The sequence below is a fragment of the Phoca vitulina genome, unplaced genomic scaffold (genome assembly GCF_004348235.1).
Source record: "Phoca vitulina isolate PV1807 unplaced genomic scaffold, GSC_HSeal_1.0 scaffold53, whole genome shotgun sequence".
NCBI classification, from domain to species: domain Eukaryota; kingdom Metazoa; phylum Chordata; class Mammalia; order Carnivora; family Phocidae; genus Phoca; species Phoca vitulina.
In genome coordinates this window covers 6,183,605-6,467,154 of record NW_022589756.1, presented here as the reverse complement: position 1 = coordinate 6,467,154, position 283,550 = coordinate 6,183,605, and the positions used below count along the sequence as shown (strand labels likewise).

Genomic DNA, 283,550 nt, shown 5'->3' with positions numbered 1-283,550 from the left:
CTTCAGCTCAGGTCATGATCTCAGGGTCCTGGGATCGAGCCCCGCATTGGGGTCCCTGCTCAGTGGGGAGTCTGCTGATCCCTCTCCCTTTGCCCCTCACCCCTGCTCGTGCTCTCTGTCTTGTGCTCTGCTCTCTCTGTCTCTCAAATAAAATCTTTTTAAAAAATGCTGGTAGAATCTTTTCAGATTTATTTAGATTAGTTTTATGTCCCATAATATGTAAATATTTCATATGCACTTAAAAATAATGTGAATTCAGCACTCGCTAAGTGGAGTGTTCCATAAATGTCAATTAAGTCAAGTAAGTTGATAATTTTGTTCAGGTCATCTCTAGCCTTACTGAACTTAAGTCTACTTTTTAAATGAATTTTTTGAAAAATTTTTAAATCTTTGACCAAAGCTGTGAATTTGTCTATTTCTTTTTGCAATTCTATCCATTTTTGCTCCATGTATTTTGCAGCACTGTTATAGTAGGTTTATAAAAATATAAGATTGTTGTCTTCTTGGTTAATTGACCCCTTTATCATTTTGAAATTACTGGATTTATTTCTGGTAGTATTCTTTGCTGTGAAATCTACTTTGTCTCCAGCTTTCTTTGATTAGTGCTAGCATGGTATATCTTTTTCCATCCTTTCACTTATGACCTATTGCATCTTTTTTAATTTAATGTATGTTACTTGTAGACAGCATGTAGCTGGATCTTAATCTAACAATCTCAACCTTTTAATTAGCTGTTTAAACCATCAACATTTAATGTGATTATTGGTATTGGTGTATGATGTTTATTTGACCATATGTTTTCTGTTCCCTTTTTCCTCTTTTCCTGCTCTCTTTTGGATTGAGTATTGTTTAATGATTCATTTTATTTCCTTCAATGGCTTATTAAATATAACTATTTGTTGCATTCTTTTAGTGGTTGTTTTAGTATCTATTGTATCCATCTTTAACTTACCACAACCTAACTTGAAAGATATCCAAGATATTTGTGCTGGGTGAGGAATTCTTGGCTGACATTTTTTTTCAGCACTTTAAAGATGTTGCTTTCAGAAATTCTAGCTTTTGTTGTTTCCAATGAGAAATCTGCTGGCACCCTTATCTTTTTTTTATATATAATGTGTCTTTTATCTGTGGCTACTTTTATAATTTTTGTCTTTATCTCTGGTATTAATTTTATTATTATGTGCTTTCATGTAGATTCTTTATATTTCTTGTGCTTGGAGTTCATTAAATGTCTTTGATCTAACTTGAAGTATATAGCTTTGATTACATTTGGAAAAATTTTGACCATCATTTCTTCAAGTATTTTGTCTGTTTCCTCCTTCCTTTGGTGACTCCAATTGCATATATTTTAGGCCACATAAAATTGTGCCCCAACACTGTGGCTCTAACTTTTTTTTTTTTGGCCTTTTTGTTCTTTGGTTTCTTTTTGGTTTATTTCTATTGCTATGTCTTGTAGTTCATTAATCGTTTCATCTGCAATAGCTAATCTTTTACTGATCTCATTCAGTGTATTTTTATTTCTGTTTATTTATGGTTTTCCATCTCTAGAAATTTAATTTGGGTCTTTTTTGTATCTTCCCCATCTCCACTTATCATGCTTAATCTTTCTTCTAGCTTCTTAAACATATGGAATTCGGTCCTAATAATTGTTTTAATGATCTTTTCTACTAATTCTATCTTCTTTTTTTTTTTTTTTAAGATTTATTTATTTGACAGAGAGAGAGACAGCGAGAGAGGGAACACAAGTAAGGGAAGAGGGAGAAGCAGGCTTCCCATGAGCAGGGAGCCCGATGCGGGGCTCGATCCCAGGACCCTGGGATCATGACCTGAGCCGAAGGCAGACGCTTAAGGACTGAGCCACCCAGGCGCCCCCTAATTCTATCTTCTGAGTCATTTCTGGGTCAGTTTCAATTTATTTTCTTCTCATTGTGAGTCATATACTTCTGGTTGTGTGCATGCCTGATGATTTTTGCCAGACAGTGTGAGTTTTGCCTGCTAGTTAATTTTTAATTTTATAAATATACTTGAGCTTTATTCTGGGATATGGGCAAGTTACTTGGTAAGAGCTTTATCCATTTGATTTTTGCTTTTAAGCAGTTAGGCAACACCAGAAGAATAAAATTTAATATAAGTCTAATTTTACCCAATACTGAGGGAAAACCTTTAGAAGTTCTCTACCTAATGCCCCATGAATTAAGACACTTTCTACTCTGGCTTGTGGGAAAAGGCACTATTCCTGGACCTGGTATGAGTACCAGGGGGACAGTTCTCACTAATCCTTTGAAGTGATTCTTTTCTCAGCATTAGAGTTTCTTCACACACATGAGCTAATCAGTACTTAGCTGGATCCTTAGGGGGACCTTCTGCAGATCTCTGGAATTCTCACTGTGTGAAAGCTCTATTATCTCCAATACTCTGGCTTATGAATTCTCTTTGTGCTCCCACCTCCATGTATTTAACTCAGGGAACCCACCAAGCTCTACCTGGGTTCTTTCTCCCTCCACTACAGTTGAAATTCTCTTCAGGCAGCAAGCTGGTCAATTATAGGGGTCACTTAATTTGTTTCCTGGTTCTCAGGGATCACTGGCCTTTGATGCCTGATAGTCAATATCCTATGAACTGTTATTTTATATATATTTTTTCTGGTTGTTTCAGACCAAAAAAAAAGTAAATCCAATTCCTGTTAATCCATCTTGGTTGAAAACAAGTCTTCTGGCTTCAATTTTCTTTTAAACAGATTTCAAAACTAGAACAAATGTCTTTTAGATTTAATATTTTTAGCACTCTTCATTTTTTTGTGTAGAGTTGAATTTCCATCTAGTATCATTTTCTTTCAGCCTGAGAACACAACAGTTTCTTTAGTGCTAGTTTATTGGCAATGAATTATCTTAGCTTGTGTATATGAACATGTCTTTATTTTATCTATACTTTCTAAGAATATTTTTACTAGATATAGAATTCAAGGTTGGTAATTTATTTATTGTAGCACACTAAAAGCCATTCCTTTATCTTCTGGCTTGCACTGCTCTTGACAAAAATACTGTGGTAGATCTCATTTTGTTCTTCTGTACATACTGCATCTTTTTTCTCTAGTTTCTTTAAGATTTTCTCTTTTTCACTGGTTTTCATCAATTAGATTATAATGTGCTTTGATGTGGTATTTATTCTGCTTGGCATTCATTGAGCTTCTTGAATATTGAGGTTCATATTTTTCATCACATTTGGAAAATTTTTGACTATTTTTTCAAACTATTTGCTGATTCTCTTTTTGGAACTCCAGTTGCACATATGTTAGACTGCTTGATATTGTCCTCACAGTCCTTGAGACTTTGTTCCTTTTGTTCAGCCTTTTTTTCCTCTCTGTGCTTCAACTTTGAGAGTTGCTATTACTATGTCTACAAGTTTATTAATTTTTTTTCTTCTGTGGTCTCTAATCTATAGTTAAGCTCATTTGGTGAATTTTTCATGTTAGATATTTTATTTTCAGCTCTAGATGTTCCATTTGGTTCCTTTTATGACTTCTATTTATCTCATTATCTTCAGTTTTTCCTTTAAATTCTTTTTTTTAAAAATAATGTGGTTTTAATTATTTATTTTTTAAAGTAATCTCTACATGCAACAGGGGGCTTGAAATCATGACCCTGAGATCAAGAGTCACATGCTCTACCAACTGAGGTAACCTCCTTTAAATTCTTAAGTATGTTTATTATGGATTTTTTTTTTTTAAAGATTTTATTTATTTATTTGAGAGAGAGAGAATGAGAGACAGAGCACAAGAGGGAAGAGGGCAGGGGGAGAAGCAGACCCCCTGCTGAGCAGGGAGCCCGATATGGGACTCGATCCCGGGACTCCAGGATCATGACCTGAGCCGAAGGCAGTCGCTTAACCAACTGAGCCACCCAGGCGCCCTATTATGGATTTTTAAAAGTCCTTTTCTATTAATTCCATAATTTCTGTCATGTATAGGTCTGTTTATATTTTTTCCTGGTTATGGGTCCCATTTTCCTGCCTCATTGAATGTCTAATATTTTTTAGTGGATGCTGAATCAGATGACTTTGTGATATGTCAAGTTGGCTGGGCTGAACTACAGTCCCTAGAATTGTTTTTCTGGTGAAAATTGTACCCAGTTAGGATAGGAAGTTGGAGTATATAAGGAAAGCAGCAGTGGTTTTGTAGGACATGCACACCTTTTCCAAATTATTAAATCAAACACAAATTTAGCTGCTGTTTTGAAGGAATTTTACAGATGTAATTCAAGTCCATATTCAGTTGTCTTACAGTTAATAAAAAGGAGATTATTACAAGTGAGCCTGACTTTATCATTTGGAAGCCTTTAAAAGAGGGGTCAGACCTCCCTGAACTCAGAAACTCCAAACAACAGCTGGGTCTGAAATTACTCTTGTTCTTTCTCCCCTCACTTCCAGTCTGCTGTGATCTCTTCTTCCTGACTGTCTGCACTATGAATTTCAGGCTTGCTTAGCCAGTTCCCATAGTTATGTAAGCCCTCTTCTAATAAATCCACACACACACACACACACACACACACACACTTTTTTTACAGTCTTGAGGGGTTTTTGTTTGTTTATTATTTTTACACTTATCATGCTATGAATTCATGGGAAATGGGTTCCAGCAGCCCAGGCTCCTTTCTCAGGTTCTCACAAAGTGTGCTTCTCTGGGTGGAGGTGGCTGTGCTTCAGCTGAACCTAAATATCTTTCTCTTTGGCTTCCTTCTTTTTCTGATAATTTTCCTTCACACACTTCAGGAAGCTATCTTGGCTCTTTGAGTACTTAATATGCTCAATAAACACATATTCTCTTGGCAAGAATCTTGCCCTTGTTTGTTTACAACAATGTCAACAGCATGCTGGGTAACATTGTAGTTTTGCCCTAGTAACACTTGTGGGGTATTCCTTTTTGAAGAGTGCCCATTCCCTTATTATCCACAATATCACCTTTCTTGTAGATTCACAAGTATGTGGCCAAAGGAACAACTCCATGTTTCCTCAAAGGCCTAGAGAACTTATAGTGGGTGCCTCTCCTCTTTCCTTTTGTGTTGGTCATTTTGGTAAATTACTAGAAAATGGCGGTTCCAGCTGAAAGGCACACATATATATTTCTTACACACTGACCCTTGAACAATGCAGGGGTTAGGGACACCAACTCCCTGTGCAGTCAAAAGTCTGTATAAAACTTTTGACTCCCTCCAAATGTAACTACTAATAGCCAATTGTTGACTGGAAGCCTTACCAATAACATAAACAGTTGATTAACACATATTTTGTATATGTGTTATATACTATATTCTTACAATAAAGTAAACTAATGAAAAGAAAGCATTATTAAAAAACATCATAAGAGAAAATACACTTACAATAGTAAACTGTATTTATTTTTTAAAAATCTGTGTATAAGTGGACCCATGCAGTTCAAACCTATGTTGTTCAAGGGTCAACTAGATAGAGAGATGATAGATAGATAGATGATAGATAGATAGATAGATGATAGATAGATAGATAGATAGATAGATAGATAGATAGATAGATGATAGTCTCCTACTCATTCTGCTTCTCTGGTTGAACTCTGACTACTTAACCCTGATAATACACTAGTCATTGTGAATGTTAGGTTGTTGAGTGTCTGGATTTTGTTCTCTTCCCTTAAAGGGTATTGAAGTTAGTTCTGGCAGATAGGGAAATTCTTTGTGAAACAGCTTCAACCTTTTGAAGCTTGTTTTTAAACTTTATTAAAAGGAGTCAACTAGGGCTAATTTAGCCATGATCATCTGTAGTCTACTGAATGATCCAGGTACTCAAAGAGGCTTCACTGTTTCGGTTAGTCATAACTCAAACAACTCCAAGCCCTGTGTGAGCTCTGGGAATGTCCAGTTTTAGGAATTGCAGTTTTCTTTGTCTGGTGATGTGGAGTGTTTTTTATAGAGGCATAAATAAATATTTAGTGAAAGATTCAAGGGGACACGATGCTTATATATGGAGATATTTCTCTATACAGCTCCCTTTTCTCTAATACTCTGCCTGACAAATTCCAATATGTTGGCCTTCCTTCAATTCCATGAGACCACTGTCCTCTGCTTGAGTACCTCTTCCTGCACCAACATCAAGAAAGTGTCTGTGGGAAGAAAGCCAGGGCAATCCTAGGACTCATCTCATTTGTCTCTTATTTATCAGGAATCACAATTCTGCACTGCCTGCAGTCTAATGTCTGAAAACATATTTTTTAATATATTTTTATATTTTCATATATTTTATATTTCATATATTTTATCCTGTTTATTGATGTTTACAGCAGGAAGGCAATACAGGAAGGTGTCATACTAGGTGTTACATCGTGGACAAAAGTGTAAGTCCACCTTCTTGTTTGAAATATATAAAAAACATTCAGTACATTAAATGCTGGTAGGAAAGAACCATTCAAGAGGAAGAAGTTGAAGATGGTGAAGAGGAGTGACTGAGGGTCAAGATCTCTGAAGAGTAGGGTTCTTCGCACACAAGGCCTTGGAGAGGAGGGAAGAGAGAGTTGAGAGCTCTACGAAGAGCAACTATTTGGGCTGATGCTCAGTCAAAGTGTTAAGGCCAGAGTGTCTTAGAGATTGTCCAGTCTAAAACCCCACTGTATAAATGAAGACATTTCAGCTGCAGGGTTTGTGACTTGCCCAAGGACATGGTTTCTCTGAGTGGCAAAGGCAAAGACAATACCTCTGTTTCTGTCTCTCCAGGTTTTCTTCCTAACTCACAGCCCTATTTCACCATGCTCTATAGGTTCCTTTTCCTCCACCCATGCCTTCCAGACCCCAAATCCTCCTGCTTTTATTTGTGCACCAGGCCAGAAGTGGGGGGTGCAGGGAGAGGCTACAGTTAAGCTTGAAGATATGAGCAACTTCAGGATGGACAAGTAAGGAAGAGAAGGGTGATCTGAGTCTGGGGAAACAAACAGAGCAGAGTTGCAATTGACACATTTTTCTGGGACCAGAGAGGAAACTGAGCCAGCTAGAGCAAAAGCTTATATCTATGAAGACTGGAAATTAGGGAGCAGGTCATGGAGAACTGCGAATGCCAGGGGGGAGAATTAAGAATTATTTCTTCTTTCATTTATCCATTAATTCATTTTTTTAAATTGTATTGAGTGCTTACTATGTGCAATCTCTTTGCTTGGAACCATGGACATTGGTAGCCATTAAGAGTTAGAGTGAAGAGAATGAAAAGATGGAACAGGTAACTCCTAGTAAGTACACAGAGTCACAGTAGGTCCTCTGAGACATAACACGTACATTCACACTTAGTTGCTGTCCCTGAGACATTGTGCTTGACTGAAAATACAGGTGTTGTCCTTGTTCTCCTGAAGTGGGTGTACACACAGTGAGCTGGGTGTTAAGTTTACAGAACGGCAGAGCAGGAATATTCCTGAGCTGAGATCCAGGAAACCTTGGTTTTAGTGCTGGTTCTGCCTCTAGGTGCCTCACTTCACTTCCCTGAGCCTTTGTCTTCTCTTAAAAAAAAACAAAAAAAAAAAAACCAAAACCATTGGGAACAAAATACCACCAATTTTCTATCTCTTGGCCAGAATAAGATTCATTAATATATTCAGAAACACTTACTCCATGTCTTCATGCTAAGTATAGTCCCAGTGGCCAGGATACCTAGGGAAAGAAGAGAGCATCCCAACCTCAAGGAATCCCATTATGGGATCTCACGTACATTACATATATGGTAAAGGTGGGTGCGTGGAAGAAGCAAGGACACAACCATTTGTGTGGCCCAGGCCTCCCTAAGCTGAGCCACTCAGACCAGCCTTTGCCTCCTTTTGCTGGAGGGAAAGGGCCTCCATCAGCAACTTCACAGGACGCTGTATCCAGTGAGAGAAAAGACCTTCAGACATGTCAAGACACAAGCGTATCATGTGAGGGCAGCGAGCGTGCTGGTGGCCCCCGTGGACCCCATCCTCTCGGAACAGGGCCGTCAAGCAGAATGATTTGAGGCTGACGTTCCTGAGTCTGACAAGTGGGACCTCTGCAGCCCAGAGGGAAGTCACTAGTTTGCTCAGGCCACCATAACAAAGTACCACAGGCTGGGCGTCCTAAACAACAGACATGGATTTCTCCCAGCTCTGGAGGCTGGAAGTCCCACATGGAGATGCCAGCAGGCTGGGTTTCCTCTAAGGCCTCGCTCTCTAAGCTTGCTGATGGCCGTCTTCTCGTTGGGTCCTCACAAGGCCTTTGCTCTGTGCTTGCACACCGCTGGTGTCTCTTCCGGGTGTTTAAATTGCCTATTCTTATCAGGACACCACTCAGATTGGATCACCCCCCCCCCGCCCCACCCCAGATAACCTCGTTTTAACTTCCTTAAAGGCCCTATCTCCCCAAGTCACATTCTGAGGTCCTGCAAGTGGGGCTCCGACATAAGATTGGGGGTGCAGGGCACCTCCACCAGGAACAGAAATCAAGTCTGGGTCTCTCAGTGCTTAGCTCAGTGGGGACAAGGACGAGGGCCAGGGGCCAGGGGCAGCTCTCCTCTGAGGAGAAAGCACTGCCCACGTGCCAAGACTGACAAAGAGACAATAAAAGGGGAAGCCAGCAGCTTCCAGGGCAGGCCCAGAGGCTCGGAATGTGCGAACATGGCCCTTTTCCAAAATTAGAGAACTCTGTCGCTACTGTGCTGCTCTAAATAGCGCCTGTTGATACCACTGTCAGCTTTTTTCAGACCTCATCTTTTAACCCCTTGGTGACCACCAGCGCCTTCCCCCCCCCCCCCACCCCGGGGAGACACGTTGAGATGCGCCCTCCCTGGCCAGCAGGAGCCCTCTGGCCAGCCTGCTGGCTCCACGTGTCTGGACACTCTCTCCTTGTCTCATCTGATCTCATTTTCCATGCTGGCCATTACTCTCAAGAAGAGAAAGGCGGGGGTCTGGCACACCGAACAAGAAATGATTTCTAAGACAGCCTGTTGCCATGGGAACCGGTTGTCAAATGCTTTTCTGCGAGGGAGGTGTCAAGAGGGGCCCAGCAGCTTTGCCGAAGGACTGCCTGCCTTTCTCCTTCATTTGCAGCAAGAACAATGAATGATTGGAGAAGGGGGTGGGGAAGAAAGCACTCATCTGTCAGAAATTCACCCTGAAAGTGAGCCCAAGGGCTTAAGGTATGGCCTGCTCTAATGGAACCTTCAAATTGCAGTGCTTAGGGACAGGGTTGGGGAGGGGCTGGAAACAACGGGATGAGGAAGCAGTGAGAAGCCACCTTAGATGAGTCAGAAAGTGTACCGGGGGCTTTTACTCTGTGCTCAGCCAGGGGCCAGGCTCAGTTAAGGATGCTGAGAGAGTCAGACCTAGTCTGTAACTTTGGAGAAATGGCGGTCCCATTGGGTCAGGGGAGCCAAGCCACCGAGAACAGGAAGGCCCCAGCCACGCCTTGCCACTGGCCCAGGCAGCCCGCAGGGCCTCTCCATCCCGGACACCAGGCCTTCCTCCACTGCCCCTGGAAACTCTATCTGGTTGTCTCTCTGCAGCCTTCAATGGGCTTCCCATTTTGGGCTCAGGGACTCCTCGGAATCCGGAAAACGAGTGTGTAGATGCAGTTTCAGAGGCAGGGAAGGAAATGCCTCCACTCAATCTCTTTCTTCTTAAATTATCCAGAGATGGTTTCTGTCGCCTGTCACTAAGAACCTTTGTAATTTGGGCACGAGGGGACACTGGATTGCAGGAGGTGACTTTCTCTCATGAGGCAGCAGGAAACTTTGTATCTGAAGAGACCCCGGGGATGAGGCAAGTCCCACAGAGAAGTGCTGAAGTGCAACATTATTTATTTTTATTTTTATTTTTTATTAAGTAAACTCGAAGTCCAACGGGGAACTCGAACTCACAACCCGGAGATCAAGAGTCCCATGTTCTACTGACTGAGCCAGCCAGGGGCTCCTAAAGTGCAACAGCATTAATCAAATACAAGGCCAATACTAATTATAAGGAGGTCTAATAATTCAAATGTTCAAAACCAATCCCTCTGAGCTTCTTTGAAAAAGGATGCATTTGAATGATCAGAGATATGCAACATGGCTCCCCTCAGCTCCTGGCATCCCCAACTCACTGAGCCTGAATCCCTACCTACATTTCCTTCTGACTGCTGGGTACATACTTGCTTCAGTTAGAAGCCACAGTGAATGAGGAAGAGTAAAGGTGGGTGTTATGGTTGAATCGAGTCCCCCCCCAAGACTCATGTTGAAGTCCTAATCCCCAATATCTCAGGATGTGACCTTATTTGGAAATAGGATCATTGCAGATATAATTAGTTAAGAAGGGATCATACCAGAGCAGGGTGGGTCCTGAATCCAATATGACTGGTGTCCTAATAAGAAGAGAAAGCACAAACAGACATATGGAGAGACACAGAGGCAGAGATTGGAAAGATGCATCTATAAACCAAAAAATATCAAGGACTGTCGGAAACCACCAGAAGCTAGGGGAGAGGCATGGAACAGACTCTTCCTTATGGCCCTCAGAAGGCACCAACCCTGCAGACACCTTGATCTTAAATTTCCCCCCTCTCGAACTGGAATACAATAAATGTCTATTCCATGATTTCATTCATATGTGGACTTTAAGAAACAAACCAGATGAACATAGGGGAAGGGAAAGAAAAATAAAATAAGATGAAAATTGAGAGAGAGAGGCAAACCATAAGAGACTCTTAATTCTAGGAAACAAACGGAGGGTTGATGGAGGGGAGGTGGGTGGGGGAGGGGGTAACTGGATGATGGACATTAAGGAGGGCACTGAATGGAATGAGCACTGGATGTTACATGCAACTGATGAATCACTAAACTCTACCCCTGAAACATAAAATAAAATAAAATAAAATAAAATAAAATAAAATAAAATAATGAAATAAAATTAAATTAAATTAAATACACATCTGTTGTTAAAGCTACTCAGTTTTCAGTACCTGATGATGGCCCTATTGGCCATCCGGTGCTTAAGTTCCTTAAGGCCAGGGACACAGCAGGAGATTGTCCTTGGTTTCTGCTTTGCTCAGCCTTCCCCCCCACTCAGGCTCACCTAGACTTTGGGCCCCTGGCTAGCGCTTGTGTGTCCCCTCCGCCCTGCCTCAGTGCTCCCACATGGACTTTCTTGTTTCTCACACTAGACTTCCTGGCCTCAAGACACTCATAACCCACCTCAGGGAGTTCAGGTCCCTTCCCCTAGCCTCTGTCCCTGAAAGCAGTGTCCTCCCGCAGGGAATGAGGCTGTCAGGTGTCTGCCCCTTCCTCCCCCAGGCCCAGGCTCCCCACCGGCCACAGGGAACAGTGCCACACAAAGGGACGGGTCTCCAAAGCTGTCTCAGCTGCCGTGGGTCCCCTGAGGGCCCCAGGCTGGGCCGGCTGCCCCCACCCCCCCAGGCCAACTTCATCTACTTGCATGTGCCAGGAGCTTAGACGTTTTAAGAAATGGAGCAGAAGAGCAGTTGTCTCATTGTGAAATGTCAGGTACTAGGACAGCTGGTGAGGGGAGCGATTTGGGGGCCGGAGATGTAGTCCAAATCACACCTCACAGGAGCCTCTCTGTGCTGCCTCCTCGGACGGCAGCCCTGATCCCAACACCCTTTCCGGGACCAGAAGTGACTTCAATGTGGCTTTTGCTTTCTCTTAAAATTAATGACTTTGTCCATGTTGAATGGAAGGCCTTATAACAGACAGAGAACCGACACCAAGGGAAGAGGAACAGTGAGTGGGATTATTTAGGGAACTGGAGAAACATACGTTATCAAGACAATTAAATTCACGAGGGAGGAGAATATCAGCTTACTTTTGCTGGGTGGCTCTGTCTTCTCAACAGACTTTATCACATGGGTTTTATTTTGTCAGGTATCCCCCCCCCCCCGCCCCCACCAGGAACCTCATGCTTGCGCATCTTCTTACAACGAAACAGAACAGAGAGGACCCAAGGCAGGATGGGGGGTGAGTGCTAAGACGCAGGAAGCAGTCACCTATGGGGCCCGCCAGGGGCTCGGGGGGTACCATTCTGTTCTGGGGGCCAGTGGAAGGAAAGTGCAGTCTGCTTGTAATGTTGGATCCCAGATAACCACTGTTCCCAGTGGTGGGCCAGGCAAACAGTTGGCAGTAAGCTGGAAGTGGGGAGATGGGGGGTTGGTCTAAGAAGTAGAAAGGAAGGGACTGATCCTTATTTACCTCTTCCCATATGTCAAACACTGTGCCAGCAACTTCACAGATACTATTTCATTTAACCTCATGGAAATCTTTATGAGAGAGTCCCATTTTACAGATGAGGACACCAAGATCCACAGGTCACCCAACTGGTAAACAACAGGGATGAAACTTGAGCCAGATCCCTGACTCAGAACCCAGAGTCTTTCCCCACAATACTAAAGCATCTGAGAAGTGAGCTGAAAGGTACTGGGAACACAGGGTCTTGATGGCAGGTTCCAGTCCTTAGGAGGAGGTCTAGAAAGAGAAAGACCATTCTCCTCCAACTACAGGACCAAAGTACTCAAGAGTCACGAGGGCAAGAAGCAAAGGGCAGACCACTTGATGGTTGAGTTATCACATGTGGGGCTGGAGCTGCTTGAATCCCTCCTGTCCTGGGTCTGGATTCACCTGCAATTTCTATTTTCCCACTATTTGTCTTCCTCACTAAGCCATGAATTCCTTAAGTGTTCTTTGTGGTACAGTACCTGGCGCGGCTGGGTGCTCCCTAAGTGACGATGGAATGAATGAATGGATGAGTCCTTCGCTGAGGGACAGCACCACAGAGACTTCTAGATCCAGCAGTGACTGGGCAGACGAGGTGTCAACCCCCTGCAAAAATGTCCGTGGTCCTTGCTCAAATTCTCTCCTAGGATTCTTTGTACTTTTACGTGGGTTTGATAGGTATGAGTTTTTAAAAAACCACACATACTTGGTTTATAAAAATAAACACAGGTATGGGGGTGTTCCTACATGTTGAAGATTGAATTGACTTAATTTTTCATTTCGCTTGCTTTTTGCATGTGTGGTGGGAGGGGCTGTAAACAGTGTTAGAGAAGGAAGAGAGAAGGTTCTGGGCTTCTCAGAAGCATCCAATCCATTGTTTATCCAAGGCCACAAAGAGCCCAGAATGCTACATCCTCCTTCTGAGTTGTTCCCATGGAAACCATGCTTCTGCTGTGCATATAGAAGGGCAAATTCTAGCGTGATCCGCTCTGGCTCCTGAGAGAATGTAGTGCCTGAGGTAGGAAACTGCAGACAAGCCACGAAGAGGGAAAAGCAAAAAGATTGCTGCTCTCCAAACCAGAACATACACTTTCCTCCTCCCTCCTCTCACTCCCCGCTTCCCTGACACCCCAGTGGGAACTGTGCCAGCCCCTCAAGGACACTGAGCGCAGACCTTCCCTGGACTGAGTGACGGGTCAAACAGGCACCTGCTTACGAAGGCTAGAGTGTTAATTGCACCCTGTCATGTCAGAGGAGGAAAGAGACGGCGCTGAGGGGCAGAAAAGGAATTCTGCACAGGGCCCTGTCTGAGGCATTGTGCAGCGTGGACAGATGTGGGTCACGCATACCCAGGACAAGAGAGACGTACCGCTGCTTTTCCTGGACAGGGAGATGGCCACCCAGCCATCCCCATCCACTTCTGCTCAGCCCATCGGTCTTTTAGGCAAGAGCCACTGGAGTTGCCATCTTGGTTTCTGATGCCAGCTCCGTATCTGTTTCCGTGCCACCTACCGGTTGTGTGACCTTGGGACATTGCATGACCTCTCTGAGCCTCTGTTTCCTTGCCTGTCACAGGAGGATGGTGAGATCTGCTGCATAAGTTTCTTGAAATTCAAAATAGAGTTGATACACAGGAGGTTCCGAGCCAATGGGCACGAATGAGCATCCAGCCAATGTCCGTGCCCTCTTCCTGCTCCACCTGCACGCTGACATCCACTCTCAGGAGGACTGGAGCTTCTGCCTTTGAAATGTTTCTCAACATGCCCCTCGTCCCCACCCTTCTCTGTATCTGTTTATACAGAACAGGCATCTGCCAAGGAAGTGCTCAAGTGCAAATTCGAATCTCTTAAAAGATGCAGGGGTATCTTGTGGAATACTGAGATGGGAAACCCAGCCCAGAGCCAGGAACGTGGACCAAACGGTCCCTTGTCTTACTGTCCTGCAGGGTACCTGTCTCTCTCTGCTTGTTCGCTTGCCCTGCCTCTGTGTGCACATGGAAGAAACAGTCATGCTGGTCCCGATTGCACATGGCCTTCCAACTTGTCTGTTCAATGACAACTAGAAAAGTCTCTATGCCAGCCCCCAATACTGGAAGATCATCTAATTTGCCCACATTCAGTCAGGTGTCCCCCTGCAGTCCATTCAATTATGGCCACAACGAGTGCCTAGGGTGAGACCTTCCCTTTCTGCAGGAGGAATTCACTGAGAAGGAGCAAGAAAATGAACAGGCATCCAAAGTCTTCTTTGGTTCTTCAAAACCCCCACCCCCTGGCCCCGCCTTAGTGGATTTGTTCCTAAATCTTGGGACAGATGACTCAGCGGGAAGTTCCGATCTAGACTTTCTCCTAACACATGCCCTGTCCTGGATGAGACAGGCTTCAAATTCCTGGAAGAAATAGAGGTGCCCATCTGTACCCATCATATGTCCACATCATCCATATGCAAGAGGAGGCAGACAGAGCTAAACCCAGGGACTTCCCTCCTGCTGGTCATATGGTAGGGTGCTGAAATTCAGATCTTACAAATGTGTCCAAATGTTGGCATCTGGAATCCTGAGCGCTTCCCTCAAGCTCTAAGGAAAGGGGGATGATGTAAAATACATGCTAGATTCCAGGTACAGCTGTATGCTGAGAGAAAGAAACAGTATCTGGTTGTACCGGATCCTTTCACAGAAAGTCAAAGCCATTCTCCATAGCAGAGTTTAATAGGATGTATCTGTGTTAGAGTCACTCACATTGTGGGGTAGTGTTTTATCTGCCTTATTACGCCAGCCTTAGAAGGAGGCAGCCAGAAGGCTCAGTCCTGCTTGGATGGAAGTGATTTAGTCCTTCATTCATTCAGCAAATATTTATTGAGTGCCTGCTATGAGTATGACAGTGTATTAAGCGCTGGAGATAAAATGATGAGCAAAAGCAGGCAAAATCCCCAATATCATGGAGTTCACTGGCTAATGGTGAAAGCACACTACACCGATTGCATAAGCTTTACAAACTTGCAGCTGTGACAGGAGCTCCACAGGAGAGAGAGCCTGAACTGTGAGAGGGAGCCTTATCCCACTCAGGGAGTCAGCTTCCTTGCCAAGTGATGCTTGCTCAAGCTGAGTTATGAATACTGAGCAGGTGTTCCCAGGTATTGAAGCAAGGAAGGATTTTTTTTTTTTAAACATAATGTATTATTTGTTTCGGGGGTCCAGGTCTGTGATTCATCAGTCTTACACAATTCACAGCGCTCATCATAGCACATACCCTCCCCAATATCCATCACCCAGCCACTCCATGCCTCCCACCCCCACCCCACTCCAGCAACCCTCAGTTTGTTTCCTGAGATCAAGAGTCTTTTATGGTTTATACCCTACTCCGGTTTCATCTTGTTTCATTTTTCCCTCCCTTCCCCTATGATCCTCTGTCTTGTTTCTCAAATTCATCATACCAGTAAGATCATATGATAATTGTCTTTCTCTCATTGACTTATTTCGCTTAGTATAATACCCTCTAGTTCCATTGACGTCATTGCAAATGGCAAGATCTTGGGGCTTTTTGATGGCTGCATAATATTTCATTGTGTATGTATACCACATCTTCTTTATCCATTCATCTGTTTATGGACATCTTGGCTCTTTCCATAGTTTGGCTATTGTGGACATTGCTGCTGTAAACATTGGGGTGCATATGCCCCTTTGGATCACTACATTTGTATCTTTGAGGTAAATACCCAGTAGTGCAATTGCTGGGTCGTATGGTAGCTCTATTTTCAACTTTTTGAGGAACCTCCATACTGTTTTCCATAGTGGTTGCACCAACTTGCATTCCCACCAACAATGTAGGAGGGTTCCCCTTTCTCTGCATCTTTGCCAACATCTGTCATTTCCTGACTTGTTAATTTTAGCCATTCTGACTGGTGTGAGGTGATAACTCATTGAAGTTTTGATTTGGATTTCTCTGATGCCTAGTGATGTGGAGCACTTTTTAATGTGTCTGTTGGCCATTTGGATGTCTTCTTTGCAGAAGTGTCTGTTCATGTCTTCTGCCCATTTCTTGATTGGATTGTTTGTTCTTTGGGTGTTGAGTTTGATAAGTTCTTTATAGATTTTGGATACTAGCCCATTATTTGATATGTCATTTGCAAATATCTTTTCCCATTCTGTCAGTTGTCTTTTGATTTTGTTGACTGTTTCCTTTGTTGTGCAAAAGCTTTTTATCTTGATGAAGTCCCAACAGTTCATTTTTGCCCTTGCTTCCCTTGCCTTTGGCGATGTGTCTAGGAAGAAGTTGCTGCAGCTGAGGTCGAAGAGGTTGCTGCCTGTGTTCTCCTGAAGGATTTTGATGGATTTTTGTCTCACATTTAGGTCTTTCATCCATTTTGAGTCTTTTTTTGTGTGTGGTGTAAGGAAATGGTCCAGTTTCATTCTTCTGCATGTGGCTGTCCAATTTTCCCAACACCATTTGTTGAAGAGACTGTCTTTTTTTCCATTGGACATTCTTTCCTGCTTTGTCGAAGATTAGTTGACCATAGAGTTGAGGGTCCATTTCTGGGCTCTCTATTCTGTTCCATTGATCTATGTGTCTGTTTTTGTGCCAGTACCATACTGTCTTGATGATGACAGCTTTGTAATAGAGCTCGAAGTCCGGAATTGTGATGCCACCGGCTTTGCTTTTCTTTTTCAACATTCCTCTGGCTATTCAGGGTCTTTTCTGGTTCCATACAAATTTTAGGATTATTTGTTCCATTTCTTTGAAAAAAGTGGATGGTATTTTGATAGGGATTGAATTAAATGTGTAGATTGCTCTAGGTAGCATAGACATTTTCACAATATTTGTTCTTCCAATCCATGAGCATGGAATGTTTTTCCATTTCTTTGTGTTTTCCTCAATTTCTTTCAGGAGTATTTTATAGTTTTCTGAATACAGATTCTTTGCCTCTTTGGTTCAACTTATTCCTAGGTATCTTATGGTTTTGGATGCAATTGTAAATGGGATCGACTCCTTCATTTCTCTTTCTTCTGTCTTGTTGTTGGTGTATAGAAATGCCACTGATTCCTGTGCATTGATTTTATATCCTGCCACTTTACTGAATTCCTGTATGAGTTCTAGCAGTTTTGGGGTGGAGTCTTTTGGGTTTTCCACATAAAGTATCATATCACCTGACTTCTTCTTTGCTGATTCGGATGCCTTTTATTTCTTTTTGTTGTCTGATTGCTGAGGCTAGGACTTCTAATACTATGTTGAATAGCAGTTATGAAATGGACATCCCTGCTGTGTTCCTGACCTTGGGGGAAAAGCTCTCAGTTTTTCCCCATTGAGAATGATACTCGCTGTGGGTTTTTCATAGATGGCTTTTATGATATTGAGGTATGTACCCTCTATCCCTACACTGTGAAGAGTTTTAATCAAGAAAATGCTGTACTTTATCAAATGCTTTTTCTGCAGTTGTGTTTTCATTTTCATTTGTTTCCATGATTTTTTTTTTAATTCTTAATTTCCTGGTTGACCCATTCATTCTTTAATAGGATGCCCTTTAGCCTCCATGTATTTGAGTTCTTTCCAACTTTCCTCTTGTGATTGAGTTCTAGTTTCAAAGCTTTGTGGTCTGAAAATATGCAGGGAATGATCCCAATCTTTTGGTACTGGTTGAGACCTGATTTGTGACCCAGGATGTGATCTATTCTGGAGAATGTTCCATGTGCACTGGAGAAGAATGTGTATTCTGTTGCTTTGGGATGGAATGTTCTGAATATATCTGTGAAGTTCATCTGGTCCAGTGTGTCATTTTTTTTTTTTTTAAGATTTATTTATTTATTTATTTGACAGAGAGAGAGACAGCGAGAGAGGGAACACAAGCAGGAGGAGAGGAAGAGGCAGGCTTCCCGCTGAGCAGGGAGCCCGATGCGGGGCTCAATCCCAGGACCCTGGGATCATGACCTGAGCCGAAGGCAGACGCTTAATGACTGAGCCACCCAGGCGCCCCCAGTGTGTCATTTAAAGCCTTTATTTCCTTGTTGATCTTTTGCTTAGATGATCTGTCCATTTCAGTGAGGGGGGTGTTAAAGTTCCCCACTATTATTGTATTGTTGTTGATGTGTTTCTTTGATTTTGTTATTAATTGGCTTATATAATTGGCTGCTCCCATGTTAGGGATATAGATATTTACAATTGTTAGATCTTCTTGTTGGATAGACCCTTTAAGTATGGTATAGTGTCTTTCCTCATCTCTTATTATAGTCTTGGTTTAAAATCTAATTTGTCTGATATAAGGATTGCCACCCCAGCTTTCTTTTGATGTCCATTAGCATGGTAAATGGTTTTCTACCCCCTCACTTTAAATCTGGAGAGGTCTTTGGGTCTAAAATGAATCTCTTGCAGACAGCATATTGACGGGTCTTGTTTTTTTATCTAATCTGATAGCCTGTGTCTTTTGATTGGGGCATTTAGCCCATTTACATTCAGGATAACTATTGAAAGATATGAATTTAGTGCCATTGTATTGCCTGTAAGGTGACTGTTACTGCATATTGTCTGTGTTCCTTTCTGGTCTCTGTTACTTTTAGGCTCTCTCTTTGCTTAGAGGACCCCTTTCAATATTTCTTGTAGGGCTGGTTTGGTATTTGCAAATTCTTTTAGTTTTTGTTTGTCCTGGAAGCTTTTTATCTCTCTTTCTATTTTCAATGAGAGCCTAGCTGGATATAGTATTCTTGGCTGCATATTTTTCTCGTTTAGTGCTCTGAATATATCATGCTAGTCCTTTCTGGCCTGCCAGGTCTCTGTGGATAGGTCTCCTGCCAATCTAATGTTTCTACCATTGTAGGTTACAGACCTCTTCTCCCGAGCTGCTTTCAGGATTTTCTGTCTCTGAGACTTGTAAGTTTTACTATTAGATGTCGGGGTGTTGACCTATGTTTATTGATTTTGAGGGGTGGTTCTCTGTGCCTTCTGGATTTTGATGCCTGTTTCCTTCCCCAAATTAGGGAAGTTCTCCACTATAATTTGCTCTAATATGCCTTCTGTCCCTCTCTCTCTTTCTTCTTCTTCTTTTGGGATCCCAATTATTCTAATATTGTTTCATCTTATGGTATCACTTATCTCTCAAATTCTGCCCTCATGATCCAGTAGTTGTTTATCTCTCTTTTTCTCAGCTTCTTTATTCTCCATCATTTGGTCTTCTATATCACTAATTCTCTCTTCTGTTTCTTTTATCCTAGCAATTAGAACCTCCATTTTTTTATTACACCTCATTTTATCCTTTTTGATTTCAACTTGGTTAGATTTTAGTTCTTTTATTTCTCCAGAAAGGGATTCTCTAATATCTTCTATGCTTTTTTCAAGCCCAGCTAGTATCTTTATAATCGTCATTCTGAACTCTAGTTCTGACATCTTACTAATGTCCGTATTGATTAAGTCCCTGGCAGTCGGTACTGCCTCTTGTTCTTTTTTTTTTTTGAGGTGAATTTTTCCATCTTGTCATTTTGTCCAGAGAAAAACAGATGAATGAGGGAACAAAATGCTAACAGGGTAACAATGACCCCAGAAAAATATGCACTAAACAAATCAGAAGGGACCTGAAACTTTCTGCACAGCTTTGGAGGCCAAGAGTGAAAATGGCGGCCTCCCAATCTCCACCCCGGAGGAGCCGAGAACTTGGGCCCCGCTCCTCAGTGTGCCTCCAGAGAAAAGCAGTCAGTCACTCCCGTCTCCCTGGTCTCCAGCCGCACTCCGTGCTCACCCGGCCTGTGACCGAGCGTTTCTATCTCTGGCTCCCGACCCTGTGTGGAGTCTCCAAACCCAGCAGATCCCTGCGGTGTGCTCCTGTGCCGCTCCTCCCAGGGGAGGAAGGGGAGTCTCCCCGGATCTGCCACTTGTTGGGTCCCTGCTGGGGGAGCAGTGGCCCAACTGTGCCGCGGATCACAGTTTAGGGCAACCCCGAGCTTCGAGTCTGCTCCTTGGCTCCATCTCTGCAGCTGGCTTCCCTGCTCCGATACCTGGGAGCTCTGCTGCACTCAGGCACCCCCGGTCTTTCTGTGACCCCGAGGGTCCTGAGACCACACTGTCCCACGAGGGTTCCACCCCCAGCTTAGCCACTGGAGCGACGTCCCTCAGCGGAGCCGACTTCTAAAAGTTCCGATTTTATGGTCCGGGGCTCTATCACTTGCCAGAAGCGGCCGGCGGAGGCCCCCTCGCCCGCCGTCTATCCTCCCGAATATCGCCTCGGATTCACTTCTCCACACGTCCTACCTTCCAGAAAGTGGTCACTTTTCTGTTCAGAGAGTTGTTGCTCTTCTTTTCTTTGATCTCCTGTTGAGTTTGTAGGTGTTCAGAATGGTTTGATCCCTGTCCAGCTGAATTCCTGGGACCAGATGAAATTTAGGTCTCCTACTCCTCTGCCATCTTGCTCCTCAATCTGTCCCAAGGGAGGATTCTAACTAGAGGAAACTGAACATGCAATGGGCCTGAGGTCTGAGGGACATGGAGAGGAGGGACTAAATGAGACCAATGTGAGTAGAGTGGGGAATGGTGGTTGTGGAGCAGGGACTGTGTTAGGGCTTTTACCAGAATAGGATCGAGCCCCATGTCGGGCTCCCAGCTCAGCAAGGAGCCTGCTTCTCCTTCTGCCTGCTGCTCCCCCTGCTTGTGCTCTCTCTCTCTGTCAAATAAATAAATAAAATCTTAAAATATATATATATATATATATATATATATGTATGTATATATATATATATATAGCCTGAACAAGTTTGTTATTGTTTTTGGTCATGGTGGTGGCAGTGGAGACAAGTGGGTTTGAGAAATATTCTGGAGATACAATTGACCATAACTTGAATATGAGGATAAGGGAGAGGGAGGGGAGGGTGGCCCTGAGGGCTCTGGCTTACCCAAGTGGATGGTGACATGCACAGAGACAGGGGCTGCCAGAGGAGGGCCAGGACTGGGTGCTGAGCATTAGAAATTCCTCCACTCTGATCAGACTTTCCTTGTCTAATCTAGTCTAGATTTCTCTCAAAGAGGGATTAGCACTTTCACAGAACTTAAAATAAGGGGGTTAATAAATCTTATCTGACTTCAAGGGACCAGAAGCGCTAGCTGTCACCTGATTACAAATTTTATGAAAAGAGAGTGACAGATGGCAAATAAGCATATGAACAGATGCACAACATCATATGTCATGAGGTGACTGCAAATTAAAGCCACAGTGAAACACCACTGCACACCTATTAGAGGGGCTAACATCCAAAGATCTGACAATGCCAAATGTTGACAGAGCCACAGGAACTGTCATCCATTGCTGGTGGGAATGCAAATGGTACGGCCACTTTGGAAGACAGTTGAGCAGTTTCTCATAAAATTAAACCTACACTTACCATACCATCCAGCAATCATGGTTCTTGGTATGTGTACACAAATGAGTTGAAAACTCATGTCCACATGAAAACCTGCACACAGATATTCATAGCAGCTGTACTCATAATTGTGGAAACTTGGAAACTACCAAGCTGTCCCCCGGTGAGGGGGGGGGATAAATAAACTGTGCATTCAGACAATGGAATATTATTCCATGCTAAAAAGAATGAGCTAGCAAACCGTGAAAGATCTGGAGGAACCTCAAGTGAAAGAAGCCAATCTGAAAAGGCTACATACTATACGTTTCCAACTATATGACATTCCAGAAAAGGCAAAACTATGGAGACAGTAAAAAGATCAGTGGCTGGGGCACCTGGGTGGCTCAGTCATTAAGCGTCTGCCTTTGGCTCAGGTCATGATCCCGGGGTCCTGGGATCGAGCTCCACATCAGGCTCCCTGCTCAGCGGGAAGCCTGCTTCTCCCTCTTCCTCTCCCCTTGCTTGTGTTCCCTGTCTTGCTGTATCTCTGTCAAATAAATAAATAAAATCTTTTCAAAAAATTTTTTTAAAAAAAGATCAGTGGCTGCCAGGGGTTGGGTGGTGGTGGGGAGGAGGAAAGGGATGAATAGGTGAAGCACAGGTGATTTTTAGGGCAGTGAAACTCACCTGTAGGATACTCTTTTTTTTAAAGATTTTATTTATTTATTTGACAGAGAGAGAGAGAGCACAAGCAGGAGGAGTTGCAGGCAGAGGCAGAGGGAGAAGGAGGCTCCTCGCAGAGCAGGGGGAGCCCGATGTGGAGCTCAATCCCAGGACCCTGAGATCATGACCTGAGCCGAAGGCAGTCGCTTAGCCAACTGAGCCACCCAGGTGCCCTCACCTGTAGGATACTGTAGCAGTGGACACACGTCATTATACATTTGTCCAAATCCATAGAATTCTTTGTCCAACACAGAGTGAAACTTGATGTAAACTACAAACTTTAGTTAATAATAATGTATCAATACTGGTTCATTAATTGTCAGGGATGTACCACACTAATGCAAGACATTAAAAATAGGGGAAACGGGGGGGACAGGGACAGTATATAGGAATGTTCTGTGCTCTGTGTTCAATTTTTCTGTAAACCTAAAACTTCTAAAATATAAAATCAATTAGTTAAAAGAGAGAACAAATAGACAATGTTTATCTCTGTGTGCTGAGACTGTGACAAGTTTTTCTTTTCTATTTGGTTGTAATCTCAAAATTTCAACATAAGAAGGTTTTATTGCTGGGACACCTGGGTGGCTCAGTCGGTTGAGCCTCTGAGTCTTGATTTCCACCGGGGTCATGATTTCAAGGTTATGAGATTGAGCCCTGCATGGGGCTCCACGCCAGGTGGGGAGCCTGCCTAGGATTCTCTCTCTCCCTCTCCCTCTGCCCCTCAACCCCCTCCTAAAAAAAGTTTTATTGTTATGTGTCTTAAAAATTCTTCATTACTGATTCACACACAAATACTTCCTTATTGAAAATATCTGAAACACTACAAAACTATTTAGAGGAAAAAGTCAATCCCACTCCATTCCAGAGTGGTAACCATAAACAATTTGGTGAGAATCCTTCCGGATATTCTCTGTGTATTTTCTCTGGATGTACATAAACCAATAGGTGGTTGTATCCGTTAGAAATGTTTTCATCTAGAAACTTTAACAAAAAGTAACCTGAACAAATGGGGATTTTCTTTGGCTCACAATCCAAGAATTCCAGACACGAGTAGTCCTGGAGTTAGCTCAGTGGCTCTGTGATCTTAGGTGGCACCATTGTCCTGATGATTCTCTGGAACTTTCGCTAATGTTTGTGACCTCATTGCTACAAGATGACTCTCCCCTTCCAGAGTCCACCTGCTACACATCTGTGTTCAGACTGGAAAAAGAAGAAAGGGCTGCTGTATCTGACCTTTTGATCAGGAAAGCAAAAATTTCCCAGAAACCTACCAACGGAATTCTGTATACATTTCATTTGCCAAATGTGTCACGTGGCCCCCTCTAGCCACAGAAGACTGAAAAGCAAGCATTTCACTCTTCCAACCACCAGAGGAGTTGGCATCAAGGAGGAAGTATGGCAACTGCTTTGGGGTCCGCCAACAGCTGGATCAGACAAAACAGCTATTTATTTTAATTTGTGTATGTTTTCATTTAACAATATGTCTTGGAGATTTTCTGTAAATGCATTTATATCATTCCTTTAAATTCTTCATGATATTCCATAGTATAAATATATGATGATTTTTGTTTAATGTTGATAAACATCGAGATGACTCTTAAATTTCCTGACTTCAAACAATGCTGCTTGCACAAGTTTCTTCAGGAACAGGTGACAGTATCATTCTACCATAGCTATAAGTGCAATTGCTTGTCAAAGGATAAGCATTTTTTAAATGTGGATAGATGAAAATAGAGCTACCCTACGACCCGGTAATGGCACTACTGGGTATTTACCTCAAAGATGTAAATGTAGTGATCCGAAGGGACACCTTCACCCCCAATGTTTATAGCAGTAATGTCCACAATAGCCAAACTATGGAAAAAGCCCAGATGTCCATCGACAGATGAATGGATAAAGATGTGGTATATATATGTGTGTGTGTGTGTATATGTGTGTGTGTGTGTGTGTGTGTGTATACACAATGGATATATATGGAATACAATGGAATATTACACAGCCATCAAAAAATTGAAATCTTGCCATTTGCAATGTAGTGGATGGAACTAGAGGGCATTATGCTAAGTGAAATAAGTCAATCAGAAAAAGATAATTATCATATGATCTCACTGATATGTGGAATCTAAGAAACAAAGCAGAGGATCATAGGGGAAGAGAGGAAAAAATGAAACAAGAACAAACCAGAGAGGTAGACAAACCATAGGAGACTGTTAATCATAGGAAACAAACTGAGCATTGCTGGAGGGGAGAGGGGTGGGAGGGATGGGGTAACTGGGTGGTGGACATTGGGAAGGGTATGTGTTGTAATGAGCACTGGGTATTATATAAGACTGATGAATGACAGACCTATACCCCTGAAAAAAATTAATTGAATTTAAATTTTTAAAAAATAAAAAAAATTAAATAAACTGCGGATAGTTTCTGCTGAATTGCCCTCAGAAATGGGCCAATTTACCTCCCTACCAATCCTGTGTGTAAGTGCCTGTTCCCTATATCCCTACAAACAGAGGACATTCTAAATTTTATCCAAATAAGGAGCAAAAATATCACATTGTTTTATTCTTATTTGTTGGATTACTGGGTGTTTTAACTGATTCTCTACGATATTTGTAATAGATAAGTATAGTAACGCAAATAACAGTCTTCTCTCTTCAATGTTTGAAACTTTTATTTGGATTAGCCTTTCTTTTAGTTTTAAGGGGGCTTTAAAAAAAGCCTTTTTCAGTTGAATGCTTAGTTCTCTTATGCTCTATGTTTACTGTTTTCTAATATGTGCATTTAAGGCTATACATTCCCTCTGGCTACTGCTTTGTATTCATCTGCAGGTTTTGAAAAATAATGGTACTTTGCTCATTATATATCTTATTCCATTTGTTACTTTATATATTTGTTACTTTAGATGCTTCAGAATACTTTACATATTGATGTACTTAGATTACTGATGTACTTAATAATAAAAAATTCAAGCAAATACTTCATGCATGAGAGGATATGTAAAAATTTCCTGACCCACCTCCAACTCTTCCCTGGAAATAATCACTATCAACAGGTTTTGATTCTTTCTTAAATTAACATATGGCTGTTTTCATTTTTTGTTTTCTTTTGCAATCATTTTCATTGTTGTGGTCATCTTGCATTTTTGGTATTGAGATTTTCTGTGTGATCTGGTAGCTAATTTTTATTCATGTACATTAAGTGTATAAAGATAATATAGTTTCTCTTTGTTGTGTATAAAATTCTGCATATAGTTATTTGTAAAGTGTGTTCATTTATTCAAACCCTCTGCATCCTCACTTAATTTTTGTTTACTTTGTCAGTATCTGAAAGAGATGTTTCCAATCTCCCACTATGATTATGAATTCATTCATTTCTCTTTATATTTCTGTCAGTTTATGCGTACTATGTTTTGAAGCTACATTATTAGTTGCATAAGGATTTATAACTATTATAATCCTTGATGAATTGTAACTTTTAAAAATAAAAAAATTTCTCTCAATAATTTTCACTTTGAATTCTATTTTTGTCTGATACATTTTATTAAGATTTGCTTAAAACATCTTTTTCATGTTTTGTTTTCAACTGTCCTAAAGACATTTCATTTTAAGAAGTTCTCCTATAAAGTGTATATTCCTGGATTTGAGGTTGTATTTCTTTTTTAGCTCAATCTGAGAGATTTTTAATAGACTTTTTTAACCCACTTTCATTTGATGTGATTACCTGATGTACTTAGATTTATTCCTGATTATCTTTTATGTTTTTATTTGCCATGCTTTCTCGTTCTTTATTTTATTTCTTTTCTGGCTTTTATTGGATTGCCTTTTTTTCTTAAGGATTTGGGAATTCTACATGATGATTCTATTTTTTTGACTGATATCCTTTAACTTAAAGTTGATTTTTTCCATCAAAATTTAGTGCTAATCAGAAAGACATCATTGTCTTTTTTTTAAAAGATTTTATTTATTTGAGAAAAAGTGAGAGAGGTCAGGAGCAGGGGGAGGGGCAGAAAGAGAGGGTCAAGCAGACTCCCTGCTGAGCACAGAGCCCATGTGGGCTCAATCCTAGGACCCTGGGACCATGACCTGAGCCACTTAACTGGGCAGACACTTAACTGACTGAGCCACTCAGGCGCCCCAGAAATACATCATTCTTCTAAATGCTTTTGGTACAAGTAGAGGGGAACTAGTGTTTGAACCTGGAGGCCCTCCTTGATGAAGACATATTTTTTGTCATTTCATTGAATTTGTGATAAGAGAAGAAATAGATCCATATATCATTTTGATCCAATCTCTATTATTTTATTATAAGGGGAAAAGCAATTGAGAAAGCATATTTCAAAACAAAAAAGAGAAAAAGAGAAAGCAGAGGATGATGCTCAAGCAAAGGGAATGATTTGGGTGATGGGAAAATTTTAATTATCAGAGTGAGTTGATCTGGGGGCTTGGAGACTTTCTAAGGCAACTACAATTACCCTGTGAAGGTAAACTTCTCTTCCAAGCATAAGTTCAGCTCTGCTTGTTGTGTCTGGATTGACATTGGCTAAAGAGAAAGGAAAGCAGATAGTCTGAAGAGGCAGGTGACAAACTTGATCTTTGACAAAAGAGTCAAGGCCAAGAGCAAGGAACCAAGTTCCATTTTGAGTGTCACCAGCAATTGCCAAGATTTGAGTCAAAGAGAAGCTGTAAGATGTTGTAAATTGTATCTGGGATTGTTTTAATCAAGGTATAGTGACTGTCATGAAGGAAGAAGTTTTTCACACACGCACCTAAAACTAGGAGACATGGCATGCCATGCAGGACCACATTGGGAAGCACCAGGGTCAGTCAAGAGGGAGAGGACGCGAGGGGGAAATGGGGTCAAGAGCCTTTACTGTGGCTTTTGCTGGGAAGGCAAAGCAAGGAAGCAGGTTTAGGAGTGGCTAGTCTGAGGCATTTGGGTGGGCTCTGGGGCATAGGAGCTGTCCCTCATTGTCCAATACCTGGCCCTGGGGTGGTTAGGGTAAGCAGACAGTGGCCAGGAGTGCGGGAGCCACATAAAGGAGGTTGGGGTGTGGGCTTTGGATTGGTCAGATTGCTTAGGAAAGGCGTGCTTGCGGGCTGGTCTTCACTATCTCTAGATATTGGCTAGCTCTGGGAGGGGCAGTCCCTCCAGCATCAGCAAGGCCCCAGATGTCAAACATCAGAAAATAAAAAGACATGATTAATACAAAAGTCTCAGCTCAAGGTGGGAATTGAGGATCAGGAACCAGCAACAGAGTCAAAGTGCCGGCAGCCCGGAAGATAAGAAATGTTTATGTGGAGATCTACTATTCACCAGAGAGGACCTTGGGGCTGTTTCAAAACACTGCCCACACATGGGCTCACCGTAGCCTCTGCCGTCTGTCTGTCTGCAGGGCAACGCCTGATGTTGCTCAGAAACAGAAAATTGTGTTCCAAGCTGGAACATCTTGTCTCTCGGTTTCCCCGTAGCTCACATAACACAAAAATTAAGGGCAAGGGGCTGTCCGAAGGATTTTTAAAATTAGTGAATTTACATTAAAAACTTTACAAAGATATAAAACATACATCACGTTCGACTGCTACGTTTAGCACTTCATCTCCCTTCCAATGAATAAAATAACGATCATCTGAACTAGTCCCGGAGAAAGCCCAGACCTAACTCAGCCTGTTCCTCTGGCTACATGGAGGTCTGGTTTCTATTAGTTGATGGACAGACCCGGCGCCCCCTGCCGATGAGCTTCGGAGGAGAAGGCAGCCACAGAGGGAAGCTGCCAGGCCAGAAGCCGGGCACACACACAAGATGCTAATGTGCAAATGCACCACGGAGGACCAGCCCGCTTCCCTGGGCTCTCCGACTCAGCCAAGTCCAGCTGAGCTGTTAAACAGAGCCCATCAGTGACAGGAAGCCTGGCCAGCCCAGAGCCAACACGGCTGGTCTAATGAAAAGGCCTTTGGCTGGTAGCACCAGAGGCGACAAGTACAAGCCTCTGGGATGTCTGAGGTGCCTCCTCCATCCCCTTCCTCTGCGGTCTTGGCAACTGCGCTTGGTCCAGCACGAAGAAATGCTGAAGCAGCAGGACGGCTCTGACCCTGAGTTTATAATTGAGAGAGCGCTGGAGAAAGCAGAGCTCTGTCAGTTCCTTCCCAGCCTCCCATCAGGGAGCGAGGCAACAAAGCCGGTGGCGATGCATCCTCACCCATTTTCATAACCATCAAACATTTATGCCGCCCCTCCAGGCCGGGCACTGGGCACGGTGCAAAGCATACAATCCAGGCTCTGCCCTTTGCAAGCTCACGGACCAGAAAGGGGATGAAGTCAGCACACAAGACCCCGGCAGACAGGGAAAGGGAGTCAGAAACGGTCTCATGGGGAGGCAAGGAATCTCCCCTCAAACCAGCAGCGCCCTAGAGCTGGTTGGACCGGACTGTGCTGGGAGCTGGGGCAAGTACATCCTCTCTAGCCTCGGGAGTAAAGGAAGGCATGCAAACAAACACCCCCCAGCCAGTGCTGTATGTGCAGGGACCGCAGTGGGGATGAGTCACAGAAATAGCACAGTGGAGCGTTTGAGCTGGGTTTTTATTTATTTATTTTAAAGATTTTATTTATTTATTTGACAGAGAGACACAGCAAGAGAGGGAACACAAGCAGGGGGAGTGGGAGAGGGAGAAGCAGGCTTCCCGCCGAGCAGGGAGCCCAATGAGGGGCTCAATCCCAGGACCCTGGGACCATGACCCGAGCCGAAGGCAGACGCTCAACGACTGAGCCACCCAGGCGCCCCTTGAGCTGGGTTTTTAAATCATAGGATTTCAACAGAGCGGGGAGGAGTGAAAAATCAATGCTCCAGCCAGAGGGAGCGGCCAGGACGTTCAGGGCAAGTCCAGGTTAGGTAAGCCAGAGACCAGACGTGGGAGGGGCTTGAAAGGCCTCAGTGCAGAGGATCAACTTAGGCCCTTAATCCATCAGTCATTTTTAAACATTGTGGTGAAAAGCACGTAACGGGGGCACCTGCGTGGCTCAGTCGGTTAAGCGTTTGCCTTCGGCTCAGGTCATGATCCCAGAGTCCTGGGATGGAGTCTTGGCATCGGGCTCCCTGCTCTGCGGGGAGCCTGCTTCTCCCTCTCCCTCTGCCTGCCGCTCTGCCTACTTGTGCTCTCTCTCTCTGCCAAGTAAATAAATAAAATCTTTTAAAAATATATAAATAAATAAATAAAAATTTAAAAAAAGAAAAGCACGTAATATAAAATTTACCATCCTAACCATTTTTTTTAAAGATTTTTTTTTAAGATTTATTTATTTATTTATTTGACAGAGACACAGCGAGAGAGGGAACACAAGCAGGGGGGTGGGGGAGAGGGAGAAGCAGGTTTCCCGTGGAGCAGGGAGGCCGATGCGGGGCTCGATCCCAGGACCCTGGGATCATGACCTGAGCTGAAGGCAGATGACCAACGACTGAGCCACCCAGGCGCCCCTAAAGATTTTATTTATTTCTCAGAGAGAGAGCGCAGACATGCAGGGGGAGCGGCAGGCAGAGGGAGAAGCAGGCTCCCCGCGGAGCAGGGAGCCCGATGTGGGGCTCAATCCCTGGACCCTGGGATCATGACCTGAGCCCAAGGCAGATGCTTCACCGACTGAGCCACCCAGGCGCCCCATCATCGTAACCATATTTAAGTGTACAGCTCAGTAGTGCTAAGTATATTCCTGTTGTTGTGAAACACAGCTCCAGAAATTTTTCCTCTTGAAAATTTGAAACTCTGTACCTAGTAAACAAGAAATCTTCTTTCCTCCCTACCCCCTCCCCAACCCTAGGTCACTTGCATTCTACCTTCTGCCTCTATAAATGTGACTGTTCTAGGTATCTCATTTAAGTGGAATCACATAGAGTTTGCTTTTTTTGTGACTGGCTTAACTTCACTTAACATACTATCTTTAAGATTCATCCACATTGTAACATGTGACAGGATTTCCTTCCTTTTTAAGGCTGAAAAATATTTCATTATAGGTATAGACCACATTTTGTTTACCTATTTGTCTGTTGATAAACACTTGTGTTATTTCCGCCTTTTGGCTATCATGAATAATGCTGCCATGAACATGGGTGTGCAAATATCTCTTTGAGTCCCTGCTTTTAATACTTTGGCGTATATACCCAGAAGCAGGATTGCTGCATCATACAGTAGTTCTAGCTTTAAGTTTTTGAGGAATCACCACAGTGTTTTCCATAGTGGCTGTGCCATTGTGCTTTCCCACCCACAGTGCACGAGGCTTCCGATTTCTCCACATCCTCGCCAGCTTTGTTACTTTCTGTTTTTGATGGTAGACATCCTTGTGTGTCTGAGCATCGTTAGTCATTTCTGAGTAGAGGCATGATGAACCAGAGCTGCCCGTCGGCAGGAAAAAAGTCAAGAGGCAGAAGATGGTCAAGGCTTTGGCAGTGGTCAGACTAAAGGGAGGGACTCCTGTCGAGGTGTGGCGGCAGAAGAAACCAGGGCTACCAAAGAAAAGAAGTAGCCAGACAAAGGGCAGGAGAGGGGATGCCAGAGAGAGGGAGGAGCTAAATGGGACTCGAGTTGCAAGCAAAAAGACTGAGAAAATAGCAATACAGTGAGGAAAAGTGGGAAGTTGGGAGAGGGTGCTGCTTTTGGGGAGGTGCCAAGACGTGAGAGGTGCCTGCAGCTGACAGGTTAGTTGCCAATGCAAGACTGGTGTCCCAAAGAGAGTCCAGGGCTAGACCCAATAATGGCATTCATTCGTACAGCACTTTTATTTACGTGAGCCCCTCGATGCTCATGACACCTGGTAAGGTCAGTCCAAGCAGGTGTCATTTCCATCAGCTGAGCGATAAAAAACCAGGAAGTACAAGGGACAAGCCAAGGACACTCGCATGTCAGACAACAATCAGACAAGCTCTGAGTTTGCTTCTGGTCAAGTGGCCTCTTCTTTTCCTGAGCTAAGACTTGCCTAGGCCCGATCAGCGGAAGACACGTTCGCTCATTTGACAAATTTTGAGTGCCAGGTGCTGGAGATTCACTAGTTAATAAAACAGACAGAATAGACATGATCCTGCCATCATGGAGCCTATATTCTTGTAGATGGTGGAACAATCCAGCTGGCCTTTCGGCAGTTTTCTGAGAAGCCCAAAGAATTCCCCAGGAGAAGTGTCCCAAGGCAAATCTGTGTCTTGAAGAGAAAGGTGGTCTGCTCCGTCTGTCACGTTAACTCAAGTTGGACCCACTTGCAGTCTTGACGGACCATACTCAGGACAACAGCAAAGGAGAGCACTACCTAGAATAAGCTCATAAAGTAGTCAGACACAAAGAGTACTTAGAGTTGACTTTTAGGGAAAACATTTCTTTCTCCCTATTTTCTTTCCCTTTTATTGAAACCCATCAGCCAGAAGTCTGTCTTCCTCACTAAATACCAATAATCCATGTCTACAAAGGAGGTTTCCAGTATACCCATGTTTATAGCAGCATTATTTATAATAGCCAAAAGGTGGAAAGAACCCAAGTTTCCATCAACACTTAATAGATAAACAAAATGTGGTCTATAAGTACAATGGAATATTATTCAACTTTAAAAAGAAAGGAAGGAAATGCTGTCACATGCCACAACACAGATGAACCTTGAAGACATCGTGCTAAGTGAAATAAGCCAGGCACAAAACAACACATATTGTATGATTCCACTATGTACGTATGGAGGATTCCGTGTACCCAGTGTCGTCAAAGTCATAGAGACAGAAAGTAGAACAATACTCCCCAGGGTCTGGGGAGGGAAAGGGGAAACGGGAGTTGTTGTAATGGGTACAGAGTTTCAGCTTAAGAGAATGACGAGAGATTCCTGGAGATGGGTGGTGGTGTTCGCTGCACAATATTATGAATGTACTCACTGCCACAGAACCATACCCTTAAAATGGTTAGAATCCATTTTACCCTGCTGCCAGTAGAATAGTCAGTCCATCTTCCCCATCTCGTCCTTGTCATCATCTTTAATCAGAGGGGCTGACTAGACGCTTCTCGGTGTACGATCTAATGTTTCCATGGTAACCACTGTAAGGCAGATAGATGCCTGGTGGGCACGATCTCACCAGCAGATCAACAGGGTTCACCCGACTGGCCTCTCTCCCCTGCGCTCCACTCTGTAAGCTGCTCCACGGAGAGCGAAAAATCGGTGTCACATCGTGTGCCTCTCTGCATCTCACACCATCTTCAGCCACTCTGGGGCTCAGTTCTTTGAGCATTCCAGTCGATAATTTGCTCCCAGCCAGCCACACATGCTCTTCTTCCCACTGCAGAACATCTTCTCCTTCTGCTCCTTCCTCACTCCCCCACCTTGTTCCTTTACTAGCTCTTCCTCCTCCTCAGAATTCTTCAGGGCGCCGATGAGATGCCTCTTCCTCCAGGAAGCCTTCTTGTCCTGAATGCCCAGATGATGTTATATCTTCTGTTTCGTGCTCCTGTGGAAAAAAAAAAAAAAAGCCACAGTGAGAGTGAGAAAAATTAGGCAGGGGGAGAGGGGAGTCATCCCAGATGCCTTTTATTTAGACAAAAACCTGTGAACATAATGGACTTTGGATTCAGAAGCCATCGGACTGGAAACCCCAGATGTTCTGCTCACGAGCTGTGGTACCATAAGCAAGCTACTTAAACTACTCCAAGTCCCTTTCCTCTTATGTAAAGCTGGGATCAAATGTCCTAACTTTCCAGGGTGCCGAAAAGGTGAGGGGGGCGGAGAGTGGCATATCCCAACTGTTCTTGTCTTGGGTCACTCCTCACTGGTTAAATGTCCTCGCCAACTCCCAGATTGCCACCTGCCCAGACTCTACTCCCCCTCCAGCCCACTTCTCAGGTTGCGGTTGGAACATCTTTCTAAACTGCACATGTGGGTGCCTGGGTGGTGCAGTTGGTTAAGCTTCCGACTCTTGATGTAGGCTCAGGTCATGATCTCAGGGTGATGGGATCGAGCCCCACATCGGGCTCTGTGCTCAGCACAGAGTCTGCTTGGGATTCTCTCTCTTTCTCTCCCTCTGCCCCTCCTCCTGCTCACTCTAAATAAATAAATAAATAAATAAATCTTTTAAAAAAATAAACTGCACATGTGACAACCCTCTGCTTACCTGTAGTTCTTCTCCATTGACTTCAAGAGAAAATCCACATTCATAGTTGGTCCCTGGTTTCTCTCTCTGGTCCTCCTGTCTCACTACTGCCCCCATGCCCTGAGTTCCAGCCACACCGAGTTCCAGCCTCAGGCTCTTTTGAGGGCCGTGAGTCTTCCCACACATTTCCTCCTTCTTAGGAAAGACCCTCTCCTATCCCGCATTCTGCCTGACCAGGTAGCTTCCCTTCGTCCCCAGGTAGCTTCTGCAGTGAAGCCTCACCTGACCACCACTACTTGCATGCGCAGCCCCATCTTGCGCCCCTGGGGAACCCTACAATTTTCCTGCCCCTTACTTATTGCATTTTTTCTGTGCATTAATTTTGTTTTAATTTTGGCTTTAACAACTTTACTAATGTGCAATTGACATGTAATAAGCTGTACATACGCAAGTGTATTACCTGGTAAGTTTTGACCTGTGTAAACACCCATGAAAGAATGACCACAATCAAGATAAAGGATTTATCTATGTTCCCCCCAAATTTCCTGGTCCCCCCTGATAATCTCTTCTTCCTGCCCTCCCTGACCTCTCTCTCATTTGCAGGCAACCACTGATTAACTATCACCATATATTAGTTAACATTTTCTAGAACTTTATATGAATGTAATCATACAGTATATACTCTTTTTTGCCTGGTTTTGCCCAGCACAATTATTTTGAGATTCATCCATGTAGTACCAATGGTTCATTCTTTTTCTTTTATTGTCGAGTAGTATTCTATTGTATGCACATAACACAGTTTGTTTATCCATGTATCTGTTGATGGGCATTTGTATTGTTTCCTGTTTGTATGAACGTATGCTTTCATTTCTCCTAGGTAAATCTGTAGGAGTGCAATGGCTGGATCATGTAACAGGATATATGTCTAACTTTTTTTTAAAGATTTCATTTATTGGGGCGCCTGGGTGGCTCAGTCTTTAGATGTCTGCCTTTGGCTCAGGTCATGATCCTGGGGTCCTGGGGTCAAGCCCCATATCAGGCTCCCTGCTCCTCGGGAAGCCTGCTTCTCCTTCTCCCACTCCCCCTGCTTGTGTTCCCTCTCTCACTGTGTCTCTCTCTGTCAAATAAATAAATAAAATCTTAAAAAAAAAGATTTCATTTATTTATTTGACAGAGAGATAGAGAGAGAGCAGAAGTAGGCAGAGTGGCAGGCAGAGGGCGAGGGAGAAGCAGGCTGCCTGCTGAGCAGGGAGCCTGACACAGGACTCAATCCCAGACCCTGGGATCATGACCTGAGCTGAAGGCAGACGCTCAACTGACTGAGCCACCCAGGCGCCCCTACGTCTTTTTATTTTTAATTTTTTAAAATTTATTTTTATTTATTTTTATTTTTTTTACTTCTAACTTTTTAAAACAAGCTGCCAAACCGTTTTCCAAAGTGGTTGCACCATTTCACATTCTCACCACGAGTGTATGAGAGTTCCATTTGCTCTCCATCCACGTCAACACTGGGTATGGTCAATCTCTTCAATTTTAACCACTTTGGTGTGTCATGTTGTATTATTCTGGTTTTAAGTTATATTTTCCTAATGACTAATGATGTTGAGCCTCTTTTCACACGCTTATCTGTTACCCATACATCTTGGTTACTGATGTGTCTGTTCAAAAAGTTTTTAAAAGAAAACAAACTGTAAAAGCTAAGCCTGTTAGATAAATTTTTTTCCATGAATTTAATTTCTATGTTTTATTCCACTATCTAAAGTTATCATTTTTTCACACTTGAAAAAATTGTGGTAAAACATACACAACATAAAACTGACATTTTCACTGTTTTTAACTGTACGGTTCAGTGGTACTAAGTACACAGTCATTATCATGCAATGGTCACCACCACCCATCTTCAGAAATTTTGTCATCATTCCAAATTGAAACTCTGGATCCAGTAAACACTAACTCTCCACTCCTCCCCCCACCCCAGCCCCTGGCAACCACCATTCTACTTTGTGTCTCTCTGAATTTGGCCACTCTAGGTACAGTATCTGTTCTTTGGTGACTGGCTTATTTCACTCAGTACAATGTCCTCAAGGTTTGTCCATGTTGCAGGCTGTGTCAGAATTTTCTTCCTTCTTTACAGCTGAATAATATTCTTTTGTATGTATATACATTTTGTTTACCCACTATCCATCAGTGGACACTTGGGTGGCTTCTAGCTTTTGGGCTATTGTCAATAATACTGTTACAAACATGGGTGTACAGATATCTGAATCCGCTATTAATTGCATTTTTTATTTTACAGTATATTTTTTTAACCAAGTGCATTTTTTTAAAGATTTATTTATTTATTTGAGAGAGAGAGGGAGCGAGCGAGTGAGCATGAGGGGGAGGAGGGGCAGAGGGAAAGAATCTTCCAGCAGACTCCCCAGTGGAACAGGGAGCCCAGCGCAGAGCTCAATTTCATGACCCATAAGGTCATGACCTGAGCCAAAACCAAGAGTTGGACGCTTAACCAACTGAGCCACTCTGGTGCTCCTAATCACTTGCATTTTAATGGTTGCATCCCATTGCCTACCACAGGGCCTGACAAATAGCGAGCATTTAATAAGTATATGTGAAATTAATAGCTGAATGAGTGAGTGAGTGAGTGAGTGAGTGAGTGAGTGAATAGATGAGTGATTCCCACGCTGGACGCCAGCTCACACACAGCTACAACATTCGTCCTGTAGGTGTCAGTCACGGCGTCCTAACGTCAGGCTGCTGCGTCTGTGAAGAAACTGATCTCTGAATCCCTTCCAAGAGGTGAAGAAAACACTTTGCCTGATTTGGTTTGTCACCCTCACCACCACTGTTGCCCCAAGGGAGGCCCAGCTGCCTGAAGTCTCTGCGTTGGTCCCAGGCTACTAACTCAGGGGGAGGCCTAGCTGTGGCTACTCCGAGATGAGCCCTCTCCTCTGAGACATCTCGGGAACCACTCACCGCATTCCTTCCCGTGAGATCACAACAATATCAACAGCTCACATATTTGTGTGCTTACTCTGTGTCAGGTGCCCCAGAAGCAGCGTCTCATTTAAAGGATTAATAACCCCGAATTAGGCACTGTAAGATTCCTCACTTTATAAAACAAACAAAAAGGCACAGAGAAGTTTAATGAACTTGCCCATGGTCATGTAGCTGCGAAATGGAAGAGCCAGGATCCGAATCCAGGTGCTCTTCCCCAGAACCTACCAGGCAGAAGGAAAAAAAACACAACCAACCACTCAGGCTGAAAGCAGTTTTCAATTAGTTATGTTGAAATTAACCAGAGTCATCCTAAAATAATTTTTTTCTAAGTTTGAATAATATTTATTGACTATATTTTGGAAAACACATTAAAAAACTTTAAGTCACATAAGCCCACCAAAAAAAGATCATCACTCTCAACACATTAACATGTTTCCTCCCAGTGTTTTCTCCTTACTTACGTATTTTAATTCAGATGACATTAATGAGTGTCTCCATTCTCTTGAGAAAGAGGCATTAGTCGTCTCTTGATGCATCTGCCATTCGTACCCGCTCCCCCACCTTCTCTCTGTGCGTCTCTAATGTGTCCCTGCCAAATGACGCAGTACAAAATGAAAATGTTAATGTATAGTAACAATGATGGCAGTTGACAGTGAGTGGCCACCAAGAGCCAGGCCCTGTGCTGAGGAGGCACCTCACATACGTTATCTTCTGTGGTTCTTGCGGCAACCATATTAGGTGGGAGCCATTATTTTTTATTGTTATGTTAATCACCATACATTCCATCATTAGTTTTTGATGTAGTGTTCCATGATTCACTGTTTGCATATAACACCCAGTGCTCCATGCAGAACGTGCCCTCTTTAATACCCATCACCAGGCTAACCCATCCCCCCACCCCCCTCCCCTCTAGAACCCTCAGTTTGTTTTTCAGAGTCCATCGTCTCTCATGGTTCATCTCGGTGGGAGCCATTATTCTTCTCATTTTACTGATGAGGAATCCGAGACTTAACATTTAACATGTGGCTCTTCCTCTTTCCTTCCTTTCCTGAAGAACTCAGTCCTAACACCACTGTGTCCACACACGGGGTGGTAAGGGGTCGAGACTGGGGTGTCAGAGCCCCCACCTTACCCCAAGCGGTTGAAGAACATGTCTGCATGTCTGCATGAAGGTAAAAGGGCTTCTTGGTATAGGGGGGGACTCAGTGTGGGGTATGAGGCCCTGAACAGGGTGAAGAGAGCCAACGGTGGTGTGGGAGGGTGCCCCTGTGGGGGGGGGCGGGTGTGGCAGAACCTGAGCAGATGGAAGATGGAGTCCTCATGGGCAGCATGGGGTATGAGATCCTGAGCAGGGTGAGGGAGGGGACTGCGAGTGGGAGTGGGGTGCGGAGCCCAAGCTGGGGGAGGACGGCATCCTCATGCGGGAGGGATACAGTGACAATGGGAGACTGATTATGGGAAGGGGAGCAATCAATAGGTAGTCATATGACACAGAACGTAAGCCAGATGTGCCTCTGTTGAAGAGTCACAACTAAGTAAAGGGAGGGAACTGGAATGAATCCTGTGGTGCTAGACGGGCATTGAGCTCTTGGTGTGAGGTCACTGTGTTCAACAGTCCAGCAGACGTAGAAATAAATACATACGTATAGATATAAATATATGAATGTATCTTCACGGATCTCCCTAGCTCTGTCCACTGAGAGGGCCTGGAAGCCACAGCACCCCAACTGTAACAAGCGCACCCTAACCTTGGTTTCTGAGTTCGTTCTCTGCTATAAAGAACCAGTGCTACTGGGACAAATGGCCAAGAGAGGACTAGAATATTTGTTGGCTATTCGTATAAGGACGTGCTCAAAGATGGACAGGGACATCTCAAAAGGACATAGGAACCAGCTCAGAGAGGCTTCCACTGGCCCAGCAGAGGACAATTTGAATATTAAAATAAAAAAACCCAAACTGTAGTAATGGACTACAGCCTACTGAACAACACAGGAACCCATGATTCCATACTCATGTAAATAAATAAATGAACTGAAGTCTCACGAAGAACAGGTTTCAAAGGACCTCCCCACAAAATAAGTAATAACTGCAATAGAAAAAGAAACTTGACAGTGGAGAGAGGTTGGCAGGAACCATCTTAATCAAATGGCAAAAGTAATCATTCCAGTAACGGGTAAAATTGAAATCAGGAGCAGCCTGAGAGGTCAAAGTGAAAACAACACAGTCACTTGTACGATGTTCTGCCAAGGATCCACAGCCTGAATCCAATGAAGAGGAAACACTAGACAAACCCAAACTGAGGACATTCCACAAGACAACTGACGTGTAATCCACACACGTTTTAAGCTTCTGCAGGTCCAGGCTGAAAAGCAGTTCCACGTAGAGTCAAATGCAACGTGTGACCCCGGGTTAGATCCTTTGCTGTAAACAACATTACTGGCACAAAGGATAACTCTCCAGCCTAAAGATTGGACGGTAATAAGGTATTAATGTTAATTTCCTGACTTTGATGGCTGTGTCCCACACAAGTGGAAGGTTTTTATTTGTGGGAAGGACATGCCAAGGCATGGGGCATGATGCAGCACAGCAACTTATTCTCAAAGGCTCAGCAGAGAAAAAAATGAATTTTTGTTTTACTTGCAACATTTCTGTAGGATCTTTTTTTTCTTTTTAAGATGAATTAATATATCCAAGGTCACCTAACTAGTTAGAGGCAGGATTCAAATCCAGGTCTAGAAACCAAGTTCTCCAGGGGCGCCTGGGTGGCTCAGTCGTTAAGTGTCTGCCTTCGGCTCAGGTCATGATCCCAGGGTCCTGGGATCGAGTCCCGCATTGGGCTCCCTGCTCAGTGGGAAGCCTGCTTCTCCCTCTCCCACTCCCTCTGCTTGTGTTCCCTCTCACTGTCTCTCTTTGTCAAATAAATAAATAATCTTAAAAAAAAAAATAGAAACCAAGTTCTCCAGCTCTAAATTGTTCATTCACTCCTCTGTAAGACAGTTCCTTCTGGCGTGGGGAGGTGGCCTGGGGGTGGAAGCCCCATTCAGCTGGCTCTTGTGTCTTTTGAAATGTCCCCATCGATCTTTGAGCACTTCCTTATAATAACAGAATATTGGGGCGCCTGGGTGGCTCAGTCGGTTAAGCCTTCAGCTCAGGTCATGATCCCGGGGTCCCGGGATCAAGCCCTGCATCAGGCTCAGTGGGGAGTCTGCTTGTCCCTCTCTCTCTGCCTCTCCCCACCACTCATGCTGGTGCGCACTCTCTCTCTCTCTCAAATAAAATCTAAAAAAAATAATAATAGAATATTATAGGTCCCTTTTGTCCTCTCTCGCTCCGGCCACTTGCCCTAGGAGCAGTGGCTCCTCTCGGCAGAGGTGGGGGAAGGCGCCGCTCATCACAAACTCTAGAGCAACAACAGAAGCGACCCCTGGATGTCACATACTCAACAGTGCCCCCCGCGTATTCGTTTCTAGGCCCAGCTTTCTCGTTCGCCTTCAGCCCCCACGCGCCCAGCGCTGGGCTGGATACTAAATGTGAAAGCCCATAGTACTCTCCGTGTGGTGGCCCGTGTGAGCATGCAACATAGCAGAAGCAAGAGCGGAAGGGCCACGTGTACGCGGCCTGTACGGCCCGCCGTGGAACAGGAACACAGCCAGGCCCTTTCGCCCTTGGTTGGCCTGCCCCAGGCGCCACTCAGCCCAGGGCCCTGCGCGCTGCAGGCGGTCAGCGTCGGCACAGGTGTTTCCAACCGGTGAACCTTCTAAACTTCTCAAGGTCCACTCAGTCACTGAGACTGATGGCATTATTTCCTTTGCTTCTTGAGCCAGGGAGGGCACACTTCTTGGCACTCGGCAGTATTTATTCGAGAGAGATCGAGCATGAGTGGGGTTGGGGCAGAGGGAGAGGGAGAAGCAGACCCCTGCTGAGCAGGGAGCCCGACGCGGGGCTCCATCCCAGGACCCCGGGATCATGACCTGAGCTGAAGGCAGACGCTTCACCGACTGAGCCACCCAGGCGCCCCGGCCCTTGGCGGTATCACAGCTTCCTGGGCTGCTCCAGATCTTACTCCAGAGGTAGCTGAGCTGCGTCTGGGCCGCTAGAAGGATCTGGCCTCTTCCCACCTGAGGGCTAAGGCCAGACGGGCCCAGGCCCAGAAGGCTGCAGACACAGGGAAGGACCAATGATGCGGGGGCCCTGCAGTGACAACGAGGGGTCGCGCCTGCTCAGAAGGGCCCTCTCCACCACCGAGGGGGCTTGGAAGCACACAGCTGCACCTAACAACTTCACTTTCTGATGCTCAGTAAGCATCAGATGAGATGAGAGACCATGGGTTTTTTTCATCCTGAAAAGCCTCGAGCAACCATTTAAACACATAGCTCTTCTGGATTTTCTATTAGGATTTTCTATTAGAGGGAAATTCTTAACATCCACGAAGACACTTGTTGAACCTGTGCCCCTTGTGGGTGGAAAGCCGGAAGGTAAACTCGACTGTCTGAACGAAAGTGGTCCTAGTCTGACACAGAGACCACAGGACGGCACCCAGCAGTTGCTCACTTTTCCTCTGGAACACATGGGCACCAGACCGCTCCAGGTGGGCATCGGCAGCCCCTCTCTCAGCTCTCTTCCTTTCCTCATCCCCTGTGGAGCCTCCCTCTCCCCACACAATCCAGCCAGAATCACGAGGCTCCGGCTCAGGCGGCAGTGGAGGGGATGCGGGTCTGGTGAGCTAAGAGGGCGGGGGTGCAGGGGGGTGTCATGTCCGGGCAAATAGGCCCTCCCGGGCTGTGGCACAGGACATTTCTAAAAGACCTGCCTCTCTTGATGAGGTAGTATGGTTTTAAAAACAGCCACAACCATCCCTCCCACCCCGCATGCCTTTTTGCAGTGTAACTCTCGCCACTCCTCCTATCAGGAGATGGGGTCCACGTCCCTCCCAGAGTCCTGGCTGGCCCTGTGATTTTTTTAGTCAATAGAATGCAGAAGTGACACCGAGTGACTCCAAGGCCTTGGCAAGAAAGGCCTCTCAGAACCAAGCAGCCATGCTGTTAAGAATTGACCTGGCCATGGAAAGGATGAGGGGCTCCATGGAGAACTGAGGCGCGCCAGCTGAGGGCCAGCACTGACTGCAGCCTCGTGAGGGAGGCCATCTTGGTCCCAAGCCGATGGGCTCCCCTCCAACTGCAGCCAGCCAAGCAACCCCAGGCAAGAATGGGCAGCAAAAGCGCCTGCCTGAGCCCAGCCTGGCTGGCAGGTTCATGAGCAAACAAACGGTTGGTTTTAAGTCACTAAGTTTTGAGGGTAGGAGGCTGTTACACTGGAAAGATAATGAAAACGCTGCCAAAGCTGAGTGCTTTTCCTAGCAAGGCCCTGGCGTGTTCGTGTACCCCTTTCCTCCATCTTACCAAGAACCTGCCTCATCTTCGTAGCTGCGCATGGCCCAGAGCCCCAGGACGGGGAGAAGGAAATGAATACAACCTACCAGTTATACCAGGAAGTATTTAGTGAGAGCCTGAAACACATTCAGCATCACTTTCGGTGCCGCAGGAATACGAAGACATATCTGGGAGCCTCTCTGCCACCGGGAAACCTACACTCCAGATGAAAAATTAAAATTCATAAACACAAAACAATGGCAGGCACCTCACGATCGCATATAAGTGTGTGAAGGGCCTCTGAATATCAGTTCCCAGAGCCAGGCTGGAGCTGTCAGGGAAGGACAGAAGATGGTGGAGCTGGCCCTAGCCCTTGAGGATGGGAAGGACTGACCGAGATGGGAGAGAATATTCTGGGTGTGTATGTGAGGGTATTTAATTATAGGTAAAAAGATGTAAATGAGCTTGCTGAGGAGAGGGGCAGCATAATGCTGAGAGGACAAAGGGGCAGGAAGACAACAGCCAGGCCAGAATGAAGAGGGGTCTCACCAGCCAATGCTGTCACTAGGGCTCACTGGGATGTTTCAGTGACATTTAAAAGCTGACATCAGCAAAGCCCGCTCGGCATGGCATTCTGTAAAGCCCTAAGGAAGAGCTCCAAGAATGAGCCTTTTGTCAGAGCAGGGCCCACCTGGAGAAGGAAACGAGGCAGGGGCCAGGTTCCGGAGGGTTCGGGGAACTGCTGTCCTCAGGCAGGAAGAAGGTGTGCACCTGTTCGCATTTAATGTGGCTCAGCCCTGACTATGCCATCGATCAAGCTACTTCCTAAATCAGAGTCCACATTTGTTACAAAGGGAAGCTTCCCCTGTCCTGGCCAGCAACCAGGCATTCACACAGCCATGCTCTGCCCCTGGGAAGAGGACACTGGGAACCCCAGTGTCATGATGTCTCTCTCCACCAAATCTGCTACACCTCTAGCCTTCCTCCTCCCCTCCCTTTGGGGGGGGGGGGTTGTACCACCGTCCCCACCAGGCTTCTCCTGGCTTCTCCGTGTTGCCTCAGCCACGCCAGGGCCCTGAACTCACTGGAAGGCTGCACCCACACCATCCCTCAAAAATGACAGTCCCATCCACCAACCATCTTAAGGTGACAGGAGCCATTTAAGACTGTTCCTACCCTAAGGGAAGCTATATGGCCAGTATCCTTGCTCCTAATTTATAGGTGGTGATACTGAGTCATGGAAATGATTTACCAGGGCATTCTCAACACTCCAGTGACTCATCAGGGTCAAAATCCCACATAGCCCAACCCACAAGTTGTGTGACTTCGGGCACGTATCTCCTCCGCTCTGTGCTCTATCACCAACAGCGCGGCCTGGCTGGTGCCTGAGGCTTTGCCCAGGGCTCTGCTGCCGCAGTACCAGGGTCCCACCTCTCAGACCCTGTTAGAGCTCTACCATTAAAGCTAGAACCCCAAACCCAACACAGAGCTGCAAATCAAGGAATTCTGGCTGACGATAACCTGGGTGGTTGCGTGTACCTTTGAGAGAGGGAATGTCATCAAATGTGTGTCTTTGTGTGTGTGTTCATGCTGATGCGGTGGGTTCAGTAAGTTCCCCCTGTTGTGATGTGTAAGAATTCTTAAAAAGAATAAACAAGTTGAGACCCTGGCCTTAATGCAGACCCAGTCTCTAAGGGGATGTGCATTCCAGAAACAGATGGCCAGCTAGGCCAGGCACCTATTCTGGAGGACTCTTAGCGATTCTGTTGGACTCTGGCTCTTAGCTGTGTTCCCAGGGTCCACAGAAGCTTCACAAGCTGCCTTCCTTCTCCTTCCAGAAGGGAAAGGGCTAAGTTTATTAAGCTATGCGATGCTGGGAAAGGCACAACAATTTCATGTGCATGTCTTACAAATCCTCCGAACAGCGAGCTATTGTCCCACCTACTCACAAGGACACCGAGGACACCATGGCTCACAAAGGCTACCTTTGCCAGGTCACACTGCCGAGTGTGGGGGCGTCACCTTGCACCAGGCAGGCTCTGCAGGGCACTGGACTGACCTGGAACCTCCGGCTCCCCTCCCACTCCTCCAGTCCTTGACCCCAGCAAGCCATGTTCCTGCCTCCATCACATCTCTCCCTCGGCCTGGGGCACCCACCTCTCCACCAGCCAGATCGCCCCCAAGGCCCACGCCTCCTCCGCCCTGGAGCTTACACATCTCATGATCAGACCCCCTTCAATGACTCCTTATAGCTGCCCCTCTCTCGGGGTCCTCCCGGTTGCCTGTAATCCAGTCCCCATCCCACTCACCCGCACCGCACCAGGCACACAGTAGATCCCGCTAGGGGTCGCTGAGTGCCCCCCACCCCTCCGCCCGGCCAGCAAGCACCAAGGGACACGACCCCGACGTCCCCCCCCCTCCCCCCCGCCTCGGGCGCGGGGTCCAGCAGCCGAGGAAGGGAAGGGCGGCGGCTGGAGAACAGCCTGGGAAGCACTGAAATGCCCAGAAACGTGCTGTGACCGGAAACCTCCTGGGCGTGGCGACAGTGCGAGAGCCAAGGCTCAGCGGGCGCGGGTACGCCCGTCGCGGGCCCTAGGCGGCCCTGGACCGACCCCTCCCGCGCCGCCGGCCCCGTCCCTTCCCCTGATGGACCAGCAATGATTCTCCAGGGCCACTGTCTTCCACCGGAAGGGGGACGCGGCCATGGGGCCTGAGACCAGGCCTCCGCCCGGCGGCGCAAAAACCGCTCTCGCCCTCGTCCCCTCCCACCTCCCTCCTCAACCCAGCCCCCCGTCCCAGCCCCCAGTCCCACCCTAGCCTGTCCCCCTCCCCGCCCCCGCCCCTTTCCTCTCCGGCTCCGCCTCCCTCCGCCCCTCCCCCTCCTCTCCCTCCCTCCCTGCCCCCCTGGTCCCACCCCGCCCCTCTGCGCCTCCGCGCCCTTCCCGCCCCTCCCCGTCCCCCCCCGCGCACCCCGCGGCGCAGTCTCCCGGCGCCGCGCGTCACCGCTCGGCCCACCTCCTCCGCAGCCAATCAGTGCTCTCCTCCGCATCCGGTCCGTGCTCCCGGGGGAAACCTGTGGCCCCAGACGCGGAATCCGGGACAGCGTGTGCAGTCAGCGTGCACGAGTGCGGCTCCGGTGCAGAAGAAACCAGACGATGGGAGGGTGGGGGCCATGAGGGGCGCGCCGCCAATCATTTGGCTGTAGTCGTGGCGCTGCCACTGTCGCGTGTGTTACCTTTAGCACCTTATGACTTACAAAATGCTTTTCTATGAATGATCTCACTTGGGCCTCAAAACAACCCAGGGAGGCTGGCGGGGAGGAGATGAAAACTGGGAGAGGTAGAGGAATTCGCCCCAGGTCCCAGACTGGGCGGCGGGGCTCGCTTGGGTCAGAGGCCGGCCCAGGCCGCGCTCCACCGCCCTTCTGCTCGGAAACCGAGGACAAGTTGAAGCCCGGGTGATTGTCTCGGTCAGCCCCGATCTCGGGCTGAGATCCACTTGCGTGGTTTACTCTTTTAAGAGTGTCGACGGTTGGGGCTTGGAAAAACGGGAAGATGATGGGGAGAGGGGCGGAGTTTACGGAAGACGTTTAGATTGAGGAAGCCAAGAGAAAGGAGTAAATTCAGAGGGTTACTTTGCGGTTTCTTCTGCTACAAGCCTGACTAATGTGAGGGGAGAAGTTGCATCTGAAAAGGAAAGCCAAAGAAAAAAAAGAAAAAGAAAAGCTTTAGACAGAATGGCAGAAACTCTAGGCAAATAACGCTTTATTTGTGAGTGCCCCCAAGTAAGCACCGGGCAGGGGGCCTGGCGCATCTAGGGGCCTGGCTAATTGGCGCCCGCTCAAATTACAGCGTTGGAACAAGCGCCCCAACACACCCAAAGCAGAGAGCCTGGAATAAAGACTTACTGAGGGTGAGTCCGGTGCAAGCGGATGCTGCTTCGCCAGCTCCCAGTTCCTCTGGGGCTTTACCATTAGCTGCAGCTTCTTCCTCCAGGTATCTGCGGAGCTCACCGCTGGTACCCCAAGGACTCCTTCCCAGTGAGGCCTCCCTGACCCCTGATGTAGGAAAGGTTGGAGTTTGGAGCCAATGGCAAAGAAAGAATTCTTGAGACATCTTTGGTGCAAAAAGGTGCTTTAATTAAAGCAGCGGGGACAGGACCTGTGGGCAGAAAGCACTGGGGTCAGGAAGAGTAGCCTGTTAAATACTTTCAAGTTGGGAGGGGGTTAGGGATAGGGTAAGTCTCTAAGGACTTTTGGAAGCAAGGTTTCCAGGGCCTTGAGGGGGCTAGCTAGTGTTGGGAAAAGGTCATTTATTGCTGTCTAATAAAACCTGAGTCATGAGACCCTTCATATGTGTATCAGTGGGCCATTTGCTTGGAAGATGATTGCCAACACGTATCTTGGGGGGGGGCGGGTAGAGATAAAGGAAGTTTCCAAAGGAACTTTTATATGTTAAAGAAGACTTACAGGATCCTGGGGGTGTTGGGGTAATGTTAAGCTAAGATTGCCTTTTGCCCTTAGCAAAGTATTAACATCGAGGCAGTTGAGTCCCTAGAGAAATGTCACTCTGCTTGTGTCAAGGACTTGTCAATGGGCTGTAGGTGGTAAGGAAATTTAATTTCTCTCTTGCCCCTCTGTTTCCCACATGAACCCCTTCCCTGCCTAATTTTCCTAAAACCCTAGCATGCAGCAGGGGCTAGGCAGTGCTTCTCAAACCTGAAGGCGCCTGTGACTCATCTGGGCATCCTACCACAGGTGTACACTCAGCTGGCTCAGGGTGGGTCCCCGCGTTTCTAACAGGTTCCCACATCGTGGTGCGGCTGCCCTTCTGCCCGGGAATCTGTGGAGGACACTTTAAATAGAAAAGATCAAAAACACTGTACTATATTTTCATACTGATCTTTTTTTACTTCCTTCCTCCTTGCACAAGAACGTAAGTTCAGAAGGGTAAAGATTTGGTCTATTTTGTTCCCTGCTAGGTCCCCAACACCTACAAGGGCTCCTGGCACACAGTTGAGGCAGTGAAGGAGTAAATGAAAGACAAGCCAAGAAAGAAAGAGGGATAAATGTGTCATACCAAGTAGAATTCAAGGGGAAAAGTGTAAATGAAACAAAGGTTTATTTGGCATTTATAAAAAAAAAAAAAGGAAGAAATAACAGCCACAAACCCTTAGGTCTTGAATAGTATGATGTCAACTTATTTAAAGTAAAAACTGTCCAAGGAACAAGAAAAATGCAAATATCACATTGATTTTAGAAACTTTAACTCCTTCTCTCTTGGTCACATCTCATAGGCAGAAGGTGACATGGAAGACTTGTAGAGAGAAACTAACTTAATTTTAGGGCTCTGTATTTACTTTTTTATTGTGGTAAAATATACATAGCGTAAAATTTAGCATTTTAGCCATTTTTAAATGTAGGGTTCAGAGACATTAAATATGTTTGCATTGTTGTGTAACCATCAGCACCATCGATCTCCAGAACTTTCCATCTTCCCAAACTGAAACTCTGTCCCCATTCCCCCTCCCCCCAGCCCGAGGCAACCCCCATCCTAATTTCTGTCTCTGAATTTGACCTCTCAGGGTACCTCATACAGTATTTTTCCTTTTGTAACTGGCCTATCTCACCTGGCACGATGTTCCCAAGGCTCATCTATTCTGTGGCCTGTGTCAAAACCTCCTTCCTTTTTAAGGCTAAATAGTATTCCATTTTATGTACATACCACATTTTATTTATCTGTTCATCTGTTGATGGGCCTGGGGTTGTTTCTACCTTTTGGCTATAGTGAATAACACTGCTATGATCATGGGTGTACAAATATTCAAGTTCCTGCTTTCAGTTCCTCTGAATATACACCCGGAGGTAGGATGGCTGAATTATTTGGACCATTCCTTGTTTAATTTTTTGAGAATTTTCCACAGCAGCTGTACCATTTTTATATCCCCACCAGCAAAGCACAAGGATTCCAATTTGTGTACATCCTTATCTACACTTGTTACTTTTTTTTTTTATAATAGCTGTCCTATTGGGTGCCAAGTGTTATTAGAGTTTTGATTTGCATTTCGCTAGTGCTTAGCGATGCTGAGCATCTTTTCATGTGCTTATTGGCCATTTGGATATCTTCTGTGGAGAAATGTCTATTCAAGTTCTTTGCCCATTTTTGAATTGGATCATTTGGTTTTTGTTGTTGAGTTGTAAGAGTTTATTATGTATTCCAGATATGAATCAGTTATCAGATATATGATTTACAAATATTTTCTCCTATTTTATAGGTTGCCTTTTCATTCTGTTGGTATTACTGTGGTAATTCTGTTGGTTTTGTACTTTTGAAGTACAAAAGTGTTTGTTTTTTTTAAAGATTATTTATTTGAGAGAGAAGGGGGAGAGGGGCAGAGAGAGAGGGAGACAGGCAGACTCCCCGCCGACCCTGAGATCATGACCTGAGCTGAAACCAAGAATTGGACACTTAACTGACTGGACCACCCAGGTGCCCCAAAAGTTTTTAATTTTGATAAAGCCCAATTTATTTTTTCTTTTGTTGCCCACGTTTTTGGTGTCATGTCCAAGAAATCATTGGCAAATCCCACGTCAGGAAGATTTTCCTCTATTTTTTTTCTCTAGAGTTTTATAGTTTTAAGAACTCTCGATTGACTTTTATGGAGAAGATAAATTATTTATTTATTTTTTTAAAAGATTTTATTTATTGGCGCACCTGGGTGGCTCAGTCGGTTAAGCGTCTGCCTTCAGCTTGGGTCGAGCCGAAGGCAGACACTTAACCGACTGAGCCACCCAGGCATCCTGAAGATAAATTATTTTTAAAAGCACCATACAGTTCAAAAGTAGAAATTGTGCAGACCACAATATCTAGCTGCAGTGCAGTAAAAACTAGTTATTACTAGTAATTAATATTCTAGTAATTATATATTTGAGCATTGCGAAGAGTAGATCTTAAAAGTTCTCATCACAAGGAAAAAAATGTGTAACTATGTGATGAGTGTTAACTAAACTTACCGTGGTGATCGTTTTGCAAGATATACATGAATCAAATCATCCTGTTTACATCTAAAAGTAATGCAATGTTCCATGTCAATTATATCTCAATTAAAAAACAAAGAAAAGAAAACTAAAAGCACTAGACAGTAAAGCAGGTAACTGGGACTCAATTCTCTACAACTGTTTCTGACCTACCTCTGTGTTTCCCATGGAGTTCAACATAATGCTCTCACACAGGTGGTGACAGTCACTTCAGGTCAAATAAACAAGTGTTTCCTAAACATTCCCAAACACAAATAGCCTGCCCACCCACACCTCACTCCACCAGCAAAAAAAAAAGAGAGAGAGAGAACACCTGTAATTAATGACAAAAGGTTAACTACCTGCAAAGGTTAGAACCCTCTAACTCTGGGGTCAAAGAGAAAGTCGAGACTGAAATGCTAGATCATTTAGAAAATCACACTGAGAACACTGACTTCTGAAAAATAAACTTGAGGAAATCAAGAGGAAGAAGTTAAGGAGGACAAAATAAAAATGGATTATTTAGAAAAGAAAAAAATCCTCGTGAACAAACAAAAAATAAAGTTTTTTTTCTAATTAAGAAAACTGGATGTGGCGGATGGTCAGAAATTGAGGGGAAAATGCAGGTGGTGCCAGGAGAAAAGAGAAAAGGAGTCAAAGCATCCTCACCTCCCCTGCTGCCTGTCACAGCCTGAGGCCACTGCCCCGCACAGTTCACCTCTACAGCCCATCACGTGCTAGGTCTATGAGCCTGGACAAATTACTCAACCTCTCTCTGAGCTTTAGTGTGTTCTTCTCAATAGTAGGGGTGATTTCTACTTTTTCAGCTACTGGTCAGAAAGGACTAAATACAGGGTATGCATGTGGGGATGGTTGTTATGATTTGTTGATAATGAAATTAGTAATGAGAATGTTAATATCCCGTTTCACCCTATGGGAGGTCCTAAAGAAGAGTATGTGGGTCAAATCTGAGTGCCAAGGGGCGCCTGGGTGGCTCAGTCAGTTAAGTGTCTGCCTTCAGCTCAGGTCATGATCCTAGGGTCCTGGGATGGAGCCCTGCATCGGGCTCCCTGCTCAGCAGGGAGTCTGCTTCTCCCTCTGCCTACCCCCCCCCCCCCCCCCCCGGCTTATGCTCTCTCTCTTGCTCACTCTTTCAAATAGATAAATAAAATCATAAAAAAAAAAAACAGAGTGCCAAGCCAGGGGCCCTGTTCACCCGTGACAAAGGGAAGAAAGGCATCCAGCCAAGCAGCTGGTCAACCCGGTCCAGGAGGCCCATGCTGGGCAAGGCAAAACATGTGCTCCCTCCTCCTCCAACGTCTCCCCGTAGGTGAATGGGGGTGAAAATGAAGGTCTCGCCATCTATACAGAGAGTGACCTGGATTCGTTATTCCTGGGGTTTTTCCTCACTCTGCCAGCCTATGGTCAGATCTGAGGATGAACAACATGGACGGGAAGCCCACTGGAGGGAAGTGGGCAGTTTTCCAGCTTAGATGCTGAGAATGCTGATGGTGGCAGCAGTGGGATGTTTATGGAGTGACAATCCAGGTGTGGACCTCTGGGTGTTTTTAGCTTCTCGCTTGCCTGTGCTGGGAGAGGTAAGCCAGTTTGGAGCACCAGGCAGACAGGGGTTCTCTGCATCTGAAGGAGCTTGTGAAGGGAGAACCTGATGTGCACAAGGAGTCCCAAAGGTCACGGTACGAGGAGTGGTGCTCAGTGGCCAGCCATCCTCAGTGTCATGGCCCTGGAGGCAGAGAACAATAAAGAAATTCTAGATGTTGAGTCCAGCTTGCTCACTTGGCAACCTGGTTTGCAGGCTTTTCTTTCCTGTGGGCAGGTGAGGACATGAGGGGGAAATGCCAGGTTCCTGAACAGAATAAAGTACATAATTGCCAGATATGTGTCCATCAAAACCACATGAAGAGTAAGTCAGAAGATGTAGTGCCGTCTGTTGCGTAAGCTGCCCGAAAGAACAAGGTTAGCCAGGAAGAATCTGGTATTTCCAGCTGGGGCTTTCTCTCCTTGCCCTCATGCCCTCATCTGGGTAGAGGCAGAGAGAGAACATTGCCTGGCAGCTCTCTGTGGAATCATCCCCCACATTCCATGATAATCCTCTTCAATTGTTATAATTTGGGCAAGTTGCCTCCATGCCTCAAAGCATGGGCATGTGACCTGTGATTCCTATGGTGGTGTTGCCACAGACTTGGGGGAGACCTTTGTCTGAGATTACCTTTGTAAACCTGAATGCAGCCAGGGTAGGTTAGCCATCCTGTGGAGGGATCCTTCCTGAGAATGAAGCAACACTGAGGACAGCAGATCTACTCCCATGTGCTTCACATTTTGCCAGTAGACAAACTCCCTCTCTTCCCTTCAAGCCAGAGCTTGCCTGACACTTTCAACCAGAGCAGCGCTAATAGACCTATGGGGGTTGAATTGCATCCGCCCAAAAGATACATTCAAATCCTAACCTCTGGTACCTATGAATATGACCTTATTTGAAATTAGGGTCTTTACAGATGTGATCAAGCTAAGATGAGGTCATCGTGGATTAGGGTGGGTCTTATAAGACAAAGGAAATTTGAGCACATAGACACACGCAGTGGAGAACACCATGTGAAGATGGAGGCAGAGATTGGTGTGATGCGTCTACAAGCCAAGGATTATTGGGTGCCTCCAGCAACTGGGAGAGAAGCTAGGAAATTCCCCCTCAGATTCTCTCTCAGAATCTCCAAAAGGAACCAACCCTGCTGACACCTGGATTTTGGACTTCCAGCTTCCAGATCCATGACAGAATGAATTTCTGTTGTTTTAAGCCATCCAGTTTGTGGTCCTTTGTTATAGCAGCTCTAGGAACCTAATGCAACCCTAAGGGACGGTGTTGAGCAGAGTATCACCTCCTTCCTCTTCCTTCCAAGAAACACATGCAAGAGGTTTTTATGAAGTAGAATCAGTAGGATGCCCTATTTTACCGAAAGATGACATTTTGGCAGCTGTTTTCATCAGATCCCTGGCCTCTTGGCTATCCCAACTCTTCCCCCAGCAACCATGCTGAAAGAAATTTTAGTGTGGGCCCTCATCATATCTTGCCTGGATTCCTATAAAGAGTCTGTCATCGGGGCGCCTGGGTGGCTCAGTCGGTGAAGCTTCTGCCTTCGACTCAGGATCTCAGGGTCCTGGGATCGAGTCCCGCATTGGGCTCCCTGCTCAGCGGGAAGCTTGCTTCTCCCTCTCCCTTTGCCCCTCACCCCCACTCATGCTCTCTCTCTCTCACTCTACTCTCTCTCTCTCAAATAAATAAAATCTTAAAAAAAAAAAAGTCTGTCATCTTTTTCTTTCTTAGTTCTTCCTCTACCCTACTGCCACTTTTCCCCAAACATACTGATTTCATCATTGGTTACCCAGGCTCTGCAGAAGAATTCCAAGCTCGCTAGCACGTCATTCAAGAATTTAAAGAATCTCATCCCAACCTCTCTCTGTTGTCCACCATCACTCCCTTGCCATGTGCCCCATACTTTGGTGATACCAAATTATTTGATCTTAAATATTCCACATGCTTTCACAGCTGCATGTTTTTGCAAATCCGGTTCTGTTTGAAATGGTCTGTCCGTTAGTTGGCTCACTAAGAAGCTAAGTCCAACCCCCTTCTCTGAGCTGGCTTGCTATATAGAAGCTGGAAAAGGCAAATCGTCTCTTGCTCAGACTCTATTGCCGCTAAGGATAGTTCTGTGGCACAGTTCTGGCCAATGAGATGTAAGGAGAAATCTGCCGGGGGGTTTCTGGGAGTTTTTGCTTTCCCGATAGAAGGAGAAAACATGGCTGGCACTGTCCTCCTCATCTTTCTCCTTTGAATGTGGACACAATGGCTGGGCTGCTGTAGCCAACCTGTGACTGTGACTAAAGGTCATGAGAATTCCAGAAATGTCAGCCCTGACATTGTTGAGCTAATGAGTCATCTTGAGTGCCTAACTTATTTGTTATAATAAATATATATTGGATATATCATATATATTATACATAATAGTTCTTTATTATTATCTATTATTATTATTTAAAGATTAATTGATGCTAAGAAAGTAGCATGATCAGGGGCAACTGGGTGAGAGAGAGAGAGCACACAAACACGGTGAGGGGCAGAAGGAGAGGAGAGAGTGAATCTCGGGCAGACTCTGCGCTGAGCGTGGAGCCGGACTTGGGGCTCAATCTCATGGCCCTGAGATCATGACCTGAGCCAAAACCAAGAGTCGGATGCTTAACTGACTGAGTCACCCAGGCGCCCCTATTATTATTATTTTTTAAACCACTGCTAGTTAAGCATTCTGTTACTTGCAGCTGAAGACATTTCTAACCAATACATCGGTAAGCTGTTCAACGTTCTAGATCTTTCTAGTTAAATTGTTGCTTGCTATGAGAAGTAGTCCCATACATCCCGGTTAGACTATGACTTCCTCCTCTAAGCACCCATGACATTGGGCACTTATCTTAGTTGCAGTACACATCACATTAGAATGAATTGCTTACTTCCTGCAGTAGGCTATGAGCTCTGATCTTAGTCTTGCATGTACCTGCCCAAGGCATGATGGCACCCAGCAGAGTTGCCTGTACAAAGAGTAAGGGCTCCAAAAACACAGCCCAAGTGGAGGATTCCATTCACTGCATTGTAGCCGCTGGCAAGGATTTTCACCCTTTGAGATCTACAAGACAATGGCCGACCCACCTCACTGGGTCAGTTCCACACTCTGTCTAGGCAGATTGTGCTCTACAAATCCATCCGTCCAGCAGATACTTGCCGTGCTTTCATGTGTGAAAGATGCTGTGGTATGCTCTGCACAGGACAAAAAGAAAGGAAGGGCACATCTTGTGTTTTAAGGGAATACCTTAATAAGGAAGTTTATGTTTCTCTTGCATAGTCTTAAATAACAATGCAACCAGAGGGGTGGAAGAAATACATATTTGTTTGCAATGTGTGCATCCCTGGCTGCATGTGAGAATGATCTGGTTGCTTTTAAAAAAAGGCAAATGCCCAGGGGTACCTGGGTGGCTCAGTTAGTTAAACATCCAACTCTTGATTTCTGTTCAGGTCATGATCTCAGGGTTGTGAGATGGAGCCCCCCCATGGGGCTCAGCGTGGAGTCTGCTCGAGATTCTCTCTCTCCCTTTGCCCCTCCCCCCCACTCAGGCTCTCTCTCAAATAAATAAATTATATATATATATATAGTTTATTTGTGTATATATAAATAAATATATATATGTATTTTATATATATAAAATATATGTGTGTGTGTGTGTGTATATATATATATATATATATATATATATATAATTTTTTTTTTTTTTAAGGCAAATGCCCAGGCACTCTCCCTGGGGAGCCTGATGAAATTGGTCAGCTGCTCCTTTCCCCACCCCGTCTGATTTTTTAAAGCTCCCTAGGTGATTCTAATTCCAGTCAGGGGTGAGAACCACTGATTTAAAAGAGGGAGAGATGTGGGCTAGGAAGGCATCTTGGAGGCTGTGGTCTCTGGACCAAACCTTGAGGTATAAGGGAAGGTTGGACCGCAAGGAGCAGGGGTATCTGAGGAGCGAGGAGCCTCAGGAATGAAATATCAGTGTAGCTGTCAGCCAATCAACCAGACTAGTTGCAGAAGAGAGTTCTAATAGGTCAGTACTGGGAAATACAACTAGAAATATAAGTGGGTGTGTAAGGGGAAGGGCCTTGAATGCCAGACCAACAAAGTTAGACCATTCCGAAGGCAAGGATCGCCATTCTGATGGCGATTTTTATGCTAAGGAAGTAGTATGACCAGGGACACCTGGATGGTTCAGTTGGTTAAGCATCAGACTCTTGATCTTGGCTCAGGTCTCGATCTCACGATCGTGAGTTCAAGCCCCATGTTGGGCTCCACGCTGGACATAGAGCCTACTTAAAAAAAAAAAAAAAACTACAAAAAATTTTTTTTAAAAAAGAAAGCGTGATCGAAGAGAAACTGAAGAAGAAACTCTGCATGCAGGAGGAATAGGGACTGTATGAATTAGTAAACAAGGATATCGTCTGTTAAGATCATTACACTCAAGCTAACACAGCCACTGGTGAGGTTGCCGGTGGACCTGAGGTGCTCCCAGGTTAACCTTCCTTCCCACAGCGTCCACTGGCAGCTTCTGCCCAGTTCAGACAGGGATGTTTCGAAGAGAACCCCAGGTTTCTTTGGAGTTCCTTGTTATCAGCCCTCATGTTCCTTTCATCCTTTTCTGCCTAATGCCTGTCATAGCACATCAGAGTATCTGGCACCTTTCAGGTTCTCAAGAAACAGAAAGGAAGAAACCCGCCACACAACTCAGGTAGGCTCAGCTGCAAGGCATGCTGGGAGCTCAGAAACATGGGAGGGTAGGGAAATAGAAGAGAAGGCCAGACCCAGCTGGAGCTGGAAGAAATAACTTGCTGTCAGGCTGGCCTCAGGTGTGCGTGGAAGACTGCACAATGCAGAACATTCCAGGGGCTGTGGTGAAGCCCCAGGAATTGCCTGAGGCTGGGAGCCAAGGAAGTGCAAACTTGAGAAGGTGGGAGGGCCCCAGCAGGGGCGTGTGCAGGTGGCAGACCAGCTGAAGAACCGCAATCCCAGCTGCTCAGTGGGCAGGAGGGTTCTGGCCAAGGGGAACAGCCCGAGAGCTCGGCAGGGTATCGGGTCCAGACCAGAGCGGAAGGGCCAAACAGAACATGCGGCCACATCCCCAGTGGAACGACAAGGCCAGCAGAGCCGGCATCTGGGCCAAGTTGTAGCGCTGAGGGCATATGGGGGTGTGAGCTTCACCTGAGCCTGGGGCTCACGGCAGCAGGGTTAGGTCCGGCCCCCGCTGGGCAGTGGGAGTAATATGACCAGTGCTCTATGCAGCACTGGCTCTGGGGCTACGGGGGGCCATCCCACCGGCCACATCTCCATCCAGTCAAGATGGGGAGGTGCTGAAGATGCCCAAGGCCAAGGCGCCCATGAGAAACAAAACAGGAGTTGTTGGTCTGTTTTCAAGACCTAGCATGGGTTCCAAATCAATGCAATGGAAACACAAATTTCTGGCCTCTTCTGTCCTCTCTGCAAGAGAGATGATGTGACCAATATCCCTTCCCTGCCCTTCACCACGCCCGGACCACAGAGGCCCCACCTGTTCCTCGTCCATCCCAGCCTTGCTGAGCCTGCACTCATGTGCTCTCTCCAGGGTCCTCAGGCAGCCAAGAGGTTGCTCCAGGGGCAGACGCCGTGGGGAGGCAGGCAGGCAGGCAGGCAGCAGACTGTTGGGGAAAGGGCCCTGGCCTCGAGTCAGAAGAAGTTCCAGTCCCCATTGCATCACAAATTTACCGCATGCCCTTGAGCACAGTACACACAAAGCCTGTCATCTTGCCCACACGTGGCCCAGATGTTTTCCAAGTTCCCTTCCTGCTCTGCCACTCTGAGGCTTCCCATTAGTGTGTGAATAGCAGGCCAGGCATGTGGTGAGTTAGGACAAAAGCCAAATGGCCACTCGGAGTCTGACCCCTAACGGCTGCCACTTCTGTCTCTCCCAGCCCTTCTCGATGCTGCCGCTCATCGTTGCCCATTGGGTCACCGTGCTGTGCAATGCATGGGAGGAGGTGGAGGGGGGCAGTTGTTGGGAAATGGTGTCGACACCGAGCAATCAAACGGCTTTTGTGAGGTAGAAGCCTCGGTGCCCTGCCCAGAACCACTGCCAGGCCCCTGTGCGGGGTGGCTGTGGGGGACCTGCAGCCCCCCTCGCCTCCACGGTGACCCTTCCCTGATGAGGGCTGCCCACAGCCACAAACTGATGTCATTTACAGAGCTGCCCCCTTTGCCTCAAGGTGGGTCAGCTCTACAGTGCAGTTTATGTTCTAGAAGCTTCCCCCTGTGGATTAAGCTAAACCTAGACTTTACTTATTTTTTTAGCCAAAAGAGAGCCGACAGATGATGTTACATTAGTTTCAGGCGTGGTATAATGATTCCACAAGTCCATATGTAATGCTGAGCTCACCACAGTGTAGCTACCCCCATCTGTCACAATACCACTGACCATCTTCCCTGCTCTACTTTTCATCCCCATGACTTATTCCTTCCATACTGGGAGCCCGTACCTCCCGCGCCCCTTCACCCATTTTGCCTATCTCCCTACCCCCCTCCCTCTGGCAACCACCAGTTTGTTCTCTAAATTTATGGCCCTGTTTCTGCTTTTTTGTATGTTTCAAACCTGAACTTGACTTGAGACTACATCCTTGCTTGGTCCCAGCCCTTCCCCCTCGGTCCCTCACAGGGTTTTCCTGCAGAGCATTCTCTGAATAAATCCCTTTCACAAGAGCATCTGTCTCAGGTCCTGCTTCTAGGGACTTGATCCAAGACAGGGTGTTTTTAATAATGCCATCGATGGGTAAAACACAAATGTGGACAAAGCACATATGAGAGTATGGGAAATAAACTCCCAGATTCTTTCTTTTTTTTTTTTAAGGAAAAAAGAAAAGTCTGCAACAAGTCTGTTTGTGGGGGAAGGAAGCAAAGACCAGCTTCCTGTTTGTCCCAGGAGAGCAGTAAGCTGAGTGGTTCCCTTCCCTGGTATTGAAACGCCATTTTGCCTCATGCTTTTCCTAAACATCACGGGGCAGCCGAGAGCTCCCCAAATCAAGATCAGTCCCATTTTCTTGAACAGCTATTCAAGAAAGTAACTATATCCTCTTTTGATTGCACAAGGGGCAGGAGCCCCCTATAATGAAACTCCAGTAGCGAATGTGGTGCAAAAAGGCTACGGAGGCCAAAACTACCCAAACTCCCCCAGCCCACAGTGGCCACTCCATGTCCAACTGAGGTGACCTAGTAAATAAAAGCCGTGCCTAATGAAAAGCTCTCCCGGGCCCCTGAACTGTTGTCAGGCACATCTTTCCGATGTTCTTGCATGGTTGTTAACAGCACAGGCTCTGGAATCAACATGCCCAAGTTTGATTCCTGGCTCTTTCCCTTGGTGGCCGTGTGGCCTCGCCTCAGTGTCCTCATGTGTCAGATTAAGGGCTCATATGTTATTAATGCATCAGTACAAGGATGAGCTGAGAACGGTGTTTGGCACAAGGTGAGGTGTAACACATGTTAACTTATTATTATCATAATAACTAATTGCTCATTCATTGGCGGGCACTTGGGTCTCCACCACTAAGTTGCTATATGTATCTGAGCAAAACACTTAAGCACTTTACGCTCTTAAACACAAGGTTCAGCAGGATGCCCTCTGAAGTCCTTTCCGGACCTAAAATTATATGAGTCAATGAACTACTGATGTCAACTTTGAACTCATTTCCAGGTCCTGAACTGTCCTGGTAACCAGGGCGTTTTTCTCATTTATCCATGAGAATTTCAATGTTGATAATTTTATGTGTTGACTAGACTGGACCACAGGATGCCCAGATATTTGGTTAAAAGTGATTCTGAGTGTGTCTGTGTGGGCATTTCTGGGTGAGATTAACATGTGAATCAGGAGACTGAGTAAAGCAGATTGCCCTCCCCAATGTGGGTGGGCCTCATCCCATCTGTTGGAGGCCTGACTAGAACAGAAAGGCGGAGGAAGGGAGAATTTACTCTCTCTGCTTATTTTCAAGCTGGTACATTGGCCTTCTGCACTCCAGCTGGAACTTCACCACCTAATTTACAGTAATACTGAAATATAATAAGATATAACATAAAATAAATCTATTTATGTATCACCCCAGTGTCCAGAACACTGCTATACTAATTTGTGAGGACTGCCATAAGAAAAAAGCAGACTGGATGACTTAAAGAAGAGAACTTTATTTTCTCACTATCTGGAGGCTGCAAGTCCATGATCAAGGCGTCGGCAGGGTTGGTTTCTTCTTCCTCTCTCCTTGCTTGTAGACGGCTGTCTTCTCCTATTGTCTTCACATCATCTTCACTCTGTGTGTGTCCATGTCTTAATCTCCTCTTCTTATAAGGACACCATCATATTGGATTGGGTTCCACCGGACTGACCTCATTTTATCTTAATTACCTCTTTAAAGGGTCTATCTCCAAATACAGTCACTTTCTGAGGTACTGGGGATTCGGGCTTCAACCCTAACCATATTCAATTCAATATGAATTTTTGGAGGACATAATTCATAGCAAATGCTTAATATATAGTAGGCATGCAACAAACATGTGTTAGACAAATGATAAAACTATGAGCATACCAATAGAAAAATAACTAAAGGAAATACACTGGCAAATCACAAAAGAAAAACTCAAATGGACAGTAAACACATAAAAATATGTCCAGTCTCATTGAAATCACAGGAACACAAATTAAGACAACATTGAGATATTATCATTGTGCCTCTCAAAATGGCCAAGACGAAAAAGAACAGACCATAGCCACCCGGAGGAGTACAGATATGTGGAACCCAGCTCTTTGTTACCTTGCTAGTAAGAATGTACTTGAAACACACCCTGGGCAAGGCAGCTTAGCATCATTTTTTTAAAGTACCGCGTTCTGGCAGGTGAGCAGACATCCTTAAAGAAGTGACCTGAAGGGTAAGTCTTAGCCAAGTGAAGGAGGAGGGAGGAGCAAATAAGGCAGAGATAAGGCCTTTGTGTGAAGGCCCGGTGGTCAGAAAGCACAGTGCCTTCCAAGAGGCGGGAGAGTAAGGAGGGGAGGGTCCCCATCATGCTGTCTGTCCTAGACCAAGGTCAATGTGAATGTCATCTTCCTCCCCAAATCCCACTGCATCAACATCCACATTCACATCTAGTGCATCACCCTGGTTTATTTGCTCAATTACAACTTATCATTATCTAAAGGGCCTTTATTTATACAATTTATTTAAATATCTGTTAATATATCTCTTTCTTCCTCCAGTCGACAAGAATAAGAGTTTTGGTCTTTTTACCAATGGCAGTTGTAAGCCTCTGAAGGGATTTGAGCAGAAGGTGACATGCAGGTGTGCATTTTAGAAAGATCACTCCAGCTACTGTGTGCAAAATCCTCTGAAGGTTGGAGGCAGGGTGGCACATCAGGAGGCTGCTCAATAACCTGACCAAAGATTACAGTGACCAAACCAGTGGAGAAACAGTAGGGAGTGAGACAGTAAGTGGATGCTGGAAAAATATGAGGGTCAGCATCAATAGACTTGCAATGTATTCGACCTTGGGAGGAGGGAGTATGGGTGCCATCTAGTTTTTGGCTGGAGGAGTTGAATGGTGGTAATACTTTCTGAGGGAGTAAAGGAACAGGAGGAGGAGTTTGAGGGGAAGAAGTCAATTTCCATCTTAAACACACTGAGTTTGAAGTACTAGGAGATATTCCCATAGAGAAGTCCTAGGAGGCAACATATAGATATTATCTATATAAAGTCAAAAGTGGAAGCCAAAATCTATAATTGGGATGAAACGACCCACATAGGGTGCTAAGGCTACCCAGGACCTGTCTACACAGCCCCACCACTAGGGTCCTAAACAACACAAATCAAGGCCGGTCTCATGGGGCTGCCAGGACACGGAAGACGTTACAGGGCTTCATGGTGAGGCCAACACCATGGAAGGTGAACATTGTCCCTACATAAGGCTGATTCTGAGAGAAAGATTTCACAAAGATTTTATGAAGTCCAAAAATTATAATACAGTATCTTTTATAAAGGCCCTTCCTTAACCCCAGCATCTTCCCTTCCCAACACAGTAACCATGTACATACAAATCAGAGTCGGGGGGAGGGTGCCTTAAAGAAGAGGCAATTTGGGGCACCTGGGTGGCTCAGTCGTTAAGCATTTGCCTTCGGCTCAGGTCATGATCCCGGGGTCCTGGGATCGAGCCCCGCATCGGGCTCCCTGCTCAGCGGGAAGCCTACTTCTCCCTCTCCCATTCCCCCTGCTTGTGTTCCCTCTCTCACTGTGTCTCTATCTAATAAATAAGTAAAATCTTTTTTAAAAATGTTAAAAAAAAAAAAGAAGAGGCAATTTGTCCTTTGTCATGTGTGTTGAAAAACCTTTTCTCAGTTCATTGTTTATCTTTTGACTTTGTGTGTGGTTTCTTGTTGTTGCAGTATAATTGACAGGTGACATTTTAAAAAAGATTTTATTTATTTGAGAAAATGAGTGAGAGCAATAGAGAAAGCACAAGTGGGGGGCAGTGGGGAGGTGGAGAAACAGACTCCCCGCTGAGCAGGGAGCCTGACCCAGGGCTCGATCCCAGGACCCCGAGATCATGACCTGAACCGAAGGCAGACGCCTAACTGACTGAGCCACCCAGTTATGCCACATTTCCTTTATCCGTTCATCTATCTGTAGACACTTGGGCTGCTTCCCTATCTTGGCCATTGTACATAATGCAGCACTGAACGCGGAGGTGCAGATATCTTTTCAAGTGAGTGTTTTTATTTTCTTTGGATAAATTCCCAGTAATGGAATTACTGGAGCATAGGGTAGTTCTGTTTTTAACTTTTTGAGAAACATCCATACTGTCTTCCACAGTGGCTGCGCCAGTTTGCATTCTCACCAACGGTGCACGAGGGTCCCTTTCCCCACTGTTTCTGGTATTGTTCATACATAAGAGTATAAATGTTTTCAGAAATCAAATTTAAGTCATCAACTATTTTCCTTAGGATTTTTGAGGTTAAGCCTGGAGCTCCCAATGTTCAATAAATCCCCTTTTTCTTTGTTCTTTATGAGTCGATTCTGAAGATTAAAAAACAAACAAACAAAAAAACCCACAAGAACTCACAAGGTAGGATCAGCAATATCTTAGGTGAAGAACTCTATTTTCTACATAAGCCAGGTTATGTTTTGCCACCCCATTGAATTTTAAAAATTCAGTATTGTGTTTATTCTAGAATTGATTTTTGAAGATGCAGGCATTCACAGGACACTGTGTCCTTTTTTAAATACCTCTCAGGAAAAAAAATCAGGCATCGCTAATCAGATCTATACAATTGGCTTGTTCCAGTTTTTGGACTGTGTGAATGTTGGATTGGTTTATGTTTCTCCCTTTGCACTGGATGCTAGGATACTCAGATCCAATCTTATTTACGCTTCCTTTAACAAAAAGTTTATCTTCCCAAAGCATGTGTTTGGGAATTAATATTTGCTCTGCTTTTAAGTTTTTTCTATCTTTTATTTCCTTTCCTCCAATTTATCTTTTAATTTTTTTACTTGTCTTTAATACAGCATATCAAATCCTTATTGAAAGGGGATAGGAGGGGGGCGCCTGGGTGGCTCAGCCGTTTAAGCATCCAACTCTTGATTTTGGCTCAGGTCATGATCTCAGGGTTGTGAGGTCCAGCCTGGAGTTGGCTCTGTGCTGGGTGTAGAGCCTGCATGGGATTCTCTCTCTCCCTCTCCCTCTGCCCTTCCCCTCCACACCCTCTCCCCTTGCACACACTCGTGGGTGCTCTCTATCTCTCTCTCAAAAAAAGGGGGGGGTGAGAAAGATAAGAATGGGGGGCAAAAGAGAAAGACAGGGGGTAAGGAACAAACTCTTCTAAGACTTGTACTTGGCAATCAACATCCATTATTTACATTACCAAATTACATTTAACTTCACCATGGGGTTCCTTCATGTAGAATTCCCTGAAAACATTTACATTTTCATTTGCTTTAATAAAAAGCAGTTTCCCATAGGCACAGTATCTCTCCAACACGTCTGCTGCGTAAAGCAAATTTTATCTGTATTTCAAAAGAGTTTTGCCCAGGTCCAGCAACATCTGTATGTAATGGGAAGAACCCAGCTCCATGCTGAACTCCAGCCTCCTCTGGTCGTTTCCCTTTCCTAGCTGGCTGTGTGGTGAAGTGTCTGAATATGTTAGCCGGCTCTCCTACAGGCATTTTCCTTTCCATCCTCACTAGGAACAGACAGGGATGTGGAGTTAATGTGATCACTCACCAACCCAAAGTGTCAGAGGCAATAAGAACTCCTGTCTCAACTGACAGAATGGGAGAAGATATTTGCAAATGACATATCAGATAAAGGGCTAGTATCCAAAATCTATAAAGAACTCATCAAACTCAACACCAAAAGAACAAAGAATCCAATCAAGAAATGGGCAGAAGACATGAACAGACATTTTTCCAAAGAAGACATCCAAATGGCCAACAGACACATGAAAAAGTGCTCAATATCGCTCGGCATCAGGGAAATCCAAATCAAAACCTCAATGAGATATCACCTCACACCAGTCAGAATGGCTAAAATTAACAAGTCAGGAAATGACAGATGTTGGCGGGGATGCGGAGAAGGGGGAACCCTCCTACACTGTTGGTGGGAATGCAAGCTGGTGCAGCCACTCTGGAAAACAGTATGGAGGTTCCTCAAAAAGTTGAAAATAGAGCTACCATATGATCCAGCAATTGCACTCCTGGGTATTTACCCCAAAGATACAAATGTAGGGATCCGAAGGGGTACGTGCACCCCGATGTTTATAGCAGCAATGTCCACAATAGCCAAACTGTGGAAAGAGCCAAGATGTCCATCGACAGATGAATGGATAAAGAAGAGGTGGTATATATATACAATGGAATATTATGCAGCCATCAAAAGGAATGAGATCTTGCCATTTGCAACGACGTGGATGGAACTGGAGGGTATTATGCTGAGCGAAATAAGTCAAACAGAGAAAGACATGTATCATATGACCTCACTGATATGAGGAATTCTTAATCTCAGGAAACAAACTGAGGGTTGCTGGAGTGGGGGGTGGGGTGGGAGGGATGGGGTGACTGGGTGATGGACACTGGGGAGGGTATGTGCTCTGTTAAGCGCTGTGAATTGTGCAAGACTGTTGAATCTCAGATCTGTACCTCTGAAACAAGTAATGCAATATATGTTAAGAAAGAAAAAAAAAAAGAAGAAGAATGTAGCAGGAGGGGAAGAATGAAGGGGGGGAAATCGGAGGGGGAGACGAACCATGAGAGATGATGGACTCTGAAAAACAAACTGAGGGTTCTAGAGGGGAGGGGGGTGGGAGGATGGGTTAGCCTGGTGATGGGTATTGAGGAGGGCACGTTCTGCATGGAGCACTGGGTGTTATGCACAAACAATGAATCATGGAACACTATATCTAAAACTAATGATGTAATGTATGGGGATTAACATAACAATAAAAAAATTTAAAAAAAATAATAATAGAGGAAAATAAAAAAAAAAGAACTCCTGTCTCCACTCCCTGAGCTTTTGCCACCATGTCACATTGCATCCTTCTCTCCCAAATGATTCCAATTATGTTCTCACTGCTGTTTAGCAAAAATATACAGTGTACATCTGTGTAGTAGTCTCTCTCTCTTAGACACATGAACACACACACAACTTTTAACTATGATGTATAGCTTCTTCGATATACATTTCCAGGTCAAAATTAAAAATATAAATCTTGGGGGATGTCTGGGTGGCTCAGTCAGTTGAGTGTCCCACTCTTGATTTCGGTTCAGGCCATGATTTTGGGGTTGTGGGATCAAGCCCCATGTCAGCCTCCATGCTCAGTGGGGAGTCTGCTTGGGATTCTCTCTCTCCATCCCCCTCTGCCCCTCCCCCCACTCACGTGTGTGCTTTCTCACTCTCTCTCTCTCTAAAATAAATCTTAAATATGTATATATATACATATACATATGTGTGTGTGTGTATATATATATATATATATATATATATATATACACACACACAAAAATCTTGGTCTCCTTACACCCACTATGATGGCTACTATAACAACAAAAAATAGGGAAAAAAGCCCAGAAAATAACAAGTGTTGGCAAGGATGTGTAGAAATCGAAACCCTTGTGAAACACTGGTAGATTGGTACAACTGCAATGGAAAATAACATGGAGGTTCCTCAAAAAATTAAAAACAGAATTACTATACGATTCAGCAATCCTACATCTGGGTACATACCCAAAAGAACTGAGAGCAAGTTCTCAAAGAAATTTGTATACCTATGTTCATTTTAGCATTATTTATAATATAGTCAGGAGAACAAGCTAAGTGTCCATCAATATTTGAATGGATAAAGAAAATGTGGTGTGTGGACAAAGAAGACGTGGTGTATATATATATATATATATATATATATATATATATACACACACACACACACACACAATGGAATATTATTCAGCCTTAAAAAGAAGGCTGTCATATGCTACAACATGGATGCACCTTGAGGACATTACACTCAGGAAAATAAGCCAGTCACAAAAAGAGAGTTACTATATGATTCCATATGATAATATGAAGCATCTAGAATAGTCAAATTCATAGAGACAATGCAATATATAGAGAAAATACAACAGCGGTTGTAGGGGCTGGGGGTTGGGGGAAATGGAGAGATGTTGTTTAATGGGTGTACAGTTTCAGTTTTGCAAGATGGAAGAGTTCCAGAGATTTGTTGCACAACATGCATATAGTTAAGACTACTGAGCTGCACATTTAAAAAAGGTAAGATGACTCAAAATGGATCACAGACCTAAATGTAAAATGCCACCTCATAGAGGATAACACAAGAGAAAATCCAGATGACCTTGATGACTTTTTAGATATGACACCAAAGGCACAATCCTTGAAAGATTAATAAGCTGGACTTCATTAAAATTAAAATATTCTTCTCTGTGAAAGATAATGTCAACAGAATGAAAAGACAAGCCACAGACTTGAAAAAAAGTATTTACAAAAGACATATCTGACAAAGGACGGTTAGCCAAAATATACAAAGAACTCTTGAAACTCAACAATAAGAAAACAAGCAACTTGATTAAAAAATGGGCCAAAGACCTTAACAGACACCTCACCAAAGAAGATATACAGATGGCAAATGAGTATGTGAAAAGGTAATCCATGTCATATGTCACCAGAGATAGACAAATTTAAAAAACGGTAAGTACCTCTACACAATTGTTAAAATGGCTAAAATCCAGAACACCGACAACCCCAAATGCTGATAAGAATGTGGAGCCACAGAAACTTTCATTCATTGTTGGTGGGAATATAAAATGGTATAGTGACTTTGGAGTACAGTTTGGCAGTTTCATACAAAATGAAACATACTCTTATCATATGATCCAACAGTCACACTGCTTGGTATTACCCAAAGGGGTTGAAAACTTATGCCCACACAAAAATCCGCACACAGATGTCTGTGCAATTTTGTTCATAATTGCCCAAACTCAGAAGCAACCAAGATGTCCTTCAGTAGATGAAGAGATAAACTGTGGTACATTCAGACAATGGAATATTATTCTGCAACTTTATTATTTTTAAAAGATTTATTTATTTGAGAGAGAGAGTGCAAGTGGGGGGAGGGGAAAAAGGGGGGAGAGGGGAGAGAGAAGCAGCATGGAGCCCAATGCGGGGCTCGATTCCACAACCCAGAGATCATGACCTGAGCCCAAATCAAGAGTCAGACACCCAACTGACTGAGCCACCCAGGTGCCCCTATTCAGTGACTTTAAAAATGAGTTTTGAAGCCATGAAAAGAGATGAAGGAAACTTAAATGCATGTTACTGAGTGAAGGAAACCCATCTGAAAATGCTATGTATAGTACGATTTCAACTCTATCACATTCTGGGAAAGACAAAAGTATGGAGACAGTAAAAAAATCAATGGTTGCCAGGGATTGGGAGAGGGAGGAATGAGTAGGGGGAGCACAGAGGATTTAAGGCAGTGAAACTGTTCTGTATGATACTGTAATGATGGTAACATGTCAGTATACATTTGCCTAAACCCACAGAACATACACCAAGAGTGAACCCTAATGTGAACTATAGACACTGGATGATAAAGATGTGTCAGTGTAGGTTCATCAATTGGAATAAATGGACCCCTCTGCTGGGGGATGCTGATAGTGGGGAGGCTGTGCATATGGAGATCAGGGAGTATATGGGAACTCTGTTCCTTCCACTCAGTTTTGCTGGGAACCTAAAGCTGCTCTAAAAAGTATACTAAAAAATAATAATTGAAAAAGTGGTTAAGATGGTAAATTTTGTTATGTGTTTTACTACAATTAAAAAACAACACTTGTTTGGTCTCTAAGGGACTATTCAAACTACATCAGTTTGAGACATTCCAAATTTGACTTCCATGAGAAAAGATTAATAAATTTGTGTTTTGGGGTGCCTGGGTGGCTCAGATGGTTAAGCGTCTGCCTTCAGCTCAGGTCATGATCTCAGGGTCTTGGGATCGAGTCCCGCATCGGGCTCCCTGCTCCTTGGGAGCCTGCTTCTCCCTCTGCCTTTCTCTCTCACTCTGTGTCTCATGAATAAATAAATAAAATCTTTAAAAAAATAAAATGAAATAAATAAATAAATAAATAAATTTGTGTTTTGGGGGCATCTGGCTGGCTCAGTCAGTACAGCATGCTACTCTTCATCTCAGGGTCGTGAGTTCGAGCACCACGTTGGGGGTAGAGTTTACTTAAAAAAATAAATTAAAAAATAAAACTAAGTTTGTGTTTACAAATGTCAATATCAATAAACCCACATATTGTAGTAAAAAAACCATGATTACTTATATGCTAATTCAAAAAGCTGAAAAGGACTTTATTCAGTAGCATTATCAGTTTGTCTACGACATAAAGCTCTGAAATTTTAATTTGTCCTGTGCATCTCCCCGCCCCCCACCTTCATGAATCGTGACGTGTCTTTCTCTGCCCTCACCTCTCCCCGTTGGCCCTCTCATCTCTGATGCATATCCATCACACTGAGCCCAATTCCATGAACCTCCTTACAGACACAGGGAGACCAGAAGGACACTTCATGTCGGGCCTTACAGATCTCAGAAGCACACTGAAACAGCTTAGCTTGAAGCAGAGCCCGAATCAGGAGGGGGTCCGCTGGGCACTGCCGGGGCTTCGGTCCATGGGAGTACTGAGACATCACTGTAAGTGTAAGGAGAGGGCAAATTCCTAGTTCCCTTGACATTCTGCTTCCAAAATGGTGCTGAAATCTGTCTGCTGAGGCTCCTCTCCTTTATATAAGGATCGATTTATACCTTTATTAAGTTCTTTTACCATAATTTTGGTAGAGTCTCAGGAGGGAGAGGACATGAATATTTGTAATTACAACTCCTAAAGCTCTGATCCTCTTTGATACTGTATGCGTGTGTACGCATGTGTGCATGTGCACACGCGTGTGGGCACACATTTCAGGATAAGAACAGAATTTGGCAGGCAAGCAAGTTGCTCGGGAAGCCACTATGGGACCTCTGTGTTTCAAAGGTAGAGACCCACCTCAGCAATTCAAGTGGATTGTCCATGAGGGGTAGAGACCAGCCTTTGGTGGGAAGAGGAGAGTGGATTCCCTGAGCCTGCAGGAGGAAGGCCTGGTGAGTTTGGGGGAGAGGCAGACACCTGAGCCCCACTCGTGTACAACTGAATCCAGCTTTGTATATTTACAGTCATGGCTGAATTTTGTTTATTTCAGGAAAGCACGAATAAATTTGCTTTAAATCACTTAATATAATTTGCCACACTAACATATGAGGGAAAAGCATTTTTTCTCAACAGATGCAGAAAAGGTTTTCAGTGTAAGTCAAAGCCCATTGGTGGCAAACTTTTTTTTCCTGTTTTTTTGTTTTTTGTTTTTAAATAGGCATGTGTATGCAAGCTGGCATAAATAGCGTCCTGTCATAAAGCTGTCTTAGGCGCCTGAGCGGCCCTCGCCTGTATCGGGTCCTCCACCTCCGCACGCCCCCTCGGTCACGCAGCGCCGTACACGCTCCATGCACCGTGCTCGGAACAATCGCCCCCCAGCAGGCGCTATCCACCGGCCTTCTTTTTGGAGCAATCAGGGGCTTGGAGACTGAGGCAGCGCCAGGGAATCTTTTTTTTTTTTTTAAGATTTTATTTATTTACCTGAGAGAGAGAATGGGAGACAGAGAGCATGAGAGGGGGAGGATCAGAGGGAGAAGCAGACTCCCTGCTGAGCAGGGAGCCCGATGTGGGACTCGATCCAGGGACTCCAGGATCATGACCTGAGCCAAAGGCAGTTGCTCAACCAACTGAGCCACCCAGGCGCCCAGTGCCAGGAAATCTTGAGAAGGCTTTGTCTTCTGTGTCATAAAACTTAACATGTCAAAAAGAAAACAGAACAAAACCCTGCCCCTTGCCATCCCTCACCCTCATCTCCAACTTCTCTATTACATCCTTTCCATAAATATTTAAATAAGTTCAAATTTGTCCCATCTTTAAAAAAAAAATATCCTCCCCCAAGCTCTATCCCGTTAACACCCTATTGCTTTCTTGTCCTCTGTGGCACATTTTCCAGAAAGGGCCATCTTTCTTTCTTCCTCTTCTCACTCAGCAAAGCACTCTGGTCTAGCTCCCATCCCCAGCAATCTTTGAGTCTATGGTTCCCATCAATGATGAACCGAACCAACTGCTGTGCAGCCCTTCATTTAAACTCATCCCAAAGCACGTGGCATCACAGCTCTATAAAAACACTCTTCTCCGTAGTCCCATGGCCTGGTTCTTCTTCCAGTTTCTTTCTGTCTCTTCAACCTCCTTTTAGCTTCTCCTCTATCCAAATCTGTCAGAGCCGCAGGCCCCTGGGGTTCCTCCTAGACTCTCTTCTCTTTCCCTCTCTCCCCTAGACTACATCATCCATGCTATACCTTCATTGACCACCCTTTTGCTGATTAAGACCAAAATCTGCATCTGCGTCCCAGCTCCTTCCTCGGGGTTGAAGACTCCGTCTGTCCAGTGACCTGTCCACACTTGGACTGGGTTCTCTGACGAGCCCTCAATTCCTTGGGGCCACTAGGCTGGCTGTCCTTCAGGAAACGGCGCCATCATCCGATAGCCTTGGGGTGGCATGTCCCATCATTCACCCCATCCTGTTGATTTTACTTCCTAGATGTCTCTCAAATCTATTTTTTGCCCCATCTTCATTAGTTTTAAGCCACTATAATCTCTTCATCTTCACCAGTCTATTCCATATCCATTCTTGTTGTTCTCAAGCTCATTCTCTAAGTTTAAAAGAGTGGGTTTTTTTTGTTTTTTTAAGATTTTATTTATTTGAAAGAAAGCAAGAGAGAGCATGAGCTGGGGGAGAGGCAGAGGGAGAGGGAGAAACAGACTACCCGCTGAGCAGGGAGCCTGATGTGGGGCTCGATCCCAGGACTCTGGAATCATGACCTGAGCTGAAGGCAGAAAGGCAGACACTTAACCGATTGAGCCACCCAGATGCCCCCAAAGAGTGGTCTTTTAATAATGCAAATCTATGTTGCTCCGCTGCTTGAAATCCTTCAACGACTTCCTCATGCTCTTGGAACGACATCCATCATCGTGAGCTTGGCCTCCAAGGCCTGTTTTGTTTGTCTGTTTCTGACTGCTTGGTCAGTCTCATCACCGACCTTCTCCCGGTTTCTCGCACATGTTCTTCTTACCTTAACAGCATATGCTGCTTCCTCTGCCTAGAATGTTCTCTGCCTTTTCCCCCAGCGGTTGCAGCTCAGCGTCCAGGGCGTGGTCTAAGGTGACCTCCTCTGTTCCCTCACATTTGTTAAGTCCCCATGTCACAGGCACTCAAAGTGTTCTTCACTTCTTCCTAACACTTACCATTATAATGTGTGTAGTTTTTTATCTGTTTACTTTTCCTGCTAGACGGAAAGTTCCATTATCTGTTCTGTTCAGTCATAGATGATATTTGTCTTTCCTCATGGTGACCCTGCACCTGCACTTCTTTCTGTGTCGGAACCATCAATCACTTTATAAATCTTAGTGGAAGAGGGAAGGAGCACAAAAGACCATCCCCAGCTCCGCTCACTTTCCCAGCCCCTGCTGTATGTAGGACACAGACAATCCCCCCGTCGACACATCCTTGAAGGATGTGGGCTCAGGAACTGGTAACAGAGAAGGAAAGGGGAAATTCACTTCTCTCTTTCAGGCGGAAGCAGTGGTGTGGTGGCCCCTGGGACAGAAGCAGCTTTTGGTGGTGGCAGCAGCAGTGGCTGCCCAATGAGGTCCTGGGAATAAATGAAAAAACACTGCCCTTTGTGTTCGGCAGTTGCTCTCGGTTCTGTGGGGTAGCTCTCCAGTCCTCTCAATGATTCTGTCACTTGTCATCAACTTTTTAATAGACACTATGGCACCAGAGTGAGACTATACCAGAATCTACTAGTCAGAGTTGACTAATACAACAACTATAAATCTGGTGTCCCAGAGGACTCCCTGGCACCGAGCACGTACACAATGAACACTCACTGGCTTAAAGAATGCATGAACCAAAAGGGTCCTATGTGCCCTTGTGGACTGAGGATCCCTTATTCTTACACAGAATTTTTAAAACTCCCATCCTCCTTACATTTAAATGGCAAAAATCACAAATATTAAACCAGTTTGGAAAATACTGCATTGGTTGATACTGAAAATCCCTTAATGATTGTACCCACTGCATTACCATATGATTTCTCTCCCCACTAGAAAAAGGTCACATCCACCAAAGAATTGAGTTGGACCAGCAACCAAGGAGCGTGTATTGTGTAAGGGACAGTTCACTTAGAGGTAAGTGTCACCCAGCTATAGACTAAAACCCAAAGGGATTCAGGAGCTTTTCTATGAGAAAGAATGCAGGGCAGAGACCTGGTTCATTTACTGAACCGAGATTTTTCTTTTGTAAAACCCCAAAAAACTACCACCTCAAATGGATTGTTATGAGATTTAAATTGCAGAATGTTAAGATCTCCGAAGTCCATGTCTGGCCCATGCTTAGCGCTCCCTGGATGTTTCCGTATTTTCTCCCTCCCTCCCTTGCTCCTCTCTCCTCACCCAAAACAGTGATCTGTTTATTAAATCATACGGCAAGTGTGGCAATGTTTAAAAAACCAGTGATACTGACAGTTTGTCATACTGTTCTCACCCTGAATTACATCCCCCCAAACATGGATTCTTTGGCAGGAACATGGTAGCGTTTCTAAAAGCACAGATGATATGAAGATTAACTTTCAGAAATGGTTAAAATGTGTATGAATTTCCTTTTTCAGATTTATTCATGATGCCGAATCTAGTGATGCCCAAATGGATAGCTTGAAGCTCAAAAATCTGCCTCTACCCAAGGATCGTTAGTGTTGCCAAACGTAACAAAATGCGCCACACGGCCGATACAGCCCAGTGCTTGATCCCATTCTGTTTATTTCCCCCATCTACTGGTAAAACCGTTGACAAGCATTTTCAAGAATATTAATGATTACATAACGTTTGGTGAGAAGCTGTGATTTTTCAGGATATAAATTGATATTGCAGATTATTTTGAGAAAACCAAGACACCCCAGATGCTTGATTTAAAAAGAGACTGGGGCCCTGGAAAGTGCTTTTGTTTCAAATTGGCATCCTGTCATTTATTAATGGTGGGATGTGGGCTAATTATTGAACACCTCTGAGCCTTGGTTCCTTCGGCAATAAAATTACCTATAGGACTCTATTAACTGACAGCCACCACAATGCTCGGCAACAAAAAGAAAATCCCCAACAGATGCAGTTTTTCTCAACAGGCAGCGGAGATAAGTTGTAGGAAACTCACCCCACCTTTCTCTGTAGGCTGAATTTTAGTCCAGACACCTCCCACGTGCAGTCATCTCGTTGCAAGACATCTAATTCAATCCCACCCCATAAACAAGGTTACATGGTGAAAATGAATCTGTCCCATGTTCAAGATCATGCTAGCCAACCCTGCAGTATTCCCTAATCCCATTATTAAAACAAATGGCCACGCAGAGCTGCTTTTGCATGTGACAATTCTAATACAAAACTCACAGGGCACCCACTCAGCTAGGGCGAAGAGAAGATTCTGGGTTTAGCCAAAATATTAAGTAATCAATCAATTTGACTTGTTACTTAGGGAGATTTCAGGTGTCTGCGAGCTCTATTCTTTTCCTTAAGTGTTTTTTTTTTTTTTTTTAAGATTTTATTTAATTGACAGAGAGAGACAGAGCAAGAGAGGGAACACAAGCAGGGGGAGTGGGAGAGGGAGAAGCAGGCTTCCCGCGGAGCAGGGAGCCCAACGTGGGGCTTGATCCCAGAACCCTGGGATCATGACCTGAGCCGAAGGCAGATGCTTAACGACTGAGCCACCCAGGCACCCCTCCTTAAGTGTTTCTTAAACATTTTCCTCTTCTGTCTCAAAAATAAAACTTCAAAAATCTGGTGCCATGGTATGCAACTTTTCTTAAAAGTTCAATCCTTCCTGATTCCTGGGTTATTTCAAAATACTCTATCTTGCTATTCCACTTCAGGTAAATTAAATAAAACTAGCCCAAAACTAGATTGGTTTTTCGTGGGGGTTTTTTTTTGTGTGTGTCAAAAATAAAATTCAGGAGCGCCTGAGTGGCTCAGTCGTTAAGCGTCTGCCTTCGGCTCAGGTCATGATCCCAGGGTCCTGGGATCGAGCCCCACGTTGGGCTCCCTGCTCAGCGGGGAGCCTGCTTCTCCCTCTCCCACCCACCCTGCTTGTGTTCCCTCTCTTGCTGTCTCTCTCTGTCAAAATAAATAAAATCTTTAAAAAAATAAAATTCAGTCATTTTCAATATTTCAATATTTTTAGCGTGCATCATATGACAAGCATTGTGTCAGTTCTGGGATGGTGGGAAACAAGATATGGCGCTTGCCTAGAGAACCTCACAGCCTATCAGGTAAACAGACAAGTGGAAAAGAATCATAATTCAGGGCAAATGGGGGTAAATGCCAGATGTTCTGGGGGATTACTGGAGGCACCTAACCCAGCTGGGTGTGGGTGTGTGTGTGATGGTTGTCAAGAGGGCTTCCCAGAGGAACTGAACTGTGAGCTGAGCCATGAAAAATGGAGGATGAGGGGTGGGGGAAGAGAGATCCCCCACAGAGGAAAGAGCACATAAAAAGGCGACAGGCTAGCAGAGCACAAAGGGATGTTCACAATTTGGGGAGGCGGTGGTGGGCAACTGTGGGGGGGGGGCGGTAAGGTTGGAGATGAGCAGGGCCTGAAGAGGAGGGGCCTGGCAGCAAACTTTAGGAACTTTATCCTGAGGACAATGGGAAAGCATTTAATGGTTTCAAGTGACAGTGATATGATCAGATTTTAATTTTATTTTACTTCCCACACAAGTGGGAGGGGCAAGGAGTGGGAGAGAGAATCCCAAGCAGACTCCCCGATGAGTGCAGACCCTGGACCTGGGGGCTCGATCCCACAACCCTGAGATCATGACCTGAGCCAAAACCAAAAGTCAGACGCTCAACCATCCGCGCCACCCAGGCGCCCCTTGATTTGAATTTTGGAACAGTTACTGTGGCTGCTTGCAAGTACAGAGCCATAGGGACCAGCTGGGAAGCTCTTGCAGTGACCAAGAAAGGCTGGGGGCGGGGGCCCAGATGAAGGCAGCGGAAGGGGGAAGCAGCAGCTGCAGCAGAGATTTTGAAGCAGTTAACAGGCATGGCGACTAGATGTGTGGGTGGAAGACTGGCAAGTTTCTGGTTTGGGCAACTGAGGGGATACTTATGCTCTTCACAAACGACACAATAAGACGGGTACATGGAAGGAAAGAGGAAGAGAGATGGGGAAGACAAGATGGGGAAGACAAGTTCAGGAGGTGCTAAGTTTGAAATGGCCATATCTAACAGGTAGTTGGACAGAAGGATCTGGAGCCCAGCACACACCTGGCTTGATTATAGCTGTGGGCATCACTCGCATTCACCTGTGGGTCAGTGACACACATCCCTGGCTCTGCATCAGAATCACTTTGGAAACGCTTAAAAAAAAACAAAGAACAAAAAAACCGCCATTTGTTTCTCTATTAAATATATCCACAATTTTTCCGTAATCATGCTGGGAGTGGGAGTGGAGGACAGGACATTGTTGAGGTGGAGTGCAGGTAAAATTCACTGAGGTTGGGGAAATAAAGCTTTGAGTTTTTGTTTCGTGAGCATTTCAAAACATGATACAAACTGTAGAGGAGGTAGATGTATCTTTACTAGGTGGCAACCAAATAATTTTAATATGATTTGTACTCCTTCCCTCACCCCAAGTTTCCAACCCCATTCCACTTAAGCAAACTTCAAATTTGCATTTCAAAGTCTAAGAACTGATCAGCAGCTTAACCACCCATTAGAACTTATTCAAAACCCCTTGAAACACACCCAAATGCTCTTTTCAGTTATTTATAAAACTTGCTATTGTCTATTAACTTCTGATGAGCGTCTTCTCAGCTGCAGAAAAAAACCCTTTGTCAAAACTTTTCCCTTTGATTTGAATTCATAAACTGGCTAATTTCATGACCTTTATATTTGTATTTCTACCGTTCCAAAATAAGAAATAATAATAAATGAAGCAGAGGACATGATCTTCTTTGCAAACTGTCCTCCACATTCTAAACAAAGATTTCACTAAATTTTATAATTAGTCTACAAAAGTGGTTAATACTTTGAACTTCTACCCGTCATGGAGCAGAAGAGGTACAATAAATCATCCCAGGGCTAAAACACATAAAAGTTAAAATGTCATGAATAGGCCCTACTAGTTTATTGAAGATTAATCATTTGTGACTTGGAATGTTAGCTCACCTAAACCTAGAATTTATAGCTTTTATCCTGAATTCTGGTTATCTTGGTCTGTTTACCAAGAGGCATAAAGGAGACATTTAGAATAAACAAACACATTTTTGTTCCACTACCAGATATAAAGTATTATTTCTAGGATTCCATCATGTCTATACCTAATTTAGCCAGTCTCAATCCTGCTTTTTAGACTGAACTGTAATTTACTAATAGCAATGACAGAATTAAAAGGTCCCAAGACATTATTTAGTCCAATCTAAGGCAGCTGAAGCTCAAATGTATCAAGTCGACTAGGCTGAAAAGTGGGAGCCCAGTCTGGGTCAACTGGACTGATGCTTTTGGTTATACTGGCAGGAGCAATTATAAGGCTTCAAGAATCTTAGCTCTAGTTCCAGTCTCCTTTCAGATCGGGAGATAATGATGGAGAACAATCCCATCTTCCTCCTACATCTACACCATCTTTGTCTTCAAAGACCTAGTCTTTATGGAGAGAACAGTCTATCAGACTTGGATTTCCTCAACTTCTCACTCCTTCGCTCCTAACAGACCTCTCTTGACCCTTGCTCGCCTACCTCTCCACTTCCTCTCATGAATGTTTATGTTTGTGTAATAGCTCCAAAAGTCCTTCTCCCTCTTTCCAAGGTCAATCTCCCCTCTGAGTCCTTAACATATCCCTCCTACTCCCTTCAGGGTCTTAGTCCAGTATTTTTCTGCTCCCTTGTGTCTTTAACATTTCCCTTTGTGCTCTTTTAGACCTACTCCTATCCCTATATCTGACTTAAGTAAACAATCCTACCACCCTGTCTCCTCTGAGAAACCTCCCCTTCCTTTTCATCTCCAGATTAACTGAGAAAAAAAACAGCACTTTCTTACTTGCTAGTCTTTCACTGACCCAATACAAATCTTACCTGACCCCTCTTTAGCTCCTACAGAAAATGCTCTTGCAAGGAGCAGTGGTGATTCAACAACCAAAATCAAAAGGTTCTCTTCAATTCACCTCCTTAACCACTAAGTCTGACAGGATTGGCCACCTCCTCCCCTCTTAGGGGGGTGCTTCTCTTACTATACTATTTACATCACTCACCTTTTTGAGCTTCTCCTCTGCTCAGTCTTCAAATGTTGGACTTCACTGCTTTCTCCTTTCCTCCTGGTCAAATCTTCAAATAGTGTATAATACACATGCATGTCTGTCTCTGTGTATTTCATTTCCATTCCAGACTTTTCTCCTGAGTTCAAGTGCTCTATAGGAAGGGTCTACTTGTTAGGTTCCAACCAAGTTCAGTGTATTCAAAATTGAAGTCATCTGTTTTTCCCCCACCACTCCATTTCTCCTCCTGTCCTTCCTTTCTCAGTTAATGGCATCAATAGAAACTCAGAGCAAAAAAAAAAAAAAAAAGCGGGGGCAGGACAGACACACATGCCTCTTCCTCTCTAAATCATCTTCTTACCACTGACTTTGGTTTTCCCTCAGATCTTCATATCCACCCTGGCCCACCTGTCCCAGCCCTGGGGTTATCCCTTGGGCAGGCCTTTACCTAAAGAATCAGCTGATCTTCTTGCCTCTGGTACTCTTCTTTCTCCTCACTCTTTCAGGACCATCCACAACTTCAATCTTGAGTCATTTCCCTGCATGTAACCCCTCAAAGGCATCCCACTAACTGTATAAATAAGTTTAACTCCCAGAAGAGCATATAAATCTCAACTTGGTGCAACACTAAACTATACTTTCAATTTCCTCTCTACCCATCCTGTTTTCCAGCCACAATGACCTTCCAGTTCTTCCTAGAATGTATTTTTCACATGTCAGTTTCTGCCATTCCTTTACAGGCACACTCGTGATTCCCTTTTGTGCTTGTTGAACACTTACTCAATACATCACCTCTTCTGTAAAAAATACCCTGATGCCATCTAGCAGAAGAGAAGTTCTGAATGCTCTGGCCCCATCATACTTCATACACACTTCTCCGATAAGTAATATTTTGTGGTGACGGTCTCCCCACGAGGGAACTCAGGTCAGGAATAGCATTCGTTCCCATGCACTTGGCACACTGTAGGCCCTGGAGTATTTGAGGAACTTAGTGATGGAAAACTTCTGTGTAGACAGGTGAGGCTTCATCTCTAAACTCCCACGCCACGCACATGACATAAAATGATATGCTGACAGAAGAAGTTTTGTGAGAGCTTTAATGGCACAAAATGTTTATAGCTACAAGTTATACATGTCTTGTAAACTGTATATAATGATACAAAGTGCTAACTAAATAGATGAAGAATGCATAATCACTTTGGCTCAGTTAATTCCAATAATTTCAACAACTGGTTCACTTAAAAATTCATCCGACTGGCTAAGTCTTCAATTTTCACTTTTTAGAGTAGTAAATATTTTTACTGCAAAGTAACTTGTTGCACTTTTCAATGTGCAAGTTTGTGCAGTTTTGCTCATGATTCTATTTACAAGTAGTTTTAGCCAGTTTTCATCAATCAAGAAAAATGAAGCCTGCCTTTTCGTCCCCAAATTGTAAACAGGTATAAAGCTTTTTAAACATTAATCTTAAAATGTCAACTGTTAATTGTCGAAGTCTCCCTTCCAATCATGCAATCGGTTTCTGTTCAACACAAATCTGGGTAGGAGCATAAACATGTATTCCATATGTTAGGGCTATCAATAAATACTGCATGATTTCATCTTAGGAGAAGTTTTACTGTGATCATGTATTCATGTTTTAGGTAATAGTCCAAAATTTCACAGATATTTTAAGAAAAAGGACAGAACTAAATTTATTTCCAATGTTGAAAAAAATCATAAATATACCCAAGTTCAACCACACTACTTACTGACAGAATTGCTACTGAGTTTCAAAAGAGGGCAATGTGTTACCTGTAAAAAAGCTGCTCTTATTTTAAGGTTGATTTTACTTTCCCCTGCCAGGATATCAATTGTAATGCGAGTTGCATATTGTAGCAGTTTAACAGTTTAGTGCTTTCAACTTTATCAGCCTTTCCAATTTTACTCAGGCTTTTCAAAATCAGCGGGCCGTCAGATTCACTTTCTTTCCAAAGAAATCCAAATATGAACACTTGAAATAAATAGGTTACAGAAGGCAAATCAAGTGTTACCAGGTTTGAGAATAAGATAGAAACAAGGTATAACAAAAAGATACCCAAAATTATTTAGGCATCAAGTGCTAGAAAGAAAACAATTCAGAAAACTATTTTGGATATATCATCTTTCTTAAAGATAACCAGCTATATTCCTGAAAAAAGATAGTCAGAAATTAACTTTTTTTGTTTAATCTGTAGGTTACTTTCCATTATAACATGTCCATTTTACAAAACTTGATGTGAAAGACAAGAGAGTTAGTTTCTGCAAACTGGCAAATCTGGCTGCCAGTGTTCTTATCCAAGGCAAACCTGATGCACTTTATTTAATGAATAGATGGCCAGTTTTAAAATTAACAATGAGAAGTTCTCTAAATAGTCAATAGTAATGTCTATATCATAAACAGTAATTATTTATATATAAAACATATAATAGTATCCCCTTCAGAGTCATGCTAGGTGTTCCAAAATCCAATAAATCTACTTGGAGTAACCGGTAATCCTGCTGCTTTCTAACAGTTTGGTCCTAAAGCTTCACATTTTAGAAACGAACAAACAAAACAGAAACAGTCTATCACTGAAGGAAGCTGCTGAGCGCTCGGGAACCGCAGGAGTCGAGCACGACTGAAAAGATGGCCCCGGGAGAACATGACCACTGCCCGCACAGTCTCGGGCACCACCTTGGGAGGCTTGTGCAGGTAAACATTAAAAAGGGAGAGATCCAAAGAAAAAAAATGGCATCTTTTCAGAACTTTGTCAACTGTTCCCACAACCCAAGTCTGGTTTTCAAAGTTGCACAAGTGCTTGGAATCACTCTGAAATAATTATCTTCAGAGTTTAAAGGCTTCAGAGTATAAGGGGCGCTTCCTAGAACAAGAAGCCTGTATTTATACCACAAATTGGAACTCATTCCAAAGCCCCTTCTGAGAAAAGAATTAAAAACAAAAAAACAAAACCAAAACTTAAAGTCATGAAAAATTCACATGCAGCTAAAGCTAATAAACGTAAAAACACTAAACACACATAAATCCCCAAAGCAATTTCATATATTTCTAGGCCTGAGACGTTCCTTAGGAGAAATAAAGATTCTACACCATAGAAAAGACAGCATTACAACATACTAGTATTAAAATCTGCTGATGTAGTTTAGTTCTTATTCTACTTCATACCCATCACTTACGTAGCCGGCCTCCTATAAATTAAAAGGCGCCATTAGGAGGCTGTTTAGACAAAACGTGGCTCCAAAGCTTGTTTAAAATAATTTTTTATTGCCCAGGATATTTTTTTTCTTGTGTCTTGTTTTTTTTTTTGCTTGTTTTCTTTTTAAATAACTATAAATTCAAGCTTAGGGAAGTTTGCTTTGCCTTGAAAAAACAAAACAAAACAAAACAAAAAGCTGTTCTATCATTTGCTAACCTGATCTCATTTGAAGAGAGAGATGGTAGTTATCTTGCAAGAGTAAAATTTATACCATGAATGATGCAGGTCTAAGTCTGGTGGCACTAAAAGGAGACGATAGCATTGTTGACAAAATTATAATCTGCTGGTGGCATCTGCGGAAAAGAAGCCCTTGCAAATTTCTAAATAACAGTAAACTCTGTTAGGAAATTCTAAAGTGTCTTACAGGCCAAAAAGGGAATGAGGTTAGTAAAATGCCTCAACAGAGTTTGAATAAAATACTGGGTTTGAGAGTTACTGGAACTTGGATGTAAAAATAGGGTGGTAGGCTGGGTCATGCTTACAATGGTCTCAAGTTCAAATAAACTACTGTGACAATACACCACTTCACAGGTCACACGCTTCTCCGCTTCTCCGGGGCTGTTCTTCCCTTCAGTAGGTGCTGGCAGAAGGTGTGCTCAGTCGCTTCCCAATATAGATGCTGAAAGGAAACAGAGTACATCGGGTCTCAACCATGTCAACAGCTGCACACCCACTGGCCACGGGCCAAACTGCACCTGACAACTCCATGTTGTAGAAGACTCTGAAGGTGGATGTGCACAGCTAACACACTGAAATCACTGCTGACTTACTTAAAACTAGTCACCAGCCAGCCAAACTGGTTTTAGGTAATTATGTTTACTCATCAGGCAGGACTGGACAGCACAGGGGCAGTGATCACACGAAGTAAAATCAGAGAGAATAGATCCCTCCAAAGAACAAAGCACAGCCAACTTCCTTTGACATGTTCCCTTAGAGTAGGCAGAAAGTTCTACTGATATTTCACACACAAAATACAGTAACATGCCAAATTACAAAGCTGCCAGGGCTTTATAGTGGGCTCTTAACTCTTCAGGATTAAGGCCTAACATTACTTTTCCGTGCCAAGCAAGTATTTTACCATTAAATAACGTAAGCACAAGGGCAGTTAAGGAAAACAGGAAGCTAGTCCCACCCCGCCGTGTAATAAAACCAACTTTCTCAAATCCTCTTTTCCCCACACACATCTATAACAATAGTTACACTTACACCAGCAAGCGAGACAATCTGAAGACTCATGAAAGGAAAAGCTATTGGAAGGTATAAAAACCAAGTCCTTGAGGGCAAATGAACTACTGTGCAGTCAATACTGGAGGGGAATTTAAATTCCTCCCCTGCCTGCCCTCACACCAACCCCATTCAACACCCACACACTCCCTTCCTCCACAAACCCCTTCCATCCATTCTGCTATTTGTGATCGCAGCCTTCGCCATCACAAAAACAGATCAAGCACCCAGAAAGACAAAAGAAGTCTATGGAAAAGTCATGTGTATGGTTCCATGTTTATGACTGTAAGTAAATCTCTTACCCATATGCTGAGCTCCTTACAGGGGAGATAAGGGGTCACAGAGCTTTTGTATATTATATAGAGAAAATGATTCTTTGCACATGCTTAAAGAGAATAACAGATAGGTCTTAAAAAAAAACACTAGTGTTTAACTCTTAAAATCTTTCAAAAATGGATTTCCTCAACTGTTCCATCAAGACAAAAAAAAAAAAGAATTTTTTAAAAGACATTCCTGAAAAATTCATCAGTTATAGGTAAATATAGGGCCAACTTTAGAAGAATAAATGAAAATGCTACAAGGAAAAAAAACAGGATCCTGAACCAACCTACCAGTTTCACTCAAGGCCTATTCAATAAAATGGTGTATTTTCCCATCTGGGGGAAAAAAAAATGTTCAAATCAACCCCAAATTTAAACACTTACAGGTTAGTTTACTTTAAAACTTAGCTAATCTTGATGAATCACTAAATTCTATCCCTGAAACTAATAATACACTGTATGCTAACTAAATTGAACTTAAATTAAAAATAAATAAATAATAAATAAATAAAAACTTCGCTAATCTTGAGTAATTCATAAACAAGAACAAAATGCAAAAGGGAAGATTAAGCATAGAAGAGCCCACTTAAAGATGACCACTGAGAGGATTAACATGAACAACTTATTTTCAAATAAGAAAAATAAAACTCCACTACTAAAAATGCTTGCCAGTGTACCAACAGTGTATCAGCTTCAATAATTCTTTTAAGCTCTCCCTATTTGCACTGAAACATTAAAAGCAAAACAAATACAAACTGTTTCATGCCTATTTCTTACGTCTGGAAATACAACAGGGGATGAAATGAAGGGAAAACCCATTAGGAGTTCACCAGTACTTACCCTAGGCCCAAAGCCAAAACATGAGAGAGGAAGAGAGACGGAATGAACACCTTAAGGAATTCTGCGGAGAAAATACCCCCTTTCTTCATGGCCCCACTTTTCCTCATGCTTAAAGAGACGGAGCGTTTGGGGTGTCTGAAGTGGAACTCCCTGAGGGAATAAAGGCAGAGGCAGGGGTCAGAAACGCACTTGCTGAGAACATCCTGGGAGCGAGCAGGTCCGCTGCCCATGAGCAGGAGCGGCGTCTGCCATGTCCCCTGAGAAGACACGTGCAAGGACTTACTTAGGTGGAATGTTTTCAGGTCTACTGGACCAGTCGGACACCCAGTCGACGCTTTTCTTTGAAGCATCGACTTCTTTCTCTCCTTCTGGAACTTCTTCTTCCGACTGTGAAGAAGAATTACAACTTTAAAAAAGAAAAAAAGGAAGCCCAATTGTTCCTACTACAAAAGACAAATCTAGACAGAAAATATGTGAAAACTCTAAGGTTGTGTCCATCAGCAATTTTTACGTAAGAAACATGCCAGTTTTCTAAAAAGGCTGACCCAATGATCTGAGATCAGGGCATTTCATATCTTAAAAAGAACCTGACCGGGCCTCACTGTTGTTCTATCTAAGCGTAGGATGTGAACCTGAAAAAAGTGCACTTCAGGCTGTAATGCTCACTAAAATGTGGAGAGGATTAATAACTGTTGCATCTGGGTGATACTTATACCAAGGCCCACTGCAACATTCTCTTTACTTCTGTTCACACTTAAAATTTTTCATTATTAAAAATAAAAAAAAAACTCCAGAAGTATATGCTAACCAATATAAAGTGATGAGAAAACAAGTGGGAGATGTGATGAGAAAATAAATAATAATAGTATTTATTAATCATTTATCAAGAGACAAGCATCATTCTAAGCACGTTACATGCATTAATAATTTTTACCTGGCAACAACCCCATAAAACAGGAATTATCAATATTCCGTTTTACAGATGAGGAAATGAAGACATAAATTCAGTAAGTGCCTGAGGTTCTGTAAGTAGTAAGAGACAGGGCCAGTATTTAAACTGGGTAAACTGTCTCTCGAGTCCCCAACTCCTAAGCATTAGGTTTTACTTCCTGGAAGGAGATTCCATCTTTTTGACAAATCACTATCTAAACATTTCCCAAGGTTTATTCAAAACTACTTAAGCCAAAAGTTTTTTGGAATCATTTATTTTATACTTAGAATTTGACATATTTTGCATCAGGTAAATGAAAACGAAGTCCTTTTTCTTACTAATGATAACCTACAGTTTCAGGCCAAGAACAAGCAAAATTCCCAATAGCTTCCCTTTCACGAGAACCCACAGGAATGAGATAGTCCTAAAAATGACAGCAATATTCACTCGGCTTTAAGGAATGTGATGCTAGGACCTCAAACCCAAGGGTCTCAAAGCAAAGAACTGTTTTGATTTGTTACTTTGTTTGAACAGGATTCACTCTTTGACCAAAGCTTTCACTCTTTTCGGTAGATAGCTATGAAATGCAGAGCTTGATCTATATCACGTGTTTCTTTTTGACAGGCTAGTTCTCTATGAACTAAGTGCCCCAGGAAGGTAATTCAAAGAGTAAAAGGGGCTACCCTATCTCTAGAGACTAACAAACTGAAAGTAAAATCCCTGTGGATTTTTGCTACTCTGGTAGTATCATTCTTATTTAGTTCTGCTGGACTTGGCAAATTCCACTGAATGACACAATGTAGCCTTTAGGATTAAGCTTTTTCCATTGGGTATTGAGATTACTCAGAATCATGAGTTGGCTCTTTGTGGAATAAATCTGAAAACATCTTAAATCAAAAACAGTAAGTTGTTACAATTTACTTATAGATCAGTTTGTGTACACACAATATCTGACGATACCCAACACACTGCATGTCACTTCTGCTTACAGCTTCCAACTCTGGTCTCATGTGTCTCTCCTTAAAACTGCTCAAAGACTGAGGTTTAAATTTGTGAACAAGGTAATATTTTCTACTTTCAAAGAGAATTAAAATGTAGTAAAATTTTATGGCTTAATTTACTTTAAGATGATGTCATTTTCTCTCAGTTGAGTGAAGCAAAGTTATCTTTGGACTACTAGTAAAAACAAATTTCCCAAATAAGTTTATAATGCTTACCTTAAGAACCAAGAATCCTATGCTATCCTCATTTACTACTGCTGTGTGCTTCCCTTTATTAATCTTAAATTTGCCAGTTTCAGGTTTTAAATTACCTTCCAATCCTTGGAAAAATGCACTTAATATGGTAAAAATGTACTTAATCTAATTAAATAAGATTCATGCTTTTACCTCAATCAAAAACCTTCTCTGATTATTTTAGCCTGTCCTCATGGGCAAGTCCTTTACCTTCAAAGCACTTACATTTTCCCTCCCTGGCCCATGTCAAGTTCTCTAGTTCTCTACGTGCGGCTATTGAACCTCACAGAATGGGGTCCATAAACCCCAGTTTTAAAAGAGGGGAAAGGGAGGGCATTTTCGGTCTGCATCAGTGATACAGGGATACCCAACACGGTGCTGGCCCCCCTCAGTCCCAGAAACACACTGCAAAAATGACTTCAGGAGACTTCCACAGTCTATTTGCTGCCATAAAACAGAGACTCTTGAGGACTACGGTCATAAAAGTGTAGTCTGAATGATCCTTTTCCTAAATGCATTACACCTTAGGCTTCCTCATACCCTAACTCACCGGGCACGTCTTAGTTCATCCTCACGACCTTGTGAGCTCTCCGGCAATCAATCCTGTGCATGGACTTATTTTAGAAGAAGGCACAGGGGCCGCAGGCTCAGACAGCCCTGGTTTCAATCCTGGCTCGATCACCCACTGGCTTTGTGATCTTAGATTAGTAATTTAATGAAGACAAAGCCCCACTTCTCCCATTTGTTCTCAGGGCTAATATCACCTCTTTCACTAGACTGAGAACATTGAAAGTGGGAAAAATCTTTTTTAAAAATAAATTTAGCACCCAGAATATTTTAATATATATTATTGTCTTTCCTTCCTTCTCCCAGAAAAGGCTGAAAACATTCTATATTCTTCATATAGACACATATAAAAATGTTTGATAAGAGCAAGTCCCATAACATAGTCCTGTGGTAAATGCTTCTATTTGCTAATCCTAAGCTCACTTCTCGTTCATGAAAAAAATCCACCCTCCCAAAACCTAGTTATTAATTTTTAAATGATCATTTCTGCAATTTTAAAAAAGCAATGTAATAGGCTTTTTGAAAGTTTAAATAAATCATACCTACTGATTTCTCTTTTATTAAAAGTCTTACTCTAAAAGAACATATTTTCTTAAGGGATTTAAAACTGCTTTTCCAAAGATGTAACGATGTTTAAATGGACTGCTCTGATTGTTAATGTGGCTTACCCAACAACGTTGACGATAACTAATGTTCCTTTAGGTACTGGTTTCTGAATTGGGACCACAGTAGCAATACTTCCATAATCTGACACAGAAGCCAAAAATGTTACATTTTCTCTCCTGAATTTCACAAATTCCTCTGGAATTCTAGGATGAACTCAGTCAGCTCTACAATTGCATTTCAATTCAATTATCAGTTAAGGCTAATTGTACACTGCCACTCCATGAATCGAGACAGCACTTATCAGAGTGTTCTATTACGTTGTTAGATAGATTATTAGGAGGGAAAAGTATGTGTGGAGGGGGAGGGAGGTCTAAGATCAAATAAGCTTGGGAAACACTTGGTTTAAACAAACAGATTCTTCTACTGCAGGAATTGTCAGAGCCTTTAATGTGCTACTATGTGCTGTGACTACTGGGGGCGGGGGGGAGTGGGGTGGAGAGAGCCCAGAGACTGTATTATTTCCACTTAACTTGACTTCAGAACTATCTTATGGAGCTTCGCATTGAGCAAATGTTCCTCGAAACACATTCTGTAAAATGCTAACCTAGATTTTCAAATTGTCAATATGAATTGAGGACATCTTCCTCAGAAAAGACTACAGCAAAGAATTAATTTCATTTCTCTTCCTTGGGATTCCTTAGTACACTTTTGTCATGGAAACTACATATTTTCTTCTTCATTAGTTATAGCTTATGCACATGGCAAAACCAAAATACATTAGCCAGCAATTCAACAACTGCAGTTAGAACATCTCTGTACATGAGAGCCTTCTTCATAATATAAAGCTCATAAAATAAATTTATATCCGATCTGTAGATTTTCTAGGTTTTAGAGAACAGCACAAACAGAATATGGAAAAAGCAGGGAGAAACTGTGAAGCCTTCTGAAACAGAAAGAATACTGGGTGGACCCAACATATCATGCACAATATTTCTAGTGCAAAAGGGGAATAGGACATTATACAGGGAGAACCCCATAAAGCAAAGTTTCTGTCTGAATGCATTTAAACATTCCTTCCACAAATACTCTGCTAGCCCATGAACACGGTAGAAAAAGACAATGGTTCTGGTCCTCATAAATTTGCACTCTAGCACTTTTAGGCGAGTTGACACATCAATACAGTCAAGGGCCAGCTATGAGCATTTTAAATCGTTAATAACAATTACTTACTTATTGTAAATTTCAGAATATTAATCGTTGTATGCTTTCAATACTACAGCCATCTATTTTACTGACAATGTCAACTCCTAGTGAACTACATTTACCTTCTTTAGTTTAAGGAACCCTGCAAAATTTAGATGAATTTTATCTCTAGCTGTTGAAATTCGTCTCAAAAGTCACTGCTTTGATGTCAGATGCAGAAAAAGTTTTCACGCCTGGTTCTACAACTTTCCTTTTCATTCATTTTGTGACCTCAAATAAAACCTCTATCTCAGCTTTCTATTTAGAAACTCAAGAAACTAGCCTGGAATACTGGAATGATACATTACAGACAAGAATTTTCCGATTCTGTTAGAGTGAGAGGAACCCAAAGTCTCAGCTGCAAAGGCATATAACGAGGGCTGTATCATCCTAAGTAAATTCCAAAATCAGAAACTGAAGAACTTATACCAGCTTCCAACTACTTTTTAAAGTCTTCTTATTCTTTAATACATTTTAGCAAAATATATTTAGAATTCGCATTCCTAATTATTTACCGTACATCAGAAAAACAAGCACACACACACGCACACACCTGAGAGCTATGGTCCCTGCTGGTGTGCATCTCCACATCAAACATAATCTGCCCATCTTCTTGTGGGGAAGGGCTGGAAGAGAAAGAATTTAGCCATTAGTTTTAATTCTCATTTTGTCAAGTAAATTAACCTCCACTGGAAATTAGAAAATTAAGTCACAGTAGTATGGCTCTGAAAAAGGGGCAAATCAAAAAGTATTATCTTGACCCCAAAGAACAAATGAAATTGAGCACTCTTATTCCCAAAATGTTCTGGAATTTTGTGATGGTGACGAATTCCTTTGCAAGGATAAATTTTCTCATTTTTATTCTTTTTCCAATAAAGGTACAAAGATCTTCAAATTCAGAAACTTAATTTCGGGTTCTTTTTCTCAAAGTTCTTTCATCATTAAATAATACATCACCAGTGATTTTCAAAGCGTGAAAGCAGTTTTCAGAGTCTAGTTGGTTCCCAGCCTCCTGAGGAGCTTCCCGGGTGTAATCCGAAACCGGCCCCCACACGGGAGGGCAAGGAGAGGGAAAGAGGCAGGCCACTCCAGCGTGGTAGGTGGCAGCTTTAAACGGCAAGGGAATTTACAGATGAGGCTTGTCTTGGCGTGACAGTAAGGTGAGCAGATGGCACCGCCTGCCACATCTTACAAGTTTATACGGAGGTCTTAACTGGGTTTAGTCACGGATACCATTCAAACAGTCTCAACGCCACATTTCCGTCTCAAAGCTGTATTCCTGAGGCAGCTTCTGGGAGCCAGGAAGGCAAGCAGAACGCACATTCCAGGACGGGGAGGGAATGAAGAGCCTCCAATTGCCCAAGTCCAGCTCCAGGGTCAAACTGCGGTCACGTCTTCTCGAACACCTCCCCCAACACGCTTTCAAAGGGTCTTCAAGGTTAAAATTGTTTTCATGATACTATTATGATTTATTTGCCTTTTTTATTCTTATTCTGTCATGTCTATCATTCTTATTCTGTGTATTGTGAAATTTTCCAAAGGCTACATGATGTGTTTTATCACTACAAACCGAATGCAAAAGCAAATGAGAATCCAGCTGTTTTCTATTAAGCCAGATAAGAAAGAGATTTGCAAAAATGTAAAATCAATGCCACTATTTCTTACTAATTTTTTTTTGGTTATGAAAAAGTTATTTTTCATTTTAAAAAGTCACTCATACTGAAATGTAATGGGTTTATTATTGTTGAACGAATACATATTTTTAAATTTCTTTCAATTTCTAATATAGTTAAATATCAATATATATAACTCCCATCAACAAAAGATCTTTGGGGATCCTAGTAATTTTTAGGAATGTAAAGGAGTATAGAGACCAGAACCACCATTCTACTTATTTCAGAAATTATTTGCTTTGAGATATTTCAAAGTGAATTATATAAGCATATATATGAATACAGAACCTTCAATGAAAAGTACAAAATATATTCCCAGAAACAAAAATTTACAGATAAACTTTTAGACAAAAACACATGATCATGAACTATACTTGATATGATAGATGAAAACAACCTGGTAAGTTCTATTCTTAACTTTATCAATGATTCCTTGTGTAACCACAGCAGGTCACTAGATTTTCCACTACACACCCCACCCCACCAAATCTAAACTGAAGTAGGGATGAAAACGCTCCAGGCTTATCCTGTTCAAAGGAGTAGATGTTATCTGTTAAAGCTACCAAGAGCACGTGTACAATGTTAACATACAGAGATGCTTTTGAACTAGAAATCTCAGCCTAGAGCACAGGAACCAGGTGGAAGGAGGCACTCTTGTTGTCCTCAGTTTACTGTCATTATGCTCACATAACACTGTTGCGTTCACAGCCAGAGAGATCAAGTTAAGGGTCAGCCTCACAGAGCCAGGAGCAGGTCAAGGCAGCAGAATGACATAGGCAAGAACCCTACAGAAGCACTGCTCTATTTCTACACTCTATCACTGCACCAATCTCACTTAGAAGAATACTAAACGTTTCACTGGTAAACGGTTTACTATTTCTAATAATATGGAATGCATCAGAGCTTCAATCCTGGCTTATATTAGAATTAGCCAGGGAGCTTTTAAAATATCCTCACATCTCTACCCCGTCCCTGACGACAGAATATGAACCTCTAGGGATGTGGCCTGTGCACTGGTATTTTTAAAAGCTCCCTGGGTGTATCTAGTGTGTAGGTTGAGAACTCCTGCAATAGGGTAAAACGCAATACAAAACACAAAGGGGTTATCTTCTAGTAACCACTACAGTGACAAAAATGTATCTCTGGAATAATTTTTAAATTGAAAATATGGTTTACCCTTGAACAATGCAGGGTTTAACCCTGCACAGTTAAAAATCTGTGTATAACTTCTGACTCCCCCCAAACTTAATTACTAATAAACCACTTTTGACAAGAAGCCTTACGGATAGTCAATTTACACATATCTTGTATGTTATAGGTTTTATGTAGTGTATTCCTACAATAAAGTAGGCTAGAGGAAAAAAATGTTAAAGAAACTCCTAAGGAAGAGAAACTACATTTATAGTACTGTACTGGATTTATGGGAAAAAATCCACATGGCTGTGTAGTTCAGACCCATGTTGTTCAAGGGTCACTGTATATATAAATTAGTTCTGGGATGAACATCCAACAGTCCTAAAATGTTTCTACCTACAAAAAACACTTCTCAATGACTTCAAATATAGAGATGCATGGCAACTCAAATGACATGAATTTTGAAGACGTTTTAAAATGTCAAGGTGTGTTGGCACAGGAGAGTATTACTGAGCTAGAGTTGCAGGCCTTCTCTGAAAGATGACCAGGAACCCAGAGCCTAAAGATACAGAAGCTGAGGGATAGGATAGTGTTCAAAAGCACATGCCACGCCTTGCTTCACGTGTTTAGAAACCTAACTTAAACGTGATCACAGGAAGGTAAATTCATATTCGATCACAAGTATAACTACAACCACAAGTGAAATAAGATGACCAGAAAAGCAAGCAGGTGACTTTTTCGCTGCTCAGTGACAACAGCAAGTGAACAACAGGTTAAGAGACACACTGATACCAATGATCAAGGGTGATGTACTTGAATGTATAGTAAAAGTCCTATAAACAGGCCCAGAACAAGCAGAAAACTTCAGAAACCCATTACGAGTCCCATAATATAAATGTAACAGAATATAAACTTCATTCTGAAAGACAGACGAATGCTGTTGCAACTGGAATCAATGGCAAGCTGCTCAGCAAAGAGCCATCTGCTCTGCTTCTGCTTTTAACCACAGCCATCCCAGGCTCCTGAGAAGCACAGGGACACGGGCAGAGATGAGACAGGGTGGTGGGGGCGCACAGTGTGCCAGAGCCAGCAAACCAGGCTCTGCTACCTTGGTAACATCAGTGGATTATAAGATATGCAGGAACCTCAAACATGACTGAACTCCTCTTTCTCCTTTGAAACTTTTTCTGACAAATAAAATATGCTATATATACAATTTTTACAACGTACAAAAATATTCAGAAGAAAAAGATCCATAATTCCACCCCTTAGAGATTATCACTTTTATTTTTAGTATACATTTTAAGTGTTTCCTTAGTCTTTGCCTTGTGCATCTGCATCTTCTACATGACTAATGTCAATTAACTCTTAATTAACCAAAAGATCATCCAGTATCCCATAATGCTAACAGTGTGGCTGTCACCAGTCTAAGAAGTGGCAGGTATACCACCCAGCCCTCTGGAAAAAAGCAAAGCTTACACTGCAAAATAAACGAACAACTCGGTTTCATTCCACTCATACGTATCACTGTATCCTTACTCTTTCACCAAAAGCAGCCCTTCATCAGTGGAATTACTCTCCCCAAGGCAAATGTAGAAAAATGAGGTCTGAAATAAAAGTTCCTCTGAAGAAACAGAATGGTCTTCCAAATTAACTATCTTTGCAGACCCTGGTTGGTGTTTCCAACCATGCAAATACCACTATAACTTAAATCAACCTGCAGTTTCTAGGACCCAAATGTTTACTGAGTGTCTACTACGCACCAGCACCATGACTGTCAAGGGTACAAAAGAGATGAAACATGATCCCTGCCTTTTGGAGCCTCATAGTCTAGAAGGGGGGACAGATATGTAACCGGCAGAATATAATCTGTGAAACAGGACACAAAGGAAAATGGGAGAAAGTTTAATACTACAAGTAAACATTTATGCCATTGACTTTTAAACTGATAAACATCAAAAAAAATGATACAATCTGAATAAGGAAATTGATTTAATCTAGGGAAAAACACCAGGCACTCAAGTATTTGTCAATTAGCCATCTGATTTAAATACACAATCAGGAGTCACATTTTGTAAAAGAAAATGAAAGCAGATTTATTTTTTCTAATGGGAATTAACCTTGTAACCCATCTGTATGGATCTCACTTACCTGTCACAGTGAGAGCTGGCTCTTGAACTACTCTGTCCTGATTCATGTTGTGCATCCAAAAGAATCTTCTCCATGTCTCCATTGTGGATAGAGGATGAGGAAGGTACATGTTCTAGCCCCCCATTTTTCCCATTGCCATTATCATTGCCATTGCTGCTGTTCATGGGTAGCTCCACCCAGGAACCTGTTGGACAAGTCAGATAGCTTAAGTTAACCACAGCAGAACCAAACTCTGTCATGTGCACACAGATGTGAATGTGGTGAATTCTGATAAGAATTCGGTCTTGCCTCAAAGCAAATGCAAGAGTATTCTGAAGAAAATAAATAAGGAGCAATAGAAGTCTAAAAATACATATAGTTCCTGTTCCTGAAGTAGCTCACGCAATCAACCAATTTAGAAGAAGCTGGAACTCTACAACTAGTATCTTAGAAAATGTGTCTTTCAGCCAATTTTCTCTCTAGTTAAAGCTTAGTTTATAGATGATAAGCACTTCACTGAAAACTTTGAGATTGCTTTTCAGAAAATAAATGGCTACTTTATTACTACTTATCTTTAATATTTTAATTATATATGTTTAACATAATATATATATGTATTTTTTCCCACTACTACAGCTATTTAGTTGTATCCTCCCCACAGATAAAATAAACCTATGGCTTAGAAACTTCTTAAAAGTCATCTAAATAAGTTAACAACTGTCCTAATTAGCACAATTAGAAGCTCCTAGAAAACTTAAATCCAATCATAAAATTTTCAATTTGTGTACAAATGTGCAGCATAAAATTAATGCACCTAGCTCTTAATTAAATCCAGTGATAATACTAAAAAAAAATCTGAAAAAAGCTTTCTCTCTACCCCACAAATTAGTTTCTTCCTTTCCTTTATACCTCACCCCTTTTTATCCTCTCCCCTATGCACTAACCATACCTTGTGGATTTGTCCTTTCTTCTCTCCCACGACTTCCCTATCTCCTAGGGTTTCACTAAGCCTTGTTGGTTTTGGGGAGAAACTGCATCTGTACAGGAGACACTGAGGTTTTCTCAGGCCAACAGTCAAAGAGGGTGGAGCCACAGGAAAGGGGATGTGGCCCTGGTAATCTAGATAGCTCTTGAAAATATTTATTTATTGGCTCAATGAGTTTGCTGAACACATTAAGGTGCTTTAATTTTAATAAGAATTGATAACAGTAGCCAATAGACCAACTTCACAACAAAAAGAAACACGGGTGAATTCTTCCTAATTTCCATTCTGTATAACAAATTTTGTTTTAGAAAATATAACCAAGCAGGTTGATAGGGCCGTTCCTCCAAACTCTCAGCAGAACATTAGAGTTCTGTGGCCAATCTTCCATCAGTAAATCAGAAAAACCACCAAATGAGGCTCAAACCTTAAAATGCACTCTCAGTGAGGTGAGGACTATTCTAAATCCAAAGTGAACTCAACATCATCCTTACATGAAGGAAAAGCTCAAAGGCAGACCTGGCTAGAAATCTGACTCCACCACCTACTCTCTGCCTGTCTTTCTGAGCTTAGGTATTCTCATTTGTAAAACGGAGATATAAAAATACAGACCCCTACGTCTCAAAGTTGCTCTGAGGATTAAACACAGGACATAGGTAAAGTGCCCAGTAGGGGGGAGATGTTCAGCTATCCACTAGTTAAAAGAGCTTGTTATTTGTCAAGTACTTAGAACAGTGTTTGCTAAATAAAAACGAAGTTACCCTTTCCTTCCTTTCCCTCTAAGGCGGTCCCAGTGGGTGTCACAGTCCCCTAACCACCACCAAATCTTGGGGCCTGTACTGCCTACAACACAGCTGTAGGACATCTCTGTGACCTCATTCTACAGACAAAAATGGACACAGACTAGACAGGACTCAAAATGGATTAACAAGTTCAACTAGCAAAGCTAAGACAGACTTTAACACTAAAGGTAATTTAATTAAATACTTGGAGTGCCTCCGGAGTATATAAGAAGTATGCCAAAAGCATCCCTAAATTTAGAGTTCTACAAAGTATTTTAACAGGAAAGAGACAGAAAAAAAGGTGTATGATAAATTTTTTTTCTAGTTTAACTGTTTTCTAGGACTGTCAAACTTATTTTAAGCCAACAGAATCAGTTCTTCTTGTACAGAAGCCCAAAGTGTAAAATAAACAAAAGACCTGAGCTGCTCTGATAGAAGAACTAAGGAACCAGGAGTTTCCCATGGGTCTCTGTGGAAGCCAGTCTTCCCTAAAATACAGTTAATGTTCACTTCAAGTAGCTGATCAAAGAGAAAACTGGCTGTAACAGTATCTTTTCCAGACCTTACTTTTTTGAAGGACTTCCAAACCAATATCTAAATTCTTCTTTCTGCATTAAAAATATATGAGTAATCATAACCTAGGAACTTGAGAAGACATAGCTGGAAAACCTCAGTAAAACCGATCTCTGTGACTGGCTTCACACCCAGCATAACTGAAGTCATTTCTACTTAAGGCAGACAATATTTATCTGGCATATATTACTAGGGTGGTTAAGAGCACAGACTGAAGGCAGACTCCCACTCTACCACTTACATCTGTTACACCCTAGACAGGTTACTTAACCCCTTAACAGTTTTCTCATCTATAAACTGGGAATAAGAATTGTATCTACCTCACACGGTTGTTAGAAGGTATTTAATGAATAAAGCATGGAGAAAAATAAGGTCACTAGTACGTGGTAACTGCTATGTGCTAGCCATTATTATAATTATACCCTGTTATCTTTTTAAGAAATTTATTGCAAAAATGTGTTTCTTGAAAATAAACATAAAGTAAAAACACTTTTCCTCCCAATCTCCCATTCCTACTCCCAAAGACCACTTTTAAAAGGTTTGTATGTCAACTTCCAGAGCTTTTTCAATGAAATACAGTTGTTTTTTGCTCTTGTTTTTATAAAAAAAATTGAATTGTACTATAAATATTTTCCTGTAAGAAGCGTTGTTTTTTTTTTAAAGATTTTATCTATTTATTTGAGAGAGAGAGAGAGTGCAAGCATGAGCAGGGGAAAGGGCAGAGGGAGAGGGAAAAGCAGATTCCCCACCGAGCAGAGAGCCTGATGCAGGGCTCAATCCCAGGACCCTGAGATCCTGACTGGAGCCGAAGGTAGCCGCCTAACTGACTGAGCCACCCAGGCGCCCCTGTAAGAAGCATTTCTTACCTAACAACTTATAGATCTCTTTCAATGTCAATGTATATTACCTTATTTTATTCTTTTAAACAATTGCTTTGCATCTCATCATAAGTATATACCATACTTTAACCATTATCTAAATGTCAAGGTTAACCATTACCCAAATTGTTTCTAATATTATGTTATTACAATCAGGTCTTCAATAGACGATAATTTGACAATGTGCATTAAGACACCTAAAAAGGTAGATTTCCCTTAAAAGTTCTCTTCCAGATAGATCTATGGAAATAAACATTATTGCAGAAAAAGTTATGCACACAGATTATTAAAAGCTTCATCTTTTGACTAAGATGGGAAAAAAAATAAACTTGTCTTTCTCAATAGGTGGACTACACATGCTTTTCATTACCTAGTTCATTCCTGATTTACAGCCTCAGAATTTCTTGATGTTCTAACTCTACCAATTCTCACAAAGTCCCCTTCTACTTGGAAAGGAAACAAGACAAGATATGAGGATTGTGCTGGCCAAGCAATACAAAGTAGAAAAAAATCTGAGTGAATTCTCTTCCTGATAATCAAGCTTTAAAATTAAAAACTGCAGGCTCTCTCCGTTACATTAAAAGACTACTTACAAACTGAAAAGCGTTCTCTTATGCCAGACTCTACACATACACAATACATGAGATATTTTCTAGTTTAAGTCTTTGAGAATTGCTAAGAGATTCAGAATTGCTAAGAGAATCACACTTCTACATTTTGTAATATAGTACATCGTGAAGGTTGGTCCAGTAATTGGGATTATATTCATGACTGTATGCTGTATATACTCTTCATAGTTTTACAATCACTAGTTCAATCCTCTTGCAAGAAGGGGAGTGGGAGAGCTGAGGGGTAGAGGAAGGGAGAGAAGGAAGAAGAGTAGTTCTCATCTTTTTCCACAACTTTCCAAGGTCCCATGTATAACTCTTATCCGAACCAGGGGTAACACATTCCATTATGTCTTATGTTCTCTCCTCAAAGTCTTTATTTTATTTCAAATACTTGATGCTGGAATCCAGACCAAGAACAGTCACCAACATTCTTCTAAAAAAAAAAAAAAAGTTGGTCATTTTGCACAAGTGGATACTTACACATCAGTTACTTATGTATTCAAAACAGTATCATGAAGCAGTGAAGTTTCACATGCCATAGCCTTAAAAGCCTTCTCACCATACTGGGGAAGCAAGTACATCATGGTTGAAGATGTTTAAAAAAGAAAAAAAAAAAAAAAAGGCTGTACTTCCTACATTAAATAGTAACAAGAATTTTATTACTACCTTGATTTTCCTTATATTACCTACCAAATTATATAGCATAAATGTCCTATACAAATATTCTTAATTTGTTAGTTTTCTTAAGAATAAAACTGGACTGAAAACTGGAAAAATGTCATTTTAACTTTGCCAGCAGTTCAGATATTTATCCACTGATTTGTAAGGAAAATGAACAGTTCCCCTACGATGGTAAACTAAAAAAAAAAAAAAAAGTCAGAAAAAAGTTTCATTATTCCAAATATTTCAATAATTTGCTGTTAAAACTGTCTTGACCCCTGAACTGAAGAAAAATCCCAAACCACAGATAATCTGTACAATGAGTTCATCTCCTGTGTTTCATAGTTGTGCAACTTTACCCAACAAAGAACTTCAACTTATCAGCAATTTGGGTAGTATTAGATGTCTGAATAAGTTGTTTTGCCTAGTGCCCAAAAATCACTTGAAGGAATCAGTAAGGCTTCTTGTTTTGTTTAAACCACTGTTGTATAATGAACTGAAAACACAAAAGAATAAAAGGCAAGAGGGGAGAAATTAAATATGGCACTAGCTAAAAGGTTTTCAGTAACTTTTCAAAGCTCACCCTACTCAAAATAAAATACTTTCTATCTAGATTTCCCAAGGCCAACATTTTGATATCACACACAGAGTGTTCTTCCACTTCTGTTAAGAGCTAATACAAACGTAGCAGCAACTGATTGGCCGAAAACATCAAATACCTCACAGGTCTATCAGACACAGAGATAAACAATCACAGACAGCTCAACCCCATTTGTTCTTGTTTTTGTTAAATGGTGCGCAAAGGAAACTAAAATTCCTTTTTTTCCTGTGAAATCATGTATGCATACTAACCAAACAGCTAACTTGTAAGTACTGCAGGAAAACGGTGAGTACAATCAAGAAACAGTACACTAAAAAGCTAGATAGGCGGGTCACCTCTGTACATTAGGAAGAACAGCATACTGAGAGACTAGGAAACACAAATAACCAGGGGATTCTGGGCCACTAACGCGTCCTGAAAGGAACACTAGCTCATTTGAAAGTAAAAATCTCAGCTCTAGGTCCTAGCCTGCTGTGAACTTGGACAACACACTTTACTCTTGCTCTCTTTACCAGAAAATAAGAGAGTTACCTCTAAAGTCTCTTCCCATTCTAAAATTCCATGCTTCTAAGAGTATGCTAAAAACGGGTAAGCAGTGTTTTAAGTGCACATTAATACATGAAACAGATAACGTTTAAAGATACATAAATTAATCCTTTCTGTGGGAAATAACATATAAATCTTAAATTCCAGAACGTAAGACACTTGAGTTTCAAAAACTCAACATTTAAGAAAAATTTACCCATCAAAAGATGGAACAGCAGCAACAAGCAATGAAAATATCTTAAAATACTCAAATTCTATCCCCATCTTGTGGGAGGGGACAGGAACTCTTTTCCCTAAAATAATTTTTAGGCCATGTTGGAACACGTCCCTCTTATGAAAGAGATTGCAATGCCTTTGAATGTCATTTAAGCATCCAAATGATTTTCAAACGATTTCATCGGGCCATTTGCTAACTGTCCCAACTGCCTCTTTCAGGAGATCAATTACAGAAAGGTTAGGCAAGAACCTTTCCAAGAAGACTGAGCTTTCAAGACAACTGGGAAAAACCTTAGGACAAGAGGTCTGAGCACCAGAATGTTATGATAAGCAACTGTAGTTGGTCGTAACTCAAATACTGCACATTAACTTCCAAGCGCCCGACTGTATTCGTGTGGTTTTAATCCCGTTCCTGAACATTTATTGCCCCAGATTCCACAATTTATGCCATCTTGGATGGTTCAAGAGGCTGTTCACAAAAGGTTTTCAGGGCACACAACTCCATCGTTTCAAAAACAAAACCAAAAAACTCACTTGGGCCAACTCTCAAAAACAAACAAAAAAAAGTAGCATAGCCTCCTCACCCCCGATCCCCAACGTGAAACAAATAACCACTAAATTACCAAATGATTTTCCTGACCAGCCTGTGTGGTAACAAAGGAAGGGAACTGGAGGGCTCACATTCTGAGCCCTAAAGGAACGCCGACCCAGAAAGGTGGGGTCATCCGGGCCAGGCCCGAGCCCCGCCGCACACCTGACCTCCCGCGCGTCCCCCGGCCGCCCCCTCCCCTCGGCCCGCCGCCCGCGTCCATCCCCCGGCGTCCCCGCTGCACGTCCCCATCCCTGCCCACGTCCCCTCCGCCGCCCGCTCCGCCCACCCTGCTCCCCGCGCCCCAAGGCCCGCCCCCACCGCGCCCCGATTGGCTCCGCTCAGGGGCCCACCACAGGTGGGATCAGCTCGCCCCCCTTCTCCTCCCACCCACCTGCCCTCCCCAACTGCCAACCCAAGCGACCCCCTACCAAGACCCCAGGAGGGAGGGGAGACAGGGCTAGAGAAAGACAGGAGCAACTCCTCCTGACAGGTGACGGGAGCTGTCAGTCACCCGCACATCCTCAGCCTTGGCCAATGGGCTGCCTTCTCCTCCCGCCCCCCGCGCGGAGCTGGCGGCGGCGGCCGGAGCACCTCCTCCTCCCCCATCCTCTTCACCGAGCCCACCCGCCCACCACTCACTGTTGAGGCCGGCTGGCGGGGGCAAAGGCTGTTCACCTTCCTCGCAGTTGTTGTTGTTGTTGTGCGGGGGCGGCGGCTGCTCTACTAAATGAGACGACATTGTCAGGCGGCTGGAAGAGCTGCGGCCGCAGCAAGACCGCCTCTGATTCTCGGGCAGCAACACAACAAGCCGAGTCCCCCGCCCCCTTTTCTGCGCCTGCGCAGTCCCTCCCCCGCCCCTGACGTCAGGGCCCGCTCCGGCCACGTGATGACAACACAACAAGCGACGGGGCGGGGAGGGGGCGTTCCCAGGCGAGCTTCAGACCTGGAGACGCGGGAGTCACGCTGACACGCGCACCTGGAATGAATTCTTGCGTGTCATTTGTACCGGCCTGCTGGAGTGACTTATGCAGCTGGAACTGAGATAGAGGTTAGAGAGAAATGAGTAATGAGGAAGTGTTAAGGTGTTCATCTGTTGGCCCCCAAATCTGCACCAACATTGCTTTAGCCAATCCCTGAGCATTTCTTTTTCACTATCTACAAGGATTCATTTCTGTAATAGGTTTCATGGTGACACAAAGGAAGCAAAAACCCCGGCGCCTCCCTGTCATAAACCTAAAACAAAGCTGGCAATACATTAATACTCCAAACAGGGAACAATGTAAGGCAGGCCAGAATTTTTAGTTGTTAAAGATTTTTTAAAATTTTAAATTACAAATGTAACACGTGATCATTGTAAAAAATGGAAAATTCCAGGAAAACATACGGAAGAAAATAACCACCCGAATTCCATCGTCTAACCTATTAATGGGACTTGACATCAGAAGCCATGTTCCCTATACGTGGGTGACAGTAAACTACTTTATATTCCTAAACGCTACACCTGTTTCATACAACCACGGCTTTGTCCATTCCTTGGTCCGTGTGGCACATATTTCTCTCAGTCTGTCACTTGTCTTTTAACTTTGTTTCACTCTGAAAAAGTTCAAAATTTTCTTTTTTTTTTTTTTTTAAGTTCAAAATTTTCATGCAATCAAACCTATTATTTTCATATGATTTGGGAACACCCTCACACCAAGATTTTAAATCTATTCCTTATAAATTTTTCTAATCCTCTTATAGGCTTAATTTTTATATTTAGGTCCTTGATCCATCTGAAATTTATTTTTGATGTGTTGTAAATTAATTAATTTCAATTTTTCCCAATTGGGTAGTCAACTGACCCAACAATATTTATTAATTTTTATGTCATCCTTTCCACAGTGATTTGAAACTGTACCTTTATCACGTTCTAAATTTCCTCAAAAGCATGAGTCCATTTAAGGCCTGTCTACAATAGCTCTATTAGCTAAAAGTAAGAGAAAGTTTGTCCTCCTTTGCCTTTTTAAAACTTTTCATGACTATTTAATCACTCTTTAGATGAATTTTAAAAGTTGACTGTCCAAGATTGACCATGTGTTGGTAATTATTGAAGCTAGGTGATGGTTACATTAAGCTATTATTCTAGTTTTGAATACATTTGAAAAGTTCCATACTAAAAATGTTTTTTAAGGATTAATTTGTCAAATCGCATTGCAAATTTTTTTAAGATTTTGGTCAGGAATGTATTCAGTTAATAGATTAATTGGGAGGATAATTGACATATTTACAAAATAGCCTTCCCATTCAGGACTATTGTCGATCATTAAAAGAAAAAGGTAAGCAGTATAGCCAGCAAAATTGACTTTATTCAGGAATAGCCGAGGAGTTGCAAACTATGGTGAACCATGGTCAAGTCTGAAGAAGAAAGAAGAAAGGGATTTTTAAGAAAGAGGTTGGGAGGGGTTATTTTGATAAGAGTTCATTAAGGAGAGCAAGAATTTGAGGTTGCGGCAGCTTCTCATTGGCTGAGCTGTTGCCAAGCAAGAGGAAAATCTTCCTTCTTCTTGCTGGGGTATGTAAAGTAAGCTTCCTGCTGAAGTATGTAAGGTAAGCTGTCAAGAGTGGTACCTGAGTGAGAACCCTCCCTTCATTGATTCCCTTCTCCATTTTGAATTAGATTTCCTTTATTCATTTTCACATTCCCCTCGTTTGATCAAGATCTTTCCTTGAAAGCATTGCTGCTCAAGCATTTGGTTGGTTATTTATTTATTAATTAAACATTTTTGTCTGTGTCACTCAGTGACAGAAAGGACCTTTCCTGGTATTCCTGTCCCAGGTTGCAGGGAGACCTTGAGGTGATGGAAACCATAGAAATCATATTTGCGCAACAAATAAAGTAGAAGAAGGAGCTCTCAGGTATTTTCCACTCTTAAGGTCATATCTTGTCTAGATTGTAAGCTTTGGAAATCATCTCAAAGTGTTGAGCTAACATCATTCTATCTGGTGCATCACTTCTGTAGAGATTTGACAAGCAACAGGTTTAAAAATAATTATGCAAAACAGAATTAAAAGGAACATGACAAATCCAATTTGTATAATGGTTCTAAACCATGACCCAAATCTGAAGGTAGCCAACTGAACAAATCAAAAGACTAGGGAGATCAGGTGAAATTTGTTGTAACCAGTGTACTTGTTCCCTGATCTTGTGTAAATGAGTTTCTATCTCTCCAGAGGCGTTTATCCAGGTGCAGCAGGTGGTATTGGCTACTGCACAAATGCCTCCTTGTTCAGCAAGTAGTCAAGGGCTATGCAATTGTCCAAAACTATCTTAGCCGATGAGTCAAGTGATCAGTGTTGGGCTGCTACTGCTTTGGTGTGGAATTGGCTAGCTCTCGTAATATTAGGGAGAGATTTCTGATCATATGCTCACTGGTATTTACTCTAACCCGAAGAGGAAAAGCTTTCCCTACAGAGTCATGTATGCCTCTTGGAAGTTCCCATTTAAGTCAGCCATGGAGGCTCAATGGGTGGACCAATTAGAGGCTTCTGATTTGCTCTGCATGTTAACAGGGATGGTTAAATGTCCCAATAAGCCTTGGTCTCCAATTCACCAGCTATCTAAACATTCATATGCCCATGAAAATGCCATCCACTGCAGACAAAAATGAAACCAGGTGGAGCACAGAGGACTTCAGCTAAGGTCTGGTTATTGATAGATTCATTAGCTGGAATTTTCTGATTGAAATTTTCAAGCCAGGGGTCAGAGAAATTAGGATAACATTCTGTGAGGTGCCATCCCATCCTAAAGCTGTCTTTTCTAAAAGCCTTGCAAAGAGGAGTTAGCCCATTTATATTTCTCTTGAGTACAGGGGACAGATCATATTTAAGTAAGGAAAAGATGTGGGTTGGGAGGAAACAAAGGTTGTATGATTGGCAAAGATGGAGGTGTCTAGTTGAGCTAGCCTGGTTATGACTGGGGAAAGTATAGGAACACCTGGCCATAATAGCCTAGCACCCTAGGTAACATTCAAAGGCTTATGGGTTTAATCAGTAGTGGCATTTGAGACTAAGGAGATATTGGTGACAGGTAAGACCAAGAGGTCTCTGACATTATGAATAGGTTGGAGTTCCTGGTGATAGATTCAATGGTCAGAAAGATTTGCCCCTTTTGCAATAGGTTGGGAAATGGGAATAAGAGCATAGGCCCACATAATATATAGATAGACACAGAGATCTTACCACTTTTGTTTTAAAAATTTTAGCTATATGTCAGGTACAAAACTCAAAAGAATAGTTGGATCCAAATTATGTTTCTGGCAAATGGCCTAAGTTAAGTTTACCTCCTCAGATGGCCAAAGTTTTTTACTAAAGTATTTGTATGCTACAAGGATCCTTTTAGAGCTATTTTTGGAGTCATTTTGTCTTTCAGGATCTTCTGCATTCCAATCTAAGAATGCATTCCATTGTCACTGAGATGTTTGGAAACTTCTCTTTTAAGGGATCCCCTTAAGGTGGATTTATCTAAAATAAAGTTTCCCCAGAATGGCCATTACAATTCCAAAGTATCCAAAAATTTACCCAGTTTTCAGAAAGGCACAAGAACCTGGTCCAAGGATCAGATGGAACCTGTCTTGCCTTTGGATTCTCTAAAACATACCATGAGGGGCCCTGTTTTCCAACAGCTGTTTTAAAACACTGGGAATCATGTGTATTCCCACCTTTTGAACAGGATGGGTGACTTACCAAGAAGCTTCAACAAACAGAAACAGAAACAGAAGGGATTAAACAGAAATAGAGAACAAGTATGCACAGTAAAGTTGGAGAGCTTAGAACACAAAACAAAACAATCAGAAATTTAGAAAACAAAAGAATACTCACCAGAAAGGGTGATATTTTCATAAAAACAGATCCCAAGTAAAGTCCAAAAGCTTGACCAAAAGGAGAGAGCTTGAATTGAGAGAGACTTACCCAAATCAAGATGGAAGAAGACAATGCACCTTGTGAAGAGTACAAAGGGCTCAAGTGGGTACTGCGCATAGTTCTGGGTGTTGGTAGTAGCTCAAGGGTTTGTCTCCTTTGATCCCACTTCTAACACCAAGAAATGTCAACCATCCAAAGAAGAAGGTAAGCAGTTTAGCCAACAAAATCGACCTTAGTTCAGAATAGCAGAGGAACCCAGGACAAGCAAACCTTGGCTATTCCTAGGCAAGTCCAAAGAAAGGAGGAGAGCATCCTTTCATAGAGGAAAGGAGAAAGTTTGGAGGGGTTGCTTTGAACAAAAATTCATTGGAGGAGAGCAAGAGTTCAAGATTGTGATGTTTTCTCATTGGCTGGGTTGTTGCTGGGCAAGGAGAAAATCTTCCTTTTTCTCACCGATGTATGTAAAGTAAGCTATGACTCTTGATCTTGGGATTGAGTTCAAGCCCTGCGTTGGGCATGGAGCCTACTTAAAAAAATAATAATAATAATGTCATTTAAGCTTTTATATTTTCCCCCTCTTTATGTGTCATGGATTTCAAGAGGTCATTTCCCCCTCCTAATATGATTATATTTTTTCTATCTCTTTTTTTATATTTGATGCTTTAGTAATTGATTCACAGATACTCATAATTATCTCTTTATCATAATGAAGTGGTTATAATTTTGTCCCTCAAATTTTTCTGATACTAACATCCTGATCCTGGTTTTTGTTGTGGTGATGGTTTTTGTTTAGTTGCAACGTCGTAGTGTACCTTTACCTATCTACCCTTTTAACTTTCCACCTTTCTGAATCACATTCTATTAGGTGTGTCATGTGATAACAGCATTTTTGCATTAGGATCTAATCAGAATTTTTTTTAATACAGTAGCTTAACACATTTATATCCATTAATATATAAATGTATTTGGGTTTAATATTGTTATTTTATATCATGCTTTCTGTTTCATATCTCAAAATATCTTTCACCATAGGTCTCTTTGTTTTATAGTATGTCTCATCCTATAACTTAGAAATTTTATTTTTGTTCAATTAGTTCCTTTTACAACTATATATTTATGTAATTTCTTTAGTCCTCCATTTCTTCAGTTTCTTTTAATGTCCAGAAAGGAACAATGATGAAATTAGTATAATTCTCTTCTTCCACCTTTCCCTCTACTACCCATTTTTTAATCATATTCTCTTAATATTTATCTTTGTAGTTTTAGATATAGTTGTACATCTATCACTTGATTTATCAACTTAATCTAATAAATTTTGATGAGTAGAAATAAAGTAGCCTACTGCCCTATCTCTTTTCTCCCTTTTCTCCACACTACCACCGTTTGTTAATTACTCACTTCAATATTATTAGTTTATACATCACAGTATATAGCTATTACCACAGCCATGCTGAATAATGAGCCACCCCAAACTCACTGGCTTGCAGAAGAAACATTTATTTTCTCTCATGCACCTGAAGGATAATTAATATAGACTCAGCTCAGGTGGATTTGGTTTCAAGGTGAAAGTTGATCCAGCTCTGTTCCCTTGTCTGTCATCTTCCTTGGACCATGGGTTGGCCAGGTCATGTTCCCCTCATAATGATGAAAGAAATTCAAGGATAATGAGCAGCTGCAGCTCTGAACTATCATTCTGTGCACATTCCATTGGCCAAAGCAAGTCAGAGAGCCAACTGCTAAGTCACATTGCAAAGGGAATGGATTCTAGGAGGCTAAAAAAAACTGGAAACAGTAGTATACTCTACAAAAATATGTTAGCATAATTCCCACATTTGTTTTAGTTCAATTCTAAAGTTACAGATTCACTGCTCATTATGGATTCTATTGCCACAATTTATGCAATTATCTCTGGCTTGCTGAAGTTTTCTTCCTGAGAATAGTATCCCCTAAGATAATGCATGTTCTAAAATGTTGGCTTGTTGGCTGTGAATTTTTTTTTCTTGAAACAATTTTTTTTTGCACAATAATTGAAATACAACAAATCACATGTTTGTAAGTACACAATTTGATAACTTTGGACTTACGTATACACTGTGAAACCATCACCACAGTCAAGATAAGTGGACATATCCCTCATCCTCAACATTTCCCTAATGCCCCTTTTATTCTGTCCCTCCTGTCCCTCTCCTCCTTTCACTCCCAAGTGATCAGTGATCTGCTTTCTGTCACTATAATTTGCATTGTCCAGAGTTTTATATAAATGAAATTATACATTACATACTTTTTTGCCAGGCTTCTTTCACTCAATATAATTATATTGAGATTCATCTATGTAGTTTGTATATTAATGGTTTGTTGCTTTTTTTTAAAGATTTTATTTATTTATTTGACAGAGAGAGAGAGAGATCACAAGTAGGCAGACAGGCAGGCAGAGGGAGAGGGAGAAGCAGGCTCCCCGCTAAGCAGGGAGCCCAGTGCGGGGCTTGATCGCAGAACCCTGGGATCATGACCTGAGCCGAAGGCAGACGCTTAACCGACTGAGCCACCCAGGTGCCCCAGTTTGTTGCTTTTTATTGCTAAATAGAATTACTTTGAATGGATATACCTGATTTGTTTCTCCATTCAGGCACTGATGGCACATTTAGGTTGTTTCCAGTTTGGGGCTGTTACAAATATGGCCACTATGAACATTTATGTATAAACTCTTGTATAAACATGTATTTCCTCTTCTCTCTGGTAAATACCTAGGAGGTAAATGAATGGATCATATGGTAGGAGTATGTTTAACATCTTGAGAAACTGCTTAAATATTTTCAAGAGTTGCTTTATATTTCCCCCAGCAGTGTTTGAAAGTTATTTCCTCAATAACCTTGTTAAAAACTGGTATTGTACTAATTTTAATTTAACTTTAGTTATTCTCATAAGGGTGTAGTGTTGTTTCATTGTGCAAAGCTATTGAACAGCTTTTCATATGCTTGTTATCCATATATCTTATTTGATGAGATGTCTGCTCAAATAATTTACCCATGTTTTAAATTGAGTTGCTTTCTTATTTTTGAGTTATGAGAGTTCTTTATATATTCACAATACACATCTTTTCTTAGGCATATAATTTTCAAAGATTTTTTCCCCCAGTATACAGACTTGTCTTTTGTTTCTCTTAACAGTATCTTTTGAAGAACAGAAGTTTTCAATTTTGATAAAGTCCAGGTTATCAATCTCTTCTTTTATGTATTGTACTTTTAATGTCATATCTTACCCAATTCAAGTCACAACAATTTTCTACTAGGTTTTCTTCTAGGATTTTGATACAATTGCACTGAAGATGTAGATTGTCTTGGGTATAATTAGCATTAACAATATTGTCTTCCAATCCATGAACATGGGATGTTTAATTTATAAGATTTATTTCCAAATTTATCAAATTTGGAAAGTTTTTGGCCATTATTTCTGCAAATTTTCTCTAGGAGTCCCATTATGCATAAGATGGTATGCTTGATGACATCCTATAGGTATCTTATGCTCTGTTCATTTTTTTAATTCTTTTTTTTTTAAATAGACTTTAATTCTCAGAGCAGTTTTAAGTTCATAGCAATATCTAGCAGGGACAGAGATTTTCCATATAACCCATGTCCTCACACATGCATAGCCTCCCCCATTATCAGCATTCCCCATGGGAGTAGTACATTTGCTATGATTGATGAACCTATACTGATGCATCATTAGCACCAAAGCCCATAGTTTACATTAGGGATGACTCCTTGTGTACATTCTATGGGTTTTTGCAAATGTAAAATGAATGTATCCATCATTATGTTACCATAGAGTATTTTTACTGTCCTAAAAATCCTCTGTGCTCCTTTATTCAGCCTGCTCATCCCAACCCCTGGCAACCACTGATTTTTTTTTTTTTTTTTTACTGTCTTACAGTTTTGCCTTTCCTGAAATGTCATATAATTGGAATTAATCAGTATGTAACCTTTCAGGTTGACTTTTTTCACTTAGTAATATGCATTTAAGGTTCTTCCATATCATTTTTTGGCTTCATAACTGATTTTTTTAAGTCACTAAATAATATTTCACTTCTGGACATACCACAGTTTATCCACTCACCTACCAAAGAACCTTTTAGTTGCTTCCAAGTCTTGGCAGTTATGAATAAAGTTGCTATAAACATCTGTGTGGATTTTTGTGGACATAAGTTTTCAACTCCTTTGATTAAATGCCAAGTAGTGCAATTGCTAGATCATATGCTATAAGTATTTAGTTTTGTAAGAAACTGCCAAACTTCCAGTGTAAAGTGGCTGTACCATTTTGCATTCCCACCAGCAAAAAATGAAAGTTCCTTTTGCTCCACCTCATTGACAGCATTTGTCAGTGTTTCGGATTTTGGCCATTCTAATGGGTATGTGGTGGTATCTCATTGTTTTAATTTGCATTTCCCTGATGACATATGATATAGAGCATCTTTTCATATGTTTATTTGCCATCCTGTTATCTTTTTTGGTGAGGTGTCTGTTAAGGTCTCTGGCTAATTTTTAAAAAATCAGATTGTTTATTTTCTTAGTTGGGTTTTAAAAGTTGTTTTTTGGGGTGCCTGGGTGGCTCAGTTGTTAAGTGGCTGCCTTCGGCTCAGGTCATGATCCCACAGTTCTGGGATCAAGCCCCGCATCGGGCTCCCTGCTCAGCGGGAAGCCTGCTTCTCCTTTTCCCACTCCCCCTGCTCGTGTTCCCTCTCTCTCTGTGTCTCTCTCTGTCAAATAAATAAATAAAATCTTTAAAAAAAAATAAAAAAATAAAAGTTCTTTTTTTATATTTTGCTGAGCTGTCCTTTATTAGATATATCTTTTGAAATATCTTTCCCCAGTCTGTGGGTTGTCTTTTCATTTTTCTTGACTATGTATTTCAAAGAACAGAATTTTTTTATTTTAATGAAGTCCAGCTTATCAATTATTTCTTTCGTGGATTGCGCCTTTGCTATCATAGCTAAAAAGTCATTGCCAAATGCAAGGTCATTTATATTTTTTCCTATGTCATCTTCTAGTTTTGTAATTTTGTGTTTTACATTTAGGTCTGTGATCCATTTTGAGTTCATTTTTTTGGAGGATGTAAAGTCTGTGTCTAGAGTTAATTTTTTCCACATGAATATACAGTTGTTCTGGCACCATTTGTTGGAAAGACGATCTTTTCTCCATTGTATTGCCTTTATTTACATGTGTCTATTTGTAGGCTTTCTATTCTGTTCCACTGATCTGTTATCTCTTCTTTCACTGATACCACACTGTCTTGATTATTTTTGACTTTTAGTAAATCTTGAAGTCTCGTAGTAACAGTCTTCCAGTTTTGTTCTTTACATTTTTTAAAAGATTTATTTACTTATTTTAGAGAGAGAGAGAGAGCAAGCAGGGAGAGGGGCACAGGGAGAGGGAGAAAATCTCAAGCAGACTCCACACAGAGTGCAGAGCTTGACGTGGGGCTCGATCTCATGACCCATGAGATCATGACCTGAGCCAAAGCCAAGAGTCACACACTCAACTTACTGAGCCACCGAGGCACCCCCCAGTTTTTTTCGTATGTTCAATATTGTTTTGCTTATTCTGGGGTTTTTGCATCTCCATATAAACATTAAAAATCAGTTTGTCGATATCCACAAAATAACTTGCTGGGATTTTGATTGGGATTGCGTTGAATCTATAGATCAAGTTGGGCAGCACTGTCTTCTTGACAATATTGAGTGTTCCCATCCATCACCATGGAATATCTATTTAGCTCTTCTTTAATTTCTTTCATCAGATTTTTGTGGTTTTTCTCATTTTGTTAGATTTATACCTAAGTACTTCATTATTTTGAGGTGCTAAGAAATGATATTGTGTTTTTTAATTTCAAATTCTGTGTTCATTTCTGGTATTGGAAAGTGATGGACTTTTATATATAAACCTTGCAATCTTGCTATAACTGCTTCTTAGTTCCAGGATTTTTTTGTTGGTTTTTTGACTTTTCTGCATAGATGATTATATCATCTGTGAACAAGGACAATTTTATTTTTTCCTTCCCAATTTATATACCTTTTATTTCCTTTTCTTGCTTTCTTTCATTAGCTAGAACTTTCAGTACAGTGTTGAAAAGAAGTGGTGAGAGGGGACATTCTTTACCTGATCTTAGAGGGAAAGCTGCAAATTTCTCACCATTAAGTATGATATTAGTTGTAGGGTGTTTGTAGATATTCTTTATCAAGTTGAGGACATTCCCCTCTTTCCAGAGTTTACCAAGTTTTTATCATGAATGGATGTTAGATTTTGTCAAATGCTTTTTCTACATCTATTGATATGATCATGTTATTTTTCTTCTTTAGCCTATTGATCTGATGGATTACATTAATTGATTTTCCTTTCTTTTTTTTACTTTTTCATTGTTTTTATTATGTACCACATTAATACCCTGCATAACCTTCTAGAAGGGATAGATAAGCATAATCTAGTTATTTTTCATTAATCAGGAAAATGCTTCTCTGGTACAGCCCCTCTGGAAAACAGTAGGGAGTTTCCTCAAAAAGTTGAAAATAGAGCTACCCTACAACCCAGTAATTGCACTACTGGGTATTTACCCCAAAGATACAAATGTAGTGATCTGAAGGGGCACGTGTACCCCAATGTTTATAGCAACAAGGTCCACAATAGCCAAACTATGGAAAGAGCCCAGATGTCCATTGACTGATAAATGGGTAAAGAAGATGTGGTGTGTGTGTGTGTGTGTGTGTGTGTATATATATATATATATATACACACACACACACATACATATACATACAATGGAATATTACACAGCCATCAAAAATGAAATCTTGCCATTTGCAATGATGTGGATGGAACTAGAAGGTATTATGCTAAGCAAAATAAGTCAATCAGAGAAAAATAATTATCATATGATGTCACTGATACGTGGGATTTAAAAACAAAACAGAGAATCATAGGGGAAGAGAGGAAAAAATTTAAAAAGATGAAACCAGAGAGGGAGACAAAGCATAAGAGACTCTTAATCATAGGAAACAAACTGAAGGTTGCTGGAGGGGAGGGAGGTGGAAGGATGGGGTAACTGAGTGATAGACATTAAGGAGGGCATGTGCTGTAATGAGCACTGGGTGTTATATAAGACTGATGAATCCCTGACTTCTACCTCTGAAGCCAATAATACATTATATGTTGATTAATTGAATTTAAATTAAAAAAATAAATTACAAAAAAGGAAAATTCTTCTTTAATCAGTATTTTCCAAACCCTTTGACACGTAGTAATGATTAACTCCAGAGATGTGCCTATCTCTTTCCATCATACTCTACTGATAGGAATAATAGGCAAACTTTTCCTTGCCCCTGTTAGTGAGCCTGTGGATTTGTGTAGTGGCTATGTCGGGGATGAACGAGCACAAGGCCATAACCCCGAGCCCAGGCAGAATCTCAAACCAAATCACACCTTGGTTGCCAAAGCTGAACCCTTCCTTCATGGCCCCTTAAAGGAGACTCAGCCTCATTCATTGATTTTCTAATGTGAATAGCTTTGCATACCTGGGATAAATCCCACTTGTTTGTGGTATATAACCCTTTTTATGCATTGTTGGATATGATTTGCCAATTTCATCTTGAGGATTCTTGTATCTATGTTTATAAGAGATAATGATTTGCAATTTTTTAATGATGTTTTTGTCTCCTTTCAGTGTTTGGTATTTGGTTTTAGGGTATGCTGGGCTCATAGAATGAGTTAGGAAGAATTCTCTCTGCTTTTATCTTCTAAAAGAGATTCTAGAAAATTGATATGATTTAAATGTTTCATATAGTTTACCAGTGAACCCATCTTGGTCTGGTATTTTCTCTTTTGGAAGGCTATTAATTTTAGATTCAATTTCTTTAATAGATATAGCTTTATCTCTTCTTGTGTGAGTTTTGGCAGATTGCATCTTTCAAGAAATTTATCTATTTCATCTAGGTTATCAAATGTGGGCAGAGAGTTGTTCATAGTATTCCTTTATTGTCCTTTTAACATCCATGGGATCTGTATTAATGTTCTCTCTTTCATTTCTGATATTAGTAATTTGTGCCCTCTCTTTTTTTTCTTAATTATCCTGGCTAGAGCCTTATTGATTTTATTGATTTTTTCAAAGAACCAGCTATTTGTTTCATTGATTTTCTCCATTAATTTCCTGTTTTTGATTTCATATTTTTATTATTTATTCTATTTTGTGTACTTTGGGTTTAGTTTGCTCTTCTTGTTCTAATTTCCTAGGGTAGAAGCTTAGATTATTTTTAATCTTTCTTCTTTTCTAGTATGTACATTCAATACTATAAATTTCCCTCTAAGCACTGCTTTCACTTTATCCCACAGATTTTAAGAACTTGGGTTTTCATTTTCATTTAAGTCAAATATTTAAAAATTTCTCTTGAGATTTCCTCTTTGACCCTTGTGTCACTTCGAAGTGTGTTGTTTAGGGATGCCTGGGTGGCTCAGTTGGTTAAGCATCTATCCGCCTTCGGCTCAGGTCATGATCCTGGGGTCCTGGGATTGAGTCCCGCATCGGGCTCCTTGCTCAGTGGGGAGCCTGTTTCTCCCTCTGCCTGCGGCTCCCCCTGCTTGTGCATTCTTGCTCTCTATCTGACAAATAAATAAATAAATAAAATCTTTTTGAAAAGTGTATTGTTTAATCTCTGAGTATTTTGAGATTTTCTAGCTATCTTTCTACTATTCAACTCTAGTTTAATTCCACTGTGGGCCAAGAGAAGTCATATGATTTCTATTCTTTGAAATTTGTTAAGGTATGTTTTATGGTCTAAAATGTGGTCTATCTTGGTGAATGTCCCACAGGAACTTGAAAAGAATGTGCATTCTGTTGTTGGATGAAGTAATCTATAGATGTGCATTATATCTGGTTGATCAATGGTATTGTAGATTTTTACTATGTATTCAGTGGTTTTCTGCGAGCTGGATGTGTTCATTTCTGATACAGGTATATTAAAGTCTCCAACTATAATAACAGATACATCTATTTCTTCTTGCAATTATGTTTTTGCCTGATGCTGTTTGATGCTCTGTTTGGTACCTACATGTTAAGGCATTTACATCTTCTTGGGGAATTGTTCCCTTTAATACTATGTCATGCCCCTCTTTATCCCTAAAAACTTTCCTTTTTATGAATCTTCTCTGTCTGAAATTAATATTGCTATTCCCCCTTTGTTTGGTTTAGAGTTAGCATGTTATCTCCTTCTCCATTCCTTTATTTTTAATCTATATCTGTTTTTCTATTTAAAATAAGTTTTTTTGTAGACAACACATAGTTGTGTCTTGTTTTTTTTTAAGATTTTATTATTTATTTATTTATTTATTTATTTATTTATTTGAGAGAGAGAGCTCGAGTGGGGGAAGGAGCATAGGGAGAGAATCTCAAGCAGACTCTGTGCTGAGTGCCAAGCCTGACTCAGGGTTCAATCTCATGACCTTGAGATCATGACCTCAGCTGAAATCAAGAGGTGGACGCTTAACCAGCTGAGCCATCCAGGTGCCCCTGGGTCTTGTTTTTTGATTCACTCTGACAAGTGGCACATTTAGACCATTTATATTCAAAGTCATTACTGATATAGTTGGATTAGTATTTACCATATCTGTTGCTTTTTACATTTGTTGCCTTTGTTCTTATTTTTGTCTTCCAATCTTTTTTCTGCCTTATGTCATTTTAATTAAGCATTTTATATAATTCCATTTTCTCTCCTTTTTTAGCGTATCATTTATACTTTTCCCCCTTTATTCATTGATTACCCTAGAGTTTGCAATATACATTTACAACTAATCCAAGCCTACTTTCTTTCTTTTTTTTTTTTTTTAAAGATTTTATTTATTTATTTGACAGAGAGAGAGCATAAGCAGTGGGAGTGGGAGAGGGAGAAACAGGGTCCCCGCTGAGCAGGGAGCCTGATGTGGGACTCAATCCCAGGACCCTGTGATCATGATCTGAGCCAAAGGCAGACACTTTACTGACTGAGCCACCAAGGTGCCCCTCAAGCCTACTTTCAAATAACACTGTGCTATTTCCCAGGTAGTGTGAACACCTCATAATAACCAAATAATGTTAATTCCTCCATTTCCTCCCCAATGTCATTGTTATCATTCATTTCATTTATACATAAGCATATATATACATTGTGGCTCTAATTATTATTTTGAACAAACTGTTATCTGTTAGATCACTTAAACCTAAGAACAATAGTTTTTTATTTTACCTTCAATTATTCCTTCTCCAGTGCTCTTCCTTTCTTTTAGTAGATCTGAGTTTTTGACTTATATCATTTTCCTTCTCTCTAAAAAGAGACATTTTTTGCAGGGTAAGTCTACTGGGAAAAAATTCTCTCAATTTTTGTTTGAGAAAGTCTTTAGTTCCTTTTCACTTTTGAAGGATAATGTCACATACAGAATTCTAGGTTGGTGGGTTTTTTTCTCTGAACCTTTTAAATATTTCAGATCACTCTTTTTATGCTTGCATGGTTTCTCAGAAGTCTTGTGTTTAGATGTATCTTTGTTACTCTATAAGTAAGGTGGTTTTTGTTTTTGTTTTCCCCTCCAGCTTCCTTCAAGATTTTCTCTTTATCTCTTATTTTCTGTTTTTTTGAAAATGATGAGTCTAGGTATAGTTTTTTGGTATTTATCATGCTTGGTGTGTTCTTTGAGCTTCCTGTATGAGCAGTTTGTTGTTCAGCATTAATTTGGAGAAACTCTCAGTCCTTATTGTTTCAGATATTTCTTCTACTCCTTTTTCTCTTTCTTCTCATTCTGTTATAATCTTCTGGTTTTTTAAATTATATTAAGTTAGCCACCATACAGTACATCATTAGTTTTTGATGTAGTGTTCAATGATTCATTAGTCGTGTATAACACCCAGTGCTCACCACAACACATACCCTCCTTAATGCCCATCACCTGGCTACCACATCCCCCCACTCCCCTCCCTTATAATCTTCTGTTTTAAGCTGTATGTGTTATACCTTTTTAGTTGTACCACAGTTCTTGGATATTGTGTTCTGTTTTTTTCAGTTTTTTATCTGTTGGCTTTGCAGTTTTGGAGGTTTCTACTAAGATATTCTCAAGTTCAGAGATTTTTTTTCCTCAGCTATGTCCAGTCTATTAATAAAGCCATCAAAGGCATTCTTCATTTCAGTTACAGTGTTTTTAGTCTCTAGCATTTCTTTTTGTTTTTTTTATTAGAATTTCCATCTCTCTGCTTTCATTGCTTGTATGTTGTCTACTTTATCTATTAGAGCTTTTAGCATGTTAATCATAGTTGTTTTAAATTCCCAGCCTGAAAATTCCAACATCTTTGCCATATTTGAGTCTGGTTCTGATGCTCACATTACTCTTCAAACTGTGTTTTTTGCCTTTCAGTATGTCTTGTAATTTTTTTTTAATAACTGAGCATGATGAACTCGGTAAAAGGATCTGCTGTAAATAAGCCTTTAGTAAGGTACTGCTAAGGTGTAGGCAAGGGAAAATGTTCTATACTCCTATGATTAGGTCTCAAGTCTTTTAGTGAGCCTATGCTTTTAGACTGCATTCACATCTGATTTTCAGTCCCCACTCCCCTTAGTGAGACAGGATGGCTAAAGTGGGGTGAAATTGGGTATTTTCCTTCTCCCACGTGTGAATCTAGAAAGGGCTTGAGTAGTTCCTTTCCCCCCCTCCCTTCCCTCTAGCCTTTTTGTGGAAGGCTAGAGTCATCTGGGGTTGGGTATTTCCCTTTCTTGAGGTCAATTTGGCTCTGATAGAAAAAAACAAAACAAAAAGCCCGGCAGCTATGGGTCTGGTTAAACAGTTTCTCCTGAAGGTAGGCCTTGTTAAGAAGGACAGAATGGTCAGGCATATTCCAAAAAGGTTCTTTTTCCCCTTCTCCTACTAAGCACAAGTGGATTTTTCTCCAATACTCACTGTAAGAACCCGGTAGAAATCTAGGAGGTAAAACTCACAAGTGTGAGGACCTCCCAGTGATTTGGTTTCCCTGGAGTTTTAACTCTCAGGGTGGTCCATCCTGAACCTGCAGCAATTCATCAGTTATGTTTAGGCTTTCAGAAGTTTCAGCTCAGTTTCTACTATGGAAAACCTATTCTCTGTATTTGCCTGTCAATTTCTCCAATTTTGGGGGCAGTGATTTGCTCTGTGTCCTCACTTCTCTTATGGATCTAAGAAGAATTGTTGATTTTTCAGTTTGTTTAGCTTTTTACTTTATAAGATGGAGTGGTGACTTCCAAGCTTCTTATGTACTGACCACAAACCAGAAGATTTGGGCTTATTTCTTTCTGCTCCTCAGACTGGATTTCATTTGATCTATTTTCAAGTGTGCTGATTGTTTCTTCCACCTGCTCAAATCTGTTAATTTATTTTTTCATTTCAATTATTATACTCTGTAGTTCCAGAATTTTTGTTTGGTTCCTTTTTATAATTTGTGTTTCTTTATTGATATTCCCTATTTATTGAGATATCATTCTCCCTGTTCCCTTTAGCTTTTCATCTCTGGTTTCCTTTAGCTCTTTGAGCATATTTTAAACAGTTTATTTAAAGTCTTCATCTAGTAAGTTCAATGTCTGTGCCTCCTCAGACACAGTTTTTGTTGATTTCTTCTATGAATGGGCTATACTTTTTGTTATTTTATATGCTTCCTAATTTTTGTTGAAAACTGAGCATTTTGAATATACTATGGCAACTCTGGAAATCAGATTTTCACCCATTTTAGGGCTTATTTTGTTGTTAGTTGTGGACTATGGCTGTTTAGTTTTTTGTGGCCTTTAAAAACTATTTCTGTAAAGTCCCATATTCTTTCTCATGTGAGATTTCTGAAGCCTCTGTCCCTTTAGCTTGTGATCAGGTGGTGTTTTGACAGAAATTTCTTTGAATGTCTGGAACCAAAGGAAAAAGACAAGAAAAGAAAGAGATGGGAAAAACACTCTCCAACTGTGTTGGGGCACTCTTTCAGGGCTTTGACAGGCCATTTACAACACCAAGCCTCTACTTCTTGCTTGTGCTGAGCCTAGAGATCAGCCAGGGGTGAAAGTTTAGTGTCTTTCCAAGTCTTTTCTAAGCGCACATCCTACTTTGGGCATATGCATGGCTTTCTTGGCTCCTCAGTATACATAGTCACTTTGAATGCCCTAATTTGCGAAAGAAAGAAAGAAAGAAAGAAAGAAAGAAAGAAAGAAAGAAAGAAAGAAAGAAAGGAGGGAGGGAGGGAGGGAGGGAGGGAAGGAAGGAAGGAAGGAAGGAAGGAAGGAAGGAAGGAAGGAAGGAAGGAAGGAAGGAGGGAAGGAAGGAAGGAAGGAAGGAAGAAGAAGAAAGAAAAAGAAAAAAAGCCCTCTTCCCAGCTTTTCCTTCCAGGCTTTAGGCACATCTATTGCTTGCCTCAGCTGTACACATTTGTCAAGGCAACAGCAGTAGCTAATTTGCCTTGCAAGGATTACAAGGAATTCCAACTGTATAACCACTTTTCTGCCCTGACAACTTCCAAATTAGGGGAATGAAAAGCAAGCACTTTCAGATAGCCCCCACACAGGTTAGAACAGACCAACATATTTCTTTGAAAACACAGTGTACTCTTCTCTCTCTGAGACCGAGGCCCAGGGTCTCACAGTGGTAATGCAGGCTGCCAGCATCAGGACTACCCCTGAGCCAGGGATGCATGGGACCAGGGTCAGTAGAAATGCCACAACTCTTCACTACCATTTTTGGTTGTCTTTTTCATAATTCAGCATTCCTTTTATTATTATCCAGAGTCTGGAAAATTTTGATTCTGACAGTTTTTACTTTGTTTTCCAAAGTTTCTGAAAGATATTTTTGCTGGGTATAGAATTCAAAGCTTACAAGTTTTTTGTTGTTGTTGTTGTTTCAGTATTTTATTTATTTTTGAGAGAGAGACAGACAGAACACGCCCACACTCGCTCACCTGGAGGCAGGGGAGGGACAGAGGGAGAGGGAGAGAGAAAATCTTAAGCAGGCTCCATGCCCAGCACAGAGCCTGACACTGGGCTTGATCTCAAAATTCTGAGATCATGACATAAACCAAAATCAACAGTCCTATGCTGAACTGACTGAGCCACCCAGGTGCCCCTCTTTCAGTACTTTAAAAATGTTGCTCTGGTGGCTCCCTGTTTGCACCTATTTCCAATGAGAAATCTGATAGCCTTTTCTTTGTTCCCCTGTAAAATACTGTTGATGTTTTTACTTCACTGCCTTTAATATTTTCTCTTTATTACTGATTTTCAGCCATTTGATTATGTGTTATCTTGATTTAGCTTCCTTTATGTTTCATGTGTTTGGGATTTATTAAACATTTTGGATCTCTGTTTATAATTTTGATCAAATTTGGAAAAATTTCAGCCATGATTTCTTAAAAAAATTTTTTTTGGTCTCCTGCTCTCCTCTCCTTGTGGATGCTATTTATACATATATTAGGTTGCTTAGTGTTTCTTATAGCTCACTGGTGCCCTTTTCATGATTTTTTTTCCCTTTATGTTTCATTTAGAATAGTTTCTATTGGAATTGCTTAAAGTTCATTAATCTTTTCTTCTGCAATATTTAATCTACCATTAATCTCATCTGGTGTATTTTTCCTGTTAGACCTTGTAGTTTTTAATCCCTAGAAGTATGACTTGAGTCTGTTTTATATCTTCCATGTCTCTAATTTTTTTAACAGATAAGACACAGATTTACAGGTGCCTGTAAATAATGGTGCAATAAACATAAGAGTGTATATATCTTTTCAAATTAGTGTTTTCATTGTCTTTGGGTAAATACCCAGTAGTGGAATTACTGGGTCATATAGCAGCTCTATTTTTAATTTTTTGAGACACCTCCATACTGTTTTCCACAACAAGTGCACCAGTTTGCATTCCCACTAACAGTGCATTAGGGTTTCTTTTTCTCCACATCCTCGCCAACACTTGTTATTTGGTAGAAGCATTTCTTTATTGTGTTTTTAGTAAGTGTGTCTGGCAGTGGTAGCAGTAGCAAAGGCAGGTAAATCTTGGCCACTGGCTTCCTGCTCAGATATCATGCTTCCCACGGTAGCAGCCACACAAATGCAGTCTTGACAGCGTAGCATCTGTGGGCTCTCAGCCTGGGAGCAGCAGGCACTTTGGACCCATGGTCTTCTGCAGCATCAGAAGGAATATGCATTCCTGGGTGTAAGGTAGTGTTGGCAGTTCCAAGAGCTGCCTCACCATTACAGAAATAACTGTGGGCTCTGGATAACACTATTTCCTACTTTGATTCTTCAGCTTTAGGGCTGGGAGTGGCTTCTTGAAGTAACTAGTCTATATATAACTCTTTTTGTATAATCAATATATTGTATTAAATTTTCTTTATAATCTATGATGTTTCTTCAAAACATCCACAATACTTTCTTTCTCCTAACTGAACACTGTTATAGGAAGATATAAAATAATTGGATTATACTTTATTTAAAGATTCTGTCAGCATTACTCCACTGTCTTCTAGCACTCAGTATTGTTCTGGGGAAATTTGAGGTCAGCTTGATTCCCTGCTCTGCTTTATAATTTGCTTTAATATTTTTTACTGGATACAGATGATTTTTTTTCTTCATTTTTGACATCCATTAGCTTTGTCCATTTGTCTGGATATGGATTGTTCTGTATCAGGTTTTCCCAGACATCTGTATGTCTTTTTTTAAAGACTTGGGTCTTGTTTCTGGAAAATTTCCTTGAATCATGGAGTGCATTTATTCCATTATTTTTCTCCAGATACACAAATGAGGTATATGATAGAACTCATCTTCCTGTCTTTAGTATCATTTTTTGATCATTTCCTTCTTTTTTTCCTAAATGTTATACTTCTCTTCTTCTGAATATTTTATATTATAGGCAGAATAGCTGCCCCTGCCCCCCCAAGATGTCCAGGTCCTAATCACTGGAACCTGTGCCTGTGTTACATTACAAGGCAAAAGGGACTTTGTGAATGCAATTAAGTTTATAGACTCACAAACAGGTATATTATCCTGGATCAGCTGGTTGGGCTCAATCTGATCACATGAGTACTTAAAAGTAGAGAATTATCTCCCTAAAAAGGGATGAATCAAAAAAGGAAGTTAGAGAGATTACAAACATGAAAAGGATTCAACTTGCTATTTTTGGTTCTAAGATATCGGGACCCATAGAGGGCAAGTCCTCTAGGAGCTAAGAAAGGCCCAAGTTGCACAAGCAAACAGAGACCTCAGTCCTAACCTACAAGGACCTGGATTCTCCCAGCAATCTGAATGTATTTCAAAGTGGATTCTTACTAGAACCTCCTGATAAGACTCTAGCCAGTGAACATAGTTATTTCATCCTTGCAAGATTTGGAACAGAAAATTAGCCAATACCACATGTATTTCTGACTTGCAGAACTGTGAGATAAATAAGTTTGTGTTGTTTTAACCCTCTCAGTTTGTTGTGATTTGCTTGGAAGCAATAGAAAATGAACTTATTATACATCATGCTTTAATACAATTTATTTAAAAATGAAGAGATCGAAGTGATACACTAAAATAAGAAATGAATGAATTCGAAATTTTGAACTAATACCTCTGACTATAATAATCTTTTCCTTTACATTCCAGTGTTAACATATCACAAATTTTATTGTTATTGTTCAGAATTTCCACTAAAATATATGGTCACCCACATTGATTTTATGAATAAGACTTTATATTTAAGTATCTAAATATAAAAGAAATATAGAGCAAAAGTTTGTAAATATGGGAGAAACAAGTAAAAAAGTAAAAAAAAAGATGCATCACTGAAGAAGTGTATAAAAAGTTTCTAGACAAAGTAAGTAACATGGATAGAACTATTCAAGTAAAATAAGTTACCAAAATTACACTACAGTGTATAATTTCATCATTCTGTGCAATAGTGGTAGAAACATGAATTAATTTGGCTTATCCAATTAATCAATTAAATCTATTATATTTTGGAGTACTCACTAGGACAGGAAATAAAATTTTTAAAGTTTTTATGAATCAAGGACTTCCAGTTCTAGCTATCATAGAATAACAGGGAATAGACTTATCTTCTGACAATACACAACTAATAAACTGGATCAAATATACAGAACAATAGTTTTTAGACATTGCACAAAGTCCTATTGCACAATTGCATAGGACTTTGATACATGAGAGAAAGGAAACAAGTAAATCCTATGATTACCTTGGCTTCCTACTTAAGGGAGAACCACAACAGGAAAGAGAATCAAAAGCAGAATATGCAAGACTTGATTAGGCAATGATGACATTGAGACAGAGATCTGAGTCCAGGGAGATAAGATGACTGGCAGAGTTGGGCAGAGTTCTGGAGAGAAAGAACCAATGCATGAAAAAGAAATATGTGCATTGATCCCTTTTATTCTTTGCCTAATACTAAGCCATGCAAGCATAGAGTGAAACTCTATAAGCAAAGAAGGCATGGGAAATTGTAAGCTGAACAATTTCCAGGGATGTACATTACTTAGGAATAAGATATATTTAGGTTCTGATAAGACAGACGGGAGAGTTTTCATTGAACACTCAGTAAAGACCCCAGAAAGATCATGCCTTAGGAGTAGTTCTAAATTATCTCTAGAGTAAAAATATTCCAGGCCAGTGATGTCCAGTATAGTTACTAGGGCTATGGAACTGAATTTTTAGTTTTACTTAATTTTAATTAATTTAAATAATTTATATTGAAACTTAAATAGTCAAATGTGTCTAGAGGCTACCATATTGGGCAGTGAAGTTCCATGGCCAACCTCATGCACCTTAATAAAGACAAGTCTTGCGGAGATGAAATTGAACTGCAAATAACTGCTTGCTATAACAAATTCCAAAACTCTTTAAGAATACAAAATCTAGATGTTCAACTATGATTCAAAATGTCCAGAAACTAAGACAAAAATTATTAGATATGCCAAGAAGTAGAAAAAATGTGAGCCATAACTAGGACAATCAATCAATAGAAACAGACCCACAAATGACAAAGATGATGGAATAAGTAGACAAAGATGTCAAAATAGGGTAAATATACTCAAAGATTTTAAGGAACACCATTAACATACTGAAGAGAAAAATGAAAGATTTTAAAAAACTAATAGAAGTCTTAGGGATGAAAAAATAAAATATCTGAAATAACAAATTCAGTTATTAAGGACAATTGTATATTGCAGAAGAAAAGACTTGTAAACTTGAAGAGAGCAATACAACCCATTTTTTTTTTTTTTAAAGATTTTATTTATTTATTTGACAGAGAGAGACACAGTGAGAGAGGGAACACAAGCAGGGGGAGTGGGAGAGGGAGAAGCAGGTTTCCTGCCGAGCAGGGAGCCTGATGCGGGGCTCGAACCCAGGACCCTGAGATCATGACCTGAGCCGAAGGCAGTCGCTTAACGACTGAGCCACCCAGGCGCCCCAACCCATTTTTTTTTTTAAGCCAGAGAATAAGGATGGGAAAGAAAATGAACAGTGACATAAGGGATATTATCAAAAAAATCTAACATACGGGGCGCCTGGGTGGCTCAGTCGTTAAGCGTCTGCCTTCGGCTCAGGTCATGATCCCAGGGTCCTGGGATCGAGCCCCGCATCGGGCTCCCTGCTCCGCGGGAAGCCTGCTTCTCCCTCCCCCACTCCCCCTGCTTGTGTTCCCTCTCTCGCTGTGTCTTTCTCTGTCAAATAAATAAATAAAATCTTTTAAAAAAAAAAAAAAAAAAAAATCTAACATACATATAATTGGAGTCCTAGAAGGAGAGCAGTGGGAAAGACAGAGAAAACCATTAAAGGAATAATTTCTTTGAAGAAAAATTTCCCAAATTGATGTAAACTACGGTTCCATGCTTACAAAATACTCAACAAACCCCAAGCAGGAAAAACATGAAGAAAATCATACCACAGCACATCATAATCCTGTGGCAAAGAAAAAAAAAAACGATAAAGAGAAAATCTTAAAAGCTGCAGCAAAAAACAACACCTAACTTACAGGGAGATGAAGTTTCATTGGAAACCATGGAAAGCAGAAAATATTGGAATCTCTTTAAAGTGTTGAGGGTATAGAAGTCAACCTAGAATCTATACCCAGAAAATTTCCCTCAATAAATACATTACAAAGAAAAAAAAAAAAGGCCAACATCATAATAGCTATTATTTAGTGCCATGGCCCATGCTAGGCACTTACATATATTTACCTCAATTGATCCTCATTATTAGCATCATTTAACCAATGAGGAATCTAAAACTTACTTCCAGGGGCACCTGGGTGGCTCAGTCAGTTGAGGGTCTGACTTTGGCTCAGGTCATGATCCTGGAGTCCCAGGATCAAGCCTCACGTCGGGCTCCCTGCTCAGCAGAGAGCCTGCTTCTCTGTCTGCCCCTCACCCCACTTGTGATCTCTCTCTCTCTCTCTCTCGCTCTCAAATAAATAAATAAAATCTTTAAAAAAATAAAAAAACAAAACTACATCCATGGGGTAGCTTGGGCAAGGTTATGGAGGACAAACAATAAAATCAGGATGTATTCATTCCGTCATTCAATAAATATTCTTTGACTGTTTATTAAGTGCCAGACATGTTTTAGGGTCCAGGTTACTACAGTTAAGGAGTCAGACAAGACCTCTCTTTTGTAGCTTCCTGTCTCATTAGTGAGTCAGGTAATTATCAAGTGAATGACTGACTTAATTTCCGATAGTAAGAAAATTGGAGGTCTGGAAGTTGGTGATCGAGGCTCACTGAAGGGGAGCCAAGACATTAGTCTGGAGAAAATGATCTAAGGAGTAGACATCTGAACTAGGACATGTGGGAGGTAATCTAGTGATAATAAAACCTTGGCGTGCCCTTGGATGGGAACAGAGGGCCAAGGAAGCGTTGTGGAGCTGGAGACAATGACCTATATTAGTTAGGGGTCTGTAAACTATAGCAGGGTTTCCTTGGTGTAGAGAAGCAGGTTTCAGTTAAGGCAAACTGAATTACTAAGTAAAGCCTGAATTCCTCCCCATTGAGCTGGTAAAGGTCCCTTTCCCAGGTTTAGTATAATGTCATAAGCCGCATGCAAGCGTGATCCTAGTGAGGGGCAAAACGCGTGGTGTGGCTGGCTCCACTCTGGAGGGAGGCCTGAGCATTAGTCTGTAAAGTATGTTATCACGAGGGGAAATTTGTGTTTTACATGTTAAACTGGGTCTGGATGCTAGAGAATTTGTATGTACCACATTACATTTTACTTCCCCCACTGCCTTTATTCAAAACCAGTTAGATAAGAAGTCAGGTAGAAGAGAGGGTCAAACACATACAATAGCAGCTAATGTTATTATGCCCTTCATATACGCTAGACTCGGTAAGGACTTCATATAGTTAGTGTCCTATTGAATTCTCTCAACAATCTCACAAGTTAGGTATTACTACTATTCTACAGATAGGAAAACTGACACACTTGCAACGTACTATCCACAAGATGGCAGTGGTAGAGCTAGGACTTGAATCCAGAACCATTTGACTCCAAAGCACAGATTCACAGCTACTATGACCCCTTTGTATTTTAACACAAACGTGGAAGAAGTGACTACTGTTTTCTAATTGTAGTCTAGTTTCTTAGCCTCCAAGGCACTGTCTAGAAAAAATGGGTCTGGTTGGGCCAGATTCTTCTTTACCCAGATTTACAGAGATCCAACCTGGCCCCATGTTGAGTTATCCTACGCTGTCTGCACTGCCATGCACACTTCCTTCAGAATCTCTCATTATCAGAGTTCCTACTTTCTATTCAGGGGCTTATGCAAAGTTCAATCTATGAGGCTCAATGATTTAGCACTTCTCTTGTAGGAAAGAATTTGTTTCCTTTCAAATGCTCAAAAAAAAAAAAAAAAAAAAATCCACACACACACACACACAAAAGAACGAAAACAAACAAAAAACAAAAAAACAACGTGCTCGCTGCCTATGCATTAATCCAAGGAATGATCTCTTTCAAATTTCCTGTCAAGAGAAAGAACCACAATTATATTGTGCAGAAAATGTTTTACCTTGATATCTGAAATTTCATCCAGTTCTAGAACCTTGCAATTTTATTGCCCTTGGAAAAATAAGGGCCAAATTTAATATAAATCAGTAAGGACATGGACATTTTGATCCACTGCTTTGGCACCTGTCACACTGATATCTAAATTAGGACCTTAAGCTTTTCTTTCTTTCTTTCTCTTTCTTTCTTTCTTTTCTTCCTTTCTTTCTTTTCTTTCTTTCTTTCTTTTTCTTTTTCTTTTTCTTTTTCTTTCTCTCTCTCTCTCTTTCTCTTTCTTTTTCTTCCTTTTATTTTCTTTCTTCTCCTTCCTTCTTTCCTTCCTTCCTCCTTTCCTTTCCTTTCTTTTCCTGTCCTTTCTTCGTTTCTTTTCTTTCTTTCTTTCTTCCTGCTTGTTTCACTTTCTAACAAAGCTTTGTCTACAACCTTTTTGGTGGACAGTTATAACACTGTATCCAGATTTAAAATGTAGCTGATTGATCTAGAACTTTCATTTTCAGGAAATTAGTCTAACAAAATAAAGAGTACTAGATGTCTGTACATGGATAGCCATTGCAAAATTACTTGCAACAACAACAACAAAAAGTTAGAAAAAAATCTAGATGTGGCCAACAGGAAGTCAATTTAATATACCACTGTGTATCTTTGTAATGCTGCCATTAAAAATGAAAATGTTTCTCAGTCGTGGGAAAATGTGGGCCATAATGTGAAAATCGTTTATAAAACAGTGTGAGTAGAACTCCAGTTTTTGTACACATGAAAGCAAAATGAATGACCCCTGCGAGGTGGCATTATGGATGAACTTTATTTTTTTTTTCTGACAATCTAACATAGTGGTTAAGACTATGGGTTCTGGAGGGGCGCCTGGGTAGCCCAGTTGTTGAGCATCGGACTCTTGGTTTGGTTGGGGTCATGGGACTGAGCCCTGCGTGGAGCCCTGAGCTTCTCGCTCTGCTCCTCCTGCTCATGCTCTCTCTCTAAAATAAATAAGTAAATCTTTAAAAAAAAAAAAAAAAAAAGCCTGTGGGCTCTGGAGATGGCCCAACTAGGTTGAAACCTTGGCTTTACTATTTACTAGTTGTGTGGCTCTAGGCAAGTCACTTTTATGAAAATTAGATGAGTTAATTTATGTAAAATCTTTAGTACAGTGAAACTATCATCATCATCCTCCATTATAAAATAGAAACAAAATTAAAAATAAAAAGTGCCTTCAATAACAAAGAGGCAGTGTGTTTAATATTGTACAAAAGGACACATGGGAACAAGAGTAAGAAAAACTGGGTTTGAGCCCAAGCTTTTACCAAGTGGTGAGTTTTGGTTTTTTTTTTTTTAAGATTTTATTTATTTGACAGAGAGAGAGATAGCGAGAGCAGGAACACAAGCAGGGGGAGTGGGAGAGGGAGAAGCAGGCTTCCCGCCAAGTAGGGAGCCCGATGTGGGACTCGATCCTGGGACCCTGAGATCATGACCTGAGCCAAAGGCAGACACCTAACGACCAAGCCACCCAGGCACCCACCAAGTGGTAAGATTTTGCGCAAGTCACATCCTCTGAGTCCTGATTTCAAGGGTCAAATGGGGAGAGTAACACTCTTTCACCATTTCAGAAATGTAGTTGGGATCAAATGAAAGTTTATAAGAGGACTACGTAAACCAGGATATACTCTGCAAAATACTTTATTATTATATTGAGTAGTTGACTCCTTAATATCATATGCAATTACAAATAATTGTGTCCTAATTCCAAAGCAGGAGAGGTACAAACTCAAATGGTCACAGAAGAAAGGGAAGTTAAGTAGATGTAGTGGAATAAACTTATCCACGAGATCCGTCAGCACTTGGCCACGAGGGGAGAGAGTGAAGAAAGGGTAAGAGGAGGAGAGAAAGAACTTTATATTTTCTTAGAGTGGCAGGGTTCCTAGTGTGGCATTCCATCACATCCTAACCACCTGTTCTTTGCTATTTAAGATAACAACTATATAAGCTGATCAATCTGGATCCTTTCTGGCATTAGTGAGTAAACTGCTGGGCAGCAAGGGTTTGATCTAGATTGGGGCCAATAGATTAACATTTTCAAAGATACTGGGAAGAAGCAAAATGTCACTAGCGAAAGTTCAAATTTTGGTGCTTCATTCTGCTGACTTTGCTGCGTGATTCAGAGAATAATAAAGTAACAGTACATTTCAAGTCCCACAAGGGACATATGTTATAGTTCTCTTTGTAGCGTGACTCACAGCTATGTGACTCTTGATGAAACAGTTTTATGTTTTGCCATTTTTCAACTGAGGAGCTTGGCTTAATGAGGTTTGAGGTCCCTTTAAGCAATAAAGTACTTCTTTATTGATGTATAGGTCAAGATTATGCTAATAGGACATATTATTGGTAATTTGGAGTGGATTCTTTACCTATAATAATTTTAACTATTATAACCTTGATGGAGTTCAGAATTAAAATAAGAAGGATCTTCTGGAGAAGAGAGTGACCACCACAGAAATAAATATCACCTTACCTTTGTGCCACCCTACCCCCACTCCGCTGGGATTACCGAGAGTACACCTGAGTAAAAGCAGCAAAACCATGCTAAGGCATTGAGAGAGATGAGACCATCTCATTTAATTTTATGAAGCTGGCCCAATCCTGACAAAAACAGCTATACACAAAAACTAAAGATCAATGTCATCTAGTAGACAGAGGTAAAATTCCAAAAATATTATTCATCAATTTAGTAGTTTCAAAGGGAATAAAAATAAACTCAATAGACAGCCACAGCACTTGATATTATTACATTTGATAAAAAGAAAAAAAAATCTTAGTGAAAATAGAACCAGGGAGATTTTTCTTCTTAACGTGATAAAGAGTATCTCAATCAACAGCCCACATTATACTTAACAACAAACACCAAAGGTATTCCCCATGCAGTCATGAATAAAACAAACAACTTCGTATCTGTTTTTTATTTAGCATTACTTTGAAAGTTACTGCTATTAAAGCAGAAAAGTCAGAGATTTGGAAATAAGAGATTCAATACTGGAAAATAAATGAAATTATGTGTAGACAATATAATTACACAAAACACCAAAGTATCAACTGACATACAAAGTGCAATTACTAAATATTCTAGTTAATGGCTAAATTTAAAATATAGTGAAATTAATAGCTCTCATATGTCATCATTAATAAAATGAAAATGCAGTGAAGAAATACAATGAATCATAATAAAAAGCATTAAGTGTAAAAAATGATTAAAGAACTTTTTCTCATTTTCTAACCATAAATGAAGGGAAGGACTTTCTATCCATAAATGGAATAAACTCTTTGGTTGGAATACAAAAGAAGAAGAACAAGAAGAAGGAGAAGGTGAGGGAGAGACAGTTTGAGAAGAGGGAGGAGAAGAAGGGGGAGGGGGAGGAAAAGAAAGTAAGAAAAAACACAGTCTATGGTATTTTGTTATAGTAGCCTGAGCAGAGTAAGACAAAACAGAATGTTATGAATATCTATGCCCATAAATTTGATAACTTAGATGAAATGGACAATTTCCTTGAAAGTCAAACTGCCAAAACTCAAGAAGTAGCCTGCATAATTCCATTTAAAGAACTGAGTTCAGATAAAAATCTTCCAATAAAGAGGCCCAAATGGCATTATTGGTGAATACTATCCAACATTTAGGGAAGAAATTATATGAATTCTACCCACATTCTTCCATAACTCATTTGATGAGGGCAAAATTACACTGACCGGACAATGCCATTAAAAGGAAAGGAAACTACAGATCAGTATCCCTTATGAACATTGATGCAAAAATACTCAACAAAATACTAGCAAAGGAATCTAAACAATATTCTGGAAATTCAAGGCTGGTCCTACAAAGGAAAATGAATATGATTCACACACCAACATTATGAAGAAAAAAAAAGACACGATCGTTTCAATAGATGCAGAAAAAACATCGGAGGAAACCCAACATCCGTTCATGATTAACAAGTCTCAGAAAATCAGGAATAAAAGGGAATTTCTTCAGCCTAAAAAAGGCCATTTACAAAAATCCTACAATTAACCTACTTAATGGTGGAAGACTGAATGCTCGCCTCCCAGGACTGGTGACAAGGCAAGGATGTGTCTGACCTCACCACTGCTTTCACCATCACCTGAAAGGTCTAACCAGTCCAGCAGGGCAAGGAAAAGAAATAAAAGGCATTTGAAAGGAAAATTAGAAAGACTGTAAAGAAAGAAAACATTTATTATAAATAAGCTGCAGACAACATGACTGAATAGAAAACTTCTAAAAATCTACAGAAGTGGATTTGGTAAGTTATCGGGATACAAGGTCAATATACAAAAATCAATTGTATTTCTAGATATTCACAATGAACAATTAGAAATTGAAAATTTTGTACGTATACACACAAAAAACATGAACTAGGAACAATATATGTGCAAGATCTGTATGCTAAAAACTAAAAACACTGATAAAAGAAATCCACGACCCACATAAAACAGAGCAATATGCTGCATTCATGGTTTGGAGGACAAATACTAAAATGTCCACTCTCCCTGAACCGGTCTATGCATTCAGTACAATTATCATCAAAGCCAAGAGGCTGACTCTAAAATGTATAAAGAAAAGGTAAAGGAACCAAAATTGCAAAACGTTTTTTAAAAAGAATAAAGTTGATTTACTGGCTTATGGGAAGCTATAGCAACCAAGGCAATGTAGTATGGGCGAAAGCACACGTATAAACTAATGGAACAGTTTAGAAACAGACTAACACTGTGTCAGCTGATTTTCGAAAAAGGTGCAAAGAAAAACTTTGATCTGTGGTGGATATATAATTTTTATATGTACAATATGTAAAAAGTAACTCAAATGGATCCCAGACCTAAATGTAAAAATTGAAAACTACTGAAGTCCTAAAAAATAAAAAATCTTTGTCACTTTAAGTTAGGCACGTTTCTTAGATAGGACACCAAAAGCATAATCCATTAAAGAAAAAGTTGCTCAAGTGGACTTTATGAAAATTAAGAACTGCTGCTCTTCAAAGAGCTCTGTCAAGAGAAGAAAAGACAAGACAAGCTCAGACTGGGAGAAAATATTTACAGAACATATGTCTTGTATCAAGATTATAGAAATTAGTACCTGGCTAGAAATACAAAAACACAAAGTGGTTTACCACTTTTGACTTTTTCAAATTAAAGATAAAACACAGGATTTTTGTCCATTAGTGAGAATGTGACGATATGGGTAATCCCACATAGTTGTTACGGAACTTCCAGTTTTGGAAGGAAATCTGACAAGATCTATCACATCTTAAATATATCCATACCCTTTAATACAGAAACTATATTTCTAGAAATGTATCCTTAAAAATCTTACACTAAGGTACTTCTATTTGCAAAAATGAAAACAAAAATCAGCCCTCACAACAGGGACTGATGAAATAAATAGCGGATCATCCACCAATGTGAGGCTATGCAGACAGGGAAATCTTGCTTAAAGAGTATTCTGATCTGGGAAACTGCTCAAAACACAACGGTAAGTGGAGAAATAGGACATAGAACTATACAGGATTCCATTTTCGGTGAAAAAGAAAAGACAAATGTTTTCTCTGCACGATGAGATTACTGGTGGGGTATTTTTCCTTTTTGTACTTCCTGAAAAACATGTATTCAAGATATAGTAAAAGGAAATGGTGTCCCAAAGTTAACTCCACATAAAGTTCGACATAAACCAACATGTAATTCCCGGTTTCCTTGTAAAAGAAAGCGAGCATGGCACGTAAGGATTCGGTTTTGCAAAGGGTGGGCAGACTGTGTAGGCTATGATTGACAGCTCAAAACTCTTTTTCTAATTTCCTTTTGGTTGCTTTCCCAGTTAAGATACGACCATGACAGACATCATTAACCGACATGAGGGATCCCCCCTCTATCACTGGGCCCTCAATTGAGCACTCCTAGTATTCATGTTGAATACTGGTTTTATCTGGACACAAATACGCTTTGGACTTTCCCTTTATTTGGCTCCCAACTTAGTTTTTAATAATTAAGGTCTTACAGTTCAGGCGTAGAATTCTCCTGTTGATGTATTCTTAAAAATACCTGTTCAGGGCTTAACCATTGCCCCCTAGTGGGAAAGCCCTCAAATAACTTGTTGCTGTTCACACACTAGAGTGTAACTGTAGCTAGAATATTAAAAGAAACAAGTACTGTCTTTGCCCTGTATGCCAGTTTCTTTCTTTGCCAGGTTTCTCCTTTTGGAGGAATCTTGTAGTGCCTTCAGTATGATAGGTTCTGTGCTAAAGAGGAACTTTTCATATGTATTAACTTTAATCCCATAAGGTGGGCATTTCTTTGTTTCTATGTTTATTTAAGGTGGCCATTTCTTAATGCTTACACAGAGGTAAGTCACAGTGCTAATACCATTATGCAATAAAATGTCAAGGAGACAAAAAATTTATCATTATGCTTAAAAAAGTATCTTCAGCAGTTGAGAACATCCCAAGACCTTGCAAATTCACTAATCATTTGATACTACTACTAAAGAGTTAAAATGTTTTGGCCTCATATGCATTTTTATGAAATAAAGCAGGGTCAGGTTCTAAGGTTTTGGGGGAGAGATGTGTAAAAAACCTTTTTAGCCATGGTTAACATGCACACAAACACACACACACAACACAGCTTACCAACCAACTGAATAAAGAAGATACCCCATACAGTAGTGCTCTCAAATACTAAATAAATTGACTTGGTTCTCGATTACCTAGCATTCACCTTTTTTCTCTTTTCTTGGCTTGGTTTTGTTCTTCCAGAAGTGTACAGTACTACCTCCACTTGAATGTATATGTGATTAAAAAAAAAAATGCTGAAAGTGTTCCCTAAGAAGGTAATGATTTATATTCCACTAAAAATACTTGTCAGTACTGTTTAGGTTTCACATATAAATTTTCCAAGCCTAAAAACCTATTACTTGAAATAAATCATGTTACACACCGGAAGAACCTGTTTTCATATTTCTCATTTTCTTTAGGAATATCTGTAACCAGAATCCTCCTCACACTGAAGGTTTAAAAAGATCCTCACTTAAAAATAAAATAAAAAAGACCCTCACAATTCGAAAGGAAAAAAACCCCTGCATGAATGTAGTATTTATTCCGAAAGACTAAGAGCTTCACAGAAGAAAGCTTAATATCCAGTAGTTAGTTGTTATATAAACTTGTGTTTACATAGTTAGAGATTTATAAAATAACTATTGCCCAGCCACTAAATAAAGATCAAAGGAGATTAATAGAGAGTATTTTCCTACTGTAATTAAAGAAAAAAAAAAAGGTTAAGACAGAAGGGACAGGGTATGAATGTAGGTGTCAAGAGAATAGAATACAAGCAATTTGACAAGACTAAGTTTATTCTAAGCAAAATTTTTATTAATAAAAAGATTAACCATGACCATATGAGATGAGTGGCTGGGCTTAGAATTTGCTACATCAAATAAATTAAAAATTGATACTTGAGAATATCATTACAATTTATAATAGCATTCCTTTATAGAGGCATTTTTAATTTTAGCAATGTTTCTCTTTAACATAAAAAACTAACCCTTAGTGTCATGGGTGAGAATCATTACAGCTACGGCTGAATCAAAAGAGAATTTCCAAGAGCTGTTTGGCGGTATTATCTCAAGACCTACACCCAAACTTTAGGGAAACAATCTTCCAAAAAGATCTGGAACACTGCCTGATCAGAGACAAGTATCAGTGTTTGATACTGTGGCAGGAGAATATCCCACTCCAAGTCAAGTGTGAAGAATAAATAACACAAATTAAGAATGCACCCAACACCCCCAAAATAAGTTAGTAAAAGTGCCATTAAGAATTATCAGACATATCATGTGTTTAAATACAAATTCAAATTTGTTAAGTCCAAAAGATACAGTAATTTTATTACATAAAATTTCTCCTGTGTGCTAAAAATGTTAACTTACAAGAACATAGTTATTTGTATACGTGTAGAGGGAATTACGGTTCAATTGTCTAATCATTTTTCATTGATGAGAATAGAACAGTAGGTAGTGGACATAGAAGAAGCACTCAGAGTCCTCGAAACTTCAAGGTTGTCTATTACTGCTCAGCCAAAACACACTAACCATTCTCTAATAATATATATGCCTACTCGATTTATATTTTTAAAAATAAAGTCCATTTGTTTCTCCATTAAAGCTTCTGCAAGACTGACAAAGGTACATTCTACCTATTAAAAATAGGAGAAATCTTCATCTTTGGATAGGGAAATGTAATCATATACAGATTACTAAAATTTTCATTTGAGGCAGCTATTGGGAGTCCATGAAGCACTTTTTGAACACTGTACCTTTAAAGTTTGTCTTTAATATTAATACTTTGGAAAACCAAAAATAGAGGAAAAACATCTATGGCAAAGTACATTTCATTCAGATTTGAAAGCAGTAAAATACAAAAAAAAAAATAGTGCAGTGTCAATTTTATCTCTGTAAATCACTTGATACTTTTATGTTTTATAATTGAATGACAAAAAAAAGTTTTAACCTGTTAAAAAAGTTTAAGTCTTTGACTTTAGTAAGGCAAAAATGAAATTAAGCACTGTAAAAAGACTTTAAAAATGAAGTTCTACAAATTTGGTTCCCATTTACAACAATTTCATTAACAGATGAGTTAAGTGTAGATACAATGTATCCAATACTCTTATAACCACAGTAAAAAAAAAAAGAAAATCTCTAGCAATTTATAGATTGTGAAATCCTTAGTAATACCAGTATATAATTCAAAACACGTTCATACAGAACCAAGACCTCTCCTTCTCCATGTAAAAGAACACTTGTTAAAGATAATTAACAAAAATACCAATTAAACAATGGAAACTCATTTCATTTCACTGCGCCCAAAAGTATGACACAAAATATTAGCTTGAAGAGGTAGATTAAAAAGAAAAAAGAAAACCAGATTCTCCATTCTTTGTCACTTTTATTCAGTAGTAGTATTTTTTTCCTTATTTTCGGTGCCAGACACGGCAAGGAGTGATTACAGCCAACTGTTGTTAAAACATTTGTTCGCAACATATACCCCCTTTACCACTGACCCCAAACTGACTCATTTCGTGTGCTTTCGTTCGTTCTTTTTTTTTAATATACCACCACCAAGACTGGGTGGAGGGGGCAAGGGTAAAAGAGATGAAGGGGAAGAGTCCAGGAGGCCAGAAGAGGAGGAATGCTACAAGCCACAGTAAGAATGAGCTGTATTTAATTTAAAAAAGGGGGAGGGGTGTACCCCACAAATGATACAGTAATGAGGATACACAATTAAATCCCATAAGCATGACTGAAGGCTTTCACTGTGTTTGACGTCATCACAATGGAAGGCATAAAAAGTGGAGTAAATCAATGTTGATACAGTCCAATGTAGTCCATTAGGCAAGATGGTGCAAGAAGTCATTTAAATTAAAAGTGCCCTACCCTTACCTACATGGCTAGCAGACATGGAGAACACCACAGTGATGAATCCACAGAGATTTCTCCATGTAGCTATAAAAAATGTGTTGTCGAATGGCACATTGTCAAACACTGGAAAGGGGCGCCACAATGGACCTCTCTCTTTTTTAGGTACGAATGCTAGATTCAACTATCTCAACTAAGCAGGAAGTGGGCTCTTCTGCTGGGAATGCCAACCCTAATTCACTTTGTCTTGAAATATATACAGATTGTTTGTAGTAGCTACAGCAATGATATTTTCCTTGGGGTGCCAGGCTGTATGAAGAATTTTCTTGTTGAAGTCTAGGCTGTCAACACTGATTTCATCTTTCTTTCGCTTGCCACTTGCACAGACTTTGCGTGGCTTCAGAACCGTGCGAGGTTTGTTGTTTTCCCGTGACGCTTCTAGGGTTATGTCTCGCTTTGTGTTTCTGTCAAACATTCTGAAGAAATTATTGTAAGATCCAGTCATGACAACACTGCAAAAGTAAACAGAGGACGCAGTCAAATAAGTGAGCAAAAGTTAATTTCCAGCAAAACGATTCAGTGCTGACACCTAGCCTATTACCGCATAGGAAATAGCTACTTCAAGCTGACCTGGATTTAAGGAGAGGCTTGCTGACACCAACCCAGGGACCAATTATTCAAATAAACTAGTACTAGTCTGGTACTAGTTAGTGGTAGTTAACTTGGATTTCTAGTAACTAGGAGATTTCTAGTCTCCTTTTCATGACTACCAAAACTATCACCAAAGTTGAAAGTATTCTCAAGAATAGCTTCTTAGTAGTAGTACTAAAATAACCTCTGCTGAATATATTTTTGCAACTACAGGCTTTGTGATTAACTAAATCTGTAGGTAGCTTCTTGAAATACCAACCAACCGTGGGATCACAGGTTCTAAAACCCTTCAAAATTCATGGTAAATAGCTGTTCATAAGAAACCAATGCTTTACTTTGTGATTTAAATTATAAACTATAGAATTTGTTCCTAGGATGTTGTCTGGTTGGGATAATGCTATCTCATGAATGCTTATTAAGAAATCTCCTTCTGGGACGCCTGGGTGGCTCAGTAGGTTAAGCGCCTGCCTTCAGCTCAGGTCATGATCCCAGGCTCCTGGGATCAAGCCCCACATCGGGCTCTCTGCTCAGCGGGGAGCCCGCTTCTCCCTCTGCCTGCAGCTTCCCCTGCTTGTGTGTGCTCTCTCTCTCTCTCCCCCTCCGACAAATGAATAAAAAAAATTAAAAAAAAAAAAAATCTCCTTCTGAGAATATTAAGAGAGTAGGATATAAATTTTTTCTTAACAGGAAATCATTTTACCTATAACATTAAATACATTTTAAGCACTTTTTGGGGGGACAAATATTTTTAATAGTATCCGTCTAAAGGGTTGCCAAATTTTAACCCTACCCAGGGTAGCTCTGTCAGTTCAACTTTCCATCCGTCACTGCTCAACATTTGCTAAGTTTTAAGTACCCAATAAGCAAAACCTCACAAGTTTGAAACTGTTAATTTAGAAAGGGTCTGGTGCTATTATTACTTACCATGTTCTTCCCACATGGTTTAAATAATTATTGTAAATAAGATTATAGAATATCAAGGAACTGTTTAAAGTAATACTTGAAAACGACTGAGTATTTACAAGTATCAAAGATATAGGTCATATATGAAATACAAATGATTACCATCTATTCAGTAATGTCAATTCCTCCAAAGGACACTTGACAACATTTTAATCAAACTCAAACTGGTGCATGTGCCTGAGGGTAATAAAACTGTATTTCTTTTAAAATGATTTTATGTAGTTTGGATTGGCATCCCCGTATTATTTGAATTTGTGAGGTTTCAATAATTAGGACACCTAGGTCTACGGCTATTTGTAAGTTTTAAAAGGTTTTCGTAGGTCAGCATTTCTGTGGTGTACCTGCCCAAAATGTATAACCTGAATCAAATTATGAGGAAACATTAGATAACACTCAAAGTAAGAAACCTCCTATGAAATCATTGGCCTGTTTTTCAAAAATGCCAGTCGCGGAAGACAAGGAAAGCATGAACTACCGTTCCAGATTAAAGGAGGACAAGATAGGACAACTAAATGTTACATATACTTTGGGACTGGATATTCGACTGGATTTTCTTCTTTGCTAGGAAGGACATGGCTGAGAGGGCTGGTGAAATTTTAATGGGCTCCAACGGGAACTGTTCTGCTTTAGATGACTGCGCTGTCATAATACAGGAGAGACTCTTATCTTTTAAGAAATACTCATTAAAAAGTTTAAGGGCAATGGGGCACCATGTTTGGAGTTTACTCCCAACTGGTTAACAAATAAAGTATGTGTGTCTATTTGTGTCTTTATAGAGACAGATATAAAGGAAAAGACTGACACAGCAAACAGTAACAGGAGAACCTGAGTATGGGCTAAATAAGACTGTGTCACTCTTAACAAATTTTCCCCCAGTTTGAAATTATTTCAAAACAAGTTTTCAAACGGTAAGGGAAATCAAGAATTTCTTTTTGATAATGGAACATAACTTAGAACTGCCAACAATGTTTCAACAACGTGAGGAAGAGCTGGTGTAGCAGTGCATCAGATCCTAGTGTGTCAGTATCTTCTTTCTCTGTCTGCAAATTTCTCCTTTCTCTTCTTCCCTTTCCTTCTTCCTTCTTGATGCCTTAGTGTTAAGTAGTGGCATTCAAAAGTAAAGCTTGCTTGTTCTGAGTCTAGGCTTACTGTGACCAGCCTATTACTGGGTATCATGTTAGATTCAGATAAAAGTTAATATTAAAAATCACACCAAAGATAAATGATCCAAGTTCTAGCATCCTCTATAACACAGAACACCGTGATACTTGAATGTTATTAAGCTTCACTGATTGAACTACTGTTAAATAAAAAGTACCTCTTAATGACCTTGAAGGCAAGTTTAAGTAATTCCAACACTGTTTTCTTCTATTTTCTGTTCTATTGGAACACAATAAATGGTAAATAAATATTGATAAGAAAAACTGGAAGATTAAGACTTATTTCTCCTTGGAAATAATGGTACACATTTTCACCATACAATAAAAACAAATCATATACCATGGCAAAATTGTGGATTATAAAACCCTAATTACTCATGGTAATATGGTTAAATTACATACGGTAATTACCACTTCTATGAGATATTAATGTGATATCTGGAAAAACTGGTGTTTAACATTCCAAATGAAATATCCACTGCCTAAATATTTCTCAAAAGTTTCCTAGATGAACCACCAAACTGAAATTTCACCATTTTAATTGTTGGCATGTCAAAAATGTCATTGATCTGGTTCAAAAAAGGGAAATATTTAAAGATATTTAAATCATAATTTAAGATATCTAGATTTTTTGGTGTATTTTCATAGTTACTAGTGAAACACAATGTTTAATTTTTATCTGCTATTATTACTACAAGATTATTGAATTTATTTCAAGTGAACGGGGGCAGGGAATGAAGTGAGGATTTGTAATTTATGTCAATCATACTAGGAGAAGTGAAATAGCACATTTCTTTCCTCTAATAAAAGGCACATTTGAATGAGAAGTTCAAATTAAAATCAATTACCTGTCAGATCCATTCCAACAACATTCAAATTTGTCAAATATGCAGTCATTTTCATACAGTGAACAAAGTTTACTTCTGAGGTATTCATGAACCTGGGTTTTAAATATAAATACATTATTATATATTATTATAGATATACTTATTTTCACCTGAGGATCTGCTAAGTGATATTACGAAAATATTTAAACAATTCATTTTTTTAAAAAGGAATATACAGACACAATACTCTGTAATCTTATTAAAACTCAACTCTCTTAGCAACAAATAATAAAGGCATTTTATCCTTTTCACAAACAAATGAGGTCCCTTCTATGAACACGCATTTTCCTACTGTAGGACAGAGAAAATACCCTTTGGGGCATGACACATGAACTCTTTATAAGCTGGACTAAAATATTTAGACTAAAATACATTTGAAAATGGTACAGATAGAGAATAATTAAAGACTATTATAGCAGTAGTTGAATATGTTAACACTTGGTTTTTTCAGTCCATTAATTGCTGATAAAAAAAATACTCAATATTATGTTTTACTTCCTTTTTAAATACCATTCTCTGGGCATAAATAATGGAAGCCTACATTATCATTAAAGTGCCTATGCTATGCACAGCATGGCTGTGCCCTGATTTGGTATTATAACTGACCCTTGAGCAGCTCGAGGATTAGGGGTGCTAATCCCCCTGCAGTCAAAAATGCGCATATAGGGGCCCCTGGGTGGCAGAGTCAGTTAAACCATCCCACTCTTGGTTTTGGCTAAGTTTGTGATTTCAGGGTCACGAGATCGAGCCCCATGTCAAGCTCCATGCTCAGGGTGGAGTCTGCTTCAGATTCTCTCCCCCTTTCCCTCTGCCCCTCCAGCTCGTGTTCTTGCCCTCTCTCAAATAAATGTATCTCAAAAAAATAATCCACATATAACTTTTGACTCCCCAAAACTTAACTACTAATAGTCTACTGTTGTCTGGGGAAGCCTTACTGATAACATAAAGTTAACATGTATTTTGTGTATGTAATATGTATTATATACTGTAGTCTGTAATAAAGTAGGCTAGAGGAAAGAAAATGTTATTCAGAAAATCACAAGGAAAATACATTTGCAGTACTCTATTCTTTTTATAGAACAAAATATCCATGTATAAAGTGGACCCACGCAGTTCAAACTATGCTCTTCAAAGATCAATTGTATATAATCAACGTATGCATCACTGAAAAAATTGTATCACTTGATATTCCTCACAGAATATCAAAATCTAATGAAAATGTACCTGTTTTTTGAAGTAGAATTCACTAGTATTTCACAAAGGGATAAGCCAAAAAATAAATAAATCTGGTATTTAAAAGGTATTCTAAGAAATAATGCATTTCAATATTAACACTGTTAAATTACAAAGCAGGAAAGGTCCAATACCAAATCAGGGGGGTTGTCTTGATCTACTAACCGTTGTTACTTAAAGAGAGCCTTAAAAAAGAATTAATGATAGAAAAGAGTAGGTACCTTCTAAATGCTTAGAATTCTCTATTCTTTATGAAACAACCTGAAGTCTTTTTAAGTGTCCACTTTAACTTTTAAGTATAATGGAATGATTCAGGCCATATCTATGTAACATTAAGTACAAATCTGTTAACACTGAGGAACTGTAACTCAGGTAGGGTCAGGACAGGAGGCAAAAAATTATTAAGATCAAAATACCCTTTAGTCACACATAGCTCAGCAAGATGCCTATATTAAACTCAACAGCTGAATCTGTATATATTGAGTATAAAATGTGACTCTACTCCGAATCACTAATCTAATTCAGCATAAGCAGAAAAACTGCAAGTTAAGTTAATGATAACAATTTGGCAAAGTTTTAGAATGCACATACAAGGGATTCTCACCAAACAATTTTAAGAGTATGAAGTTGAGATTCAAATCAATTATTCTCAATGGCAACCAGGGGTGGTAGTGGTGTTGAGAAACACCAGGAGACAGATCACAATCTTGGAAGTTACACAAATGTAATTTGAAAACAAAGCAGTATGTATCTCTTTGCTTTTGTTTCAACATAGCATTTATTTTAAATTTTCAAATACCATTAAGGAAGAGTCTTAAGTAGTTTATGTTTGTCAAAGAGGATTAAAAGGTTTGAGAAACATCATTCTAATTTTATGGAAAACACACAACATAAGGAAGGTACCATTTATAAATTCTGTATTCTTAAAACCAGTGTTTAAGTGTTTTCTACACTGTAGTCTAGGGCTTACCCCAGGTTTCTGCTTGCCCCCCACCATGTCCCCAGCTGTGCATGTCTTTATTCTCTTCTCCAGAAGAAAGGGATAGGGGATCAATGGTAGTGGCTGGCTGACAAAAAGAGGACCCAGAACTAACATTCTACAATAGACAGCCAAACACCTAAAGCCGTCCGCTGGGCTTTCAAGCCCTTCTCCTTTAGCCTAAGACAACAGTTATCAGCCAAAAGGCAAAATGCCAGTCTATGGGCATGCCAAAGTTAAGCTCTAGTTCAACTACTCCTGCGCATACTCCAACCAGGACATCTCCACTAGGACTGGCCATTCTTCCCAATCCTCTTCCCCACCTAGACCTTATTACAGTACTCTTCCCTCCTCACTTTAAATGTAGACAGTGGTGCGGAAAAAAGTTGTCAATAATGAACCAAACTGGTAGCAAAATCACACTTTAACTGAATAGACAACACAACCTATAAAAGTATATATAAAATTAACATATGGAAAAGCAACATACTCATGGATCTCTGAAGGAAAAAGCCTAAGGGTCAACCATGCTGTATTGGGATTAACACATAGTACAAAATCCTTCTCTATAAAGACTTAGAAGTAAATAGGGTATATGCTAATTGAAAGAAAAAACTGCAAATACCTGGTATGTTTCCACAGGCCTGTTTTCCATATTTAAGTCCCAAATTTTGACTGACAAATAGTCTCTAGTCATCATATATCGACCACTATGGCTGAATTTTACATCAGAAATAGAGGAGATGATTTCAGAAAAAAAAGACCTGTTACTGGGATCTTCAGGTTCTTCAAACACTAAAAACAAGCAAAAAAAAAAAAAAAAAAAAAGGGCAATTTGTGTAATATTCTGGCTTGGACAAAGCACTTGCTGAGACAACCATTCACAAACTTCCTAAGAGTAAGCTACAGATGACAGGCTAGTGCAGAACCGAAAAAACATCTCTCTGACTATAAGAACATAACCTCCCCTTAAAGTTTCTTAAGGGGAATGACTTAACATTGACATTGAAGATACAAAAATATATACTCCCAGGGTCCTAGAGCTGATTTAGCAGAACCAGGAACAGCCAGGACTTCGGACTTCAAAGTGCACCAGGTCTGTAGGTTCTGCAGATACGTCCATGACTTTGCCCGTACTGTCACCGCAAGGGAACACACCATCCAAATTTATATCAGATTTTATTTTTTTTTAGTGGCCAGATAAAACTGTTTTGGTAACAGGCATGTACCAATTTTCATGAGTTTTAAAAACACTCAACAACATGAAGACAATAATGCAACCCCTCAATTTTTTAACCCAGTGCTTTTAAACTTTTTTTAAACCAAGGAAATCTCTTCTCAGAAAAGTATTCCTAGAAAGCTCAAAACAGAAAGCAACAAGAGAGAGCAGGAGGAAAGGAGAAAAGGGAGGGAAGGAGGGTAGGAAAAAAACCAACACTCTACTTGAAAAAAGAGCTGGAGAGCCCAGCCCCAAGTTCCCCCAAAATAACACTCCATTTAAAAATATATCCACTGGGACATCGACAGACATGCTCCCAAGATAGCTTTTTATGTTCTTCCAGTAGAATAACCTACAATGCCTCATGTGGAGTCAGACAGCTTACCAAAGTGTACAGGAGGCCCTGGGCACACAGGTTTTCAGACTTGTAAACCTATGCAAATGTAGTCACCACATCTGATGCTAGTTTTCAAAAAAACAGAAAATGTTATCATTTGAAAAAAAAGACCGTACACTTACGTTTAGAATGCCTATCACAGAGGGCAGAGGCCCGCATGTCACATAACCGAATAGTTCCTTTACTGCTGCTGTATACAAACGTGTTGCAGCTGTTTGGATGGAATTCTGCTGCCGTAATCACCTCTGTTAGCTCTTCCATATTGGCAGGTTTGATATCCACAATATCTGGATAGCATTTTATTAAGGAATTTCCACTTAGAAAAAAGGGCAAATATAATTTTCTATTTCTCAAATATAGAATTCATTCATAAACTTAAGCACAAGTATTAATTCCGAATTGCATTCTACTCCTTATAGGAGTATAAATCCCAGCAGGATCAAAACTGCTAAAGATTGGGAAAAAATCTTAGAAGAAACCATGTTAGACTGTAGATGGGCCTCTTTTTCTGAGTATGATACAAATCCCAGAATATTATTAGTGTATATTCTAAACAAAACAAAGGTAAAAAACTTCAAGGCGGCAAAAAGGGGAACCTATTTGCACCACAAAGAAGTTGATTCACTTAATATAAAAAAAGGTGCTTTAAAAACAAACAAAAAACCCAGTAAGAATATATATAAATCCAATGAAAAAACTAGAAAAGAACAAAAAGAAATATAAATGGTTGGTAAATATTAGGACTTTTCACTAACTAGACTGGTAATGGTGGAGGGAAACAGGCTCTTTTATATGCTATGGGTAGAATATGAATTACAGTAGTGTTAATTTTTCAAATGATGTCTATTTAAAAATACATACAACATTAACACTAGCAGCAATAACTGCAAACATGTATCAAAACCTTTTAAAAAGATACTTGAAACAAATATATTTATAAACCATCTAGGATGTTTATATATACACACACATACACACACTGTATGTATATAGTATATTGTGTTCGTCAGGTATGTCTGTATCACACACTGGTACATGTACAGAAAAATCTCAGAAGGATGATACAGACAATGAAAGTGGCATCTGGAGAATATTTCTACTGACTTCATACCACCATGCATCATGACTTGTATCAATTTCTTTTGCCAACCTTACTAAGAATATTTTTATAATTACATTTTTAATAAATAATACTCCACAAATTTGTTTTATAAAAAACTCAACCATTAAAAAAAATCTGTTCACAGGTGCATACTGTACCTACACTCATGGTATAGATTGTACTTAATATACATAGTATTACAGCAAAGTATTTAGTACTAAGTACTAAACTTACTATAATAGTACTTAAAATTCCAAGAATCCTATTTTTAAACCAATACATTATGCTCTTTATCAAAGAACTTCACCCACTGTTTAATCACTTAAACACAAAGAAAAAGTGGTATAAAGTAAGAAGCTACTTTCAAAGAGAAGAAATAAAAATACACGAAGGAGAGATGGAAAATAAATCTAGTATGGGCACAACATGCCTTCTTTACCAAACACCAAAAAAAGAAACCAAATGGATACTAAAACTCCTGTCTGTAATCTCCAGATGCCAAAGATTAATCCGTAAATCGTCTGCAGATAAATATGTTTCATAATCACTATTAATAGAAATTGAGTTGATGTGGTATGTATGAGCATTGGCAAATATTCTTCGTGGACTGGCCTCAACCATCAGGTCCATGGGCCTAAAGACTGGCACCTGTCAATAAGACACATGAAAAACGGTCATTACAAAATGCTCACTATTTACAATGGCACTTAAGGTTTCAGTTCTTTATCCTAGTTTTTGAGGGAACACTATAATATTACACAGATTTAGCTTTATAAAGCAACTGATGTTGATCCTTAAAGTGTTGAAATGAGAAGAAAAATGAATTATTTGGTTAATTTACCTTCTTTTATAGATAGCAATACTATGAGAATTTGTTTTGCTTTCTAGTTCCAATCTTTTGCTGGAGACTCGCAAAGCTCAATGTTTCTGGTTTGAACTGGCTAAGAAGGAAATTAGCCCAGAGCATCTAATTCTTGGTATTTCTTAGCTGCAACTAGGATATCTGGTCCACTTCTACCTACTTCTTTATCTCCAAAGAAAATTAATCTTGATATGTATAAGAGCTGACATTCAAACCATGAGGGCAAAACAGAGTGTGGCATTGTATAAAACAGTCTTGCATTGGGTCCTGGGTCAGCCCCTGGCACAGAGAGACCTCTATGTGGGACATGGTTATTTAAAACGGGAGTTTTTAATGTCCTATCTGGTTATAAAATTGTTCTGGGGGGGGCAGATTATAGTTAATCCTATTCAAGTTCTGCTCAGGGTCTAGACTATCTAATATGAATACAGAACACTATCAGAATTACGATCATTTTTTCTTAAGTACTTACTCGTAGTGTAGTGACTGTAGTAGGATCTCTATACCTTCCATCTTCCTCTTTCAAGTTATACCCTTCTGGTCTTTTGTCCCTTTCACTGATTTTCCATAATTTTATTGTTTTATCTGGAGAGAAAAATGAAAAAAGTCCTCAAAAAAAGAATAATACTAATAGAAGTTTAAGGCATATTCAAACAAGCTATTTCGTATTTCACCTAAAAGGGTCCCAAGAATAAACTCTCTTATGTGACTTAATAAAAAACAAATTTCCCATTACCTGGAGAATAAAAACACATATACATAGAAATCACAAATTTATACATTAATGGCACTCAAAGTACCATTTTTTAAAAAGATTTTAATTTATTTGACAGAGAGCACGCGCGCGCAAGCAGGCAGAGCGGCAGGCAGAGGGAGAGGCAGAGAAACTGACATGGGGCTTGATCCCAGGACCCTGGGCAGAAGGGTCTTAAAGGCAGACGCTTAACAGACTGAGCCACCTAGGCGCCCCTCAAAATTAAAATCACGTCACAGCCAGGTCCTTGTCCTTTAAAAATAATTAAAATAATTAAAGCTGGAGAGGGGAAAAGGTGTGTGTGTGTAAGCACCCACATGTTTGTAAACACAAACACATACATATATATACTTAGTATTTTTAAAAAGAGAACAAACAAATACAGCTTATTATTTAGAATAAAAATGATAAAGGATTATCTATCTCCCTTGGTCCCACACTTCCTAGCAGATCCTACCAAAGACTCCACAAATTCCTTCATAGACTGGATGCCTCTGTTTAAATCTATCTTTCCCTGTTGTATTAGGGATTCAAGTCAAGTTGGTCAGGGTCTGAAAAAAAAAAATGACCAATTAAAAGCTATGTCCCCAAGTTCTTTAAGACAAAATTCCTAGGTTATCAAGAATATATTAAATAGTATTTTTTAAATGTTTTTAATAGTATTTTTTAAAGAAACACTTATTTTGGAGTACATTTAGACTTACAGTAAAGTTACAAAGATAGTCCAAAGTGTTTCCATTATACCCTTCATCCAATTCTTCTAATGTCAACATCTTATGCAACCATGGTGTATTTGTTAAAACTAAGACATTAACATTGTACATTACTACTAACTCACTCCAGACTTTACTGAGAATCCACCAGGTTTTCTACTAACATCCCTTTTTGTTCCAGGATCCAAACAACACTGTATTTAGTTGTCAAGTTTCCCTAGTCCCTCTGACTTTACCAATTTCTCAGACTTTTCTTAGTTTTCATCATCCTGACAGTTCCGAGCAGCAGCAGTGAGGTATTGCAGAATGTCCCGACTGGGTATGTCTGCTGTTTTCTCATGATCAGACTGGGATCACTGGGTTTTAGAAGAATACCAGAGGTGAAGTGAAGGTATACATTGTACCAACATGACTTTCCCACTGGGGATGAAAGCTCTGTTCACTTGGTTAAGGCAGTATCTGCCAGGTTTCTCCACTGCAGTTATTAATTTCCCCCTTGCCATACTCTAGTCTTTGGAAATGAATCTCTAAAGTCCAGTCCACACTTAACGGAAAAATTAAGTTACAGTCCCTATAAAGGAGAAGCATCCATCCATATATTTGAAATTCTCTAAGAAGCATCTCCACTCCCTGCTTATGTTTATTTAAATCATTACAGACTCATGCATGTTTATTTAATACTTTTGTTATAATCTTCAAATTGCATTCATATAAAAGTATCACATTCTTAATGGTCCTTTCATAAGCCAATGGGTATGATTTTAAAAAACAGTGCACAGAGGCACTTTCTAAAATGTTGTCACCCTTTCTAGGGACTCCTCTAGGCCTGCCACCTCTCTCTGCCTGGTGGTGAAGGGGGTGCTAGCCAACCCTGTGGATACCCTTTGCAAGGATGAAGTGTAAGCAGAAAAAAACTGCTAACTTTACTAACTTGTAATCTATTACTTTATCTAAACCCTAGTTAATCTTGTTTAGAGTTATCTTACAGTTAAATTATATGTGTTTTCTATGTGCTATGTCGAGGTAAAGATTTATATATTTTAGGATATTCTACTTGTCCCCAAATGTAATGAGTCAAGCCTAAACTCTTAATTTTGGGAGTAATTATCATCTAAAAATAAGGATGAAAAGTTTCCCCTAGCCCAATCCCCGCAACTGTCTTTATGGCCTGTCCAAATTCATCATCCTTACCAAAGATCCAGATAAAGAAATCACAATGTACTTATCAAACTTTTCAAATAAGATGTAATCAGTTTATGGTTCCTAATAGTGTTTTAAGAAGAAAATTATTATTTTTTTATATCATGAAAAACTGGGTAAATAGATTTTTAAAACATATTACACTTTAAAACACATTTTCTAAGTGATAAAATTTGTCACTTAAAGAGGTTAAAAAAATTTGGGCGCCTGGGTGGCTCAGTTGGTTAAGCGTCTGCCTTTGGCTCAGGTCATGATCCCAGGGTCCTGGGACTGAGTCCCACATCAGGCTCCTTGCTCAGCGGGGAGCCTGGCTTCTCCCTCTGCCCCTGCCCCCTGCCTGTGTGCTCTCAAATAAATAAAATCTTTAAAAAAAAAAAAAAAAAAAGAGGTTTAAAAAAATTTAGTAACATAAACACAGGATAGAAAAGTACTATACAATTTCTGTGCAATGCTTGGGAACAGGGCAGGTCAGAAATAAAATATTTTAATAAGTATAACAAATTTTTAAAAAAAATCAAAATTCTTAAGCTCTGTAGTAGTGACTTTTTTAACTGTAGATTTTGGCCTACTGGAGGTATGTGACAATAACCAAACTCCACAGAACTGCATGCAGAATTATGGAAATATACATATTTTTCTATAAGGGGATTATTGGATTCCTCAAAGAAATGTGTCATTTCTAAAAGGTTAAGAACCACTGCTCTATGGTGTTTCCCTATACTGTCAATACTAACAAGTAAAGTGCGCCTGGATGGCTCAGTCGGTTAAGGGTCTGCCTGTGAATCAGGTCATGATGCCAGGGTCCTGGGATCAGGCCCTGAGTCAGGCTCCCTGCTCAGCAGGGAGTCTGCTTCTCCCTCTCCTTCAGCCCCTCCCCCCTGCTCATGCACACTCGCTCTCACTCTCTCGCTCTCAAATAAATAAAACCTTAAAAAAAAAAAAAAAAAAATACCAGCAAGTAAAGAGGGTTCCAGAAGTCCAAAAGTCCGTGTTCCTTTCACCATAAAAAGAGGACTGGGACAGGGAAGACCTTGCTAACAAGTTTCCTTTGTGGGAATGCAGCTTTATTATTAAAGATTCTTTTTTTTTTTTTTTTTTTTAAAGATTTTATTTATTTGACAGGGAGAGACACAGCGAAAGAAGGAACACAGGCAGGGGGAGTGGGAGAGGGAGAAGCAGGCTTCCTGCTGAGCAGAGAGCCCGATGCGGGGCTCGATCCCAGGACCCTGGGATCATGACCTGAGCTGAAGGCAGACGCTTAACGACTGAGCCACCCAGGCGCCCTATTATTAAAGATTCTTATAAACAAGCTGTTAAAACACAAGGCATTTACTAGTGAACTTTGTATTACTCATCTATTCAAGACCCACAGTCAACAGGTTAGAGGTGGACATTTGTGCAATGTGGAAGAGTTGAGGAGAACTCAAAGAAAGCAAAAGGAGATGAACGAGAAAGAACAGTAACCAGAAGAAACATTAAATGAACTAAAGTTGTAAGATGGGCACTATGAAGTTATTTAAGTAAAACCAATTTGGGAAACACTGGACAGTTTATGATGACCATGGAAAGCCAATGCAAAGACAAAAGTAAGATTACTTTTGGTCAATCAAAGGTGGTATGTTTAGTCCTATTCTCCATCAATCTCCTACAGGATTTGAGTGAAAAGGCCTGTTACATGTAGGGGAGGAGGTATTATTGTGCTCAATCTCACAGAGACAACTATACCAAATAATACAAAATTATTACTTAGTTTTAAAAGATGTTGACATTCTCCATGATTATTTTCTCTCTTTTTAAACAATAAAGCTTTCCAGATATGGCTTAAGTTTTAGTCCTTCCATCCTTTTCCCGTTCCACCACATCCAGACATAGCACTCTGTAAAATCCCCACACGTGTTTTATCCTTCCAAAGTGGGCTCTACTTTTTAGCACAAAAAAAGTACCACAGCCCCAAATAATTGTATTTTATTTAGTATTCATTAATGGTAACAACAACAAAAGACAGAAGCCCTTTAAAATAATTTGTATTATTAATCAAGGACTTAAAATTTACATGGTAAACCTATTTGGGTGACACTGTTGTTTCCGTCTACAGAAAAATACTACATAGAGTCACATACCCGAGACCCAACCACTGGAATTCCCAGTGGTCTCTCCCTCCACTGAGCCTTTGTAGAGTTTACTGTCTAGAAAGGCTCATCTGGTTAAACACTGCCTTGCTTATTTCAAACCACAGAGAGCACGTGTATAAACCTGCATGGAAGACACATGTGGGTATTAATGGAGAAGTGAAAGGTAATTAAGATTTAATCCATGAATGAATTGAAATGGGATTTGTTTCCGAACAACACGGAGAAGGAGAGGAAGCGGAAGTACCTGAAAAAACAACTGGCTATGAACTGAGAACTGCTGAAGTTGGGTGATAGGTACGTAGGGCTCCCTTATCCTAGTTCTGCCTTTATTTTAAACATTTCCCTTTATAAAAAGAAAAGTAACTTATCCCATACAAAGTGAACTGCCAAAATTATTAAGAACAAATATCCCAATACATGAATTATGTATGTCCCACCAACACACTTACTTGGGGCATTTATTTCCAAAAGTAGAAACCATATAAATGATAGAATTATATTATGATTTGATGTGAAAGAGCAGTATGTGAAGTGCTATTTGAAATAGCTCAGTTTACCATATAAATTAAAACTGAACCAAGATTAGAACCCAACATCTGACATGAATAAACACAGTTCCTCCATCTATAATGCTCTAAGTCATAAGCTTTAAATCATTTATTTTTCTTTTAATAAGGAGAAGAGAGGTGAATGCAGTTGATGTGAGAAGAGGGGGGGTAGAGGGTTTTGGTGGGCTGGCTGGGGAGAGCTTTGACAATCAGAAAAACGGGCACCTAAGAGGAAGCAAACATGTCTGGTGTCAGCTAGTGACACTCTTTTATGGAATGCACTTCTAAGAATTTGACAGAGTGGGTGATGAGGCCTAAATGGGATGAAAGGGGCACTTGACATTTTCCACCATGTCACCCCAGAAGTCTCCTGAGTTTACAATCAGCAAACGGTAAAGAATGGTAAGGTCTAGGTTCTAAAGTCTGATTTCATTAATAGTGCCTTATGCCAGTCTCAAGAAAGTTCTAATTTAAATATTTTACAGACTATGGCTAACCAGAACCTGGAAGTCCCCCTCAATCACTCTAGTGGTTCTCTTCAGACCCAAGCCCGAGGATAAACCAAGTCAAAACAATCCATATGAAAAAAATTTAGAAGAACAAAAAAGAGGGTGCGTGTGTGGCTCAGGTCATGATCCCAGGGTCCTGGAACTGAGTCCCGCATCAGGCTCCCTGCTCCACAGGGAGCCTGCTTCTTCCTCTCCCTGTCTCTCATGAATAAATGAATAAAATCTTTAAAAAAAAAAAAAAAAAAGAAAGAAAGAAAGAAAAGAAATGTCCTTAAACTTGTCATAAAGCACTTTAAATTCTGGTAGTCATTACACAATTCTCTTATTTGGTAACTTCTCCTGAGCAGACAAAACAGTGTAAGAAGAAATCTCCCACCCATGAGGCTTGTTGGGAAGAAGGCAGAATGTTGACTCCAGTTTGTGTCCTTACTGAACAAAGGATCAAGTAGAAAGAGTGCTCCCCGAGAAAGTATCCTGGAATGGAGACCATCCTTCGATGGAGTATTTTGTATTTACAGTTTGAGATACTCTTTGGAGAGTTTAGGCACACTTTAACATTTATGAGAACTTACTACGCATACTAGAAATTATCACATTTACTACCCATAACAATATTATTACATAGATATTACCATCTCCAGTTTGCCAATGAGGAAAATTTGACTCAAGTGTTATAAACTGCTCAAGGCTACTAAGCCAAGAAGCGGGACAAGCGGTACCTGACCTAAATCCAATGGTAAGGTCCTTTTTTGGTTCACTACGACTGTGTATGTACCAAAAGAAAACTGACACCTGAGGACCTTTTTCATGGAATTTAAAAACTAAAAGAGAATAAAAAAGGGAACACATAAAAAAATTTACACATTCTCTATGGGGAAGACATATTTCCAAGTGTCTATTTGTAGAAATCTCTGAACACCTATTCCTCTTTGTAAAGGGGTAAGTATCCTACAGGATATATATAGATAGTGGGCATATAAAAGGAAAAAAATTTCACACTTACCATTGGTAGACAATAAAAACTGAGCAGCATTTTTCTGTGGTAACCACCTAATTTTGTTGATCTTTTCTTCTATTTCTAAACTTTTCAAGTAGTCAAACTCTGGTTCATGGCTCTGAAAGGTGCTGTAAACATTATATTCTCCTCTGCTATGAGACTGGATTTTGTTCTAAAATGGAAACAAAAATATTTGGACCATTGTTGAGAAATATTTCAAAAAACATGCAATCAATTCCAACAGACCTTGCAAAATTCTGGTTAATTACTTGCATCTTAAATACAATTATATTGTTTTTTATATTTAAGGCCTTCAAGGAATAAATAAAACAGCTTCCCCCAAAGAAGGGAAAATCTAAATAAAGCCCAATAACAATTAAGCCCAATTCAACAGGAAAAGTGACATTAAAATATGGATCAATTTGATTACTAATTTACCATTATATAATGGTAGAGGACTACTGGTAAAAAAAAAAAAAAATCTAAGCATCCTTAATGAGGGAGCTCACCCAAAAAGGCAAGATTAAATAAAATTAAAAATAAAAAGGGAAGATTAAATAAGACAAGCTTGTCAGAAAGAAACAGCTGGCCGCGGCTCACTTTCTTTCTCTGCCCACTTTAGGGTCAATCTTCAATCAGTTATTTAATATGATGTACTGGGGCGCCTGGGTGGCTTAGTCGTTAAGCGTCTGCCTTTGGCTCAGGTCATGATCCCAGAGCTCTGGGATCGAGCCCCGCATAGGGCTCCCTGCTCAGCGGGAAGCCTGCTTCTTCCTCTCCCACTCCCCCTGCCTGTGTTCCCTCTCTTGCTGTCTGTCAAATAAATAAATAAAATATTTAAAAAATAATAATATATGTATTGTCCTCCTCCTTTCTCATGCCTGTCTCTAGGTCATTTCACTGCTGAAAAACTCTGATTTAAGAGCTCTCACCAACGTTATGGCATCATCTGACCACAACTTCCCACCCCAAGACCACTGTTACAGAGCTCTGTTACTCATTAAAGTCCACATTCAGCATTACCCAGCAAACATCATCCCACAAACCCATCAACAATTGCCTCCGCTCCTTAAGTTAGCCTTCTTATGAGCCTAGCACAAACTGATGATTTATTTCAGTATCAGTGTGAGTGAATATAGTTTAAACTACTGGATAGAAACTACTTGCGAACTTCTTCAGTTAACACTGATACCTTCAAAAAAGTGTGAATTACAACCATGAAAGAATTTCATCTTTTAAACCTATTATCACATAATTAAAAACCTTTCCATCAAAAACATTAAAAGTCTAGTTCAAAGAAGAACCTACAGGAAAATAGTTTATAAAGGAAAGATATTACTGATAGTCAACTATTTTATTTTTTAAATTTTTTAAATTATTGTTAGATAGTCAACTATTTTAAAGTAAAAGTGAATTTATCAAATGAAATGTTTAAGATTACCTGATTATAAGAATGACTCATTAGTAATTGTTCTCCATATGGAAAGAAAACCTTATTGAATCATCATCTTAAAAGCATGTTTTGGGTTGTTTTTTTTCCAGTAGCTTGACTATCTGGATTGTCACTCATGGTTCAGTTACATTTGAACCCTCTGATAGCAATATCAATTATTATTGAGTGAGTCTGCCAATATTAAGAATGCAGGGCATACCACAAAAGATAATCCACACTGGGGATTAGTATCCTGGTCTCATTACCATACTTTCACACCAAATCAAATAACCCTACCTTTAAATAAGTATATGCTAATATTTCTTTAAGAAGAAATTACATAAACCTTCTATGGAAAATTACTGTTTTAAAAGGTTTGTCATGTAGATGTTGGTGAGGATGCAGAGAAAGGGGAACCCTCCTACACTGCTGGTGGGAATGCAAGCTGGTGCAGCCACTCTGGAAAACAGTATGAGGTTCCTTAAAAAGTTGAAAATAGAGCTACCCTACGACCCAGCAATTGCACTACTGGGTATTTACCCCAAAGATACAAATGTAGTGATCCAAAAAGGCACTTGCACCCCAATGTTTACAGCAGCAATGTCCACAATAGCTAAACTATGGAAGATGTCCATCGACAGATGAATGGATAAAGATGTGGTGTGTGCATGCACACACGCACACGCACACACACACACACACAATATTATGCAGCCATCAAAAATTGAAGTCTTGCCATTTGCAACGACATGGATGGAACTAGAGGGTATTCTGCTAAGCGACATAAGTTGATCAGAGAAAGACAATTATCTTATGATCTCACTGATACGTGGAATTTGAGAAACAAGGCAGAGGATCATAGCAGAAGAGAGGAAAAAATGAAACAAGACAAAACCGGAGAGGGAGACAAACCATAAGAGACTCTTAATCATAGGAAACAAAGTGAGGTTGCTGGAGTGGAGGGGGTTGGGAGGGATGGGGTGGCTGGTTGATGGACACTGGGGAGGGTATGTGCTGTGGTGAGCGCTGTGAATTGTGTAAGACTGATGAATCACAGACCTGTACCCCTGAAACAAATAATACATTATGTGTTAATAAATACTTTCTTAACCCATCTATTTATATAATAAATATATATACATTTAAATAAAATATTTATATATTTAAAAATAAATAAAATAAATTTAGAAGTGCTTTATCCTCAACACATGTAATAGTGCCTGACATATAAGAGGCATTCAATAAAAATTTTCTAAATGACCAAAAAGAATAAAGGGTGGTGCTGGTATGGTAAAGGAGGTTGGAATTAACCTGGTAATTAAGAGTATGGTGCAGAAATCAGAAGAAATGGGTTAGAGGTACACATAGTAAGACAAAATGATCTTGAAAACAAACTCTTAGTTAAAAAAAGTAGGAAACAGAATGAGATGTGAGATATAGTATTTTTCCTGTACACTGAAAATACAGTACACAAAATGAAATTACACATTTCAACAAACAAAATTCAAAAATATATAAAGGATACTATATCATGACACAGTAATGAAGCAAAGTAATGAAGAGAGTGTGATAATGACATAGTATTGACAAATAAACCAATGGAATAGAATAAAAGGCCCAGAAATAGCCCTGAATTACAACAAAGTAGCACTGCTGAGCCAGGATGGTCTTATCATTAAATGGTTTTGGTCAATTTGCTATTGTATGTAAGAAAATGAACTTTGACCCCTACTACCTCAAACCACTCATATAAATCGATTCCAGGTGAATCAGAAATATAAATGTGAATGTTCAATAATCAGGTTCTAGGACAACACTGCCCTAGACAGCTTTCTGTAATGGTGGTAATAGTCTGTACCTGTGCTGTCCAATATGATAGCCACTAACCACATGTCGTTACTGAGCACCTGAAATGTGGCTACTGTGACTAAGGAAATGACCTTGAAATTTTATTTAATTTTAATTAATCAAAATTTAAATAGTCGCATGGAGCAAGTGACTACCAATACTGGACAAGCACACGTCTAAAAGATCTGGCACATATGTCTTCCTGGACCTTGGCGTAGAGAAGTATTTCTGATACAAGGCAGAAAAAGCAGTAAGCTCAAGGAAATCATTGATAAACTGTATTGTTATTCAATACAATACAGTTATTCTATTAATAACCTCTATTTGTCAAAATCCACCATTGAGGGAAGGGAAAAGGTAAGACACAGAGTGAAAAATTCTTCCAACAAATATACCTGACATCATATTTAAAAAGTGTAAAGAAAATCACAAATCAGGAAGAAAAACGACAGACAAACCAGCAGGAAACATACGCACTTCACAAAAGATAATGTCCAAATGACCAGTAAACACATAAAAAGATGCTAAATCTCAGTGTTAAAAAAGTACAAATTAAAATTACAATACACTCAAAACCTCCAGAATATTTGAAATTATAAAAAGACTGACAACAACAAAGCATTGGCAAAGATATGGAACAGCCAGAATTTTCATATATTGTTCATGAGAATAAAATTGGCAGAACCACTTTTTACTCTTCTGTCTACCCCATGACATAATAATTTTATGCATGACTATGTGTACCAAAAAATACAATCAAGAATATTCATAGCTGCATTAATAGCCACAAACTGAAACAACCAAAATGTATACATCTACAACATAATGGACAAATTGCGGTATAGTAATACAAAAGAACATTATATAGCAATGTATGTGAGCAAATTATTTCTATACAAATGTAATACTCAGCAAAAAGGTCAGATACAACACTTACTGTCTGATTCTATTTATAAAAAGTTCTAAAACTATAGATCAAATTAAGTGTTAGAAGACAGGCTTATCAATAGGCTTATAAGGGGAGGAAGGAGAAATCAGTGACTTGGAAATGAGAAGGGTTATGTTGGAAGGGTAGGAAGTTCTATTTCTTTTTTTTATTTAAAGATTTATGTATTTCTTTTAGAGAGAGAGCATGCACGTGTGAGTGGGTGGAGGGGCAGAGGGAGAGAGAATCTCCAGCAGACTCCCCACGGAGCGCAGAGCCCCACTCGGGTCTCAATCTCATGACCCATGAGATCATGACCTGAGCCAAAATGACAAGGTGGACACTTAACCGACTGAACCACCCAGGCGGCCCATCTATTTCTTGACCTAAATATCTTCTGTGTGATAATCTACTAATGCTTTGTGTGCTTTTTCGAGTCTATTTCAATAAAGTGTAAAAAAAAAAATATAGCACACAAAAGGTGCAGCCACTTTGAAAACAGTATTGGGGGGGGGGTCCTTGAAATAAAACTACCCTGTGATCCAGCAATTCTACTTCTGGGTATATATTTCAAAGAATTGAAAACAGGATCTCAAAGAGATTATTCACAATAGCCATGTGGTGGAAGCAAACTAAATGTCCACTGACGGATAAATGAATAAAGAAAATATGACATACAAACACACATGAATATTACTCAGCCTTAAAAAGGAACTCCTATCATATGCTACAACTTGGAGGAACCATGAGGAAATAATGCTAAGTCAAACAATCTAGTCAGAAAAAAACAAATGCTTCATGATTCCACTTATATGAGGTATTTAAGTAGCCAACTTCATTGAAACAGCAAATGAGAATGGTGGTTGCCAGGGCCTGGGAGGAGGAAGGGGGCAGGAAGTTGTTCAGTGGTTATAGAGTTTCAGTTACTCAGGGTTGGGGGAGGTGGTTTCTAGTGAACTGTATGGTGGCGATACTGTATCATAAACTTGGAAACTGTTGAGAAGTTCCATGTTATATGTTATTTTGCTATAGTTAAATAACAATACAGCACATAAAAACAAAATACATATTACAAGAATACACTGAAATGATTATTCATGTAGGGAGAGGTGAACAGGAGCAGGTGATGTACAATGTACGTGCGCCTGCATACCAGTGTGCACAGGTTCGTTTCCTTGAAGAGGGGACCTTGCTATGTTATGTCATGTACTCAAGTAGGCCTCTGAGGTTTAAGCAAACCAAAACAAAATAGAAAACAATAATAAAATCCAATGGTGTTAGAACCAACTAACCATTTGACAAGAGGACTGGAACTTCACTTCTTATACAAAAGTAAATTCCAGAAAAAACAATTAAATGCTTAAAAATAAGTAAAAGCAGCAAAATAACAGTACAATGGTGAATTTCTATGTATTCTGACAGTGAAAAAGAACTTTTCAGTATAAAGAACAAGAGCAAAGAGCAGAGAAAGGCTGACATCTAAGAAGTAAAATATTTAAATGTTAAAGAAAGTATACCAGTAAGAAAATTGTATCTTAAGATAGCACATTACGGTCTTTCATATACGTCCTTAAAAATCACTAGGAAAATGCATCTATTTGACCTGCAGCAGTTCCTGCATGCTGCTAAGGTTTTTATTACAGATGCAAGAAAAAAAGTGTTCTTGTCCTTTCTAATTGTGGCAGCCATGACTGAACAGGAGAATACGGGGTGGGGGGGGGAAAATCACTAGGAAAAATATTAACACCTTTCCTTGAAATATGGCAAAGGTCAAAAGTTGGCAATTTATATAAAAAATGGTGAGTAAATATGTATAACTGCTCATTATCATTAGTAATCAAAATCAAGGAATAACGTTTTGTCCTTAAACTGATGAGTAAAAAAAAATGTTTTAATGTTCCTCAAAATATGGACAAAGTCATATACTACTGGCAGAAGTATAAATGTATACAGCTTTTCTGCAGGATAATCTGTCAATACTTACTGAAAGCCTTAAAAAATATAAATACTCAACAATTCCACTTCAAAGTATAACCTAATGAAAAACAATGTATGCAAAGATGTATCAATAACTTAACGCATAAACAACCTCAATGTCCATCAAGTGAAATATGAAATACTATAGAGCCAATGACATTCAATGGCAGATCAATGTCTCTCAACCATATTAATTTATGCAAAATGCTTCCTGCTACCCATCCTCTGCAGTTCCCACAAGCTACATGTTTACTGAACTTTTGTCACTTAAGTTAGAAAAACAGACTGGATGTGTTCTTCCAACTATAAAGGCACTCCTTTCCATTTAATGGTTACAACAGTCTCATCACTTCCCTGAGAATGAGATTAACCTGAGTAAACATCAACAGATATAAAAACTCAAAGTTATAGAATGACATGTTCAACACGATTCTTTCCCATTCTGCAAAACAGTAACAAAAACACCCAGAACACGCACAGACAAATTGGTCCTTACTCATGAGATGGGATGATTTGGATTTTTATCTTTTTCTTTGTGAAAATGATAGTTTTCATATTTTCCATGATAAACATATTAAGAATAATGAAGAATTAAAAACAATCTTGGAGGGGCGCCTGGGTGGCTCATTGTTAAGCGTCTGCCTTCAGCTCAGGTCATGATCCCAGGGTCCTGGGATCGAGCCCCGCATTGGGGCTCTTCCACTCCCTGTTCCACTCTCCCTGCTTGTGTTCCCTCTCTCGCTGTGTCTCTCTCTGTCAAATAAATAAATAAAATCTTAAAAAAAAAAAAAAAAAAACTTGGGAAAAAAGTCACCTGCTATTCCATTAACAGCTAATTCTAAATATAAATAACTGTACTGTGCTTTTACTAGCTTCCTTCTTTTTAAATGAAACTCTGAAAATGTAGGATTTCCTTTGTTCCTCGAACAATACATAAGTTTTAGAAAAAATTAAATGTATTTTAATCATCTCATATAAATGAGAATGGATATTTTTTAAGCTTCCAAACAGAACACTACTAAAACTTAGTTACTGTTTAGTAATGCTCCTTTAATCTTATATTTTTAACAGGCAATCATTTGTTTTCTATTTCAAAGTAGTTTAAAGAGTTTGAGAGTCTTGTGAAAAGGACCATTCAGGGAAAGTGAGAGAAATGGTACAAAATCAATTCATATCTGATAACAAACCACTATCAATGTAAACAAGTGGAACTCTCTAAAATAAAGCAAAACAACACAATCAATGATGTAAAAAGAAAACAAAAAAGAAATTTCAAACATTTTCTGAACTGATCACAATGACAGTGGTAGAATACTTCAAGATTTTGCAGGAACTTACTAAATTACATTCAATAAGTTGTGTGTGCCCCTTCATTTAGTGCCTACTATATACTATACTAAGAAACATGCACTTTAGACAACTTATTAGACTGTTAGGGAGTTGGTTTCTCTAGGATATAAGATTCAGCAGATGGACCCCACTTGGCGTTAGATTTAAAAAAAAAAAAAAAAAGGAAGAAAGAAAAAATTCTACTAATTTTGTCTGTTTTTACCTCACAGGTTCATTAAATGCAATAATCCTCAGACCTCGATTTCTTCATGTGTTAAACAGAATTTGAGAATCAAATGAGTGGGTAATGCTGAAGTATCAGTTTTTCTTCCAGATAGGGACCAAGTCCGAGCAATCCACATTATGCCTTTTAGAGACAACATGATACAGCTAAACATACAATGGCCTGGAATTCAAGGAGCCTAAAGTCAAGTTTCTCAAACTGGGAAACCTGCAACACACTTCATTTTGACCAAGTTATTTACTCTGAAAAGAGCATAAAGAGATACATGAGAAAGAAACAACTTCAATAAATTTCAAAACCTGTCTATACAAGTCAATTACAATATGGGAAAAATGAGGGGCGCCTGGGTGGTTCAGTCAGTTAGGCGTCTGCCTTCAGCTCAGGTTATGATCCCAGGGTCCTGGGATCGAGTCCCGCATTGGGCTCCCTGCTCAGCAGAGAGCCTGCTTCTCCCTCTTCCTCTGCTGCTCCCCCCGCTTGTGCTCACTCTCTGTCAAATAAATAAAATCTAAAAAAAAAAAATGTTGTTTAATAAAGATGCATTTAAAACAATCATTGTGAAAAGATCTTCAATAAGGACGTTGGAATAACCTTCCTGTCAATTTGGGAGTGGGCAGGGGAAGTAGAGGAGGGGAAGATCTCTAAATCATATGAATTAGGGTAATAAACTTCAACCAGATAATGAATTGAAATGGGAACAAATGAAATATGAGTAAATGTCTAAGTAATTTAGAGGCAGGAAACCAACAACAAAAACAAACAAAAAAGTAAACAAAACTTAAACGCAGCCAATCTATAAAACTGCAAAACACGGCCTCATGAAAAAGCTTATATTCTCCTCACAACACATGGCCTATACGAATCAGTTTAACAAATACACCATCACAAAAACAGGGCATAGAGCAAACAATTTTAAGAATTGCAAGTATTAAGAGGTTAGGTAAAACTAAAACCCAGTAAAAAATACCTTTTTAACTACCAATTTGTTGATTTTATTTCTTATCTCTATTGAGAAATTTTTGGTTGAACTATAAATTGGTAAAATTTACTAGAAGAGATTTGGTCAATATAAGACTAAAAATGTTCACAACCTTAGCTCCAGCTACTTAACTTCTATAAGGTTCTAAAGAAGTAAAAAGTACTCCAAAGATTCCACTACAAGAATGTTTTTATAGTGTCATTTATGACAGAAAATGAACAGAAAGCAAGAACTAAACACTCTAGGTGGTATCTAACAATAGACTACATTAAATTTCAGTACATGTCTGTAATGGAGTTTCATATAATCATTAAAGATGATTTAGAATCTTTGACAACGTGAAAGGTCTTTACATACGTTACGTGAGGAAAAAAAAAAACATACCACCCTACATGTATTATAACCTCATTTTAGAAAGACAAAACTTTAGTAACACACCAAAAATGTTGTTTATGTTTGGTGGTTATAGGTACTTTCTTTGCCCCTTGACCATATTTCCTAAACTATCTACGATGAGTATGAGGACATTTTTTTTTTAAAGATTTTATTTATTTCAGAGAGCGAGAGCGAGCGAGAGAACAAGAGCAGTGGGGAGAGGGAGAAGCAGGCTCTCCGCTGAGCAGGGAGCCTGACTCGGGGCTTGATCCCAGAATCCCAGGATCATAACCCAAGCCAAAGGCAAACGTCCAACCGACTGAGCCACCCAGGCATCCCCACGACTTTTTAATTAGAGGGAAAAAATTACTTGTAAGAAAAATGCAATGAAGAATACGTATTGTATGAGGTTGAGGAGAAGATGGCAGAGGGAAGAAAAAGTAAATTCTAAAATTACTGGGTATTATTAGTTTCATAGATTTCAATCTGTTTTTTGTTGTTGGGATTTGGGGAAGACAATGTAAGAAATATGGTTAATTCAAATTTCTGGGCAACAGGTAAAGTGAAAAAGTAATTTTACTTTAATATGTCAAAACATCCTTTCAAGATCTAATCTAGTGTAGAAAAATAACACTTAAAGGAATTCTACTTTGTCTAACAGTTGTTTAGTGACATTCATATATGCTCAGCAATCAGCAAAGGTACTTTAAATGATAATCCACTTTTGAAAAATACAATATTCTAAATGAGACAGAACCTCAAGTTAGTAGGTAGTTGATAAATGTGTGACAGCTGTTTGGATAGAAATGTGGACAACAGACAGCTGAACAAGAGAGATGGCTGGATGAATTCATGAACAAACAGAAATGAGGTATTTAAACTCTCAATCCAAACTCTAATTTTTCCCTCCTTAAGCCTACCACAGAGAAGACATCATTCATTAATGGCTACTATTAAAAAGTCAAGATCCACTACTTTCCTCATTACTATAAAGTGATGAAAATGATTTTCCTGTGTGATTTATACCACTTAGGCTCATTACTTAAGAGAAGTCAGATTTTCTTCATTTGTTAAAAACAATATTCAATGTTGTGGGTATTCTTCCCATTTATACAGAATTAGCTTTTACACACCTTTGCTAGATGTGTGATCTTAGAAAAGTTGATTATCTTCTCTAATCTCAATTTATAAATTGGTAATAAACTGAGCTACAGATAGGAAGTGTGCATACATCTTTACTATTTTGCTGTGAAGATTAAGTTAAGATTTAGCGACCTTGGCAGAGGGCCTGGCACAAAAACTACTGTTGCTATACTCAAGTCAGAATGGGAAAAGCCATGGGCAGGGAAATAGGACATGCTGATTCTAGAATAAGGGTTCACCTTACTAACTGTATGACTTTGGATGAGTAAACCTATCGTCTGGGCCCCTAATCTCTTTACTGGTAAAAGGAGACTACATTACCAGAGATTGTTAAGTTGGGGCCCACATAATACCTATCCATGGATAGAACCCAGCAATTTTGTGAACTTAGATGTGGTGGAAGTATACATATTTTTCCCACTAATGTCCAGCTGAAATTCAACATTTCTTTCAATTATGGATAGAGGCGATAAACCATCATATTAGCAGTACCTGTGACTTTGTCACTTATAGAAATGACATGTTTTAAAATCATACCCCAGCTGCTGTCCACAAAAAAACACGTATTACTCAGTGTTTTAACTCTTAAAAACATTTTTCAATATAGTTTCCTTCTAATTCTATGTATTTTATACATTTAAAACATTCTGAGAAGTCCACAGAACTGATTAGGCTGCTGAAGAAATCCATGACACCAAAGGTTGAGAACCCTTGAAAAGCCCTATAAATTTTTGCACTTAATTTCTACGAATGCATCATAAACATACAAAGATTTCAATACAGGCAAAATAAATTCACAGTTAACTTTGGCAGAAGGTAGTAGTAGAAAGGACAGAGAAGGCTTCTAAAGTGCCTGTAATATCCCATTTCTTGATCCAAGGAAGAGTTACACAAGTGTGTTTGTTTTGTCAAAATTCATAGAACCACACACTTGTGATTCTGTGCATTTTTCTATGTATCATATGATCTTGGGAAAACTTTTAAATGTATTTTTAGATAATATAAACTTGAAGCTGTATTTTGGAGCTTTTATCATTATCCTGGTAGTGGAATGCAGGCAATTTCAATTTTGCATTTTCTATCAGGTGAAGTCCCCAAAGGACTTTAAAAAAAAAAAAAAAAAAAGGAAAAGTGGAATCTCAGGCCTCCAGACATTCTGATTTAGTGGTTCTGAGACACAGTCTAGGAATCTGCATTTGAATATATGTTCCCAGGTGATTCCAACATTTTGCACTCTGAAAAACACAAACTTAGAATCAAAGAGTAAATGAAAAATGAAGATAGTGAAAGCCTGGTAGCTTAGAAGAGAAATCTCATTTTATAGATACATTGATTTGGAAGTTACCACAGTGGTATTTTCTTGAACTCGTGTATTCTTTCTATAATATTCCTGACAGATGGGCATCCAGCTCTTACGCATTTATTTCTACATACAAAAGAAACTAATCGTTTCTTCTCATGCGAATCTCTAAATATCAAGACTCTACATCATCTCTTCTCCTGGCTATTACAGCCTCAGTCCCTTTGAACCATTCCTCACTGACACTGCTAAATTTGCTGTTCTGATTGGTGCTCAGTAAATACCATGTTAAGTGAATGCTGCCACATCACCCTAGAACAGTGAGTGGGTTCTATTCCTTCACTTAAACATCAAACTAAACTCCTTTGTATAGATACTGAATTCTGTAAAACAACATCTTGTTGATTTTGAGCCCCATTCTAGTCTTTCCAAATAATTTAAAAAGAAAATCCAATCATATTAAACCCATACCCATCTTTTGTGATAAGCACGCATTTCTAAGGTTTCTTCTATATCCTGTTAAGGAGTTTTAGGAATACCACATAAGAACAAAAAGAGAGAGGGGACGCCTGAGTGGCTCAGTCGTTAAGCATCTGCCTCCGGCTCAGGTCATGATCCCACGGTCCTGGGATCGAGCCCCACATCGAGCCCCACATCGGGCTCCCTGCTCAGTGGGAAGCCTGCTTCTCCCTCTCCCACTCCCCCTGCCTGTGTTCCCTCTCTTGCTGTCTCTCTCTCTCTGTCAAATAAATAAAATCTTTGGGAAAAAAAAAAAAAAGAACAGAGAGAGAGAAAGAGGGGAGAAAATTACTAGCACTCCTAGAAAACAAAAAACAAAGGCTGTATAATAATCTAGGAAGAACTGAAAAAAAAAAAAAATCTCCCTTTTCACCTTTCTCCTTTAACTGTCCCTTTAAAAAACCACCCCCCAAACACTTAAACTTACCATGTACATCAGAAAGCCTCAAAGAAAACTGAAGTCTGAGCAGTCCAAAGTCAATAGGAACCAAGCTATTTCAACAACTGCTAACCACCTAATTTGAGCACCCATAAAAACAAAGCTCCTCTAAAAAATAGAGAACACCAACCACACCTAACAGTGGCTTGGAATCTCCCAAGAAAAACTTTATTTTCATTATCAAAAAAATACATCCCACCATCTACTTTGTTGTGAAAAGCTATTACATATAAGCTGTGACCTACTTTAGGACATGCTATAAACACTGGATTGGATATCAAAACACGATAGGTGGGATGCCTCATGGAAATCATCTTACCCTTGTGCCTCAATTTTCCTACATGACCTTATTCTATCAGGAGATTCTATCAAACAAAAAACTGTAAGAACATGTTAATTATGTTACAGGATCACCAGGCTGAAATATATTTGAACTGAATGAAGACCCTACCCTCTAAATAAATATCCAGTTTCCTTGGGGAAAAGAGGGACAGGCAGCAAGAGGTACCCAACAGGATGACAGGCAGGGGTCCTGACACATTTGAGGTTTAACAGAAGTGAGACAGAAAGGGGAGTTAAAGGTGTCAGTTTGATTTGCCAATTAAGTGAAGTTCTCACCCAGCGACAGGTGAAAAGATAAAGCCACAATAATGCAAATGCCACTGTTTTGCAAACAGAGCTAGCGCATCATCAGAGACTAAGAAATGCTCCACAGAGGCACCAGTGTGCCCTGAAATATATGAATAGCTGTGATTGTTAGAAGCTGGACTGAAATTTAGAAATAAAGTTCTAATTCCAGAGCTCTGATATTAAACTAAGCAATGTAACCTTCTGATACAACTTTTCCTGTGATTATCTAAAAACTAGGAAAGGACCACCTTTAAGTTATCTTCCACTCTTCAAACTATAACCCTGTTTTACAGATACAATAGGTGTGAATTCATAAAAATCTAATCTAAATATATTAGGTACTAATATAAAGATGCCTCTCGATGTAAGCAACACATACATTATCAGTGACGTAAACTGTCCTAAAGACAGCTCTATACTAGAAGCTCCAGTATAAGATATGGCTTAAAAATGCGGAAAATAAATTAGGTAACAGGCACCAAATTAATATTAACAAGATCAAGTTTCAGAGGAGGAAATCAATCATTACATCATTATTTAATCTATCACTTAAAAATACTGATACACTAAGTAATTCTCAGAGGACACACTACCAATCTGAAGTTCCAGATAATGAATTGGTCTTTAACTCTTTTTTTAATTTTATTTTTATGTTATGTTAATCACCATACATTACATCATTAATTTTTGATGTAGTGTTCCATGATTCATTGTTTGCGTATAACACCCAGTGCTCCATTCAGTACGTGCCCTCTTTAATACCCATCACCAGGCTAACCCATCCCCCCACTCCCCTCCCCTCTAGAACCCTCAGTTTGTTTCTCAGAGTCCATAGTCTCAGTTTGTTTCTCAGAGTCCATAGTCTCTCATGGTTCGTCTTCCCCCTCCGATTTCTCCCCCTTCATCTGGGAAAAAATGGTCTTGAATTCTCAAATGCAGTTAAGAATGATAGATACCAATGGCCCTCCTCAAAAAGTCATTTTGCTAACTCCTCCTTGTAAGGGCATATATTTTAAATATAAGTACTTTAGAATCTTTGATAGCATTTCACAAAAGAAATATCTGCTTCAAATTTTTGGCCTTGTTTCCCAATACAAGTAAAATGTTCAAGCAGTTTCGGTAACTCTGTGTTAGACCTTTTATTTACATACTATTTATATACATATTTACATACTATTTATATACACCAATTTAAGGTATTACTGACAGCCTTCAACTATTACTGAGTACATTTATCGACACCCTACTACATTTACTGAAAACTCCAAACACCTTTCTTTAAAACAAAAGCAAAGTGTAGACAAGTTATTAACTTCCAGGAAAAAAAACACTCAAGGGCAGAAAATGCTTATGGGAATGCCAGCTCAAATTCTGAGCGACAAAATTAACATTCATATTTTGGTTATCTAACATGAAAGGCATTGAAGAATACTGAAAAGATGACATGTCGGAAGTTTTGGATTCTAGTTGTTAGTTCTGCCACTAATCAAGTGATCTCTTAATATCTTGACTTTCTCATTTGTAAAGAAAGGGAAACTGTAATGATCTGTAAGGTTCCATTTCAACTCTTAAGTATTTCAAGATCCCTATGGTCAAGATTTTAGTTGCTTAAAAACAGGAACAGAAAACTGATTTTGCCCCCCACTTCCCACAAGAACAGTCTCTGACAAGAAAAGCTTGAGTCTTTCATATTGTCGTCCAACCAAAAAAAATAATAAATAAAAGGAGACATATTTAGTGTTTGTGCATCTTCTAATCAGACACTATTAATCATTTTTTTTTAAAATTAAATTACCTACCTCACTGGGGTGTTGTGAGGATTAATTCATTAGTGTTTGTAAAGCACTTTGAGATCCTCAGGTCAAAGGCGCTATAGAAGTGCAAAGTAGTAGTATTATTACTAGATTCTTTGCTTATTTAAGGAACTTCACAATCCTTTAAAACCTAACTCTCTGCTATGATTTAGACATCTATTTGTAAACCCTTGCAATTTATGCACATTACTTTAACTCTTTTTGGATATATAGACAGGGACAGATGTTTCAAAACAAATGATTTTTTAAAAAGGTTTCAACTTTGATCTACAAATGGAGGGAAAGAGCAAGGGAAAATCTAGTGTGACAAATTTTGTTTAGCATAAAATTTTAGTGAGAAATCTTGTCAATTAGATTTAGAAGTGTGCCTAAGCTATACCCAAAACAAAACTCACTTTAATCTCAAGAGTCTGCAATGAGAAATTCCCTTCTTCAAAGAGAAAAGGAAACAATTGTCAAATCAACTCATTTTAAAAGGGTACTGAGCTTGTAAATTATATTACATGGGTATACATGCAATTGTCATTTAAAACCGTTTTATTTAAACCACAGTAACAGTATTAGTATGAACTGATGTCAAAATAAGTGAGCAGCTTTTTCTTTAAACTAGCCTCCCACCCCCAATTACACAAAGCAAACTAGGCACTGAGAAGAGAACAAAAGCAATTTTGCTTTATGGAGTTTTTTAAGAGAAAAAAAGGGGGGGGGGGCAAGGCTTCAAAACCAGTTAAAATCTTGGATTAATTCCACCACTTCCCACTCCTCTCTCTAACCAAATCTTCTAACAATTAAAGCGCTGTGTTTTTAAATCAAAACCACACACACACACAAAGCTAAGAGAGGCAGAGCTATCTATCCACTGGATATTCTGCTTGAATAAACAGGTACTTCCTAAAAAAAAAAAAAAAAAAAAAAAAGCCAACATCCTCTGATGAAATACTTCAAGTTCAACAGAAGTTCTAGCCCCAAGAGCAACCTGAAATTTAAACTTTAAACACTTACCTCCTGCTCCTGTTGAAAGATGACGACTCTACCACCTTTATCTCCTGTTGCTAGTAATTCTCCAGAATGATTAAATTCTACTGTAGAAATTATATCTGCTGTATAATTGAAACAAAAACAAAAGATGATGTCAGTTCTTCTTTCCCAACTTACTAGTTTCAGAACTTAGCATGTTTTTCCTAACACGTTGGAAGCCTACAGATCAACCTGTCATCAGAAATAAGTAAATCTAAGATTCTTTCATGAATGTTTTGGTTCTCCAAAAAAACATTCTCTGCACAATAAATCAGTATGAGACTATTTTAATAACACAAGTAATAAATACTTAAATACTAGTGGTTTACTGGTATTTCACTAAAATGATGAATTTGTAATCCAACAATTTATGAAACATTTTGATAGCATCATTAAACATTAATTATGTTGCTAATTTTCTTTCTCATATACTTTTGATAAACTTCTTTATGCAAACCCAAAGGCAGCCTAGAAAATTAAAGCAGATATAACTGAAAAGGGGGGAAATTTTATTGATTTAATTTTATTGTTATGTTAATCACCATACATTACATCATTAGTTTTTGATGTAGTGTTCCATGATTCATTGTTTGTGCATAAACACCCAGTGCTCCGTGCAGAACGTGCCCTCTTTAATACCCATCACCAGGCTAACCCATCCTCCCACCGTCCTACCCTCTAGAACCCTCAGTTTGTTTTTCAGAGTCCGTCTCTCACGGTTCGTCTCCCCCTCCGATTCCCCCCTTCATTCTTCTGGGGGGAAATTTTAAATGTAAAAATGATTTCAGATGGAATTTTAACAGTAAAATTATTAATTCAAATTATGGCCTCTTAAACAAATGTCTGCAAACAGAACACACACACAGCAGAAATGCTTTGTGCTATGCACCTTCCATATGCACAGCTCTTCTCATGGCTCCCAAACACCACAAAGGCTACTAGAATTGGTCATGTTACACCCAAAGTCAGTGCTAATTTCACAGTAAGATCAAGTAAGTTATAGAGGTTTTCACTTGCTTTTTGACACCAGAGCCATTTTTCTAAAGAAAAAAAATCTAAGTTACAGAATTAGGCATTAAGATAAACAACTACACTATAAAAATTACCACTGTTAACTAACAAGTTCTTCACTATAAAGTAGTATGCCAAATTAGGAAAGACTCTGTCATATGCACTTGAAATAAGTAAACTTTTCCTACAAGAGAAGGGTCATTTTCCGGTCTATATTAGCTCACTGTAAGAATTTAAGCATGTTGACTTGATATAATAAACAACACTATATACCTTAAATCTTTAAATTACTGACCAACATATCATTTTATAGTTTTTAGTGATTTTTTTCAAGACCAGTTTGATTTTGGAAAGCTTTCTTCGCTTTTTCCATTGTCTAGGTCCAAGACACTTTACTTTTTTGGAACACTCTGAGAATCTACTCAAAGTTACACATGCTGTGCCAGAAAACTGCATATGTTTTAAGTGTGTACAAAAATTTGCATATACCTTCAGATGGTATGGACAGCACCCCACTTCCAGGTTAAAAACCCAGAAGCCCCCCATGGTCAGTGGTATCAGGAGGAAAGAGTAAGTTTAGTGTCTGCATATGTAACATAAAGGTGTAAAACTGAATATATAAACATAATATTTAAAAGCCATTCTATTTTTTATTAAGTTTTTTATTTTACTTCCAGTATAGTTAACATACAGTGTTATATTAGTTTCAGGTGTACAATATAATGATTCAACAATTCTATATATTCAGTGCTCATCATGGTTAAGTGTACTCTTAATCCCCTTCACCTGTTTGACCCATCCCCCACCAACTTCCCCTAACATGCTTTTTAAATTTTATTTTATTATGTTATGTTAGTCACCATACATTACATCATTAGTTTTTGATGTAGTGTTTCATGACTCATTGTTTGCGTATAACACCCAGTGCTCCATTCAGTACGTGCCTCCCTTAATCACCGGTTTAACCCATCTCCCCACCCCCTTCCCTCTAAAACCCTGTTTCTCAGAGTCCATAGTCTCTCATGGTTCGTCTCCCCCTCCGATTCCCCCCCTTCATTTTCCCCTTCCTACTCTTTTTTTTTTTTTTTAACATATAATGTATTATTTGTTTCAGAGGTACAGGTCTGTGATTCAACAGTCTTACACAATTCACAGAGCTCACCATAGCACATACCCTCCCCAGTGTCCATCACCCAACCACCCCATCCCTCCCACCCCCCACCACTCCAGCAACCCTCAGTTTGTTTCCTGAGATTAAGAATTCCTCGTATCAGTGAGATCATATGATGCTTGTCTTTCTCTGACTGACTTATTTTGCTTAGCATAATACCCTCTAGTTCCATCCACGTCGTTGCAAATGGCAAGATTTCCGGTTTTTTTTTTTGATGGCTGCATAATATTCCATTGTATATATATACACCACATCTTCTTTATCCATCCATCTATTTATGGACATCTTGGCTCTTTCCATAGTTTGGCTATTGTGGACACTGCTGCTATAAACACTGGGATGCACGTGCCCCTTCAGATCACTACATTTGTATCTTTGGGGTAAATACCCAGTAGTGCAATTTGACATGATTTATTTTATTTTTTTTTTTTTTTTTTTTTTTTTTTTTTTTTTTTTTTTTTTTTTTTAAAGATTTTATTTATTTATTTGACAGAGAGACACAGCGAGAGAGGGAACACAAGCAGGGGGAGTGGGAGAGGGAGAAGCAGGCTTCCCGCGGAGCAGGGAGCCCGATGCGGGGCTCGATCCCAGGACCCTGGGACCATGACCTGAGCCGAAGGCAGACGCTTAACGACTGAGCCACCCAGGCGCCCCGACATGATTTATTTTAAACAAGTACCCTCAGTAAAAATTATTTTTTTCTTTTTCAACAAGAAAGTTTTTTACTTGAAGCATACTTCAGAATACATGCTTCTAAAAATATATATATAAAACATTCCATCCAAGAAAAACAGAATACACATTTTCTTCAAGTACACACAGAAGAATCCCCCAATTAAATCACATAAAAAGACATCTAACAAATATTACAAATTTAAGAAGACTGAAATCATACCAAGTATATTTTCCAATCACAATGGTACAAAACTAAAGATCAACAATAAAACAATGTTGGAAAAGCTACACTGTAAATATTATTTAATATGTAAGTATTAAACAACACACTACTGCAGAAGCAATGGGCCAAATAAGAAATCAAACATAAAAGCCATTCTACTGGGTGCTCTGTACTGTACTTACTTCTGTACTGAATATGTTAAAGGGTTAAAAACATACACAGTCCCTGCACTTAAAGTACATTAGAGTACAGTTTGAGACAAAAAGTAAGTAGAAACTAACAATATCAGACAGAATATATGGACTCACTGATTTGAAGGTTAGGTTCTAAAATTGGGGAATAAGGTAAAAATCATACATAATAAAATTATCTTTAAATTCAAGCCCCTCAGACAAACATAAATTCTTTCTGCTATCAGTCCAACTCAGCCAATTTCCCCTACTGCAAGGCTAGTTTATGGTTTCTTTGGCTAATGCATCAAATGAACTACTTAATTTGAATATAAAGTCATGCTACACCAAAAATATCCATGACCTCTAGGACTCTCAACTTGGTAAAATGCTCACACCTAACAGCAGATTCATGTTCCTGTTCATCCAATGAATAATAGGCAGGGTTGGCTCAGTATTTAAATTATTTCATCTTTTTCCCAGGTACAAACTGTTGCATTCACTTAAAGAAATCACAACTTGTTAAGTAGATAAGCTGTCATGGCTATAACTTAATAAGGGATAAGTCAATGATGATGGTATCACTAGGACTGACTAGCTTCCCTGCTGAGTAGTGAAAAGCAGGAGGGACAGGTATACTCCAAGATGGGCTCGATTTCCAACGGGGGAGAAGTCTTGATCTTCCTTAGGTGATCTGGACAGGAAAAAAATCTAGAGATGATTAAGTCAGAAAGGAGGTCATTATAGTAAAAGGGCTGAAGAGAGATGTGGGATGGGGATGGTGGTGATGGGGAGTGTACATCTATATAATTCTTAGAAGACAGAACAAGGATCAAGTAGTAAAGCAGCCTTTATTACACTACCCTCCCCCCCACCCAGGTACTAAAGACAGTACTGATTGACGAAGCAATTTATAATGCAGTCACTGAACATGTGATGGGGAGGGGAAGCAAAGAGACGTGTGTGGGTCTGCGTCTGTGCGCATGTAAGAGAGAGAAGGTGAAGAGGGAAGAGGAGGGAGAGAAGAGAAAAAGACCAGTATTTTAGAGCAAGCTGCAACAAGAATAATAAGACATCTGTTCTTACATATGTTAACTAACTAGAATTTAAATAAAAATTTGAAAAAGAAAAAAAAAAAGACATCTGTTCTCACAATGGTCACTCATCCCAGGAATGGTTATTTTACAACAACTAGAATTCCAGAGTAAAGTTTATAAATGCTTAATACTGAACCACCTTTGCAGCAAGGGTACAAAATTTTAACAGGTACACTGGAGATAGGCTGAGGAATCCTAGAAACAACTAAGCAACTGGCCTAAGTATCTAGAGAGGCTGAATGTTAGGGAAGGGCAAGAACCAAAGATACCATACACTACGAAATCAACCCACTTTAAATCCTTTTGGAAGGAAGAGAAATAATGGGCGAAAGGTATACAACCTTCTCAATTTACAGATATTAAGATACTGCTGTTTGTTATTACTCATCTTGCCAAAAGCCAACGAACAAAGAGAAAACTTTAGAAATAGCCAACAAAACCACTGCTTAGCTGAATAGTGTAAAGCAACTGTATTTGGTGGAGGGGTGGGTGGATAGAATTGTGGCCTCCTTGCTGTGATTTTTATACTTCATGTATTTAATATAGCCATATTTCAGATAAGTAAATTATTTTCCTGGTTTATATGATGAAATTTAAATAGGCACTGTGTCAATGGCGTTCCTTTGTCCCCTCCCCCAAAACGAAAAGAGCTACCATGATTTCTGGATGCTCAACCATCTGTACAAGCGTAAGAACCATCAAATATACACAAGCACCTATTAAATCTCCAAGTCTGTGGATGATGCTTTTTAAGTTTTTTTGACTCGTGAAATGCCAAGATCTCACAGGGTCTCACTGAGAATATGACATATGAAAGGGAGAATAAAAGGAAGAAGAAAATCAAATGCTGCTTACAGAATCACAAAACATCCAGGAATCACTTATGAAGAACACTATGAAACCGAGCTTTGAACTGCACGTGCCACGGCATACTGGCACGCCAGGAATGGGTTATAAGTTTGACTGGATACTGCAAAGCACCCAAATCTGTTACCCTCCCATCATGAACAACCTATTTACCTCAGTGTGCCGTACTGAACGTAACTGCTTTCTAGGGGTACCATGATGGGCAAAAGGTGAGGAAGAAGCATGGCATGCTCCCATACCACACTATACCCCAGCAAGGTTGACCAAATACAGGGATCAGTTTTTGGAAAACTGTACTAAATCCACTTCTAGAAAACATATATCCTCCTAATGTTCCATACCATTTTTATTTTATTTTATTTTTTTTAAATGTTTTATTTATTTATTCATGAGAGTCAGAGAGACAGAGAGAGAGAGAGAGGCAGAGGCAGAGGGAGAAGCAGGCTCCCTGCCTAGGAGGGAGCCCGATGCGGGACTCAATCCCAGGACCCTGGGATCATGACCTGAGCCGAAGGCAGACGCTTAACCATCTGAACCACCCAGGCGCCCAATGTTCCATACCATTTTTTAAAAAATAGAGGTGATGACTGCAAAAAGTCCACAACAGTGCTGTTCAACAGAACTGCGTTAGAATGGAAGTGTCCTGTATCTGCACTGTCTAATACAGTCACCACAAGCCACACTTGGTTCCCACACTGAACAGACTAAGTCTAAAACATTACAGGGTGGACACTGACTTCTACTGCAAAGCCAAGAATGCTGCACCGAAGATAATTTTGAACCTTTGAACAATGAGCTATGGGTAAAATAAAACAACTATCTTACAACACATGGACTGCTGCCCCAAGGAGCAGCAGGATGAAAATATAAATGTGTTTCATGAAAATTTAGATTCCTGGATACTAGTTTTAAAACAAACTATTAATGAAAACTTGAGAACACTTTACTTCTGAGATTAAAGTAACTATAACATACTTTTAAAAAGCAAAGACATTAACCTCACTGTTATGAGTCATACTACTAAACTCAAGGGATGGCCCATCAACTGGGCCATATTCTCCCAAACCAATAGCAACAAACAACAAAAATTAAAGAACAAAAACTTCCTCTTTTAAAGAAAAAAATAAGATATTTTCTATGGCCAATAAAAATGTTATTTCACAATGAAAAAACTGCCTGTTAATCCTATAAAAAGAACATTCTAATTTAGTTAATAAAAAGGACTCCCTTTCAACTGCCCTCCTGTGCACTAAGTCAACACACAGCAATTTTAGGCAGAGACTGAATTCCAAGCAACATAAAGACAGCACTTAAAGGCACAATCAAATTTTTAGTAAGAGAACTTAATATGCACTATGTTTTTGACCTTTATTGTTAAATCTTATATACTCTTAATAAAAACCAAGGATTTATAATGTAATATATAAAATGAAACTCACTTCTTCCAACGTTTTCCTTTCCTTCTAAACCATCAGTAGCCGGGTTTCATTCTAAGAAGGCTTGAAATAACTGCTTTCTTTTGGAGGCAGAGTGGTAGTTAGTTGGTGGTAACCATGACAACAGCAGTATTATTGGTCTGTTTTTATTTCACCAGACATAACATTTCCTTCTTGTTACCTATCTTCCCTATTTCTTAAGTGATATAATAAACAGGGTACAGAAATATAACATTCTCAGCATAAAAATCAGACAAGGGAAAATTTATGGTATATATACATAGTAGTAATGAACAATAACTGCCACATATTAGGTGAGCAAACAATTATTAGCTCTGACATGTGGATGAAGGTGAGGATGAGGGTTAGGATTGGTCTTTTGCTTCTGGCCATGAGAGAAAACAAGACAGTCTGGATGCATCCTCTTGCTGGGAAGGACTAGAAAACGGGAACAAAATACTTTTCAAAATACTGTTGAACCCTTTAGCAAGAAAAAGAAATGGAATCGTGTATTTAACCCGCTTTACTTTTGGGCAGTACAGTCAGACAGGAAGAATTCAAATACAGACCAGCACTCTCACTTAGCTGTGGAGAGAGAAACTGGGGGTTAGAGAAAGCAGAATCAGCTGGAATTTGTGGCAGAGTATCAAAAGAAAGTTGGAGGGATTTACAGAGAGGACACTTAGGATCCTTAAATGAATACCGATCTGAGCATTCCATAAGGCCCAGGAAAGAACCACCAAAAAGCTTATGAGGGCTCAGAATTGTTAAGGACCCCTACCAGCTGAGGGGCGCCTGGGTGGCTCAGTTGTTAAGCGTCTGCCTTCGGCTCAGGTCATGATCCCAGGGGTCCTGGGATGGAGCCCTGCATTGGGCTCCCTGCTCTGCAGGAAGCCTGCTTCTCCCTCTCCGACTCCCTCTGCTTGTGTTCCCTCTCTCACTGTGTCTCTGTCAAATAAATAAATAAAATCTTAAAAAAAAAAAGATCCCTACCAGCTGGAATAGAGAAACCTCATAATTAATGAGGCACCAGATAAACTCTTCAGAAGAGTATCACCTTAGTAGTGGGACTAAATCAGAACTAAAGACTGAATTTGTCCTAACAAAGCTAAAAGTAAACTTTAAGAGAATCAAATTTACTTCAAGTAACGATGTGCTAGAATAAAATCCAACACTCAACAATGTAAATTCACAATGTTTGGCATCCAATCCAAAATCACCTGAATGTAAAGAAGTAGGTTATGTGACTCATAACAAGAAGAAAAATAAACCAATGGAACCAGAAATGACAAAAATGATGGAATTAATAAGGTCCCAGCAGACAAGAACCTTGAAACAGCTGTTGTAAATATGCCCCAGAACACAGAATTATGAACATGTTGAGAATACAAGAGAAAAAACAAAGAAGGAACACCTAGAAATGAAAAATATACTGGATGACATTAACAGATGAGATACTGCAGTAGAAAAGATCAAGAACTTGAAGGGCTAGCAATAGGGGAAGAAATAAAAAAAAAATGCAGGAGCAAAGCAGGAAAAAAGAACAAAGACCTGACTTGTAGGATACTAACAGGTATCTACCATATGGGTCACTGCAGTCCCAGAAAAAAAGGTGGGATATATATATATATATATATATATTTTATTTTTATTTATTTATTTATTTATTTTTTTAAAGATTTTATTTATTTATTTGACAGAGAGACAGCGAGAGAGGGAACACATGCAGGGGGAGTGGGAGAGAGAGAAGCAGGCTTCCCGCGGAGCAGGGAGCCTGATGCGGGGCTCGATCCCAGGACCCTGGGATCATGACCTGAGCCGAAGGCAGACGCTTAACGACTGAGCCACCCAGGCGCCCTATATATATATATATTTTAAAAAGACCAGTATGTAAACTTTCAAGCATGATGACACTGTATGTAGAATAACCACAAGAGATCAGTTATAAATGCAGACTTATACAGGTATATAATAGTGGTAACTCAAAAACCATCAATAGCCTGCACTGGTGATGTGACTTTGCAAAATCATGAAGAATCCTTTGTAAAATTCTAGTATTTCAGGGGTGCCTGGGTGGCACCGTCAGTTGAGTGTACAACTCTTGGTTTTGGCTCAGGTCATGATCTCAGGGACCTGGGACTGAGCCCTGCGTAAGGCTCCGTGCTTGGCACGGAGGCTGCTTGGGACTCTCTCTGCCCTTCCTCCCTGCTCACTCTTTCTAGAATAAATCTTTTTTAAAAATTCTAAAATTTCAAAGCAGAATCTTCCCCTGATTTACACAGTAAACCTCAGTATGTACATTAAACCCATGCAAAAAAATACTTGATAAATAAGAGTTATATTTCAGGCTCAGAATAAGTAAGTTTTTTTCAGCATCATGAAGATTTGGCAGAATATTCTAAGTCATGCAGAGCAGGATGATTTTTTCTTGTTCAAGACTGTCCTGCAAACTATCAAATAGCTAACACACCTGGCCAATGCCTAGTAAATGCCAATAATGCCTCCAATCATCAGTTAAATTAAGTAAAAAAGAATTCAATAGGACAAGAGTTTGTAATGTGTGTATTTGATAAAAAGTGTGGTAGAGATGTTAACAGTCATGAATCTTTACACCCAGAGATTTTTACTATATATAATTCAGGGTTATTAGAAATAGAGGAATTGACAAAAATTTTAACTACAGTGTAAGACTGACATATGCTTCTCCATGCCTGACAGATTTAAAAAAGGGGACAGGGAAGAAGGGAGGGGGGAGGAGAAAGTATACACACTGGAAAGATACAATTGATACACACCTGCAGAGAACTTTATACCAATATAAAAAATTAGTATCTTCCAAAGAGCTATGCAATTTTTAAAAAACTCATCCATTGAGCCACAGACAGTCCCTTAAAGAATTCTAATTACAAATTTAAAGACCACATTCTCTAACCACAATAAAATTAGCTAAAGATTAAGAACCACTGGTTCTAACTAACCACTTGGTAATCTTACAATTCTAAGGCAAAAGATAAAAACCAGTACTGCAATAAAAATACTTAAAAACATTTACAGGAAACTAAGTATATAAATATTTAAGACAGAATTGTTTTTGTAAAAAAACAATACAGTGATCACTTTAACCAACTTAAAAAAAAACTGAAAGAATAAGAAAACGTGAAATCCCACCACTAAGAGATAACCACAGGTGACAGCTAAACAGTCTTTTAGCAAACTTGCACAAATTATAAAATATGTATACGATGTATTTATATACACTATGATTTCTGTAAAATCTGTAATGGAATTATAATAACTTTACTCTTTGTTTTAATCTCACAAACTGCTTTGTAAAAAAAGACAATCATCACTCTTAACCCCACTTCTGAAGAGAACCACTATTATTCTATCAGTGTATATCCCTCCAAAGTTTGTCCATGTATACCTTACATTCTCAGTGCAAAAAAATAAAATCTATTTGTATTAAGAAAGAATGTCTACATTATATCACTGAGTTTAAAAAAATTACAAAGCATATTTGATCCTACTTGTGCGGCTTAAATAAAACAATCAGAGCATTATGGAATCAGTTTCCAGAGCTCAGACAGGGAGTCCAGGTTAACACATCTATAGCCATTACTGTAACAGTAACCTGAAAACTCTGACAAAGATGAATCTCTACAAGGCAAAATAAGTAATGAGATACCACTACACACCATCTGAATGACTCAAATTTAAAAGAGAAAAAAGATGACAATGCCTAGTGCTAATTATGAGCAACAGGAACTCTCACATATAGCTGATGGGAATGGCACATCCACTTTGGGGGAAAAAAGTTTTGGCAGTTTCTTATAAAGTTAAAACACCACGTGACCTAAAAATCGTAATACTAGATACCCAAGTGAAACAAAAACCAATGGTCACATAAAATCTGGATGCAAATGTTCATAGCAGCTTTATTTGTAATCACCAAAAACCGGACACAACCCAAAATTGGGGAATAAACAGAATACAATATAGCCATACAATGAAATACCACTCAGCAATAAAAAGGAACTACTGATAAAAGCAGTAACGTGGATTAAACTCAAAATGCACTGTGCTAAGCTAAAGAAACCAGATCAAAGGTTACATACTATATAATTCCATTTATCTGACATTCTGGAAAAGGCACGACTAGAAGGACAGAAAACAGATCAGTGTTTGCTTAGAAGTTGGGTGGAGGTTGACTTACAAAGGGACGTGAAAACTTTTTGGAATGATGGAACTTCTTTTCATCTTGGGAGTGATTAAACGTCTGTATGGTTTTTTTTTAAGATTTTTATTTATTTGAGAGAGAGAGCGCGTGCACAAGGTGGAGGGGCAGAGGGAGAGGGAGTCTTAGACTCCGCACTGAGCCTGGAGCCCGACATGGGGCTCAATCTTACCACCCTGAGATTACAACCTGTGCTGAAACCAAGAGTCAGATTCTCAAATGACTGTGCCACCCAGGAACCCCATCTGTATGTTTTTTTAAAAATCAAACTTTGAAGAACTGTATGCTAAAAAGGGTGAATTTCACTGTTTGCAAATTATATCATAAGAAAACAATATGAACCTTTGTCCTAAATATACCATCTTCCTTTCTAGTACCATAGCACTGGCCAAATTCTCTAGAAAGGCTGATGTTTTACATACAGCTTCCACATTTATACTTATGCCCACTCTTATGCTTCCTTCTTTAGCTTGGGTGTGTTGTCTGCCTTGCTTGAAATATCACCTTTCCTATCCCCATTCCCTTAGCCCTTCTGTATGTGGCCCACCAGGAAAAAAAAATTTTTATTAGGTTTTGGAGGGGTAGAAATACACCAGAGGGATAACATATATAGACGTAATAAAAGAAAAATGTGATTTTTACACAATAACTAAAGACAAGTGGACTAGGAAAAAATACTTGTATTTCCAAAAACAGCTAATACAACATGGTAAGACAATTCACAGAAGAGCAATACTGGTAAAATATAAGAAAATATCCACTCAAAATTAAATTAATTTTTAATTAAGACACCATTTCTTATCTATTAAACTAGAGGAAAAAATATAAATTGTTCTACCTACATTGTAGAGAGAAGTATATCTGGTTATTTTGGAAAACTATTTGATAATTTAAATCAACAGCCACAAAGCACTGATTCTCTTGGAATCAAGAGACTGGAATCAAGGTTCCAGAAGTCATCCTATCAAAATAATCCAAAAATTTAAAAAAATGTATAAAGATGCTCACTAATGTCTTCCAGTTATCTAAAGTGTTAGAGAATATAAGGGAAACATCCGATGTTCTTATTCTGCCAATATCCTTTCATATTTTGCTCTAATTTTTCTTGAAATCCTCCTCCCTTTCCACTCTTTTCCCTTGGCCCTTCATTAACCATTAGGCAAGAAGAAGAAGGCACCTGGAGATGTAGTCTCAGCTGTACTATTAAGATATAATTCGACCTTGAGTAAGTCAATTATGAATTTCAAAATTTGCAAAGAAACAATGGACAGAGCATATATAACATGTATTCAGATACTTAACACATCTAGGGGACGAAGAAAACAGAATAATGGCAGGAGAAAAATAATGTGCTTCTTTCAGGCAACTTGGAATGTGGAAAATTAAAGACCTGAAAGGACGATACATCTGCAAATGCTGCGTAACTCCACCCATGACCATGGATCTCTGTTAGTCCACTAGTCCAGACCGCACTCTGACAAAAATGGATCTCAGATTTCTTTCTTTGTAACCTGGAATTCATCAGCCAACAGTGATTTAACACAAGTTACTTTCTGTAAGTTATATGCCAATCAATGGTGAAATCAGAACGGAACTGAGGCAATGAAGCATGATTCTGCTCTGCTCAACTCCCGCCACTGCTACAGCAGTAAACCATGGTACTAGAGATTCTATGTCACTGATCACTACTCACTCTCCTTTTATGAGATGGGGTCTTTCTCACTTTTAAAGTCACACACATAGAAGTCACAGGCTACTTAACCGCAAGTGATAATGCATGAACACATAACAGAGAAGTTCCCCATTTTTCAAGACACCTGAGAATGATTTTTCAAACATCACTGAACAAAAGCTACACAGCACAAAAGTTAACTAAGCTGAACCTCTGTTTTCCATAAATTAATTTTAGCATAATTTTAGATTTACATAAGAGTCACAAAGACAGTAATACAGACAGTTCCCGTACACCTTCAACCCAGTTATTTCCTTATTTGTTAGCATCTTACATTTGCTATGATTCATCTGTCACAACTGAAGAGCCAACACTGGAATATTAACTAAACTCCACACTTCATTCAGCTTTCACTCATTTTTCTCCAGTGTCCTTTATCAGTTCCAGGACCCCATCCAGGATCCCACATTACATTTAGTCCTCTTGTCTCTAGCTTCCTCTGGTCTGTGACAGTTTCTCAGACTTCTCTTGTTTTGGATGACCTTCACAGTTCTGAAGAGTACTGGCCAGGTACTTTACAGTATGTCCCTCAAGTTGAGACTGTTTTTCTCATGGCCACACTTGCTATTATGGCTTACTGGCAGGAAGATCACAGAGGTAAAATGTCATTCTTATCGTATCAGGCCAGGGTACATTTTAACAATATTACTTATTGATGACTGCCACGTTTCTCCACTATAAAGTCATCCCCTCCCCCCATAAGGTAGGAAGTCATTAAGTCCAGCCCACATTTAAGGATTGGGGGTGTTAAGCTCCACCCCTTTGAGGAGGAGTATCTACATAAATTACTTGAAATTCTTCTGTTGGGGACATGTGTCTCCCCTCCCCCACTTATTTATTCGGTTATTTATCTATATGAACTCATATTTATTTATTTCATACTTTGGTTATAATCTTACTATGTCATTTATTGTGTTGTTCAAATTATTCCAGATTTGGTCATTGAGAGCCCTTTCAGGTTGGCTCCTGCATCCCTTTGTGGGATGCTCCCATCCTTCTGTTCTTTTGAGCACCTCAGGAACTTTTAAAAAATGTGTAACTTTCATACATCCTTAATATTACCACAAATTAAACATGACTTCTAACTTTTTCATTCTATAGTTACATACTAACTATGCAGGAGTTCTGAAGAGAAGAATAAACCAATTGAGAACAAAAGGAGTAAATACTGTAAAGGTCAGCAACGTAACTAAATTCTCATCCGTGGAGTATCTGACCAGGACTAAGATTTCTGTCCTGAAATAGATTTTTCATTTGATCAGCTGAGGTTCTAAAACTTAAATTGTATGTTAGCTTTCTTAGAAGTTTTAACATGCCTGCAATTTGGACTTCTGCATACTGATCTGTACTCATTGTTCTCTTTTCAGAAGCTGGGGAGGTGGGGGGTCAGAACACAGAGGGTACACTGATCACCTTTAGCTCTGCTAAAGTCAAGGACCTGCTGTCAGAACGTTCTGATAGCACAGAAATTCATTCTCATTTTGATCTGGTTTGCTTCAACACTCAGAGCTCCCATCAAGAAGCATGCTATTTTGTTTGAACACAACCTATCTTCATGATCTTTTCCCCTTTATTAGTTCAATATACCCTAATACAGCAAACACTGAATTTAGGATTGACCCCACATAGCTAATTAGAGTGTGATTAACCCAAATTTCTTCTCAAAGGTAACTAATTACTCCCCAAAGAAAATATTTTTCTGGATAATGCATCTATAAAATGCTAGTTTCTTGCTAGCTTCTTTCTTGTAGGCTAGCTTCAGGTTCAGTTATTTCCCATTATGATGCTCCTTTGTCACTGTTGACCTCTAGAGGGAGCTCAAAGTTTTTGTTACCTTTTCTCAAAGGTCAGTCCGCTCCTCCCAGAAATGTGGTATATTCAAGATTTCAGAACATTTTATTATGGCTTAAAAAGCAAGTTGAGTGTGTGCCATCCCTTTAGCAATCTCTTGCTCCTGTTAAGTAAGTAAGGTTTGACCCACTCACCGGCTCCTGGGGGAGTGGGCTCCAACCATTTCTTTCTGTTTCCCTTCTAGACTCTCCTCTCTTTCCCATTTGGCACTGACTAGGGCATATTACTATAGCCAGAGAGGCTGATCGGAGGATGGCTGTAAGAAGTAGGGGCAAATGCTTTCTTCTTGCTGACTCTTGTTACTTTCAGTGAAGCAGGCCAGTGTGTCTCTATCTTCCTCATGTCAGGGCATACACAGAATATAGTATTTGTATGGCACACTAGTATAAAAGATTAGGCTGTTCATGTCTGTTCAGTCAGAAACTCTAGTCAGCTAAGTAACCCCCTATCCAGCCCAGCAAGGATCCCCAGGAAAAAGGGATCATTATCTTAGCACACCTGTAATACATTCTTGGGGCCACATCAGTAAAAAACTTGTAGAGGAAATGATGAGAAGTCAGACTGGACATTTTTTCACTTCACCTGCCTATATGAACCCGAGGAAGTAACTAAGGCTTTTAAAGACTCAGTTTCCTCATCTTTAAATACCTATCTCACAGAGTTGCTTTGAGGGCTAACCAAGCAATAAATGTAAAGAAATGAGCATTGAATGTGGCACATAGTAGGCACATTGGTAAGCAGAAGATGTTAGCTGGGCTTTGCTGCGCAAAGAAACAAGCATTTACCGTATCTGTTTCTAGGCTATTGAGACCAACCTGGCTTAGGTAAAGTTCTCCAAATGGTCCGACAAAGCTCCCTGGAGCCTGAGGCTATGAGGCTAACTCCCAAACTACTAAGTGTTAAAGCTGCCCCGCTTTGCTGCTGCTTTGCATATACAGATACTTTCGACTTAAGATGGGGTTATAGCCCAATAAACCCATCGTAAATTGAAAATATCGTTAAGTTCAAATGCATTTAAATGCACCTAACCTGCCAAACATCATAGCTCAGCCCCACCTACCTTAAATGTGCTCAGAACACTTACATTAGCCTATAGTTGGCAAAATTATCTAATACAAAGCCTGTTTGATAATGAAGTGTTGAATAGCTCATGTAAGTTATTGAATAACTATCCTGACAGTGAAAAATAAATGGCTGTATGGGTACAGATTCATTGTTAAGTGCATTGGCTGTTTACCCTTGTGGTCACATGGCCAACTGGGAGTGAATATCATACCATGTATCGCTAGCCCAGGAAAAGATAAAAATTCAAAGTACAACATCTACTGAATGCACACAGCTTTCGTACCACCATAAAGTTGAAAAATCGTAAGTCAAACCATCATTAAGTCAGCAACCGTCTGTACACTCATGAAGCCTCAGGCTGAAGCAGGACTGGTCGTGGGTAAGATTCTGTACTCCTAGGTCTCTGGACCAAAATATCACTTTGATTAAACCATGATTTCCAAAAATAAAGTAACTGCTAACAGCCTTTATAATAACCTTTTTCAACCTCTGACTCAGTGAACAGGAACATGTTATGTGATAGGCTCAACAAAGACCACTGGCTATTGATGCTCATACAGAACCTACATTGTAATGTTGCCATGAGTCAGGGTCCATAGGGTAATTTCCAGAGATGTGTTCTGGAACCAGTCTCCCTTCTTTTTAACTTGTTCCTGGATAATCTGATATCATGTTTGGATAAAATGGAATGGAACCATACCCTCCTGCAACAAAGAACAGAAAGATAAACAGTTGCTAATACATTTACTCTATAGGTGTGATCTTAACAAACAAGCCTTGGTGTATTAATGTTATATAATGTTAGAACGAAGAACTCAAAATTGACCATTCCAAACCTAAAGTAACTGGCTCATAATTCATTCCACAAAGCAAATCACCTCATTAAGTTGCCTTATCAAAATATAATGCATATAGTTTCCACGGAGATTATACAAAGTAGTACTGCACAAAGCTTATACATCTATGCATGCCTTAAGATATTTTTATAACCAGAATGGGCATCTGGTTATTATTATCTGCTTAAAATCTTTACCAACTAGGATTATTATGGCCATGCTTTACAAACCAGAAAGCCCTTCGTTGTCCAACTGTCCTGGCAAAGTCACCCCCAACTCTATTTTGTTTTGACAGGATTCCTCCCGCTCACCTACGAACCGCTCACCTACAAACCCCAGTACAGAAGAGCAACCTGTTTACAGAAAGAAGTTAAGAGTTCATTAAGATATGTTACAGAAAGTTTTACAGACTTTACCCCAACAATAAAAGGGAGCCCACTGGGAAGTTTTAAATACCCGGAAGTATTAAATACAAGTAATCCAATTAGATGTGCCTTTAGATTACTCAGGCTGAAGTGAAGAAAACTGGGAACTGGGAGAATGGCAAAAGTAGAGAGAAATCTAGAGACAAATTCTGGTAAGCAATGACAGTGATCTGAGCCAGTATCCTACAGTAACAATATTAGCATAAGTAGCAAACATTTAAAATGCACTTACAGTATGTTAGGTATTTAACCCTCACAACAAACCTATAAAATTGGTCTTATTAATATTAACTATTTTATTAACTAAACCACAGAGGCAAAAAGAGGGGACAGAAGTACAGAGATTTTAAAATACATCTATGAGGGGCGCCCGGGTGGCTCAGTCATTAAGCGTCTGCCTTCGGCTCAGGTCATGATCCCAGGGTCCTGGGATCGAGCCCCGCGTCAGGCTCCCTGCTCAGCGGGGAAACCTGCTTCTCCCTCTCCCACTCCCCTTGCTTGTGTTCCTGCTCTCGCTATGTCTCTCTGTCAAATAAATAAAATCTTTAAAAAATAAATAAAAAATAAAATAAAATACATCTATGAAGTATATAATGCAAGACTTGATCACTGATAAGGTGTGGAGAGCTAAAGATGAAAGCAAGAATAATAATGTCCAGTTTCTCATGGTGGTTGAATTACTTAATACCATTAATAGATTGATATTTGTCTTATATTAAGCATTATTTAACAAGCATCTAAATGGCAGATACAACTTTGGTTTAAAGAAAAAAGTTAACCTCCATTGGCTAAATAATATAGAAGATTATGTCATGAATGACAAAGCACCAAAAGCACCAAAATGCTCGACCAAAAGGAATACATCACATTCTATGACAAAAAAGGAAATTTAGGTCAGAAAATTCTTTTTGCCCATCTTTTCCCTTTTACCCTTTTTCTCAGCTCTGGCAGGTTAGTTTGCTCAAGGTGATACTCCTGACCTTCTTTTCAACTGTTATTTGCACTGCATTTCATTGTCTCCACCATACTTTTTAAATATTTGTAATCATGCTTATCCACTGATTTGAAATTTTCACAATATCGTTTTCAAAGATGCAATTTCTTTCATGAATCTCATTAAAAGAAAATTAAACATTAAAGGTTTTCCCCACTTACTTGAACTAAATGTTTATTCCTCTAATTCTGGAAGCTGGTATTATTCTTTAAATCTTGTGCACTTCTGTGGTTTTTGCTCATTTTTAGGAAAGTCATCCCTTCAACAATATTTTAATGAGCATCTATTACACGCTAGATACTCTGGGTCATGCTAGCATTTCTAGCTGCTAGGGATACAGGAGTTAAATAAGACAGACAAAAAACTCCCTGCCTTCAGGGAACATACATTCTAGTGTTGGGGGCATATTATAAACAAATATAAAACGTTTCAAGTAGTGTTAAGTACTATAAAAATAGGAAGACCAAAAAGAGAATATAAGTAATGGCGGTGGGGCATTATTTCAGGTAGAGTGGTGAGAGAAAACCTCTCTGAGGATGTGACTTAAGCAGAGACAAAAATGAACAGAGAATTAGTCATCCAAACTTGTAAAGGAAAATATTCCAAGCAGGCAGCCTAAGTAGAAATGAGTTTGCTAAATTTGATAACACTAATACAGAATAAGGTGGTAGAGGAGATGGCTCATTTAGCAGAGGCCTGACCATATACAGCTTTGTGGGCCATGGTAGAAGGACTGTGGATTTGTTTGAAGAGTGGTAAGAAGCCATTGCAGGGCTTCTACCTTGTTTTAAAGTGATTACCTGTTGGGTGAATACAGGCAAAACTGGAAATGGAAAAAAAGGAGACTAGTTCCTGAATTACTGCAGTAGCATAGGCAAAGATGATGATGGTCTGAACTCAGGGGCAGCCACAGAGAGATGGATAAACTCAGATATGTTCTGAAGATAGCACTGCCATATTTAAGCTGGTGGACAGAGGTGTCAAAGGATATATCCAAGGTTTTAGAACCAAGCCCAATGGAGGAAAGGCAGTTTCATTTACTGAGGAAAAAGACACACCAGGAGGAGCAGGTTTAGGCTAAGAAAGGAGCCAAGGGGCCCCTGGGTGGTGCAGTCCGCTGGGCATCTGACTCTTGGTTTCAGCTCAAGTCATCATGCTCTCAGGTTTTGAGATCAAGCCCTGTATAAGGCTTTAGCTCAGCAAGGAGTCTGCTGGGGTTTCTCTCTCCTTCTCCCTCTGCCCCTCCCCACGCTTGCTCCTGTGCTCTCTCTCTCTAAATAAATAAATCTTATTAAAAAAAAAAAAAGAGTAGCCAAGAATTTCATTTTGACATCTTTGGGTATTGATTTCAACCACACATGTAAGTAGAAATGTCATACAGGCAGCTAGATAGATTTGACAGCAGTTTAGGGAAGAAGAGGAGATATAAATTAAGGTATCATCAGCTAACAGAAGGCATTTAACACTAAATGTGATTTCCTAGTGAGTGATTACAGAAAACAAGAGGTCTGGCCTGACGACTGAGCCTTGAGGCTCTCCCACGTTTAGCACTGAGGAGGAGGAGCCAGCTGGTAAAGGAGATTGCACAGGGAACTACTGGTAAGGTAGGAAGAGCTTTTCTGGAAGCCAGGCGAAGTGTTTCTAAAAGGAGACAGTGATGAACTGTGCCCAAAAAGTGCACAGAGATCAAACAAAGTGAGGGCTGAGAAGTAAGCTTGGATTTGGCGGCACAAAGATATTCTGTGTGATTTCAACAAAAGTGGTTTCAGTGGATTAAGTGTCCTTAAAATACAACCTGTTTTCTGTGGCTTTATTTAACAACTGTCAGAGGGAGAAGCAGCTCTGGAGTTAAGCTGTTGTAGGCTGAAATCACTGCTCTGACAGCCTGAAATCTGGTTTATGAAGGATATTCTCTTTAGATTTGCCATCAATGAAGATTTTCCCTTTTATAGATCTTAGGTTATTCTGAGAAACAGAGGGTTAAACAAACAGGACTCTGAAGCTGATTCATCATGCTTCTGAGTTGCTGACTTCCCAGTTGCCTGGATATACTGAGTAGGGTTTTTTCAAGAAAAGTACTTGAGTGACATACTTTTCGGTCATCACAAGCCTGAAAACTGCCATATTGTTATCCTGCCTACGTGAAGGCTAGTTTCACCAATTTAAGATGCTTAGGTTATAATAGCTTTTTCCTCGGGGTTTTCTAAATGCCACTCCACTATCTTTTAGCATGGTGCTATCCCAACAAAACTTTCTATTGTAATAGAAATATTCTATTCTGCACTGTCCAACATGGCAGCCACTACCCACACATAGTTATTTATTGAGCACTTAAACTGAGGAAATGAATTTATCGTATTTTTAACTAACTTAAATAGCTACATTGTTAAATACAGTTCTAGCATACAGAAAACAAATGAAATGCCTATCTGATACACCTTCCTTTTCAGGTAACCTTTTTCTTGTCTGGGTACTTGTACTATCTATTTCTATATCCTAAAATTTTAAAATCCACTGGGCTATTCCTAGGTATGGATCTCATTTATTTTGCTTGGTATGCACTTTAGTTATCTGTAGAAGAATAACATTAACAGACCCTACCACATATGGGGGTTGTAGAGAATTTCAAATGAGTTTCAAGGTGAAAAATGCTTGGCACCTAATAACTGTTCAATAAATGTTAGCTACATATTCTCTGAGCCCTTGTGATCTGTTCTCTCTAGGTCAAGATAATTTTTACTGTTTCTCTGACTTTATCTTTTATATGTTTGCTCTGATCTCTCACTCTGAACCTTTATTATACACTGGATCTATTCTTTGTTGTTTCTTATACTTGTGCCTATAGTTTCCATCTCAGTTTTTCCTCTGAATTATGGGACTATTTCTAAAGCCCGCTGCTACCTCTCCAAAAAGTCAACAGTTAAGAATCACAAATTTCACTTAAGAACTCCTTTCTGCTCTCTGATTCTTTTTCTTCAAATGTTCATGAGTCTCTTTGAGAACACTAGTTCTTCTTTAAACCACAACACTTTCTCTCATTTCTTGCAGTAAGTCTGTATCATAGGCTATCACTTGCTCATAATGGTCATCTTCTTTTAGACTACTGAATCTGTGTCTAGCTTTTTGTATATTCAACTTTAAAGAGAAAGACCTATGTTTATATAACATCTGGGAATTGTGTTAGGTTCAATCAGAAAACATTCAGAGCGAAGTTCAAAACTTGGGGGGGGGGTATATGTGTTCACATTGTTATTTCCTGTCTTAGTTCTCAATTGCTGCCTAACAAATTATCCCAAATTTAGCAGCTTAAAACAACAAACACGTATTTTTCTGTTTTTGTGGATAAGGAATCTGAGTGTGGCTTAGCTGGGGGATTCTAGCTCAGGGTCTTTCACAAGGCTTCAGTCTATGTGTCAGCCAGGGCCTCTGTCATCTCAAAACTTAATGGAGGTAGGATCTGCTTGCAGTCCAAGCTCATACTCATGACTGCTGGGAGGCATCACGTCTTCACTGGCTGTTGGCCAGAAACACCAGGTCCTTGCCTCATGAGCTCCACAGAGAAGTTCACAAAATTGGAGATTGTTTCTCTCAGAGCAAATGAGAGAGGACAGCCCACCATGAAAGCCAAAGCCTTTTTGTAACCTAACCTGAAAAGTTTTGCCGTTAAGTTAACCCATTCACTTTTGTCATACTTGGAGAAGTCACCCGGTCCAGCCACACTCAAGGGGAGGGGAATCAGACACAAGACATGAATACCAGGAGGCAGGGATCATTGGGGGCTATCTTAGAGGCTGCCTGCCACACTTCCTTGGTCACCAGAGGGACTCAACAATATGTAGTCAAGTAGCGGCAGTGCAGACCGAAGGCAGCTTTCAGAGCAGGAACTTTCAAAATTTTGTGCTTCATGGTTAGTCTCTCTTCCTGCAACCATGGGTAGCTAGCTGCTCTTCACTGATCATATTGCCCTTGGTAATAACCATTCTGAGTCATTTAGTTTCAATCCTTGCTTCAACGTACAAAATATCATACCAACCACCTACCCCACGGACAACCCTTAAATTCTAGCTCAAAATAGGTCTTTAGCCACACCCTTGGAGGGCTTCTCAACCACCAAGTTAACCAGAGAGAACTTCCCTCACTACATTTCTCATTTGTACCTTTTCCTGCCAAAATTCTTTTTAGTTTAGTTATGGCACCCTTCCAGGGTTTCCACGGAGACCGAACTCTCCCATTATCTTGTTGGTCATTTCAGTGTATGTTTGTCTATTTGTTTTAACATATGGGCTTAGATCATCATCTTCCACCGGAAGTCAACACAGCGATTTGTTTAAGTAAAGCACTTTACACATTCTTTAAAACACTCTGTTTTGATAAATATGACAGGAAATGCCTGTTGGTTTTCCTACCCATGAATTCATTTCTATTGTTGGGTAAAACAAAGATGTTTTAATCTACATCATCAATCCCCAGGATACATTCTACTACAGGAATTTAAGTAACTAAATTTTGATGATTTCCAAAAAACGCAATGTTACCAAACTTAGCATAGAAACACTTTAACAATATACTTATAATCTTAAAAGGAACCAGACATGCAGCTCTTCAGCAGCATGAACTAGTCACCCATGGTTGTAAAGAAGGTACCTAGCGCTGTGAAAAGAACCGAACATTTAATCAAAGACAAATCTTAAGTCAGAATACCAACAGCACTGTAACTCACAAACCAAAATATCCGTTTCTGAAAAAAAAAAAACCAAAAAACACAAAATATCCGTTTTTGGTTTAACAGTGAAAAAAATTTTTCCTACACTGTATTACTCCTCTACCCCACCCTCATTCCCCTTAAGATAATTTATTTGCCCCATTTTCTTAGAATACTAATAAATAGGGCAGGAGGAGAATCAACAAAAACTGTATCAGATGTCAACAGATTTTCTCATGTGATGATATCTGGTACAGAGTGTATACTCTCTGGGATAAGCAGAATTCAGGTTTCTTGTCCTCCACTGATGAATACGTAGGAAACGGAATCAAGAAGGGACTTAACACAAACAACATTAAGCACAAATAACATACCGCTGCACGGGACCTATCCTACACAAGCAGCCAACCTGCACAGACATGTAAGGCATGTCTGTGGGATAAACCCTGTATCTGAGCTCTCATCAGATTTCTAGGTGATATGTTCTTAGTCAAAGAAAAGGGATTTTCAAACATTTTAGCACTTTATTTAAGGAATAAAATTACTTGTTATCTCAATGAAGTTGCAGGACACAAAATCGACACACAAAAATCAGGGGTGCTTCTAAACATTAGCAATGAACAATACCAAAACGAAATCATGTAAACAATTCATTTTACAAAAGCATCAAAAAGAATAAAATATTTAAGGGCGCCTGGGTGGCACAGTTGGTTAAGCGACTGCCTTCGGCTCAGGTCATGATCCTGGAGTCCCGGGATCGAGTCCCGCATCGGGCTCCCTGCTTGGCAGGGAGTCTGCTTCTCCCTCTGACCCTCCTCCTTCTCATGCTCTCTGTCTCTCATTCTGTCTCTCAAATAAATAAATAAAATCTTTAAAAAAAAAAAAAGAATAAAATATTTAAGAATAAACTTAATCAACAAGGTGAGAGACATACACCGAAAACTACAGAACGTTGCGAAAAGAAATTTAAAAAAATGGAAAGACATCCTTTGCTCATAAACTGGAAGACTTAATACTGTTAACATGTCAACACTACCCAAAGTGATCCACAGATTTAATGCAATCCCCATCAATATCCTGATATCCTGATGGCATTTTTTGCAGAAATAGAAAAATCTACCCTTTCATATGGAATCTGAAGTGACCTGAACAGCCAAAACAATTTGGGGGAGCGGGGGACATCAAAACACAAAGTTGGACATTTCACACTTCCCTATTTCAAATACTACAAAGCTACAATCATCAAAATAGTGTGGTACTGACATAAACACAGACACACAGACCAATGAAATAGCAACCAGAGAGATAAACACTATTTCGCCTGTGGTCTCATGTGACCGCACATATGGTCAAATGCTTTTTGACGTCTTTTTAACACATGGTGCTAGGGAAACTGGATATCCACATGCAAAAGAATGAAGTTGCACCCTTACCTTACACTACCTACAAAACTTATAAAATGGATCAAAGACCTAAACATAAGACCTAAAACTTTTATAAGAAAATAGGGAAAAGGGCTCATGCCATTAGATTTGGCAATGATTTCTTGACTAGGATGCTAAGAAAAACAGGCCAAAGAAAAAAATAGATAAATTGAACACCATCAAAATTAAAACCTTTTTGAGCATCAAAGGACAAAACTGAAAAGGCAACTCATGGAATGAGAGAAAATATGTGCAAATCATGTATCTGATGAGGAATTATATCCAGAATATATAAAGAACTCCTACAACTCAACAATAGAAAAAAAAAAAAAAAATCAAACCAATTTAAAAATAGGCGAGAGACTTGAAAAAACATTTCTCTTAAGGAAGATATACAAAAAACATGTAAGAATATTTGTAACATAACCAATCATGAAGGAAATATAAATCAAAACCACACTGAAACACCACTTCACAGCCATTAGCATAACTATTATCAAAAACAAAACCAGAAAATAGTGTTGATGAGGATGTGAAGAAATTAAAACCCATGTACACTGCTGGTGAAAGGTAAAATAAAATGGAGCAGCCACTGTGGAACAATATGGTGATTTCTCAAAAAGTTAAACATAGAATCACCTTATGATTCAGCAATTACACTTCTGGATATATACCCAAATGAATTCAAAGCAAGGACTTGAACAGATATTGGAACACCATGTTAATAGCAGCATTATTCATGATAGCCAAAAGGTGAAAACAATCCATGGATCAACAGATGAATGGATAAACAAAGTGGTATTAAATACAATGGAGGAAGGAAATGGACACATTCTGTAACATGGATAAGCTCTGAGCACTGTTATGGACTGAATGTTCTTTTTTCACCTTCCCCATTCTACATTTGTATCTTTTTTCTCTTACAATGAGAACCTCAGTTCCCCAATCTGTAGCTAACTTTTGACAGAATATGAAGGTGCAAATAACCTGGGTCTCTGATGAAATAAGCCCCGAATTCACGGTGAAATCCTAACCCTCCCCAGTGTGATATGAGGATGTGGGGCCTCTGGGAGGCAATTAGGTCATGAGGGTAGAGCCCTCATGAATGGGTTTAGTGCCATTCTAGAAACGATCCCAAAGAGCTCTCTCACCTCTTCTGCCATGTGAGGATGCAGTGAGAAGCCAGCCCCGGTCAGATACACAATCTGCCAGCGCCTTGACTGGGGGCTTTCCACAACTGTGAGAAAAATTATTACGGCAGCCCGAACAGACTCAGACAAGGACATTATGCTATGTAAAATAAGCCAGTCTACAAGAGGACAAATACTATATAACTGCACTTTTATGAGGTACCTAAAGCAGTCAAATTCAGAGAGACAGAAACTAGGCTGGGAGTTGCCTGGAGCTGGGCAAGGGGAGAATGGGAAGTTACCGTTAAGTGGGTATGAAGTTTGTTTGTAAGATATAAAGTTTGGGGGATGGATGGCAGTGGTGGTTTGCACAATGTGCACATACTTAATGCCAATAAACTGTACACTGAAAGATGGTTACAACAGTAAATCTTATGTATATTTTATCACAATAAAAAATTATTTGTTATCTCCCATAAGAAATCCCAAGATAGGGCAATTAAATGCAGGGTTACTTAATTCAGTGGCTTATTTCATCAAAGATCCAGGTTCTTTTCATCTTCATATTTGGACAAAAGATAGCTACAGATTTGGGAACTGAGGTTTTTACTCTAGGAGAAAAAAGATACACAGAGTGGGGAAGGCAAAAAAGAACTCTGTAGTAGTGAATCGAAATTGGCAGATCAGTACAAACTAATATTTTACAAATTTCATCACAAATTATTTTAATTACATACGAAAGCAGGTAGAAGAGAAAACTCACGGCCACTCTTGTTTCATCCATAAAACCATCCCATATTATTTTGTGCATATCCCAGACACCTAATTATTTCACCCATGAATTTTTCAAAGGTATCTTTAAAAGACAGTACCATTTTTAAAATAACCAAACACCATTACACCTGGGAAAACAAAACAAAGCATAGTACTTCCTTAATATCAAATATCCAGTATACCACATACATTCAAATTTCTAATTCTTACGTAAAAAAAAATTTTTTTAGCGGTCTGAATTACAATCCAATAAGGTTTTCAAACTACAATTGACTGATATATTTTTTAAGTTTTTTCCTCATCTATAGGTTCCCCTTCTATTTTTTTCTTGCAACTTATCTTTTGAAGAAACAAAGTACTGTAGTTCATACTGTATGAACTCATAAATTAAAAACAAAACAGCAGAATCCTTTTAATTTCATAGCTCTGTCTAGGAAAACAAAATGACATTCCAGTAGTTAGGAACACACTTTGCACATAAAATGGTTTCTAAATACCATTCCCTACTAAAAGAACCCAAGACTTATGATTCCAAGTCTTGGGCAGAAAAATGACAATCTGAAACATCTCTTCTCAGAAAAATAGGGAGTGATCGAAGACTGACTGAGACATGTAAACGGGGCAAAGGAGGAACTTGATGGGTGTCTCTCATAGATCAAATTTAGGACAATCTGAGCAACAAAAGGAACAGTGGCATTAACAGACTGGGTGACATTAATATATTAACACACAGAATAACCTAGGAGTCCACAATGATATCATAAAGGAGAGGAAGAGTTGGAAGATTAGGAAATCACCATTCTGCATCCACCAATGGAATAATGAACTGCCTCAGGCAAAGGCCATTAATGAATGCTTATTAATTACAAAGATGAAAAAAGTTTCTTTCTTGAGAGATGTGGCACATAAGTGATCGAACTAAGACTCATCAATAATGGGACAAATTTACATGATTTGATGCACCAGGAAGTATGCATTATGTTTTGCTAAAAATGTTTAACCTGGATTTTATTATGAGGAAACAGTTGGTGAAATCCAGAAAGTATGGTATTTTAGAAAACAAACTTTGACTCTTCAAAATTAACAGAATGCTTTGACTGAATCCTGGATTGGAAAAAAAAAAAACTTTAAGGGTAGTTTTTGAGCCACTTGGGGAAGTTTAAATATGAACTGTGCAACAGAGAACATTTCTGAATTAATGTTAAATTTCTTGGGTATGATAATGTTATTGTGTTTGTGTAAGAGAATACTTAAGAGATTAATGCTAAGTTATTTAGGGATAAAGCATATGCTGTTTCCAACTTATTTTCAAAAGATTTGGGAACAGAAGTGCAGGTGTAAGTATAAGAGGAGAGAGAAAGCAAATGTGCCAAAATGTTTATAACTGGTGAATATAATTAAAGCACAGTTATGGGGCACCTGGGTGGCTCGGTTGGTAAGCGTCTGACTCTTTTAATTTTGGCTCAGGTCATGATCTCTGGGTGAGATTGGCTCAACGATCAGCAGGGAGTCTGCTTGACTTTAGATTCTTTCTCTCTCCCTTTCCCTCCCCACCCGTGCACGCTCTCTCTCTCTCTCTAAATTAAAAAAATACATCTTTATTTTTTTAACAAGATTTTAAAAATTTATTTATTTGAGAGAGAGAGTGCAATCACGACCGGGGGGGGGGGGGGGGGGGGGGGGAGGGTAGAGGGAGAAGCTGACTCCCCTCTGAGCAGGGAAGCTGATGCAGGACTCCATCCCAGGACCATGGGATCGTGACCTGAGCCAAAGGCAGATGCCCAACCTAACTGAGCCACCCAGGCACCCCAATAAATACATCTTAAAAAAAAAAAAGGCATTCTCGCCCCTGCGTGTCTGCAGCTCGGGCCTTGCCTAATCAGCCCGACCATGGCTTCAGCTTTGGAAGAGCTACAGAAAGATTTAGAAGAGGTGAAGGTGCTGCTGGAAAAAGCCACTAAAAAAAGAGTACGTGATGCCCTTACAGCTGAAAAATCCAAGATTGAGACAGAAATCAAGAACAAGATGCAGCAGAAATCACAGAGAAAAGCAGAACTTCTTGACAGTGAAAAGCCAGCTGCTGTGGTTGCTCCCATTACAACAGGATATACAGTGAAAATCAGTAATTACGGATGGGATCAGTCAGATAAGTTTGTGAAAATCTACATTACCTTAAGTGGAGTTCATCAGGTCCCTACCGAGAATGCGCAGGTGCATTTCACAGAGAGGTCATTTGATCTTTTGGTAAAGAATCTAAATGGGAAGAGTTACTCCATGATTGTGAACAATCTCTTAAAACCCATCTCTGTGGAAGGCAGTTGAAAAAAAGTCAAGACAGATACAGTTCTTATCTTATGGAGAAAGAAAGCAGAAAACACACATTGGGACTACCTGACTCAGGTTGAAAAAGAATGCAAAGAGAAAGAAAAGCCCTCCTATGACACTGAAACAGATCCTAGTGAGGGATTGATGAATGTTCTAAAGAAAATTTATGAAGACGGAGATGATGACATGAAGCGAACCATTAATAAAGCCTGGGTGGAATCAAGAGAGAAGCAAGCCAAAGGAGACACAGAATTTTAAGACTTTAAAGTCATTTTGGGAACTGCGATGTGGAAATATTGATGTTTCCAATGAGGAAATGTTGGTGAGCTGCACAGATAAATTTGACAGATAACTGCTTACATAGCCTTCTTCTAAGTAAAGGCAGTGAATGCTCCCATTTCCTCCTGGAGGATTTATTTAAATAAAATATGCTTATTAAACACTTCCTCCAAAGATGGTTTCCTTAGTAATCTGGGCATTTTGTTCAAAAAAGGATAATATGGTATTCTTGTGTGAAATGTAAAAAAGCAAGTCTTGCCTAATGATGATGCCACATTGTGTGTATTTTTGTTCAGCTAAGATGTAGAAAACAAAAGTTGTTTTTGCCTATAAGTTCCTGATATTTGCCTATAAGTTCCTGATACCAGCTCCCACAATTATAAGAATAAGTAAAAATAAAACCTGAATTTTTGCATTAAAAAAAAAAAAAAGGCATTCTCTCTTCCTTGGGTTTCTTTTTAAAGCCTTGAAAAGCCTGTCATGGAACCACCCCCCGGCTTCTACCCCCAGCAAAGAGCTCTTTATTATTTCATTATATAGATCTAATATTATCTGTCTGACCTCATTTCATATTTAGCTTGGTCCTAAAACCATGAATACACCTACAATGAGAGAGAAAAAAAAAATGTCAGACTGGACTTTTCCCACCTAAGCAGCAGGAAAACCAAGATCTAAGCTGGCATGTTTCTCCCAAACCATCACTGAGACAGAAAATCTCCCCTACTCTAACTAGGCTATATAAGGGCACTGGTAATTGGGGAAAGATTCTTGCCTTTTAAAAAGGAGATGTAAGCCTATTCCATCCCCCATCAAACAAGACACAACCAAACCAAAGTTGAAGACTTTAACTGTTATTATTCTGTTACTAGAACCTACCCCATTCTGGATTAACCAACATTTTATCTGACAATGAAAGTTGCAGTAATATTTTTATTTTTTAATTTCCTGAAGAAAATATCTAATATTAGGTATAGATGAGGTAGGAAGGAAAGAGCAATGCACTAAGGATCAAAGGCCTGAGTAAAAGTTCTAAAAATTACTAGTTATAGCAGAGACTAACTGTCCCTGCAAGTGGCCATGTCTCCCTTTTCTCCTCTTAATAAAAAAAGGTACCCTGGTACCCCTTTACTCCCCAGCAAAACCAGAGTTTTAAAGGAAATTAGAGGTTACATTTCTTGGGCTCTCCTAAGGCCATGTGACCAAATTCTGAACAATGGGATATGAGTGTAAAATTTCCATGTCACATCCTTAAAAAGAAGCTACTTGTCCTCCTTGCTTGTCTCCCTCCTGTGGGCTGAACACAGATGTGAGTCAGATCTGATCATGCAGACAAGAGCACACTAAACACCAAGACAGAAGAAACCTGGGATGCTGGAAAATCTCTAGCAAAAGCAGCTTATCCACTTTGGACTCCTCTCTACCACTGGAGAATTACATGAGTGAGAAATTAGCTAACTCTCAGAACCACTGTGTGGGTTTTTTTCAGCAGCTTGGCCCATAATAGCTTGTATGACTCTGGGTACTTCTTTGGGCCTCATTTTCCTGGTTTACCCAAAACTGGGAAGAATGGTATCAGTACTATAATTTCTTCTTTAGCTTAATGTATTTTTTTTTTAAAGGATGTACATTTAGTAAAATTAAAAATTGAAGTTTCAAATATTTTAAAATGGGATGACATGTGAAAACACCTTGTGCAGTTTACCTACCCTTTCAACAAATAATTACAAAATGCCCACTAAGTGCCAGATACTGTTATGTGCCTGAAACTATTCAAAATGCTAACAATAAAGTGGTAAAACAAAAGAAGTAAGAGTTCATTCCTTCATAGGTGAAACTTAAAATGTGAGAGGAAGCCTACAATAAGCAAGCAAACAATAAGTAAACAAGATTATCCCAAATAATAGCAAGGTTATTTGAAAAAGAGGGGAAAAAAGCAGGTAACACTGAGTTATGGTTGGGAGGGTAATCAGTTAGTTTACACAGGGCCACACAAAAAATCTAGGTGATATTACAGGTTAAAAAGGGCAAGTTCAAGGCCTTCAGCAAGAACAAGATGGTGTTTGCTCACGGACCACCAAGAAAGCCCCAGTGGCTTGGCGCTACTAATGAGCAAAGGGGAGAAAGAGAAGATCAAAAGCAGGGAGAGGCAGTGTGCTATTAAGTGTACAGATGTTATATTACTAATATCAGGGGATGAGTGCTCCTCATGAAAATGCAGGGGAAAAACAATTACTCCCTCAATTCTACGTGTTGGTTTCAGGAACCCAAAAGAAAATTATGATCTTAGCTGCCCTGCAATCAATAAGTGACTATAATCATACTTATAAATGTCTTTACTTGGGGATAAATGTTTTAATTAATTAAAAGTGATTTTAGGAGTAGAAATAAAACTGAAACTCATTTGAATCCAATAAAGCTAACACTTTCTCTGATATTTTAAATATGTGAACAAATTTCACATATGCACTCAGTCAACAGATATTTCTTTTTTTTTTTTTTTTTTTTTTTAAAGATTTTATTTATTTATTTGAGACAGAGAGAATGAGAGAGAGAGAGCACATGAGAGGGGGGAGGGGCAGAGGGAGAAGCAGACCCCCTGCCGAGCAGGGAGCCCGATGCGGGACTCGATCCCGGGACTCCAGGATCATGACCTGAGCCGAAGGCAGTCGCTTAACCAACTGAGCCACCCAGGCGCCCCTCAACAGATATTTCATGAGCACCTACTAGGTATGCCAGATACGGCCATGAGCACTTTATTAACATAAAGACCCACTCCTCGTTGAGTTTAATAAATCAGAATATATTTCAAAGTTTAAAAATGGTAGTAATAAATTTTTTAAAACCTCACTGCTTTTGGCTGATTCCTTAAAGGTGCCTAAACTTTAGGTTTTAAAAATCCAAGTTACTATCTTTTAATTTTTGTCATTATTGCTGTACTTGAGGGAAAGAATTCCACAACTTTCCAAAGCTTAGTATATTAAAAACAATAGTACACAACCTTAGAATTTAATCAAAGAAAGCAATCTTCTACTTTTATATAGAAAAATAGAAATATGAATTCTGGGAATTCTCCCGTTTTTTTGGTAGACAAAGCGATTATCAAGTGTTTTGGAACACGAAGAAAACAGTACTAGAAACATTTTATTGATACACTTGTTAAACACAGAAATCCAAAACTCAGTTCTCTCTCCCCTCTCGATCCCACTAAAATGACAATAAATGAATAAAAACAGTTTAAGACAATAAGAACAAAGGAGCATGCAGGGAAAGAGCAGAAGGAAGACGACAACGAATGTGCTGGAAAACAGAAACCAGGTAACTTACAGAATAAAAGCATGTGGAAGGGGTTGCCAAGCAGAGGCAAGCAGACTCACCTGGCAGACCCTGTGAAAGGTCAGGAAAGAACAGTGAGGAATGGGGCTCAAAACATGGCTACTGGTTAAAATCTCTGTATAAGATGCAGGGAAACCCCACTCTCAAGGAAGAACTACTTTACTTTCTGAAGTAGCTGGACCAGAGAAGAGAGTTTGAGCTATGGCTGATGATGAAGTCCCAAACTGAAAACAAGATTAAGTGGGAGGACACATACTAAACAATGAGCTGCTCAACGCTGAACGCACCACCCTGAGATCAAGACCTATTAGTTCCTCATTCTTAAATGCTATTGACAACCAAGTATCGCCAGACACTGCAGTATGCTGACACAAAAAAGAAACTCAAAAGAAATGGAATGCCAAGACCAGAAAATTTTTTTTAAAAAACTAATCTTCTCAAAAAGAAAGGTTGCTGAAAAACAAACAAAAGAGTTCTTAAAAACATAACTGGAAATGTAAAAATCGGTGAAAGAGTTGGAAACAAAACTGAAGAATTCTCCTAGAACATAGAACAAAATTGTAGAGGAGAAGAAAAAAATTGGAGGCTCTGTGCAAAAAGCCCAAATTCCATGTAATAGGAATTCTGGAAAGAACAAATAAAACAGAGAAGGAAAAAACTGAAGGAAATGAATCCACAAGTTGAAAGAGTCCAATGAGGACTAATTCAGCATCAAGGCACATCATCCAAATAGGAAAAAAGAGTAAACAGAGTGGCATTATGCTTCTCAAATGCAACAATGGACACTAGCAGACAAAAGAAATGACTTCCAAATTTTGAGGAAAAATGATTTCCAATTACCAGCCAAACCTTGAAGTGGGCAAGTAGAATAAAGACATCTTTTCTGGGGCACTTGGGCAGCTCAGCTGGTTAAGCATCTGCCTTTGGCCCGGGTCATGATCCCAGGGTTCTGGGATCGAGCCCCACATCAGCTCCCTGCTCAGTGGAGAGCCTGCTTCTCCTCTAATAAATAAATAAAATCTTAAAAAAAAAAAAAAAAAAAAAAAAGACCTCTTTCCCAGGCAGGCAAGACCTCAAAAACTGTACCCACCCATGAAATCTTTCTCACGAAACACTGATGCTGTGCACTACTAAAATGAGGGAGCGAATCAAAAGAGGAAAAGACACAGGACCCAGGAATAAAGAGATCCAACACAGAAGAAGTAGAAAGAATTCCCATGATGGTGAAGTAAAAATAAGAATGAAGGAAAATCCAAGGACAACAGCTATGCAATAAACTTAGAAAAAAGCCAGGCCAGATTGAAGGATAGAGCTCAAGGCAAAAGTAAAACTGATAAGAATATTTGACGTACTTCAATATACTGACAGGAGATTTAGTTACCTGTCAGAAAAATCTAAGGATGATTTAGTGACAGAGTCACAGAAAACAAAGCAAATCACTTTAGACTGAAACATGATGGGAGAATTCCAGAAGGTGGGGTGTGTGTGTGCGTTATCGGATTCTTTTGACCATGTAGAAAATTATATTGAAAGGTGCACAAAGAAAACAGTGATGATAGATTAAAAGACGATAACAACTGAAAAACAAGGTAATTATTAACTCTAGAGAAAATAATGTCACAGCAGAAAGGATACAATCATAATTCAATACCTAGCAGCAGTGAACAATACACGGACATAGTAACGTCCACTTTCCTATAGTTTCCTATGGCAACTGTACCAATTACCAGAAATTTGTTGGTGGCTTAACAGTATACAGATTTATTCAAAGTTCTGGCAGCCAGAAGTCCAAAATCAGTTTCACTGGACTCAAGGGATCAGCTTGGCTAACTCCTTCCAGAGGCTCCAAGGAAGAATCTGGTTACTTTCTTAGTTTCAAGAGGCAACCTGCATTCCTCAGCTTATGACCCTTTCTCTGCATCATTCCAACCTCTTGCTTCTGGTATCACATCTACTACTTCCTCCTTAGATCTTACCTCCCTCTTTTCCTTGTAAGGATCCTTGTGATTACATTTACGGCCTAGGATAATCCAAAATAATCTCTCTATGTCAAAATCCTTAATCACATCTTTGCTCCCTTTGCCATATAAAGTAAATTCACTTGTTCTGGGGATTAGGATGTGGATCTCTGAGGGGTAGTGGAGGACATTATTCAGTCTACCACAACCCTGAATGGTTTAAACAATAATAACAGTAGAGGCATCAACCTTCAGCTCAGGTCATGATCCCAGGGTCCTGAGATGGAGACCCACTTCACGTTCTCTGTTCAGCAGGGAGCCTGCTTCTCCCCCTCCCTCTGCCTGCCACTTGTGCTCTGTCAAATAAATAAATAAAATCTTAAAAAAAAACAAACAATAACAGTACAGCAATACTGAGAAAATAGGAGAAGAGGAGCAGAACACAATTCAACTCTTAGCTACCATTTACATCTGAGGACATCTAAAATTGATTAACAGCTGTATGAACATACTGTTTAGAAATAGGAAAATAAATACCAGAAGAAACCAGCTGGAAGTCTGGGGGACTCAAGGGTGGTTACAGGTGAGGAAGACAGAAAACTGTCACTTTTCCTCATAAGCATTTTGAACTAAGATTAGGTGGTTGGGGAGGGAGAGAAATCCTCATCGGAGACCGAAAAGGTACCTCCGAGGCTAACGAAGCCAACAGAAAATCACAAAAATGAAAATTAAAAAGTTAATCATTTATACTTACTAAAAATCTGTATTAGTATTAGAGATTATAGAACAACCAATTTAGGAGTGAAGATTTTATTTCCTAAATTCATCTTTTTCACAGCACTAGGACAATCTATTTAAAAAGGCAAATTACTAGCAAAAGCAAACCTTTAAGAATACTGAGATATTGGTCTGAACTAAATTTGAAATACAAACACAAATTTAATCTAACAATTAGGGGTGGCTAACAAGTAGCACACTATGATGCAAGCTGCTCTTTTAACAGCTAGTACAAAGCTCCCCAGGAGGTGTTTATTCATTTATTGAACAAATGTTAAATGATGTGAGAACAGCACAATGAATCTATTCAGTTTGTCAGAAATGCTGAGTAAAAGAATTACGATACTACTCTACCTGTTTTCCCTTCCCCGAGAAAAGGCTATGAACTGCCTCTTCCCTCTAAGTGTAGACTGCAGACCAAGACAGCAGCAGTAGCAGCAACATGACCAACCCTGCAGCAAGTTAGAAAAGCAAAATCATACGTTCCGCCCCAGATCTACAAGCAGAATCATAATCTGCATTTTAACAAGATTTCAGGGAAATCCATAAGCATATAAAGCTTGAGAAGTATTGGTATCCAGCTAATACAATTCTTTTGACAAAATAAAACAGCGCACTTCTGAATAAGGAATCAAAAAGAAAAATAAGGATGTTCATTGGTACAATAAAATGTCCTTTCTCTTCAGACTCCTGTAAAATTTTTTAAGGGCTCTACATATATTCATCAGCCTACTCAAGGTCTGGTAAAGGATTCAGATCATCATAGAACATCAAAGAAACAGAACAGTGCCACCGAGGGGAGGAAGAACAGGGCTTTTTTTAAGAACCTCTGCAGTTCAGGGTCAACACTTCTAACGGGATTTTTCTGAGATCACACTTTCAGGTGCTCCCAAACTCCACACCTACCAGCTAGGGGAAAATGAAACCAGTAGTATGAAGAATGCTTTGGCTCTAGCACACATTGAAAGCCCCGCCACTAATGTAGAGTATCCAATCACAGGAAAGAACAAAACCATGGAGGGACTTGAGAACAGGAAAATGAAACAAAAAAAATTAAAGAACAAGCTTGAACTTTTACTGTAAATTAATCAAATAATAGTCAAAGTGCCAGACCCCAGCCTAACTCAAATTCTGCTGAAACTAATCTTCCTACTTCTGTCTTTGGATTCCCCAAACTCCTAACTCAACTAAGCTAAAGCTATATTCATTAATGCAACATGTACTTATTGAAAGTGCCTATAACCTGCCCCAAATCTCAAAAACAACTAGTTGATCTTGATTTGTGGACTCGAAAGGCATTTACTCTGTTAATTGTTAATCTGTTATTTCTGTTCATCATGCATTAAATAACTAAGTAACTGCACCAACTAAATTTTCTGAGCACTAAGTATACGCCAAAACTAAGCACTCATGTATATTTAATCCTTTAAATAACAATGCAAGTACTATTAATTATCCCCATTTGTAGATAAGAAAACTAACAACAGTTCTCAAATGTTTTTTTCTTACCCTCTGCCTTCCACTGCCTGTCAAAAACAAAATCACTTCATTAAAAAGACTTTCCCATCTACTCTAGACCCAAATTATTTCTTTGAGCTTCCATACAACTTTCCTCAGCTATGATGATGGGAGGGGGGAGAGGTTTAGCCATTACAAATGAATAAGAAAAGCACCCAAAAAGAGCAACAAAGGACATGAACAGAATCTACATACTTAAACATGTTCAAACAAGTTAAGTGGAAAAGATTTTACTGAATGGCAATATTGTGCTAGACACTGTCAACAGGTCAGGAAATAGGTACTCCTATTCATTGCTGGAGGAAGTGAAAACCCACACCAACTTTCTAAGGCAATTTAGTAATACATTCTTTAAGCCATAAAAAAAGGTCACATCTTTTGACCAATAACTCCACTTCTAGAAATATATCCTAAAGTAGTAAGATTCTCACAAGGATGTTCATAATAAATTTACAATAGCAAAAGCTATAAAAACTAAAATGCCCAAATTAAGTACAAAAGCCATTTATCTTCTTAGATGTTAACTGGGGGAAAAAAAGCACATGTAATGCTAGTTTTTAAAATATACATTCACAGCAGAAAAAGGACAGATCTAAGTCAAAATGTTAATAGATGTCATCTAAAAATGGTGAGATTATGTGTGGTTTTATTTTTGTTGTTGTTTACTTATGGTAGTTTTTTTTTTTTTTAAAGATTTTATTTATTTATTTGACAGAGAGAGACACAGCGAGAGAGGGAACACAAGCAGGGGGAGTGGGAGAGGGAGAAGCAGGCTTCCCGCTGAGCAGGGAGCCCGATGCGGGGCTTGATCCCAGGACCCTGGGATCATGACCTGAGCCGAAGGCAGACACTTAATGACTGAGCCACCCAGGCGCCCCTACTTATGGTAGTTCTAAAGTCAGAAAAACCAAGGCTCAACCTCTGGCTCCCCCTCTTACCACTGTGTGACGCTGATCAGGTTACTTTAATTCTTGATTTCCTTATCTACGAAATGAAAATAATAATACCACCTATCCTCAGAGGCTGGCTGTGAAGATTAAATGATAACACATGCAAAACACTTAACACTGATTGGCAGTTAGCTAAGTTAATTGAGCACTTATTTTTTTTAAATGATTTTTCATTTTAGAGAGAGCGTGCACATGCAAGCACAGGGGTAATGGGCAGAGGGAGAGGGAGTGAGAGTCTTAAAGCAGACTCCACCCTGAACCCAACGCAGGGCTCAATCCCACAATCCCAAGATCATGGCCCGAGCCAAAACCAAGAGTCTTGGATGCTTAACCAACTGTACCACCCAGGTGCCCAGCACTTACTTTTAAAATATATGTTTACGTTTATACTGAATTATATTTCCTTAAGTAATAAAAACCCTTAATATTAACAGATTATCACATAACAAGAATTTAATGAAGCTGTATTGTCACCAACTTGAGCAGTGTAAAATTGTGACATTTTGGCATTTTACACAAGGTTAACAAAATTGCCAAGCAATCTGGTCGAGAATTAGAGATGGTGGACACATGAACAAAAGGAGCTATGTATTTACTGAGTAACAAAGACTCAAAAGGAGAGAGGAAAAAAAAAAAGACACATTAGGTCTTTAGGATCTAGCCTACTTTATGATGTCTATTAGTTCTAAATAATCACCGAAAAAAAGACCTAGTCACTTCAGACATCACATCAGGAACAATTAAGATTCAAATGGAGAAAACTTAAGATCTAGTTTAATGAAGGGGTATGACAAAGACTTCGGGTATCAATGAACCCAAACTGTTTGTTTGGTTTTTTTAAAGATTTTATTTATTTGACAGAGAGAGACACAGCGAGAGAGGGAACACAAGCAGGGGGAGTGGGAGAGGGAGAAGCAGTCTTCCCGCTGAGCAGAGTGCCCGATGTGGGGCTCGGACCCATGACCTGAGCCGAAGGCAGATGCTTAACGACTGAGCCATCCAGGCGCCCCCCCAAATTGTTATTTTTAAAGATTTGGGTATCTTAGACATTATTACTTTACTTTTAGACATTACTTCATAACTTTGCTTAGCTTTAGAGTCTACTAATTGCACATCTAGATGCACATCCCAAACATGTACAACCTTCTCAGCAACTCTTCAGACTGAAGCTACAGAAATCACAGGACAGTTAAAAAGAAAAAGGTAGCTACTAAGGCAATTCATTAGATCCTAAGACAAGCCTATATACCTTGTCTATAATGGATCTCTGGAATATATTTTCCTACTTTCAAATCTAAAGTGATGAACACGCTCTGTTAAGTTAAAAACATGCAACTATGAAACACTTCTGAAACCCTGTGACAGTATCTCTAGGGACAGAGAACCTGGGAGAATGGGGTTAAGAGGGAGACATACTTCCATTCTATACCTCTTACACCGTTTGGATTTACCATCTGTATGTGTAACCTAAAAAGTTTATTTACATTATTCATTTGTCAAATTCACTGTACAATTCAGCACTCATTACTATATTCACAGAACTGTGTAACCATCACTATCTAATTCCAGAATATTTTCATCACCCCCTTAGAGAAATGCAGTACCCAATGGCAGTCACATCCTTCACTGGTCCCATCAACCACAAATCTACTTTATCTTGATAGATTTCCCTCTTCTGGGTATTTCATATAAACAGAATCATATAATATGTGGTCTTTTGTGCCCAACTTCTTCAACTTAGCGTGTTTTCCAAGTTCATCCATGTTGCAGCATGTAACATCATTTCATTCCTTTCTATGGCTGCATAATATTCCATTGTACAGATACACCATCTTTTCTTATGCATCATCAATTAACAGAGATTTGGTCTGTTTCCACTTTTTGGCTATTATAAGTAATGTTGCTATAAACATTCATGTCTGATGGACACATGTTTCAATTCTCTAAAGTATATACCTAGGAAAAGAATTGTTGGATTGTATGGTTAAATCCTTATTTAACTTTTTAAGGAACTGCCAAACTGATCAAATGAAGGCATGAAACACACAGGATAGAGGGAAGAGAGAAAAAGGCTTGTTTACACACTACCACATTTACCTGGAGAGATCTCCAGTAATATTCATTAGTATATTCAACTCACAAGCATTTAAAACCACTGAAGGACATAGTTATGAAGTTAGAAAAACTTGAGATACATGTGATTCTTTCATTTAATTCCAAGAACAACCAAGTATTTGTACTACAGCACCATCTCAATACCAAAAAGCATGTCAACTCAGAAAAGGGAAAATAATTTATTATTCACATTCCAACATTACCTATAAATTTTTTACATAGGATTAGCCAAGAATCTCCCAGTAATGTGAACAGGTTAATACCACAAGCCAGAAAATGTTATAGAAAAGACTTATTGTAATAAAATTGACGTTCTTAATATACCTAAATTGAAGGATATATACACCTACATCCCTCACATTCTCCACAGCACTCGGAACTCAACATATTCTTGTTGACTTGTGGATGAGTAACTGGCGCTCTACCCTTTCCCTATGCGAACCAGAGATTTAGATTTTTAATCAAATAGTATTTTTAAAAACTGAACCACAGAGAAGCAATGTGGAAGCCTAAAAGGCAAACAGAATAGTTTTACTAACTCATAATCTTAGGTTAACAGTGCTCAACTTTGAGTATCAGTGTCCTTGTGTACAAAATGATAATAATGTCTATCTCAAAGGCTACTGCAAGAAATACAACCGTGATCATTCCTTACTTACAATTTTATTACAAAGAAATATGATGCAGTTGCCAAATTTTCCTAGTATGCTGAATATTTTGCTTAATTAATGAAATAACATACCGGCTGTCCTACTGTTAATATAAGGAGGTTTATGATAATGAAATGTGATTTACAAAATCCATGGGATTTTCTGTTTTTAAACCAGAAACCGCAAAACAAATGAGCTAAAACTCCGGTCAAAAATTTAGATTTTTGCTTAATCCTATCGTGGAAGAGCCTACAAAATAAAGTAATCCAGTTCTAGTTTTCAAACTGTTAATCTGGGGTAAAAAGATTTTTCACACAGCAGTACCAATCTGTATTCTTTAATATCTTCTGTCTAGGGCTCTCTCTGTCCACCTCCAATCATTTAAAGGAAGTACTTCTGCTGTTCCTTCCCACAGAACCCCAGCTATATATAAAAAGACTAGAAGCACACACTAGCTAAAAGGTGGAAGCAACCTAAATGTCCATCAATGTATGAATGAATAAACAAAATGCGGTATATACATACAATGGAATATCATTCAGCCTTAAAAGGGGAGGAAATCTTGTCACATGCTACAACATGGATGAACCCTGAGGACATGAAGTAAGCCAGTCACAAAAAGGCAAATACCATTATGATTCAATTTGTGGGATGTATCTAAGGTAGTCAAATTCACAGAAACAGAAAGCAAAATGGTGGATACCAGGGGCGGAGAGAAGAATGGGGAACTGCTAAACAGGTCCAGTTTCAGTTTTGCAATATGAAAAAAATCTAGAGATAAGTTTCACAACAACGTGAAGTGTACACTTACAAATGGTTAACATGGTACACTTTGTTACATGTTTTTAATAATAAAAATGCATTAAAAGATTTTTTTTATTTTATAAGCTAAAAAATATTTTGCTTGAAGAACTGGTTCTGCTGCTAGAAAAAAATTAATTCTCCTTTTATATCAAGGGAGAAAAAAAGACTAGGAGCAATCCCTTCTCAACTACCAATTCCCATAATAACCATTTTTGCACGCTGCATCCCTAAAGAATTAGACAAGAATTATTTATTGCCTACAACAGCCTTTCTCTCCTGAAATAGAGCTTTCCCAATCTCTTAGCCAATAAGAATGTATTAAAGATTCCTCTTAGGCTATCTTAGAAACACATCTATTCCATACCCATAAGTCTCTTACCTTGTGATAAGCTGAAAAAGATAGAGACAGAGACAAAAAGGTTCTATTTCCACTTTGACACAAAGGAGACCTGACACTCTAGAATGTCAAGTTCTGAAAGTTAACATTTTTCCAGGTCTTTAGAAAATTTAAAAAATTTTCTCACCAATCCCTTTTATCTACTTTGGGTTCTCGCTTAATACAGGCTAACTGAAGAAATTTATATTCTTTCTGAATGAAATACAAAACAAGCAACTGGTTCAAAACCCAATATATTCCTCTAATATTTTTACCCATGGTTAAAGAGACAAGTTTTTAATTTAAAAAAAAAAAAAAGCAATATTTTAAAGCTGGCAAGTCACAGAGAAGATTCATCCCTCTAATATCATAGCAGAAAAAATAAGTACTAAAAGGATTCCTAAGAAAACAAATAACCCTCTTAACAGTCTAAAAGCTATTATTTCCATATAAAATATGCCTACTGAAATTTGGAAGAGTTCATGGACCAATGAACAGATAGTGGGAAAAGCCCTAAATCTTCCAAATTTCAGTAGGCATATAACCATAGGCAAAACTTTAGGTTAAAGCAGAGGTTCTTAAGTAGGGTCATTGGTCCATGAACCCCCTTGAACTGTATAAAAGAGGTCATTCAAAGAATTCAGAAGAGAAAATCTCAGTTGATACTGGAACATTCAGAGAGGAAATCAACCAAAAGAAACTAAAAATTACAAAAGTACAACCTCTGGTAATAGTGGCTTATAGAACAGCATTCCATCATGATTTGCCAAGGATTCCACACATGACACAGGCAAAGACCTGGGTGACATTTTTATCAACTACTGCTAAAATTAACTAAACATATGTTATAAAAAATAAGTTCTTTTTTAACAAACCCAGCATTTAAACATGGATTGGGAAATTGGTGCAGCTAGTTTTAAAAGGCCTACGTACTTTGAGAAACGTTTTCTAAAGGGTAGAAAAACAGCCACAAAAATACTGAAAATACTAAGCAATGAATGGTTGATACTGCATTCTTAGAATGGGAACTTCAGCAACTGTTTTAAAATAGAATTACGCTGTACTTTAAAGTAAAATTTAGGGGTGCCTGGCTGGCTCGGTAGGAAGAGCATGCGACTCTTGATCTTAGGGTTGTGAGTTTGAGCCCCCATTGGGTGTAGAGACTACTAAAAAATAAACTTAAAAAAAATAAAGTAAAACTTAAAACACTGTTCTCTCTCCTTCTCCTCCCTATGGTAATTAATAGAGTTGGGATGTAGAAAGTTACCATGTCAATTTTATGCCTTTCTTCCAAGAAAAACACACATCAAACTGCCACATGTTGGGCTCAAAGTAAAACAATGCCAAGGTCACCAACTCATTTCTAATAACCCCGGCAGCAACCCAGAAATGGCACCATACCGGGCTCTGAGGAAGTCAGTAATCCTACATTAAGTATTAATGTTAACTGGACCTGAGCAGATAGTGGGAAAAGCCCTAAAAAACTTTTAAAGTATTTTGGCAAATATGTACTGGTATGTAATCTTTGCAAGGGAGCTAAGTTTAAAAATAGGTATTTTAAAATCCTAAAGGTATCCTTCCTTCACCAAGATCACCAGATGAAAGAGCTTAAGGCAGATCTAATTTGGTATCTAAAGAACAGCGAGGGAGTAGGCTGAAACAATATCAAGTCACAGGAAAGCTTTTATAGGAAAGCTTTAGACACTCATGCACAAAAGCTGCATACTGCTCTGATCACTTATCTTGTGGTCTGTGAGACTCTTTCAAAGCATTAATACAGTGAAACCTATTAACAGACTAAACCAACGGCTGTCAAATATTTCTGGGATGGCAGGATTTCTTTACACTTAAAATCTGAGGACCCCAAAAGGCCTTTCAAATTTTAAAATATTTATCAATTTAAAAATATTAATGATAAAACCTACACATTAACAAAAAAAGATGAAAAATGACTTTATTTTCCCACAAAAAATTAGCGAAAAGAATCGCACTGTTTTACATTGCTGCAAATCTCTTTAACGTGTGGCTTAATAGAAGATGCCTAGATTCTCTTGACTGCGTCTGCATTCAACACACTACACTGTGTTGTGGTGGTAAGATATGCGAAGAAAACACCCTCATTCAGGGATGTGGTTGAAAAGGGAGGAGTATTTTAGTAAGCCTTTCATGTAGTTACGGATATCCCTTTGACACTACACCAAAACTGGACAAGTGGTCATTTCTTATCAGTCGTCTGTTACATTAAAATCCGATGCTGTACCTTGCACTTTTACTTATGCATTTTTTTTTAATATTTTATTTATTTATTTGACAGAGAGAGACACAGTGAGAGAGGGAACACAAGCAGGGTGAGTGGGAGAAGGAGAAGCAGGCTTCCCGCTGAGCAAGGAGCCCGATGTGGGGCTCGATCCCAGGACCCTGGGATCATGACCTGAGCCGAAGGCAGACGCTTAACGACTGAGCCACCCAGGTGCCCCTACTTATGCATTTTTTAACATCACAGGCATTGGACAGTTGTAAAACACTGACTTAGAGTCATCCAAAATTCAGAGCTTCCAAATGTTGACACATTTCATTACATTACATCAAAAAATTGCAATCATTAATATTACTGGTCTCATCTGAAAAATCTTTACGTATTGGGAAGTTATCCAACTCAGGATGGCATCTACATGTTTTCCAAAATTCTCACTTTTGCTTGAAAGCTCAAATTTTATCATGGGCAACAAGTATTTTCCACTGAGGCAACAAATTCACTGCTAATTTGAGAAAATGTCTGCCAAATATCCAAGTCTAAATAACCATCATTTATTCGTCAGTAGTTCTTTCTAACAAAATAATGTTCCATGAAAAGGAGCAGCTAACTAGATGAGCTTAAAACCCAAATAAGTGCACCAATGCTTTTCCTCCAGACAGCATGTTCTCTGGTCTGTAGCAGAAGTGCTTTGGTGTGCCTCTCATTTTGTCACTCAGAATGTTTAACAGACATGTACTCAAGATCAAGATTTAATAAAGTTAGTTTTTACTGCTTCATCGAAAACATTCCTATGTAAAATTGGCATTTCCAAACTGCTGGTACATGGTGAAGATTTCCATGACTACTGGGACCATTTGGTGCCACGGCCTGGATTCACTCTAAGACACTAGCAGCTTTACCCATATTACTTTTGTACCATTGCTGCAAATGTCAACACTGTCAAAAAGGCAAATATATTATAATGCAAATAGTTTTGACTTCACAGACCTTTCGAAAGAGTTGAGGGGGTCACCAGACCACACTCTAAAATAGCTGTTTTGATAATGGTTATGGACCCTCTCTGACCAGAAAAATGTACGTATGTACAAATATACACAATACATTTTTTTATTTTTTTTGAGAGAGCGTGCACGCACGTGCGCACACGGGTAGAAGGAGACGGAGGGAGAAGCAGACTCCTCACTGCGCAGGGAGCCCAATGCAGGCAGACTCTGGGATCATGACCTAAGCCGCAGGCAGACGCCCAACTGACTGAGCCACCCAGGCGCCCCCAAACCATTAAATTTTGTGTGATATCCCAAAAATTGTTTTTCACAGTTTTATTTAGGGAATATTTAGACTCTACTACTTAATTTTTTCCTCCCAAGAACGAGTCCATAGGTCTAAATCCTACCAGAAATAAACAGAAAGCAAAGTGTTGACAGATGCCATGCATATGGATCCAAGTTTCATAAAAACAAGGCTTCATGTAATAAAATCATATCCTAAAATAATTTCCTATTAAAAAAACTAAGATTGTCAAATATGCAGAGAAGATATACTTGTATTAAAATATTATAAATCTAAAATTATTACTTAATAGTCCACAATATTAACTATTAAATAATGAAAATTTACAAAAAATAAAAATAATTAACTATCTTTTTTAACCAAAAATTACACACTTCAGATTATCCACATGTATTTGAATTTTTAATATTTAATATTTCCACAAGTAAAATTTAAGCAAATAACAGATTACCAGGTATTGCTACCACAAAAAAATCACTAGGAAAAATTCCTTACTGTTTCACTTTAAAATGATGACCTTGGTTTTCTAGTTTGTTAAATCCAGACTTTAAAAACAAAATCAGTAATTTTTCTACTACTATATACGAAGGACTGGGAAGGGATCAAGCGATGTATAAATGGGTTACACTGGCCATGGGTTGATGATGTTGGGTGATGGGGGTTCAATATATACTATTCCATACACTTTCCGTAATGTTCAAAATCTCCCATAACAGTGTTTTTTAAAAAACGCAAGTACAAAAAAAAAACAAAAATAAAAAAGCACAAATACAGAAAGAACCAGGCAAATTAAAAATTGGGCAATTACTAGCTTCAGGACAAATGAAGGGATGCACAAGAAACACTGCAGTCTTGGTTCGGCAGTGAACATCTGCATGGTCATAACAATGTAAGCACTGACTTCTAATTTAACCATACCATGTGTATGGTTAAATTGGGGTATGGGGGTGATAAACTGGGGTATGGGGTGATAATATTAACAGCTTAATCTTCATCTACTAGAGAGGAAAGTCAAGGAAATGTCCAAAATGGATGAGAAATAGAAGTTATCATTTTATTCACAAAAAATTAAGCAACAGGAAATACAGTTGGAAGAGTTCAATATAATCGCCTTTAGAAGGATTAAGGAGTGGATAAAGGTAGGGATTGCCAGTTTTCACTCTAAACCCTTTTTAGTACAGTATTGATTTAAAAACATATAGACACAGACACACACACACTTTTTTTGGGTGAAATCTAACAAATATAGAAAATCAAAAATCAAAAGAGAAATGTCCAGGATAATCAGTTAATCACTAAAACCAGCACCCAGTCAAAACACTATCTCCATGAGCCCCGCCCCTCCCCCCCCCCAAGAACAACTCCCTTCCATTACTTAAAAGTAACCATCACATACTGGCTTTTATAGCAATTATTTTGTAGCTATTCTTCAGTTTTACCAGTTTAGTATGTGTCTCTAAGGCTATGGTTTAGTTTTGAATATTTTTTAAACTTTGTATTAATGGAATCAAAGAATATGTATAAAACGTACATACCATCTCTTCACTTTGGCTGAGGAGAAATTCTTAATAAATACCCCAGTTTTCTCATCCTCCCAACTCTTCCTTACTTGCCATAAACATTCCAACAAAAACAGCTAAACCCTTAAAACACTCTATGTGCCAGGCTTCTGTTTTATGCATATTAACTCATTTAATCACCAAAACAACAGCGTAAGGAAGATTTTATTGTGATCTTCACTTTAGAGAGGAAAACAGGCACAAAGAAGTGAATTAATTTGCCCAAGATTACCCAGCTAGCAGAGGACTGAGTAGGATTCAAACTATGTAGCCTAGCACCAGTGTCTGTGCTACCTACTATCTCATGAGCAAGTTGTCAATAAAGGAAATTTTTCAAGTATAGAATATGATAAAATGTTATTACCATTACCATGAAGATTAAAAGGAAAACTGCAGGATATGAGACTGTCTGAGTGATAAAGAGATTTTAGTACCTCACCCTTCTCCCAGACAAGTAGCTATACAAAGATAAACCACTTAAAAGTGCCTGAAGAGACCTGTGCATAATAGAATAAGTATCCCAGTAAGAGCCTACATCGGCCAAAGATCAATCACAGTATTTGGTCAAACATCAAAATTCTTAGTTCTGCAATGCACTTAATAACAAATTCTGAGCCTTGATTAAGTCCAATAAAGACTTCTTTCTAAATTAAGGCCCGCAAAGAGCCCGGTATCTCACACAACTCAACTTACCAGTAGTAATAATGTTGGGCTGTTTCTTTTCTAAAACATCTTTGAGAAGTAACAAGATTAGAGTACAAGGAACAACAGAAATCATCTAATCCAGTCCTGTCATCTTAAGGCTAAGCTTACTGGAACCCAGAGAAGCACTTATTCCAAGTGACATACAATCGTTTGTCACCAGGATAAAAACCCAAGGTCTCCTACCTTCTTTCTATTACACAGCTGTAGAACATCAATCCAGTTATAAAGCCTGCCAAATAAATACATCCATGATTTCCAGAGTATATCGCAATCATCTTTTCAACAGATCTCTTTCCCCTTCATGAAAAACCTCATAACAGTAACATTCACATTCCTTCATTCAACAAATACTCAACACTTACTGTGTGCCAGGCATTGTTCTAAGCATAGTAGTTTGTATAGGATGTTCTGCATAGAGCACTAAGATGCATTAGTCCTGCACAGCGTTAACAGCAGAGCTTTAGGGTAAATTACAAATAAAAAGTGCTATAAAGAAAGATTTTTAAGATATTTCCAAAAAAGGAGGATAAGTAAAAGAGTTACAGACATGACTTGAAGAATTTTAAACTGCGGGAGGAGTGTAAGGCATTCTAAGGTGGGAACAGCAAAAAACAAAGACCCAAGAGTAAGACTGTACAAGACCTGTTTGAAGAACAGCATCCATTTAGCTGGATCATAAACCATATTAGCAGATGAACTTAGAGAATAGGGGGCATACTGGTGAAAGGTCTCACATTCTAGGCTGAAATATCTGGATGTAATTCATAATCCTAGGGAAGCAGTGACCACCGAAGATTTCTGATGAACATAAAATTGGGACAGCATTTAAGATTAACTTAAAAGCAAAACAGAGAAGCAGCAGGGAATCGTTTAGGAAGTTACTGCAACCTGGATGAAAGATACTGAGATCCTGAACTAAGGTGAAATTGGTCATGGAAAGAAGACTAAAGCATTACAAAACTAACAATGGTATGCCACGACAGCTAACTGCATGTAGGAGGGGAAAGAATTAATTTAGAGCTTTTGATGGGAAAGAACTTGCAATGCATCATTAACAGAAAACAGGCAAGCTAAACTAAAGATTTAGCTAGATGTAACCTGTTTAAAGAAAATGTATTAATCTTATTTGAGAAAAGCAAATCTTCCCTTAGTAACATAAACATAATAGACTATGACATGCAAACTACAGTATGCAAAAAAAAAACCCAAATTAAAGGAGTATAATTTGAAAATTAGGTGCTTTCTATACTTACTACACTAGCATAAACATAGGTACTAGATCTAAAGTCATGTTTTTATTAAAATATACATACCAAGCCTCAGCATGTTAAGATGCTAGGAATGCACTGTATGTTAAGGTACGATCTAACAACCTCAAAAGAAAATTATTTAATCAATCAGTAGCAAAATGTAGCTACTAAGTATTAGCAGAAGAGAACTACAACTGATCCCATCATACATATCACCAACTATCATTTGATTCAGTTAGGTAAGTCTAGAACCATCAATTTCTTCTAATTAAATAAAGCCCATGTGGTCTCTCTGCCTACTGTTTAACAAGTACACTATGAGCTCCTTCAGGGCAGGGTTTATGTTCCATATACCTTGCAGCCCCAGTGCTCAACATTTATGAAGCCCCTCAACAGATCTTTGATATAAAAAATAAATGGAAATCAATCTAGGAATAGTTTTCAAGTATACAGCAGTCTCATCACGAATGATCCAATATTTGAGTGGCTACTATTCAACAGGTAATGGAATTACAAAATAAGTAACATATGAGTCCACCCTTGAACTTAGAAGATTTCTCTCAAGTCAACCACCACAAGCTTCACCAGAAAACCCTGATTTGCACTATTTGTGTGACCATCAGTGAGTCTCTTAACTAAGACTTCTGGTTTCTCATCTGAAAAACATGAGGATTCAATAGAAAAGAAATGTGATAGTGCTCTATGAAGTATCACAGGTACAATGTATGCCAGTTGGCTCCCCAAAGAACACACCAAACTATTCAGACACTTCACTAAGAATGACACTAACAAGGCAAATCCAAGCTTTTGACTGGCTCAACACAAGTCTATCATCCTACCATCGCCTGAAGAAATCCTCAAAACAAACAGTACTGCAGAGAGTAGGTCAGAAATAGGATCTCAATATGAGGACAATACAATCTAGAGAAGGAGGATTTATAAACTTTAGACAATTTTTTTGAAATTAAAAGTACATTTAATTCATTTGAGTTGTTGGAAAATTCCTACTATAATTCAAGACAATACGATTAAAATTCAAACTTCAAATAATATTTCTGAACAATGAAATGATACAACTACTTTATGGGAAATAATGCCTCCACCACCTAAGACCATCTCAAATGAGTGTAAAATTAATGTTTCAAAACTTAAAAGTTTTTGAAATACATTAATAACTTTGGGAGAAGAATTAGTGCTTCAACTGATCAAACTCAGCTTCTAACTGCGCAAGAATAAGCTCCCCAGAAGCCATGCTATATATCCATAGCATTGTTGTTTTCTTATCCACCTAAATTAATCTTTGTAAAGACAGTAACATTTATCATTTGAGCCAGCATTTCTTCACAGAATGTCAATCAACACCACACACTGCGAGTAGGCAAGTTAAACACTAAAAATCTTACCTAAAAAATGAAAATCATTCAAAAATGTTTCTGAGGTAAATGTTAATGCCTATTTTAACACAATTATCTAAAAATGATGAATAACACAAAAATGCATCACCATTTATTTGTACATGAAATTTAGAGTCAGGAAACCTTTACGATATGAACCTTAGATTTTTCTTGTGACAGTTTTATATACATCATCATCTAATGCTCCTTTCACTTAATAGATAAAAAATGATACAAGGTATTAAAAATAAAAGACTGAAGACTATTTTCCAGAAAAGTGACTTTTAAAACTGTTCCTCCATTGTTAGACAATAAACTCAGTATGCTCTTAAACTGTAACAGACCTAGCTGCAAGGAAATCCTTCAGTAATCAAGACTCTGAAGATTCCATATTCAAATTTTGCATTATTAAATGCTTTCTTACCTTCTGCTACATCATCATCTACTGCTCCTTTCACCTGAGAAAAACACCACTGAATATCGTTCCCTCCTCCAGCTCCTGGAAAAAGAAAACATACCAATTAAAACTGAGTTCTGTTCATGTTTACTCTCGTAAACACAGAGATGGTATCCATGGTTGGCATGATACTAATAGCCTAGTACTGCCCACACATACAACCACCAGCCCAGAGCACTAATTTGGAAGGTTCGTCTCCAATAGTTGGCACTACATTTAAAAAAAACAGAGAGATTCCAGGTATTAAATATTTAAGGGCTATGTACTATCATTAACATTGGATATGTGTTCCAAACTTCCATTTCCCCTTCCCCTAAAATACAGTAAAAGCCTCACAGTCACGCAAGACCTACCAGAGAAAAGTAAATACCAAAAGTTAGACAGTTTTCCTTTAAGTTTACAAAAGCCTGCAGAAGGGTTAATAAGGATAAACTACCATAAAACATGGAACGAAGAGAAAACTTCAGGAACATTACTGCCTGGGTGAGGAGTAATGATTCATATGAACCCAATCACCAAAGCGCACACACAGCAAACAACACTCACCACCCATTTCTTTGCATTTCATTACCAACAAATCACTGGCTCCAGACAGGAAAAGAAACCGAAATAAATGCTGGTGAAGAGACTGTCAGAGGAAGCTTGTTTTGCCTCCCTGCACCTTATCCCTCAGAATCCAAAGGACCTTGCAAACAATTTCGCTAGTTTGTCATCATCTTGTACAAAACAATTTTAATTTCACCTAATTATTCAATAAGGCCAAAGAGCAACTTGTTTACAGCAAAACGTAAGTCAATCCAACACGTTAACTTTTCTAAAGGTTTAATTATTTAAAGGTTATTATCTTTTGGAAATATTGGAAAAAGCATGGAAAATTGGTTTAGTTCCTGAATGTTTCTATTTCACTTCCAAGCACTGTGGAGGAAATGTCCTGTGTATCTATGGAGGAAGATACTGAATCAAGATCTAGAATTGGTTCTATTAGTAGAACGAAGACATTCAGCAACATCAAAATGTATAAAAATCATCCTCAAAGCAATTACCTTTCTCTTCCTTCACCTTCATTCTTGCTAAATATTCCAAGCTGGTTTTCTCTATGCATCCTTCGCCAACCCCCCCCAAGCTTTTACCTAAATCTCTCTCCCCTTGGCTATTTATATCACTGAACTCCACAACTATTTTAACTAACTCCATGAAACCCTTTTGGGAAAAGGACATCTGCACAAAAACTAACATACAAAACGCAAAGTTTAAATTACATTTTTCATGCAACTTGGTGTATTAAAGGCCTTGCACTCTTTGGACACGAAGGGTAAGAAACGAAAGGGAACTAGTTCAAGACAAAAAATTCAGGGGTATGGTCTCAAAAATATACGTACCCACAGTGGGGGGAAAAATACACATAGGTCCCCATTGTATTTTAACTTGTAAAGCACTCTTTCTTCTCAGTACAAAATACATTAATATAAACACCCAAGAAAGCTTGCAGCAAGGGAAAAAATAGGAATTATATGAAGGAAAAACCCTAAAAAAAGCCCCGGGGGCGGGGGAGAAAGCGGGGGGAGCGGAGGTTACACCGGGCTCCTAAGCAGTAGGGACAAATCTGCACTCGCCCCCACCCCGCCCCACCCACGCCTTACCCCTCGGCTCGCCAGCCCATACCCCACCCCCACCCATGCCAAGGTTCCAGCCCTCATTTTAAAAGCCATTTCGGTATCACAGCGACCCCTCGCCTCACCAGAACCCTCCCCACCCCCACCCCACCCCACTTGACCAATTCCCTGAAATCCAAGGGGCGCCCCGTGGCTCTACAAGAGGCACAGGCGGTCGCTAGGGGGTGATGGAGGGAGAAGGAAGGAAGCGGTGCCTTGTCAGTGGACGAGGGTGATTTCTCCTTTACCTGCCATGTTGCGCTGCAAATGGTGACCCTGCTGGGTTCCTCGGGGTCTCTGCTTCCTGAACTCACCCCCCTCACCTGGGGATGGGGGGGTAGAGAGGGCGGATGGCGGCGGATGGCACCTGTGGGGGGGAGAGGGCGGGGGTCGGGGGAGAAGGAAGGAGGGGCGGGCAGATCAGCCAGCAGGATGGTGGATTTCACTCTGGGGCTTCCCCGCTCTCGCTCTTTCTCCAGCAGCGGCGGCGGCAGCTACGACAGCGACGGCGGCGGCAGCGGCAGGGGCAGGCGACTCCACTTTCAAAATGGCGCCGGCTGGCCTGGCCAGTGACGTCACCCGGAGGCGGAGCGGCCTGGCCGGGGCGGAGGGGCGGGGCGGGGCGGGGCGGGGCGGAGCGAGGACCGGGGCGGAGACCAGAGGGGGAGGGGCGGGGAGCGGCCGGCCCGGCTCCGGGCCCCCGCCCCTTCCTCCCCCGCCCCGCGCGCTGCGTCCCCGGCGGCCCGGCCTGCGCCGCGCCCTATGTCGCGCGCGGCTGGTCTGAGGTCTTTCTGTGCCTTCCGTCCCCGGCCCAGTCCGCGGTCCTGTGCACATCACAGTGTCCCAAAGGACGGCCCAGTCCGCGGTCCTGTGCACATCACAGTGTCCCAAACCCTCGCGCCTGTGCCTGGACTCCGGGGCGGGCTCAGCCGTGCAGTTACCGTGCTCGCTCGCGGGGATTCGTGGGATCCTGTGTCTTGGAGCATACCGTGTTTCTACTTAAAATAGTGACTCTGTGGCCAGTGAAATAAAGGACGGAGGGTGCAGACTTGGCGGCTCGGCCAAGGGGAAAGTTCGCGGGCCTGAGAAGGACGCAGCTGGCGTGGTTCCATGTGGGTGAATTAAATACCTTCTCATGGGCCCCGGGAACTGAGACGAGAGTCCTTGGCGACTGAAAGCAGTTGAGGGTTTTCTGAACAGAAAACTGAGTTTGCTCGTAGCAGACATGGCCGAAAAAAGTGGCTCAGGTCGGTCCAGCTGAAAGAGTGGAAGCGGTGGTTAAGGAAAGAGCTGGGCTCTGAAGCCAGGCTGACAAATGCTGACGCCATGCATGGGATGAGGGTAACAATCCTACCTCACAGGATTGTTTCAAAGATTAAATGACTTAATTGATGTACGTGATAAATGTTTGCTGCCGTTATTATTAGATTGGTGTTGAAAGCATCTTCAACAGAGTTAAGAGGTATCAAGAAAAAACAAAACAAAACAGGAAACACCATCATCCAAGAGGGTTAGTGTATGTACTTCATTGAAAGACGCATCAATGATGCAGTCGCTATATACTACTGGACACTACGTATCTGAATCCCCACAACACTCCTAGGAGACAGATATCCACATTTTGCATATGACAAATACCTGTAAAAATATCCAGAATTTGACCTTAAGGCTGAAAGGAGTGATCAGACATTCAGAGACTAAGGGGAAGTTTACAATTATTTACATCTCCTCTCCATATCTCCACTTTCTACTTTGTTCTTGATTTCTAGAACAGTTCAACTGTAAAACAAGTTTCAAAATGTCTCCACACAGAAAAACTGCACCATTGGATTATTATTCCTCCATTTCTATCTTAGTATTTCTCACTTAACCAATGAAGAAACCAAACCTAAAAATCCACCCTATATCTGTCATCTTCCAGCTACCGGTACAAAACATTAACGCACTGTGTGCTGTATTTACTTCTATTTTGGTTGATTTCATAAATGTGTTTCTGTGCCTATGCCTTTACTACTCGTTTTCCTTTTGATTTTCTGTGCCATTGTTTAATAATTCAATCCTGGACTCTCTAGTGAACCTTAATCAGTACTGAGAGAGAGAATAAGCCATTAAACTAGAGGACTGGCACCCCTATACATTAAGTCATTTTCCTGTTTTATGCTTCAGTTTTTGCTAGGTGTAAGATTTGTATCTTCACGCTTACTGAAAAATGATTTGATCTACATGAATGATTCGTTCTTAGAAGCCAATAAAGCTTGCCTAGAAACTGGGATAATTATAACAGAAGTTCATATAGCACTCTGTGCTAGGTGCTGTTCTAAAGAACATTGTACAAACTCTTGAGGGTACTACATGCCTGTGGGACAAGCTGAGATGGGTCTAATAATCAAGGATCGATGACCCTAAGCAGTTATTTCAGCAGGCCACAAACTGCCTCCCTTTCTTCGGAATGGCCCTTAAGGAGAGAAGCCAGAATACCTAGTAGCCCAAAGATGAGGGCTACTCTTGTTGGTCTCTCCTTCCTTATCTTATATTCTCTCTTCTATCTTCTGTACTACGGCCCTGTCCCTACCATTTCATGGAAACGTCTTCTGTCAAGGTCATTAATGATCTCCGTGTAACCAAATCCAATGGTCACTTCTTTGGTTTTCTTTTTCTCGACTTCCCAACAGTATTTGAAACCACTCACCACCCCATGCTTTTTGAGACCCTTTTTTGCTTGTTATATGATTGGTTTACCCCCAGTCTTTCTAGACACCCCTTTTAGTTTCCTTTGCTGGATCCTCCTCCCAGACCACCCTTTAAATATTAGGGAGATATGTCTCCCTGGCCTCCACCCTGCACGTGCTTCTCTATCCCAGGCAACCTCATTTAGTATTTACAGATGTAAATACCATGTATATACCAGTCACTGCCAAATCTAGATCTCCAGCCGTCCTCACCCTGGAACTGCAGACACATACCCCTACCTGCCTGCTTGACATTTCTACAGATGTCCAGTAAGCATATCAAACAAGCACTACCAGAACATAAGTCTTGATTCCATGTCTGCTCCATACCTTGGCTGATGCTGGTTTTTCCCTGAAATGTCATCATCCCCTCAAACCACCCCTGCCTCAACAGTCCCACATGCCCATCTCTCTTTCCTTCCTCAGCTAGTAAAACTCTTCCTGGTTCTTTAAAAACCAATTTGGATGTAACTGCCTTCAGAAAACTTTCTCTGATATTTTCCCTCATTCCCTATCTCCCTTAAGCTGGGTTGGGCGCACTTCTGAAATATTCTCATAAAATCTAATGTACTTCACTCTTACTAATCATGTTAAAATTATCTAAATCTGTGTCTGTTACTAGACAGAGTTCTTTGAGGAAGGAAGTATGTCTTATTCATCTCCATATCACCAGCCACATAATTTGTTGGATTAAAGGATGAATGAATAAATCTCTCTGGCTTGGGGAGAAAACCACTGAAGTACTGTCTCCTTAGAGCTTACCCTATCATAAATGTTTTCACTTACCCTTCTTAACCCTGGAAAAAAAAGAGGCATTTTACAAATTATCTTGTTCATTCTGATCTACATCTATTAGGCATAGTTAGTTAAATATGTAAGTTGCTTAGAGATAGATTCATCCCAATTATTTCCAACTGCTCCTTTGTCTCAGAATACATATTATCCAAGAGAATCCCATAGGACATCATTCCTCATCCACATGATCCACACGCCTTCATGCAAACATTTTTGTCATTAAGCCCCTAGCCAGAACTTCAACACTTGACCATGTGTAAGATGCATAAAATAATAGTTCCCCGCAGAACTGAGTTCAGCCTAGACACACCAAGAGGAAAACTCGAGGTTTTCCTGATGAGCTCCTGGAGAATCTACAAGTCCCGGAGGTGTTTTGCTTCCAATCTAAGCTAAGAGGTACTAAGGGCACCTACAATCTCACCAGCAGAATGGAGCTAATGGGACTCAACAGTGGGGTTTTGCAAGCCTACTTTTTAAAACGTTTCATATAAGGAGGGGAGAATCACTTGAAAGTTGTTGTTTCCTTGGAGTGAAGATGAATACAAACCTTCCTCCACACTAACTGAGAAGTGGCACTGTCTAGATGCTTCTCTCCTCTAGGCAGTTAGAATTAGGGGTATCTAAAAAAGACCATGAACTCAAGGGTAAAAGGAGAAGTCCTTGATTAAAAAAATGATACAATTTAAAATTTTGGCAAACTCACTACAGCCATGCTTTCTAACATGGAACAAGTTCAAGGGCTTCATAGGGAAAATTATAAGCAGATGTCAGCTTCTTACATCCTTTCTTAATATCTACAAATTTAGCCTACAAAGCAGTTTTCCAAAGCCCCTCAGAGTCTAGACTATATTGACAATTCACGCCACAATGTTCAAGGTATAGAACGCACTATCAAATCACTAAAATATCCTACACTAGCAGGTGTTTAAAAAAAAACAATAGTGAATCTACCAAGAGGATTATTATGTAGTCAAATGTTTGTAAAAACAGAGGAAATTGCTTATGCTTTAGGAACAGGATACAAAATACAAATACAATATGATCATAAGTATGTACAACAAACATACACAAAATACATGGAGCTGAAAAAGACAGGAAGGAAACGTACCAAGGTGTTCACAGAAATGTCTCTAGGCGATGGCACAATGGTAATTTTTTCTTCTTTGACATTTGTGTTTCTCCCAATTGTCTATAATCAATGAATATTAAGGGAAAGAATAAACTTTAGCTTGGAAGTTCTTTAAAAGTCCATTCTAATGCTGGTATTAGAGCCTGATGATAAAATCTATGTCATAGATATTCCATATTAAAGTAAAAGTTGTAGTCCATTATAACTGTATTCACAGATGTGATTTAATCCATGGTTTTACCATAAAACAGAGAAATATTTTCTTTTGTTCTTTTAACAGTGTGCATATTTAAAGATGAAGAAAAGATTAGTAAATTCTTGCCATTACCTTGAGTTTGTAAATTGTAACCAAAAATCTTATTTTATGCCTTCATTGGAGATACAGTCTATAGATATATAAGCTGAATATCTTTTCTTTTTTTTTTTTAAAGATTTTATTTATTTATTTGACAGAGAGACACAGCGAGAGAGGGAACACAAGCAGAGTGAGTGGGAGAGGGAGAAGCAGGCTTCCCCCTGAACAGGGAGCCCGATGCGGGGCTCGATCCCAGGACCCTGAGCCGAAGGCAGACGCTTAACAACTAAGCCACCTAGGCGCCCCTGAATATCTTTTCGATATAAAATGCAAACTTTGTGAAATTAAACGTTATCTCCGAAATTTATTTTCAGTATTGCTTATTAAATGATTATAAATACTCTGCAATGTGGACAAACTATTATCCAAACAGCTTATTTGTATACAAATATATACAAATGTATATAGGTATAAGTCTACTTCCATGCTGTAGATTTTTTAGGAGGCATTTGAGTTTAGCTATGACACTGGCATTTGTTTTATGCCTAAGTGAGAGAAACATATAGGCTCAAGGTTGGAAGGAACTTTAGGGACTAACTAGCTCAACTCTCATGATGGATGAACTCCCTATTCAACACGCCTTCCAGTGTTCATTCAGCCTTTGCTTAAAAACTTCCAACTAATCAAGAACTAAGATCTCTTCTGATTTTAGACAGCTATAATCACTAAATAATTCTTCCCTATATTTTATAGAAATGCACTTCATTGCAACTTCATTCTACAGATCCTGGCTCTCCCTTCTGGGACATCTTTAACATGAATATGAAGGTCATTGGAATATTAGACTATAACCACATCTCCCAAATTTTCTCTTCTCCATAATCATCACCTCAGCTTCCTTAAAGCTTCCTTCCTTGATCCAGCTTTGATCTATGTATCAAGGCATTATCTCAGTCAATAACCTCTGCATATAGTCCAGTTTTTCCAAATGCCTCATATAATCACGCCCAGGGCTAAATACAACAATTCAGGCTCAACAATTACACATCTGTTACCTGCTCTCATCTGAAAACCATGTTTCCCTTAATGTAGTCAAGAGTCCCTTGGATTTGACAATCATGGATTGTGATCTGGACCCTTTTCCATGCTTAGCTGTCAACACACAGCTCCCTAATCTTCTTCCCTAATGGCTCATTTTTCAGATTGATACATAATCTCTGGACCATAGTAGGAACTTGATATATTTGAATAAACAAATACAAGGTCTTATTCTCTGCTATTGTTTCCTTTGTAATCGAAATTTTATTGATTATAATTTGATGAACGGTTCATAGAAATTATGAAAAATGTATAGAGAAAATCTAAAAAGCCTCTCAATTCTTTCTAGAGAATTATTCCAGTGACTTTTAGCTTAAAATTTGGTATCAAAGTGTTTTTTAAAAGAGAATTGCAAATATATTAAGGCATCGATAAGTTCTTACATCTAAAGTCCCCTGAGTTCACAATTATCAGTTACACTACATGCTCAAGAATTTATACATTACACATTAGCAGATTTTTTTTTTAAGATTTTATTTATTTATTTGAGAGAGAGTGAGAGTGAGAGAGCACAAGCAGGGGGAGCAGCAGAGGGAGAGGGAGAAGCAGGCTCCCTGCTGAGCAGGGACCCCAATGTGGAATTCGATCACAGGACCCTGGGATCATGACCTGAGCCAAAGGCAGATGCTTAACCAACTGAGCTATCCAGGGGCCCCCACATTAGCATATTATTAAGAAAAAGTAGTCTACAACAACCAAAGACATTACAGGTAGTTCATATGTCTGACAGAAGATTTTAGGTCCCAACTCCAAAGATTCTGATTTAGTAGGTCCTTTAAGAAGCTTCCAACCATATGATCCAGCTATCCCATTTCTGGATATACATATCCAAAGGAAATGAAATTAATACCTCAAAGAGGTATCTGTGTTCCCATGTTTATTGCAGCATTACTCACAATATCCAAGATATAGAAACAACCTGAGTGTCTGTCAGTGGAAGAGTTGATAAAGAAAATGTGACAGGGCGCCTGGGTGGCTCAGATGGTTAAGCATCTGCCTTCGGCTCAGGTCATGAACAGGGTCCTGGGATCGAGTCCCGTATCAGGCTCCCTGCTCCTTGGGAGCCTGCTTCTCCCTCTGCCTCTCTCTCTCTGTCTCTCATGAATAAATAAATAAAATCTTTTTTAAAAAAAAAAAGAAAAGAAAATGTGACATATATATATATGCGGGGGTATTATTTAACCTGAAAAAAGAAGGAGATCCTGCCATTTGCAGCAATACAGATGCACCTGGAGGACATGCTAAGTGAAATAAGCCTGACACAGAAAGACAATACTGCATGATTTCACTTATATATAAGGCTAAAGTCGAACTCATAGAGGCAGGGAGTAGAATGGTGGTTGCCAGGGGCAGAGGGGAGGGAGAAATGGGGAGATATTGGTCAAAGGGTACAAAGTTGCAGTTATGTAGGATGAATAAGTTCTAGAGATCTATGTACAGCATGATAACTGTGGTTAACAATAGTGTATTATATACTGGAAATTTGCTAAGACAGATTTCAGGTGCTCTCACCATGCACACAAACACACACGCACACACACAAAGCAGTAACTGTGAGGAGATGGATATGCTAATTAGCTTGATTAGTAATCATTTTATGTATGTATATTAAAACATCATGTTTTAGGGACACCTGGTAGGCTCAGTCAGTAAAGCATGTGACTCTGGATCTCAGGGTCATGAGTTCAAACCCCACATTGGGCACGGAGCCTACTTAATAAAATAAAACATCATGTTTTACATTTTAAATAAATTAGCAAGCAAGCTTCTACGTGAATCTGATATACAGTCAAATTTGAGAATCACTGATTTAGCGTACCCACACATTTGACTGACATGCTATAAAGTGTCTGATTGAAGTCATTAATAACAAATATTGAGGGATGGGATACTTACTGCATACCCACAGAGCAGTGTTTTTCAATCTATTGTCCACGAAATATTAAGTACTCTGTGGAGGAAAAAAGGATTCTACAGTCAAAAAGGTTGGGGAACATTAGGTATAAAAAGGTTCTTTACTATGTAATTTTAAAAAAGATTTTATTTATTTATTTTAGAGACAGGGAGATTGCATGTATGTGGAAGGAGGGGCAGAGGGAGAGAAAGAAGCAGAGGCCCCGCTGAGTGCGTAGTCTGCTGAGGGACTCCATCCCAGGACCCTGAGATCTTGACCTGACCTGAAGTCAGATGCTTAACCGACTGAGCCACCCAGGCACTCCATTACTATGTAATTTTTAAGTGTACATCATGAATATGCTGCAAATGAGATCTAACATGAAGCATTCCCCCAAACTTATGGGACAGAAAACATTGAGCCATAAGCCAGCATTATTTGAGCATAATCACTCTCTAGTTAAGTATTAACTTGAATGGAGAATAAACCCACATTTCTCTATATTTTTTTCATAAATAAAAAAAAAAAATTCACTGCTATTCCTTTCTCTTTTTATCTTTCCCTAAAGATGCTCTGATGTTCTTTCACTCATAGGCAACGGTGTGCTGAAGCCACCTCATATTGTCTCTCAAGAGCTGGTTGTTAAATTTTTAAGCATTTTGCAAGCTGGTTGTTAAAAAAACAGACATTATTAAAAATTATATACTAACAAATTATTTATATTATAAACAAAGATAATACACACTCAGATCTCATTACTTCCTAATTATTTTACCATTTTACTATTTTCTATGCTTTTGGAGTTATTTACGTCTATTGCATCTGTATGGTAGAAGTTGGTCATGATGGGAATATTTATACCTCAGAAAACAGCAAATGCTAGAAATTAGCCCACCCCCTGACACCCCTTAAAACCCTTCCTGCCCCCACCAGAAAGCTGGTGGTTCGACATTTATTAGCACATCACCACCCATAGGTTCAGTGCTTCCACATAAGTCACAAGTAAATCTTTTTTTTTAATTGAGATGGCGAAACAGTGATGTTAGAATATGTGTAGTCATGACTGATGACCAGCCAACCAACATCAAAAGAAATCTCTACTTACAAATAAAGGCTGTTTTTCAGCTGCAATAAAGATCAATTTGGACATGCTAGAAGCTGTTCTTTATTCGTTTCTAACTATACTGTCAGTTAGTATCACTCCTGTATTCCTTTCCAGAAGTTGGTGTACAACTTTGCCCCAATGTGTGATAATGCACTTTTGGGCTTAAGTCGTTGTTTCTGTGCTTCAACCTCATTTTGGACATCCATTATATTAGGTTTATTGTATCCTGCCATTGCCCACTCCCTACTCATTTCTAGCTCAGGGCATCCTGTGGCAGGTCATGAGAAACCTTTCAGTGCTAATAGTTCTTCCAAGCCTCCTGGCTGGACATCCTGCACCGTCCTTCATTATTTCTCTGGACTCATTGACAACAGTGATGAAACAGTACTTCCATGAGTCCTCATTACACACATTTTCTTCCTTACATACATTCTTAGCCATGGAACATTCAACCCAAAATACCGAATCCTTTGACGTGTTTCCACCAGACCTTCTATTCATCAGTTTTGCACTAACTATTCAGATAAGCTTTTAGGTCTGAATACATTCAGGAACCTAGGGGGCCTCTAATATTGATTACAGGATCTTGTTCTACCATATCCAAGGCCAGTCCATGTTGCTTCTAGGCCCCTCAGAGCAACAAAGAATACAATTGTCACTTAACCGTTACTCAAAAAATAGCCTTTGATATTGACACACGCTTCACAATGTCTTACCTCCACAATAGCACTTCTGAATTCGAAGCCTGGCCCAACGGTGAGTCTGCCTGGAATCCTGGAAAGTCTGCCCGGAACATGGGAGAAAGTGTATGCAGGTCTTCCTGGGTTCACCTTCCAAATTTTTGAGTGAGCCACAGGTCTGCTCATTTCAGTTTTTACCATAATTCAGGTTTCACTTCTCATGTTATTATGCGTGACAAGATCAGGATAGTTTTCTGCATTGGGACAATACATTAGCTTTATTTGTCATGCCTGTTATCTCACAGAGACCTTTATTGAGAGAAATGAGAATGCTGGGGTTCCAAGATATTAAGGCATTTGTTATTAAATGCTGGTAGCTTGCTTGAGGTCACCCAGCTAGTTTGTGGAGAATCTGGGAGCTAGGAGCCAGTTTTTGGCTCTCAAACCATTTGATCTAATGCCCTTTCCATTATCCCACCAAACTACTGTTTATCTCAGTCATGTCCCTTGGCCCAGAGCACTTATAGAAGATAGGTTCTCAAACGCATTTTGAAAACAATCAAACCATAACTGGCTGAGTAAAAATTCCCTTGGGGGTAAAACACATAAACCAGTCTCTGAAGCCCCCAAATGTGGCCTGGTATGACTGTACCCCTCATCCTTGGACAGACTCCTACCCCCCCAAGAAAGGTTATGTATGCTTCCACAAACACTTGAAGACGGCTTTGGAGAAAATTGAAAGCTTAATGAATCAAATCCGGCTTATACTTAATAGACCTGCAAAAACCTCTCTGACATGGTATGTTGGTAGCTTTGCAATAAAAATTTAAATTTAATAACTTCTTAATTTGGAAGGCAATAAAGCTACAACAGAAGTTAAACTTCAAAATTGCTTTCAGCGAGGGAAATTAGATAAGACACCACTCTGCAAATGCTATTTGAAGCACCCACCTCCACGATTTAACCTCCTCCACCACAGTGAAGTTCACCATCCCCACCAAGTTGCAGAAGGAAAAGGTGTGATTCTTTGGAAGGTCACATGAGAATGCTATTGAGTGTCCCACCTATGTTCCCTGCCAGAGTCGTTTCCAACCTAAGAAGACTTCCCTCCAGCACAGGTACCCACCTCCACAATTGAGCCTCTCTTATCACTGTAGGCTTCATAGCTCCAAGTAAATCATCCAAGGGAAAGTACAGCTGTGTCTGAAAGAGGTTAATAAAAATCAAGACAACATGATCAGATAGTGACAGTTCCATTGAAGTTGGAAGATAGTTCCTCAGCTAAAATCCTGACCTATCCAGGAATAAATGGGCTTAAGCTACTTCCATATAGCAAAAGTCTACGTAACAGCAAACTGAGGGGTGCCAGTGGTTGGTAAGCCACTAAGAATTAAGACAATTGAATTAACCAGCTGCTATGTTAAGAAATCTGAAAATGAGACCACAACAGCTGGTTGGACATTGGCGTATTGATGATTGACATCTATGTATTTAATAAGGATTATATAAACTTGACTGAGTCCTACTCCTGATTGGTCCCAAGGTTGATCAGAAATGGAGTCCGAAAAAGCTATGTTAGGTTTTATAACAGGAATTCACTCTATATCAGTACAGAATGATTACAAAGGGGTTTACCAAGTATCTCAGAGTCTGGTAACTACCTTGGACCCTTTTAGAAAAAAAAGACAGATGGTGCAGCAGACATATATAATTAGCCATTTGGAAACAGCATTACTCTCACATAAGGAAATGCACTCTGTTCTTGGAAGGTCCCCAAAGAGTAAATTTTTAACAGGCTAACATAAGAGCAACACCTACAGAAAACTGACTAGAGGCGCCATTGCCATCACTGACCCATACGTCATGGCAGATATTTAAACCCAGCCCTAGGGGCACCTGGGTGGCTCAGTTGGTTAAGCGTCTGACTCTTGGTTTCTGCTCAGGTCATGATCTCATGGGTCATGATCTCAGAGTTGTGAGATCGAGCCCCATGTGGGGCTGTGCTGAGCATGGAGCCTGCCTAAGATTCTCTCTCTCTCCTTCTGCCCCTCTCCTGCTCACATGTGTACACACCCTCTCTCAAAACAAAAACAAACAAACAAACAAAAACCCAGCAAACTTTTCTTTTGATTGACAGCTCAGTGTTCTCAACTGGAAGAGCTGGGAGATGAGTTGGAGGTCATTGAAAAGCTGATAAAACCACTTTCTTTTTTTTTTAAAGACTTTTTTTTTTTAAGATTTTATTTATTTATTTGACAGAGAGAGAGACAGCGAGAGAGGGAACACAAGCAGGGGGAGTGTGAGAGGGAGAAGCAGGCTTCCCGCGGAACAGGTAGCCCAATGCGGGGCTCGATCCCAGGACCCTGGGATCATGACCTGAGCCGAAGGCAGACGCTTAACGACTGAGCCACCCAGGCGCCCCATAAAACCACTTTCCAATAGGATTACTGATGGCACAATTATCAATAAGATGACAGACACTGCAAAATAAGATAGATGACAAATGAGTTTTAGAAAGAAAAGAAACCTAGGTTTGCCTGTTGTCCCCTTTTACTCTCAAAAGTGTCTAGGTTTAGGGGCACACGGGTGGTTCAGTCGGTTAAGTATCCAACTCTTGATTTTGGCTCAAGTCATGATCTCAGGGTGGTGCGACTGAGCCCCAAGTTGGGCTCTGCGCTCAGTGGGGAATCTGCTTGAGATTCTCTCTCTCCCTCTTCATCTGCCCCTCCCTCCCTGCTTGCGTGCATGCTCTCTCTCTTTCTCTAAAATAAATAAATAAAATCTTTTTAAAAAAAAAGTCTAGGTGTGATCACCTTCCCAGCCATGGAAGATGAGAGAACTCTTTGTATTCAGGAGGCCTGGGCCCATGCCTGACCCACCCACTACCAGCTGAGACTTAAGGCAGGGACATCACCAACCTGGGTTGCTTTCTCATCTATAAAATGAAAGAAATAGCACTCGAGTATCTTAGTGGACCCTTCTAGCTCTAAAATTATGACTTTGTAGGAACTTTTTTTTTTCTGCCTACTTAATCCCACCTACTCAGTCTTCACCTTACTCTTCACCTCTTCTGATGAAAGGAGGATCACTTCTTAGATGTTTCTGCCTTATCTCTGGACTTCTTCACTCATGCAGATTTAACTGAGTCATCTACCTCTTCAAAATCAGCTTCAAGAATTTTTTTTTTTTGGCCACCACCTCCTCTTTGTCTTCTGTTCTTTCAGTAAAGCATATCCATGAGATTGGATGGAGTTTAATAATCCAGGCTGTCTTTTGTTTTCTTCTGCTTCTTGTTTTCCCCATCATAACCTCTGAGTCAAATGAAATCTTTCTTAAGTGATAGCTGAACAATACATTTCTCAGTGACATCCTAAATAATGAGGTGAAAGACAATTATTAGCTTAGAGAGGAAATTGTTTACCCCACACAGAAAAGACAGTGAAAGTGTCACAGAAAGACACAGACGACAGAGGAGTTTGCAGGGGCTGGAATGCCCATACTAACAGAATTAATCTTTTAAATATGGAGAGGCAGAAAAACAGGGTTTCTCAACCTCGGTTTAACATCCGAATTATCTGAGAGCTTGAAATACTATTGATCCCTTGCTCCTACCCTCCAGAAATTCGGATTTCATTGATCTGGGGTATGGCTTTGGGCACACGTTAGGATTTTTAAATATTCTACATATGATTCTAACATACGGCCAAGGCAGAGAACCATTGCAAGAAGAGAGGTTAAAAATAAAGGCAAAAATAACTGGATCTCAAGTTTCACCTTATGAAGGTATGGCCCTAGAACTTGGAATATTAAAGTCACCATGGAGATGGGCCTCAGAGAATTTTGGAAAGAAGATCCATTCCAGAACTTTCTTTTTCTATTTCTCCTATGTCTATAGCAGGGGAATTCCAACTTGGGGTGAATGAATCCCATGATATAGCATGAAAAATATTCCATGCATATATGCATGTGCTCTGTTCTAAGCAGAGGGTCCACAATTTTTGTCAGATTTTTAAAGAGGCCCATGGCCCAAAATATTAAGAACCACTGATTTGTTGGTGGGGGAAAGGTCATATGGAATGATTCATACTAAATAGTAAAAGTCCTTATGTTGGTAGAATACAGGTCCTTTACGATTATTCCCTGTGCTCTTGGTTAAACAAGTATCACTCACAATCAAGTGTTGTCTTTTTATGAGACCTTACAGCCGGATGAAATGGGGTGAATACCACCTGTTCTGTCCAACAACTAGCAGCAAATGCTTTGGAAAAATGTCACTGGTGCAAAGCAAGTGTGGCTTTTCATCCTCCTTCCCATTATTACTGAGCTAGAAATGCAAGGTCACGATAATACAGTGGGATGTATGAGGATGACGATACTATAGTTGAGGGAACTGGAGTATGATGCAATAAAATGTGATCTCTTTCCATTTATTTACAAAGAGTTTCCACTCACTTAAAAGTTGCTGCTGAGACTGTGACATTTCTCCCAACTGCTCACCGGAGACATGTTTTTGAAGAAAACAGAAGGGTGACTCCAAACCTTGCAGATGACATGCAGGCTACTTTGGTTTTACATGGAAGAGTCATCCCCGGTCTTCTTCATCCCTCTGCAGAAAGTCTGAGAGTACAGTCATGAAACACATGCCATCATACCCCCCCCATCAGCTGACACTCATTAAATGATTCCATGCTCGATACAAGTCCTACTGGTTACCAGAGGAGCTACTTCCTCCAGGTCACGCTTGGAGATGGGCTTTACAGCTTTGGATCTCAAAGGAAGAAGAATTTGCATGCCCTTCAATGTGAGCTTCTGGTCCTTCCGGAGAAAGCAACTCTGAGGCCAAATCCAAGATGTTGATGACCTCCATTTTGTCACTCCAACTCCTAAAAATTAATGGAAAGTGCTATGGTATTTGTGCATGTTTCTTTCATGTTTTTTTTTTAGTCAGCCAAAACTTTGCAGTTTGGAATTTCCCTGTTAAATCCTGAACTTTCTTGTGCAACTCAATGGCATGCACTTGCTGGGCCAGTGACTCACCAATTCTGACCAAGCAGACCTCTCCCCAGTACCTCTGTGGACAGCAGTGTTGCGGGATATGTTCTCCCCTGTCACCACACAGAATATCCTGGGGGACTGTGCAACCATATTACTGACCTTGTTTGCCTGTGTGACCAGAAGTCACATAGTGACAGAAACAAAGCACAGGGGATCAGGAAGGCAGACATGTGACACCCTTACCATCCTGGAAGTGCTGAACATGTTTCTGTGTCAGAAACATGATAGAACTGTCAAAAGTTGACTGAACGGCCTATATGTTGTGAAATGTCACAGGCTTTTTTTGTTTTGTTTTTCAGTGACAATGTCATCGCAAAATTTTTCATCAAAATAGAAAAAGGAAACAAAGAATACCTATAAACACACTGGTGTAATTCAACAGATGACCACAGCACCTTCACTGTCCCATCCTCACTTGGCTGGTAAGAGATGCTGAATCTCTAGAAGTTTCCCTTGGACTCTTCTCCCAGTTACTTGGCTTCTTAGCAAATGCCGGGCTACTGAATGGGAGGGAACTTGATGCAGTTAAAATAGACCTGCTTCCCTCCTCCACCCCAGGCTCCTCATCCCCCACCTGTACCCTTATATAACAGTTGAAGACCAAATCTTTGACCTGGGAGAGAGAGAAAAACTATTTATGGGGGCGTAGAAGTGACCTTTTGTCATTTGATTAGCATGCTTCAAATGCGAAGAGGACTGAGGGGCCAGCCTGTGAGCATCAATCTAAAAGGTGCATTCAACCATCACAGAAGCAAAGTTGAACAATCCCAGCCAAGAGAGAACACCTAATCGGTGAAATGTAGATTGGGCCTGCCATACCAAAGTAGAGTGTGTCCTTGAAGAAATACAAACCCCTGGGCTGCCTGGGTGGCTCAGTTGGTTAAGCATCTGACTCTTGATTTCGGCTCAGGTCATGATCTCAGGACTGTGGGATCGAGCCCCATGTCAGGCTCCGTGCTCAGCGCTATGTCTGCTTGTCCCTCTCCCTTCCCCCGGCCCTTCCCCCTGCTTGTGTGTGCAGGCAAGCGCCTGCTCTCTCTCTCTCTCTCTTCTCAATCAATCAATCAATCGATCAATAAAATCTTATTTAAAAAAATACAAAACCCTTCTTGTTTTTGTACCCCTAGTAACTTTAGCATTTTATGACATATGCACTTAAGGCTCAGGTTAAATAAAATCGTACTTTATTCAGAGCCTGCCCCAATCCGGAAAGCAACCAGCTGGTGGTTGCCTGAGTAATGGATGACATTGTGTTGTTTACCTGAAACAACTTATTTTAAGTTTGAAACTGTGCTATCTGCCTCTTAAGAAGTTGGCCGGTTCAGAAAAAAAAAAAATACACGTCAAAAATCTCTTATTTTGAACAGAAAGAGGTATGCAATATATATTTATTTCTTTAAAAAAATGTGTTCCTGTCTAACTTCTCTAAACACATGATAAAAAAAATCTCAGTTTAAAGGGTGCATGATTACTACTCGCCTGAGGCACACTTTGTTTAAATCAAGCTCTATATATTCACCTTATATCAGCCCTGTAAACTCCTCTGATGATCTGCAGGCTTTTGAAACAGTCGAAGTGATATACCAAATCATACTACGTGAGAATTGTTAGAAATATCTAATGGTGAGGCCTACGTTTTGTCCTGCACCAGAATCATCTGGAAAAATTTCCTCTTTTTTTTTTTTTTTTAAGCTACAAAGCTAGCTCAGAACTTTTGAATCATTCAGGAGTGGAGTCCAGGAAGGGAATCTGTATCTTTTAAAATCCCAATGCAATTCTGCTGTGGGCCATTGGAGAACCAGGATTTGAGAACGGCTCATTTAGTCCACTGACCCCAGTGAACCAACCTCACACCGATGAAGAAAGTGCAGCCCAGGAAGGTCCCAAGGCAATCACTCAACACATGTGTATGGAGGGCCTGCAATGTGCCAGACACTATTCCAGCTGCAGAGGCTATATTAGCAAATAGAATAGGCAAAAATCCACTAGTTCAAGGGCTAGTTCAAAGCAACTGATGAAACAGTTATTATGTACCTATGATGTACTTTGTTAAGCTAAGTTCTGGAAATACAAAGATAAAAGCAGCATTGTCCCTGCCTTCAAGGAGCTTATGGACTAGTGAGAGATGAGTACGGAACCAGGTAATTACAACATGGTAAGAAAAATCCTCGGTAGTAGAGATACACACCAGGCAAGACAAAAACAGTAGTGGGAACAGGGAGGTCTAGAGGCCATTTCTTTTGCCTGCGCTGCGTTTAACTTCACTGTCTATTTTTATGTAGTTTTATTATTCTGTTAGTACAGCATTTAGTTAGTCATTTGGGAGCTGCTAATAAGATGTTCGCCTGGAATGCTGATTTATGTTTTTGGCGTGACTGAGGGAATGAGGCCTATATGATTCAACTACAATATAACTGCATAAAATTAAATGCTAAGCTGGTAAGGTACTGATAAAAAGCACCATTAAGGGGTAGGCAAATAGTAGCGTGGGTTGGACTGGTGGGGGTGTGGGTGGGTGTCTAAGATGGGCGGGGTAGGGAAATGAGCTTTTTTACATATTTACAACCCTCTAAGCACTTCACACCTGCTACTTTGTTAAATCCTCATTGGAGCCTTCAAGGCAGTTATTATTACCAACCCACCCCCTCCTGTTGTAGAGGAAGATAGGGAAGTTCAGAGAGGCTGTGTAACTTGCCCAAGGTCACACAGCGCAAATTCAGTCCTCAAGGACTACCTACCTTAGGATTTTCCTACTTCACCCCCAGGGGACCTGCACTGCATTCACGAGGTGCAGGGGCAGGACTGAGACCCCTTTTCTGGTGGAACAAAACTGTAAGTGCTACCCTGGGCGCTTGATTATTCACTGGATGGTGCACTAGAAAGGAACGTGAAACACGCAGGGTTACCCTGAACCTCTAAGCGCGGAACCCGCCTGGGCGTTCTAGTCCTCACCCGGGGTTCCTTGGGCCAGAAGAAAGCATTGTTTGAGGAACCAGGCGCCCGCGATGGATGGCCGGGGTGAGATAAGATTGCTGACGACTGCTGAGAAGCTGCTGCAGGGGCCTGCTCCATTCAAGCAGGAAAATGTGTCACTTCCTCTAGGCTCCTAGATCATTTCTCCGCGGGGGAGGCGGGGGAGGGACCCGCGCCTCGAAAGAATTTAGAATGGGTCCGGGCGGGGTGAGCGGAAGGCCAGTCCGAGTGGAAGGGTAGGCTTTAACCGGCTCTGGCTACACCCTTTTTAAAAGCCCCAGCATATTTTTACTTCTTGGCTCATTCTCAGCCTACCCTCCTGTGTCCTCATTCTTTTTTTAATTCAGTGCTGGAATCTCAGCACATTTACTCCTCCCCCACCTCCTTCTCCTGTGCAAAATCTCGCTCCTCAATCTTTGCTGCATCTATTTTTCTGCAAAGCTGAAGCATTCAGAGCGGGCTGAATGCTTTTTCCCCTCGACACAGCCCCACCCAATAGAAATGTACACACACACACACACACACACACACACGCACACACGGCACCGAGCGCCTGCTTCCCACAGAATAGTTATTTGAAAGAGTCCTGGCTTCGCTCTCGGCCACACTCAGTTATTTCTCTCTTACTGTCTCATTGGAAAAGTCATGGAAGGAAAGGGAAAAGTGGGGTTAATGCTAAACCAGTTTGAGTTTGTAATGGAGCGACAGTACAGACGGTCCCCGGCTTCCAGTGGTTCGACTTAACATTTTTCCACCGTATGATGCTGCGAAAGCAACGCGTATTCAGTAGAAACCGTACTTTGAGTTTTGAATTTGGATCTTTTCCCGGGCTAGCAACGTGCCCCACGATCGTGTCTTGCGATGCGGCGCGGTGGCCGCGAGCGGTAGCTCCCAGTCCGCCATGCCATCGAGAGGGTGAACGACTGACAGACTTCCAACCGCTCTGTACCCAGAGAGCCGCTCAGTTTTTCATTTTCAGTACAGTGTTCAATTACATGAGATCATCAACACTCTATTATCAAACAGGCTTTGCCTGAGATGATTTTGCCCAACTCTAGGCTAATGTCAGTCAGCGTTCTGAGCACGTTTAAGGTCAACTAGGCTGAACCCTGATGGTCAGTCCGTTAGGAGCATCAAAGGCATTTCGACTTCACGGTATTTTCAATGTATGATGGGTTTACCCGGACATAACTCCATCGTCAGTGGAGGAAGATCTGCATTTTAGAAATGGAAGAGCTTATTGTGTTTTTCTTTCTGCAGATGAGAAAACTGGGCCTCACAGAGATGGGATGACTTACTCCAAGCCTCACAGCTGGTCAGGAGCAGAACCCAGACTCGGCTTGAGTGCCCTCTGGGGTTTTGGCACTGTTGCTACCGAATGGGCCAGAGGTGGCTTCCTCCTGAGCTGTTCCCAGCGCCCACAGCTCTTCTTCGTTCTGTAATTCACTATGGGTGCATAATTGCACCACTAGGGCTTGTGTGGGCATTTAAGGATCTTCTTTAACCGCACCTTCAATCACTTCTCTCCTCAAACATCCCTGAAAGCCGGGCTTGCTGGCTCCGATGCATGGTGAGTTTCACCAGCAGTGACTCCACTAACCTCTCCCGCTCTGAAGCCACCTAGATTTTGGCAACCACCAGTTTCCCTATTTGCCTTGTTCCTTATTTGGAAGCAGCTGAGCTTTCCCCAAAACATGTTGGGACAGTTCTAATTGGCAAGGTGTGTGTCAACACTTCCAAACTCACCAGCCAGCTTACATTGTTCACCTCTCAGAGTGGTTCCAGGGGAGAAGCCGGTTCCTTTCCCAGCTCTTGCTCGATGCCACACACACCCAACCCACGGGATCAGAAGGGCTTGTGCAGGGAGAATTTCCTGTTCTGCTGACTCATCTCCTGCAATGAGATGGAAGGCAAGCTTATATTTTCTTTTCCAGCTTTTAAAGGCAAATGGGAGTCTTCTGAGTTGAGACCTCTTTGAGATGAGATCAAGTACAGGCAACGCCTGGCCCATAACACTAAATAAATGAGAATCGAGTGCATCTATGATGGCCCAAATAGCCGACTCGGAGTGGTGGGCACTGTGGTGGGATAGGGCACAAGGCTGGCTCTGTCTGGGTGCAACACAGCTAAGGGGTTGTGAGCTTTCAGTTTGGAGGGAGGCTGTTGGCCAGGAGGATGGTTTGAAGGGGGCATGCCCGGATTTCACTTGCCACGGGGTAACAATGCAGCAATCAGACTTAATATCCCATATGCTTTCTGACGGAGAACAAAGGCATTCCACTTCTGGCCAAACCTAAATCGAGGGAAGGATGATTCAACTCAGTGTAGGGAACAGCAGGAAATCCGTCAATAGCATTTACATTTGGGAGGCAATCAAGCCAGATTTTTGCCAAGATTGGAATTAAGAGAAAAAAGGGATTTGGATAAGATTTGTTCATTTCAATGTATGTACATTTTACCTTAAAACATATATAGAGATATAGATATATAAAATAATGGAGTAGGAGGTGGGAGTGATAGTACATGGGAGTCCATTATAATATTCTATTTATTTTATAAATGCTTGAATTTTTCGTAATAAAAACATTTTAAACACTTGGATCCTATTTTTGGCTCTAATTTACAATGTTTCCTTTATGATCTTTATTTCTATACTTCAAAATCTTCATCTGTAGTATAGGGATACCTGAATGCATCACTTCTTGGTTCACGGATGTTTGGAGTATTTGTGAAATCATGTTTTGGGAAATACTTTGTAAATTATAATGTTCTATTGAAATGTGGTGATTACTTTATCATAATAAAGATAATATACGCACATAATAAAAAAAATTCAAGCCATACAAAAGGTATGACACGAGAGTTTCCCTCTCCCAGCACTCTCCTCCAGAAGCAATTACTCTTACAGAAATTCTATAGGTATGAAATTTCATATGTTCATGTAAGTAACTTGAAACTTCTAGGCCAAGAGGTCTCAGACTTTAGGAGAGATTGGCTAAGGTGCAGCTCAGAACTCCACCTTTCCAACCAGCCATTTAAGGACATAAGAATCCCCTGAAGATCTTGTTGAAATGCAGATTATAGTCAGTATGTCAGGGGTGGGACCTGAGACTCTACATTCTGACCCGCTCCCACATGCTGCTGGTCCAGGACCACACTTGGACTATCAAGGCTCTGTAAATTTCTGCTCTGCCTGGAAAACTCCTTAGGTTTATTTCAAACACTTGCAGTGAAGGTGAAACACTTAGAATTTAAGAAGCAATATTGAGAAATGCCCTGAAATAGACAAACGTCCCTTCTAAAACCAATCAGAGCTGCATCGCTCTGGTCCTGAGCACCAGTGAACAGCCCCTTGAGGAGGGCATGTTCTTATAGGATCATTTCTTCTCGGCTCTAGAATCTAGAGCAAAAATAAAATCCTCGGTGCCACCCACACACCTGGTGCCTCCCAGGTGTCAAATCACATTTTTGTATTGACGTATACCCCCCCAATTTTATCACTTCACTGCCTTTTGTCGATGACAACTGATCTCAAAAGATCTTTTGAGCTTTTAGTCTCAGCTTTTTGTGGACTAAAGTTGAACTAACAGGTAAGGTTTTTACAAATTTGTATTGGGCCCTTTGCAAGGAGGGAAGAGGGTCATTTGGCATACATATTAACTATAGAGTTTTGGGAAATATTACAAACAGCACCTTTTTTTAATATTTGGAAGAACACTTATGAAGTAGTCCAAATTACACCACAGTGGCATAAAAATTTTTTTGAGCTGAAGACATTTGAGAATCAACATATGCAGAAAGAAGCTTTGTCTGACTGCTCCCCCCACCCTGCCCCCCAGACACACACTTATCTGACTAAAAGCAGAAACTCTTCGGAATGAGACTGTCATAATTCCCCTCTTCTGGGCAGTTTCACTCCCAGGAAAGATACCTAGGATGAAATGATCATAAATCCCCTCTCCAGGGAAGTTTCTTGCCCCAAAGAAGATAAAGAAGACCACTCACACTTGCATAAACAAACATTATCACAAACTATCTTATCTCCCTTTTTTTTTTCTGCTAAAAGCCCATTTGTTTTTCCCAAAGAAACCATTTGTTCTTCCCATAGGAGCTTTTTCCTACCCCTTCCTTTTCCCCTGTTAAGTTAGGTGTGTAAATCTTTAGTTTTAGTTGTTGAGCTGAATCGCTTTCTTTGTGAGCTCCCAAATACCTATGTAAATAAACAATATCTTTTCTCTCTCGCCCATCTGGCTTTTGGCAATTTAATTCACAGGCCCCAAGTACCAAACCCAAGAGGGTAGAGGAAAGGTTTTTCCTCTGCGACCCCTATATGATTCATATATGATGGAAAACTCTTGATGGAGAACATGTATTACTTCATTTCTATTTAAAATTTTTTCTTAAATTATGATGAAATGCGTATAACATAAAATGTACCATCATAATCAATTTTACGAGCATAATTCAGTATTCTTAAGTGTATTCACATCATGGTGCAACCAATCTCCAGAACATTTTCATCTTGCAAAACGGAAACTCTGTATCCATTAAGCAACCACTTCCCATTCTCCCCTCCCCCCAGCCTCTGACTACCACCGTTCTACTTTCTGTGTCTGTTGACTACTCTAGATACCTCGTATGAGTGGAATCATACAGTATTTGCCTTTTTGTGACTGGCTTATTTCACTTAGCATCATGTTCTCAAGGTTTATCCATCTATATGAATTTTTTAAACAAAATGAATGTTCATTCATAGAGATATTCCAGAGTCACTGTTCCATGAAGCTTCTTATTGTCAGATTTTATTTTCGTGGGGATAAGTCTTGAGCTTCCGTGTGTGTGTGTGCGCACGCGCGTGGCCTGTGCCTGTGTGCATTTGCACATGTGCACACTTTGTGCCTGTCTGTCTGGCTTGTTCTATTTTTCTAGTCAAGGCTGGTGCCTCACCATCTGAAAGGCTTTAAGTGATTCGTGTCATTTTACCTCACACTATTCCTGTTAAGTCATGAAGCCAAAATAAATAGACATTTCAGGAACAGTAAGTCGTTGGTCGAAAGTCAGATTCCAGGGCTGTTTTGTTTATGGTTCAGTTGGCTCTAGCATTGTTCTAGGGGAGATAAGTCTGGGTTGTAAGCCCTGACTGGGTCAGCTTTCTGGTGGTGTGTGTCCTAGGGTGACAGCACCCATCTAGCACCCACCACCCTCTTGATTCATAAAGGGGGTGCATAATCACAGGAGGGCTATCTATAAAATTAGTCAAGGCTGTGTCCTGTGGGCTTTGGGACAGTGGCATCATCTCTACAATTAAGGACACATTCATGTCCCTGGCTTCCTCCCAAATATCCTTCAATTCCTGCCAGAAGGGGCTGAGAAAAATGAGGCTCCATCTTCCTGGAAATGGTTTTATTTTTATCACTCTGAATGCTAATCCTCTGAGGCGGCAAGGCCAGAGGTCCCCCAGAGGGGACTGTAGTGGAGGGTGGTGAGAGAGGAGGGAACCCGAATCCCAGCCCTGGCACTGCCACTCATGTCCCCGATAGAAACCCACGGGGACATGCTGGACACATGGTAAATGCTCAACAATGACCTACTATGAGTGAATTTTCCCACGTGACCTTGGACAAACCAGTTAACCTCCCCAGTCTTCCATTTTCTTTCTGTCAGATCAGATGAAATAACGGGGTGGAATGAGCTGTTTTTCCTCTCAGCTTGAGTATTCTTTGATTTGAGAAAGAACTTTCTAAATTTAACTGTTATCACTTCTATGTCAGCATGTTCAGGGTAGGGATAAATTCCAAGAGAACAGTTTTAAGAATTTATCTTCCCCGAGAAATAAAATTGTTTTTCTCCTTAAGGTAACACTTTGGTGTTGAGGGTTGGGTGGGGAAGAGGAGCAGAATTTTGGAGATGAATTATCAGCCTAGCGTAAGCGTCTAGAGATGATTGCTTATCACTGCCTCAGGTCATCATTTGGGATATCAGGAATATCTTGTTAAGAAAGACAGATAGACGTTCTATTTTTTTTTTTTTTTTTTTGAAAGATGTTCTATTTCGGGATGCCTGGGTGGCTCAGTCGGTTGGGCATCTGCGTTCAGCTCGGGTTGTGATCCCAGAGTCCTGGGATCGAGTCCCGCGTCATGCTCCTTGCTCAGCGACGAGCCTGCTTCTCCCTCTGCTTGCCGCTCCCCCAGTTTGTGCTCTCTCTCTCCCTCCCCCCCGACAAATAAATAAATAAAATCTTTAAAAAAAAAATTTGTTTTAAAAGGAAGATGTTCTACTCTAAAACTCTCCAAAAGAGAGGAATCAATAATCAAACTATCCAAATTACCCAATGAGGATAATATATGATTACATGCATCTGGAAAGACCACCGTGACTTTTACAGCTTATTATTTTTTTTAAGATTTTATTTATTTATTTGACAGAGAGACAGAGAAATAGCACAAGTAGGCAGAGCGGCAGGCAGAGGGAGAGGGAGAAGCAGGCTCTCCGCTGAGCAGGGAGCCCGACGCGGGGCTCGATCCCAGGACCCTGAGATCATGACCTGAGCCGAAGGCAGATGCTTAACGACTGAGCCACCCAGGCACCCACTTTTACAGCTTATTAAATATATCAGTTATGCAGGATTTTGATCAATTTGTGCTTAAAGCAATTTGCTTTTGAAGCAAAAAAAAAAAAAAAAAAAGCAGAGCAAAGCAAAAATGAGGAAATCTGTGATAGGCAAAGTTTTCTAGCTCTTTCTGTGAAGTGCTGGGTAATTTCCCACTCCTGCTGACATCTAACAGGACAATGAGACAGCCTGCTGTGGTCGTATTTTACAGGACTATTTTCAATATAGGCAGGTTCGGTATAAAATGAAAGTATAGTAGTAGTGTTGCTCAAAGTAATGTTATTTCACCCCTGGAAAAGAGTGTGTACTTGTTACCAAACCCTAAGGAAGATACAATGAAGCTGGGAGTAAAGCCACTTGGGAGCCCTGATTTGAGCACTATCGTTTTCTGCCTAATTATCAAGTGATTTCATTATTTAAAAGCTACCGAAGGAGGCACAGAATCTTGTTGGACAGCCACTTGGCACAGAGCACACATCTGGGGGAGGGAGTCGGTGACTGGGAGACTGGAGTTGGGGTTGAGAAATAGAATATACTTTTTATACTTGAATTTTCAAACCCGTGTACATATAGCACATTTTCCATTTTCACAAGTACATCATTACTCAAGCTGTCAGGATAAACTTTGGCCTAAACACATGGACCAAACTGTCAACAGGCTAACATGTTATAAAGCATAACAAAGTTGTATAGAATAAAAGTTGAAAAAGGCATCATGGCATGGTGAAAACAATATTAGAATAGCAGTCAAGAGGGATGCTACTCCTGTCTAGTTTGCTCATCTCGACAGGTGATTTCTCTTTTTTGGTTCCCAAATGCCCCACGGGATAAGAGGGGGTTCATCATCTAGGTCAGTGGTGCTTAATCCTGGGTCTAGTAGAAAAATGGCTTTAAAAAATGGTGTTGTTTGGATCCCACTCCTTCCTCATAGATTCTGACTTAATTGATCTGAAGACGCTGGCCTATCAGTGATTCTCAACTTTTTGTTTTCATTATTTCTCTCCTGAGATCCTTTTTAAAGATATATTTTCCTAATTGCCCTCTCCCATAAAAAATTGACCACCACCAGATATACCATAGATCTGTTCCATGTGCCGTATGTATGTCTGTATTTTATGCATAAAAAGAGTCAGGTGCTTTTTTGCTCCTGTTGCAAATTCATGATCTAGATGAACTTTGAGGTCCCTTATAAGTTTAAGAATTATATAACTTTCTAAATTTAACTTATCTGAAATGATGGAAGCAAGAAATGAGAGAGAGGATATGCCACCCTGCATATTCCAACATCATCTCTGACATCCAGGGGTACAACAGCTGAATGCTGTCCATGCCCTGTTGGGTTAGACCAGCCTTGGTCATTCCAGACATTACACTCAGTGAAGGGAGCAGACAGAGGGGCAATTTCAAACAAATATCGAGAAGATCCATCCCCGCTTGTGGGAAGGTTGCTGATTACTAGAGCTGGGTGTGGTGGGTGGGACTGCCACACAGGAGTGATCTGCCAACTTGGGAAGTGGTCGAACACAAGCCAGATGCAAAAACAAATCCCAGAATTTGCTGGGAGTTTGAACTAAATTACCTTGAAGAGCCCTTTTAAACACAATTCTATGCCGACGCAAGCGCGAGTCATTGGAATGAATGATAAAGCAATCTCCCCGCCCCTGGACTTCCATGGCAGGTGGATGCGTGTGAGGTGGTACTAGCCGCCTCCCCTTGTACTTAGTGTCATTTATAAACATGTGTATGGTCCCCTCACTAATAAAAGGGGCTTAAGAAACGTGCCGCGGACGCCCATTTAAGAAGCAAGACAAAAACCAGCAATAGTACTCAAAGAATCTGGAATGACTTCCAGTAAAATGTTTTAAATTAAGTCCTTTCATTCTGAGAGAACCTATTACATGCAGGCTGGACCCCCCCCCCCCCAAGAGCGTTTGTTTGCTTTCACAACAACACAAGACTCAGAAAAACCTAAAAGTTCTAGACATGGATTTGTAGAATACAGAGTCCTAATTTGAAAAATCAGGCTTGATGTGAGGTGCTTACAATGCCATCATTTGTGGACATTGATCCTGAATGCTGGGGTTTCCTTCCCCTCTGGCTAGAGAGTAGCTCTACGTTCCTTATCTCACTTTCATGTGAATGTACCGGTGAACACATTTTTGCTCTAAAGTTGAAGATTCAGGGTCAAAGGAGAGAGTGAGAAGTAGAAGGGAGATGTCAACCTAAAAAATAAAAAGTAGCAAGCAAACAACGATAATAATACATTTGGAAACCCAGGGTGGCTTGTGTGCCCTCAAGGGTCTTACAATACAGTTGGTAAATCAGATCATTTTTATGAAAAGCTAAGTGGTAATATAAGGTATTATTAAATAGGAAGTACAGATAATGAGGAATTTAGAGGTGGGAGTGTTCCCTGAGATCTGGTGTCAGAGACATTGAGGAATGATGGGGGTGGAAATATCTGCATATATATAAGGCAGGAATAAAAGCTAGCTGGAGATTGAAAAGGAACAAAGTAAATTAATTGGGTTGAACTATTCAAGAGAAGTTTAGAAGTTTCTTCTCTTAAGTCTGGTCCTTCAAGCTCCTGCTTCTGGAGCTGTTCCTCTGCCTAATAGTACAAGTCCAGAAGAAGATGATGTGGTGTCTGCACAAAGGTACCTGGGCACCTTTGATGGCCTCCAGATGCAGATGGAAAGAACTCCAATGCTCAAAATGAGAGTCATTAGCAACTTGGTGGTGGGCAAAATCCAGGACATGTAGCCAGTCTTGGGGCTAAATGTGAGTGGGCAATTGGATGCATCTCTTCTAACACTGATGTATGCACTTCACTGTGAAGGGTCCATTGTTCACTTGGCCAGCACAATGATGGGGAAGCCAGTAGGGACAAAACATCATGTGTCACCTATGGAATCAAGAATTGATTGACATGGTGTGGAAGGATACTGACTATGCCATCCAGAAGGCGTTCAAGTATGGAGTGATGTGACCCCCTGAAATTCAGACAGATGAGACGGGGTGAGGCTGACATTATGATATATTTCACACAATGAGTTCATAGGGACTCCAATCCTTTTGATGGCATCACCCATGCTTCTGGACCCTGAGCTGGTATTGGAGGAGACTTGCATTTTGATGAGGCTGAAATCTAGATTAAATACACCAAAGGCATAAACTTGTTTCTCCTTGTTGTTCATGAGCCTAGCCATTCCAAAGATCCAAAGGCTATCACATTCTCCCTCTACACTTATGTTGACTTCAACAGATTTTTGCCTCTCTAAGGATGACATCTGTGACGTTCAGTCTTTCTGAGGAGAGTCGTAGAAGCACCAATCTATGTCACATCCTTACACTATGGAACCAGCCACCTGTGGCCCCAGTTTGAATGTTGATACTATCACCACAACTGGAGGAAAAATCTCTTTCTTTAAAGGTGGTGTTTTTGGTGGAAGCTTCCCAAGCTATCAAGCCCCTTATGAAACTGGAGCCAGGAGTCAAGTTTTTCTTTATAAAGATGACAAGTACTGATTAATCAGTGATTTCAGACCACAGCCAAACTATCCCAAGAGCACACATTGCCTGGGCTTCCCTGACTCTGGAAAAGATTGCTGCTGCTGTTTTTAATCCACTAATCTACAAGCCCTTTCTCTTTGTGCATAAAAAATATGGGAGGTGAGGTGAGAGGAGACCATCTGTGGACCTTGGTTATTCCACCTTGATTACTGAGAGATTTCCAGGAATTGGACCTGCTCCAAAGGATACAACTGTTTCTTCCAAGGATGTAATCAACTTGAATCTGACAAGCCATCCAACCACATCACCAAAGGTGGGAAGCAATAGTGGGTTTGGTTGTTGGGAATGGTGTAACTAATGCTGTGCATCAATTTACTTCATCTTATTACATTTTTACTGCATGTGGGCTTTGTGCCTAATGTGCCTTTATGTAGTGGTATCTTCAAATAATAAGGTAATATCTATATAGAGACCATAGATTAATAATTATGAAAAATACGAAATTTTCATAACATTTTTCAATTTTGAAAACCCCTCCAGGATATAGTCTCTTCATTTGCAATTTTTCCTGTTAAGTTTGAAAATAGAGACCATCAAAGGCCAAGAGGATACCTTTTGGAGAAAACTAAGTAAGTTAGTTCTTAAGAGCTTTTGGACAGAGAAATTATAATTATCCCTCTCTGACTTGTCAAAAATTAAGGAGTGATGTTTCAATGACCATTACATTTTTCAACAAGGGCATCATTTTAATTAAGATTAATTACAGAGAGGCGACCGGCTGGCTCAGTCAGAAGAGCATGTGACTCTTCATCTCGGGGTTGTGAGTTTGGGCCCCACGTTGGGTGTAGAGATTAGTTAAATAATAATAACAATAATAATAATAGTAAATACAGAACACATCTTGGAACTGAAGAAAAGTGGCAATTGTGTAAACTATTTAATCTAATTTTATTATTTTTCAGGACTGACTCTCTTAATGTTACATATAAAGTATACATAAATTAAAACTTTGAAAGAAAAAACACCCCACTGGATCAGTGTTCTGTTTGGATCCCCTAATCTTGTCAACATCCCCCCGGCTTTGACCTCTTTGGATTCCCAGTTTGCCTCTTATAGCCTCAGCCCCCCAATGGCCAGCTTTGGCCTTTTCTGGCAGACAGCTCCCAGTGAGGTTCTCCCAGGACACACCTCCACGACCGTCTCCCCTGTGAGGCAGTGGCAGGAAGCAACTGGATTTTGGCCTTGTGGGTAGGTTAAGACTTAAGCAGGTGTGGTGATCACAGTAGGGCATTTCATGCAGGGACCATGATCTAAAGAAGATGCAGAATGGAAAATGCGGAAGGCGTTTGGGGGGCTCTCTGTTGGTCAGCTCACCTGGAACAGATGGTTTGCCGCAGGGAACACTGAAGTAAGACTGGAGCTCAGAGTTCTACCAATGGAAACTTCTAGATGCCAAGCCGAGGACTGAACTCAAGGCCCTTAAGGCCCAAAGGTACAACAGAATTGATTCTCAACCTCTAGGTACTGTAAAGAAATAAAACTCTGGGGGAGGGAAAGGAGGGTGAACTGTTGACATCCAGGTCCCCTTCCTACTTGCTGAATCATTTTGCCCAGTTTTGTAGTCAGACCCTTTGGGAAGGAAAGGAGCATAAATCTGGTATGTTTAATCAGTTCTCCTAATGTGGGTGGCAAACCCACATGTCACCAAGTTTATATAATCATAGACTCTTAGGGAGAGAAAGGGCCTTAAAGTCCTTATATACCACACCTCATCCATTGTTTAAAATCCTGCAACATCAACAGCAGGGCATGGGGCCTAGACTTGAACCAGTGCTGGCTAGCTCCTGACTTCTCAGAGCAAACTTTACCTTCATCCATCTCGGCTAGTTCAGCCTCCCCTGGGTCACACAGAGTACCGCTGATCCCTTTCCCACACAGGTCCCCCCCATGGTTCTCTTCCCTTCCCCCTTGCCTTCCTAATTTGAGCATCCCCAGGTGTCCTTGCAATTTCTTTCTTTATAAAGAATAATGTTTTATGGGTAAAGACTAAAGAAAACATTTATATAGTTTTTTTTTTTTTTTAAGTTTTGTGAGCTGTAATATACATACCTTAAAATCCACCCCTGGTCATTTCAAATATTCCCTTGTGCCAATTGCACAATTTGCACAATTAATCCCCATTCCCACCCTCAGCTCTAGGCAACCTCTGATCTGCTTTCCATCTCTGTAATTTTGGGGGTTTTTAAGAGTTGCTTTTTATATAAAATTTCTTTTTCTATCAGCCATCTGAGAGCCCATGAAACAGTTATGTATTATAGAGCATTCCTTTAAGATAGCCTTAAAAAATTTTTTTTGCCTATAGATGCAGATAGAGTTAATAAGAATTCATGAATGATTGTTCCAGGATGGGTTATTATATAATTTATCTTCCTAATCATTAAAGAGTCATCCAAATAGTACAACCAGAAGCTCTCCCAAAATTTCCCCTGGAGCTATGGTCCAAATATAGAGTACTGAATGGCCTATTGATCCACCCAGCATGGCACTTCCTAAGGTTTTGATGCCTTGCCTGGGGTCATGGGATGAGGTGGCGATGGAGTGCCATGAGCCCTGGCTCTGCTCTCCATGTTCATCTCGCAGACCCTCCAAGCTCCAGCCTGCCATTGTTTGCACCCTCCAGCCTGCAAGGAACACCTTGCCTCCTCTCCCCCGACCCGAATCCAACCCACTGTTTGAGATCCAGCCCAGGTCTCTGATGTCTTCACTGACCACACACTCCAAGACCGTGCTGTGCTCCAATACCACATATTTCAGCTGCTCATGACATCATCTATGACCATAAACGGCTTGGGAGTCTGACCTCGTCATTAAACCTCCCTCACAGTTCCCACAGTGTTAGACAAATGTCTAACTTGGCCCCTGTCCTGACACTTGGCCCCTGCCCCCCGGCCCCTGATTTCTCCCTCCTTTGAGCCCCTCTAGGTCTTTGAACTTCTGCCTTATTTCATCGCCTTTTGAGTGCTTCATTATATTGCCAGTGTCCTGTGGGCAGTCGCTCACTCATCTTCAAGTTCTCCTTTGGGGCCCAACAGAGTGCCTTGTACATAATAATAACAATAAAATACCAGCCACCCACATTTGCATATTGCTTTGCAGTTTGGGAAGTGCTTTTATATCTCTCTGCGATTTGACCCCATGCAATCCCGTGATCAAGCTGGATTATTATACTCCTTTTACAGACAAGAAGTCTGTGCCCAGGGTCCTGGCTTCTAAGATATTCTGATGCAAAGTGCCAGCACTCTGCTACCCCACCCTACAGCTCAATAAATCTTTGTTGAATTGATTTAATGCTACTTGGTTGGCTGCGGCGATATGGATGAGGGTACAAGAAGTAAGGAGCAGGGTTGGGTTGTTCTTTGTTGTAGCTTTTGTTGCTGTTCAGGTATTCATTATATATTAATCCATTTATTCATTCAACAGACAAGTATATGGGGCCAACTACGGTCCAGTGCCAGGCACTGGTTAAGCACTGGGGATGCACATGAACTTGCCCTCAGGTTGCTCGCTGTGTTAGGAGGGAGACACACAAGTAAACCCAAAATGGAAATATAAAAATACATCGTGTTAGGACTGTGGGAACCTAGATGGGGCCCTGAAGTCAGCTTGGGGATGTCAGTGAGGGTTTCTCAGCAAAGTTGTCTCCTGAACTGAGTCTTGAAAGGCAGGCAGGAGTTAGCCAGCGTTTTGAGGGAGAGCAAAGAACGTCCCAGCTTGATGAACGACAAGCCTGCATAGTGTGGGAAGGCGGGGTGGGCGGTGGGGGTCTGATTTGCTCCAGGTCAAATACAAGTTTTAGCAGAGTAGGAAGTAGTGTAGTCCAGTGGCTAAAAGCTTCCATGTCGGATGCACCTCAATTTTATTTATTTTTATTTTACTTAAAAAAACTTTTACTTATTTTTTTAAGATTGTATTTTTAAGTAATCTCTACACCCAGCATGGGGCTCAAACTCACAGACTTGAGATCAAGAGTTGCATGCTCTTCTGACTGAGTCAGCCAGGTGCCCCAGCTGCACCTCAATTTTAATCCCACCTCTGTCATTGATTAGCCGGGTGACTATGAACAAGCCACCTAAGTTCTTTCTTAGAATCTTAGTCTCCTTATCTATGACATAGATAAACGTCCTCTCTCGCAGACTGTTGTGAGGAATGTGAGCGAGACCAAAGGTGAGGCACTTAGCCCAGTGACTGGCACACTGGGAGCCCCCAACAAATGAGAGAAGACAAGCTTCCTCAGGGGATCGGCGTCGTCCTTTGTGGCATCACTAAGAGATGGAATCAGCAGGACAGGCTGGGCGTGCCGACCACGACCTTCCCTCGTGCTTCCTCGGAGAAATATTGCTCCCCCACCTCACAGGGCAGAAGCATCGTGCCCACCTCTGCCTGGAAGAGCCCACGGTAGCAGAGAGAGAGGGAGGGGAGGGGAGAGAGAGAACCAAAGCTCAAGACGCACAGGCCGACGCACCGAACTGAGATCCAAGTATAACACTGAGAGTAAGGACACAAGAAGTGGGCAATTTTAGGGGGAGAAAAAACATCTATAAAATTCAAAAGCAAAATGTTCCTCTTCCACTGAGTTTTGGGGAAGTTTTCATTAAGTCTCTCCTTCAACAAGAACATTGGCGCCACAGTTGCAGAGTTTGGGACCTCCGGTCCCCTCGTGCTTTTTTCTCCCGGATGGTTTATTATTCCCAGTTTGCAAAACACTGTCACATATAGTGCCTCATTTAAATCTCACAACAAGCCATGGCGTTAGGCTGTCATGACAACGAGCCCGCTTCATTTCACAGGTGAAGAAACAGAAAGCCAACTGCTCTGAGCTGAAGTGGACAGAGATCATCCCCATGTAGAGCTTCCTATAAAAATATCCCCCAGCTACGTACACCAAACAGAGCACATAGGCCAGGTTCCTACACAGAGAAAACTCTTTGAATCAGAACAAGGAAGGCCAGAAGCAAGCAAGCACGTTCCTAGCTATCACTGCTGAGTTTATGGCTCTTTTTTTTTTTTTTTTGCTTCCTTGAGTTTATGGCTCTTGAAACACAGCTGCTACCAAAGGGCTGCAGGAGGGTAAACACATTAGTGCAGGAAGTACCGGGAGATCACTGAGGCCAGCACTCGACCACAAGTACGTGAGCTTGAAAAGCCTGTCTCGGTCAGAAAGACTGAAAGGTAGATCCACTTGGGCTGGTCTTCAATGTGCTTTCTTGGCTTTAGTTTACATCTGTTAAAATGGTTTTTTTCCAGATTTATGGAGATGCAGTCGACATGTAACATTGTGTAAGTTGAAGGTGGAGGGTGGGATGGCTTGACACACATACGCACTGCAAAATGTTTACCTCAGTAAGGTTAGCGCCTGACATAATTACCATTTTGTTGTTACGGTAGGAACAGCAAAGATCTACACTTAACAGCAAATTTCAAATATACAATACAAAATATTTTTAAAAGGAGAATTTATGGCTTAAGCAGTTTAGGAGATGCCCTGTGTTATGGTCCTAGAGACACGCTGTAGAACAATCTGCCACCCGCAGGTAAAATGGGAGCTTTGTAGATATCCACAGTGTTTCTATTTCTGTGGCCCTCACTCGGTGTGATATTCAGTGCCTTCTAAAGCACCTGACATGTTTGTCTCATATAATCCTCACCCTAAACTTAGGAGGTGAGAATTTTTATCTCCATTTCCAGATAAGGAAACTGAGGCCCAGAGAGGCTGTGACTTCTCCCATGTCACAGAATGCATGTGTGGCAGCAACAGGATTCAAAACCAGGTCTGTTTTTCAAAGCCAGGACCCCTGTATCTTCTCCTCCATTCATTCTCTCTCTCAAGGAATTTAGCTCTTGATTAGAAACTTTGTGTTACTCTTTTATTGTTCTTTGGTTTTCCTGCCTTGCGTTCCACCTGTGCTGCCCCACAGAGCATAATGATTAATTTTCAAAAATAGGACCAACTTTTATTGAGGAGGCAGTTACGGCAACCACTGTGCTAGGTACATTTTATGTGGTAATTTAGGAGATGGCTATTGTTTGTATCCTTTATCTGTTTGCCTCGGTCATTGTAAGCAATCCCGAATGAAACAGAAGTACATCAAGAACAAGTAGAAGCCAATCATTTCCACTTTCTTCCCCCAAAGTAACCATTTTTAATAGATTTGTGGGTATTCTCTCAGATGCGTTCCTTAGCACTTAAAAATATGTGTTGAGGACAGGTACAAATGTACCAGGGTATTCCCATTTACAGATGAGGACAGAGGTTCAAAGAGGTTGAGCAACTGCCCAAGATGGAACTGTAGGCAAGTGACAGAGCCGGGATCACAAGCCAGGTCTTCAAATGCCTGGCCCACGGCTCAACCCATCACCTCTCCCACCAACCTGAGGTCTCAGCCCAAGAGCCACATGGAACGTCGCTCCGGGACCAATAGCTGGCTTAACTCGAGCACACAGTACATGCTATCAGATCAACTGCTTAGGATTCCTTGTGGACTTTGGTTTGTCTATTTGAGAAAAGAAGGTAAACATGCCTTCACCCTACTTCGACCTCAGGGGTGCTGAGAGAATGGAGTAAATAATGTCTGCAGCACACGCCCGAGCTCCTAGGAAGGAGGCTCTACTTGGAGGCAGAGGGGATGGGGTGGGAACACACCGTGCTCTCACGAAGACATGCCTCTGCAGCTTCCTTTGGAGAGGTGCAGCCCTTGTTCCAGGGTTTCTTTCCAGCTGACTCATCCTGTGACCTTGAGAAAGTTCTTGGTCTCTCTGCACCTTCGTGTCACACTCCGCTGTAAACCAGGGCTAATAATACTTCCTACCTTGATAGGAAATGAACACACAAGTCCATAGCGTGTTCCTACCTCCCTGTGACCAAGTGCAGGCATGAGGCGGGTGAGGTGACTGGGTGACCATCTGTCTCATTTTAGACAAAGGGACCTGTGGAAAAAGAGAACATATTTCAGCAGAAATGCGTTTCTCCAAGGAAACTGACTGTTTCTTAGAACCTTGCCTTTGTGAAATTTTTACCTCATGCCTTTGTTAAAAAGCTTTGCTTTTCCTGAAATGTCCTCCCCCATCTCTTCTTGTGAAATTGTACCTGTCATTCAATGCCCTGCCGAAATGCCACATTTCCATGATGCTTGCCTCTGTTCTTTCAACTAAACACCGTATCTCTTCCCTCTGGATCCCCTGAACAGTGTTTGTCTTCTCTTAACCTCGGATTTTGCCAGGAATTTCAGGGATTTTTTTAATACAAATCTCATTCTCCTATATTAAAGGTAAGAATAATACCGTATTTCTCTAACTTCTTAAACTACTAACACAGCTTCTTGCCCATAGTAGTTGCCTAATAATCAATAAGCAACAATTAATTGCTGAATGAATAAATGAAATGATGGAATTTTTGTAGAGGAAAAGTTGGAAGTCGTGGTGAAGTTCTGGTGAAGACGGACACCATGGAATACCAAAGAATTTTTGCTGATCAGTATTGACCTGTTAAATTCACGGCCATCGATGGACCCATCAATCCATTGATCCTTTGAACACATGCTACCTGAGCATCTCCTAGTGCAGGATGCTGTGAGAGATTCTTCAGTAAAGAATTCTGCAGGTCCTGCGTATTTGTGGGCCCTTGCCAGTCTCATGTTAGCTCTAGTTTCTGGGCAGAGTTAAGGAGCTGTGTTTGTGCCAAGGCACCTGGGTTCTAATCTTGCTTCTGATCCCTGTTAGCTGTGTAACCTTGAGAAAGGCATCTCATAAATCTCAGTTTCAACTTACGTATAAAGTTAAATTGATAAAGAGGGGATAATACCATAGTGCTTGTTTTGTCTGACTCCCAAAGGTATTGGAGGCAAGTTGCAATGGTAGGGTGAAAGTATTTTGCCTTCCTTAAGAGCACTATGAAAGACAGACACACATGTATTTTATATATATATGTATACAATATATGTATGTAATATGTAAGTACATATAGATTTTTAAATTAAGGGATGCAGTGCATCATATATATCCAACAAATTTAATTTAATTTAATCTTTTAAAGATTATTTATTTATTTGACAGACAGAGAGAGAGGGAGAGAGAGAACACAAGCAGGGGGAGTGAGAGAAGGAGAAGCAGGCTCCCTGCCCGATGTGGGGCTCAATCCCAGGACCCTAGGATCATGACCTGAGCTGAAGGCAATCGCTTAATGACTGAGCCACCCAGATGCCCCAATCCAACAAATTTTAAACGGTGCCATGAGAGACCTTAGAAAAACTCAGTAGGTTCAATTTGTGATACACACTTATGGAACAACACATGGCAATTATTTGTTATAGATTTTTATAGCAAAAGCTAAAAAACATTGAAAAAGCAAAATTCTAAATTTCACTAGAAAACACCCATGATACAGTTCTATGACATGACCTCTGTTGTTGTCATTATACACACACCATGTTGCATACTTGCAATCAATGCGTATATTATAGTTGGTGTTCCAGTTATATTTTTAAGATTATTTCAAACAGACCTTTCCATATTTACAATTTTAATGGCGGTATTATTTATCTACTATCAGAATCGATTTAATTATTTCCTAATTCTTGGTCATTTGAGTAATTTTCAGTTTTTCATTATTACACACGGCCTATTTTTAATCACATACAGATTCCTACCCGCCACCTAACACATTCTTGGCTTGGCTCCCTCTACAGTCAGTTGATATATACCCAAGAAATGCCAACTCATTTTATTATTAGCCCAAGCAAAACAGAATTAGGAAGGAACCACCAATGTTTTATTTTAAAAATTAGATTGTGCATTTCCAAGATGATTTGTGAACCATTTCCTTTGGGCGAAGGGAGATCTGGACCATTTGCACCACAGTTTCCATTCATGAGGGAAGAGGAGTGATGACCTTCTATATGCCAGGGGATTTATACATTTATCGAATATTTATTGGGAATCTCTGAGGTATCAGGAACTGTTTTCAGCTGAGGACAAAAGGTTTAATCCTTACCTTCAGGGAGTAAAGGACCAAGGCCAGCAAACAGGCAATGATAAAGTAATGTGACAAACGCTGCTGGAGTAGTAAATTCAGGGTCCACACAAGGCAGCAAAAGATTAATGCTAGTCTGGTGGGGTGCTCTGGGGAGAAGTGTCACGGAAACTGAGGCCTGAGGACCAGTGGGCATTAACCTGGAGAGGAGTCGTCCAAGCATGGGAAACAATGTTTACAGAGCCAAATGAGACAGAAGATTTTTTTTTTTTTTAGAGAGTACTAAGATATAATCGAAGTAGACGGTTTGAATTGGGGTATAGATGGAGATGAGGATGGAAAGGTAGGCTGTAACCAGATTAGGAAGGGCCTTGTAAATCCCATTAAACAACTTGGATTTAAAAATATCTGGGGTTAGTACAGCTACTTTAGGAAACAGCTTGGCAGTTTCTTAAAAAGTTAAATATAAAAAAGTTAAATATGACCCAGCAATTTCACTCATGTCTGGCCAAGAGAAACAAAAATGTATATCCATGGAAAGACTTGTATGTGAATGTTCATAGCAGCATTATTCATAATAGTCCAAAGGTGGAAACAACGTAAATGCCCATCAGCTGATGAACAGATAAACAAAGGTGGACGAGGCATATGATGGAATATTATTCAGCCATAAAAAAGGAACAAAGTGCTGATGCTCATACAGCATGGATGAACCTGGAAAACGTGATGCTAAGTGAAAGGAGTCAGTCATAAAAGACCACGTATTGTGTGATTTCCATTTATATAAAATGTCAGACTAGGCGAATTTATAGAGACAGAAAGTCGATCATTGATTGCCAGGGACTAGAGGGAATTGGGGAGAAATAGGGAGTGACTGCTAATGGGTATGGGGTTTCCTTTTAGGTGATGAAGATATTCAAAAATTGATTGTGTTGATGGTTGCGCAGTTCTGTTAATATACTAAGACCAAAGAACTATATAGACTTTAAATGGGTAAATTGTATGATATGTGAATTTTATCTCAATGAAGCTGTTAAAAAAATCTGGAGGCATACGGCTATAGATACTATAACATATATTATATACAAGATTGGCTTTCAGCCCCCTTCCAGCAAACTCAAACATGAAATATAGCAATATTTCTTGAGTCAAGGGCCCAAGGTCAGTTTCTCCCATTGGCTTGTTATATAGCCAGTATTTGAATAACTTCAAGGACCATATTTTTTTAAGCTTAAATTAGGACCTGTCTTCTGTCAAGGGTTGGATATGATGCAGTGAAAAGAAATATTTGAATGCCAGACTAGCTTAAAATGTAGCCTATATACCCGTAATGGGTATCCCTCTCGATAGCACACACCAGGAAGTGGTCTGGTTCAGCGGACAGACAGACAGGCAGACAGACAAGGCAGCACTCGCCACTTACTTGCTGTGGGCTCTTAGCAAGTTCTCGGATTCTCAGATTTCTCCTCTGAAAAATGAGAATAATTGAATACATTTTCCATGTGGTAGATTACAGATAAAACCAGTGTAAAACGCCTGGCCGGGCGCAGGGTAGGATCTCAATAAATAGTAGTTGTCATTATTAATATGACGATCTTATGTTTTTAAAAAGAGATTTTATAGAGTGCCAGAAAGCCAATGTTCTGATTCTCTGTTTTTTGTACTCTCTTCTAGTTCCTAGATCTGTTCTAGCTACATAAATCAATCTTGCTTCTTGGTAAATGTTATTTTAGACTAAGTATATTTTAAGTTTGTTCCCTTAATGAATTGCATGATTTTAAACTGACAGCTCTTTGATCTAATTTGCTGGCAGATTATGCAAGAAATAAATATTTTATTGAAATGCAAAAGCTAGTCAGTTTTTGCACCCCTTTCCTCCCCACCCCTGTGTGTGGGGAGTGAGGAGGGGTAGTAGGCACAGAAGTGGGTGCGGTTTTGTTTCTGACTCAGATCCAGATGGCATGGATCTGAAAGATCTCATGTATGGCTTGATCTTGGCCCCCATGCTCTCTTCCACCTGTTTCTGCACTGTCAGCAACTTCTCTTCCCTGTAGTGAATCTTGACCTTCTCTATCCTCTTCTCCTCTGAGGTGTCCATCACCCTCTGGGGTTTTCAAATGGCCCACGAAGGCGAGCTGAATCCAGGCAGACGATGTAAGGGCAGAGGGGAGTAGTTAGGGTTTCCTCCAGCCTGGAGCAGGGAGGCAGGCAGGTGGGGGAGGGTCTGACACTCCCGCTGAGGGCCCCAGGAGGACTTGGCTGGCTTGGCGGCATTCCTTTTGTCTTTTCTCCAAAAGATGCTCCTGGGAGCCAACCAGAAAGCTTTCTGTGTTCATTTTGCATCCGGGGAACAAACACACAGCTTTGGCAAGGGAACATCAGACCTATAATAATAATTCAGATCTCTGACATTAAAGTGCAAAAAACATTTTCCATGACAGCTTAAAATTAATCACCACCACTTGCTGTGAGAGATCCCTCTCCTTTATGCAGTGCCAGCTTTGGGACAACTGTTCAGGCAGCCGCAGGGCTTCCAGCGAAAGAGGGTGAAGTCTGCACAGAGAATTGGCAAGCGGATTTTCTCCCTTCTCTTTTGTCCTGGGGAGGATGTGTTTTCCGCTAAGAGAGTAAGACCGGGCTGGTAATTGATCACAGAGAACAAGCCACAATTGACTCTTCTGGGTGGGATTATTAATGCATCTGGAGCTCTTAGTGACAACTGATAAACCACCAGAGACGCCCGCTTTGCAGCCGAATGTTCCGGAAATTGTTCCTATGGTCTTTGAACTCATGTCAAGGGAAAAGAAAGGCGTCTATGCATATCACTTCCTTTATCCTGCTGATGAAAATTAATAATCAAACAAATTCTACCTTGACAAGGTCAAGGTAGAATTTGTTCAACGGATACTTATTTACTATTTAAAAAAATGTTTTAATTCATTCCTGCTGATTGTAAAAGTTGAAATTGTTTTGGAGGGTAAACAGTGAGCATGAAAATTAGTTCTCTTTCTCCTAATTTCTTAGTCCCATTCTGTAGAGGTTACCGCTCTAAAGTTTGCTGTATATCCTTCAGGAAACTTGTTCTGTGCATACAAGCCTATGTGCGTATGTGTGTATATATTTGCACTACACAGGGTTTTTTTTTCATTTAACAATATATATTGGACACCTTTTCTTACCGGTGCCCAGAGAGCTACTTCATAGTTTTTGGGTTTTTTTTTAAAGATTTTATTTATTTATTTGACAGAGAGAGACACAGCGAGAGAGGGAACACAAGCAGGGGGAGTGGGAGGGAGGAGCAGGCTTCCCGCTGAACAGGGAGCCCGATGCGGGGCTCGATGCGGGGCTTGATCCCAGGACCCTGGGATCACGACCCGAACCGAGGGCAGACGCTTAACAACCGAGCCACCCAGGCACTCCTACTTCATAGTTTTTAATGTTACATAGTGTTCCTTGGTGTGCGAGCGAATTATTTATTTAACTGGCCCTCTGATTTGGACGTTTGAGGTGTTTTTTGTTTCTTTGTTTGTTTTCTTGGTTTGTTACTATGAACAATACCACAAACCTCATTTTTGGAGATTAATCTGTTTACATTTGTGCAAGTTTGTTTGTTAAATAAATTCCTAGAAGTGGAATATTTAGGTCAAAAGCTACGTGCAATTTAATTGGTGAAAGATTGTGAGGTTGCTCTCCAACCAGCCTAGAAACGTAGACGAAAAGCTCTCTCTGTGCTCAGCATTGTACTGGGTGCTAGGGATAAAAGGTCACAGTCCTTTTCCTTGACAAGCTCACAGGAGACATATAGCCAATAAATTATTATAATGTAATGTGGGAAGCACCATAATCAGGGTTTTATGACACTCATCACTTTCCTGTGTTAGCCACTCATTTTATTCCCTCCCTGTGAATTCTAAAAGAGATTTTTTGAAGTGTTTTTCATTCCAAAGTAAATTTTTGGACTGTGATACATTTCCCAGGTTAAAAAAAGAAAAAACAAAAATAAGAAGTCAAGGTGGGATTGGCAGGGACTTCACCGATGAGGTCCAATCAATATTTTAAGAGGCTCCCAGGCCCAAACACTCCTGTGCCGGTTACACCATTTGATCTTTGTGACGTTATGATTATTCCAATTTTACTGAAGAAGAAGCTGTGGCCAGAGGTAGGGAAGGAATTTGCTCAAAGCCGTACTATGAATGAATGGTGTAGTTTGGTTTGGAATCTGGGTCCCTTTGATGGTGAACCCAGGGCCCTTTCTACAGAGCAGCTTGGCCACGCCACCAGTGAGTCACGCTGTCCCCGAGGATTTATACCATGGCCTTCACCACAACCTCGAGTTTACTGAGCAGAGGCAGAGTGCCAAGAATAGAGAAAAACAAGTAGGAGGAAGACCCACTACTTGCTCTTGGAAAGCAGACTGCTTAACGGGGAAGCAGGTCTCCAACTAAATATATATGAACCATATGCCAGTCATCCTGACTGACGTCATTCCAGACCAAGGCCGTGGCCCCGAGGAGAGGCTGACTCTCTGGAGTTAAGAACATGGCTTGTTTGAAGGAGCAGAGGGTGATTTGGGAGGAGAGGGGGAGCATGGAGCTGACAGAACAGCATGCGCAAGGCATGGGGAAGGCCAGTGTGGTTAGGTAGCTGGAGTTTGAAGGGCATGGGACTTATGTAGGAGATAGGCAGGGAGGCTAGGCTGTGGGCATATTACAGAGATGTTCAAGGCCACATCCCCAAGTCTGAACTTTCTTTGTCAAGTATGAAAGTGTTTTTGAACAGGAAAATGAATCTGTGTTGCAGAAGAGTGAAAGCCAACAGTAAGCAGGGAAAATTGGACTAGGGCATGATTGGAGACAGGCAATCAGTTAGGGGGCCACTGTGGCAGTCTGCACAGAATTCCGCCTGGCTAAGGGAGATGGCCACAGAGGATGCACGGACCGGGAAGGGTTTGAGCTGTGGTGGAGCTGGACCCTGCATGATCTGATCAAGTCATACGGTTTGTTGAAGGGAGGAGGGAGAAAATGAGAGATTTCTAGCCCAGACGGAGTGGTTAGGCTATTAATGGAGATGGGAGCTCTTGAGGGGTGAAGATTAGGAGTTCAGCTTTGGTGTGTGGAGCTTGAAACCAGGTGGGACAAACATGTGGGAGGTCTAGAAGGCAGCTGGAAAATATAGTCTGGAGTTTGGGAGAACACCAGAGCCAGAGATGCAGATTTAAATCATCTCTGGAGATTATAGTTAACGCTAAGGGAGATTGTTTGGAAGAAGAGGACCGAGAAGCAGATCAATGGAGAAGGCCTAAATTTAAGCAATAATTAGGGAAAGAAACTAGGGAAAACAACTGAGAAATAAGAGGGGTAGGTGAGGATGCAGGTAGCATGGAAACCAAGGGAAAGAATTTTAAGAAACAGTGGTCAAAAGTTGGTGTATTATAGAAAATTTGACAAGACATGAGTTGAATGTCACTAATTAATATGTTGAGTGTCATACTTCGGAAATTTTGAGATAATGAGTCTACTGGAGTGGAAAGTGAAGTACACTGGAAGCAAATTTGCAAGTGGGTGGAAGAAGGAGGGAGAGGTGACTTAGGTTAACTCTTTCCGAAGGGACAGTGGGAGTAGAGCTGAGGTTCTCTAAACCACTTCTGCCCCTTCATTATGACTGGCTCAGAAATTAGGGCAGGAATAGAATATATATCTGAGAATTTAGCTCCAAGGACCTAAGTCCAAGGTATAGAGCCCAAAGCCTATGGGCATGCTTCTCCTTTACTCCAACAGTGTTTCAAAGCATTTCTAACGGGAGGCAACTGAGTCAGAATCTAGCAAGCCAAGTACAACTTGAGGGGAGAGTCTGGGGCAGCTGGTTCTCAGAGTCCAGCTGGGAGGTCATGATCATCCTGGACCAACAGGCCTTTCTGTAAGAGAGTGGACCCACCAGCATGCTGGAGTTATCAGTGAACACTCAAGGCTCTGGAAAAAAGAACCATCAAGAGTAAGATAGAGAGAAGGGACAAAACAGAAGCCCCCTTTGTAGGAACTGGGCCAGGGATGTGGGAGAGATGAGGATAGTGGAGAGCTTGACTGTGGATCCAGTTGGCAGCAAAAGAGCCTCTAGGGACACACAAGAACATCTTGACCTGGGCAAAGGGTGACAATCTATAACCATAGAGGAGGATTTACTGTCAAGCCAATGAATCTGAAGCCTTGGGCCCCTCTCACTTGCTTAGTCCCCTTCCAAAACCCTGTTGGGGGGCCTGGGAATGTGTTGACAGGGAATTACACGTTAATAAAACTTTCAAAATTAAAACATTTTAGCCCCAGTTCGCTAGGGCTGCTGTCCGGGGCCTTGGTCTTGCTCTCTGTCACATTTCCCCTTATGATGGTGGTGTTGGGATAGCCATGGGCATTTTGGGGACCCAGTTAAGGGGTGATTGATTTGTGAGTTTAATCTGGGCTTAATGGAATAGATTTATATGGTTCACAGCCACTTGCACTTCTACTCAGTTACTGCTGGCCATCAGGTGTGGTGACCTGAAGGTGCGGGGTAAGAAGGCTTATCAGGGTACAGATGTGTCCCACCACACCCAGCCCCAGAGGCGGGAGGAGAGTGGAAGAGACACAAGCCTTGAGATGTAGAGTCAAAAGTAAGTATGTGGAAAATTCTTCCAAATTCTACAGCTCATACGAAAGGAATCTGATAAAGATTAAATTTGACGACAGCTCTAGAAATTGGAACTATCAATAATAAAAAAAATTTCAAAGAACCATGTTAGAAAAAAAGAGGGCTTTATTTTTCTATTCTCTCTATAAATTATATCACAAAATCACTTTCAGATCAAGAAATGATCAAAGATGATGCAGTAAAAAATATAGGAAAAATGTATTATAGAGGGATATTAGGCAGCAAATTGACAGAAACATTCTATTACTCTCTCTGGATTTTTTTGGTCAGCTTTTCTAGAGGTATCAGCTTTTAAAAATTGCTATTTGTTGTGATGTATTTTCTCATTTTGATTGAATTTTTACTTTCATATCTAATTTTAATTTTAACCTTTTTCAGTGAAAGTAGGCCCCCTAAGTTGCACAAGCTTAAGACTTTATAAAACCTGGATCTGCCCTGCTTTGATCTTGCTTATTTATGGTACCAGAAGTATTATTGGATGTGAAAGGATCTTTGTGTGTCTAAATAAGGAAGAAAATCTGAATATGCAAATATGTGGTCTCTATTCTACCGTAACCTCTTTACTCGATACCACAGAGAGGCAGATCCATGAGTCATCCTGCATAGTAATGAAGCCGACTGAGAATGAATTCTAAACACTTTAACAGGCAAATTTTTTGGAGGAAAGGTGTACTTAGCACAAGTGCACGATAAATATTTGCTGATTTGAGGAAAGATGGTATGTAAATATACAGTCTCTCCTGTAAAAAGATAGGAATTTTTTTTTTTTTTTAATCTAAGGGAAGCTAGTAGCTGGCAAATATAATCATCATAGTTCCTACTGACCTTCACTTTCCTTCTCATCATCTAGCCCCTTCTCCTCTAATTAGCCAGTATCCTCTAGGGTAAAATGTGGACCCGGACAATGGGGCAGAAGAGATTACAACCTGCATTCATTCATCAAACTTTTATTGAATATCTACTGAAGCTAGCGTGGTCTGGTCAGCAGCTTGGATGTGCAAATATGATCACCTCTCTTCTCTTTTTCCAATTAATCATGCAAGATCCCACGCCCAACTTCGCAGGAAGTACATCTTCTCCCTCTTGAGGCATCTCTGATTTGTCCGAGAGCATCAGATCAGTCCAAAATGCTAGGCTAGTCCTGGTTCTGCCAGCAGGGAGAACAGTAGCTAAATCAGTGTACTGCTAACATTGCTTATGTTATGCCTCGCTGTTGCTGTTAAAGCTGGTCCCACTCCTAACTGTGGATGCTCATGCATTATGCTGATGATGCATTACTTGTCCAGACCCCCCATCAGTGGTAGTGGTGCCTCAACTTTGGACTCCAAGTTTAGAACTCTTTTAATTAACACTGACATACTTAGGCATTACTCTAAAGCAGGACCCTGTTGCCAAGGAGGTTCACTTCATAGCATTAACTACCCTTCTAGGAAGCTCTCCCCCAGCTCAGATTCCCCTCCCTGTGGCAGTCCACCTCTGAGGTTTCCCTGCCAGCATCAACCTCATTGGACAGTTTCTAATAATGTTGGACTCCGATAAGAAAAGAATTGGGGTCTCAATCCATTTGCTTGCCCCCAAAAGAACCCTTAGATGCTTTGTGGATTCATTCATTTCATCTCCTCTTACCCGCCTCCAAACAAGAGCAACCACCAAACAGCTTTGCAGACTGAGGGGCATTCAGTGGAGTTGAGTCCTCCACTCAGCCCACTGATTGGCAGCCTGTCACAAATATAAAAACACTAGGTTCTGAATCCCGGGTGCCCCATTACATACTATGGCTCAGGCTTTAGAGTTCAAGATAAAAGACACAATTTGGCTTTCAGGGAGCACACAGACTATAAATAAATAGTTTTGATGAAGTGTAATACTTGAATATGCAGCTCGCAAAGTGTACATGGGGTGCTAGGGAACCACAAAGGAGGGGCGTTTAAATTAACCAGGACAAGCAACAATCTGAGCGACAGACAACAGACAGCCACCGTCTGTTCTGAGCTCCCAACTGTCCCTCCTCTCCAAGGCTAGCCCATTATCTTTGAACAAATACATGTACCCCTCTGCTCATTTCCTGGATGCTTTCTAGCGGTAGAGGGGTCTCCCCAGGGCTGGGACTAAGATGAAGCAAATTTTAAGGGTTTACCAAAAGCTTAGTAATTGAGATTTTATATATTTTTAAAATAATGATAAATTATGGCCTATAGGCCAACTGCTTGGTTTTAAAAATAGAGTTTTAGGAATGCCTGGGTGGCTCAGTCGTTAAGCGTCTGCCTTCGGCTCAAGTCATGATCCCAGGGTCCTGGGATCAAGTCCCGCATCAGGCTCCCTGCTCAGCAGGGAGCCTGCTTCTCCCTCTGCCTCTGCCTACCCCTTCCCCTGTTTGTGTGCATGGTCTCTCTCTCTGACAAATAAATAAATAAAATCTTTAAAAAAAAAAAATAGAGTTTTATTGGAACCAACATCAAGATTAGGGTAAGGTGAGTGAGGCAGGATCATGAAAGTACAGGCTTGGATCTTGTTTTCATTTAAAATTGTGATATTTTGTCCATCATGGATTTTTACATTAATTTTGACTTTTTAACATCTTAGGACATTATTTATCTTGATTTCTGAGGTTTTGGTGCCCCTATAAATTATGTGCCCTGATGGAGGGGGATGGGTGGGGGATGGGCTAGATGGCTGATGGGTATTAAGGAGCGCACTTGTGATGAGTACTAGGTGTTATATGTAAGTGATGAATCACTAAATTCTACTCCTGAGACCAGTATTACACTACATGTTAACTAACTAGAATTTATGTAAAAATATGAAAAAAAAAAAAAAAAAAAAAGAAAAACCACATGAACTAAATGCCCTTCAGTGAGTGAATGGATAAACACACTCTGGTTCTTCCATACAATGGAATAGTATTTAGAAATAAAAAGGAACAAACTATTGATATACAAAAAAATTATGTGCCCAAGGCAAATGCCTCACTTGCCTCATTCACCCTAGTCTTGGCCCTGAGTCCATTCCCACCAGCCTTTCAGATGGATTTCATCATGTCTGCATCATCAGTTAAACATGGCTGAGATGGCTGTCGTAGTATGGAATTAGAAGGTATGGTAGGTTCTACAAATGAAAAGAACAGCTTCCTAGGAGAGAAAATATTAGGTGACTTCTCTGGATTTGACAGTTTGGGAAGACCTCTCTGAAGAAATGGCATTTAAAATAATTCCAAATTTTAAGAAAAATTATAACAATGGCACAAAACTCTAATATACCCTTTACCCAGATTTGACAACTTCTTTTGTGTATATTTTTTAATAAAATACTTATTTTAATAGTTATAATATTTATTAATAGTTAATAAAGTTTGTCAGCTTTGAGGAATGTTCTTTTTTTGTTTACTTTTTTTAGTAATCTCTATGCTCAATGTGGGGCTTGAACTTATGGCCCCGAGATCAAGAGTCACATGTTCTTCTGACTGAGCCAGCCAGGTGACCCAAGGAATGTGTTTTGACTCCCCATTATTACAGATGTAGAAATCACTAAAAATCACTAAACTTATTCTACCTCTCACCTACTTTCTCTTTTCCTTTACCAATTTTTGTTAATTACATAGTTTGTGCATCAACAGGACACATAATTTTACATCCTTTCCAATTATTCTAATGTGTAGAATTATTTTATTTATTGATATTTTTTAATATAGTTTTTAAGATTTTATTTATTTATTTGAGAGAGAGCACGAGCAGGGGGAAGGGCAGAGGGGGAAGGGCAGAGGGAGAAGCAGACTCCCCGTTGAGCAGGGAGCCCAACCTGGAGCTCAGTCCCAGGACTCAGGGATCATGACCTGAGCGGAAGGCAGATGCTCAACCTACTGAGCCACCCAGGCGTTCCATGACTTGACCATTTTTTTTTGACATATTCACCAACTTTTAACATATTGCCACATGTGCTTTCTCTCTTTCTATTCTTCCCTTCCTCCCTGGAAGATTAAGGAAAAAGAGGTGATGAACAATGATTTGGAGTCTCTGAAAAAATGAGAGAAGATGGGATTAAAGACCCACTTGGAGGAACTGGGTTCTGGGAAAAGGGACTCTTCTTTGCAAGAAGAGAGAAAAAAAAAAAAACGGATGTAGTTGCCTGGTGACTTACATGCTCTAAATTAGGCGTAGGGCAAGGCTAGTGCTATGAACTGATTGTGTCCCCCTGTCCAAATTCCTAAATTTGAAGCTTAATCACCACTGTGACAGTATTTGGAGGTGGAGCCTTTGGGAGATAATTGGCTCATGAAGGCGGAGCCCTCCTAATGGGATTGGTGTCCTTAGAGGAAGAGACTTGAAAGCTTGCTTCCTCTCTCTTTCTCCACGATGTGAGGACATAGCCAGGAGGCGGTGGTCCACAAACCAGAAAAAGGGCTCTGCCCCGACACAGAATCTGCCAGTGCCTTGACCTTAGACCTCCAGCCTCCAGAACTTTGAGAAATAAACGTTTGTTGTTTAAGTCAACCAGACTATGGTATTTTTGCTACTGCAGCCTGAACGAAGATAATTACTAGCTGAGGGTGAAGGAAGATGTGGAGAAGATATGAAATTGTTTCTGTGGTGAGGAGGGTAAAACTCTCATCCGAAAAACATTGTAACCTGACTGAGTGGATCCTGAATGCCCATTCAATGTCAGTGATCAAGAATTTAAAGGATCACCGATGTGCCAAGTTGGATGACTTTTCTCCCACCCCCTAAGGCACCAGTGTAAGTTGAAACAAAGCAAATTGCTGGACTTGGCCAGCACCGGAGTGTGACAGGAGAAGGACAGTGCTGGGGAGGTGAGAGGATTTGAGAGAGTGAATGTCATGCCCAACGGGACATGGCATCTGAACGGGGCATTTCCTCCACCCCCACTAGATTTCTTCTGCTAGACCACCTGATATTATGAACCAGTGATTAGAGGCCAGATTAACCACAGTCTGGAGCAAGAATTCCTTTTGCAAATTTATGGTCTGGAGGAGGAGTACTCTGAGAGAAAAAGGCTTCCCTGACAACAGAAATATTTAATAGGGATTTCTCTCCCTTTTGAGCTTTTCGAGGATGTTTATATTCATATTTGGAATAAAAATAAGATGATTCCATTTCTCATAAGCATATAATTGTTTATGTCTTTTTTTAAAAAAGCTTGGAATAGTTCCCAAAGATGATATTGTTCATCTTTATCTACTACTGAGTGAAGAATGTGAGTTGGTAATTTTAAAGTGGGGAAATTGAGCATTGAGATAACTTGCCTGATGTTACCAAGCAAAGCAGTTACAGAGATGGAAAAAGAACACAGACACTCGGCTTTCTAGTTTCTATTTACCAGCTTGTGTTTCCATGGAGAAAAATTCGGAGAACTCCAATCAAACAGACGCTGAGCCCACATTCTATTCCTAAAGATACGTGTGGACCAGGTTCATCAAGGCTTGCAAAGCTTTTGGAGAGCTAGGAATGATTTTGGTGGGGGCATGAAAGACAAGATCATTTTAGTTCAATTTTGGGAAGCATCCCATCCCACCTTGTGAGAAACTGAATTGGGTGTCAGTTTGGGGCTCACTCAATGCAGGTTTTCCTAACACCATGTCAGCCCAACGGGCATGCCCTGCCCCTGCAATCACCCCTTTTTACTCACTCTGCCCTCTCTTTCTTCTCCACTGTGCAAACTTGACCTAGCTCCTCCCTTAAGAGGCCCTCTTCCAAAGAGCTGTTCCCTGAAACTTTGCCATAGTGATCCCTCCCTGTAAGTGTTGTACTGAATTGACCCCATGTTTATGCTTATTATTAAGGGGCACACATCTGTTCTTCTCCGAGGCCGTAGAGTCCACTTAGTGGGATGCTAAGAAATGCTTAACAGTCAGCTCTTAATTTTTTTTTTTTTTTGATAAAAAGCCCTGATTTGTAAGGTTTGCCAGTTTCCATGGTGTAAATACTCCCATCATGACTGATTGCAAGCTACAGACATGACAACACTGAACACTGAGTTGGGAAGGAATGCGCGTGATCGGTTCGAGTGAGCCGGCACAGCTTGGCTTCGGCATATCAGTGGCGTATTAGAGACACACTATGTATTCTTCAGATTTTCTTGGACTCCCTCATCTCTTGGATCCACAGTTGCTCTCTCCAACTTAGCTGCCACCACCGTCCCAACGTGGGCTCTGTGGGCTTATCGACTGAAGTGAGCAAGATGCCTACCCTGAGCACCCTCTTTAAAACTGATAATCTTAGTTCACTTTACATTCCCTTTCCCCGTGCCCCCTTCTAGCTGTTCCATAGCATCCCCTTATATATTGTATAATTTACTCATTAGATTTATTGGTTTTTATCTGCTTCTTCCAAATAGAATGTTCTCAGGAGGGCAGGGATTTTTTTTTTAAGTTTTTTTTTTGTTTTGTTTTGTTTTGTTTTTAATGATGTACTCCAAATCCTTCGAACAGAGGTCGCATTGAAAGAGAGGCTATGGATTCTATTCTCTCACTCCCCACCAAGCCCCTAGGATGGTCCAGATCACTTGGACTAAATAAATCCTTGCGGCTTGACTGACTTCTGAGAAGTTGAAGAGCGAGTCCTTGACAGCGAAAGTGGAAACAGACAGTTTTTATCAGACCCTGAAACTGCTCTCACCGAACAAGCACACAATTCTTCAGCAGGGGAAATCAAGTGCCTTCTCGGAATCGGAGAGCTTGGCAAACAGTTCTTATTCACAGTGTGATTAAAGCATTATCTGAACCCTCCCCCTCCCCCAGGAACAGGAGAAAGAATTCATTAAGGTCTCATCAATTTAAATTTGTTTTTAGGAAGCAAAAATCAATCTGTCATCCTTAAAACTCACTTGGGCTTGCACACTGAATGGTTCAATCCTGCAGAACTCACCTGCTGCTAAACGGATTAGATCCCATCATGGGGAATGCTGACTTGGGTTCACACAGCCCCAGCAGAATATCTGAGGGCAGGCCTGGCTTGAAAGAGGAGGGCCAATCGTCCTGTGGCTGAAAGGCATGGAAGCTGATGGATACCCTGAGAATGGAGGAATGATTTTTCTTTTTAGGTTGTGATATTTGTTCTGATGCATTGGTGCATTGGTTTATTGATGCATTGATTTATTCGTGATCTCCCGCTTGCTTAGTGGCTCAACATGCCAGTAGGGAAAAAAAGGATAATGATCCCAGTTTTACAGATGAGGAAAGTAAAACTCAGATTGAAGCTCTATAGTGCTTATATCTACATAATAACCTCATTGTAAGTTAGAGTTGCTGGCCACTGTCTCAGCTTTGGGCCACACTGAAAGACCCTTCGTCTTCTTCCTTTTCCCTCTCTTCCCCCATCTTCTCTCTACGGGCTACCAGCTTGCTTCTTAGCCTCTCCATCACTATTTCTAAGAATAATGGAGTTATGGGGAGTAGCTATTGTTGCAGAGAGCTTGTGATCTGTTCTCAGGCTTCCAACTTCTTGGTGTGAGTTCGCTATAGCCCTTAGTCAACCAACAGTTTAAGTAGGATATTTCTATAGTGTATTCAAATTATGTAGGATTGGGATGGGTTTAGGACATGCAATGGAAGGAGGGAAAAGCAGTTCTGAATTGCTGGTAAGGAGAAATTTAAGAGCAAATGAACTAAACACTTTTTCTATTATAGAAAGCTCAGGATAGAAGTACGAACTAGATTTGAATTCACAATTTACCTACTGCATATTCTTGGGAAAGTTACTTAACTTCTCTGAAACATAGTTTCCCCATCTATAAGAAGAGGGAAATAATAGGTACCTCCACAGTTGTTGTAAAGAGAAAATGAAATAAAAATATGGAAAGCTCCTGGCATCTATTAAATGTTTAAAAGCACTTAGTTTCTTTTGCCTCAGACTGTTGTATTTGCTTTAATATAAATCCCCAAATTCCTAACTTTTCCATCATAAATGCTCCATAATTTGTTGGAGAAGAACTTAATTCAGAGAAGGAAAAGGTCCTGTAGAGATCTCTGAGTGATAATGATGTAGTGTGTTTATAATTGGGAAGCAATGTGCCACTCTAGGAATTCTATGTGCAATTCTTCCAGCATCTAAAGGGTGGGGGACACTGAGGCCTCCAGTGAGAAGTGATGAGACAATGCTATTCAAGGAGTCTAAGGAGCTCCAACTCTGTGTCTTGATTGACCAGTTCTATGCTCTTCCATTCTTGCCCTCAATGGTTGGTAATTCCCTGACCCTGGGTATTCTGAGAACCACTGTCAGCAAGTTTTGGGTGCCTCTAGTGGGGATGAGAAGAAGAGGGGAAAAAAGAGAGAGAGTGAACCTGAGGGAGGAAAGAGAGCAAAGCAATAACTCCAAAAAGGAAAGAGTCGGAATTGGTACCATGTGGCGATTTGAGTTTACACAACACTTTCATATACATTATTTGAGCTTCCCAGCAATCCAGGAGAAAGGTATTATTGTCCCCATTTTTTAGATGCATAAGTGGCTTTACCAAGATCTCATAGCTAGTAAATGGCATGAGACTTAAACTCAGCTCTCCAATTTCCCATGTGGACCCTCCATTGTACCTATGTTGTTATGGAGAGGTTGGAAAGGGCCACCCATACTGGCGTGAGAGTCATCAACAGTGTCACAGGCCATTCAGGATAAAGGACAGCTCTTCATTTGTTGACCATATATGCATTTAACTATTATGTGGTGATCTTTATGATATAAGTTGGGGAGAAAATAAACAGCTAGTTACAACAGTATAATTGTAATTTTGGAGAGTGTACATGGTTCTAGGAGAGTAAATTGGGAGCTATACTTAATCTAGTTTGGGGACAGTCAGCTAAAGTTCCTGGAGGAGATGTCATCCAAGTTAAGAGCTAAAGGACCAGCACGAGATGGTCAGCAAGGTGAGGAGGTTTTGGAAGAATATGCTAGAGGCTAGAGAAAGCAGAGAAGCTGAAACTAGTGTGAGCTTGAGAGTTCACTCTAGAAAGGAAAGCAAAATTCATATAATAACTGGCTTTGTAATCCAATTAAGAGCATTGGACTTTAGCCTGAGGGCAATGCAAAGGCCTCAGGGAAATTACAAGATTTGATGCACATCTTGGACTGATTGCTCTGGCTGCAGTGTGAAGGATGGATCGGCCAGGGGCAGGACTGGAGGCAGAGAGACCAGGTGGGAGGCTTTGCGGTAATCCAGGGAAGAGACATTGTGGCATGCCACTGGGGATGGAAGAAGTGGACTGATTAGAAAGGGAGTAATAAATTAGAAGAGCCAGAACTTGGTGATGGCTTGGCTATGGGGAGCAGGGGCGGGGGAGATAAAGGCCCCATTTGCTGAGTGACAGAATGCTGGAGGAGGAGCAGACTTATCTGAGGGAGACAGAGAGGCCCAGGGAGATCCACTCAGGTTGAGATGGGATCATACCAGATAATGCTTAGTCCACACTTACCACGGGCCATGGGTTGTACATGTATTGTCTTATTTAATCCTCATAGCATTCACATTTCTGAGCCATATTATTACCACATACCAGGCACCATGCAAAGAACTTTACATGAATTGACTTATTCACAGTTACCTTATGAGTTGAGCTATTATTATCCCCTATTTTACAGTTGAGGAGACTGAGGTTCAGAGGGACTGAGTGATTTATTCCAAGCCTCACACCCACAAAGTGCCATAGTTAACACCAGAACCAGTTTACAGCAGAGCCCTTGCTAGTAACTACATATTATCCTGCTTCCCCGTGGAGTGTTCGAGACCTATGAGGTGTCCCAGAGAATATGTCTCGTGGGTAGTTGGAGTCCCAAAATTGAAGCTCAGGCAAGAAATATGAGTTGGGAATACAGACTTGTGGTTTATCAGCCTACAGATGGTATTTAAAGCCATGGAAGTGAATAGCTATGCAGGTTAAAAAGAGAAAAAGGCTATGGGAAAAACTCGAGGAACCCCAGTGTTCATAGGCCCGTGGAAATGGAGCCTGCCTGCAGTGGCTGGAAAGTGGGAAGACATGGAAACCTAGGGAGGGGAACCTTTTTAGGGCAGTATGGCCGCATGTGTCAATGCTGTGACAACCTTGAAGAAGATGAGGAGGTGAGCAAATGGCGTCAGCACCATGGAGGTGACCTTAGCGAGAGCCATTTTAGTGGATGGCTGAGTGTGTTCCAGAAGTGAGAAGAAGTAAGGAATGGAGAAGGTGAGCATAAATCACTCTGTCCCCCTTTGAAAAACTTTTTTAAGTATGAAGAGTAACAACAGGTTAACCTGAAGAGGGTTGGCCTAGAAGGGGAAAGTTTTTCTGTAAGATGGGGAGATTTGAGCATGTGTAAATGCTGATGGGAAGGAGTCTAGACAGGAAGCTGAAGACACAGGGAGGACAGATTAGAGGAACCATGAGGTTTCTGAGCTGTGGGTGGTTTCTGACCCAGAGTTCAGGTCCTTCTCTTTTTAAAGACATATCCCTTGAGTGTCTACTCCATAGAGGGTTGGGTCTCAGAGGTACCTCTTCATAACTCCTATTGTGACTGAGGGGGAAGGGGGCTGTGTGGGAAGATTTCTGAGTGGGGGGGGTGGACGAGGAGGAGCACTACAGGGTCTGGGGAGGAGGGAAGGTGCTGAATCTGATTCATGGAGTTGAGGGACGTTTGGGGGCAATGGGGAAGGAAGGAAATAGCCACTCTGGTGACTGCGGAAACAGAAGAGCTGTGTTGTGTTGAGGGCCTGCTGACCGTAGGATGCCATGGAATAGCACCCGTTTGCTCGGGTATGGTGATCACCTCCAGTGGCACCCAACTGTCTTGGGATGGCATCAGGTGGACGCTTGGTTTGAACCATGCTTTCATCCCCCTTCCTTTAGGTGGAAGCAATAAGAGGATAATAGGACAAAATAATGAGGATATTGGCAAGAAACTAGGTGAACTGATGGACCAAATGGGATCTAGAATATATGTGGAAGGAAATGAAAATCAAATGGGCCTGAGAAATTAGAATCTACAAATTGGCACTCCCTTCAAAAAGCAGAACCTAATTCGCCTCTCCTTGAGCATGGGCTGAACCAAAATGCTTCCCACCTAACATTTGGGAAAAAGCAGAAGGTGCTAGGTTATAAACGACAAATGTGGGGCGCCTGGGTGGCTCAGTCGGTTGTGTCTGCCTTCGGCTCAGGTCCTGATTCCCGGGTCCTGAGATCGAGCCCCATGTTGCGCTCCCTGCTCAATGAGGAGTCTGCTTGTCCCTCTCCCACTGCCTCTCCCTTCCCCCACTTGTGTGCATGCTCTCTCTCTCTCTCAAATAAATAAATCAAATCTTAAAAAAAAAAAGTTGGATGCCTGGATGACTCAGTTGGTTAAGCATCTGCCTTCAGCTCAGGTCATGATCCCAGGGTCCTGGGATGGAGTCCCTCATCGGGCTCCTTGCTCTGTGGGAGGCCTGCTTCTCCCTCTGACTGCTGCTCCCCCTGCTTGTGCTCTCGCTCTCTCTCTCTTTCTGACAAATAAATAAAATATTTAACAAAAAAAAAAGAAGAAGAAAGTCACTGTGGCTTCCTGCTTGCTCTCTCTTGGATGGCTTGCTCTGGGGAACTTAGTTGGCATGTCTTGAGTCTTCATGGTGAGGAACTGAGGCAGACCCCTGGCAACAACCAACGTGAACTTGCCAGGTGTGTGAGTGAACGACCTTGGAAGGAAGCACACGCCTCCAGCTCTGTCAGATATCTGGGCCACAACCTCCCAAGAGATCTTGAGCCAGAACCCCCCAGCTAAGCAGCTCTTGGATTCCAGACTCTCAGAAACTGTGTAAATCAATAAAGTTTTATTGTTTTAAGTGACTAAGTTTGGGGGTAATCGGTTTTGCCACAGTAGATAACAATAAAGGCCCTGAAAAATACCAGAATGGGAAATGATGGTAGAATATTGGAATTCCAGATTTCAGAGGTTGAACGGTGGTGGGTTCATGGCAATAGCCATCTGAAGTTGGGCTAGGAGTGATGGACACTGAGTGAGAATTCCAAGAAACTGAGATGTTGGCCAGGTTACGTCAATAGGCAGTGAAATTACCCAAATCAAGGCAGAAGTTGGTTTAAAGAAAAAGCCTGTGAGCTGCGGGCTAGGTCTTGAACGAACAGGGATAATTAGGATGTGGGCACACGAAGTCCATGAGTGGGGGCAGATGGCACACACAGGAATTTTACACAGGAGTGAAGGAATAAGGATTTGAAAGTAACACAAGCTAGAGAGAGGGACCGCATCTGTCTCTGGATTACAGGTCCCCATGGTGTGGCGAGATGAGCAGTCGCACTTAGGACTAATTTGGAGATGGCTAGGTTTTACTAAAAGCCCAAAGCTGGGAATCCACTCAGGCAAGAGGCCAAGAGTGTAAATGTAGGTAAATATGTTAATGGTGATGTGGGAATGCTGGCTGGCACAATGAGTGGTTTGGAAAGAAAGGGAGCTGAGGGTGTGTGTGTGTGTGTGTGTGTGTGTGTGTGTGTGCGTGTGTGTGTGTGTAGGACTGGGGGAGGAAGTGTGGTAGTAAATTAAAGCTGAAGCACATCAAAGAAGATCCAGGCGAGGTTAATTGACTGGCTCGTGAGTTTTCCAGGATACCCCTCCAGTTCCTTACAGAAGCACTAATTCAATTTATCAGTGGTGCATGCCTATAATATGCGCATTACTGGAGTCTCACAAACACAGAGGCCCTGCATGCTGGACACGGCATTCGGGTCACACTCGTTCGGAGACACTAAGATTATTTTCTCGGCTAAGATTAAACTAGAAGTTTATTTTGCTCATAGAAAATACGGCTCTTGGAAAAGTACAATTTATCCTTCACATTGTTTGAAAGAATATAGCTAGAAAAAGACCTCTAAAGGCAATTTTTTTTTTTTTTTTTAATTCTAGACAGGTAGGTAATGGGTATTGGTTGCTACTTGGTTGGTGTCTTTTTTGTTGTTGTTGTTGGTTGAAGAGGTTATTTTTTAAATTTCTTGTTGCGGGCGCCTGGGTGGCTCAGATGGTTAAGCGTCTGCCTTCGGCTCAGGTCATGATCTCAGGGTCCTGGGATCGAGTCCCGCATCGGGCTCCCCGCTCCTTGGGAGCCTGCTTCTCCCTCTGCCTCTCTCTCTCTCTCATGAATAAATAAATAAAATCTTAAAAAAAAAAAAATTTCTTGTTGCAAAAAATGAAAAAAACACACACCCATATTTTCTATTCCTGAGGGTATCCTACAGAAAATAATTCAGTGTTTGGGACTTACTCAGGTTTTGTAGAACAAGTAAATGTTGCTTCAGTATACAAATAGATAGTTATGTAACAGGAATATTCTGAGTTGGAGTTACAAAGATGGTGACTTAAAGTCCTATAAAGGATGAAGATGGTTATATGCACATACAAAACAAGAAAATATATATTATTTGAAGGCCAGAAAGAAATATAAACTCACAGAAGTTTCCCTAGCTATCAAGTGACAGTTCTGAAAATGTGTAAAAAGATAGGCGATGAGGAGGGGAGGTTACTTAGTGTTCACTTAACATGTAGAAACAGCTAGAACTGAAGAATCCATTGAGTGTTTTCTGCAACAGAACAATGTAGCATTCTAGACGCTGTGACATCATTTTTTAAAAATAGCTGCTTTCACCAACAGATAGCAGTTTATAATGAAAACGTTTTTTCATTTCTTTTGGGAAGAGGGAGAGGAGAGTCGGGGGAAAGGGGGACGAGTGACTAAGTGAGATAAATGTGCTAATTGTCCCCGGTCTCCATGTAAATAGCAATGTAACTGGCACCGAGCTGCAAAGTCACGTGCACGGTCTCTCATGAAAATATGAAGCCAATAGTTCATTCGATTGTTTGGTGTTATGACTAGTAAGTCGTTAACGTAATGCATTGTATTATTAGCCTACTTTTAACAGCTTAGAAGCCATCCACAGGAACAAGACAAGAATCGCCATGGATGCCTCCATGATGACTCTGATGGGGATGCTGAAGGTGTGACCCCCAGAGATGTGACTGGGGCCAGGGCTGTGGTGTGCGGGGGTGCACAGAGGCTTGGCAAACCAACCCTCCCACCCACACACAGGGTCGGCCTCGGCCTGGGCAGATGGTGACTCTGCTTTCGGGGTCCCTCTGTGCCTCACACACTCTTGTGTCACTTGGTATGTCAGATTTCATTGCTTTCGGAGTCACGGAGAAACCTTGTTGCCAGGGCTGTGCTGGGAACGTTGGCTCTCGAGAAAGGTTTGGCAGTGTGAATGCTCGCCCGCCGTGGCCAGTGTCAAGCTTCCCAAGTTGGAATGAGGATAATTGGCCCCGGGGAGCCAGGGTGAGCAGGCCCCCGCTGCGCCCACTGCGCCCCCAGACAGCGCCTTCCCACCACATGCAGTTACTAGTCCACCATCAGTAAGGTGGGGCTCCCTTCAAGATAGAAATCTATCTAGAAAGGTTGGGGTGTGGGAATTCCTCCTCCTCCCTTCTAGGTCCTTCCTTCCTCCTCCGTCTCCTCCTCCTCCTCCTACTTCTCTTTACTTCCCCTCCTCCAACCCTCTTTCTCTTCCTCTTCCCTTTCAGAATTTACCGATGGCAACTCCACGTTGGACATCAAGCCGGACACTGGGCTGCAAAGACGGGTCAGGATTCATCTCTGACGGTAGGAACTTATGGTCTAGCTGGTGGAGACCCACGTAGGAAGGCAGCAGACGTTTCCGTATTTGGTGCCGGAGGCCTGCATGGCACACACGTGGACTCAGAGGAGAGGGGTTAATTCTGTGCGATGCAGGAGTGAGTATGTAAGAAAGGGTCTCAGGAAGGTGCTGGTGCTTAAGCTGAATCATCAGAAGTGTTCCTCTTTGAACTTGTGTTTAAGATTGAATTCATGTCAAGTGAAAGCCCAATGGCGAGAATAAAAACAGGAGCAGCAAGGTCTACTGAGCACATCCTATGCATTAGGCACTCTTCCGAGCCCATGTATTATCTCATGTACCCTGACAGCAACTTTATGAAGATTATACTCTCAGTGTCCCTATTTTATTTTTTTATTTTTTTAGAAAGATTGAGAGAGAGAGAAAGAGCGAGAGAGAGCGGGGTGGGGGGAGGGGTGGCGGGAGGGAGAGGGAGAGAGAGAGTCTTAAGCAGGTGCCACGCTCAGTATAGAGCCCAATATGCTCGATACAGGGCGTGATCCCACAACCCTGAGATCATGACCTGAGCCGAGATCAAGAGTCCGATGCTCTGGCACCTGGGTGGTTCAGTCGGATAAGCGTCTGCTTTAGGCTCAGGTCATGATCCCAGGGTCTTAGGATTGAGTCCTGCATCCTGCTCAGTAGGGAGTCTGCTTCTCCCTCTGCCCTCCCGCCCAACGCCGTCCCCCACCCATGAGCGTGCGCGCACTCTCCCTTTCAAAAATAAATAAAATCTTTAAAAAAATTAAAAAAAAAAGAGTCAGACACTCAACCAACTGGACCACCCAGGCACCCCTTAGTGCCCCTATTTTAGATGAGATGACTGAGGCACAGAGGGAGGTTAATATCTTGCCAAAGACCACGGAGCTAGTAAAATATGGAGCCAAGAATGAACTCAGGCACTTTGACTCTGGAGCTGCAATCTCAACCATTTAGGATAGACTGCTTCAAATAACGTCACAGTATATAATATAACTGAAAGTTTTTCAGGAATTCAAATAGAACAAATAGAAATGGTTTAAACCACCACACATGCCCTCAAAAGCCCTGGGCCAGGACATCAGTCCTGTATTGGCAGGGCAATCAGATGTTCTGTGTGGAGCCGATCACTGAGCATGCCGGCTTGGCAACAGTTCATTAGCTATAAATGTAGTGGTAAATGTGCCATGAAGAAATTTTCTGTAACCAATTCCAGTAATAATTGGATTAGATACTTATTTAGTACAGATTTCAATAAAGCTGCAATGTTAACTTCACGTTCAAATGAACAAAACTGCTCTGCAGAGATCAAATGACAGCGCATTAAATTGGCATTGAAAATCGCCTGCTGGCAGAGTTTTGGTTAAGCATGGGGTCGGATCATCTTGAACTAGCAAACAAAGCTTTGAAATTATGAATGCCGTTTTGTACAACATACTATGCAAATAGAGGGTCTCTGCCTCGCTATTACGGAAGTCAAAGGACAGAGAAGCTTAAGTCAAGAGATGGACCTGAGGCTATAGGGTCTTATTTTTAAACACAACATGTGTGAGTTAATTAAACAAAACGTGATCTAGCATATTACATCAATAATGTTCATTTAGATATTATTGGTTTTGTATTTTGATTTGGACTTCCTGAGGAGTGCGTTTGCCTTGGTTTTTATAGGTGCATAAGCGGCATAAGGAATTTGTCTCTTTTAAGTTAATATTGCAACTTCCAACTTCCTGTTTCATCCTTCGTTTAAAATATTTTGGTGTGTATAGTTTTTCCAATTCTTGAAACTGAGGTTTTGACCCTTGGCTGAGATGATCTGTGGGCATCCAGAGCATGCCTTCTCTGTCCCTGGTGTTTGTCTATTACCTCCAAAGGCTATGGCTCTCAGTTTCATGTTGCAGATGTGTAGGTAAAGCACTTAGAAATGTAGGCAGCAGAGAATCCAACTCCACTGATCAGGGAGTTTGAGAGGGCAAGTATTTGTAGTCGAGGATGATATTCCCCTAAACAAAGTCAGGGTATTGCTGGTAAGGAAGAAACAGAGATGGGGGTTGGGTAGGAAACTAGCAGAGTCTGTTGAAGTGACTGAGTCAAGGAAAGAAAAGACAAAACCATTCTCAGAGTTCTTTCTATACAGTCCCTCCCTCCCACTGTCCTTTCCTTGGTCTCTTAAAAGCAGTGGTGTGTTGATAACTGTTTCACACGTGGCTCTTGGTGGGGAAAAGCACTGATATCTGTTTGCCAGTTTCTGTGGTGGAAATAGTCCCATCATGGCGGGTTTCAAGCTACTAACGTGCTGTCCCCCACTGCGCACGGTGCGGGGGAGAGATGCCCAACGGCTCACCATCACGTAGCATTTCCCCCAGACAGATCCAGTAGGAGTCAGTCACCTCAAGATTATTGAACATAGTAAAATGTTGTATCGGTCAGCTTGGATGCACCAGAACAAAATACCACGGGCCGGGTGGCTTACACAGCAGACATTAAGTTTCTCACAGCTCTGGAGGCTGGAAGTCTGAGACCAAGGAATTGGCAAGGTTGGGGTCCTCGGAGGTCTCTCTCTTCAGCTTACAGGCAGCCATCCGTTTGCGGCCTCTTCACATAGCTGTCCTGGCTTTCCATGCATGTGTGCGTCTCGAGTCTCTTTGTGTGTCCAAATGTCCTCTTCTTACTAGGACCGCCGGTCAGAGTGGGTTAGGGCCCACACTAATGACCTCATGTTAACTTTACTGCATCTTTATTTTTTTTTTTAAGATTTTATCTATTTATTTGACAGAGAGAGAGAGAGAGAGAGCCCAAGCAGGGGGAGCAGGTAGAGGGAGAAGGAGAAGCAGGATCCCTGCTGAGCAGGGAGCCCAATGTGGGGCTCGATCCCAGGACCCCAGGATCATGACCTGAGCCGAAGGCAGACGCCCAACTGACTGAGCCACCCAAGTGCCCCAATTTTATCACATCTTTAAAGGCCTTGTCTCCAAATACTGTCACATTCTGAGGTGCTGGGGGTTAGGACCTCAACATAATTCAGTCCATAACAAATGTCGTAAAAAACTAGGAAGTGATGAACTGTGAGTATTTCCTTTGTTTTTAATATCATTTAGTGAATCATAAGTTCATAGAATTTAGGTTTAAAAAATGGCTGTGTTTAGCAGCTGAATTGAAAAAATTCCTGAAGATTTAAAAATCAGCTCTCATGAGCTGGTGTGAACCGCTTTAAAATAAAACAAAAGCTTAAGCAAATCCCCCTACCCAACCAGAAAAAGACAAAGCACGATGTGCCAGGGTGTCAATTTTCCTAAGGATCTTTTCCTGGCAATTATCTCATTACTGTGAGGAAACAGAATAATTTCCAGAATCATTCGAGCTCTAATATTCTTTCATTTTGTAAAAGATCTTAATAGTAACTAGAAATCTCATGATGCTTTGCAATTTAAAAAAATATTTTACCTTATTCCACACTGTATTTATAAAGTCTTTGCTGAGTACATGCTACGGACTGAATGTTTGTGTCCCTCCCAAATTCATGTATTGAAACCCTCATCCCCAATGTGATGGTATCTGGAGGTAATTAGGTTTGATGAGAACAAGAGGGTGGAGCCTGGGGAATAGGATTAGTGCCTTTATAAGAAGAGACACAGGACAGCTCGCTTCCTCTCTGTCTCTCTCCCTCTTCCTCTCTTGACTCTGCCATGGGAGGATACAGTTGGAAGGTGGCCATCTGCCAAGCAGGAAGAAGGTCCTCAAAAGAACCCTGATCTTGGACTTCCCAGCCTCCAGAACTGTGAGAAATAAATATCTGTTGTTCAAGCTGCTCAGTCCATGACATTGTGTTACAGCAGCCCGAACGGACTAAGACAGTACCTTCCAGGTACACGGCGCTGTGCTGGGAAATAGGGTCCAGAGAAGACAAGAGAGACATGATCCCTCCCCCGATGGTGCCTACATCTAGAGGGGGAGATAGATGTAGAGCGACTAGTCATTTAGTAACTAATTATAGTAGTTGTAACTGCTAGTAGGAACACGTATAGGGCACTATGGGAACATTTATCAAAGGAGGAATTAACCAAACCTAGGAGATCACAGAAGACTTATCTTGGGAAATGACATTTAACCTGTGTTATAGGCTGAATCCTCTACTACCCGCCCCCCCCAGTTCAGGTACTGAAGCCTTAATCCTTAGAACCTCAGAATGTGACTGGGTTCAGAGATAGATCTTTATTTATTTATTTATTTTTAAAGGTTTTATTTATTTATTTGAGAGAGAGAGTGAGAGAGAGTATGAGAGTGGGGTGAGGAGCAGAGGGAGGAGCAGACTCCCCGCTGAGCAGGGAGCCCGATATGGGGCTTGATCCTGGGACCCTGGGATCATGACCTGAGCCAAAGGCAGATGCTTAACCAACTGAGCCACCTAGGCACCCCTGGAGATAGGATCTTTAAAAAGGTAAGTTAAAATGAGTCTTTAATGTGAGTCCTAATCCAATCTGACCAGTGTCCTTATTGGAAGAGGGAATATGACCATACAGAAGGACACCAGGGATGCAGGGATGTATGCACGGAGGACACAGCGAGAAGGTAGCTATCCAGAAACCAAGGAGAGAGGCCTCAGGAGAAATTACACCTGCCAACACCTTGATTTTGGACTTCCAGCCTCCAAAACTGTGAGAACATAAACTTCTGTTGCTTAACCCAGCCGGTCTGTCATATTTTGTTACGGTAACACCAGCAGACTAATGGAACCCGGGGCCCGGGAGTAAGGAGGGGCTGGTAAGACGAGGGGAGGCAGGAGGGCATTCTAACCAGAGGAGGGAACATCTGGCGGGATCCTTAAAGCAACAGATAAAAGGCTCAGAATCTAATCTAGATGGGCGGTTAGGGATATGGGCCCTGGAGTCAAAGGGCCAGACTCAACCCTGGAAAAGTTCTAGGACTAGGCACCTCTGTTTTCTCATCTGTACAGTGCAGCTAATGCTAGCTTCTCCTGCAGGGATGATGGGGAGAGGGTTAAGGGACTGAGCTGCGAAGCAGTTAGCGCGCTGCTTGGCACACACTCCTGGAAATGCTCAAAATATGTGAGATGTCACTTATTATCTGAGAATAGCTCACCATTCTCAAAGCGTAGTTGGAATGTTCCTTACAGTGGCAAGTCTTTACTGGTACCACTCCAACCTGAGTAAAATCATTTTCTCTCCCTTATTGGGAAGGAAGACCATCTGTTTCTAAAATCTGGATTCTCCATTTTATCTTCCTGAGGGTTTGGATTTTGTCCTAATGTCTTTTGCTATGGGCCATAGAAACCTATCATTTAGAAAAAAAGAAATAAAATTCAGGCTTTGGGGAGTGAGGACTGACCAGGCTGTGGGTAGAGCCCATGATGGTTTGGGGGACAGTACCAGGAGAGGGGACTCTGGCTCTGACAGGTGTTTGGGCCTCCATCCCTGAGCTCTCAGGTCCTGAGAAGTGCCAGGAGGCCAGGAGAAGAGTCACGCTGAAGGCACCACTAAGTGAGTATTGGGGCACTTTGAGAGGACATCGCCCTACAACACCATATTTGTAAGCCCCTTGATAACTGGAAATTCTGCAGGATGGTGGTGATAGACGCACTTGCACCCCTACCTTCATGCACCCCAAATTAGGGACTTCCGGGATAGGACAGCATGTTTGGCATTAACGACACCATTTTCTCTAAACTCCCTCACTGGACCCTGGTCCTTAAGGACAAGTATTCTATTTTTCTCTCTGCATCCTCCATACTCAGTATAGTGCCGAATACCTGTATTTGCTGAATAAAATTTGTATTTATAAATTAGGCACTTGAGGCCGAGTGATTGAGCGACTCGTTTGAGGGCATACATCTTGTTGTAAAACCGTATCCAAAAGCCTAAGGTCCGTCGGTAGGGGCTTTGCTCTTGCCAGCCACCACAAGGGCAAGGGATGTGTCTTATGCTTTTCCCATGGTGCCTGGTGCCCTGGTGAGCCTGCAGTCGAGCACAGGAAGAACCTGAGAATCAGTAGTGCTATCTAGAAGGTGCGTCAGTGGAATGATTGATAGAGTTGCTTGTGTGGAGGCCAGAACAGATAAGCATGCTCATCCCATTTTGGCTTTAGGGAAGCCCCGCAGCCATTCATATTCATTTATTCCAAAGACATTTAGGAATGGGGATGTCACACATCCGGCTTTTTCTCCTCTACATTTATGCCCCGCGAGCTAGTGAACAAAGCATGGACTTTTGGTCATTCATTCAGCATATATTTATCAAGCAGTGTCCCAAATATTTACTGTCTGGCTGCGCAAGGGCCAGCTGGTCTACCTCTGCGTTTCGGTGTCCACATGTGTAAATTGAGGACAATAACACCTACTGCATAAAGGTTGGCATAAAGTTCAAAAGGGGGTGAACACATAAAAGCTGCACATACGTTCATACCACCTAGCCCTCGCACCCGGGACAAGGACAGCTGCTTATTTCACTTCTCTTTCGCAGTGCTGGGGAGCCCACGGGGGCTTCGTAAATGTGGTGGAGTTGGTTCTTGTGCCCTGATTTGGTTCCTCAATTATGGTAAAACAGGAGGAGCAGGACTGCCCTGGGCAGAGTCTCTCCTGTGCCTGGCACATTAATGACGCGCAGTAAATATACGTTCAGTCAATCAGTTATTCTGGCCTCTGGAATGAGTGGGACATTTTGATAACGCAGGAGATTGAGATTCACTATACAGCTATCCTTGTTCTGGCCACGGTCACTTCCTATAAACCGAGAAAAGAAAGTCACCGGCAAAATAGGTTTATGCTGTTCCAGTATCAGTTCTTTATAAGGTAGAAACGCTTCCCCACACATGTCCCTTGCCCTATTTAGCCTTTGATAAGATAAAATCCCACTTCTTTTTCATGTGAAAGACTAGAGTTAGGCATTCCAGGACTTGTGTGACAGCTCCACACAGCCATCAAAGGCCCAGGTCCCTTCCAGCTTCACTCCCAGGGTGGTCTCCTAGTCCACGGTGACTGCTAAGGCTCCCGCCAGCCATCTCATCTCTGTTCCTCGAAGCAAGATGGAAGAATGGGGAGAAGAAAAGGGCATTCTCTCCCTTTAAAAAAGACTTCCCTAAGTCCCACACAGTACTTCTTCAGTGAGAGATTGGGCACAGAGCCAGACCTCTGCAAGCAAGGCTAGAAAATGAAGTCTTTCAGCTGGGCAGTAATGTGCTCAGCCAAAAACTGGAATTCTAACACAAAGGAAGAAAAGGAGGCTGGGGTCTAAGGTAGGCAAATTACAATCTCTCTCACCTCCTCCATTCTGGAGAAGATACATAGCCGTTTTTCCCTTCTATGTTTCTGCCACCCCACGCACAGGCATCATTAATGTCTTGACATCTTATGTTGAGGGAAACAGAGGAGATGATGCTGAGGCTTTTCATCCTAGGCCAGAAAGAAAGAAGAAATGATACCATTTGTCCATGTGCACATTCATGCCCTTTTTCTCACATGTGGTGTCATCCTCTCTCTGTCTCTCCCCACCTATGTGCACAGAGCTCAGGTTAAAACTGCCCTCTGCACCGCAAATGATGATTGCCCTGAAAGTGATCACAGGGTTTTGTGCACTTGGCCCCGGGACATCCACCGCCAGCCACAGACCAGAGCCCTTCCTCTTGTTCAGGAAGAACAGCTCTAAGAGCGGGTAACCACCCCACACGCTAGCATCTCCTGAGTGAAGAGTGGGGTTCTGTTGGGATTTGGACCGGTAGTCTTTCATTTAATGATTACCGAGAGTTCTCCCCAGAATCTTCTGTCTTCTCATTTTGAACATAGAGAATTAGTGTCCACCTCTTACCTTTCATATAATAAAATAAAGATTAATAAAATAAATAAACAGCTGGCTGTGGCAAATTCCAGGTAAAGACATTTTGGAAGACACCCATTGTCTATGAATCTAATTATTGGTTATGGCAGAAGTGAAGTCAGAATTTAACATGGTGGTTTGGGGGGAGGGTGGGAGGTGTTTGAATAGGAAGGCCTGGCTAAGCCCTGGGGTAGCCATTGGATTCTGGGTGAACCTGGGTGGTATCTTCATCCTTGAAATGTCAATAAGGATGTCTACTTCACAGGGCCATTTTAGCGCTTTCAATTAGATAACACACCCCTTAACACTGGGCCTGACAAAAGGCAAGGACTCCCTAATTTGTTTCCTTTTCCCTGAGGCGAGTAATAGAGAATAAAGGATCAAGAAGGGAAGGGAGAGGAGATGAGGAGTTGAAGTGGAAGTTGCTTTAAATAGGTTCTTACCAACGGGGGGGGGGGGGGGGGGGGGGGGGGGGGGG

General features: G+C 40.6%; 3 protein-coding genes, 1 long non-coding RNA gene and 2 pseudogenes across 18 annotated transcripts in view; 2 read left to right on the top strand and 4 right to left on the bottom strand.

Moving 5' to 3' along the window:
* Positions 1-31,897: 31,897 nt before the first annotated feature.
* Positions 31,898-44,842, bottom strand: LOC116622628. Of its 2 annotated transcripts, none has more exons than XR_004297598.1 (4): positions 44,717-44,842; positions 41,809-41,916; positions 36,794-36,921; positions 31,898-32,696 (listed from the first exon to the last, which is right to left on the bottom strand). It is a non-coding gene; the product is annotated as an uncharacterized LOC116622628 (long non-coding RNA). The 2 variants fall into 2 exon arrangements; XR_004297599.1 differs by lacking the exon at positions 44,717-44,842 and adding an exon at positions 42,393-42,634.
* Positions 44,843-77,380: 32,538 nt separating this feature from the next.
* Positions 77,381-98,752, bottom strand: BNIP3L (BCL2 interacting protein 3 like). Of its 5 annotated transcripts, none has more exons than XM_032389086.1 (6): positions 98,555-98,752; positions 91,496-91,679; positions 87,091-87,163; positions 82,240-82,343; positions 81,957-82,106; positions 77,381-80,191 (listed from the first exon to the last, which is right to left on the bottom strand). In XM_032389086.1, exons 1-6 carry the CDS (start codon positions 98,652-98,654, stop codon positions 80,143-80,145), a joined length of 660 nt encoding a protein of 219 aa, XP_032244977.1. In that variant the 5' UTR covers positions 98,655-98,752; the 3' UTR covers positions 77,381-80,142. The 5 variants fall into 5 exon arrangements, with proteins under 5 accessions (XP_032244977.1, XP_032244978.1, XP_032244979.1 ...); XM_032389087.1 differs by having other exon boundaries at positions 98,591-98,752; XM_032389088.1 differs by lacking the exon at positions 98,555-98,752 and adding an exon at positions 95,283-97,453.
* Positions 98,753-110,068: 11,316 nt separating this feature from the next.
* LOC116622559 lies at positions 110,069-110,314 on the bottom strand (annotated as a pseudogene).
* A 22,503-nt stretch (positions 110,315-132,817) lies between these two features.
* On the bottom strand, positions 132,818-217,618 carry PPP2R2A (protein phosphatase 2 regulatory subunit Balpha). 4 transcript variants are annotated; one of them, XM_032389224.1, is made up of 11 exons: positions 217,299-217,618; positions 215,366-215,440; positions 181,684-181,820; positions 165,570-165,667; positions 149,620-149,785; positions 143,233-143,345; positions 142,369-142,546; positions 140,919-141,083; positions 139,806-139,975; positions 136,930-137,021; positions 132,818-133,819 (listed from the first exon to the last, which is right to left on the bottom strand). In XM_032389224.1, the coding sequence occupies exons 3-11, from the start codon at positions 181,697-181,699 to the stop codon at positions 133,540-133,542; spliced, it is 1,278 nt and encodes a 425-aa protein (XP_032245115.1). In that variant the 5' UTR covers positions 181,700-181,820; positions 215,366-215,440; positions 217,299-217,618; the 3' UTR covers positions 132,818-133,539. The 4 variants fall into 4 exon arrangements, with proteins under 4 accessions (XP_032245115.1, XP_032245113.1, XP_032245111.1 ...); XM_032389222.1 differs by lacking the exon at positions 181,684-181,820 and having other exon boundaries at positions 217,299-217,595; XM_032389220.1 differs by lacking the exons at positions 181,684-181,820; positions 217,299-217,618 and adding an exon at positions 216,442-216,847.
* On the top strand, positions 193,226-194,171 carry LOC116622669 (annotated as a pseudogene). The gene has a single exon (XR_004297602.1). The product of XR_004297602.1 is annotated as a calcyclin-binding protein-like (transcript).
* Positions 217,619-274,495: 56,877 nt separating the features above from the next.
* Positions 274,496-283,550, top strand: part of LOC116622658 — a 28,356-nt gene continuing 19,301 nt past the window's right edge. For 3 of the 6 annotated variants that reach the window (XM_032389205.1, XM_032389204.1, XM_032389207.1), the window contains exons 1-2: positions 274,639-274,915; positions 275,161-275,239. In XM_032389205.1, coding sequence (XP_032245096.1) covers positions 274,694-274,915; positions 275,161-275,239 — 301 coding nt within the window. In that variant the 5' untranslated portion in view covers positions 274,639-274,693. Of the gene's footprint in view, positions 274,582-274,638; positions 274,916-275,160; positions 275,240-283,550 lie in introns of those variants that run through there. The other 3 variants (XM_032389208.1, XR_004297601.1, XM_032389206.1) reach the window with 3 other exon arrangements.

Excerpts from the sequence above, each read along its gene's own strand:
- BNIP3L (XM_032389086.1), bottom strand. The coding sequence starts at position 98,654 with ATGTCGTCTCATTTAGTAGAGCAGCCGCCGCCCCCGCACAACAACAAC. Across the intron at positions 87,164-91,495 it reads GCCAGCTCTCACTGTGACAG|CCCTTCCCCACAAGAAGATG; the intron begins GTAAGTGAGATC and ends TTTCTCTTCCAG. Across the intron at positions 82,107-82,239 it reads CCTGAAAACATTCCACCTAA|GGAGTTCCACTTCAGACACC; the intron begins GTAAGTCCTTGC and ends TTATTCCCTCAG.
- PPP2R2A (XM_032389220.1), bottom strand. The coding sequence starts at position 216,634 with ATGTTAGTTTTTGTGCAGATGTCCTTTTCCCAAAAGGGTTTCATGGAG. Across the intron at positions 141,084-142,368 it reads GATTACAGACAGGAGTTTTA|ATATTGTGGATATCAAACCT; the intron begins GTATCCATTTGG and ends AATGCTATCCAG. Across the intron at positions 133,820-136,929 it reads TGTTGGAATGGATCTGACAG|TGTTGTCATGACTGGATCTT; the intron begins GTAATTGATTTT and ends TTACTTTTGCAG.